Below are 288358 nucleotides of genomic sequence, written 5' to 3' on the forward strand. Positions count from 1 at the left end.
TTGTCTATACTCAACTAACTAAAGAACACCATGTCAGGAAGTCCAAAATCAGGTTTGATCCTTTTATCATCCTGTTAACTCTACCATATTCTATGACCCACAGTACTGTCTTAATCCAAGACATTCATTTCTCAAGTGCATATCCCAACACAGGGTAAGAGGCAAGGACTGGAGAGGGGATGAATTTCAAGAAAAAGAATAAATCAGTGACTCCTGCAGTACGGGGGGGTGCGGGGGGGAACAGATTCCCACACCTGACCTATAGCATATACTAGTAAACTGTGAATAAATGAATGGGTGAACGAATGCCTTATTAGTAAGTAGTTTCATCCCTAATTGTGAAAGATAAGATCTTAAGTGATATATCCAAAGAATATAGAATCATATAATGTGTTTTAGAAGGGACCTTAAAGATATCTATCTAATCTAGTGTGTGTTTTGTAGTTGAGAAAATCAAGGCTTGGAATTAAATGATTAGCCCAAAGTCACACAGCCTGTCATTATCAAAGACTAGAATTTATGTCTCCTGCTTCTCAGCGTAATACTCCTTCCACTATATCTTCATATAAAGCATCTTTCTCTTCATTAGAAATAATTAGCATAAAACCTTCATATTCTGAATACAACAGAGTAGTCTTATTTAGTATTACAATAAGAAGGCCTTAAAGATTATTTAATCTAGTCCCTTATTTTACAGAGGAGAAATCTGTGATACAAAATGTTAAACGACTTGTCCAAGGTTAGCCAATTAGAGAATAAACAAATTCAGGTGCCCAAATTCAGAGCACATTCCACTTTATGCTGAAGGACATTAGTGTACTAAAAGCTTATTTGCTTTTACCTACTTTGATGACATATTAAACTTCACATGTGGGCAACAGGAAATGTTTATTTATATACAAGTACATGAGAAAGCAATTTCCATTCATCTTTTTAAAAAATTTTTACAAATAAAAAGTTATTAATACATTCATCCTTTGCACACAAAATACATTCTTCTTAGTTTTACTCTCAGTATGAATTTTGCTTAATAAAAACAAGACAATGGACAGATGGTTTGGCGATTTGACAATCTTTTTTCAAGATGGAAAATCCAAACTTTAAAGACAGTCAATATGTAAAAGAAAATAGATATTAAAAGTGCTCCTTCATTGAATCCTAGAAGATTGAATGAGTACTCCCTTTCTAATGTGGTTTGTAGCTATCCCTTAAAACAATGCAGAGGATTTTAGAAGTTCTCTATGCATTGACAACTCAATTTCTACAAGACTGAAATAGTCTTCATGAAATTGATTATTATATGTAAATGGTAGGCTCATAGAAAGATTCCTATGGACATATTGGGAAGTTAGCCATTTTTCAGAGGTCTCCTAATTGACCAATTGACCTAAGATTGTAAGTTGTAATATCCAGGTGGGATTTTTAAGAGGTTTTGCTTAAGTGAACACAAATGACTTGATTTGTTGGACTAATCACTTTTAAGAAATATGTGAAAATATACATCCACAGAGAAAACTTGTACACAATGTCCATAGCAGCATTATTTATAACAATCCCCAAATGGAAACAACCCAGATGTTCATCAACTGATGAATGGACAATTGTGGAATATACATACAATGGAATATTATTTAGCCATAAAAAGAATGTATTGATTCATGATACAACATAAAACTTGAAAACATTATGCTAAGTGAAAGAAGTCAGACACAAAAAACCCCACATATTGTATAATTATATGAAATGTTCAAGATAGGCAAATCCAGAGAAACAGAAAGCAGGTTAGTGGTTATCAGATGTTGGGGGAGGAGGGTGGAGAAGTGATTGCTAATGAGTACAGTTTCTCTTTGGGATACTGAAAATGTTCTAGACTTAGATAGTGGTGAGTGTTGTACAACTTTGTGAATATACGAAAAACACCAAATGGAACACTTTAAAGGGGTGAATTAATTCCAAAAAGAGGGCTACAACTTCATTAAAAAAAAGATTTTAATGAAGTTCCTGTTCCCTATCCCTCCTATTTAATGTTGATTGAAGTTTTTATACAATCACCTTTCTATAGAATGTTTTCAGCTAAGTGCACTCAGGTCATTATGGGCTTATATTTCTAACAGGCTTTTTATTGAACAAACAAAATACATGAACATATAGGACAATACATTGTACTGTTATTTTCTGCATATTAACATTTAAAACTAAGTATTACGCCTGTGCTGAAGCAGATGGTTAGATTTTTATATACTGGTGTGTTCAGATATTAATGAGAGCCTATGCTTAAAACCAGCCAAATATTAATAACTGAGTTCATAAGATTTGATGAGTAACATGTTTGTTAAAACTATGTGTATGTTAAAGATCCATGTTTTAAAGGAAAGAGATAGGAAAAGGGGGGAAGTCAGGGGTTCTCTAAGTCTTCATAAAACAGCTTCTCTAAATATTTTAACTAGCTGCTGAGAAGAACTCCAGAATGATATATTTTGCATTTCATTTCATCCCTACACTAAAAGTCATGCATTAAAGTATAGTAATAATATATGTGGGGCATAACTTTTTCCCTTTAGGTGATCTAAAAATGTCTTCTTAACCCATTATTATTTGAAATTTGAAACAGAGTTTTGGAGGGGTGTGTGTGTGAGAGTGTGTGTTGCTGAAAACAACTTACACACTTACATTTATGTAAGTGTATTTACATAAATACATTTATATGGCTCCCTTACATATCATCAAAGGAGCTCCAACCATCTGGTATGTCTAGAGGACACTTCAGTGAGCAGAAATTAGAAGCCAGCGTTCCAGTCATTTGAAATTTTCAACAAAGGGACATGAAAGCCCCAACACATCTTAAAGGGATAAGAAGATTAATTTTTTTTAAATAAATCAATTGACATTCATTGTCAAATAGCCTACAAGAAAGTTCCAGTAGCATTCTGCAGTTGTATAGGATGAGAGAGTATTTCTAATGATTACATTCCAGAAAGCAATATGTTTAGCAGCTGTTTTTCAGAGGGCTTATCAAGTTTTGCTATTGTTATTTAATCCAGGCATAACTATGTAACTTTAAACAAAACTGTGGACCATTCAACTAACTAGTGATAAATTATCCTAACAGACCAGATTCTTTTATTATTCTCTACATAAACTTTTGCTTTATTAGGCATTGGGTACTCCAATTTTTATTTCAGAATACAGTGTACATGTAGAAAGGGACAGAAACCCTGCAAAATTTGGGTGTTGGTAATTATGTCCATCAAGTATATGTCATCTATGAAATGAAATTCTAAAAACAGGTGACAAAACTAGGTTTCATGACTCCATTTTTGTCAAAAGGAGAAAACAAAAGCCATAACCAGATTACTTCAGAATCACACTGTGTTATCAAGTACATAAGGAAGAAAAATACATGGATAATTGACGAGTTAATCAACAGTAAGATTATGATCTATATCTGATATTAGTAAGAAACTAAGAGTTTATAAATACCTAGTCTGACATTCCCCAAGAGAATAATGATTATGACCTTAATGAGCTTTTTCTGAATGTCATTAAGGGCAATAATAAATGGCAAACATGGTCCCCTAAAAAGAAGATAAGATCAACCCATTTTTCTTCCTGTGGAGAATGGGCCCAAGAAGAAAGAGGTTCAAATAGCACTGTGAGGTATTTCAGTAATAAAGTTAAGTTTCCTGATAATGAGTTTGCAACCCTGGAATTGCCTATTGGGAAAGAGTGCAAGAATACCTTTCCTGAAGTATGTAAAGAAATAGAGACTCTTGGGTAACAGTAATGCCCAAAGGCAGAAAGATGGATCAAATAAGTGACTTCCTTTTAAGGCCCTTTCAGAAATGGTGCTCTTTGAAGTTGAGAAGTGTTCTTTGTTTTGTCCTAAAAATCTATACTTTTATCAGACCATCCAAAATCTGCCCTTAATTAAGAAGAAAAGAACTAATATTTGAGTGCATACTGTTTACTGAGCACTGTCCTAACTTTCGATTTATCTTAACTAATTTTCACAATAATCCTGACAGGTACTATGAGTCTATCTCTCACAGATAAGGAAACTGATGCTCAAGAGATTATGCTTTGCATAAAGTTACAGCTAATTCATGGCAGTACTAGGACTCCTCATACCTAACCTGGTGTTCCCCCTTTCCCCCTTCTACACATCTCTGTCATCACTCCCTGAAATGTTAAAGTTAACAACCCAACAAGGATTCCCTTAGGAACTAGAACACAACATCTCCAGAAATTCTGCTCTAATTCAGTGGGAAAGTAAAAATTTGTCTCATGTACCAAATAAGCCAATTAAAGAGATGGCTAGCTTTTGTGCCCTGATCTCTAATTTAAAGGAGTCAAAGTAACTCTTACCCAAACTGAAGTGTTTCTCACCATATTGATGCAAGACCAATGACTTTATAAAGAATAATGAAAAGCCATCTATCAGCCTAACAGGGATGCAAGTTATTTTGCAGATGGGATTATTTGGTCATGAGCTTTATTAGTAAATGTTGCTTATAGTTATCTCTGATTTTTGACAATCCATGTTTTGTTACTTTTTCTACATAAAGAATTTAGGCTTGGTTCTATTAAAATAATTTGCAGATCATGTTTTTTCAAGAGAATCAAGCCAACTAACCAGGTCATTTGATGCTGTGCCAAAATAGGTCATAGGATCTGCTTTATGTCATTAACACACACCAGCCCATCCCTAATGGAAGCTGCAAAACTTCATGTTGGCATATTCATGGGATCTATAACTGAAGATTCTGTTCTGCTAAAAATGCCTGGTCTGAAATCCTAGATACTGATTATTCACTAAACTGAGCATGGCCTATGTTTGGCAAGTGACAAGAACATGATTTCTATGATTTCACATAACTTCTATTAAAACAATACCTTTTCTTCTTTTTAACTCAAGAACTAGTTTGTGATTTCAACTGAACATCAGTGAATGGATTGACAAAGCAATCCCAGCCTAGGGCACAATGACAAGCCAGCCTCTTAGCCAAACATGTAACCAACTCCTTCCAGGAGGGTTGGCAAATAGCAAAGCCTTTAAAAAAAATCATTAGCTGTGAGTCAATAGATACTTAACTGTTATGAGAGGCAAAGTGCTACAACATAAGTTAATAGGTCATCTAGTCCAACCTCCAACCAATGTTGAGATCCTTTCCCACATCATCTAGCATCTGCTTGACAGATACTATTATCTAAGCAGACCCTTCCATTGTGACTCATCTTTTGAGAAAGTTCTCCCTGACATACAGCCCAAATCTGTGGCCTATGGTATTTATAATCAGTGGGCACTCCACTGCTTTGACCAGAGACTTGCTCTAATTCACTAGTTGTATTCCTGTCTCTTTCCTAAGCTAACTTCTTCAAACATTCTTCGAGTGCCATAAATTTTAAATTCCTTCATCATCTTTGTTATGCTTCAGTTTGTTTTTAATTTTAAAGTATAGCTCCCAAAAATGACTGTAACATTCCAACATCATAGATTTAGGAAAGAAGATGAAGTGTCATCTCTCTGGTTCTAAGATTACTATATTAATTGTTTGAAGGGATGATAACTTCTTAATTCAGTATGCTTTCTACCTAGTGTAATGAACGTAAGGGAAGGCAGCTTTCCTTTTAAACACAAATGTACTCATGGGACAGAAATGAAACTTGAAAAGAAAGAAAAGCAAGCACATCCCCCTCTTATCCCAAAATTAGTGCTCAACCAGATTGCTTATGTGGAGTGCTGTTTGTCTGAACAATGAGAGACACATCTTTTCACTGTTTTTGAATTTCAATTTAAGTCTCAAAAGTATTATGATGGCATTAAAATGCATCTGTCAGGACCATGGTTGAGGAAAAGTACATAAACAGTTGCAGTTTACAAAAAAAATCTAGAGAAAACAATGGGCAAACCCTAGAAGAGCTCTTCCAGAGGCTAATAAGAGTATTCTGTAAAATACGAATGGCCATAAAATGTAGCATTCTGCAGGATTAAGAAAAAGAAAGTGTCTATCTTAAGAGCCATTGGTTTGATATATGGGATGAAAAAAAAAGGAAGTTTTTTTCTGGTTATAAGATGATATCTTACGTGGCTTCGTTTATAAAAAAGATGTTTTCACTTTAGTCAGAAGAGCAATTCAAAATCACTTGCAACTGATATCTTTTTAAAATGATTCATTAACTGAAATTTGATGCTGAATCTGGAAGAATTATATGTAATAGTGAAGGAGATAAATGAGACAAATCATTGACCTAACACTAGAAGTCACCAGTGTCCTCTAAAGGTATATATTCATGAATAGAATCCAGTCCTCTGTTAATTTCTGCCTCCCCTCTCCAACAAATCTAATTGCTTAAAATAATCCTAACCCAAATATATTATTTTGGCTAGTGGTTTTTTTCTTTCTTTCAGAAATTGACACATTGCCAAATCAATTCACTTGACTTTCATTTCTACTTACACTCTTGCCACTTTACTCAGGAAGAGATAGCAACATGACATGAGTAGAAAATGGAGGGAAAAAGAAAAGCTAATTGCCTAATCTAATCTGCAGAAAGGATAATTGGCCCTGCATAATCAAAATTAAATGTTAATTCAATAGAAAAAATAAAAGCGGGATCCCTGGGTAGCGCAGTGGTTTGGCGCCTGCCTTTGGCCCAGGGCGCGATCCTGGAGACCCGGGATCGAATCCCACATCGGGTTCCCGGTGCATGGAGCCTGCTTCTCCCTCTGCCTGTGTCTCTGCCTCTCTCTCTCTCTCTCTCTCTCTCTATCATAAATAAATTAAAAAATTAAAAAAAAAAATAAAAGCATGTAAAGAAATAAAAAGCCTCATATAGGTAAAGGAAAAAGCACAAAATCCACTCAGGATACAGTCTACACAAAGCCATAATAAAATATTAATATCAGCAAGCTATATGATTTCACAGAATCTCCCAAATCTTTGACATGAATATCACGTGTTTTCACTGGAAATTGAAAAAAGTTTTGCCATATATTTAGTGCCAATTTTATTTATTGGGGAGAGACAAAGAGTGAGAGAGAACAAGCAGGAGGAGCAGCAGAGGGAGAGGGAGAAGCAGACTCCCCACTGAGCAGGGAGACTGATGTGGGTCTTGATCCCAGGATCTTGGGATCATGACCTGACCCGAAGGCAGATGCGCAACTGGCTGAGCCATTCAGGTGCCCCATAGTAACTTTATTACACCAAAAATGGAAGCAGACATGGACTCTGATAGTGTGAGGCACATTAAGCCAAACTGAATTATGAGAGAGCAACTCTCTTTTTCATCCACCATTAATAAATGAGAATTCATTTTTATTTAAGAAGGCTCATCTTAGCAAATATTGCCATGACAATAACAACTAGTAAACAAACCAGTGAGTGTAGCTCCTGGTCTGGGTTAAGATGACCACATTTAATTTCTCAAATTCTATTTGAGAAATTTCTACATAACTGGCAAAGCTCCACTTGGCACTAAGTCATTTATTCAACTAACAGTTATTGAGCACCTACAATATTGTCAGGGATCGTTCTCAAACTAGAGATATATCAGTGAACAAGTGTCCACAAGGCCTAATCTGGAATTCACACAACTAAGGTGGGGAGGAAAGCTCTAAAATTCCCATGTATCTCTGCTTATGGACCATGGATGGGGTGACTGACTGTAAATTACAGAAAGGCTGGGGGGAGTAACAGGGAAGGAAAGGGCCAAGAACAGAACTATTTAATCCCCTTACGATTATGGCCAAGGGTAGACAGAAGTAGCAGAGCCCTAGGGAATATGAATTTCAGAATGCAAGAGTGGTCCTAGAAGCTGTCGTTCTATGACTAAATTTGTCCAATCTAACAAAGTCTAAGTTCACAAAGCAGTTTTACTTTCAACACACTTGCTGCTGTGGAGACAAAGTTGGGTCATCACATGGGATAGTTGGATTTTTGCCCTAAATGAAAGACGGTAAATCTAAATCTATTGACATTTCCTCACAGTTTAAAAAGAGAGGTTCTTCTACCCTCCTTCATCAACTTGTTTTCTTAATAGTTTTATATTTGCTGGCTTAATGGAGAAATGAGGAGGGAAAAACGATTATAAATGATTTTGGTTGGGGTTTATTAAAATGATTTTTCTTTCCTGTAGAAACAGATTCAAAAGAAAAGCAATTCAAACTTCTGGGATCTCTTTCTCTCACCCATAGGACCTGGACAAACAGTGAAGCCAACCAAAAATATCAATCTCTTATACAATATGTATAATCTGTATACAAGAGATGAGGCACACAAATCTGCTAGAGAAATGCTACAAATGCTTTATCAATATCATGTTTCTATGTGCCTCATTTCTTTAAAATTAAATAGCTTTCAAACATCAACACATCAGGACTGAGATTGCCACCATCTACAGCAACAGAATTGCATATCCTACCCTTATTCCATTACTCATCCCTAAGTGATGCCAAGCAGCAAGCTACAGAAACATCTGACACCATGAACAACATACAGGTTTAATTATTTCCTCAATTTGCATTTGTATCAGTGAACAAATTGGAAGGCATCAAAGTATGGCACTAAAGAAATTAGTAACACATATTCAGCAGCACATCTTTCATTTTGAGTCTTGTTTTAAAATTGGCTAAGTAAAGGCATATACACCTCCATTTGAATTGGAGATTTGCAGTAACACATGCATATAAAGGGTGAGAGGAAAAGAGTAAAAAATGGGGAAACCAGGAAAGAAAGGAAAAGAAAAAGAAACAGGAAAGAATGTATGATCATGAGTCTGAGAGTAACATTACTACATGAAGAAGGGATAAATGACAGCTCCACCTGGTTCCACAAGCAGAATTTTTCTAAGGTAATTGAAGATACAAAAGTGGTTCATGAGACTTTTCATCTGTTGCTTATTGTCACTTATCATACTAAAAACATGTACAAAATTCTAAGCCTTGGTCTGTCCAAGATGGATAGTACCAGGAAGTAAAAGATGTCACCTGCTGTCAAGGACTGTGCTCTGCTTAGAACTCTGCATCGCAGTCCATTAATCCACAGTATTTTGGTCAGATCTGGTCTGTTTACTCATACTACTCATAATGTCTTAGAACTAGTCTTTTATATTAGAATATCACCAACATTTTTTTTCATTTTCTAACATTTTCATTTACTTAAAGGGCAGGTAAGATGAGAGAATAGGAGAAGAAAATGATAGAGATTTAGAGGGGACAGAATTTGAGAGGGAAAGTATTTTATTTTCCAACAGATCCACCCTAGAAAAGATAGTAATGAGACTTTGAGAAAGAGTGCCGATTCATGGACTTCCCTTATTATTATTTTTTTTATTTCAATGTAATACATTTAAGGACATCAATGTACTAAAATGTTTGGTCTGTGAAAGAGCAGAATCATTAGCACCAAAAGGAGTCATGGAGCTTGTATATATTATTAAACCAATGATTGTTACTGTTGGTCATGGGAAAAAGTTTCATTTCATTTTTACATCCCAAAGTTCTTGAAAGTGCCTGTGGACAAGGGAAATAACACTTTTCAAAGTCTCCATGGAGTCATCAATACGCACCACAGAGGCAGTACTTGGCCTTCCCAGTTTTGGTTTATCTGGTAGACAGGAAAACCAGGGCCCCCAAAAGCCCTAAATAATAGCCCCTACATGCACCCACTGACGTGCAGGAGGGATCCCTACAGTACAGTTCCCCCTGGACTGTGTTCAGGAATGCGCTTTTACTTGCTTTTTTTTTTTTTTTTTAAAGAACAAAAGCAACATGCTCTGCAGATCATGGAGCGCCTAGTGCAATTTTCTCCTTGCTCCAACTCCTGACTGCAAAAGGATGAAACCGTTATATGTTCTGCGAATGCTGGCCTGTGGACAAAGCCTTTGGCCTGCCATGCTTTGTAAGCTCTGGATCCCACAGGAGTCAGAAGGTCTGAGAGCGGGAGCCACAGTCATCACCAGATCTTCCCAGCAATTCGGAGCCCATCAGGGCAGCTGCTGATTCCTTTTGCTTCTCCTCGCCTCAGCCTTTAGTTGAAATTACAACAAGTCAAGTAGCTGATGCTTTTCCCTTCTCCCGGCAAGGGTGAGGAAACATTGTTTACAAGTGTGTTCTGTCTGGCTTCACTGATGAGGCGGCATGCTAAGTCAAGGAAGAGTTTCTCCACGTTATCGGATTCCTTGGCTGAGGTCTCCAGGTAATACATGTCCTGAGCCTCTGAGAATTCTTCAGCTCTCTGTTGGGAGACCTCTCTCCTTTCAGCTAGATCAATCTTGTTGCCTAGAACAGGGATAAATCAAAGAAGGAAACATCATTTGAGCGCGGCAGCATCTAAATTCAATTTCATATCTGAAGTCAAATCAAACAGATGGGCAAATAAAGCAAAGCAAATGTGGCTGTGATTACTGGAATGTTTATTTTAAAATATCAATGCCATTTGTAATGGCAAAGAACTGGACACAACCCAAATGCCCATAAGCCGGGCACTGGCTTCAATGAAGTATGGTACATCTGCACAATGCAGTTATTTGCCACTGTAAAAAGCAATGAGGAAGGTCTCCATATACTGCCATGGAATGAGACACGAGGATATACTGGTAAGCAAATAAAGCAAAGTAGAAAAAAGGTATATAACATACAACTAAGAAAAAGGGATAAAAAATACATAGATGCATGCTCACAAACTTATTTTATTAATGTGAGAATAAGCCAAAATTTTACTTTTAAAGATAATGGTTACCCATGAAAGGAACGAGGTTGAGGAGATAGGGAGGGGTAGAAACTTGATCTTTCTAAATATAATTTGTCTAATCCATTTGATTTCAGAATCTTAGAAATGTTTCACATAATTATACAACTATAACTATATAAAGGATACAAAATTAAATTTAAAAAGCAATCCCTACAAATGCAAAGCAAAATGGAACAAATGAACCTGTTTATCATGAAATGGCATAACCACACAGAGGGGAACTATTTTGACTTTAAGATCTAGTATTTTAGCCATGTGTCCCCAGTGGTATATACTCTAAGGACAAAAGAACTGAAGGAAAACATCTTGAACTGTTGCAGTGATCATCCAGTCAGTGACAGTGTGAGTATTGTTATTCTGAGGAGGTTCTATGGGTATTAGGGCATAAAGCAAATGAGTAACTGTATTAGTATCATTGGGTCTGAGATTTGGGGCATGGGAAAAAGGAAAGAGAGAACAATTAGGTTAACTAAATTTTTTACACTCCTGAATTATAAATGGAAGTATCAGTGTGAATAATACATGGTGGATTTTATCTTTAAGATTTTTTTCTACCTCTGTTCCCCTGGAAACCTGACAAAAGTGGTATGTCAACTGTGTTGCCCAGCAACAGAGCTTATGGTAAAAGTGACCCCTAACTGATAAAGTCCATCTGACCTAGGAATTCAGTGTATGAATTATAAATATCTAATGGAAAGTCAGAACTTTGGGCTTCCCTGAGTATGGTGGCTCTTCACTTGGAAAGACCCTGAAAGTTAGCTCTGCGGAGTTGTTACAAGAGAGACTGGTTCCTATTAAGGCTTCTAGGCCAAGGCAGGTCCATCACATGCCTGACATAAGCCTTTCTCTTCACACATGAACTGTCCCAGGGAGTCCTGGACCACTAAATGGACTGCTATTGAGGATTACTTCCACTGAGACGGAATGTCTGATGCTGACCTGCTATTAAGCCGTATTTTCTGTCCTGTATCCTTCTTAGTGAATATCATGCCAAGTGTGGCCTATTGTAGTCTTGTGAGTCAAAGTGTTTGGTGGAGCCTAATAGACAACCCCCTGTGGGCACTACAGAATTCACCACACACACACACACACACACACACACGCGCGCGCGCGCGTTCTGTACGCTGAAACGCTAAAAGCAATGACCACTCACTAGTAAGGAAGATTCCTACCACCTTGGTTGTGGCCTCTAAATATAACTTCCCATTAATAATAAACAGCGCTTCTTAAAGAGATGGCTAATTCCTGGTCTGGGGCAGGAAATGCAGAAATTGTGCCTGGAACACTTAAACCAGAAAGCAAGTGAGGTCAGTGTCAAAAGGTCATATCTACAGGACTCAGGAGACCATTTGAAGCAGCTCCTCTCTCAGAGTTGGAACAATTGGACTATCAATCATAACAATTGCAAGGGCCTAGAATATACTGAATATATCTAAATTAAAATAATATTCAAAATATAAACAAATTGGGATCCCTGGGTGGCGCAGCGGTTTGGCGCCTGCCTTTGGCCCAGGGCGCGATCCTGGAGACCTGGGATCGAATCCCACATCGGGCTCCCGGTGCATGGAGCCTGCTTCTCCCTCCGCCTGTGTCTCTGCCTCTCTCTCTCTCTCTGTGACTATCATGAATAAATAAATAAAAAATTAAAAAAAAAAAAAAGAAAAAAAATATAAACAAATTTTAGTTGTTACTGGAAGATACTAGGGAAACAACTCATTATTTTAAAATGTGGAAAAAAATTTTAAAAGATAGTCAAGGATTTTTCTTGGCTATTCTATAAGACCTGTACCTCAGAATATCAACTAGGAAGCATATTTGCTAAAAAGGAAAACAAAAGAACTGAATCTGACCAGGTCTCTAAACTTACCTACAAATCTGCAAGAAACACAGGTGATGGAAGAACCTGTCAAGTGACACTACAGTGGTGAAATAACAAAACTCAGACTTGAAAACTCTGAAGGATAAACAAATGCTTTAACAAATAAATTCCAAAGGAGAAAAAATGGAGGGATAACCTACAGGTAAAAGGAGAATTCAAAGATACAAAAATCAATTACAACATACAAGCCTTATTTGGATCTTCGATTTGAACAAATTTTTAAGAAATGTATGAGTCAATCTAGGAAATCTGAACATTGTCTAAATTTTTTATGCTATTAAAGAACAATTTTTAGGTCTGAAAAGGGGTTTGTGGTAGGTTCTCTTCTTTAAAAATCTTCCTTTAAAGATATACATTGAAATACTGAAAGATAATATAACATCTGAGATTTGCTTCAAAATAATCTGAAGGCAAGGGGAAACAGCATAGAAAGGAAACAGATAAAATAAGATTGGCCATGAGTTGATAATCACTGAAGCTGGGAGATGTGTACATGAGGGTTGGTTATACCACTTTTTCTACTTTTGCTTATGTTTGAAATTTTCCATAATAAAAGTTTTTTTTTTAAACCAGTGCCTCTTTCATACTAAATGGACTAATTATCTCCCACCAAATCTCCATTTAACTTCCTTAGACAGAATCCCAAGGAATAATGCTTTAACTCAAGTTCTCAAGCGCTTTCTGGAGAATAAAAAGAAGCCCAAGTCCTTAGATGGGTGTTTCAAGTGCTTCATGACAAACATTCTCCAGTGTGCAAGAGGGTTCTCAGGAATGGACACAGAGCACTAGGCACTTAACTCAGCAGTCTGAAGGAAAAGTCCAGCAATTTGTTACAAAGCAGCACATTACAGGTGGACAAATACAAGGCTTGGAGTTGATCTTACATGCCGTGTAACCTTGGGTAAAGAACTTCAACTCAAAAAAAAAAAAAAAAAGAACTTCACCTCTCTGAACCATGATTTCCTCATATGTAAATTAAGAATTATTACACATAAATTTCCTAATATGATTTCTGGCACAGGTGTGCTAGCTATAATGCTTACTGTACGTGTTTACTTACCTTATTGTTAACCATAATTTCTGACTTAACAATGTTTCTGAGATTCTCTACAATGTTTCTGAAATTCCAAAATTCAAGTCTTGCTAGAATTTATAGTAATGTTCCTTTTTAGGAAGAAAACATTTTTTTAAAAGATTTTACTTATTTATTCATGATAGACAGAGAGAGAGAGAGAGGCAGAGACAAAGGCAGAGGCAGAGGGAGAAGCAGGCTCCATGCAGAGAGCCAATGTGGGATTTGATCCCAGGACTCCAGGATCATGTCCTGAGCTAAAAGCAGACACTCAATTGCTGAGCCACGCAGGCACCCTGGAAGAAAACATTTTAACAGCCATATACTATTAACATTTTTCATCACCACTAGAGGAGTTTATAACAATCCAATCCATGTCACTGCAATTCCACTGTTAATGGTTATGTATTTGTAACCACAGAAAATCATGGGTTGTTTTCTGCTTTTCCCCTTTGCTAAACAGAGGTTCTATCCTCCCACAAAATGAAACAAACTGCAGAATTTCCCTTAGTGGATTCTTTCTGAAATTAGAACTTTTCAAGTCAGCATGAATATAAGAGGAGAAAAAAAAATCTTTTTTTTTAGACAATAAGCAATTGCTTCACGAATAAATTCTTTATCAACTAAAGAGATATGCTGTACCTCTAGACCAGCAGTTTCCATGATTTTGTAACTAGATTTTTTTTTTTTGGTAATGTTTAGCAGCCCACATAACTTTCACGGTAGTCTACCTTCTTCCCTAGAGCCTCCATTGACAGAAAAATCAATCAGCAATATTTTCTACTTTACTCTTCTAAACCATCAACTTGGGATAGGACCTATTTCATTTTCCCTTTCTCTCTTCAATTTCAGAAGAACTGAATGTTGACTGCATGAATTATATAGCTGTACACTATATTATTGGAAGGTACCAAGGCACAAGCATTATGTGATTATAAATTCTCTGGTGGCCACAAATCAATTTCCCCCCTCATTAGTCCTTACTTACCCACTAGCACAGTGATGACCTTGTTGCTGGCATATTGTTCTATCTCCCGCAGCCACTCAGGAAGGCAACGGAAGGATTCCTCGCAGGTTATGTCATAGGTGAGGATCAAGGCATTGGCGCTTCGGTAATAACTCTGGGTAATGGACCGAAATCTCTCTTGACCTGCTGTGTCCCAGATCTGAAGCTATAAAGGCATAAGAGAAAGATCAGGTTGGAAAAGCAGAAAAGAAAGTATTGCCTTGCTTTAGTTTAGAAATGGAAACACTTCACTCAATTTCATGGTTATTTTCTGCCCTAAGAAACAAACAACAACAACAAAAAAAAAGTGTTTTTTTTTTTTTGTTGTTGTTGTTGTTTAATGTGGTAGGTGTATCTGGTTAGGGAGAGGGGCTTGCTTTGTTTTGGGTTTTTTTTTCTTTATTATATTACCTAAGAATCTCTTTTATTCTTTAAAAAAAAGCTTACTGAGCATTTATTATACATCAAGCTCTAAGCATTTTACATATAACATAATCAATGAAGTAGGTACTATTACTATATCCATTTCTCATGTGAGGAAACTGAAACACAGAGAGATTAATCAAGTTGCTCAGTGTCTCACAGCCAATATGTCCCAGAGTCAATTTTACCAGGCACTCAAGTCCCAAAGTTCAGGCTCTTAAATACAATGACGTATTACAAATGTCAGGATACAGAGCAAGCTGTCATTCTGTGATTGCTGGCATTTTAGACAGCAAGTGGAGCAGGAGAACATCCAACCTCAACCACCTTTTCCAGCTCAGAATTCAAATGAATCTATTAATATACTATCTTTGTTAATGAAAACAGGAACAATGCCATGGCAAATAAATAATAATAAATAATAATAAAGAAAATAATCTCCCTCTACCACTTTTAAGCTCTAAGACTTTGGGCAAGTCACTTAATCTTTGGGCTTCAGTGGTTTCATGAAGAGGTTAGTAATATGCAAGTCTACTGAAAGTTCACATTTTCTGAAGTCATCTACCACTACTAAGACCTAGTAACTGATGGTTCTAATAATAAAGAAGAAAATAAAAAACACTTCTCCCTTCTCCCCAGATTTTCTTGCACAGAGTAGAAGACTGCAAAGAGAGCCATTCTCTAGAGACTCCTGAGTACAGAACAATGCAGAAGGCCTTGAGAAATAACATCAACAATAGTAAGAATATTCCCTTCTAATTGCATAAAATTCATGCCACAAAACGCACTCCCCTCCTTTAAGAGAACATCATTTCCTTAAGGGACACAAACTTTCTGAAACGTTCAGATTACGCCAGGCTCCCCATCTCCACCTCCCAGCGCCACATATTTTCTTCTTCCACCCACCCTATAATTCTCCCTTATGGCACATGACACCCTTGAATCACTTACTTGTAATGATGTTTGCTAACTGTCTTCACTAAACTGAAAGCTTCATGAAGGGGAAGTGGTCCATTTTACTCAAAGAATCCCCCATGCCGAATAAAGTGCCTGCCTCGCAGATGGTTGATGTTCAAATATTTATTGCGGGTCTCATTTAATCTTTATAGCAGCCCAGGAAAGTAGGTGAGGTAAGGTCTCCCCTCCATCTCCTAACTGGTTACACACAAATCTGGGACTCAGACTCCAGGCCTTCTTATTCCCAGTTGAGGACATACCCCACCACCACGCTGCTTTTGCCCCCAAAGAGTAATTTTAATATACATTGGCATCCAAAGAGGATGAGTTAGTTGGTGTCACCCTCTGTTCATATCAGTTTAGCTGTGAAGACTAATGAGGGACCAGTGGTCCCTGTCCCCAAACAGTGGCACAAAGCTCTCCTTTGATCTGAAGTTGCAGCTGCTCTTTATGATGTACATGAAAGTCTGTGTGTGCTGAAGGCGACCATACAGATGTTATGGCTTTTGCTGGGACAAAAGCTATTTCTCTGCTCTGCTTTAAACCTAGGGACATGGTTCCCCTCTGCCAGGATGTGTCTTAGAACAACAGACTATTGTTTTAATACCACAGTGAGCTTTGAAAAACACTTGTCATTGAATTTAATACTGTCAATCATTAGAAATCACTATGTTCTCATGATTGGCACATCTTGAGAGCAGCTTTGAGAGTTAAAACCACTGAAATATTTCCTAGAATGCTGCTTGCCAAAATGTAGGCTGCTTTCTCATAGGGGGCTGCCTATGTCTAGCCTCGGAGTTGATTCTTAAGAATATCTATATTCCACTGCCTTTATCATTTAATTAGGTTTTACTATTTTCTATGCAACTCATTCGCTCCTTTTCAGCATTTATATGTCATTAATATATGCAGAGTACTGTGCTAGGCACAGGAAGGATACAAAGATGAATACAACACAATTTCTAATCTCAAAGAGTTCACAGGGAGCTTGTCTAAAGGAAGGGCAAACACAGTAAACTGACCATAATAAAACAGGAGATGTTCTTCTGTTAAACAGGTGCCAGCAGGAGAGAATCTCTCCTAGTTTTTAATCTCATGCTGGTCAATATGTTCTCAATACTGCAGCCATGGGCTTTCTAACCATCCTCCTCTCCCTCAGGGGGATCCACTGTTCACCTACGCTCTTTGTACTACTGCTTCTCTCTATTGTCTCACAGTTGCAATAATGCATTGCAGTCACAGGTGTACTTGAGTGCCTCTTTATTAGACAGTCATTTGAGGGCAACTGCTGTCTCTCACTGAATCTTATGCTCCAGGGCCTTCCGTACAGAGTACATGGTACATGGTGGACACATTTGAAAAATGGCTAGCCAAATGAAAAAAGGATGACAGACTCACAAAGAAAGGGCTGATTAATTTTGCTTAAATGATTAGTAGGATATTAAAGAAGGTTTCACACATAAAATGTTTCACCTAGCTGACAACGAGTTCCTAGAAAGCAAGAATGCTTTACCTAACACAGGGCTCAGCATGCACCATCTACTATACCATAATATAGGTATATGGATGAATGAACAGATGGTCAAGTGAGAAAATACATGTGCATATGTTCAAGACATTCTTATCTATGCAATATACAACTAATTACAAAGACATCCAGCAAATCTTCTATTTATATCATAATTAATCTCCTAAGGTTAAAATGTTGTAGTCTGAGCTTAATGTTTTGCTTGCTTCTCATTTACTTATGACAGACTTTTAAAAAATGGATAGGAGAAAACTCTACAACTGTTTTTTTTTAAAAAAAAACTGTTCTTTTTTTTTTAAATACTTATTTATTTATTTATGATAGACATAGAGAGAGAGAGGCAGAGACACAGGAGGAGGCAGAAGCAGGCTCCATGCCAGGAGCCCGACGCGGGACTTGATCCCAGGACTCCAGGATCGTGCCCTGGGCCAAAGGCAGGCGCTAAACTGCTGAGCCACCCAGGGATCCCCTACAACTGTTTTAATTGAATTTTCTACTCAAGGTCATTTCAAAATGCAGACCACTTTAAGAGAAGGGCCTCAACTTTGCTTTAGTGAGTTGGCACTAAGGCTTAATCACCAGAAGAATTTTTCTAAGAGTTTTGATTCTCTGTCTTCAATGCTGGAAGCCATCCTAAAAGGAATGACACTTGGGGCACCTGGGTGGCCCTGGGAAAGAAAGAGAAAGAAAGAAGGAAAAGAAAAAAGAAAAGAAAAGAAATGAAAAGAAAAGAAAAGAAAAAAGAAAAGAAAAGAAAAGAAAGAAAAGAAAGAAAAGAAAAAAAGAGTAAGTAAGTAGGGGCTGAGGCCAGGTGATGAGAAGTCAGGAGAGAGAGCTGGGGTGTGGTGCTGCCGTGGCAGTCCCCAGGCAGGTGATCCTGCACAAACCACCAGTAGATTCTCTTTCCCACTGACCCTAAGGGACTCTGAGAAAGCCTGCAAACTGCTTGCAAAAAGACACTTAACCATCACAGAGAAGAGGTATTCAGTAAGCATGAAAGAACAAAGACAATAAGACAACAACTGTGTCATTAGTGAAACTTGGGTAGCTTTGTCTTCTTTCACTGAAAAACTAAAGAAGTTGCTCCTGTGTGTCCACGTCCTAATGAAGCCCCCGGATGAATGTGGTTTGAGAGGGTCATTCTAGATCTGGATTCCACATGTATGGCTAGAAAGAAACTCAAGCAAATTAGTTAGGACTAATTAATTTAGGAGATTAACCCACTCTTACTTTTTAAAGATGGAGGTCCAGAGGCCTAATAGGGTGGCAGGACAGTAACTGTGCCATGGATGGGGAGAGGGGTAAGACACAAACCCTGTTCCTGAGAAGCCTGTGGTTTTGTGGTAGAGTTGGATGTTATGAAAAGATGGATTTTAGCTGAGTGTAATAAGGGCTTAACAATGAGATTATGGTTTGCAGAAAATGGAATACATGTAATCCCTGAACCTGGGGATTCAAAGGAGAAAAATAAGCCTGTTCTTTAATAGCGGGGACAATTTCTTATTCACCTCTATTCATTCCCAGGGCCTGGCACATAGTAGGTGCTAACATTTCTGGTCAAACAAATAAACTCACTTATACATGTGTATATGACTAGGAAATCCAAACATCTGGAAGTAAAATGCCTCAAACACTAGTTTACTCAACTCCTAGGGTTGAAGATCACCTCCACTCTGCTGGAACAATAGTTACAAGTGGCTCTTCCGGTCAATACTTCCTGGATGCACACTCCTGTCTCCTTCCTACTCTCACACCTTAGCTCCTTCTCCCCAGCTTAATGCACTATTTTTCTGAGCATGCTGGTTAGCATTTACATGGATTTCACACCCTGCTTTGTTTTTCAGCGCCCCTAGCTCTCCATTCACTATTGTATTTGGTGTGCATGTCTCTGCAGAAGGAATCACTTTGAGGAATCGGGGCTGGAAGAGACACTGGGAGAGCTTCTGTCCTCCACTCAGAAGCCTCACCCTACACGCTTCTCTATGTATCTCTGAAATGCTGCAAGGGCACCTTGGAGCTTCTCTGCCCTTCCTGAGACATTTGAAGGCAGGAGCGCAGGTATATATGGGAGGAGGATGGAAAAGACATGGATTTAAACTTCAGATGCCTGGGTGTTATGCTATATGTTGGCAAACTGAACTCCAATAAAATTTTTTTTAAATAATAAACAAACAAACAAACAAACTTTGGATGCTTCGATTGGGATCTAGCTGGAAATCTGATGCCACAGTTTTCATTGCGCTGCTGGTGCCAGAGTGGAATTTCACTAACTCTGAGAGACAGGCAGAGCACTGAGCCAAAGATCAACCTCTCTACCTTCCTCCACGTAACTCAGTCTTATTCCATATTTCTTCCTATCACCTTCCTCCTTTCCTTGCTTCAAAGTGACATGCCTTCATCCCCCTTTTCTCTCATGGCAGGGGGGACCCCAGGGAGGCCATGGATGCACTACCTCGCAAACGGGTTCAGATCCTGCCTACCTCCCTTCCTAACTGGATAGATAAGTGGCTCAATCTCTCTGAAACCTATAAAAGGAAGGTAAGTTATCATTTACCTCACAGGGGTTACAGTGAGGACCAAGTTAAATATGACAGCACATATAAAAGGACCTAAGCAGTGCAACTGACGTATTAGGTGCTCAGTAAACACTATTTCCCTTCTCCCTTTACTAGCCATATCATGGCTCTTACAGGTACCAAACTGTCCAGAGACCACAGAGGGGAAGAGAATGATCATGGATTCTTCCTGGACCCCTCATTTAGAATCTCTCCCTTGTTACAAATAGGGGTATGGTGGGAGACACATTAAATCCAATAAGTGATTCATATGACCAAATGACCCATAACGAATGCAGGAATCAGTAGGCTCTTTCACGGGGCCTCCATTCTTTTTTTTTTTTTTTTTAATTTTTATTTATTTATGATAGTCACAGAGAGAGAGGCAGAGACACAGGCAGAGGGAGAAGCAGGCTCCATGCACCGGGAGCCCGACGTGGGATTCGATCCTGGGTCTCCAGGATCGCGCCCTGGGCCAAAGGCAGGCGCCAAACCGCTGCGCCACCCAGGGATCCCGGGGCCTCCATTCTTAAGAGGTAGCACTGCTTACTGTCCTAACTCTAGGACTTCCTGAAAAGAAATTTCTTGTTTATACATCACCTCTGACATGACAGGAGACAGGACCAATTTGCCTTAGACCTTCTCTCTGTCTTCCCATCTATAAATACAACATCTACAAAGGGAATTTAAGAACTCTGTTTGGAAATAAGTCACCATGGCTGAATATATTATTTTCAGTGCAGGTTTCCATTAGATTCAATACATGTTATGAAAAGGCTTTATCCAGGGCTCTTGGGTGGCTGAGTTCGTTAAGCATTAGCCTTCAGCTTGGGTCATGATCCCAGGATCCTGCTTCTCCCTTTGCCTATGTCTCTGCCTCTCTCTCTCTCGGTCTCTCATGAATAAATAAAATCTTTAAAAAATAATAATAATAAAATAAAATAAATTTTAAAAAAGAAAATACTACTTCCTCACAGCACAATGAAAGCCTAACTGAACACTTAGCATCTTACCTTTACTTTTTCACCATTAATCTCCACCGTCTTAATCATAAAATCAACTCCAATTGTGGCTCCTTGCCCTGGGGGGAAAAGACCCTAAAGAGGAAATAAAGGGAAATAATTAAGCAAACCTTTCAATTAAATGAAATTCTCTCCCCTTCCCACCACCCTCATCACTACCCATCATCAGCCCCTTCCTTTGGCTGAGTTAACTAGAAGAAAAGAGAACTCTGGCTAGTGTCATGAGAGCATTGTTTAATTTAATTTTGTATGTATGCTTTGAGGGGAGGAGGCAGGAGGGAGAAAGTCGGAGAGAGGAATGCTAAAAGAAGAAAGAGTGAAAAGGGGGACATGAAAGGAGGAGCAAGGCAGAGAGGGTGGAGGAAGAGAACTGAGAAGAGACAGGGACCTAATTTCAAAGACTAAAACTCAGACACAGGATGAGATTGAGGAGCACAAAGCCGTAGGGATGAGACCAGGTTTGTTGGACAAGGAGCAAAATGGACAGGTGCTCCCAGAGAGGTCAAATCCAGGAAGACTGAAACTGGTTGTGAGTCTAGGACCTGGACAGTCATGGGAGTGGACAACCAACACAAACAGACAAGAACTCACTACCAGAAACCTGAATGAGACAGTGAGGCTTTTGAATTTCCCTCTTCTCTGAGGGTAACAACCAGTTCTCTCCATGCAATGTACCACATATATGGAATTAAATGAAATCAGAGCCCCTGACACTGGGAAGAGAAGAGAAGAAAACAGAATCATTCAGGGAAAAAGTAAAGTAGGAAGGGCACTAAACCCAAGGTGAAGGTCGGAGGACCTCTGTGTAGCCTCAGGCAATCCAGTTCCCCTCTCTGGGTCTCAAATTCAATGAGTTTGAGGCTGACGCAAACAAAACAAAACAAAACAAAACTGTACCTCAAACTGGATGCTCAACTAGAAAGATGGGATTTTAGCAAAACCACATGTACAATGCACATCATTACTGGTATATAATATTTCCTGCAGGCTTATGGAGGAGCATGGAGGTGGGAAGGGATTCTATAAGGAATATAGACTGTCAAACTTCACCTAGTTTCTTTTGCCTCTTCACTTAGATTCCAGAGTTGCCAGAAACTGAAGCAAAATGGACTTTATTAGCTCTGGCAGCTAAGATTGGGGTATCTTTAAGTCTATTCCCTAACAATAATTAAAGTTTGAACTTAAAAGACTGAGCTTCAAACCCACAGAAAATATTCCATTGCATGTCTGCAAAAAATGTAAATATAAACATTCATAACTGTACTTACAAATATTGAATCAATTTTCCTCTATTTTGGTTTGGCTCAAACACAAGGCTGCCAAGCTTCGAGTTTATCGCTCCAGCTGTTTTGCAGTCTAATAAATGCCAAAAAAATAAAACAAATCCTTCCCAATGTCTCCCCCATCATTTTGTTCCTCAACTCCTCATGCCTCAAAAACAGCTGAATCCAATTCAATTTAACTGCCTGCTAAATAACAAAACTAAACATAATACTGCCTAGGGAATATGACTTTTGAGGGGAGTTAAGGGGCTGGGAGGAGTAGAAAAGTAGAAAAGAAAGGAGTGGTGTGCTTATTGGTAGAAATTAGCATTTAGAAATGTAAGCATTTTTACCTTTAATGACAGTTTATTCTTTTAAAGAGAAAAGCCAGATTCCTATGGTCTCAGAGGTTAGGACACAGAAAATAAAAATTCAGGCTGAGAACTGGGAGACGTGGGTTCTAATCTGAGCCTCACCACTAACATGATGTACAATGCTAAGAAATCATTTCGTCCCTGTAGACCTCAGTTTCTCATCTGTATAATGAGAGGAGTAGACTGAATAATCTCTAAGGGATCTTTCAGTAATAAAACAAGGTCAAGGGAACTTTTGATAAAGAGACTAAAAACTCCTCCACATCTCTGCACACTTCTCTTCCTGCCAAAAGAAAAGATTACTGTTAAGTGGAAGTAAAACCAGGTGGAGTTTCCAGTTAATGCCAGGGTGGCTGACTGAGCCCAGATGTCTGGTGGCTTCTTACTTTTGATTTCACCAGGTCCAGGCTTAATAAAAAGCATAGGTTTTAGTCTGTGTTCACTTACCCTGGGAAAAACCCTGGCATTTCCAAAGGTGACTCTGCCCTAAAGCTGTCTGTGTCATACAGTCTGCCTCTCGGGTTTGCACAGAATCACAGACTGTCAATGCTGGAAGTAACCTTGAAGATCAGCAGGCCCTTTGAGTGGGGCAGGGAGGCAGGGAGGCTGGACAGGGGAGTAACTTATCCAGGCTCACAGGATGAGCCAGGGCAGGGCTGGGACCAGGACCCCGGTCTCCACACTCAAGCTGGTGCTCTATCCACAGCACCTGGCTGTCCTAGGCCTTAGCAGTGCTAGTCTCAGCTTTCCTACTAGCACTTTATGAAAATGCAAGATGTATACATGATAATCCTGAAAAGGATGCCATTCATATTTTTCCAGGGAAAACACAAAAGAAGGTTAACATCAGAATGATTTCTAACTCATTTTTGTATAATAACAGGCCTATAATCTCTGGCAGTAATTCTCAAAAGGGCAGTCTCAAAGGGAACTTGTACTTGGATCATATAGTAAGGACTCAACCCAGAGGGAACATTACATTTCATTCATATAGTCCTTCACTGTTCTCATTTCATTCCCATTTAATAGCCTTAAAAACATCAGCATATTCAGTTCTAAACCAAAATGATTCGCTCAGTTGCCTAAGAGGATGTAAGAGAGCATAGAGAGGGAGTTTGGTTGGTTTAATTTGTATTTGAGGGTTTTTTTTGTTTTTTGTTTTTTGTTTTTGTATTTGAGTTTTTAAAAAATTAAATACTTAGGCTTAGTGTGATGTCCAGATTGTTAACACTTTTAGATTATTAACTGATCAGTAAAACAGATTATTAATCTGTTTTAATCCAATAATCCATTTTTGAGATTATACACTGAAAGCAAAACCATTTGCTCCTTTCATAAAGGAAGCACACAAAATGTGGGAGGATTGGTGGTGACCCACAGAGCCATACTCCCCTGAGATGGCTGAAAAATGTCTAGCTTAGGCTTTAAAGCTGGTGCACTTTCAAAGGGCACATGAAGAACTGGCAACCAAGAGGCCAGTGCTGCAACCAGTCATCCATTCTCTTCAGGTCACCTAACCCCACGTTAGACCGAGAAACCCAACCCTGAACTTCCAAGTTCTCTTACCTGAGTGAATCGTCGGACTAGGCACGTCTTCCCCACACCAGCATTGCCAATTAAAACAATTTTAAACAGGAAATCATAATCTTCCATACTCATTTACACAGCTGCAAGGCAAACACAGGCGAGAGTGAGATGGGGCCTGGTCAGACTTGCCCACAGAGCTCAAGCTGAGCCAGCCTTGTCACCTCAGGAACAACAGATCTGACTCATTTGGAGAGCAATTTAATGCTCCCCTCTGGTGATTTGCCAGTGAGGGAGAAACACAGGTGTTTGGTCACAGAAGAACTTTACTCCTTCCCAGTCACCTCAAGCCACACAAATGTCCTTTCACCTGGTAACCTTTATTCTTCCAAGTCGTCAGGTCACAGCTCACTCACGTGGTAAGATCTGTTTTCTTTCAGCATGGCAAGGAGATTACAGCCTATATGCAGACACACTGGGGTGCAAGGAAGCAGGAACAAAGGAGAGCCCCCGTCCAAAGCTTCAAGGTAGTTTATTCGTGTATGATATATGCCTATGGGAAGAATGCCAAGGGACCAGGAGACTGAATGAAGGGGAAGGATCTAGAAAGAAACCTTTCAGTCAGTCCCCTGCAAGTCCTGGGCGTCTTGGGGTCTTAACTGTGGGAGTTCTTGCCATCTTCCCCCTACCACCACCCCACTGCTATACACCTTCTGCCAGCCAGGCTGACGCTGCAGCACTTCCCAAGGTGCCTATCTCCTCATTCCTATGAGCTGTGGCATTTGTCACATCCTCTGCCCAGGAGGGTCTCGCTCACACCCTTTTCTGTGCCACCAAGTCAATCTTTTAAAGCCAAATGCAAGCATCTTTTCCTCTGGTTTTTTTTTTTTTTTGAAGATTTTATTTATTTATTTGGAGACAGAAAGAGGCAAGAGAGCACAAGCAGGGAGGAGAGGGAGAAGAGGGAGAGGGAGAGGGAGAGGGAGAGGGAGAGGGAGAGGGAGAGGGAGAGGGAGAGGGAGAAGCTGACCCCGCCGAGCAGTGAGCCCGAACTGGGGCTCCATCTCTAGACCCTGGGATCATAACCTGAGCTGAAGGCAGACACTTAACCGACTGAGCCACCAGGTGCCCCTCTCTCTGACTTTTTCACTGCTCTTTCCCAGTAAAGTTAAATAAATATTTTCATCATTCCTCTGTCCTAAAACTTCAAATGTCTGCCTCATCCTTGAGGTAAGGGATCACCTCCTTCGGCTCTAGTTTCCTAGCCCACACATGGGACAGTTCTATTCAGTAAATGTGTACTCTGCAGAATTAAAGAGTTAATTAATAGGCCTATTGCTCAAGCATTGGCTTTAGTTGCTTCAGTTGTGCTGAAAAGAATACTGCATGCTCTGTCTACTTCAGAGGACAGTTGTAAAGATCTTTTTAAAAACTGTACAAAAGAGCCTTGGTACCCACAAAGCTCTATCCTGGTGAAAACCATTATTATCTATCGAGTACCTACTATAGTACTGTACTAATTGTGGTAGGAAATACAGAGATGAGAAGGTCTCTGCCCTGGAGACTAATGTGAGAAAAGTCAAACCACCACCACGAAGTTAAAAACAATTCAAACCAGCAGTGGAGCTCATTTCATAAAAGCAAGCAGAACAAGGCTGGTGGATTCTGGAGGAAGAGGAGGACAACCAGTGAGCCCATGAGGGAAAGGGCGTCTGGGAGAACTGGAAGAAGGCCCCCAGGTCACTCCTCCCAGTGGAGCTAAAGCTCAGGTGGCTGCAGGGTTACAGAGTCGAAAGAGAGCCCACTGCAGGAGACCTGCGAGTACCTAGGGGAGCAGATTCCCTGTGTGCAAAGATGTTTTCTGCGTGAGTTTTAACTTATCCTTGGAAAGATGACTGACCATGCCAACATGCATGTGCCTGGCAGCTCATGGGGTTCCCTCCCAGTTCACTGGGACTGTGAAGGAAAACAGTTCTCTGTCAAGAAACTGGGGCCATAAGCAGTGTTGAGTTCACTAATATGCCAGGCACTATACTTGGCACTTCAGGTATATTTCCATTTGTTTTTACAAGTCTCTGAGGCTGGTATGTATTAATACGTTACCTATTTTCCAGGTGAGTAAACTGAGGGTAGCCTGAAGTCACAATAATAGCCAGAGTTCAAGTTCAGAAGGCATATGGTGTCACCAAAAGAATGCTAGCCTTGGAGTCGGAGAAACCAACGTTCACATCTCGACTCTTCTATCTTCTTAGACTATGCCTCTAGGTAAGTGAAAATTTTGGGAAGCTTCAATTTCCCCATTGACAAAATGAAGCTAGTAACACCTTGATCACAGAGTTGTGATGCTTAAAGGGATTATTGTCCCCCAAGGACAATACCTGGCTCTTAGTCACCGAAACTCCTCACTATGACAGTGGTTTTCCATGGTCTGGTTCTGCCTTCATTACCAGCCCCTACCTCTCACCACTCTGCTCACACTCCATGCTCTAGGCTCACTGGATTTCTTCAGTTCCTTAACACTGTAGGGCCCCTTTCCCTTTCAGACTTTCACAAATCCTGTTTACATCTGTTTGGAACATAGGACACAACCTCCCCTCATCACCACTCCCCAGCCCAGCTGACTTTTAGTTGTCCTTTCAATTTCACTTAAATATCACACTCTTTGACCTGTGAGGAATCCGACCCCCTGCTATATGCTCGCATGGTAACTTTCCCCATCCTATAGTCATACTCTATAATGACTCTGTAGTCATACTCTAACCATGCTTAATGTATTTATTTGTATTTGTCTTATGCTCCAAGTCCATCCGTCAGCACCTCCACCCCAAACACACACACACACACACACACACACACACACACACACACGACTGTGAACAGCATGAAAGCAATGATGTGTCTATCTGGTTGAGTCCCCATCCTAACCCCTCCCCATTATTGTCACTGTCATCCTTGCCACTATCATCATCATCATCATCATCATTTCATTCTATATCATTAACTCATTTAACCCTCACAACACTCCTATTAGCATCCTAACTTGATATATAGGGATACTAAGGCACGGGAGAAGCTGAAAAAGAAGACATTAAGGTCCCACTTAACTGGTACAGCTGGAATTCAAACCCAGATAGCCTAGGTCCAGTCCCGGTGGACATCCTTGACACACTACTTGTAGTGCCTTTCCCCATGCCTGGCTTGTGGCAGGAGCTTAAAAAAGGTCTGATGAATTGAATGATAAAGGGAAGCACTCAATAAATTGTGATCTCCTTTTTGTCTTCCCCTCTGGTTTCGCATCCAAAACTCTTTCCACCACACTACAGTAGTTTAAATAGGAATCAAGGACAGGGGGTGCCTGGGTGGCTCAGTTGGTTAAGTGGTTAAGCATCTGCCTTTGGCTCAGGTCATGATCTCAGGGTCCTGGGATCCAGCCCCATATGGGGCTTCCTGCTTGGCAGGGAGTCTGCTCCCCCTCCCCCAGCTCACTGTCTCTCCTCCCCCCACCCCCGCCCTCATTTTCTCTGTCTCTCTCAAATAAATAAATAAAATCTTTTAAAAAAAAAATCAAGGACATACTCCAGATAAAAACTCACGGACATGGTATGTTAATTAAATTCAAGAAAGCTGTTCAAAGTTAAAAAAAAAAAAAAAGAAAAGAAAAGAAAAAAAATTCAAGGATGGAGACAAGGATAGCAGGGGACATGAGGTTCTGTGGGCCCCACATGGACCACAACTTTTTATTAGCCACTGAACAGAGCACAGGACTAAGCATCTTTCTGTGCTTAGATTATACGCCATTTATTTACTCCTCCACCTTTAGCAGAAGTCAAACACACAGAGAATTCAGAGGAGAATGTCCAAAAATGATGGCCTGAGAAACAGGGCTCCCAGAAGGCTTACTGTGCCCAAATTCTGCACCTTCAGGAAAAGAAGGGGAAGAGTTCCTTGGTCAGAGTCAATGCTGAATCAGGTCTCATGTGGCTTCTACCTGGAGAGAGCCGTGGAAGCCTTGAAAGACAAGATAAGAAAGGCCTCCTTCTTTCTATAAGAAATTACTTCAATGTTCTGTTGAATATTTGGAGTTTTTTTGTTTGTTTTTGTGTTTTGTTTTGTTTTTTAATAAGCCTCTAGAGAAAAAGTGTTTGGTCTCTTTAAAAATGCAGGCCGGGGATCCCTGGGTGGCGCAGCGGTTTGGCGCCTGCCTTTGGCCCAGGGCTAGATCCTGGAGACCTGGGATCAAATCCCACATCGGGCTCCCGGTGCATGGAGCCTGCTTCTCCCTCTGCCTGTGTCTCTGCCTCTCTCTCTCTCTCTCTGTGACTATAATAAATAAAAAAAAATTAAAAAAAATAATAAAAATAAAAATGCAGGCCGTCTAGGGCTAAGGCTGGACAGTAAACTCTGGATTACCTGCACTGGTTACTGTTCTGTTTCTTTTTTTTCTTTTTTTCTTTCTTTCTCTTTTTTTTCTTTTTAAAGATTTTATTTATTTATTCATGAGAGACACAGAAAGAGAGGCAGAGACACAGACAGAGGGAGAAGCAGGCTCCATGCAAGGAGCTCAATGCGGGACTCGATCCCAGGAATCCAAGATCAGGCCCTGAGCCAAAGGCAGATGCTCAACTGCTCAGCCACCCAGGTGTCCCTACTGTTCCATTTCTAATAGGAGGGCAGCCCTGGTGGCTCAGCGGCTTAGCGCCGCCTTCAGCCCAGAGTGTGATCCTGGAGTCCCGGGGATCGAGTCCCATGTCGGGCTCCCTGCGTGAAGCCTGCTTCTCCCTCTGCCTGTGTCTCTGCCTCTCTCTCTCTCTCTCTCTCTCTCATTCTCTCTCTAATAAATAAAAAAATAAAATAAAATCTATTTCTAGTAGGAAACACACTGCTGAATGAAAAGCTCACAGGAATCTCTGAAAACTATGCTCTGAGGAAGCACTGCTGATCAGGAAGTAAGATAAAAGCTCAGGCATCACCAAGGGCTAAGATAGCATCCCAGGAGGTGGAAACTCATTCAGAATCAGCTTGTGACACACAGCCCTAAATTGACAACAAAAGTCACATCTTGTATGAGGAGCAAGTATGTCATAAGAAATGCTACTGACCAAGCACTATTCTAGGGATTTTATATTCTATGATTGTTAATAATAATCAGTGGCACATAGCCAATGCTTACAATGAATCAGGTACTCTTCTACATGTATGTACTCGTTTAATTCTCGCAACAACCCTGTGGGGCAGGTATTATCCTCATCATCCTCAGCTTACAGAAGGAGAAATTGAATTATAGAGACATAATCCTGAAGTCACATAGCTAGTCTTAGGACCAAGATTCAAACCCAGATCTGTCTGGATCCTCCCAAAATAGGATGCTGCTGTCCCCTGCCCTACAATAGACAGTACTGCTGCACCTGTCCTAAGAGCTGGAGGCACAGTTGAATGGAACCTCCCAACCCCCGTGAGCTGCATTATTCTAGAATTTCCCTCCTCTTGAAGCAGCACACCCACACTGATAGGGCTATACACTGATTTCAGATCATACAAGCACTGCTCTTCATTGTGCCCCCCAAGCCCAGGTCTCTTTTGGGAGCTGGACCCTGACTTTCCTCCAAATATCACTCCACAATTCATTCATCCATGCAACTATGGGAGCAATAAACAGGAACATTGCTCAGATGAATCAGCAAAACCCCAAACATCATAATCACCACAATACCTCTAAATGAATGGATATATGAATAAGACTCAAAAACGGAAAAATAGATGAGGAAAGAAAAGAATGAATTTAGGGGTGCCTGGGTGGCTCAGTCAGTTAAGCATCTGACTCTTGGTTTCGGCTCAGGTCACGATCTCAGAGTCTTGAAACCAAGCCCTGAGTTGGGCTCTGCACTGGGCATGGAGACTGGGATTCTCCCTCTCCCCCTGCCTCCTCACCTCCCACTCCTAAAAGAGAGAGAGAGAGAGAGGGAAAGAAAGAGAAAAATGAGTTTAGAAAAGATATAGGAAACAAGATGTACTATAAAAACAAAAAAACATTCTAAAGCAATGTGATTTTTGGCAACATAAACCATTTATCAAAGTGACCTTTAAAAAAAAAAAAAACAAGAACAACATTAGTCACTGTTCCACATCAGTACATCTTTCCCCTTGCCTGTCAGGGCTCAGTATAACAGAAAAAGTCAAGGATTCTGGTGAACAGAAGCCTAATCCCCTCCCCCAACACTGCTCCAGGAAATGATATTCTGGGGACTTGTTCTTGTTCAAAAACCATGGTTTCACTCAAGTCTTTTTCCCTTTCAGGGTATCAACCTTGAGCAATAAACCAAAATGGTTGGGGTGAATAGACACCATGGTCCTCCTCAGGACAGCATGTGCTGCCATTCTCTCATCCCAAAGAGGCAGCATGGGGACTGGCATCCAAGAGACTTGGGTAGAGGACCCCTGGCTGGCTCAGTCGGTTGAGGGTCTGACTCTCAGTTTGGGCTCAGGTCATGGCCTCACAGGAGACCTTACATCAGGTTCTGTGCTCAGCAGAGAGTCTGCTTGAAATCTCTTTCCCTAATCAAACCCCCAGGAGGGGGTTGATAATTATAGTTAACATCTTGGTATATACATCCTTCTAGGTTTTTTTGTTTGTTTATATACACTCACCTGTATGTATATAGATTTTTAAATTGTATAGATTTTTAAAACAAAACAATTATAACAGTATACAATTTTTTTTCTATAGTGTTTTTTTCCCCAAACCCAAAAATTAGAACTCATGGTCTACCAACAGAACTGATTACCAAAGACCCTCAGCATTCATTCAACATTTTCTCTAGAAATAAACACTCAAGAAAGGGGTGGCAAGAGGACAGCTTCACAGTGACATACTTTGAGAAATACTAAATACTATTATAACCCAATCTTGAAGATTTAAAAGTTCTAAAAATTCCCATAATGAGGAGAACTGGCTTTGTTTAACCCGGGATTTATCAAAAGTGATTTTAGCTGAGAATTCTTTTCTCATATGACACTTAAAAAAAAAAACTCAAGGGTTATTGGGATTTTATTGTTTTTTTGTTTGTTGTTTGTTCGTGAGAGACACAGAGAGAGAGAGAGAGAAGCAGAGACATAGGCAGAGGGAAAAGCAGGCTCCCTGAGAGAGAGACAGAGACAGAGAGAGAGAGAGAGAGAGAGAGGAAGAAGCAGAAACATAGGCAGAGAGAAAAGCAGGCTCCCTGCAGGGAGCCTGACTCAGGACTCAATCCCAGGACCCTGGGATCACGACCTGAGCCAAAGGCAGACACTCAACCACTGAGCCACCCAGAAGTCCCTCATATAACACCTTATAACAAAAAAATCTCTTGCTATCCTAGGGCTCCATGAAACATCAGTATAGTAAATGTTATTTTTTATATGTATATTTTTTATTGGAGTTCGATTTGCCAACATATAGTATATCACCCTGTGCTCATCCCATCAAGTGCCCCCCTCAGTGCCCATCACCCAGTCACCCCAACCCCCCACCCACCTTCCCTTCCACTACCCCTTGTTCGTTTCCCAGAGTTAGGAGTCTCTCATGCTCTGTCTGTCACCCTCTCTGATATTTCCCAGTCATTTTCTCTCCTTTCTTCTGTAATTCCTTTCACTGTTTTTTATATTCCCCAAGTAAATGTTATTTTATAGCTCTTGAAATCAGGGTTGCCACCCAGGTAGCAGTGCTACATGAAAGAAAATAAAATAAAGAAGGGAAAGGAAGGGAAAACAAAGGAGAAAGAGGACACCCAGATAAATTTCATTTTCAGATAGTAACAAATAAATTTTAATATAAGTTTGTTCCAAATATTGCATGGGACATACAAATTTTTTATGTAAGTGTAACACAAGTATCATATGGGACAGACTTACACTAAAAAGTTATCAGTTTTTTATCTGAAATTTAAATTTACTGGGCAATTCTACCCAGGCAAAATGTGAGTGGTCAGATCTGCTAGAAATAGAGTCCCCAGACACAATATCGCATGTACCCAGAAGTTGTGGAGGGAGATTGGCACGGCATGAGAAATAAGATATGCCTGATGAATCCAAAATCACAAATGGAGAGATTGAAAAGGCCAAGAAGTCATTTGAAGAAGGCATTCATTACTGAGCTTGGGTACTCAGAATCTAGGCCAGACTCCAGGGACCAGGTTCAGACCGGCATTGCCAGGCTCTGCAGGTGAGTCTCTCCCTTGTGGACAATCCCAGAGCACTGTGTATTTACCCTAAGTCCATCTTCACATGTGCACCTGCCTGGTAGAGGGGGGTGTGCTCTACACATGTTGCCCCTACTGTCCTTAAAGACAAGGACCACACTTCAACAAGACACTCATGTCAGCATAACCCAGGACCATGTTCAAGTAGACGTTGAATTGAAAGTGTTTGATCTTTCACTCTAACAAGATTCTGTCTCAGGAAGCTCATTAGTGCTTAATTACTAGAAGGCAATTACTAAACATTACTATAATCAACTGCTGCAAGCTCACTTGCTTTACATAAGCTGCTAATTTCATGTTATTGCGAGTTAATTATTCTCCTTGGCCAAGGATGTCAAACACCCACCTGTGCCATGGCTGCTCCTCATTCACCAGGCCATAATCTCCAGCATTTTGACATGGCCCTTTACAGTTCGCAAAATGTTTTCACAGACATGATCTAATCTGCACCTGCCAACAATCTCATGAGTTGGTTCTTATTCATTATGCAAGTGAGGAAACTAGAGAGTGTAGGTAATGAAATGTCACCCTGTCACACACTAGTGAGGTGCAAGGCGGCCTCTCTATCCACCAACGATGTAAATAATTCACATTCTATCACTGTTAGTAACAGTAATCATAAGTGACATTTATTCAATGCTTATTATGTGCCAGGTACTCTTCTACATACACGTATTCGTGCAATCTTCACAACAATCCTGTGAGGTAGGTACTATTATTATTATCCCCAGCTTACAGAAAGGACACTGTAAACTTTCATCAAAATTACACAGCTAATGAGTAAAACTGCCAGGATTCAAAACCCACGTCTTTCTGGGAAAAAATTAAGTTGGAACTCTATCTCACTCATACTAAAATAAATTCCAGATGGATTATAAAGATTTAGATTCTGAAAAATGAAAACATAAGAGTACTACCAGAAGAAAGCATGGTCTATATAAAATCTTAAATTGGGAAAGGCTTTCTAAGAATTACTCAAAATCAAGGCCATAAAATAAAGAGGTTGACCAATTTGACTAAATAAATTTTTTAAAAATTCTGCATGGCAAAACAATAAAAGGTCAACTGATTAAAATATCTGAAATACATATAACTAAGGGCCAGTTTCCTTAAATGCTTAAAGAGTTCCTACAAATCAATAAGAATAATTGAATAAATCAATAGAAAAAATGGACAAAGGACATAAGCAGATAGTTTATGAAAAAAGGAATAAAAATGGCACCTCTACATTTTTTTAAATGATCAGCTTTACTCCTAAGAGTAAATTCAAACTCTAATGTATAATTTATATAATTTTAAACAATTAAGATGATTATTTATAATGAAAACGATAATGAATTCAAAGTCAGAAGCCATTTTTCATTCAGATTGGCAAAGTTCACTCTGTAAAGGAGAGTGTATGGAGAAATGGGGTGCTCGTATAGCACCAGTAGGAGATAAATCAATGCAACCTCTCTGGAGGGCAATATTGATTAAAAACTAAAAAGGCTATTACAAACCCTCTGACCCAGCAATTCCACTTCTCAGAATCTGTCCTATACTTACATAACACACGTACAAAGACACATGCAGTAGGATATTCTTTAAACAACATTTGTACTAACAAATATGAAAAACAACCTAATAGTCCCTCAGCAGGAAAATGGTTGCAATATTATGAAAACTATACATCAATATACTATGCAGCCTGCTCTGGATTTCTGGAAGATGCATTAAGTGAAAGAAGCAAGGTGGAAAATGGCGAGTATAGTATGAAAATGGGGCGTTTAATTATTTAAATGCATAAGCATAAAATATCTCCAGAAAGAGACACAGGAGAATTAGCAACAGTGTTTGCTTCTGGGGAGGCTGTAGTATCTAGTTGTAGGAAAGACGATAACCTCCAACTCTCAACAAATTATATTCCGACCTTCCACTCAGTCTGCAGTATTTGCTAGAAAGGCAAGACAGCTTTCCTAATACAGTGAGAAAAGTCCTCTAAAAAAAAAAATCTGTTTGGTCATGATCAGGTCATGATCCTGGAGTCCCAGGATTGAGCCCTGAATTGGGCTCCTTACTCAGTAGGGAGCCTGCTTCTCCCTCTGCCTGCCGCTTTACTTGTGCTCTCTTTCTCTGTCAAATAAATAAAATCTATTTAAAAATAAAATTAGGGCAGCCTGGGTGGCTCAGCGGTTTAGCGCCGCCTTGAGCCCGGGGCATGTTCCTGGAGACCAGGGATTGAGTCCCGTGTCGGGCTCCCTGCATGGAGCCTGCTTCTCCCTCTGCCTGTGTCTCTGCCTCTCTCTCTCTGTGTCTCTCATGAATAAGTAAATAAAATCTTTAAAAAAATTAAAATTAAATGTAAAAATCTTAAAAATCTATTTGGGGTGCTCTGTTTCTATCTCTTTGTCTGCTCTGCTGCACCCCTTGTCTGCTCTGCTGCACATGACAGGGAAGGAATGTCCCACCCGGCTGGTGGGGTTGTTCTTTCCAAGTTATTGTGTGTGCCACCACTTTCTCTATTAAACTATGTTCCAGCACAGTAAGTTCCTAACATGGTGTACTCATTCTTTGATTCTAACTTCCCTCAAAACTGAGCATCCATCATATGACAGCCAAAACCAATGGACAGAACCCTAGTCTATTTATTTCACAAGTAAAAACAAGACTCTCACATTTGTATCATGTATTACAGCTCAAGAATGACTCACTCAACTCTGACACAGGATCCTCCTGGGGAAGGAGAAGGAGACTAGCTTTTTCACCCCATTTTACAGAAATGGGATTTGAAATCAAGAGTGACTTGCCTCAGGCCAACACAGCATGTCAACAACAGAGCCAGAGGACCCACACACTCCGGTCCCCTGACACTGAATCAGAGCTGCCATGAGGGCCAACGAGGTCTGCAAATGTAAATCCCTACCAGGCAAGGGCACAGGCATAATAAGCACCAGGGGAGGCTGACACAGACCCATGGATGGGAAGGACCTCAAAAGCAGCTCTTGGGAATATTTTTTCAGACATACAAAATAAATAAATAAATAAAGTAAGCCTGAGATCTCCGCAATATCATTTTTTTTAACTTTTCTTTCTTTTAATTCTTTTTAATTCAATTAATTAACATATAACGTATTCTTGTTTTCAGAGGTTCCGTAATATCATTTTCAAAAAGCAAGACAATAAGATGTTTTATTTTATTCTTTGTAGACCTCTTATATCTTCCTATTTCCTAGAAATATACCATAGATTTGGGATACCAGGCAAGTAAGGAAAAGGAAAGTTAACCCATGAAGCAGCATTTCATCAGCACGACCCAAAGCAAATGTCTGAATTCTCTTGTTGAAGTAATAGTGCTCTTTCCCCTTCCATAGTAAGAGAGCATCACTGCACTGAGCACAGATCTGATTTTCCTAGAGGCAAGAGGGGGAGACAGGGCCACTGTGTAGGAGTCACTTGGGGCCCCAATCAGTTAGCTCCCCAGGCAGAACTAGTTTGTTTTGTACCATAGCACTCAGGGTGCAGGTACTTGACAAAGAGTCTTGGATGCGCCAGGAAATAACTGGCACCTTGTTTCCCATGGCAAAAGAAAGATGCCTTTCCTGCTCATTAATCCCTTTCCAAGATGGGGAGCTTCTGTATACAAAACATGTTTGCTCTAAAAAAGGTCTTTCCAGACCCAACTTGCTGTTTCCGTCTTCTGCACGAGCAGGCCGGGCTCCCTCCGCTATCCTTCTCCAACAGTAAACAATACTGCCCTCAAAGAGCTCCGGGGGTTTGTCCTAATGCACACCCCACTGGGTTCTCTAAATTGGGCACTGCGTCTAATCTTTCCTCTGCAGAAGCTTTCCTGCGTCTGTTTGGCTGGACCGGAAGGGCCTCCTTATCAGCATCTTCAGTCTCCTCCCCCAGGCTGAGCACACAATGCAGCCTTGCCAGGCAGCCAGGGGGCAGGGCAGCCGCTCACAAGTGGTCTCGAGCACTTCCCTAGCCTGAGGGACGCAAGGCCTTTCCAGGACAGAGGTGTCTCCTTCCCTCCTTCCCTGCCAGAAGACTGTCACTCCAGGCTGGACCCTTCCTTCAGCTGTTTAAACGGATTCCCTCCTCACTGGAAGCATGAGAAAAAGTGAACGGAAGCAAGTGTCCATGCGGTCTGTGACGCAAATGGATGAGAATAAAATACAAGAATTCTCCCAAGTTTGTCTCTCAAGTTTGTGCCAGGTCCTGTGTCACTCAAGAGGCCCTATTTGTTTAGGGCCTATGTACTTTAACACACATCAGCCACTTCATCCTTGAAACAACCCTGTGGGGAAGGAGGGGATTTCTTAGTTACCATTACTATCAATAGGGCTTTTACATCCATAGAGTACCTCAAGTTTCTAAGGGCTTCCCTGTAAATTATTTTATCTGCATCCTGGCAAATTCCTTTGTAAAACTCTCCCTCAGCACAGCCCCCCAAAACACATGTGCACACATGCGCACGTGTGCACACACACACTCACACACACACAGACACACACAGCATACCATAAGCCATCTGTCATCAAGGCCCACAGACGTTCTGTCAGAAATGTAGCCTGCATTCCCCGTTGGCACCACCTCTGTCCCTACCTCACCAACCAGCTCAGGCCCAGCCCGAAGCTCCGCCATCAGCCGGTCTACCATGGACTTCTAAACAGGTGCAGTATGTCAAGTGGCACAACTTTCCTCAACAGCAAGTTTTCAATATTCATCAAAAGCCTTAACAATTGTCCATACTCTTTGATCCAACAATTCTGCTTTTGTGAATTTTCCTAAGGAATGATGCCAAGATGTGTACAAAGATTTATTCATAAGAAAGTTCATTCCAGTACTACTTAGACTTGGCCCTAGAACGGAGAGAGTTGTAAAACCTCTACACAACAGAGAAGAGGTTATATTTTTGTTTTGGTTTTTCTTTGAGTCACATGATGTAACATTATGAAATACATACTTGGAAGGAAATACATTTTTAAAATGCTTACCTTACCTCTGAGTAGTGGGATTGTGGAGAGTTTATTTTCCTCTTTATATATTTATATCTTTTCTAAATTTTCTTCAATAAACAGGACATTTTAGAGATAATAGATTATATTAAGTATCACAGAAGCTCACTACCAGTGAGAGAAACATGGGACAAACACACATGTACACAGCTAGTGACCAACCACATTCAATTCGCACTCCTAGGAAATAGGCTCTTAGCAGGTACGAACCAAAAGCCATTAACAGAGTTCAAACCTTTCATGCAGTGAGCTCACCACTGGGAATCCACTTTAAGGAAAGACCTGAACAAACTCAAAATGCTAAATGAATAAAAATGTTCATTACATCTTATCTAAAAGAACCAGAAACAATCCAAATGTCCAACAAGGGATTGTTCAGTATGAAACATCAACACCATGGAATGCAAAGCAGCCATTAGAAATGCCAATTATGAAAACTATGTGAAAATATGAAATAATGTTGACAATAGGCTATAAAATAAAAAGAATACACAAAGCTGCATTTCTCAGGACTGCAGCTATGAAGAATGAGCATGTATGTGAACAAGGACATCTCAAAAGTAAGAACCTGTTGTGTTAGGATTATGGGATTACAGGGAGCTTTTTATTTTTTCATTTTGTCCTTTTTTTTTCTAACAAGTTTTTGACATTTTGCATGCACCACAGGCACATTTTTTAAAACTTGGAAAACACAGAAAAGGGGAAAATAATCACTCTCAGCATTTTGATGCATTCCTCCTTGTCTCTTTTTCCCACGTGCTAGGTGGTTTGGTTTGGTTTTTATCTCTGAAATCATGTCAAGGTTTTCTTTAAAGCACTTACAAAATCATTTCAATTTTTTAAAAAATTAGTGAACTTACCATAAGACCTGCAAGAGAACATAGCAGTGGGTTTTCTCTAGTGCCATCAAGAGAATTTACCTAATACAATGTCTACTTATAAACAAAAAACAGGCATATTTGCACTGTTGCCACAACAGATGGATTGATCAAAGTTCCTGAACACTTGCAGAGATTCTTAGGCCTATTTCAGTAGCAGAAGTCAGGAGCAAGGAGAATCCTGTGTTACCAAAGCTAACATCATTGGAAATTAAAAGGAATTTTATCAGAGTTTGGAAAGAAAAAAAATCAAACGATGTACCAAGTTTTCACATCAGAAAAAAGTTTGAGGAGAACAAATCCAGTTGGTCATTAGGTCCAGGAAATTTAACCTCCTTTATATGTCCCACACCCTCCTTCTCCTGTCTACCTGTCCTGACTTTCATTGGAGCCAACCTCTCATACCTTGGCAGCAGCAGCCCTGTTCTCCATCCAGGCCACATGGACTCCTTCCACAGAGAGACACAGAGACAGGGAAAATAACTATGCAGTGCATGGGCTCTGCTGCCCCTTGCGTGAGTATGGGCCCTGGAAGGAGTGAGAGGGCAGGCTCAGTCGGCTGTCGCCATGGAGGGGCTCAGTTTCTGCAGGCGTGTGACTCTTTTGTGCTTTCCGAACAGGGCCCCTCAACACAAGCTGATTATCCATCTCTTACATGCATTCTATCAAAGACTGCCCTAGGTTCCAAGGCTAGGGGAAAAGCTGCTGCCTTGGGTTCAGTGCGACAGGAGGTGCTACTGCTTGCATAGCAAGCCTCACCCAAACACTCTTCACTTTAAGGACAAAGGTAACTGCATGTTTTGCCTCAGAGGCTTTTAGAAACTAACCCATGTACAAGATGCAACGCAACAACACTGCAACCTTCCCAGAGAACTAATGTGGCCATGTCATTCCCACACTTCAATCTCCTCAGGGGCTCCTGGCTGCCCACACAAAGCTGTGAGAGGAAGTACAGTGCCCTGGTGAAGAGGGCAAACTTGAGAGCCAAACTGCCTGCCTGAGTCCTGCCCCGGCCCTTTGTGAACTGAGTGGCCTTGGTCAAGTTCCCCATCCTCCTGGTGCCTGTGTTTCTTTGTAAACAAGGATTATAACGGTACCTACCACACAGGGTCATGGCACAGATTAAAGGAATTAATAAAGAACAAAGAAAAGAGTCTGGCATATAGGAAGTACAGGGTAAAAGTTACATGCTGTTCCTATTATTGCTATTGTTGGAGAAAGTTCAAATTCTCTAGCCAGGCATACAGAGCCGTCCATGACTCAGGCCTACCCATCTCTCTAGCTTTGCTTCTCATGACCTTTGAGTTACCACTGCCACTGTGACATGCAGCCACGCCAGCCTCTCAGTGCAGATCCCAAGGCAGGTTCATTCCTCCACAATTTGCTCACACAGCCATTCTCTCCTTGTTGGCTGAAGAGCAATCACAAATCTCTGAAACCTTCCTTTCTCCTCCATGTGGATTAGCCGCTCCCTCCACTGTGCCTCTGCTATGTTCTATTAAGACTCTTTTCATAGACACTTTATTATCCTCATTGATTTATGTATCCTACTTCCTCCACCAGGAAACAGAGGACCCTAAGAAATCTTAACTATATCCCCACTGCCAGGCACTCAGTCGACCCTAAATATTTATTAAGTAAAATGCAAAAGAAACATTGATCAGAACACACAAAGCTGGAAATACTTTTCAGGGAACCTGAACACTGGGATTTAGAAATCAAATCCCAAAACACTTTGACTCTAAGGAGAGTTAATTGGAGAAGATCATATAACCAAAGAGAAGAAAATTATTTCCCAGGAGAAAGCCAAGTCTTGTTATATGTGTATATTAGGAGATGGAGACAGAAGTGACATTAATAATGGTTCTAAACTAGCTGACTCTTCATTAAATAGTACTTTTTAAACCTTTTTTCAGAAAAAAATGTAGAGTCATAGCTGATTGGGGAGTACCTTTCACCTTGCTGAGAATGTAGGCTATCTCAACAGAAAATCCTACAAGAGACCCAGACTATAAGAAAAAAAAGAATCTTTGTTGAACATCTATGACAAGCCAGGTAGTTAAAAAAAATATTTTTTCTATTTATTAAATATAATATGGTAGACAACAGAATTCACTTCACATGCATTACCAAGTTTGACAGAGTACATCCTAAAGAACTCTGAGACATAAGTATTGACCTCTGCATTCTACAGATGAGAAAAATATATTCACCCATCCCATATATCTGTAGTGAGCATCTACTATTGTGCGAGTACTGATCCAGAAGCAGAGGTTACAGCAACAAAGAAAAAGTTCCCCAACTTCAGAGAGTACACATTCCAGTTGGGCAGCAAACAGCAATGAATGAATGGGGAAATGAGCATATACATTAATGAACAAGAAAATATCAGATAATGCCAAGTTTTTACTTGTAGAGAACTAGTAGAGAACTAAAATAGGAAGAAGGGACAGAGTGACTAGACAGCAATTTTATTTTATTTATTTTTTAAGATTTTATTTATTTATTTGACAGAGAGTGAGAGAACATAAGCAGGGGGAGCCACAGAGCAAGAAGGAGAAGCAGACTCCCCACTGAGCAGGGAGCCTGATATGGCACTCAATCCCAGAACCCTGGGATCATGACCTGAGCTGAAGGCAGACACTTAACCAACTGAGCCACCCAGGTACCCCAACATAGCAATTTTAGAGTGGGACATAGAGAAGGCCTCTTCGAGGTGGCTATATTTAAGATGAGATTCAAATAAGAAAGATCAACCATATGTAGATTGAAAGAAAATATTTCATTCTGAAGGAAGAACTAGGGCAAAGGCTGTAAAGTGAGAATGGACTTTGGCAAGTTCAAGGAACCAAAACCAAGCACAGTGAGGCTGATGCACTGTCAGTGATAAGTGGGCTGAGTGAGTGACATGGGGCAGGTCACAGAGACCCTGGTCTGCCAGGGTGAGGAGTGTGGATTCATGCCAAGTGCAATGGGACAGGGGCAGGGGGCCGGGGAGAGAGTGTGGCACAGACCGATAAACAGGGTTAAAGATTTCTCTAGTCTCTGAAATGGAGGGGATTATGGTATGGATACAAGCAGAAGCAAGAAGTCTAGTTAGGAGGTCACTGCAAGTGGTCTAGGTAGAGGATGATGTGGCTTGGACTAGGGTGCTGGTGCTGGAGATGGTAGGAAGGAGATAAATTTGGGAATGTTTCTGAAGACAGAAAAGATAGGACTTGCTTAAGGAATGGATGATAATAGGAGAAAAAAGAAAGAAATCAAAAGCAATGCCTAGATATTTTGCCTTGAGTACTGGGGGGGATAGTACTTATGGGGGTGGGGGGGGACAACTTACTGGGGTGGGAAAGACTGAAGGAAGAACAAGTTTTGGGTGGAGACAAAGTTAAGAGTTCTCTTTCAGCCATGTAAAATGTGCATGCAAGTGCCTCTTAGACACCTTATCTGGACATGAATCTGGAGTTGCAGAAAATATTTGAAGGTAAAGATTTGAAGGCCAAATTTGAAGGCCATTAGCAAATGGATATTACTGAAAGTCACTGGATTAGAAGAGGATACCTATATCTCAGAGAAAAGAAGGGGCTATTTCAGAACGTGGAGCACATCACCATTTAGAAGTGGAGAAGAGGAGGAGAACCCAGAGAGGTTAGGAAGAGACCCAGGAAAGTAGAGTGTCCAACTTGACCCAGCAATTGCACTACTAGGGATTTATCCCAAAGATACAAATGTGATGATCCAAAGGGGAACCTGCACCCCAATGTTTTATAGCAGCAATGTCCACAATAGCCAAACTATGGAAAGAGCCCAGAGGTCCATCCACAGATGAATGAATAAAGAAGATGTAGTCTATATATACAATGGAATACTACTCAGCCATCAAAAAAATGAAATCCTGCCATTTGCAATGACGTGGATGGAACTAGAAGATATGCTAAGTGTGGGCAGCCCCAGTGGCCCTGAGGTTTGGCGCCGCCTTCAGACCTGGGTGTGATCCTGGAGACCCGGGATCAAGTCCTGCATCAGGCTCCCTGCATGGAGCCTCTTTCTCTCCCTCTCCCTCTGCCTGTGTCTCTGCCTCTCTCTCTCTCTCTCTGTCTTGAATAAATAAAATCTTAAAAAAAAAAAAAAGATATGCTAGGTGAAAGAAGTTAATCAGAGAAAGACAATTATCCTATGATCTCACTCATATGTAGAATTTAAGAAACAAAACAGAGGATCATAGGGGAAGGGAGGAAAAAATAAAACAAGTTGAAATCAGAGAGGGAGACAAACCATAAGAGACTCTTAATCATAGGAAACAAACTGAGGGTCACTGGAAGGGTTGGGGTTGGGTGGATTGGGTAACTGGATGATGGACATTAAGGAGGGCATATGATGGAATGAGCACTGGGTGTTACATAGGACTGATGAATATCACTGACCTCTGCCTCTGAAAGTAGTAATACATTATATGTTAATTCATTGAATTTAAATAAAATTTTTATTTTTATTTTTTTTAAGATTTTATTTATTTATTTATTTATTTATTTATTTATTTATTCATAGACACACAGAGAGAGGCAGAGACACAGGCAGAGGGAGAAGCAGGCTCCATGCAGGGAGCCCGATGCAAGACTCGATCCTGGGTCTCCAGGATCACACCCCAGGCTGCAGGCAGCGCCAATCCGCTGCACTACCGGGGCTGCCCTAAATAACATTTTTTAAAAAAGAAAGTAGAATGTCTAAGAAAACAGCAATCAGCATTGTCAAATGCTGCTGAGAAAATGAGCAAGATTAAAAGAAAGCAACGGCCTTTGACTTGGTCACATGAAGGTCATTCATTGATTGCAATGACAAGAATAGTCGTGGTGGAACAATGGGGAGAGAGGAGAGCCAGGTAAAGATGTCAAAGCCCAAACTATGGACAACCTATAAGTTTTACTGAGAGAAAGGACTTGAAGACAGCTAGAGGTATAAACTACATAATGAATTTATTTTGGAATAGTTAAGGGACAAAATTAGAAAACATTTTGGGATTTTGGATGGGGTGGGGGGAACTGTTGTTTATTTGCAGATAAATACAGGAGCATGTTTATTTGCTATTGAGAATTATCCAGTGATGAGGGTAAACCTGATAATCGCAGAGAGAAGGGGCATAATTACAAGACCAAAGATCTACAAGACTTAATCTTAAGAAAATTAATAATGTGCCTAAGGTAAAAGAATTGGTAGCCTGGGGAGCTGGGAAACTAATCAACTCTGTTTTGACTAGCAAGTACACCCTTTTTTCAAAACACTATTCATTGTAATATAATATAGTAGCATTTAAAAAAGATCCCAACTCCAGGCTCTGAAGATAATCAGGACAGTTGGAATCTTTTTTTTTTTTTTAAGATTTATTTATTTATTTACTTGAGGTGGGGGGGGGGGGGGCGTTGAGAGGCCAGAGGGAGAAGCAGGCTCCCTGCTGAGCAGGACTCAATGCAGGGGACTCTGGGATCATGACCTGAGCCAAAGGCAGATGCTTAACTGACTGAGCCATCCAGGTGCCCCAGAGTTAGAAGGAATCTTTCTTTTTTTTTTTTTTTTTTTAAGTTAGAAGGAATCTTAAGAGAACTTTGGAGCGCCAAGACAAACACACACCCTCTCTTCTTTTTTTTTTTTTCCTAAAGATTTATTTATTTATTTATTCAAGACAGACAGAGAGAGAGAGAGAGAAGCAGAGACACAGGCAGAGGGAGAAGCAGGCTCCATGCAGGGAGCCTGACACAGGACTCGATCCTGGGTCTCCAGGATCACGCCCCAGGCTGAAGGCAGCACCAAATAGCTGGGCTATTGGGGCTGCCCCACACACCCCCTTCTATATGAGCAAGCTCTGTTCATCACACAGACTGCTGAATGTCATTTCTATTTGCACACCCGGTTGTAATTCTACTAGCTGTAGGACCTTCAATTATTTCCCTTATATATTCAGAGTGGGTTTGAGGAGAGGACAGGGACACTGAGATAAATCACAGTGAGATAAATCACAGTACAGTATAAGGGGAATGCCGTTGAATAAACTCTGGTGAACATAATAAGAATTAAAAATATGTTTTTAATGCCAGTTGTGTGCTTATATTCAGCAAAAGCAAAGGTGTACTGAAGAACATGGTCATTCATTTCTCTTTTCTTTACACAGCTATCCCAGGAAGCCAGTGACAGTGATGATGCCAAGAAGTGGCTTCTTGTCATCTTGTTTCCCAGACCCACACATCCCCTCCACATGGCAACATAGCATCACCTTTCTTACACCATTCCCATTACCTCTTCTAGTTAACCTTTTCCTCAGGACAATATGGATGCCATCTCCCCCACGAACTTTTATAGCACTAAGAACTAGTACCACATAAATTTGGCTCTTGATCATATGAAATCTTTATTTATTTATTTAGATTTTATTTACTTATTTAAGAAAGAGAGAGAGAGAGCAGGAGCAGGGTTAGGGGCAGAGGCATAGGAAGAGGGAGAAGCAGGCTCCCTGCTGAGCAGGACTCAATCCCAGGTCCCTGGGATCATGACCTGAGTTGAAAGCAGACACTTAACCCACTGAGCCACCCAGGTGTCACAATCATATGAAGTCTTAAAATTATTCTCCAATTCCAGTATCACAGGGAGAGGAGAGTAAGAGTACTTTTCAGTCAGAAATTCAAGATACTTGTTGGCCACTGATACTTTGAAAGGTAACTTAGTAGTACAAAGATCCAGATGGATCTGCCTTGAAATTGTGGCTTTGTTCCAACTCCAACACACTAAGTGATCCTAGGCAAGTCACTTTCTGAACCTCAGCTCCCCTACACAGAAAAAGGGAATAATACTACCACTGCCTACCACCTGAGTATGTACCTAAAACACGCTGGATAGTCTGCTCTTTAGTGGGAAACTCTACAAACCTATGGTTTTCAAAACCAGGTCTGAAATGCTTCTTTGACCTGTTTGCAACACCCTGTCAGCCTCTCCTCACTCCTAGCCTACTTCACTTTCTCATGCTGGTGACAAGGAAGTCATCATGCTCTAACCCAAAGCTTTGTCACCTGATCCCTTCAGTCCCTGTGCCTCACTCCACCTTGCTCAGGTAGGTTTTCCCACATTACCCGGACCTTAGTTCATCACTGCACTTACCGCATTGCTTATTTATTTACAGGACTATCTACTCCATAAAACAAAGGTTGCCTGAAGGAAAAGACTGAATTGTATTCATCTGTGTATTCCCAGCAGCACAGTGCCTGTTGCACATAGGTACTTTTTTTTTTTAAGATTTTATTTATGTATTCATAGAGACACAGAGATAGAGAGACGCAGAGACACAGGCAGAGGGAGAAGCAGGCTCCATGCAGGGAGCCTGACATGGGACTCAATCCAGGGTCTCCAGGATCACACCCTGGGCTGCAGGCGGCGCTAAACCGCTGCGCCACCGGGGCTGCCCAGGTACTTTTTTAAAAAAGATTTTATTTATTCATTTGAGAAAGAGAGGGAGAGAGCATGAGCAGGGGATAGGGGCAGAAGGAGAGGGAGACGCAGACTCCCCACTCAGCAAGGAGCCAGACACGGGTCTCGATCCCAGGACCCTAATATCATGACCTGAGCTGAAGGCAGATGTTTAACCAACTGAGCCACCCCAGGCACCCCAGGACTTACTTCTACTTCACCATGTTTGGCATATAACCAGTCATCAGAACATTTGATTTATATTCTCAGCATGTCCTGGGTTGGCTTCCCTATTCTGCTTTAGGACCAGGCTCTTATACTAGCCCTCTATCTTTGCTGTGAGTTCTCTCCCAGATCTATATCCTTGATCAGTGAGGGTCCCAAGCTCCAGAACTGTCTTGAGTTCCCACCCTTGCCAGTACCCTCTGAACTCTAAGGATGACTCCAGGATGACTTAGCTAAGGCACTGGTGCAGTACTGCATACATTTCTGGAGCACCTTTATGTGAGGTAATGTCCCAGATGCAAAAGTGAGATGCCATCTACAAGGAATTTATGACTTACTGGGGGGTAAGGGAAGAGGCAGGGAGACAATTAGATGAAAACAATACAATTCAATTATGAAAAAGTTTTATATCTCTGGGGAAATTCAGGAAAGCCTTAGAGGAAGAGGCATTTCAATAGGGCCTTAAAGCACTGAGGTGCTGTTTCCAGAGTTGTATATTTTCCACAAAACAGAACACCAAAGTGCCCCGCTCCTCCAATGAAAAGAAAAGTAAGTGGAGGAAATGCAGCCTACTGTGTGCTCCACTTGGAGTTTCACAAGGCACAGGAGGGAGGCTCTGACAAGTCCTGAAGTACACAACCCCATTTTAGTGTTTAATCCAGCATCCCAAATTTGTTTGGCTTCCCAAATTTTGTTTTTGTTTTTGTTTGTTTGTTTTTTAAGATTTTTAAAATGTATTCATGAGAGGCAGAGACATAGGCAGAGGGAGAAGCAGGCTCCATGCAGGGAGCCCAACGTGGGACTCGATCCCAGGTCTCCAGGATCAGGCCCCAGGCCAAAAGCGGCGCTAAACCGCTGAGCCACCCGGGCTGCCCTGGCATCCCAAATTTGTTTGCCCACCAGTTCTCCATCTCTTTCACCTTGGAGGCTGTATGTAGCATTTTGAGGAACGGACTCGAAAAAAACTAAGGTTACTGTTACGCTTTTAAAGTTATATATTTGCATTGAAAAAGACCTTGCCTAGGTAATATTTTAACATAGATTTTTTAAAACAATATAATCAGCAATTTAAAAAATTCCCCCGCGATTCATCCAAAAAGAAAAAGCAATGGGAAGCCTCACAGAACTAAGTAGCTGTCCAGACAGAACAAATGGGTTCCTTCAGTGTGAAGCGGTGTGCAGACCACAAGCCGTTCTATCGAGGGAGGAAGGGAAAAAAACCCATCTCTGCCAGAGTCCATTCCTTCTATGGTAGGATGTTTACACTCGTTTACCCTCCCCCCCAATCCCTCCAACATGCTGACTGGGTAAAAAACACCAGACTTAAAAGCAAAGAGAACGACATTGCATAACAAGCCGAGGAGGCAGGTTTCCCTCCCTGATATTTACCAAAACACAGTGTGCCTGCAAAGAGGGAGGCGAAGGGGGCATTGCACAGCTTGTCTGTCCCCACCCTGGAGGCTTCGTGCTCAGCTATCCAGTCTGTGAGTTAACAAATGTTTCCTGGGAGTGAGGCACTGTGCTCACATACAGAGAGAAACAAGATATAGTCCTGCTCCTAAGTCCCGCCTCACAGGCCAACAGGGAAGAAGGCAGGTAAACAAACTGCAATGCAGCACTCAAAGTGCAAGCAGGCAATTCTATAATAAGAGGTGAGTGCAAAATGCCAGCGAGGCACAAAGGCAGGCACTCTTTAACTGTGCCTGGGCTTAAGGTCAGAAGAGAGGCGTGTTAAAATAAGAAGATCCCTCTTAGTTCTCAGGAGATTGGAAAGGAGCTTTCCTGGCAAATAAATCTGTCTACCTATCTATAAGGAATCTGGTAGGACAGAGCAAAACTAGAGAAGGGGAGAAGCAGCTGATCTGATCTTCCTGGGAAAGTAGCATAAAGAACAGATGTAACTAATTTCACTTACTCCTGAAGCCCTACAAAAATTCAGTAGAGACTTTTTGGTCTTTTTTTTTTTTTTTTTTTCTTTTTGGTCTTAATAACAAAACCATTAGTTCAAGGAAAGAGAAGATAATGGTGTCAAATTTTGGAAGCTTGGGAAACAAATGAACAAGTAGTAAGTGAGGGCAGACTCCAGACATCTGAATCCTAAACCAGATGCAGGAAGAGCTGAGTGGGCAGCTGATGGAAACCACAGAGTCCTCACCAGGCCCAGAATGGCAGTACCGTGTACTCCTAGAGTGGCGGGACAAGATGGGGAAATGAAGAAACCGGGGAAAGCAGCCTGAAAAGAAGTTAAACCCTGAGATCCTTCTCTGCACTGACAGAATTCTGGAGGCTCAGAGGCTAGAGAGCATAAAACAGAAATGTCTAGTATGTGTTTTAAAATAATCTGGCGAAAGGGGGTTGGGGGACACAGATGAAATAAAAATGTCCGTGAAGGAATCGCTGGAGAGCCTGGGGGCTCAGGAATCAGGATTCATTGCACCATCCTCTCTACTTTGTAGTCTTTGGAATTTTCCATAATAAAAAGTAAGAGTGGCTCTGGTCCAGGAGTACCCAGGATGGTTAAAAGGGAACATAAAACAGACAAGGGCACTCTGTCTGCTGAAGGTGAAGTACAAGTTTCCCATTCCCTCTCCTCTAGAGAGTTCCCTCTTCCCTCTCCCAGCAAAGAGATGGGGAAGGCTCCTCCAGAGTAAACACAACCAAGAAAAACCTGAAGATGCTGCCTCAGGGGTTCCCAACAAACAACCCACCCCCATCACACCACAGTTACTGATCTCTGTCCCATACTTAGTTTCCTGACAGCTTCCTAAACATACAACTCACATACTCAATTCGCCCTTTTCAAGTGTACAATTCAGTAGTTTTTAGTATATCCACAAAGCTGTACAACCATCATCATGATCAATTTTAGAGCATCTTCATCACCCCAAATAAAGTCTTATACCAATTAGAAGTCATGCCATCCATATTCACCCCACTCTCCAGCCCCAGGCAACCACTTAATCTATTTTCTGTCTTTATAGATTCGCCTATTCTGGAAATTTCATATAAATGAAATCATGCATTCTGTAGTCGTTTTTTAGTGGCTTCCTTCATACCATGTTAAGGTCTTAACAGTTGCTTTTGTTTTTGTTTTTATCGCCCCCACCCTTTAATTAGACCACAGAGCCAAGGATCACATTCAAAGTGACATCTCAGGAAAGCCTCTAATGAAGATACAGACCACAGCAAACACAAAAAAAAGCAGCTTGAAGGAAATGGATACTATGTGAGGAACAGAGCAGGGTAGGAGGGAAAGACCATTAATATTCTTACAAAAATGAAATAAAGGGGGATCCCTGGGTGGCTCAGCAGTTTAGCGCCTGCCTTTGGCCCAGGGCGTGGTCCTGGAGTCCCTGGATCAAGTCCCACGTCGGGCCTCCTGCGTGGAGCCTGCTTCTCCCTCTGCCTGTGTCTCTGCCTCTCTCTCTCTCTCTGTCTGTCTCTCATGAATGAATAAATAAAATCTTTAAAAAAAAATGAAATAAAATTACAGCTGTGAATGAAAACAGGATGCTATAGAAAAGAATCATCAAGAAGACAAAAAAAAGAGTTCTTGGAAACTGACAACTTAGTAGCAGATATTAAAAAAAAAAACAACCTCAATAAAAGGATTGGAAGATGAAGTTGAGAAAATTTTCTGAAGAATAGAAGCACAAGACAAAGATATGGAAAACAGGAGACATTAAGAATATTCTAGAGAACCAATACAGAAAGTCCAATAACTGAGTAAAAGAAATTCCAAAGGGGGCATCCAGGTGGTTCGGTTGGTTGAGTGGTGACTCTTGGTTTTGGCTCAGGTCACAGTCTCATGGGTCAGGGCTGGGCTCTATGCCCAGCAGGGAGTCTGCTTGATGGTTCTCTCCCTTTACCCCTTCTCCCACCCATACAGGCCCACCCACTCTCTCTCTAAAAATAAAATCTTTATTTATTTTTTAAATAATTTTTTTAAAGATTTTATTTATTTATTTATTCATGAGAGACAGAGAGACAGAGAGAGAGAGAAAGAGGCAAAGACATAGGCAGAGGAAAGGCAGGCTCCCGGCAGGAAGCCTGATGTGGGACTTGATCCCGGGACTCCAGGATAATGCCATGAGCCAAAGGCAGAGGCTCAATTGCTGAGCCACCCAGGCGTCCCTAAAAATAAAATCTTTAAAAAAAAGAAAAGAAATTTCCAAAAAAAAAAAAAAAGGAAGAGGAAATTTCCAAGAAAGAACAGAAAAAAAAAGAAAAATTATAATTAGATAAAACTTCGAAGATCTAAGGGATACACGTTGCCAGATCCAAAGGGTCCTGCCCACAAACACAGTGTGAAATTTCATAAAACCGCAAAGATTATATAAGCTGTCAGAAAGAAAAATCAAACAAACAGGTTATATACAAAGAATCAGAAAATAAAACGTTTCCAACTTTTCAACACCTTCAATAAAAACAAGACAATGAAGTAAAACTTTCAAAATTCTGAAGGAAAATGAATTCTGACCAAACTACGTGTCAAAAGTGAGAATAGGACAAAAATATTTTCAGATCTACAAGAGCTCAAAAATTCACATTCCATTCACCTAAGAAGTTCCTGGAGGATATCCTTCACCAAGCGGTATACAAGAAACAGGAGTAGAGACAATCTGTGGAATGTCCCAAAATGACTGTCATATGAAGAAACCAACCAGACTGGACAAGTAGAGCTCAAGGGACAGGCATATTGAAGATGGTCATCACCAAAAACCCTACTGCCATTATATCCTCTTTGGTGTTGTTGATTTAAATATTTTTAATATAGGATTATAAAATTTTCAGACATACTGAAAAGTAAGCCCGTGATGCTCATCACCAATTCAATATATGAACATTTTGGCCTGTTAACTTAATCTACACCCTTTCCTCTATTTTTACTTTGTTTCAATGTTTTATAAAAATTCCATATTATATCATTTCATTTCAGTGTACTTCAGAACCCACCTCTATATTATCCATTCTCTACATCACAATATTATTATCATGCCTAGAAAAACTAATGTTAACCACTTGATATCAGTCCATAATACAATTTCCCCAACATCTCAAAAATGCTTTTTTATGATTAGACTGCTATGGGCTGAATTGTGTCTCCCCTGACCCCCAAATGGAAGCCCTAAGCCCCCATACCTCACAATATGGCTATAATTGGAGATAGGGCCTTTAAAGAAGTAACTAAGTTAAAAATGAGTCCTTCAGGGTGGTCTTTTATCCTACATGACTGATATCCTTACAAAAAGAAAACAGATTAAGATATACAGAGAGACACTGGGAAACATGTGTACAGAGGGACAACCATGTGAAGAGGGAGGAGGGAGTGACCATCTCTAAGCCAAAGAGAGAGGCCTCAGGAAAAATCTACCTGCCAGCACCTTGATCGGACTTCCAGCCTCCAATACAGTGAGAAAATTAATTTATGGGACACCTGTGCAGTTTACTTGGTTAAGCATCTGACTCTTGATTTCAGTTCAGGTCATAATCTCAATGTCATGAGATTAAGCCTTGTGTCAGGCTTTGTGCTGAGCATGGAACCTGCTTAAGATTCTCTCTCTTCCTCTCCTTCTGCCTTCTCCCCAGCTCGTGCTCTCTCTCTAATTTTTCGCTCTCTAAAAAAGTAAATTAATTAATTTTTTTTAATTTAAAATAAATTTCTGTTCTTTAAGGCTACCCAATATATGGTATTTTGTTATGGTAGCCGGAGCAAACTAATACATAGAGTATCTGAACCCAAAAAAGATTCATATATTACACTGGTTGTAAATTTTGAAGCTATGTTATTTTTTTCATGCCACTGACTTGCTGCAAAAGCTCAATCAGCTGTCCAATAATCCACATTTATCTGTTTGCTTATCAGAGTGTAATTTAATTTCTTCTACCTTTCCAATAAATCAAAGTTAGCTTTAGGGTCTCAATTAGATTTAGGGATCAATTTTTAGGTAAGAACATTCCATAGACAGTAACTGCATACTCTCTCTCTCTCTCTTTTTTTTTTTTTTTTTTTTTTTTTTTTTGCATACTCTCTTTTTAACCTGTTAAAGAATGACAGGTAAACTTGGTCCAGACTTTTTTCTGACTCTACCTGCTTGACCTTGTGCTAATGAAGCACCTGCTTATCCCCTCCATGCTGTCTGTGTGGGTTAGCTGATGGTATTCACTTCATCCCACAGAGGAGTTTTGCTCTGAACTACTCCCTGACAGCTGGAGAAATGAGAGGTACAAAAGAAAGAATAGTCCATTCTCTGTGACCATACCCTACCAGATGTCCAGTGCCTGACCCACATTATACCCCCATCAGATGCCCTCATATGGTGGGCTTTAAACTTCCTAGGACCCACTTACAACTTTGCCCACTGACTTCCCCATTAGTACCTCTTGTAATCTCTAGGAAAGCTAAAGCGAGACTATGAACCCAAATCAGCTTATTTTTAAACCTAATAGTGGCACTACTGCCCTTTTCTTATCTTTTTAATTTAAATTCAATTAGCCAACATATAGTACATCAATCATTTCAGATGTAGTGTTGGATAATTTATCAGTTGCATATAATACCCAGTGCTCATCACATCACATGCCCTCCTTAATGCCCATCATCCAATTACCCCATCCCCCCCCCCCGCACCTCCCCTCCAGCCAGCCTGTTTGTCTCCTAGAGTTAAAGAGTTTCCCATGGTTTTTCTCCTTCTCTGATGCTTGCTAGATTTGTACTTGCTCCTTGTTTTAAAAAACTAACCAATATACAGTTTAGTAATACAAACATGTATGGTTAAACCATATAAAAGGTAAGAGAATGATCAACACAAAAGTCAGGATAATCATTGACTCTGGTGAGGAGAGAAGGGGACATGACTTGGGGGCAGAAGATACAAAAGCAGCTTCTAAGGCACCAATAACATTCAATTTTATAAGCTGAATGGTAGGTGCACAGTTTTCATTTTATTGTTCTTCAAGCTGTAAATCCATATTTAGAACACTTTTTGGTATACATGATATGTTCCATATTATTTTTTTGTGAGTAATCCACTGTGGCTAGAAGACAGGGTTTGAGGAGTAATGTAAAAGGAGAAAAGACTGGAAATGGAGTTTACTCTGAAGGCAAATGGCAGCCTCAGTCATGCTCCCTTGGGAGTCAAGGAACATTTATACCCAAGATCAATTCAAATGGCCTTCTTACAATCTATCCATCAAGAATGACAGGAAAAAATCCTCTTTTTTCTTCCCCTACTAAGTCACCTAGAGATGACATATCTAACGTTGTAAGTGTCTTACTGGGAAACATAATAATATGGTTTTGATGTATTTTTCTGGTGAGAGAAGACTCAGCTTCCCCTAGGGAACACACTTGCCTCAAATTCTTAAATGACACAAAGCTGGGAGGGATGTAGAACAAATGTTTTAGATGACAGAACTGGGATATATCTTCGTGAGCTGGAGTGACAGGTCAAATCTAGCGCACTTGATAACAACATCTACCACTTACTGAGAACATACGATATGCCACAAGCTTTACATAATTTATTCTGCGGAAGTAAGTTGCCCGAGATCACAAAGCAAGTCAATAGTGGAGTCATCATTTGAAACCAGATTTTCAGATTCAAATTCTAATCTCAAGTGAGATGTCAACTACCAGAAATTAACTCTTAAAAAACTGAATCCTCTTCACTTTGGTCTGTTACCCTCAGAGAAACGCCAATCAACCCCAACCCCTTTGGGCATCAGCACCTCAGGAAAATGATTAGATCAGACTTATTTCATTTATTGAGGTACCATTTGGGGACCCTCTGACAGCTGCCAAAACCCCTCTATCTGCCCTAAAGAGTAAGTCTGGGGATCCCTGGGTGGCGCAGCGGTTTGGTGCCTGCCTTTGGCCCAGGGCGCGATCCTGGAGACCCGGGATCGAATCCCACGTCGGGCTCCCAGTGCATGGAGCCTGCTTCTCCCTCTGCCTGTGTCTCTGCCTCTCTCTCTCTCTCTGTATGACTATCATAAATAAATAAATAAATAAAAGTTAAAAAAAAAAAAAAGAGTAAGTCTGTCATCCAGAGCAAGTGGTAAGAGGATTCTCTCTGTGACCCCATTCCCAGTCCAGCTGTGTTTGCTTCCCATCTGCATATTAAGAATTTGTAAAACTCAAGATATGCAGTTGTAGACAGGGGGCCCTTATCACAAAGATTGCTGAGCAAGACCCCTTAGCCAGCCTGTTCTCCACCTTCAATTTTCTCTCGTCCTCGGGGCCACTGTGATTTGATGGGTGTGTGTAGCCAAGAGAACAGCACCACCACCTACAATGCACGGTCATATCCAATGAGCAATCCCGAAAGACAGCCAGAGAATTTTAATGAAAACCAGAAAAGTCTTGGCCACTAAGTCCAACTGCCGTCCAGGCCCAACAGCCCCTCCCCCTGCAGCCTAGAATCCCTGAGCCAGTTTCACCCCAAGAAGAGGGAGGAAAATCCATACTGCATTCAGCAACATCTTCCATGGCAGCCACTTTCCAGGGTCATTTAGGTTAGAGGCAAGGTACATGCTGATTGCAGGAGGACCCAGGGACCCTGAGAAGCACAGGGTGCAGCAGCAACAGATCTGAGCCAACAGATTATGAAACAGTCTATTTAAAAAAAAAAAAAGTCTTTCCTTCTGCCAAAGCTATCTGAACACAGCTGCATACAAGGCTAGTGAGGAATCTTAACAAGCTTAAAGGGACCGTATTTCAGATTCTCAAAAACCAAAGGTGGAAGAGATGAGTATTTTAAGCACTTACTATGTGTCAGGCACTCTGATCTCATTTAACCTTCACTATGAGGTGGAAATTATAAACTGCATGTAACAGATAAAAACCCTGACTCAGAGAGGTTAGATAAGTTGTCCCAGGGACATAGCTGGCATATAGAGAACCAAGGCCCAAAGTTCAATGTGGGTGAGGCTCATCAGGAATAAACTCAAAATTCCAACCTGACCTGCCTAAATAAAGAGAATCATCATTCACTGAAGAGCAGCAGTGCCTGGGACTCAACTAAGATTTCTGCATGTACTGGATCATCTAATCTCCACTGCAACCAGGTAAAATAGGGAGTCCTTATTAATTATCCCCCTTTTAGACAAGGAAGCTAAGGGGAGATGTTAAATAACTCAGCCAAGGTCATGACATTGCCAGGATTTGATCCAGGACTACCAGATTCTAGAGCCCTATGTTAGAATACTCACTCTTAACAGCCTGCAGGAGAACCACCTATGTCATTGTACCAACCAAAGAAAGGAGTTGCATGAAGACTTCAGCCCCCCCTTCCCAGCAGGCTATCCACATTCCAGTGTTACCTTTCAATTCGTCCAAACACTCTTCACTGGGGGCACAGAATCACTGGCTCTGGGAAGGCTGACGGTGACATCGGCACCTTCCTATGGACTGGGGGCTCTGTTGACACTGCATGTATGAAGGAGAAAGCTCCCAGCAATGATCCCGAGATGCCTGTGAGTGCAGAAGCTGACAGCTCCTTTTTGCAGGCTCTGCTGCACGGGCCCACCCACCTCACGGCAACTCCTCCCCTCCCCAACAGCTCACAGGCCTATTTTGTATTCTTAACAGTAGACCATGTGCCTCCTCCTAGAGGAACTGTGATTTCCCAAAGGAGACGACTGTCTAGACAGAGCATCCCAATACCTCTTGACAAGAAATGGGCCATACAATGTCAGGTTTGATCATTTAGGGTTTTGGGGTCTGTGTTCAGCACCCCAGTGAAGGCCCCAGGCCCCACACCTCTGGATTATCAGACTGAGCATCACACAGCACAACAGCTCATATTAGGGTTAGAACTGTCTTCCCAGCCAGGCAAGCGTTACCAGCAAGAAGTTGCAAGCATGTTACATCCAGGTTTACGGGTCATGCACTCCCAAGCTCACCACAGAAAGCATTCCATTAATCAGATTCAAACTTGACAGAACTCTTCTATACATGTTCAGAATAAAGTGCCAGGCTTTGAGGTAGACTGAACACCTAGTATGCGCCAGGTGCTGTGGCAGGTACATTCAAAGAGAGTATCCTAATTTTCACAATATCCAAAGAAAATATTCACAACATTTTATGAGGCAGATAGGACTGTTGTTTGTTTGTTTGTTTGTTTGTTTGTTTGTTTTTTTCTGGATAGGATTGCTTTTATACAGATAAGGCAACTGAAGCCCAGAGAGGTAAAATAATTTTTTTCACACAGGAAATGGCAACTTCAGAAACAAATTAATCTTTAATATGACTCCAACACCCTTACATCCAGTCAATCATGAGCTATTTATTTATTCTGCAGATATTTGTGGAGTACCTTCTATGGGCAGCTACTATGCCACTTATAGAAAATACGGCTGCTAACACAATAGCCTGTGTCCAGTCACCAAAGAACTATGTTCTCAAAAGTGGCAGTGCAGATCTGAAAGGCAGGTACAAAATAATGAAATTAGGGCCTTTGATGAATGATCAGGGCAGGTTTCTCTGAGGAAGTGGTATCAGAGCTGAGACCTGAAAGATGAGAATGAGCCAGCCATTTGCAAAGCTAAGCAGAGTGCAAGCAGAAGTAACCAGAAGGGGCAGCCTGGGTGGCTCAGTGGTTTAGCGCCGCCTTCAGCCCAGGGCATGATCCTGGAGACCGGAATCAAGTCCCGCGCTGGGCTCCCTGCATGGAGCCTGCTTCTCCCTCTGCCTGTGTCTCTGGCTCTCTCTCTCTCTCTCTGTCTCTCATGAATAAATAAATAAAATCTTTAAAAAAAGAAGTAACCAGAAGTGTGAGGGCTGGCTGCAGGAAAAGGTTTGTCATGTTTAGAGAATATAAAGGCCACCAGGGACCAAGGCTAAATGAATAACGGGGAAGAAAGAATGTTTGAGATGACGCAGGGCCTTGCTGACCACAGAAAAGAGGCTAGATTTTCTTGTAAGGGCAATGAAAAGTCAAGGAAAAGTCTTGATGAGAGGAGTGACATGATCTCATTTGTGCTTTGGATTTTGTTTTTGTTTTTAAGTAGGTTCTGTGCCCAATGTGTAGACCAAGGCGGGGCTTGAACTCACAACCCTGAGATCAACACCTGAGCTGAAATCAAGAGTCAGACACTTAACCCACTGAGTCACCCAGACGCCCTGTATTTGTGCTTTCAAGAGGTAGTGCTGCTTGCTGTAGACAAGGAAGGGGCAAGAGTTAGGAATTGGGAGAGATGATGGTGGCTCAGACTAGAGTGATGGACTGAATGTGAATAGTAAGGGAACAAACTTCTAGGTTCCTAGCTTGACCAACTAGGTTGACAGTGGTACCATGTATAATGAGAAAGACTGAAGGAAAAGCAAAATGCTCATGAGATAGCCATGGTTTTTATTCTCTTTTACACCAAGAAGAAAAAGAGTAGACCCAGTTGTGTTTTTTTCTGGGGAAGCTGTAAATTAAAGGCTTGAAGCTGCTCAACCTGGTGAAGAGCTGCTGGGAATGAAAATGGAGAAAAAACAGTAAGAATGTGATAGGTTGACCTAGAAACAGGGGTTCCACTTGCTTCATTTGGTCATCCACTACCAAGCTGGGCCCCATGGGTGCAAGGGCGACATAGGAGAAGCTCAGTTTGATGTTGGATGGAGAAGGACAGTCTCGTGATCAAAGTTGTAGAAAAAGGGTAATGAGCTGCTTCCAGGTGATGATGACTTCCCTGTCATTGGAAGTATTAAAGAATAAACCAAATGACCCCTTGGTTGGATGGTTAGAAAGAAAATTCAGTAATTGTGTGGGCAAACCCTTTTTAAAAAAAAAAAAGATTTTTATTTATTTATTCATAGAGACACAGAGAGAGAGAGAGGCAGAGACACAGGCAGAGGGAGAAACAGGCTCCATGCAGGAAGCCCAACGTGGGACTAGATCCAGGGTCTCCAGGATCACGCCCCGGGCTGCAGGCGGCACCAAACCGCTGCGCCACCAGGGCTGCCCCTGGGCAAACCCTTCTAAGCTTAAAATCCTTCTAAACCCTAGGATCCCGTGTCTTTAAGATATAATCTTTATTAATCTGACCATTAGGGCTAGAGTTTCCCCAACCAGGTGGAGATTCTTTGGTATGTCTTACCTTCCAGAAGGCAAATAAGAACAAGATTAGCTTATTTCAGCCATCATAAAGGGACTCCTAGTTTACTTCTACATGTCCTACAAGATGCTGAAAGTATAGTATATACTGGTATACTTTTGTATAGTTTTGTAAAAGGCACAGGCTATGAATCAGATATTTGAGATCTGCAATTTGTTAGCTCTGTGGCCTGTGGCAAATTACTTAAATCCTCTTGAGTCTCCGTTTCTCTCTTTGAAAAATGGGAAAATGGAAGACTCGTGCCTAATTCAGGATGTCTGCTGTGAGGACCAAAGTCCAGTACCAACCCATTACAGCAATAATAATAATGATAACTAACATTTATCAAGTCACTGATATATTCTAGTATGTGCTATGTGGTCTCTGTGCATTTTTTTCACCAAACTTTACAACAACCCAAAGGCAGATACTATTGTTATCCCTGTTTAAAGCTATTGATATCCCTGTTATCCCTGTTTAAAGCTGCTCACCAGGTTGAGCAGCTTCAAGCCTTTAGGATTTATTTAAGATCCAATAAATAAATAAATAAATAAAAGTAAAAATAAATAAAAAATAAAGAGTAAGTATTCCTAGAGGTTAAATAACTTGCCCAAGAGTCATACAGCTAGTAATTGTTCAAATTGGGAAAAAACAAGCAAACATCAACAACAACAAATATGAAAAGGAAAAAAAAAAAGCCAAAGAAGACATATCTAAATAGATGTTTAGATACTGTTAAAAAATGTAACCTACTGTGAAACTTAACAATCAATTCACTGACTAGACATTTAGTAAATATTTACTAAGCGGATAAATGAATAACTGAATGATTAAATGATTCCTTTTTTTTTTAAGATTTTATTTTATTTATTCATGAGAGACACAGAGAGAGAGAAGAGAGAGGCAGACAGAAGGAGAAGCAGGCTCCATGCAGGCAACCTGATGTGGGACTTGATCCTGGGTCTGCAGGATCACGCCCTGGACTGAAGGCGGCGCTTAAACGCTGAGCCACCGGGGCTGCCCCTGATTAAATGATTCCAACAAACATATATTGAGTTCTTACCAGGCACAGCATCAAGAAACTAGGGTTACATAGAACTGACATTAATTTCATTGAGAGGTTGCCATTAAAACCATAATCTTCCCATCGTAAATAAATTCAGGTACTGATCCATACCCCATGAAGAAAGGTCCTAAGAAAGGTCATTCTCAGACATGCCAAAAGAAGCCAGAATTGCTATTGTTCTTTCTTTGGGAAGTCCAATGTTAGAGGGGTGCTCAGAGTAGTAGCTGAAAACTAAGAGCACATAAATAGAAGCCAAGGGAAGAGAGAGTCTCAAAGAAAAAATGAAAAAGACTTCAATAGGAAGCAGAAATCTAAGAGAACAAAGGCTTTTTTAAAAGGCTGACTTAGGGCAGCCCGCGTGGCTCAGCGGTTTAGTGCCACCTTCATACCAGGGCATGATCCTGGAGATCCGGGATCAAGTCTCATGTCGGGCTCCTTGCAATGGAGCCTGCTTCTCCCTCTGCCTGTGTCTCTGCCCCTCTCTCTCTCTGTGTGTGTCTCTCATAAATAAATAAATAAATAAATAAATAAATAAATAAATAAATAAAATCTTTATAAAAAATAAAAAGGCTGACTTAATACCTAGAATTGAACTTCACTAGCATTTGGAAAAAGAAACCAAGGCTCGGACGCCTGGGTGACTCAGTGGTTGAGCGTCTGCCTTTGGCTCAGCGCATGATCCAGGGGTCCCAGGATTGAGTCCCACGCTGGGCTCCTTGCAGGGAACCTGCTTCTCCCTCTGCCTATGTCTCTGTCTCTTTCTGTATCTCTCATGAGTAAATAAAATCTTTAAAAAAGAAAGAAAGAAAGAAAGAAAGAAAGAAAGAAAGAAAGAAGAAAGAAAGAAAGAAAGAAAGAAAGAAAGAAAGAAAGAAACCAAGTCTCAAAAGAGCATTTGGATGAACAGGTTAAAGAGAAAGAGGAGGTAGTCTTTTAAAAAGATTGGTGATTAAAAACAAAACAAACAAACAAAAAAAAGGAGATTGGTGATAAAAAAGAGAGAGAGAGAATAGCAGCCTGGTGAGAAGAAGCAAAAGGACTAACTGCTAAGGAACCAAAAGTAAAGGAGAAGCCAAAGACCGATGAAAGGAGAGTCAAAGACCGATGACACATCGAAGAGACACAAGGAAGAAAAAGAAGGACTGGGCCCAGGGAAGTCAAGAAGGGTGGGATGGAATGCACAGGAAGAGGTTACCCTTGGGAAAGGAGAGGTCATCTTCTGCTCTGAAACGGGAACGAAGGAGGAGAGACTATCACTCTCTCTTATCACTCTCTCTCTTGAAGTAGCTCTTCACCAGGTTGAGCAGCTTCAAGCCTTTAGGAGAAAGTCACTGTGAATCAACCTGGATGGATCCCCAAATCAATCAAGTCAGAGAACATCATTTTAAGCTTAAAATGATATTGATTTCCTTGGGCCACTCCTAAATAAACTGGTATGGAAAAAGACAACCATCATTTGGATAGAAGTTCTACACAGTTAAAAAATCAGACTTAGTCCATTATATTCCATTTCTTTGCAGGGGAGGGACAAAAGGAGAAGGAGACAGAGAATCTTAAGCAAACTCCATGCCCAGTGTGGAGCATGACATGGGGCTTAATCTCACACCCCTGAGATTGTGACCTGAGCTGAAATCAAGAGTCAAATGCTTAACTGACTAAGCTACCCAGATGCCCCTATATTCCATTTCTTAATCTGGGTGCTGGGTACATTGGTGTGTTCAGTTTGAAAACATCAACAAGCTATTAGACTTAGGAATGTACTCTTTTTTTTTTTTTTTTAAGATTTTATTTATTCATTCATGAAAGACACAGAGAGAGAGAGAGGCAGAGACACAAGCAGGGGGAGAAGCAGGCTCCCTATAGGGAGCCTGATGCTGGACTCGATCCTGGGCCTCCAGGATCAGGCCCTGGGCTGAAGACAGCGCTAAACCGCTGAGCCACCCAGGCTGCCCAGAAGTGTACTCTTCTCTCTGTACATGTGTCAATAAAAAGTTTTTGTAAACTAGTTATTAACTTAGAATCACCACTCCTATACTCTGTCAGTTTATTTTTTTTAAGATTTTATTTATTTATTCATGAGCAACACAGAGAGAGAGACAGAGAGAGAGGCAGAGATACAGGCAGAGGGAGAAGCAGGCTCCATGCAGGGAGCCCGACATGGGACTCGATCCCAGGTCTCCAGGATCACGCCCCGGGCTGCAAGCGGCGCCAAACCGCTGCGCCACCGGGGCTGCCCTCTTTGTCAGTTTTTAAAAGAATAACTTAACCTCAAAGAAACCATATTCCTTCATACAGGCAATATTATTTGCAATTCTTTTAGATTCATCACAGTACTAAATGCAAGACTAGGAACACTTGGGTGGCTCAGTTGGTTAAGCTCAGGCTCAGGTCATGATCTCAGGGTCCTGGGATTGAGCCCTGCATCAGGCTCCCTGTGGGGAGTCTGCTTCTCCCTCTCTCTCTGCCCTTCTCTCCACTCATGCTCTATGCCTCTCTGTTTCTTTCTCACAAGTAAATAAATTAAATCTTTAAAAATAAATAAATAAAATAAATGCAAGACTAGATACACAGTAGGTATCTAATAAATAAATGTTGACTGAGGCGCCTGTGTGGCTCAGTTAGTTGAGCAATGACCAGCTCTTGGTTTCAGCTCAGGTCATGATCTCAGGGTCGTAAGATTGAGCCCCCATTGGGTTCTGCACTAGATGTAGAGTCAGCTTGGGATTCTCTCTCTCTCCTTTGCCCCTAACCCCTATTCCCTTTCCTGCATGTGTGTGCACACAATCTATCTCTCAAGTAAATAAAATCTTCTAAAAAAATAAATATATATCAATATATTTGTGATAACTTTAGCACCAAATTCCAGACTTGATATAAATCTATCTCCAGGAAATGGCACCTTTATGATCGCAAAATCTGCAGAACCCACTTTAGCCACTTTTTTGCACTGAGCATCACCAATGATAAGATAAACTTCATTATGTGCTTCCCATCTTACAGCAATGGCAAGTATACAAAATCAGTTATTCAGAATTCTTGCCAAAAAACATTTGACCTGCATATAATCACAGAGAAATAACTAGTCAAATTAGGTTGTGAGGTATTCTTAAGAATCTTAAAAATACCAATTTCATAAAATACAAAAAAGGAAAATCATAGATGGAAAAACTAAAAGAGATACTAAAGATACATAACAACTAAATTCAATGTATAATCCTTGATTGGATCTTTGAAAACAGATCAACAATTATATTATTAACATTATAATTAATATTATTTGGACAACAGGGGTATAATAGATGGCAAAAGTGACTGCAATTGTTCAAGCCCCTGAGTAATACGACTTTGCAGTTCTTCCCATCAACAACTTGTGATTTGCTTTGGCCAAAAGATTACCACAAAAGTCATGCTGTGCTAGCTCCAAGTCTAGGCCTCAAAATGTTGTACATACTTCCACTCTCTTTTGGAATCTACCTATATGCCATGGAAGCAAGTGTGGGTATCCTGCTGGAGGATGTGAGAGACCCTCTAGGGAAGAGACAAGCCATCCAAACTGAGGCCAATTTAGACCAGCCAGCCCCTAGTGGATCCAGCCGCTGGTCACAGACACTGAAGAAGCCCAGCCAAAAATCAGCCAAGCCTGATCCCCATTACAAGAACCAATCAGTTGACCCGCAGAATTATGAGCATTAATAATAGGTTGTTTTAAACCACAAAGTTTTGCATAATTGGTTACACAGCAAAAAGGCAACTGATTGAAGGTGAAATTTAAATATAGACTGTGTATTAGACAATATTATGGAATTGATGTTAAGTTTCCAGGGCATGATAATGCTATCGTGGTTATGAAGAAGAATGTCCTTCCACTATGGAGAGAAATATGAACATACTTAGAAACCAAGTATTGTGATGTACTGTACCTCTCCAGTGCCCCCCACCCAAAAAAGAAAATGTGAAAATCTACATTCAGAGAAGAAAATATAGCCTATGGGGCAAAATGTTAACAACTGGTAGATCTAAGAGTTTTTAAATGTTCTTTTCACTAATCCGCTTGTTTGAAATTTTTCAAAATAAAAAGTTAGAAAGAAAAAATGCACACTTATCTCCAGGACATGGTGACCTTGAATATTTATCTGGTAACGCAGCACACTACCATGTAGTGAACAAATCCTTCTCAGTCTTTTAGCCATCCTCTACTTCCTACTCCCTTTTTCTGCTCAAGGGTAAGTGCAGTAGATATAAGCTGAAGTAAACTAGGGATATGTCCTGGTATACTTAAAAGAAAAAATCGGGATCCCTGGGTGGCGCAGCGGTTTGGCGCCTGCCTTTGGCCCAGGGCGCGATCCTGGAGACCCGGGACCGAATCCCACGTCGGGGTCCCAGTGCATGGAGCCTGCTTCTCCCTCTGCCTGTGTCTCTGCCCCTCTCTCTCTCTCTCTCTCTGTGACTATCATAAATAAATAAAAATTAAAAAAAAAAGAAAAAATCAATAATAGATAAGAAATGTTTTAAAAGTAGGTATTAACAGCAAGTGATCACTAAGTGAGATGTTTCTCCCTGATATAATCAGAAAAAAATTCTGTCAGGTTGGCTGAGGCTTGAAAAGAAAAAAAAGCTTTGGCAAAACACATGGGCAGGCCTTTGAATTATTTTCTGTTAGAAAACAAATATTCGTGTGTTTCTCTATTTTAAGGGATTTCTCAAACGCCTACGAATAAGAAGACTATCTTGCATTACATCTCTTCCCCCTGCAAAATCCCTCAAGATTCTTACCAAGAGAGCTTAAATCTGTTTCTTCACAACCTAATGAAAGCCTTCTTTATTTAATTTGGATCTTCTTCCAAGTAATATGCAGCAATTATTAATGCTGTGTATTGACTTATACATACCAACCCAGAGGCCTAGGTTCAAAGCATATAGCTTTCTGGGGTGAAATCTAAGAACCTTTGCTTTCTTATGCCATATAGAGAAACTCTTCTTACACTGAATGAATGGTAAACAAAGCCCAGAATATTCTTTATATAAAAAATAGTAAGAGAGGTAGAGAGGGTTTTTTAGAATAACCTCTACAAATCTGTAAAAATGTCTCTGACTTCAAAAAAATCCAAGCAAACCCATGTATTACCACTGTCAGGTGAGAAAAACATTCAACTTCTATAAGAAGGGAAAGAAACCATCACAAGCATCACAAGCATCACAAGCATCACAAGGTACAATACAACTAATGAGTCGGTTGTTCTCATCCATCAGAACTAAAAAATTAATGCAGCAAAGATTTGTTTTAGATATCATTTGGTTCAAAGCCAAATCAATGCCCAATTTTTCTTACAGAATCCCTCAATTCTCTAGCCCACAAATCCCAGGAAGCCTCCGACTACAGTTTGAAACTACAATTTTAAATATAAATGCTTATGCAAAAGGAAGACAGTTAACACATGCAGAGAGAATCTTCCAGGTGCCTCCACAAACTTCCTCAGATTCAGGGAAATCAACCAGGCTCTCTCGTCTCCAAGGGAACTTTGATGTTCAAACAGAACTCTGCTGGGCACATTAATTCTCAAAATTGTTCTGTGGCACTGTAAAGACAGCTGCAGAGCCATAGGATTTCCTGGCCCACATCTGTGTATTAGCATACACATCTGGTGAGAGGATGAGACATCAGCAGACCTGGCATGAGTCTCCTCAACCACTGAGTTCCTATTCAGTTGTCACAGTTACATGGCAATAAAGGGCTCTGAGCACGTGAAACACTTGAGCTTGGACTTGAATCTCAGCTGTACTACGTAATGACTGGGTGATGGCGGGCAAATTTTACTTAATCTCTTCAAACTTAATTTCCTCAGTTGTAAAATGGGGATGGTAATCTTACCAGTTACATCAAGTTATTGTCAGACTCAAATGAGGTAATACGTATAACTATACGTGTCAATAAACTTTCAAGAATGTGGGCTCTGATTATTATTCTTTATTATTATTTGGATAGTTATACTAAATCTAGTAAGGACCTGTATAACTCTGAGATTCTCTGAATTAGCTGTGTGATCCACAGTAAGAAATTTGACACCTCTGGGCCCCATCCTCATTATCTGTTAAATGAAAGGGTATAGCTAAGTGACCTATAAAATCCATTCCAGCTCAAAAATATTAAAAGGCTCTAGGATTGATCTTACATATTTTCATCTGTGTCTCCATGCCACTGCATAGATAAACTGGTACAGCAAAACAACTACCAGATAAATTGTCTTTATCCTTTAATCTCATAACGAACCCATGCATACATAGGATGTACATAGGGTATCAACCCCCACAGAAAAAAATAAGCAAGTATGGAGGAAGCCAAGACTTTGTCCCCTCCCTTTAGGCTGGGTAGTACCTTCCAAAACACAAGTGTGGGAAGTGCAGTGAACGAATGGATTCATTTACACACCCGCTGAAGCATCCCACATACCGAGGGAGAAGTGCCTTCCTCTACTCCAAAGACACCCACTACTTGTCTCCACATTGTACTTTCCGTAGTGCCATCTTATCTGCCAGCAGCGACAACCAAACTGATGGAGGGCTCGGATTTTGTCATGTTCATTTTACATCCTCAGTTCCAAACACTGTGCCTAGAATGTGGGAAGCACCTAATAATTTACTCAATAATTAAATCCATACTTCCCTCGGACCAAAACTATATATCTGCAAAGTAAGTAGGCCATTTGAGTTGCGGGCCTAAACCTCTGGGGATCCTTTATTGTCAACAATCCAGAGTGTCAAGAACTAACTGTGTTCTTGGTGGTGGTGATGGGAAGTGTTGTACAAAGAGGGATTATTTCACCCCTGACCCCGGCTCTCAGTTTCTTCTTTGATTAAGAAAAGGGGAGGATGGAGTTAGATCAGCTATGGCTCATGGGCCAAATCAACACTATGTCGCCCACCTCCAGTGTAGAATCGAGCTTTACATTTTTAAATGGTAGTAAAAGCAAATGAAGAATATGCATCAGAGAACTTATATATGGCCCCCTAAACTCAATACATTTACTTTCTGGTCCTTTACAGAAAAAACTTACTGACCCTAGATTAGATTATCTCTAAGGTCCCTTCATACCCAGAAATTTTAGCATTCTAACTCTACTGGGTTTCCCTGAACAGTCTGATTCTGGCTCCTCACACAGAGTACTCCCAAGGAAGAGCAGCATCTCAATTGTTATTTGTTTAATTGAATAACGGAATCTGTAGCAGCAACTTTAAGAATTGAATCCCCCACCAGGAGGGTAAGTTAGGTCAATGTGTATCAAATGACCACCTAAGGGGTGTCTGGGTGGCTCAGTTAGTTAAACATCTGCCTTAAGCTCAGGTCATAAACTGGGAGTCCTGGGATTGAGCCCTGTGTTAGGCTCCCTGTTCAGCAGAGAACCTGCTTCTCTCTCTCCCTCACTCTCTCCTTTCCCCTGCTCTCTCTCTCTCACACTCTCTCTCAAATAAAACAACAAAATCTTAAAAAAAAAAAAAAAAAAAAAAAGGACTATGTCAAATGACTGCTTAATAAATGCCCCCAGTGTTGACTTGCCACAAGCGGAACTTGGAGTTCTACTGGCCCTTGAATAAGTGATCCTGTGATGGTCGGGATACCTCAGATTAAGACTCATCTTGCTCCACCAAATAAAAAACACATTTAGCCACCACATGAACAAACCACTTCAAACAAGTTATAAAGCTGTCAGAGGTAGCTATCAGAAACACAGATCATCTGATCAGATAATCTTAATGGTGGCTGGACCCAAGAGAATAAATCCCATCCACAATAAGGTGTATAGGATAATTTAGCTCTCAACATTCTATTTCTCTTCTCTTTTCTTGTTCATATATAATACCAAAACAAGGAAGTCAAACATTTATGTTAAGGCAGCAAGCCAAGTAAAGTCTAAAATATATGATCCCATTAACACCAACAGAAGCTGGAGCCAAGTAAAAGAGAAAATAAGCTACCTACTTCCACTCTCAGTACACATACTTCTCCAAAATAAACAGCCAACAATTATTCTTTTAATGTTCCTTCTCTGTACACCCACAAATCACTCCTAGGTATATACCTTGTGCTAATTTCAAAGGATGGGTTTCTGGTTTTGTAGTTCTGCGGTTGTTGTTTTTTTTTTTAAGTAGGCTTCATGCCCAGCATGGAGCCCAGGGCAGGGCCAGAACCCAAGACCCCGAGATCAAGACGCAAGCTGAGATCAGGAGTCAGACACCTAACCGACTGAGCCACCAGGCGCCCTTTGTGAGGGTTTTTAAAATTTTTTTTTTTAATTTTTATTTATTATTTATGATAGTCACACACAGAGAGAGAGAGAGGCAGAGACACAGGCAGAGGGGGAAGCAGGCTCCATGCACCGGGAGCCCAATGTGGGATTCGATCCTGGGTCTCCAGGATCGCGCCCTGGGCCAAAGGCAGGCGCCAAACCACTGTGCCACCCAGGGATCCCTGTGAGAGTTTTTCAAATCTTCCTTTCACTCTTTCTCTTTCTGTATGCCTAGAAGGAGTTTTCCTGAAAGGGGCTGAGGGTGCTTTTCTGCCATCCTTCAATGGAGCACCTCTAGTATAGGTAAACCCCAATCACATATTTCATTGTCAGACTATTCCTCAGGAATTACATAGTTGATGGGAGAAATTCCACCCTCTCTACTTTCCTCTAAAGAAACTACTTAGAGCTCTTTCTTTTCTCAGATGACCAAAGAAGTCTGAGGGCCCCCACCCATACCCAAGGATGAGGTGGATTCACACATCTTATTCCCACCCACCCACCCTACCCCTACCCCCCACCTCCCCACCCCCACCCAGGCACTATGCTCCAGACATACTGGCCTGGAAAGTTAAAAAAAAAAAAAATCGGGATCCCTGGGTGGCGCAGCGGTTTGGCACCTGCCTTTGGCCCAGGGCACGATCCTGGAGACCCGGGATCGAATCCCACATCGGGCTCCCGGTGCATGGAGCCTGCTTCTCCCTCTGCCTGTGTCTCTGCCTCTGTCTCTCTCTCTCTGTGACTATCATAAATAAATAAAAATTAAAAAAAAAAAATCCTGTATATCTCAATGCTCATTTCCAGGCTCTTCATAAACCAGAGGAACAAAGAATAGTTTAAATTTGGAAATTTGGATTTTCTTTGGGATGACTGGGTGGCTCAGCGGTAGGGCAGCTGCCTTTGGCTCAGGTCCTGATCCCAGGATCCAGGATCAAGTCTCCATTGGGCTACTGCAAAGAGCCTGCTTCTCCCTCTGCTTGTGTCTCTGCCTCTCTCTCTCTCTGTGTCTCTCATGAATAAATAAATAAATCTTTAAAAAAGAAAATTTGGATTCTCTTCCTGACTTCCCCCCCCCCTTTTTTTTAAGATTTTACTTTTAAGTAATCTCTACACCCAATGTGGGGCTTGCACTCACAACCTGGAGATCAAGAGTCACATGCTCTACCGACTGAGCCAGCCAGGTATTCCCCTTTTCCTGACTCATTAAGTAAGCTCTTTCTGGCCAGAACATTCAAACAGACACTGACCCTCTGAAGACCGCTGCATGAACCTCAAAAAAAACAAAGCAAAACAAAACAACCTCTTTACTTCCCAAAGTCTTGTTATTTTCATGTTTTTCAACCAATAAAAATGGGTTTAACATTAACTGGCATCCTTGCTCCAGAGACAGGGATCCAGCACTCGGGTTATATTGTCAGAGCTCTGGGACTGCCTAAAGAAAAGTCCTGCAATGACTGTCCTCTGTTCCCAGGCCTAAACACCCTCATCCACATTTTCATCAAATTCCATCACTGTAAACCTGTTATGGGGACCCAGCACAGCTCTGATTGCCTGCATCAGCCCTTCTTGGATGTTCCTGCTCATCTCCCTCTGTTTGGGATCCAGATCATCCAGTAGAGACCAAAAAATTATCACAAGGTTAAAAAGAATCCTTGGAAGGAATTTAGGTAATTAATGTACAGAATGAAGACTGCCTCCACTTTAGGGTAAATCTGGTATTTACTCACTTTGTCTCTAAAAAGGCCTTTACAGACTCTTCATTACTGTTTGCACAAAGAAAAGAGACCCACATGTGCCTTATGATTGTGAAGTTTAACGGGAAGTGTGAGGTGACTCAAATAGGCATTGGAAAACATGTTGGCCTACTTAGTTATTATCATGTATGTACAGAAAAAAATTGCATATTAGTACTCAAAATAGACTTGCTTCCTTTTTCAACAGTATGCAATCATCTTAAAAAACGGGATAAAGGGATCCCTGGGTGGCACAGCGGTTTGGTGCCTGCCTTTGGCCCGGGGCGCGATCCTGGAGACCCGAGATCGAATCCCACGTCGGGTTCCCGGTGCATGGAGCCTGCTTCTCCCTCTGCCTGTATCTCTGCCTCTCTCTCTCTCTCTCTGTGTGACTATCATAATAATAATAATAATAATAATAATAATAATAATAAACGGGATATAATCATTCTCACTCCTCAAAGCAGAACTGACCATCCCCTCTACTTTGCAGGCCCACTGTACCTTTTAAGGACCTTAATGACAGGACCTGAATTCAATCTTTTGTTTGTATGACTGGCTTCCTACACCTCAGTGTTTCTACTCCTTCAGGCTATAAGTTCCTTAAGGACAAAGACTTCTTTATATTCCTTCTTGAGCCCTCTGTGCTCAACAGACTGTCTAGCACACAGCAGGTCATAAGCAGTAACCATTAAGAAGGCGGAAACCGAAACTATGTTATTCCTTGTTCCCTGGCCTATAAACATTTTTGGAATTAATGGGTGGACTGAAGAAACAAAAGAACAGCAGCACTAAGGCATAAAAGTCTAGAACTTGGCTGTAATGAATGTCATCTTTCATCAATTCTGAAACATGTTTTCTTATAGTTTGACAGGAAATTAGGATGCACTTTATAATGGATGGCATCTTGGCATGGTGTCATCATTTCTTTGGAACCTTATGAATAGTCATATGTGCTAGAAATGATAGTATCTGGCACACCTGGCTGGCTCAGTGTGTGGAAAATGAGACTCTTGATCTTGGGGTTGAGAGTTCAAGCCCCAGGTTGGGTGCAGAAATTACTTAAAAATAAAACTGGAAAGGAAAGGAAAGGAAAGGAAAGGAAAGGAAAGGAAAGGAAAGGAAAGGAAAGGAAAGGAAAGGAAAGGAAGAAGAAAGAAAGAAAGAAAGAAAGAAAGAAAGAAAGAAAGAAAGAAAGAAAGAAAGAAAGAAAAAAAGAAAAGAAAGGAGAAGAGAAGAGAAAAGAAAAGAAAAGAAAGAAAAGAAAAGAAAAGAAAGAAAGAAAAGAAAAAAAAGAAAAGAAAAGAAAAAAGAAAAGAGGAAAAGATGGTGTCACCAATTCAGGGAAATAAAATCATTTGATGTGGCTGTAGTAAGAAGGGCTGGAAAGATGCTATGAGCCACCTTAGTGGCTCAGTGGTTGAAGCCTCTGCCTTCAGCTCAGGCTGTGATCCTGGGGTCCTGGAATCGAGTCCCACATCTGGCTCCCCAAGGGAGCCTACTTCTCCCTCTGCCTATGTGCCTCTCTCTCTGTGTCTCTCATTAATAAATAAATAAATAATCTTTAAAAAAATTTACTTCATTTTCCACAAGAGTACAAACAAAAGAGATGAGCCCTTTTAGTGGCTGGTCAATGGGGTGGCTATGTGTCTTACAAGGACACATCCAGCAGCCCAACTGGGGTCCCCAGGGGCCACATCCGTGCTAAATGACCCTGCCCACTGCCCACCACTGATTGGTTCAGGGATGGTCACATGATGCAAAGTGAACCAATCATTACTCTGAATTTTTTTTTACCTAGAGCCAGTAGGAATGTAAGTTACTACTCTGCTTTAACAACAGTGAGATTTAAAGTTCAGCTTTCTATGGCCGTTGTCCCTGCCAGGGAAGAGAGAAGCAAAGGCAAAAGAATTTTGACATTATCTGCCTACCTGTGTGGTTCAAACTGGCTACATGCTCACCAATAGAAAATTTCTTTTTCTTCCTGCGCAAAAGGGCCCTATTCCTCAGCCTCCTTTACCAGTAGGTGGAATCATGTACTGAGTAATAATTGAGGGAAAGGAGAGCAGAAGTAATATAAGCCACTTCCAGACTTGGCCCATGAAAACCTCCAATGTGAGATCCTTGAATTTCCCTCTCCATCTGCAGGTTAAAAGGAGTGAATTCTGACACACCTAGAGAAGGAAGGAGCCACAAGATGGAAGGAGCCTGCGTCCCTGAAACACAGAAATTGGCTTAACCAGATAAAACTATGTTGAACTGCCATATGAACAAGAAATAAACTTCATTTGTGGTAAGCACCAAAATTTGGGGGTTGTCAGGGCAGTTATCTCCTCTGATACATCCTGGTTCCAGCTGTACCCATTCTTCCTATGGTTATATGAAATACCCAGTATTCTTCCCATCAATTCCTTTCTTGCCCAAGCTAGTCTGAGTTGGGTTTCTTTCATTTACCAACTCAAAGACTTCTGAGAAACATAGCCAAGAAGAATGAATTGCAATCATTTGAAATGGCAAAAATATAGTGGTAAGCAATAATCCCCAAGTATCTGAGGAATACCTAGAAAATTTATCAGAACAGAGTAATAATCCAAACAAATTTATGACAATACACAAAAGGCTCATCAGTTTCCAAGGGCTTCTAGCTCTAAATTCATAAACCACTTACACTAAGATACCCTCTTCCCATTCTCATTTCATTACCAGAAACATATATTAATTTGAAATAGTCCTGCCTTAGGGTTTACCTACTATCAAATACCCTTAGGAGTTCTCAACCATCCAGAATCCTAGCAAGCAAGATAAAACCTCATTTATCATATACAGCCAGCTCTGCTGTTCCAGGATTTCTTGGGAAATGGATCTATATAGAGCTCTAAGAATCCAAATAGTTACTCTCAGATGACTAGCTCTGGGTATGAGCAAACAACCCTGACCAGAGTTTTCAAAGATAAATATTCAAGAATCACCAAAGCTTCTAGGAGTATTTATGACTATAAATGAAAAGATTACAAAAATAAACATGAGAATGATACCATGCATGCCTACTTGAGCAATGAAGATTTGCCAGGAACTAGGGCCAGAGATGACAGAGCATGCATCCTGCTCAGTTTCCAGAAATGTCTCTCACTGAGCCAAATTTGTTTTATAACAACAAGCCCTGACATCTGTTATACATTCTATGGGCTCGTTATACAGCATTTCAATACTATACATTGAGGTATTTGCCTCTCACACCAACAGTATAAAGCTGGATTATCACCAGTCCTTCATTTAGACCTAAGAACACAGGCTCAGACAGGTCAAGTCTCATGGCCCGAGGATTTGTGACTTGAGCCAAGACGTGAGCTCCAATCTCTACCCCACATCCTCTGTCCCTTTCACTGTAGGCCAAACTGTAGAATACCAGGGCAGAGAAATGGCCCACTGGAGACTTCTCTCCACTGCCGTAATTCATCAAGCCATTTCTCCAAAGGTCAGTTTGCTGTCTGTACAACCACACGTGGGAACTTTCTAGGGGGTTAAAGGCCCACAATAAATGCCTATCCTGCCTCCAAAATAAGCTGGGAAAACACTCCCTGACAAAGCACCGTAGCTTATGCCCACAGGAAAATCTTGAGAGAGAGGAGAAAGGAGCCTGAAATAAGGGGTTAATACTAGAGATCTCTATGTGACCCTGTCAGAACCTCAGAGTTGGAGATCTCTGAGAGGGGAAGGAGAAGGGATCAAATACATAAACTGAGGTGGCCTCCATCAGCATTCTCTTCTGTGGCTTTTATGAGCCACTTTTAAGAGACAAATTGCCGAGATCAAGCACTCATATACTACCTGAGAAAGGCAAAAAAGGTGTGGGGGTTTTAGTATTTTAGTAAGAGCCATTTATGTACCTCTGGGAGCTGGCAACCCACACTTCAGAAGGAAGACATAGAAAATTGGGGGAGTTGTCTTTGGCACGTTAGAAAACTTCAAGAGCTGGCCAACCCTAAATATTACTACTTTCTAGGCTCCAAGGATGAGAGGGAAAAGCCCTGCATCCTGGTGTGGTTTCTTCAGAAGTAGAAAATCCAGAAACTTGAAGAAGCATGGGGTAGAAAAGGCAAAGGCCTTGATTTTAACAAACTCAGACTTGAGTCCCTGCTCAGTCTCTTGTTAGCTATAACAAGCAAGTCAAACCTCCTTGAGTCTCAGTTTCCATATCTGTGAAGGATGAGAACACCTACCTTGTAAGAATCTGGTGAGAATAAAACAAAATTATAAATGCAAAGGGCATAGCACAATGCCTGATACATATTAGCTGCTCAATAAATGTTAGCTCTTGGGCAGCCCAGGTGGCTCAGTGGTTTAGCACCGCCTTCAGCTCAGGGCCTGATCCTGGAGACACGGGATCAAGTCCCACGTCAGGCTCCTTGCATGGAGCCTGCTTCTCCCTCTGCCTGTGTCTCTGCCTCCCTCTCTCTCTCTCTCTCTCTCTCTCTGTCTCTCATGAATAAATAAATAAAATCTTTTTTAAAATAAAAATGTTAACTCTTTTAACGTTCCCCCCTCAAACCTCATTTCGATATCTTGGTATTGGAATTCTAATACTTAGTCATTCTAATTCTTAGCAATATACCAGTCCTTAGTAGTCTTGAATCACATATGTTATCCAATATGTTGGCCATTTCACTTGCCTCTTTGAAATATAACCATCTGTGACTTTAGTTGTGAACACCTCAAATAACCCCAGGCTCTTGGGCCTCTTACTAGTCTACCCCATGCTTCCTAAATTCTCTTAAAAAAAAAAAACTCCTAGGTCTCTCTTCAACTTTATAATCTTTCTCCAATCTGAAAGAGAATCCAAACTATATCAATATTTGGCTGCACTGTTAAATTCAATTTAACTGTTAAATTCAACTAAACTTTCCACAAGGCTTCCACAAATATAAAGGAGACATAAGGTCAACAAAGCTTAACTGAATTTAGTGAATATATACTGTGCTTATAACCATAGGAACAACATGAAGGATGAGGTTCTTATAGTCTTCTCATGACTTTCCTGGTCTTTGGGATGATATCCTCTCCTCTTGACATCCTCTTATCCAAGACAGGGACAGGTGCCCATTCTCCATGCTCCAGTCTTCTGTATACACCACTACCAGTGCTATGGTGATAGTGTACAATAATCATCCACTTCATCTCCTTCACTAGCCTACAATTTCCTTTCAGGCAAGAACAGTGTTCTGCAAAATCTCAATTACCAGTCCCAGTACCCACCAGTTCATACCTGGTATATAATAGATACCAAATTAGTGTTGGATAGATGGACAGATGAATAGATGAATGAATAAATAGGGTTTTTTGATCTTTAAGAAACCTTAGAAATAATCTAGTCTAATACAAGGTCTTCATTTCACAGAAAGGAAGTAGAGTCTCAGAGCTGCAAGGTAACTCAGTCAAGGTAACTTCTCAAAAGCAGCAAGAAGATGACAAGTGGTTGCAGTCACATGCCATTTTTACTGTGAGTTCAAAGGCAGACATCACTTCACACTCACCCACAAGAGAAGATAGTGTAGCTTGGTGGACACAGACAGCATGGCCTCCACAGGCAAAGTCCTGTTCTGCTACCTATCAGTCATGTGACTTTGGGCAAGCTGCCTCATCTCTCTGAGTCACAATTTCTGCATCTGTTAATTAGGGCTATTAATAACTTCAAAATTGTTGGGAGTATTACATCTGCCAACATACATAAAGTGACTAGCACAGCATGGGCACTATGTGCTAAATATATTTTTACTGAATGAATCATGAATGAGTCCCTGTCCAGCATACCACAACTTCATAAACCTGGTTTAGACTTTGCATTTAAGTCTGCCCACATGGAAGGTAGCCGGGACACCCATAATTATAGAGCCACTTGGAGATTTGTTCCTTGCTAGAATTGGATTTGTAAGCAGCACCAAGCCTCTATAACTTTGCTCACTGTTCCCTTCACCTAGGATGCCCTTTCCACCTTCCTCAATGTCACATTAATCTGACCCATCTTCCATTGCCTAGCCAGATCTACCCTGTCTAGAAAGCCTCTCTAATTCCTGTGTCTTCATCAGTCCTTCTTTTCTTTTGTTAAAGATTTTATTTATTCATTCATGAGAGACAGAGAGAGAGAGACAGAGACACGGGCAGAGGGAGAAGCAGGCTCCATGCAGAAAGCCCAATGTGGGACTCAATCCGGGGTCTCCAGGATCACGCCCTGGGCCAAAGGCAGGCGCTAAACCGCTGAGCCACCCAGGGATCCCCCTTCATCAGTCCTTCTTGTCTCACTAATTACTCCCTACCACACAGTAGGGGAGTATATTTGTTTGGGTTTTTTAAACTGTGATAAAATATACATAATATAAAATTTACAATCTTAACCATTTTTAAGTGTACAGTTCAGTGGTGTGAACTATATTCATAGTGCTGTGCAACCAATCTTCAGAAACTTTGTCATTTTTCAAGACTGAAACTCTATACACATTAAATAACAACTCCCCAATTTCTCCCTCCTTCTAGGCCCTGGCAACCACCATTGTATTTTCTGTCTCTATAAGTTTGACTTTCTAGATACTGCATACAAGTGCAATCATAAAATATTCATCCTTTCATGTCTGGTTTATTTCTCTTAGCAGAATGTCCTCAAGATTCATCCTTGTTGCAGCAAATGTTAGAATTCCCTTCCTTTTCAAGGCTGAATAATATTCTGTTATATAGCTTACCCATGCATCTGTCAATGGACACTTGGGTTGCTTCCACCTTTTGGCTATTGTGAAAAAATGCTGTTGTGCACATGGATATATAGGGATGTATCTATTTTATCTTCGCTATTTGAATGTGAAATTCTTAATGACAAAGCCTGGGTCTCAATCTTCTTTAGGTGGCTAACATGTGATGGACACTCAGTAAATACCCACCAACTCAGTAAGACAGGATTCTGCTCCAATGATCTTCCACACAAATCTGCAAAATGGCAGTATCCCACAGCAAAGAATGGGCTCTACGGTAAGAGAGAGCTTTGGTTTCTTTATGCGGTTTTGCTACAGCTAAATGCTATAACTTAAGGAAAGCAGCTAGCACAGCACTTGGCACATCATAAACTCAAAAAAAAGTTTGCCATTATTAAGTTCTATAATAAAAGTAATTTGGGGGTGCCCAGTTGGCTCAATCAGTAGAGCACGAGACTCTTGATCTGAGAGTCATGAGTTCAAGCCCCACATCAGACATAGAGATTACTTTAAATAATAATAATAATAATAATAATAATAACTTGTTGCACATACAAACATGCCATTTAGCTTCCTGGCCATGGTAACTTTAAAAGCAAAGAACATGAAAAATCCTGAGACCAAACAATTTACAGCAGGTAACTGTCAACACAGAAAGACACTACCACAGCAGCAATGATGAATCTGGATTCGTATCAATGAATATAGAATCTTGAACTATACAACTGAAGCTCATGAGCTGGAAATTTTGTCACATCAAAGGGGCAAACTTAAATGTTATACTAAGGATAATCTCATTCAGCAAAGCAGCCTGTCCAAGGTCTCCTAAATATTTTTTAATCAGGATTACTTGAGGTTTTTTTCAGTGCCTGGGCTAAATCTATTTTGAATTTAATCATAATTCATTTTTTGAAGCTTTTAGTAAAAAGATGAAAAAAAAAAAGATCTTTATTACTATTTCAGACAGAAGTATTTATTTCAAACTGTCTCAAAAGAAAGTGAGCTCCTCACTCCACTCCCAGTTCCTCTAGGACATGAATTCCTTTTGAGGTTACTATCCGAATTTTCCAGACCAGAAACATTCCTTCCAAAGTTAGCTCTTAGAAAAGCAAGCTTTTGAGTCTTAGAAGGAAAAGCTTATCCAAGCTTCTTCTTCTCTGCCAAAACAATTAACATTTGACATGGCTAATTTAAATGACTCTCACAGACAAAATCAGAAACTTGATTGTGTAGTTGGAGGAAGAGGGAAGAGAAAAAAAAAAAAGAGAGAGAAGGTAGGTAGAAGTTGCCCAAATGCTAATACTGGCCCAAAAATAGCCCCAAGTGACCATAACCCCTAACGTTCCAAGGATAATCACAACTTCTTGTAAACTTAATATTATACTTAATGTATTAAATAGGTAATTAAATATGATTTTTTATTTCTCTCTCTCTCTCTCTCTCTCTATATATATATATATATATATATGGGTTGGTTTTGTCTTTGTTTGGTAAGACTTTGCAATTAAATAAATAAATACTTTCTCAGACTATGAATCCCAATTTTGGATTCAGAACAATACTGTCACCATATGCCACATGTCAATTTTAATTTGGCTCCCCAAAACTAGCTAAGAGCTATTGGCTGCCTTGCCCATCCCAGGATGTCCACTTGTACCTGAAGGCTGCCAGGTGACAAGCACCATACTGAGCCTTGACATACAGGGCCTAGTTTAATCCTCATGGCAACCCTATGCTCTAAGTACTTATATCTTCTCTCCCTCCTTTTTTATCTCTTTATTTTGAGTTAATTTCAGACTTACACTAAAAAAAGAAAAAACTTCAAGATTACCAAGAATTCATATATACCCTTCACCCAAATTACCCAAATGTTAATTTTTTACATTGCTTCTTTGCTTTATCATTCCCTCTGATATATACACTATTTTATCTCTAAACACTTAGTATTTCCTTAAAAAATACAGACAAACTCTTTTATTTTCAAAATATGATGATTAAAATCAGAAAATTAATATTAATACTTATATAATCTAATCTCAACTCATTCAAATTTCACCAATTGACTAAATAAAACAATGTCCTTTATGGCAAAAGAAAAATTTTTTTCTTTGGTCCAACCAATCCAGGATCATATGTTGTATTTAGTTTCTATGTGACTGTAGTCTCCTTTAATCTAGAACTATTCCTCCGTCTTTGTCTTTCATGACCTTGACATTTAAAAAAAATACAGTCCACTTAATTTGTAGAATGTTTCTCAATTCATATTTATCTGATATTTCCTTGTGATTAGATTCAAGTTATGTATTTTTGGCAGGAATGTCACAAAAGTGATGGGTCCTTCTCAGATGACGATTTGTCCCATCTTTGGTATTAATTTTAATCATTTAGTAAAAGTGGGGTCTGCAGTGTTTCTACACTATAAAGTCACTCTTTCCTCCTTTACAACCAATAAGTATCTTCTGAGGAGACACTTTAGACTAGGTAGGCTCCTCTATCATCAATGAAAAAAGTGAGGCTCAGAGAAGTTATGAGTTTTCCAAGATCGCACAGCTCAAAAGTTCCAGAACACAATTCAAACTCCATTTTGTAAGCTCCCACACTTGAGAAATTTCAAAAACATTCCTGCTTCCTAGACCAGTCACCAATAGCTAAAGCATCTTTGTCTAATGGCCTTACTATGAGCACTGGGGAAAACAATATGAGGACATCTTGGTGGGACGCCTGGGTGGCTCAGTGGTTGAGCTCCTGGTCAGGGCATGATCCCGGTCCCTGGATTGCGTCCCACATCGGGCTCCCTGTGGGGAGCCTGCTTCTCCCTCTGCCTGTGTCTCTGCCTCTCTCTATGTCTCTCATGAATAAATAAATAATTTTTAAAAAAAAACCCATATGAATACATCATGGTCCACAGAAAACTGGTACTCCTCTTATCTTAAAAACTAGCATGGTCCTAGCCACTGAGTCTCTAGAGCTGCTTCTAAAGTTCTAGAAATCCTGAGAACAGTATTTTATACCCAAGTCCCCCACACTCTGGGCAAAGAATCTGGAAGAGAAGTCAGCTGGTACTTAAAATCAGAAGGTGGAAATGTATATGCATTGGGACACCAGGCCATACAAGGAAAACCTAAAATCATCTCTACCCTAAGGCCATTTCGTCACATCCTGACTTCTGGCTGGCCATTTGAAACTTTGCTTTGTGAGATACCATTTCTTTCTAAATTTTTTGTTTTAACTTTATTTTTGAAATACACTGGTATTATATTCCAGTGGCTCAAAACTCAATGTGACATAACTACTAGAATGGTCATAATGAAAAAGATGAATAATAAGTGTCTGCAAGGATGTGGAGAAATAGAACCCTCATATATTGCTGGAGGGAATGTAAAATGGTACAGCTACTTTGGAAAACATTTTGTCAGTTCCTCAAAAGTTCAAACATAGAATTAGCAGTTGCCCCACTCCTGGTACAGATGCAAATTAAATAAAAACAAATGTATATTTAAAACCAAGGTACCTGGCTGGCTCAATCGGAGGAGCATGTGACTCTCGATCTTGGGGTCATGAATTCAAGCCCCATATTCCGTGTAGAAATCACTTAAATAATTTTTTTTTAAGTGGAGGGGCACCTGGCTAGCTCCGTTCATTCATTAGGCGCCCAACTCTTGATTTATGCTTGGGTCATGATCTCAAAGTTGTAAGATTGAGCTCTGCATCAGGCTCTGCACTAGGTGTGGAGTCTACTTAAGATTCTCTCCCTCTCCCTCTGTCTCTCCCCCCGCCCAAAATAAAATAAAATAAAATAAAATAAAATAAAATAAAGGGAAACAACCCAAATGTCCATCAACTGGTGTGGTATATCCAGACAATAGACTATTACTTGGTAGTAAAATAAGAACTGATCCATGCTACAACACAGATAAACCTTGAAAAGATCATGCTGATGAAAGAAACCAGTCACAAAAGACCACATATTTCCTGATGCCATTTATATGAAATGTCCAGGATAGGCAAATCTATAGAGATAGAAAGTAAAGACAGAAAGTGGTTCCTGGGGAGATTTGGGAGGTTGGGGTACAGAAGTGGGGGAGGACAGATGAATGCTAATGAGTAAAATGTTTCCAAAATGTTCGAAATTGTGGTGATGGTTGTACAACTCCAGGAACATACTAAATTGTACAGTTTAAATGGGTAAATTGTGTGATATATGAATTATATCTCAATAAAGCTATTTTATTTTATCTCAAAGATTTTATTTATTTGAGAGAGAGGTCAATAAAGTTATTTTAAAAGTTACCATTATAGGGACACCTGGGTGGCTTCAAACGTTGAGTGTCTGCCTTTGGCTCAGGGTGTGATCCTGGGATCAGGGATCAAGTCCCACATCGGGCTCCCTATGGGGAGCCTGCTTCTCCCTCTGCCTATGTCTCTGCCTCTCTCTGTGTGTCTCTCATGAATAAATAAATAAATCTTTAAAAAATAAAGTTACCATTATAAAATAGTAAACCTTAACAAATCTCACATCACAACCCACTCACTTGTACAGCCCTGTTCCAGTAACTACTTTGTTATTTTACATCATTTCTAGGATTTCTTTGTGCAATTCAAATATACTCTTATCCCCACTTCTTTCACAAAATATGCACTCTTCTGCGCCTTCCTTCTTTCATTTAATATATCCTTGGAGATCTTTCCTAATGGGAAATACTCTTAGAGAATTAGAGAGAATTCTTGTTTGTGGTTTAATCATTTTCCATTGTATGAACACACCCATTTTTTAACCTGTTTCCCACTGACACACTTAGGATTGTTTCCAATCATTTGCTATAAGCAACAATGATTCAATGCTTGTTCTTTCTTTTTAACTTATTTTTATCAAGTAAACTTTTGTTCCTGGACTGCCGCAACACAGCAGGAGCAGAAACTTCTTGAAACTTCATCAAAACTGGGTCTGCCTCTGGCCTCCTCTGCTAACTCACTGTAATTCTCAGAAAGTTACTTTATTTTCTGATTAATTTCCTTACTTGTAAAGTGGGAAAATCCCTGAGGAGAAAAGGCAGAAAGTTGGTAATGGATTACAACATCTTGAGGGTAAAAAAAGAATCCAGGAGTCCAGGTGATGCTTAGAAAAAGGAAGAGGAGGAGAAGGAGGAGAAGGAAGAAAAGAAGGAGCTGAAAGCTGATCTATCAGAAAACGCCTGGTAATAAATATAGATGGGAAGAGAAAATTAGAAAATCATCCTTTTGACCTAGGCCAATTGACCTAGGCCATGATTATCCAATAGATGTTAAAACCAATGGATAAAAACTGTTGAACAGGATATTCAAACAATCTCAAAGTATCACCTCACACTATTTTATTAATTACAAAGAGAAACAGGTACCTTTACAATGAAGATACAAACAGGTACCAAGCAATATCACTTTTTTTTTTTAATTATTTATTTATGATAGTCATACACAGAGAGAGAGAGAGAGAGAAAGAGAGAGAGAGAGAGAGAGGCAGAGACAAGGCAGAGACATAGGCAGAGGGAGAAGCAGGCTCCATGCACCAGAAGCCTGACGTGGGATTCGATCCCGAGTCTCCAGGATCCCGCCCTGGGCCAAAGGCAGGCGCCAAACTGCTGCGCCACCCAGGGATCCCCCCAAGCAATATCACTTTAAAAAATTTTTTTAATTCAATTAACATATAGTGTACTATTAGTTTCAGAGGCAGAGGTCAGTAATTTATCAGTCTTGTATAACACCCAGTGCTCATTCCATCACATGCCTCCTCAATGTCCATCATCCAGTCACCCCATCCCCCACCTCCCTCCCCTCCATCGCCCCTCAGTTTGTTTTCTATGATTAAGTCTCTTTCAGTTTGTCCACCTCTCTAGTTTTGTCTGGTTTTGTCTTTTATTTTTCCCTCCCTTCCCCTGTGATCCTTTGTTTTGTTTCCAAAATCCCACATATAAGTGAGATCATAGGATAATTGTTTTTCTCTGATTGACTTATTTCACTTAGCATAATACTCTCTAGTTCATCCATGTCATTGTAAATGGCAAGATTTCTTTTTTTTTTTTTTTTTTTTATCACTGAGCAGTATTCCATTGTATTTATAGACCACATCTTCTTCATCCACTCATCTGGCAATGGATATATGGCCTCTTTCCACAGGTTGGCTATTGTGAACATTGCTGCTATAAACATTTGGGTGCAGGTACCCCTTCAGATCTCCACAATTGGGTCTTTGGGGTAAATCCCTAGTAGTGCAATTGTTGGGTCATAGGGCAGCTCTATTTTCAACTTTTTGAGGAATTTCCATACTGTCTTCCAGCGTAGCTGCACTAGCTTTAGGCAATATCATTTCATCCAAATGATCAAATCTTATATCACCAGTGATGTTACAAACTGGCACTATGTGTCACCTAACGTGATGCAAAGAAAAGGATGCAGAACTGTCCAAATGGAATTCCTACTAGAAGTGTTTAACCTGAGTCTGATAAAAAACAATCAGACCAATCCAATCTACTAAGGCAACAGACTTGGAATCTTCAAAACTTCAATGTTTCAATGTAATGGTATTGTGGTTACATGGGAGAGAACTTCCTAGTTCTTAAGAGATACATGTTCCAGTGCTTAGAGATAAAGTGTTGTAATGTCTGCAACTCACTTTTAAGTGATTTATTAGGAAAACAGTGTGTGTATGTATGTGTATGCAAGTGTGCACAGACATAGAAAGAGAAAGCAAATTAATCTACATGAAGGGTGTATGGAAAATTCACTGTAAGATTTTTGCTATTATTCTATATGTCCTATATATCTTTTCAAAATAAGTTGGCTGGGGGAGGGGGGGTCAAGTAAAACATGTAAAACATTTGGTACCCAGGAGGTTCTATGATAGTTCACATCACAGCTTCAACCAACTCAACAGATCTAAGGAAAGCTCCTCACTGTGTGCCTGAAAGTAAAATGAATCCTATCAAAGTAAATGCCATCAAGCCAGTCCTGCCTTCATGAAGCTTATACTTTTGATCAGAAGGCAAGACAAAAATAGGAAGCAGCTGGAGACGCTTTTGGTTTTAGTTCCAGAAAAATCTACCAAGGGCCTACATCTACAATGTTTTTTTAAATAAGTAACTTAAAAAAAAAAAAAAAGTACTTCACCTCACTAAGAATTGTTTCCTCATTTGTATGGAAAAAAAGTGGAACTAAAATCTACCACCTAAGTTTGAGATTATAAAACAGCATACATAAATACACCTTTGTAAAGCATCTTTTATTGAAGACTCTCAGGAAAAGATATTAGTCTCCTAGAATAAAAGAGGAGAAGAAGGAAGGCTCCTAATGGCTTCACCTTTGTTTTCTTGTAAAAAAAAAAAACCCAGCACAGATTCTCACATTCAGTTTATGCTCACAAATACTGGTTGAAGAAATAACAATAAGACATGACAAGACAGAATGCCTTACATAACAGCTAGACACAGCAGCACCTTAACAATAGCACATGTTTAAGTACATATAAATTTGCCAAAGTCCTTTTACACACATTATCTAAGTTGGCCTCACAATGACCCCCATTTTATAGAAGAAGAAACTGAGACTTGAAAAGATAAGTTTCCATGCAGCGCAGAGCTCAAATCTGTGTTTGCTCCACCCAGCCACATAAGAATAGAAATAATTCATAGCTTGTGATCTTCACAGTCTTTTCCCCAGGGTCTCTGCCGGGCACAGTGAGTCAATGATGGCCACTCCTAAGTTCATGCTTTTTCTACAGAAAAATGCCCAAAATTTGTGCTGGAATTGCTTCTGTCAATATTCAGAAAGATGAACAATCAGGCCTTTTAACCAAACCTGATCCAGATAGTTAAAAAGTGGAGCTTAAATTCCCTTTCCTAGTGTGGTGGTATGACTGAGATGGAGAGGAAGTGAGCAGAAGGGGTTATTTTCACCTCAAGGTTGATGCTGTCCACATTTTAGTGAAGTTAACCATAACTCAAAAATAAAAATTTTCTGCAGAATTTTCTGGGGAAAACTCTTGGCTGCTTGATTGTTTCAGTTCATTTTTTAAATATGCAATGTTGCAGGCAGAAATAAGGTATTTTATTTCTTTCTTCCAGAGGTTTGCATACTAACCTTTATTATTAAAGCCTGCACAAAAACCAGCAGGAACCCCATGATTCCATTTTTGCCCACTTTCTTTCTACTCATTTAGTAAGAGTTTAGATCAAGTGGCTAATGGACTTGGCAAAGGTATGGAGAAGTGGCACTGTCAAAGACTTTTGATAAGAACTTAAATCAGAAGACAACTAAAGAGAACCTGTTTGTGCCCTCTGAGCCAACATTTCTACCCCTAGAAATAGATCCTACAGAAACATTCCTATAAGTTCATCACAAAAGAATGTGTTCTCAAATGCTCACTACAGTGGTGCCTGACAGCCATGAAAACAGGTAAGTTAGAGCAACATGCAAATATGTGGGACAAATACTCAAAATATATTAAGGGACAGCAAGCAGAATTATATGTAATAATATCATTAGTATATGTTTGGCAGGGGGGAATGACAGAGGAATACACATCAAAATCTCAACGTTGATTATCTTTGTGAGGTGGAATTAAGGGGAATTTCCCCTATCCAGTTCATTGTGTATTTCTATAATAAATTTTGATTAATCCTATGTTATCTCTAAATTCAAAAAAAATTTATGATATATACTTATGTGTCCCTTGCCATCCTTTCCTCTTCACTTTGGAAGAAGCTAGTGCCCCACCTGCATTACTACTTCTACTAATATCAAAGGTAGAGTACCAGCTCTAGAAGTTTACACTCTTATAGAATGAGGTGGGTTTTTTTTTTTATTTAAATTCAATTTGCCAACATATAGTAGTGTTAAGAAAGGACATTTTTTTTAAGATTTTATTTATTTTTTTGAAAAAGAGTGCAAGCAGCAGCAGGGAGAAGGACAAGCCAATTCTGCAATGAGCACAGAGCCCAACGCAGGGCTCCATCTCAAGACCAGAGGTGAAATCAAGAGTGGATGCTTGGGCAGCCCAGGTGGCTCCGCAGTTTAGCGCTGCCTTCAGCCCAGGGTGTGATCCTGGAGACCCGGGCTCCTGGCAGGGAGCCTGTTTCTCCCTCTGCCTGTGTCTCTGCCTCTCTCTGTGTCTCTCATGAATAAATACATAAAAATCTTTATTTAAAAAAAAGAGTTGGATGCTTAAGCAACTGAGCCACCCAGGCACCCCTAGAAAGGACATTTAAAAATCATTTACAGCATCCCCAATAATTGGTATTACAACCTATAGGCTGATTAAATACTTTCAGTGGCCAAGAAAATCACTGCCTTCTGAAGCTGCCTTGATGTCTTCTAGCTTTGGTGTGACATTCCTAACAACGACATTCAGGAACGGCAACTGATCTAGACACCAATATCCACAGCATGTCAGGCTAAGCAGATGGAATCATTAGCACATCCAAGAAAACTAACATTGTTACTGATTATCTAATATGCAACTCCCATTCAAATTTCCCCATTTGTCCCCAAAATGTCCTTTATAGCTTTTTTTTAAAGTCCAGAATCCAATCAAGGGTTATATGTTGCATTTGGTTGTCATAGCTCTGGCCTCCTTTAACCTAGATCAATCCGCTATATATTTTGTTTTATTTTGTTTTGTTTGTCTTTCACGACATTGACATTTTCAAAGATCGCAGGCCAGCTGTTTTGCAGTATGTCCCACAATCTGGATTTGCCTGATTATTTCCTCATGATTAGATTTAGGTTAAACATTTCTGGCAAGAATTCCGCATCAGTGATGTGTACTTCTTCTCATTGCATCAGGTTATCTAGTTACACTGTGATGCTTTTTTGTGTGTTATCACTATGAGTACTAAGCGAGCATCAGCCAACAAATAAAATATTTAAACCAAGAAATAAATATGTTAAAAACAGTTACTATGATGAGTTTGTAAGTGGCTCAGTGGATTAAGCATCTGCCTTCAGCTCAGGTCATCATCTGGGAGTCCTGGGATGGAGACTTGCATCAAGCTCCCTACTCAGTGGGGAGTCTGCTTCTCCCTCTCCCTCTGCTCCTCCCCCAAGCTTGTGTTCTCTCTCTCTTCCTCAAATAAATAAATAAAATCTTTTTTAAAAAAAAAGTTACTATGAGCATCAGCTATACCAGGCATAGTGCCAGACATTTAAAACATATTATTTCATTTAAAACTCATAATATTCTTACCAAAAAACTGAGCTTCAAAGAAGTTAAATAACTTGCCCAAAGACCACATATAGTGATACAAAAATATGTGCATGTTAACTCTCTCTCTAACACACACACACACACACACACACACACACTTTAACATATGCTCTCAGAGGTCCTGGTCTTTGTGAGGATCCTCTGGGGACGAGTAAAGAACTGCTACCTTAGACACATCTTGAGGACACCTATCTAGTTTTCAGAGATTGGATTACTATGGAGAAGGAACTGAAAATAAATTTCTGTGGTCTATACAAAATTCTTCCATACTTGGAAGTGTTCTTATTTGGAGATGGGCCACATTTCTACCATAGCCAAGAAAATAGGGCAGTGGTTCCATAAATTATTATAACATTCTGGTGTTTTGTTCATCTTTTTTTTTTTTTACTATTCTGCAACAAAATGAGAATAATAAAGCCAAAGTAGAGAATTTTTCATAAAGCTCAATATATTTTTAATTTTAAAAGCAGGATCTCCCTCTAATTTGGTATTAAGTGTCCTTTATTTTACGACATAAAAGTTAAGGGGTCATTTTTAAAAAAATCTCTCTCTACTATAGAAAAATAACCACTGTTAACAGCTCACCCCATTTTACCTTATTTTTTGTAATTCTGCTTATCTATACAATTCAAAAGTGTGAGATCCACTGATTTAGGGAACTCTATATAATTTTAAAATTATTTTTGAGAAACTAACTTGAATAAAGGAAGTTTAGCCAAAATGAAACCAGATCTGAAATATTTCTGAATTTTCCTACAAGTCATCTAAAAAAAAAAAAAAAACACCTCTAAGGCTGCAGGTCATAGGAATATGTTTTAATGGATTTGTTAAAAAGCATTTCACATTTAACACCTTTATTACTAAATGCCTTCTTCCAATGCATTGATATTTCTTGTTTTTCAATGGACCCTCAGTGACTTAAGTTAATTTACTCAGTCAACAAACATTCTGAGTCCCTAATCTGGGCAAGACACTCTATTAGGTGCCTGGGAATAATCTGGAGAGCTCCTTCTTACTTCATGTCTCAGGTCAAAGGTCTTATTCTCACCAATAAGAAAAAATGAAAGCCTTCCTTGGGGCTGTGCTCTCCTAGCATGGCCTACATAATTCTTTTTGTGTGGCTACTTAGGTTTGCCTCCCTCACTTCAGTGAATTCTTCTGAAGCAAACACTATCTTATTCAATACTGTATTCTTAGCACCATACACATAGAGCTGGGGGGAAATCAATATAATTAGAGGAATAAATATACTTCACAGATAAGGAAACTAAAGTTCAGAAAAAGAATATAACATGCCCAACATCATACAGCTAATAAAAGAGCAGCAAGCCTCACCAGAGCTCCCTTCAAGTCTACTGTGCCACATCCTACACTTGGACAGGGTAAAAGAGAGAAAGATCTTAGATGTCTGTCTGGAACTTCAGACTCAACATGGCCAAAAGTCCCTCCTTCTTGAACAAAAATCTGGTCTCTATCCAGTGTTCTCTTTTTCTGAAAATGGCATTCTCATTTGCTCAAGGAAAAACTCAAGTCCTCTTTACTCTCCCTTCTCGCTATCCCTACATCCAATCAATACACAATCTTATCAATTATAATTTTCAAGTTTAGCATCTCTTCAATTGCTTCCCTTCTCTCCAAGCCCTCTGCCACCACCCTAGATCCAAGCCACCATTATCCCTCACATAGACTACAAGCCTGATTTGCTAACTGTCCTTTACATATTCACTTTGGCCAATCCTCTCCTCCAACCTCGCCTCCACTTAATAGCCAAGGTGATGTTTTTCATATCATTTTACATACATAATTCATCTAGCTATTTAAATCGCTTTATTAGGTTTCTGTTGCTCTTAGGATAAAGACCAAAACACACATGAGGCTCAGAAAATTGCCCACTCTCCAGACTCTGCCCACTTCTCCAGCCTGGTCTGGTCTCTCTCCCTTTGCTCTACTCCCATAGCCTGATTGACCTCCTTTCCAATCCTCTTATTTACCACTCTTTCCTTTGTACTTTGAACACGAAGTTTCCCTTGTCAAAAATCCTCTCTGTCTCCCGGTAAGCACCTCTCATTGTCAAGCTAAATTACTCCCACTCACTCTTCAAGTTTCTTAAAGTGTCACCTCCTACAGGAAGCCTTCCATGATTTCTAGGCACTCCTATTCTACCATATAGTACATCCCCTTTGGGCAGTAGAATTCATCACACTGTGATTACTTGTCCAATGATCATCTCCCTATTAGAACAGAAGCTCCATGGGGGCAGGGGAAGCTTCTCTTCCTCTCTCTCTTTTAAATATTTTATTTAGAGAGAGAGAGAGAGAGAGAACAGGTACACAAGCAAGCAGGGGGAGGGGCAGAGGGAGACAGAGAAAGAATCTCAAGCAGACACCACACTGGGTGCAGACCTCAGTGCAGGGCTCCATCTCACAGCCCTGAGATTATGACCTGAGCCGAAATCAAGAGTCTGACGCTTAACTGACTGAGCCACCCAGGTGCCTGGGGAAGCTTCTCTTTCACTGATGTATCCATAGTCCTTAAAACACAGTAGCTGCTCAATTAATATTTGTCATCAGAATTATGAGCTAGGACCAAACTGTTACTCCCATGAGGCCAAGTAAGCCAAGGGACAAGGATCATTATCCACTTGCAAATATGTAAACAGAGGCAGAAAGAAATGCATAGTTTTTCAAGGGCACAGAAATAGTGATGGGACAAATCTAACCCATTATTCAGCTCATCTTTCCCCCAAAAATACTAAACAATGTTGTTAGGAGATGAAGCATCCTAGAATAAGAAAATTAGGAATGAGAAGGTAGTGAGAGAGAGGTCTAGGAAGAAAACTTCTGAATCAGCCTGTCACACTAGTTGCCTCCATACCAACAACAGTTAGTGCCTGGAAAAGCACTAATGTTAAACAAAAGAACATAACCACCACCACATTCTTCTCCTTAAAAGAGCAAATAAAAAAACAACATTTTTTTTTTCATCCAGGTAGAAGACATCACAGAAGGGAACACTGCTACCACTCCAAGTGTCTTCAAAAAAAAAAAAAAAAAAAAAGCAAAACAAAAAACAAATGGGCAGGAAGGCTACCTGGATTGCTTCTCAGCAATCAACAGAAAAGATGGCCTTCCCACCACTTATTAGAGCAGAATGGGGGGAGCGGGGGGAGTATTAAATGAGGCAGAAGCCTTTTGAAGTCTTCTTATTTGGGGGGAATTAAGAGAAGATTTCAAGTAGAGTATTTGGGTTTGGGGTTGTTTTTGTTTTTGTTTTTAAGTTTTTATTTATTTAAGTAATCTTTACACACCCAACGTGGAGCTCAAACTCACAACCCCAAGATCAGGAGTCACATGCTCTTCCTCCTGAGCCAGCTAGATGTCCCTCATGTAAAGCATTTTAAAACCTTGCTAATGCACTGGCAGCTCTTAGTACAGGTACCAATGAAAAGAACAGTGACATGGGCTCAACTGCAACACTGCATTGTCCACAAGCTGCTGAGGCCAAATTATATCTATCACAGAAGCCACAAACCAAGCCAAAGGGTCAGATTCATTGCTGCGAATCCTGTCTAGCACCCACCGTAAGAAAAGGAAAAATCAAAGCCTTTTCCAAGAGAAGCTCTGTGGAATAAATACTTGCACAGTCTACTTCCACCCTGGAGTTTCTGGGTGAGTTCGAGAAGGGGTAGGGAGGGTATTAAGAAATTGGAAAAATACTTAGACTTGTATATTGGTGATGAGAGAAATTTTGAAACAGAGAGGAAAAATGAGAATCGTAAATGGAGAAACAGGGAAAGAAACAGAAAGAACTTCAAAAGACATAGAGGGGTGGGGCAAGGAAGGTGCTGGCAAAAGGGTAATGTGCCCAGGACAATAGACAGTAAGCATCAGAGAAACATAGAGAGGCAAAGCCAGGCAATCTTTTCCCAAATCCCAAAGCTGCTCATTGCATCCCAATAAATCACTCTACTACAAAGCCCATACAATGGACCTTCCTTTGCATTCAGTAACAAGCAGTATTTCACGAAGCATCACCCCGTTGCAACTCTGAAGACCTAAGGGTCTGAATCGAAAATGGACAAAATTTGTTCAGCAGAAAACAACCAGGAATGACTTTCACCCAATGCCTGACCTGGCTACAAAAAGATTTGGCATTTTAGAGTTAAGCATAAAATGCTCTGGCATTTCTCCTTGTTTTGACATTCCAGGAGGGGGTGTGGTTGACCCCAAGTCCATTCATTTCCAAGGTTGTAGATCTCTCAGCTAAGACTGGCCCCATCTGTTCTGGAGTCAGCCAGCTGTTTATCTCAAAGTAACATTTATTGCACTAATCATCCTAATAACTCTTACAAAAGCCAAAATCATACAAGCCAGAATGCTTTCTATCCTATTAAATTTGTCAGTTCGCTTAAAAACAAAACCCCAAAAAACAAACAAAACACACCTCTATGCTCCTTGATTTCCCTGGCCAGGATCACTCTTCTTTTCAGAAGATACCTTCTGGGTACCTTTCAGTAATGGCAAATGAAGGTTAACAGTACTTCTAACTTTCCCTTTCCCTAATGCATCAAAATGAACCAGGATTTCCCTAATGATCCCTTCTTCAAACCTTTAGTTGTGACTGGTGACTGTGCCTCACGAAAAGGCAGCTCATTATGGTACCATTGTCAGTGGCAAGGAGCCTACTGCAACATAATTTAAAACACTCACACGAGCACAAATCTGTCGGCTCCACTTCCAAACAATCCTGCAGTGGGAAGAAGAAAAACACTTAACAAAAATGCTGCTTCCAGCAGCCTAAGAGAAGCTTCCCCAGACACGTGAAATGTTTCTGACTGGCAGGGAGTGCACCATTAAAGGACAGTGTCACCTCAAATCAGCAGAAAAGGCGACACAAACGACACAGGCACACACGTAAAATAGAGCCCCACAAAACTTAACCTACTCAGAAACACGCTCATCTTAAAAATAAATAGTGTGTGCTTGCTCAAGCGACACAGAAATGTTCTAAAGTAGTGCAACCACATTAAATCACTGTCTCCATTTCTCCCCACGCATCACCCCTTCCCACTCAAACCTCAGCACTCTGGGGCCGTAAGTGACAGGACTGCAGTCCCCCACCTCTGCCTTCTTCTGATTTTCCAAGAGCACTTCCCAACATCCTCCCCAGCCCAGCCCCCTCTCCCATCCTCAGAAAGGTTGAGGGGAGTTGCGACTAGGGAATTGGCAGGAATCGGTCCTCTGGCGGGGGCAGGTTGCTAGAGTTGTTCTTTGCAGTGACCCAAATTGCACAGAGCTTTTTGCTTAGCAGCACTTGCGAGCACCTCTCCAATCCTCCCGCCCCCATCTTCCCAAAAGAAAGCCTTGAGAATTAAGCGGGAGGAATAACTTGGTAGAACCATTTGAATAAATCACTTCAACTCACCTGGTTTGGGATATTTCTCCCCACCCCAGGCATAAACAGAAATGATGTGCGAATGAGTCACGCAGGCAAGAGAACGTGTTGCGATGTCCTAAGTCCAAGGGCTGGAGTCAGTCCCTGCCCTGGTGCCGCTGCTACTCTTAGCTCAGCTGGAGCAAGCGGCAAACGCAAGCCCAGCAGCAGCAGGGGGGTGGATAGACCGTAGCACAATGAATGCAGTGGGGTTTTTGCAATGACATCATCCCTCTGTCCGAAAGGCCCCAATAGCCATGCTCAGGAGCGGTGCACTCTGGGAATCGTAGTCTTCTAAGGGCCCGGCAGGACACCGGGGCTATCTCGGGAACTACAATGCCCAAAATGCGCCAAGGTCGGACGCGCCCAGAGTGGGCCCAGGGAGCGGAGGGGACTCGGCCGCCATGTTAGGAGTGCCGGGAGGAGTCCGCGGAACCTGGCTGAGGTTTTAGGCAGCGCGCGAGCCGAATGGTGGTGCGGTGGGGACGGCGAGGTGGAGGGTAAACCGATCGGAGAGCACAGGGCCCACACCTGGGGACCCAGGTGTAGACGCGGCATCTGGGGGCAGATTGGAGGGCGGGTCCAGCTGGACGCAGTATCCAGAGGCCGACTGGGCCTCGGCCTCGCTGTCCGGCAGGTTGTAGAGGTACCCTACCCGTCTTCGTCCTTTTCTCATTAAGGGATTGAGGGAGTCCGTGTACCCCTGGGCCCAGAGCATCACTTAGGCCCGCTTCGGACCCTCGGAGCGGTCGGTATCCTTGGGCTGCGGGGGCCCCGGACGCGACCCTTGTCACTTGGGTCAGCGAAGCCGGCTTCCACCCACGCGGAGTTGGGTTATTCCTCCCAATTTCATTTTTATCTTTTTGTCATTTATATTTCCAGCTTTCCTTACCCCTCCGCAAGGTTTCGGACCTTTATCGGTTTTTCATACAGGAATGATTTGCGGAAGGGTCCGAAGAAAGGGGTGTTTGCTCTAGTAGGCGCCGCGGGGCGCCGTGTGACGGGACGCGGCCCTGGCGCCGCGGTGGAGGGAAGACGGCGCGGTCTGAAGGACTCGCGCCCGGTTGGCGTGTCAGGGATGTTACTGCCCTGTGACAGCTGGCGGTCGGCTTCGAGGTAACGTGGGTACCTGGGGAAACCTGGAGCGTATGCTAAAGTACGGAGAAGACGCGGTGTTCTTTGGCTTGGGTCACCATGTATTTTATTGTAAAAATACGCTTGGTGTTTAGTTTGTGATAGTCCATATACACGATTAACATTAAGAACTAATTTCTTTTCTCAATTAACTGAAACCAAAATCACTGGTCTTTAAGTTATCTTGCTCAGGATCTCAAATGAACTGTATTTTTTTTTTCCAATTGTGTTACTAAAACAATGCTGTGTATTTGTTCTTTTTCAGAGACTGCACTATGAAAGATGGAAAATGTCTTTTCTTCCTGAGGGTGTCTGAAGGGTTAAAAATGTGATTTTTTTTTTTTTCCTCCCTCCCTCTTGCACAGTTATTCTAAAAACAACATTAGGAACTTGTTGCTTTGGGTCGGCAAGGGTATGCATTTCACCTCTCTGTTAGGAGTTAGTAATAACAGTAGAGTTGATGGATGGGTTCTCCTATCCGGAAAAGCTAGGCAGAGTGATGAAAAAGAATAAAAACATAGTAGAAACAGCCTTTAAGATGTATACAGATGATAGCTACAAAAACATAAAAGAATGATCTTCTGTCACGTTTCTGGGAACAAGTCACCACACGAAAAGCTTTGTTTCATTTTTAACAAAGGTAATATGTGTTGGTCTCATCCATGCAGTACGACAATGGGAAAGGCTCATACCAATATTTCTGTTATTCAGAAATACCTTCTTTGCAAGTAATGGTGGTAAGTATAGGAAAGGGAACAAAGTATTTGCTGTGTTCTTTCTGAAGAAAGATTAAATCAGTATAACTATCAACGTGTTTTACGTTTAACAGAGAAAATAGAGTGGACAACTTTGCATTTAGGCTTAGTTTCAAACTCTTAAATTATTTTTAGGGCTTGGTGGTTCATTGGTATCTTATTTTACAAACCTGTAGTGAGTCTTGTTCGTGGTATAAGATAATTTCTTTATATGAGCAATAGCCTTAATCTGAGTGACGGTGGAAGACAAATTTGTGGGGGCAGGGGCAGATTGCTTAGAAATCTCCTGTGTGTGAAACTAGACCTATATAACGCAGCGATTTCTATAACTTCTAATTTGTCATGTTTAGGCAGTTTGAAGTTTTTCCAGCTCATCTCCAGTGGATATCTAACTGTAAAGAATTGAAAGATGTATTTAATACCTAAAAAAAGACTCCATGATTTAACCTTTAACTTTTAGGGAAAAAATCCTGCATTCTTCTTTAGAAATTTTGTTTACAAAGTTAATATTTGAAGAGTTGATGACACCAGTTTCTGAAAGAATAGCTGCAATATCCCAGAGAAAACATTGGGTTAGGAAAACTGAAAAGTGGGATTAAGAATGCCTTTGGTGAATAAAGCAACTAACATTCTTTTCATCTCTTGGAAAAGGAATAAGGTATTGATTTGTAGTATAATTATAGGTAGCTCATTAAAGAGTATTAGAGAGTCATTTGCTCTTATGGCAAGAGTTTCTTCAAGTGTTAAGTGTCAGGATCACTTACAGAGCTCTAAAGATACATAGTTATCATCCACTCATCCCTGCTGAATTACACTGCTGGGTTGAAAGCAGTTTTTGTGTATTTTTAAAACTATGAGTGAATGTACAGGGGTAGGGTAGAGTAGTCCTCTACGTCCTCTATTTATGTTTATCGTGATGCATTACACTAGTAATAACAAAAGTTTTGGCAAAGATTTTGGTTTTGTCACTAATTATACCCATAAATGAGTTCTGAAAATGTGTAGATGAGAAAATGATCTGGAGATCAGTTTATACATTAAGTGAGACGGTAGATTGGGGGAGATTTCAGTTTAGCATTATGAGAACCATGATATCCTGACTTACCTAGATATTTTTTAGAGTGCATTGAATGTAACACCAGAAAGTAATGATAAGAAACCCAAGTAAGAGTTCACACTATCTCAAGATTATGGTAAAGCTACTCAGATATTTAAGAGAATCAAGTAATGAAAGAGGCAAGATGCTAGGATTTTCTGAAAACAATTTTTGTTTTTTTTTTCAATAACTCCTTTCCTTGTGCTGAATCCTAAATTTTTAAAATTATTGATATTGTCTAAGTATTATTGACATTAGGTAAATGATATACAATAGAGTATAATTTTTTAATTGAAATTAAATAATTTTTTTTTTTTAAGGGGCATTCCGGATGGCTCAGTGGTTTAGTACCGCCTTCGGCCCAGGGCATGATCCTGGGGACCCAGGATCAAGTCCCACGTCAGGCTCCCTACATGGAGCCTGCTTCTCCCTCTGCCTCTGTGCCTCTTTCTCTGTGTGTGTTTCTCATGAATAAATAAATAAAAATCTTAAAAAAAAAAAAACTAAATAAAAACTAGCCACAGAGTAGTTAGAACCCCAAGGAGAGGGATTACCTCAGATAGATTTTTCCAACAATTTGTTTTTTTTTTGTTTTTTTTTTTTTTCAACAATTTGTTAAGTCAAATGTGTAAGACCAAGTTCCTAGCAAAATATGGTTCTCTTCCCTTCAAATAGTGATACAGGGCAACAATCTATTTCAGCCCATACTAAAAGGAATGTGAAATACCTGTTACTAAGTTAACATTCCTAAGAGATTATAGTTGTGCCTGACTGAAATCTTTTAAAAATCGCATAATAAAAACTTTAGTTTGTGTACCTATATGAAGTTTGAAAAAGCCCTAGGTTGATTATGACAGTCAGGCTTTGTCTTTTTTTTTCTTTTAAAGGAAAGTTGGTTTGTTTTTTTTTTTTTAAGATTTTATTTATTTATTCATGAGAGACACACACAGAGAGAGAGAGAGGCAGAGACACAGGCAGAGGGAGAAGCAGGCTCCATGCAGGAGCCGCATGTGGGACTCGATCCTGGATCTCCAGAATCACACCCCAAACTGCAGGTGGCGCTAAACCGCTGCGACACCGGGGCTGCCCCAGAATCACTGCATTTAATTCCCTGAAGGAAAATGATGTTCTAAATTATGAAAAATGTTAGAATTGTTTCATATCTTACAAAATTCTAAAGTAATACTTTTATATTCCAAGCTATGAAATTTGAGAAAACAGCTGTTTTCTGCCTTTCTGTATCTTTTCCAAAATAGAATTAATTTTCTTACTTATCTCAGAAATGAAATGTCAGCAACCCTAAGGTGATAGAGACCCAGTAGTTATATTAAAATTTATTCTAACCTGATCAGAGTTGAGATAAGCAAACTTAAAGAGGAAAACATTTTACCAAAAGATATCTTTTCAAACCTCAGATTAAATTAGATGTTTTCTAGTGTACATTCTTGATAAACAAAAGTAAGCATGACATAGAGTTTAGCACCTCTTGGGTAGATCTTAACTCATTCTGGAAATTAATATTTCATATTTCAAACACTTTGCTTTGCCTTAATATTCAGGAAACTAAAATGTAGGTTTTCTAATTTTGCTTAGTTAACTCATTGTGTTTATAACAAATTGACATAATTTTAGCTGCTGGATTTTATAGGCCACTGAAGGTAAATGCTGTAAATACCCTGGGCCAAGATTTAAAATCCAAATGTCCATAGTTAATGATTAACCAGAAAAGCAAGCCCTGTTGATTTTATTTCAATTTTTAATAGGTCTGGATAATTGTAGCACTAGAAAATACTTCCTTGCAAGAGTAAGTATATGAAGATGGATTTAATCAAATATAAATGTCTGAACATAAAGCCTTTTAAGGAAACTACAGAAATGTGCAGTTGTAAACAATTATGCAAATAGAAACATACTTAATTCTTAACTTGATATAGTCTTTAGAGGGGGCAATATGGATTTGAACTTGCTGTAAATATTAATCCTCAGTGACTTGTATCTTAAAACCTTTTAAGAAAGTTCATCAGTTACCCTCTTAACACTCCTGATTTGATGAATTTAGCACATAGGTGTTTATCAAATTGAATAGCCTGGGGACTTTGAGCTACTCTAAGATACTCAGAAGATAAAATTTAGTGACCATAATCTTTGATATAAACTAAGTGACAAATTTTTAACACTTTGAGCCAAAAAAAACCCTCAGCTTTCCTCCTTCCTTTTCCTCTCACAGCAGACTTTTAGTTGTTAGTATAGTAATAAGCGGGATTTATAGTTTCATAGTAATTGTCCCCATCAAACTGGATGATGTTTATTTTCTTGGCTCAATGTTTAGAGTCCCTTCCTTGTGAGTATTTCCTATTATTTTATATATGAGACAGAAATAGAGGAAAACCTAAATTTGTAGAGTATAAGTAAACTACAAATAACTGACATACAAGAGCACTTATATTAAAATTGCTATATTGAAACTAAACAGCATAACTAGTAATAAATGACCTTTACCAGTCTCATGCTATTTCAATGGGCTACTGTCTCAACAATTGTGAATGTAGTGAAAGTTAAGTGTTACTCTTGGTGATGAACTTTACATTTATTACCCTCTTTTACATTTGACAATCTCAATGGAAGAATTTTCATTTCAAGTCAGCTTTTTTTACTCTTTGTATATTTAATGCTGGTTATTATACTTGAGTTTCAGTCCCATGACCTGTTTTCAGTATTCATGTTTGTCTTTCCAAAATTGTTTGCTTCTCTGTTTCCTGCTGCTCCTAAGATATTTTATGAGCAATTATTTTTGCTTTTCATGTTGCTGTGTATTCGCCTGAGATGGGTTGCTGGATTTTCTCATTTTCCAGATAAATTCTGCTCTTCTCTTTCACATTTCTGGAACCTGTTTGGCATTTGTTGGAGTTCTGGGTTGCTTGTAATAGAAAAGTTGAATTGAGTACTTGAGATGCCAGATTTCAGGGGGCTTAGGGAGTGAATGAATGGGAATGGGGAAAGAAGTAGATACTGAATGTGGATAACCTATTTTATGAAGTTTGGCTCTGGAAGAGGCAAGAAATAATAGAAAATAATAAGAGGGTATGTGGGACTGAAAGAATGTTTTTATTTAAATCTTCGTACTTAGAGGCTAAAATCACACTCTACTTCAGGGCAGTTTGATCATTTCCCAAAGAGAATTCTACACTCTTCCAAATTGGGCCAGGGGAAAGATGGAAGAGGCCTGAAGTACTTACATAATTTTTTCTATGAATACTCTCATACTTTTCATTGATTTTTTTTTTCCCTCTCTATTCCATTTGTTCCTGTTCCTTTGAGGGATTTTATGGCTGCCTGTTTAACCAATCTTCTGCTCAAAGTATAGTGCATTTTTATGATGATTCCAAAAAAGTGTAGCAATGACCAAAAACCTAAGTTTCGGGGATCCCTGGGTGGCGCAGCGGTTTGGCGCCTGCCTTTGGCCCAGGGCGCGATCCTGGGGACCGGGGATCGAGTCCCACATCGGGCTCCCGGTGCATGGAGCCTGCTTCTCCCTCTGCCTATGTCTCTGCCTCTCTCTCTCTCTCTCTCTCTCTCTGACTATCATAAATAAAAATTTTTAAAAAAAATTAAAAAAACAAACAAGTTTCCTCTGAGAAATTACTGGTCCTAAAAAGATGGTGTTTGTCCTTTATAACAATATCAGTGTTTACCAACTAAACCCGACTGGGATCCTCACAACCATTGTTAGAGAAAAACAGTGCTCATTTGACCAAATTAAACTTGAACAAGACTTGTCTGCTTTTGCCTAACTATGATTACCAAGACACATTACTTGGAGGAGTAGTCTGAGATAGATGCTTTTAATTATTTGTGTGAGGAAGGTATGATTGTGGAAACAAAAATGTACAAGGAGAGAAAAGTAACATCTACAGCAACAGAGCCGTCAACAAAAAGTGGAAAATCCATTTCTGACGATTATAAACTAAATTTTCCATTGTTTGAATTCACTGTCATTACCTAATAATTTAAATGAGCTGCTATTTCCCTTCAGACATTTAATAGAATAAATGGGAAGGTGTCAGCAAAAAGAAAGGAATAGCTAAGGCAGGTAAGGATTCAGTATAATCAAAAATACCACAGGAAATTGGTTTATTACTAGAGCCTGTCAACATATCCAAATGTGATTTCATTTCCTTTGAAGAGATAGGCACCAGAAAAAACTTGAGGTATTCCTAAGGAAAGACTTGTGGCCACCAGTTGAATTGCTCTCTGTTACAAGTTTCATTTTGAACTGCAATACATAGTGCAAGGACCCTTATATCCAACATAACTCCCCAAGTTAACACTTTATATCTAAGCTAATACCTACTTCAGGTGAATTTAAGCCTACCCGATGCTCTTCTACCACTTCCAACTGTTTGGAGGGAGGAAAAGACATGAAAACAGTAAGTGTTAACTGTGTAATTGTTTATTGTTCTGGAAACAGTTATACCCAGATTGAGAAACCTATTTGATACACCTACTTACTACTAAGTTAATGTGAGTGATTATTGTCAGTATTAAGTATTAATACCTAACTGCTCAATAGTATAAGATAAAAAGTAGACCTCATATAGGTGGTTCATTTATGTGCTTGACCATTCTGGTTTTCCGTAGAAACTTGAAAGTTATATATGCCCCCATAGTAACTTGAGATAACTCTAAGTTTCTGGAAATTATTTTGGTACTGTGTAGAATTCACTTCAAATGCACTTAATAGTTCACAGATAACTGGAAAGTAATTTTTTCAATAATACTGATGAGAACATGCTGTTAAAATATGAACTAGTTGAGGTCAAAATAGAACTATACCCTATTAGTATAAAATGTATAATTTTATACTAATTATACATGGTTTACACCATTTAAAGTGGTACAAACTATACATTTTATACACACTTATAGTAGTGTATATAAAAATCTGAGGGTGAGATCAGGGATCTGCATTTTTTTTTTTAAAGATTATTTCAGAGAGAGCTCACACATGTATGTGAATGAGCATATGGGGAAGGGTTAGAGGAAGGGAGAGAGTCTTAAGCAGACTCCTGAGATTAAGACCTGAGCCTATGAGAGTCAGATGATTAACTGACTGTGCTCCTGTGGATTAGCGTTTTAAATAAATTTACCAGATGGTTTCTCTCTACCTAATCTTAACTGAAAGCACCAAGGTGAAATAACTTGTCAAAGTTACTTTTACAGATAGGCCCCCTCTGTGTTCCTAACTCCGTCTTTCCTTCATCCTCAGTAGCTCTTATTCTTGCTGTTATTCCAAGACATGTGCCAAAATTTAAAAAGTATTTCTGCATATGCTTATTCAGTGAAAATTAAAACCCAATCACATGAACAAGCATTGCTTAATTAAGGTGTATAATACAGATATGTGGTTTTTTTAGGGAAATGAACAAATTATATTTTCATCTATAGCATTTGATAAAAGAAAAAAATTAAGCTTTACTCTATTCTTAAAATTTTTGAATAAGGGGACACCTGGGTGGCTCAGCTGTTGAGCGTCTGCATTCGGCTCAGAGCATGATCCCTGGGTCCCAGGATGGAATCCCACATCAGGCTTCCTGCATGGAGCCTGCTTCTCCCTCTGCCTGTGTCTCTGCCCCCCCCCCATGAATAAATAAAATCTTTTTTTAAAAAAAAGAAAGGTTTTTTTGAATAAGAAGCCCTACAGTACTCTATTAGAGATGTCCAAAGTATCAATACTTGTGGCACAGTTTCAATCCTAAATCCATTTCTCTGATTCTATAAGTATCTATTGAGTAATTACCAAGTTAAAGGCCCTGGGGATTCAATGACTATGACCCTCTAAATTTTGAGTCTAAAGTTTTTAGCATGGACTCTTGTCAATCTAGTTAAGTCTATGGATCACTTTTCCCAAGAAAAATGTTTTTAAGTGTATAAAGTACAATATATTGGATTACAAAGAGCCAGTGATAGTTGCCAAAAATTTTTATATAGAAATATATACGCTTTGACTCATTAACAAGATCTAACAGTAGCGCTAATCTGCAATTTTAACATGAGAAGCATCAATGATATTTCAAATTGTTCCCAACAATTGTAATATATGAAAATATAGTTCACCTGTGAACTAAAATTAATCTTTTGCTGCTAGCACTACTGTGATCAGTTGCCTACATTCAAATTTTATTATTTATTGGAAATATGCACTTTTTCCCCATCCAAATTCATGGACCCACTGAATTCTATTAAGAACCCTGGTTAAATTAGGAACTTTTTCTTTTTCACGCATCCAAGGCCTAAATGAGATCTTTAGGTACCTAGGCACTGAAAACCTTGTGATGCCTTCATAATTCAAAATATTTACACAATAAAGTGGATTTAAGGAAGTTCTGTTTCTCCTGGTGAATACTAACCCTTTTTAAAAAAATACTAATTTATCTCCGGAAAAGAAAAAGTACTAAAGCACTCCATTTGTTTGTTTCATCATGGGTGAACGGGAGGAGAAGCTGCTGTTTTATGAAAGTATCTAAGATTGTATGTAGTACACTTGGTGTATAGTAAAAGCTCAGGACTACCATTAAGTGGCTCTACTGGTGTGCAAGCTCCATGAGGGTAGGATTTTTGTCTGTTTTGTTCGTTGTATCTAATGTATTCCAAAAATTTAGGCAAGTACCTGCCACACTCATCTAATCTGTGTTCCTTTGATCAGCTCCAGATCTGTTTGTCTCCATTTCTCTAGATGCTGTGCTGAAATGTTTCAGCATTAATCTACCACAAACTGGAAATTCCTTAGACAGTGAATAAAGAGGGATAATTTATTTTCTGTTCAGCAGAAAGCTAGTAAGTGCTATCTTAAGTGTATTTTTAGCTACCATTGTCACTCAACAGTCCTTGAAGGTGAGAATTGACATCATTCCAAAAGTAAGGCACAAATCTGCCCAGAGTCATCCATTACTATTAAAGGAATTGGAAAAGAAACACATAAAGTGAATATCCCGGACCGAAGTATCTTCTCTCCCATTTGGCCAACACACATTTTATTTATTTTTTCTTTTCTTTTTTTTTTTTCCAACACACATTTTAAATACAGAGAAGTTATGGTCAATGCTACAATCATTTTCTCTTTGTGTTCACAATGTACTTATCTTTTCATCTTTTATATTCTACCCTCCAAGAAAAACAATTGAAGGTTTCAGGGGTTTGCGTTTTTTAAATGCCCATTCTTCCCACCTACTGTGACTGGGTATGTTTTCACACAGCTTGTTTAGAAGGCAGTAAAGCAGTTTGGACTAAGAAAATGTCAATAAAAGTGAGGAATGATTTCAAAGTCCTTTTTTTTTTTTTTTTAACATTTAACTTATTTATTCATGAGAGACACACAGAGAGAGAGAGGCAGAGACACAGGCAGGGCAGGTTCCATGCAGGGAGCCCGATGTGGGACTCAATCCCAGGTCTCCAGGATCACACCCTGGGCCAAAGGCGGCGCTAAACCGCTGAGCCACCGAGGCTGCCCTCAGTCATTTTGAGTCACGAGGAGAACCAGACCAATATTTAAATAAGCATGTGATACAGAAGCACTCATGTTGGTCAATCCATAACCTGAAGTTAAACAGGACTTAGTGTTACAGATGAAGAGATTGAATAGCTGTGAAATAAAACATGGCCTGACTTGTACTAATGTGAAGCCGTTTTGTAGGCTTTACCTATGCTACTAGGAGTGAACATTCATTCACTTCACTGCAGAAGCACAGTGTGCTGCCCTGGACCCTGCTGGGGCATTTCATAATCTAAGATGTATGGACCTTGCCATTCTAAACTACGAGGATTTCTGAATTCTGCATCACACCTAATCCCAAGGGATTGTCCATCTATAGTTACTTCCTTTCCGGAGTAGTGATCTAGGTGATTTGGTACGTAGAAATAAACAGTGACACTATGTTTGAGACTTTACAGAACTATTTTAATTTCCAGCATTCTCTTTACCTTGTACCTCTTGTGCAGGTCACATAACAGTTTTAGGTTTTGAAAATAATTATAAATAACTGCATTGGTTGTTGACTTGGAAAAAATAGAACCAGTGATAACTTGTAGCTTAATGGGGGGTTAGAAAATCACCCTTAATATTCACAGTGCTCCTTCAAAGCTGATTATGATGTCTAGGAAACAGCTTGATTCTATTCTCTCTTCTTTCCCTTTTTAAAAATTTTTGTCACAACTTCAAGTTTCTTTCGTGCAAATAAGCATTATCTCCTTACCTTTTAGCGCAAAGCCGCAAAATGACTGACTCATAAACCAATCAGATGTTACTGCTACCAGTAGGTAACATACTGTTCTGCCTGAAACCTACACAGTTGGCGTGCAACAATTGTTTAATGGATAAATAAGTTGTTAAATTTTAAGATTTTGATGGATTGCTTAGTCCTGTAAGCAAGCATTGACTTCTACCGCCTCTTATCACCTGATGCTTTTGTAACAGATTTTCTACTCGTGGACTGTTTCAGGCAATGAAGGAAATAGAACATACATTAATTGATGAGCTCTGTCTTCCCCTGGCACAGGCAGAAGACTGAATGGGAGTCATTGATTCCCAGTATATCATAACTAGTCTGAAAGGGAGGAATAGAGGGCCATGGTATTTGAGAATAAAATCTTACTTATAGCTGAGCTTTATGTCATGTTTAATGCCATGACCACTAAGCCATTCCTGTAACACTTATCTTCTAAAGGAAGCTTGTGAAATATCTTCAGAATGACAGGTTTTTGGGTTTGTTTGTTCAGTGGGGTTTTTTTGTTGTTTTAAGTAAGCTTTAGGCCCAATGTGGGGCTTTAACTTAAGATGAAGAGTTGTGCACTTTACTGACTGAGCCCGCTGGGTAACCCAGAATGTCTTGGTTTTTCGTGACATTAATTATCGTTATCTTCTGGGACCTGATTCTTTCTAGGAACAGACTCTAAAATGATGCAGCTTGTCAACCGTTTTAACCTCAGTATCATTTAAAAAATAAAATTAGGTATTTTAGATAGACCACATCCATCTGGTCTGTTTTCCTGTTACCTGGCAATGTTTTTCATCATCAGCCACAGCTCTGTAAGGGCATTAAAGGGTCCCTTGTTACACAACTATAGCTCTGATGTTTGTAATAGAACATTAAGATCAAAGGCTTCCATAATCATCTACACTCAATATTTCCTACCTTCTGCCCTCTTACTTCCTACTTATATTGTTGTAGTAACTATATTGAGGGTACACGACCACTAAATTGCAGGTTTCTTTGAGAGCAGGAGCTATACTGTATTTATTTTCATATATCCTTTTATACTTAAAATGGGACACATTTCTTCAGAAATATTCACTGAGGGCAGCCCCGGTGGTGCAGCAGTTTAGCGCTGCCTGCAGCCCAGGGCGTGATCCTGGAGACCCTGGATCAAGTCCCACGTCAGGCTCTCTACATGGAGCCTGCTTCTCCCTCTGCCTGTGTCTCTGCCTCTCATTCTCTCTCTGTGTTTCTATGAATAAATAAATAAAATCTTAAAAAAAAAAAAAAAGAAATATTCACTGAGTATCCACTAGATGTCAGATATACTAGGTAGATTCTAGAGATACCAAGATAATTAAGCACAGACATGCCCTTGGGACTCTCTTGGGGAGAGGTGGAAAAAAATACTTGTAAGCCAAACACAAATCACTGCAGTATAATAAAATGTTAAGTGGAGTAGGATATTTCCTGGTTTAAGAGGACTAAAAAATTTCCAAAAATATGTCCCCAGTAAGTTTGCTTCAGTGACTAAACTTTCACCATTAGGTTATTCTTCATAAAACCATTACTGCAAAAAAAAAAAAAAAAAAAACCATTACTGCATTGTGATTGTCTTTGGGCAGGAGAACTAAGGGGCATCAGTGGACTGTGGGATTTTTCCTCTTTTTTAAAACTTCTTGTTAATTTTACATGCAGTAAGATTCACTCTTTTTGGTATATAATTTCATGAGTTTTGACAAATGTATGAAAGTCCTGTAATCACCATCACAATTGAGATCCAGAGCAGTTCTATCACTTCAAAAAGTTTTTTTGTGCCCCCCTTTTACAATTTTATATATTTCATAATTTTTGGTAAAAATTTTCAAAAAGTAGGGTTTGTTTCATGTACATACTTTCCTTATCAAAAGAAGTATGTCTTTGGGAAATCTAGATATCCAAGGACAGTCTAAACCATTACACCGTTGTAAGTCATCTACACTTTAGCTGGTAGATCAGGCTGCTGAAAAGAATTCAGATTCAGAAAAGGTAAAGGGTGGGTGTGGGTGTGGTGTGTGTATTTTAGGTTTAAAAGAAGATAGAAAAAAAAAAAAGGAATTAAAGGAGGAGATTAGGGCCTGACCGTGGAACAACGTGCATAGAAGGATGAGGGTAGCATGTTTTGAGTAGTATAAGGTCCCTGGGTTCTCAAAGACACAGGGCACCAAAGAAGAGATGAGTCCTGAAGAGGGGTGGCCTTGCCTTCACATAAAGATTGGTCGGTCATTATCTGGAGCTACAGTCCTGGAATTCTAGAACTGATTCTGCCAGTAATGCATTCTTGAAAAGTCACTTTCCCTTTCTGAGCCTTAATTTCATCATCTATTTTAAAAAATAAGGTTGGATTAAATATATTTTTTTTAATTTTTTTTTATTTATTTATGATAGTCACACACAGAGAGAGAGGCAGAGACACAGGCAGAAGGAGAAGCAGGCTCCATGCACCGGGAGCCCGACGTGGGATTCGATCTCGGGTCTCCAGGATCGCGCCCTGGGCAAAAGGCAGGCGCCAAACCGCTGCGCCACCCAGGGATCCCCGGATTAAATATATTTTAAAGTCTAACGAGTAAAGTTAATGCTGATCTGAATTGGGCTTCAGTGATCTAGCTCTGGCCCTCAGTGTTCTCATCTGTAGAATGACTATATATTTTAAGTTTCCTTACAGTTTCACAGTTTATGAATACTATTAAAACTTACAATGTTACTTCTATTCTCATTTCTGGATCTGTACCTATTCTGGTTTTGCTTTTTTAAGTCATTAGTCACTATTCATTCAGTACTTCTGTGTGCCAGAATTTTTAATGTAGGGTATATGACCTGTTATTTAAGAAATTTTATAGTGCTACTGGCCTTTATAGGTGTACTAGTATGGGAAAAATCACACCATGCCTTCTATTCCCATTCTGGATGACATATTCCTACGGCAAGATCTCATTCCAGTAAATATTAAAAGTAGCACTAGAGAGAAGAAGGGAAGGCTGTCAACTGGAAGTGAAGGGAAAGGAGCTAACACTTGAGGGGCTACTATGTGCTAGGTACCTTATGTGCCCCTATCTTTAGGTCATTGACAAAAGCAGACAGGAAAGGAGCCTATTTATCTTGATAACAAAAAGGGAAAAAATTCTTTCATCCCACAAATCATTGGAATTATTCAGAATATTTTTTTTTCCCCTGTCATTCTCCCCTATGAGGGCACAAACAGTATACTGCTTCTACATAGGGTTTGATGAATGTTTATTGAATGAATAGGGATTTTTCTCATGTCCTTAAAAGTAGTGGTTCTTTGGGTCCGTGAACCTCTAGGAATTCTATAAAAGCTATAGACCCACCTAGCATGTCTCCTTTCCCATTACACAAACACAACAGAGTAAAAAACCGCCAACTTCCTCTCCTTGCCCTAAGTAACTCTACACCTGTATTTGTGCAAAATCCATAATTTTGGAATGTTTTCTGTCTGCAATTTATTCATGTGTCCCAGGTTAAAAACAGCCCTTAGGATGCCTGCCTTTGGCTCAGGTCGTAATCCTGTGATCAGGGATTGAGTCCCACATCGGGCTCCCTGTGAGGAGCCTGCTTCTCTCTCACTCTGTCTCTCATGAATAAATAAATCTTAAGAAAAAAAAAAAAAAAAACTCAGCCCTAGAAATATCTCTGGATATCTAAGCAGCCAAGAAGTCTAATTCCATTAACTTGTAATGCTTATAGAGCTGTCATCCTCTATTGATCCTTTATAGATTTGAGAAAATCACACCATGCGTCCTGACTGTTTTGTTTATGAGCAGAAATTATATACAACTTACTTTTTGGTTTATTAATATGTACTATAACCAAAGATTAGCATTATATTTTTAAGGTTTTTAAGATTTTGTTTATTCCTGAGAGACAGAGAGGCAGAGACCTAGGTGGAGGGAGAAGCAGGCTCCACAAAGGGAGCCCAATGTGGAGACTGGATCATGGAACTCTGGGATCACGCCCTGAGCTGAAGCCAGATGCTTAACCCCTGAGCCACTCAGGCATCCCTCTTTAATGTTTTTGAAGTAGGAATTGTTTAATTTACAGATGAAGAAATTAAGATTTGGCCTAAAGCTTATTTTATGTGAATATCAATCATATCTCTGGCTTTCTAAATGCAATGATTCCTCTTTCTTTTTTTCTTTTCTTTTTTGTACTTCTCATTCAGAAACACACTTAAAATATTGTGTCCAGTATCCTCATCTGTGAAATTTTATCTGGGTGGAGAAAGATAATGAAAAAAAAGTGTCCTTGTCTTATACTGGAAGAGAATGACCTGTAAAACTTACTAGAAAAAATATTCTAGGGGGATCCCTGGGTGGCTCAGTGGTTTAGCGCCACCTTCAGCCTAGGGCGTGATCCTGGAGTCCCGGGAAAGAGTCCCACATCGGGCTCCCTGTGTGGAGCCTGCTTCTCCCTCTGCCTATGTGTGTCTGTCTGTCTCTCATGGGTAAATAAATAAAATCTTTTAAATAAATTGTTCTAAATAATTCCAAGTACAGTATGAGAACTCCCCCGTAAAGTTGTGAGGATCAAATTGGTTAAAGGAAAACTGAATGTTGTGTAAACTGTGCAGTTCGCTAAACACAACTAGCCCTTACCTTGATATAAAAATCCAGGGCCTGGGATCCCTGGGTGGCGCAGCGGTTTGGCGCCTGCCTTTGGCCCAGGGCGCGATCCTGGAGACCCGGGATCGAATCCCACATCGGGCTCCCGGTGCATGGAGCCTGCTTCTCCTTCCGCCTGTGTCTCTGCCTCTCTCTCTCTCTCTGTGACTATCATAAATAAAAAAATAAAAAAAAAAATAAAAATCCAGGGCCTAGTACATAGAAGTTATTTGAATGCTTATCTAATCTCCAATATCTCCTGTGCTCTTACTTGACAGCAAGACTGCATCTCATCCAGGCTTGTGATGGAGGAAAATTTGAGTTATCATTGTTATTAGAGTAAAAAATAGGGAGTTTGCTGATTAAATGAGTTAATATTTTGAGCACTTAACTATGTGCCAGGAGATTTTTAATTCCTGGGTGAAGAGCAACAGTCTCCCTTGTATACGTAAGGACCTTAGGCTATACAGTTATAGCTAACATTTGAGTGCTTACTTGCAAGCAAAAGCATTGTTCCAAGTGCATTTGCATTTATTTCATTCATATGTTTATGAATCTTTGTAGTAACAATAAAATACTGTTAATAATTGTCATCACTAATTTAACAATAAGAAAATTGGAATTTGAGATCCCTGGGTGGCTCAGCGGTTTGGCACCTGCCTTCGGCCCAGGGTGTGATCCTGGAGACCCGGGATTGAGTCCCACATGGGGCTCCCTGCATGGAGCCTGCTTCTCCCTCTGCCTGTGTCTCTGCCTCTCTCTCTCTGTCTCTCATGAATAAATAAATAAAAATCTTAAAAAAAAAAAAAAAAAAAGAAAATTGGAATTTAAGGAGATTAGACCATTTGCCCAAAAATATTGCAAAGCTGAGACTTTGAACCCTGGCTGATTTGACTCTGATGTCTGTAATCCATTCCAGTACACTACCAAAGCTTCTAGCATTAATAAACATTAATCTTTGCTGTCATTTGCGAATTTAGTATGGTTGCCCATAGTGAGGGAAGCCATAAAGGAGGGACTAAGGGGGAGATACTCAGCCTTTTTCTGAGAGAAGTGGTACCCTCCCCCGCAAACAAGTTTCTCACGAAATCAGGTTGGAAACAAAAGTTGAAGAAGGTGGAGGTGGCGTGGTTGAACCTGTTCAGGAACTGATTACATCTGAGCCTCTGGCCCTTTTGCCTGCCAGCTGACTCAGAGGGGGCCGATGGGCCAAGGCCCAGGCAGGTTAATTTCATGGGCTGTATACTTCAAAGGATCTGATTCCTGGCACTGCTATGCACGTTGCTGTTCAGAGGGGGGAAAAAAAAAAACTTTGTGGAGGAGGGAACAGGATGGCCTCCAGGAAGTGTTTGCAAAAGACCAAGGCAGTGTTTGCTCTGAATCCAAATATATACAGCTTGTTCTAGGTTTGGCAATAAAAACCACAAGACCAGCCCTAAGCATGCTTAAAATTGGGTATTTAAATTTTAAGTATTCCTCTACAGTAAGTGCAGCAGTTCAGAATATGAATCCTAGAGTTAGAACTGGATTCCAATCTTGGCTCTAACACTCAACTATGAATAAATTGATTACTAGACATCAGTTTTCTCATGTGTGAAATAGGGATTAAGTGCCTATGTCATATAATTGTTGTGAAGATTAAAGCGAGTATAAAGTATATATCACAGTACCTGAGACAGTAAATTCTCTTGAAAAACATTCAGAGAAAACTCATAAGAGACTGGGCTTAAATTAATTGATTCATTTTTCTTTTACTTAACATATATTCAAAAAACATTATTCAGTAGCAGGGATGGTGAAACAGTAACAATTTTTTTGAATACATAAAATGAGCCAAATATTTTTAAAATATATTGACTCATTTAATGTTCACAGGAGCACTACAAAGTATTTTCCTACTTTATTAATGAGACCCTAGGTTGAAAGGAGTTCAGTAGCATGGCTGAGACTGGTCAACACTCCACAGCCTCTGAATAAGATAGCCTTTATCCCTTCTGGAATGTACACAGCAGGCAGACACATAAATATATACATTCATTGTGCTGTTATTGAGGTTTATACTAGGTGATTGCAGAGAGCAGGGAAGGTGAACTGGGCGGGGCTGTGCCTGGGTGGAGAAAAGTTTGTCTTCTTTACAGGAGGAATGAAAGCTAGTAATGGGGCTTTGAACAAGAATGATGCAGGGGGCTTTTGCTAGTCTAAGAGGAGGAGTTAAGAATAGTCTTTCTGGGTCTCCTCAAATCACATTAAGAGGGATTAGCATTATGACAAGCATTATAATCTCAGAAAATGTTATAATTGCAGGCAAAAGGACTGCAGTAAGACTGGATTATGTTTACTTGAAATGGTGGGGGTTCTATACAAATAATATCTGTTTGCATCAGAAGTATCTGTACCTGCTTGGGCTTTGTAATTGAACTAACAATAATTGCCACTAACTACTATTGCATGATCATTAGGTATTAGTCACTACTGTGTTCACAGGCCAGAACTTTTTTTTTTTTCCAAGAGAGAGAGAGAGTGAAGAGAGGATGGACAGAGGGAGAGAGACTCTTAAGCAGGCTCCATGCCCATTGTGGATGGAGCCCAACGTGGGGCTTGATCTCACAATGCTGAGATCATGATCTGAGCCAAAATCAAGAGTCAGGTGCTTAACCAACTGAGCCACCCAGGTGCCCCTCACAGTTCAGACCTCTTACCTAGAGCAAGGTGGAAAGGCTTTGTCTAAACCACTAATCTCAAATTATGTGTACACTTAATTCGGGCAAATACTCTCAATATATGTATATTACCTTCTAAGATAAGATGTCCGCTATGAAATGCAGATATATAATAAAAAATTGTAAGGGATTGGGGAATCCCTGGGTGGCTCAGCGGTTTAGTGCCTGCCTTTGGCCCAGGGCGTGATCCTGGAGTCCTGGGATCAAGTCCCACATCTGGCTCCCTGCATGGAGCCTGCTTATCCCTCTGCCTGTGTCTCTGCCTTTCTTTCTGTGTCGTTCATGAATAAATAAATAAAATCTTTAAAAAAAATAGTAAGGGATTAAATGAAGTTGAAATATACTATTTTATCTCAGGACAAACTATTAATAATGGGTATAAATATTTCAAATAGGCTACTTAATGGTTTTAGATTTTTTTGTCAACTAGTCAGATTTTATTAAATGATAATTGTATTTATTTATTTTTTAAGATTTTATTTATTCATTCATGAGAGACACAGAAAGAGAGAGGTAGAGACACAGTCAGAGGGAGAAGCAGGCTCCATGCAGGTAGTCCAATCTGGGACTCCAGGATCACGCACATCCTGAACTGAAGGCAGATGCTCAACCGCTGAGCCACCCAGGTGTCCCTGATAATTGTGTTTAATATCATAATATGACTGATACTAAGTAGAAGTGTCAGTTCGCACATTTTTTGGTCTTCTTATGTATCATCTTCAATTCAGTTTTTTAAAGTAATCTTTTTAAACCAGTTATTCATTTTGTGAGATTTAGTTTAGCAAAAATTAGCTTAGAAAAAAAGTCCATAAGTTCTCTTTTAAAAAAGATTTATTTATTTTGAGAGAGGGAGACCGGGCACAGGGCATGAGTAGGAGCAGAGGGAGAGTCAGAATCTAGCAGACTCCCTGATGAGCTCGGAACTTCTATCTTAGTGCAGAGGGCTCGATCCCATGACCCTGAGATCATGACCCAGTCAAAACCAAGAGTGGGGTGGTTTGAAGCCACCCAGCTGCCCTTAAATACTCTTTGGAACTACACTATGGCACTAACTTCTGAAAGTGAAAGAACTCCCATTTATAACCTCATATGACGTGTGAACACCAAATAAAGGGACAGGGTGGAGACTCCAAACTCTATTAATAGAGGTTAATTTTTAATGAATAATCATGTATAAGAAAAATTCTTGGGGTGCCTGGGCCGCCCAGTCAGTTAAGCGTCTGCCTTTGGCACAGGTCATGATCCTGCAGTTCTGGAATTGAGGCCTCTCTGCTCAGCAAGGAGCCTACTTCTCCCTTTCCCTAGCCACCGTCCCTGCTTGTGCTCTCTCTCGCTCTCTCTCAAATAAATAAAATATTAAAAAAGAAATTTCTGTAGGATTTAATAAAAAAAAAAAAGAAGAAAAATTCTTGCCACAACCCAGATTGCCTTTCATACCTCTAGAGTGCACACACTCTATTTTGTAGATCAGTAGTCTAAGCAACAAGACCTGTGGCCATGAGGTGGGAATATTCAAACTTATCTTTTAGCAATGATTGGTCCAGATTCATTTATGAACAACAGATGGAAATGGTACAGTATGACTTCACAGGAAATCAGAAGAGCTGAGCATATCTGGACCTTTGAGAATGTGGCCTGTCTGTATAAAGGCAGAACCTACATTCATTAATTACCTCAAAGAAATACATTCTAGTTTTTTTTAGAAAATGGACTTTGTTAGACCTACTTTGACTTAATCCCAGTTCTGCTACTTACGATCAATGCAACTTGGGGAAATCAACAACCTCTTGTAGTTTGTTCTTAGCTCTGAAATAAGAGTGATTAATCCCGGTACCTACCTCACTAAGAAGTTTAATGTGATGCTATTGAACCTTCACTGTGCATAGAGATGGTGAGCTAAACTATTTACAAGAATCCCTTATTCTGTGTGATATACTAGAGTAGTAGAAGCTAACTGTGCACTAAAACATTTTCCTTTTCCTCCTGGGCACACAAAAGGACCACATTTCCTGGTGGCCACATTATTTTGTTCTGGCTAATGAAAAATGAGCAGAAGTGATCAACATCACCTTCAGGCCTGACCCATGAAACTTGCCCTTGCAATTCTCCAGGCTCTCTTCCCTCATCCATGAAAGGATCCAGCAAAACCAGTAGTGCAAGGGCCTCTATCTTCCTCCCCTGAACTCCAACCTGTATTGGATTGTGATCTGAGCCAGAAATAAACTTACTGTGTTAAGTCATTGAGATGTGGGGGTTGTTTGTTACAGCAGTTCATGTATCCTGACTAAACACAACAAGATTTGATAACTCAGAGAAGGGAGAGAAATTGTTTACAGTGTCTGGCACATGATACATAATCAAAAAAAGTGATTAACCTCATTAAGAAAGATGAAGGTTACTTTTATGAAAGAGCTTTTGGGCAAATATCTAAAAGTCCTCTGGGTAAAGTATGAGAAAATGTCAGGAATCACTGACATACACTCTGGTTTCCAAAGCTGCTCTTTTTTCTTTTTTTTTTTTTTTTTTAAGATTTATTCATGAGAGACAAACAGAGACAGAGACATAGTCAGAGGGAGAAGCAGGCTCCATGCAGGGAGCTCGATGTTGGACTCAAATCAATCCTGCGACTTCAGGATCACGCCCTGAGTCAAAGGCAGACGCTCAACCTCTGAGCCACCCAGGCGTCCCTCCAAAGCTTTTCATAGTATTTCCCACTCGGGAATACCTAGAAAAATGAAGATAACCCCCCTGCTGTACCTCATATTCTGTAGCCTGCTCTACCAGTTCACATTTCTCTTAAGTTGTATAAAAATATGTAACAAGTGCAAATACATTTTTAATTCTGTACTGAGAATCCTTCCATCTCTTTTTAAAAATTGCATTTATTTACTTGAGGGGGGTGGGCAGTGGAAAATCATAGGGAGAGGGACAAGCAAACTCCATGCTGAGCCCAGAGCCTGATGTGGGGCTCCATCTCAGAACCCTGGGATCATGACATGAGCCAAAATCAAGTCAGATGGTCAACCAACTAAGGCACCCAGGCACCCCTCCTTCCTCCATCTTGAAGAGGTTTTCCTCACTTATTCAAATCCAAGAGCTAAAATGTGTGTTTTAGATTTCTCAAGTTATTCTCAAGTTATTTCTCTGAGTAGTTTCCTTTAACACATTTTCTAGACATTATAGTACTTAGCTGGAGCTATATTTTTAATGTTGAGAAATTGAATTCCTATAATTTGGCCTTTGTCTCTCAATGATCTTGTATTTTATATATATATTTTTTTCTTTTAAGATTTTATTTATTCATGAGATATACACACACAGACAGGGAGACACAGGCAGAGGGAGAAGCAGGCTCTTTGTGGGGAGCCGAATGTGGGACTCAATCCTGGAACTCCAGGATAAGGCCCTGAGCTGAAGGCAGATGCTCAACCACTGAGCCACCCAGGTGTCCCTTGTATCATATTTTTGATGTAACAACTATTGTATTTTCCTTTTTCCTATTGTATTTTTTTTCTTCATACTTATTTGCAAAGTTGATTCCTATGGCATTGCATAGATAGCTACTTAGGCTCTTGGCTTCACATTTTCTCCTCAAACGCAGATAAATTATTTCTTGACTTTGATGAATCAGAATATTAGCATAGCCTTCCAGGACATTTTGTTGCTATTACCCTTATGTTCCTCCCCTCATATTTTCAAAATATTTAAGAGCTAAGCAATTGGTTTTGAACCTTAGATAGATGTTCACAGGAACTATGTGGCTTAGAGGGAGCAAACAGGCTTTATCTGCACACAAACTTGATTTCCAGCCCTGGCATAGCTACCAACTAGCTATATATAACATTGTTCAGTTATTCAACTTTTTAAGAGTCACAACTGAAACAGAGTTGTAAAACCCACTTTGCAAAGGTGACTGGGATATATAGGCTAATTTCACTTTTGAATATGGATACAAAAATCTCAAAATACTAGCAAACCAAATCCAAAATATACCTCATAACCATTTATATCAAGAATATAAGTTTGGTTTAATATTTTTAAAAATCAAAATGTAATTTATACCTTAAGTGATTGATGGGATAAACATAAACTGTCATTACAATAGATGCAGAAAAATCTTTTATAAAATTTAATATCCATTTATAAAAACAAAACTCTTGCCAAAATGGGAATAGAAGAGAACCTCTTAATATGATAAAGGATACCTATCTTAAAAGTCATGCTTAAAGAAGCAAAAACTTTCTTAAATTGATAAATCTTTCCTTCTTTTGACCTTTAGGACAAGCCCAAGAGGAAAGGATTTGTATTATTCCATTTCCTATGAGAGAATACTGAGGTTCTTTAATGTTAATGGCAACCAAAGATCCACAGTCTTTGGTTCACAGATGTGAGCTGGAATTCAAATCCAGGGCCTTTGATATCAAATTTGATGGATTATCTTCTATAAGAACAATGCATTTTTGAGAGCAGCCCTATCCTACCACATTCATCAGGGCAAATGTAATGTCTTAAGTCTTTATTGAACAGATATTTTCCTGATGCCTCTATTCTTAAACAATTGACTTTCTGTAGGATTAATCATACTTTATTACCTTAAGAAGAGAAGGGAGGGAGAGAAAGGAGAAAAAGAAGGACTTTATAGTATTTGCGGCCTCATAAATTGGCCATTAACTTTTATGGTCAAGCCAAACTTCCTTTCTCTTACCTATGAAATGAGATAATGTTTTTCTCTTAAGCTTGTTAGGATAAAGTGAAACATGAAAAGGGCTCAGCACTATGTTTAGCACATAGTATGTACTCAATAAATGCTAGCTATTGCTATTGGCAACTACTACACAACTAAAAGATAATCCTACAGATTTTACAGCCAGTGTTTCCCAGATCAGCATAGAGCACAATATCAAACTGACTGCAGGTTTTTTGGATTTGACTTGGTTTTTGTGTTTTTTTTGCCAGGTCTTCCATGCTATATTTAAAAAGACATTCTTTCTCTGGAGAGCTGTTGTGGGGAAGAAGACCTTCAGGAACTAAATATTTTTGGTTCTCAGTATGGGATTCATAAAGGAAGTCCTATTGTTTAAGACATGTCCTTTGTTCATTTGTTCCTTTTTTTCTTTTTTTCCAATAGATCTTTATTGAGGAGCCAACTATGTATTAAGCACTATGCTAGTCACTGAGAATGGATAGAACTATATTATAAATTAGCTCTACAAAAAGAACTGGGGCAATCATCTCAGGCATCATAGTTCTGGGGGTCCAGGAGGCAGACTGCCAAGTATTGTGAGAAATGTTGAAGCTTGGCATCAGAGGGATGGAGGTTTAAAGTAAGGTGCTGCTTACTTTGTGTGTAATCTTGAACAAATCCTTCATATCTCTAGACCCCCATTTCTTCATCTGTTAAATGGAAATTATATACTTACCATGAAAAATTATCATAAGGATTCGATAGTGTCATTTAAGTGAAGCGCCCAGTCCTTAATGGCTCCTCCTTCTCATGGAATTGATGGGCCATCTGTCCTTCTAACTTCTCCATTCCAAGTGCATTTTCCTTTGTGGTTTCTTTTTCCCTTTAAGCCTGATCTTAATTTGCTGTAAAACCTGATCTCAAACATATAATAATAATAATATAAATGGAGAAGTGGGTTGGACACACAGTGTACTTTGCTTTCCCCTCCCCCAGGAAGCTACCCTCCCACTCCTCTTCCCACACAGCCATCATTGTTTCAAGCACAAACTACTGAGTCTCAAAGGCCACTCATCCCTTAATTGTCCATAACCAAGCATTTCAAAACATCTCTGATTGGTACATCAAAAGGAGCCCTTTTGGTGCAGGTGGACTATTTTTACATTTGCTCTTTATCCTTCAGTAACTGGTCAGACTATTCAGAGGAAAAAAGGATCTTCTAAGGAAGTTGACTCTAAAGGAATGCTGAGTATGTCCTTCTTCGGCTCTTGCGGCATCCGGACAAATGTCCTTTGTCCTCTGAATACTGATGGCCCAGCCTCTGTGTGTCTATTTGAACCGTGCTTTAAACACTGAGAAAGTTATTTTCGTCATGTATTTACTTATTTGTTTATTCATTTACCCAATAGACATTTATTGACCACCGACTACGTGCCAAGTCGGTGCTAGATCTGGGGGATATATCCAAGAAAAAGGAACAGACTGGACCCCTACCCTCATGAAGCTTACATTCTACCAACGGTAGAAAACAACAAAAAATTGATCATCAAATAAATTTATAAGTAGATTGTAATAGATGAGTACTCTGAAAGAACTAAACAGAGAAATTCTTTCTCAGCAGAAGAACAGTAAATTCAAAAGTCTCTGAGTGGGACAGGGATTGGTATATGTAGAGAAATTAAAGAAGTATGAAATAAGAGTGGAGAGACTGGCAGATGACAAATTAAGCAGTGTTTTATAAGCTAGGACTATGGCTTTTACTTTAAGTTCAGTTCATTAAATATTCAGCAAACACTGTTTAAATATCTAATGTATACTGGACTCTGTTCCAGGATCTAGACATGTAGCAATAGCATTGAAAGTAGCTATTTTTTTTTTTAAGTGTTGTTAACCCACACAGTTACATTAGTTTTGCCTGTACAGAAAATAAGTTTTGAAAATTACATTATATGGGGAAGGCAGGCAGTAAACAAAATAAATAAGTAAAAATAGCAGTTTTAGATAGTGCTAGGGAGAATATTTTAAGATCTTTTTCTTTTTTTAAGACTTATTTAATTTTGGGCAGCCCGGGTGGCTCAGCGGTTTAGCGCTGCCTTCAGCCCAGGGCGTGATCCTGGAGACTCGGAATCGAGTCCCATGTCAGGTTCCCTGCATGGAGCCTGCTTCTCCCCTTGCCTGTGTCTCTGCCTCTCTCTCTCTCTCTCTCATGAATAAATAAAGTCTTAAAAAATATATGGCAATATTGTGGGCAAGGTAATATACTCTAAAGCCATATTAAAAAAAAACTTATTTACTTAATTTGAGACAGAGAGAGAGTGCACGTGTGCCCAGGGAGAGACAAAGGGAGAGGAAGAGAGAATCTTGTGCAGCTTCCATACCCAGCAGGGAGCCTGAACCAGGGCTTGATCTCACAACCCGGAGGTCCTGTCCTGAGCTGAAACCAAGAGTCAGATGCTTAACTGACTAAGCCACCCAAGAGCCCCTTAAAGATTTTATTTATTTATTCATGAGAGACACAGAGAGAGAGGCAGAGGGAGAAGAAGGCTCCATGCAAGGGGCCCAATGCGGGACTCGATCCCGGGACTCCAGGATCATGCCCCAAGCCAAAGGCAGGCACTAAACCGCTGAGCCACCCAGGGATCCCAAGATTTAATTTCTTAACTAATCTCTACACCCAACATGGGGCTTAAATTCACAACCCCAAAATCAAGAGTCACATGCTCTGAGCATGGTAGGCACCCCAGGGAGAATATTTTAACAAACTAAGAAAAGTAGTTAAGTATAGGGTTGCAATTTTATTTTATTTTATTTTTTATTTTTTTTTATTTTTTAAATTTTTATTTACTTATGATAGTCACAGAGAGAGAGAGAGAGGCAGAGACACAGGCAGAGGGAGAAGCAGGCTCCATGCACCGGGAGCCCGATGTGGGATTCGATCCCGGGTCTCCAGGATCGCGCCCTGGGCCAAAGGCAAGCGCCAAACCGCTGCGCCACCCAGGGATCCCAGGGTTGCAATTTTAGATGAAAGTGGCCGGACAAGTCCTCACTGAAAAAAATTACATTTTTAAAAAAGATCTAATTTGGGGCGCCTGGGTGGCTCAGCAGTTGAGTGTCTGCCTTTGGCTCAGGGTATGATCCCGGAATCCCGGGATCGAGTCCCACATTGGGCTCCCTGCATGGAGCCTGCTTCTCCCTCTGCCTGTGTTTCTGCTTCTCTCTGTGTGTGTGTCTGTCATGAATAAAAAAATAAAATCTTTTTTAAAAATGTTAAATCTCTTTAAAAAAAAGATTTATTTATATGAGAGAGAGAGCTTGAGTGGGGGGTGGGGAAGGGGGACAGAGGGAGAGGGACAAGCAGACTGAGCACGAGCCTGATGTAGGGCTCAATCCCAGGACCCCAAGATCATCACCTGAGCTGAAGTCAGACACTTAACTGACTAAGCCATCCAGGTGCCCCTGAAAAAAATTACATTTAACTAAAGATTTGAAGAGTTGATATGTTGCCCATGGGCAAAGCCCTGGGCTACTCCAATATTTAGAAATCAGGGAAGATGAAGAGGAAGGAAAAGAAGAATGACAAGAAGCATGTGGAATAGTAAAAGAAAAGTCAGACAGGTGTCCTGGAAACTAGAAAATGTTTCAGGGAAGAGAGATATCTACAGTGTAAAATGCTGCAGATTGTATATAAAGATGAGGACGGAGACATGATCATTGGATTTAGTGACCTAGAGGTCATTGGTAACCTTGATAAGAGCAGTTTCACTTCTGTAGTGGGAAGCAAAGTCCTGTAGGAGTATGTTCAGGAGAAGGCTGGAGGAAGTGGATGGGAGACCCTGACTCTAGATACTTCCAAAGAGTTTTGCCATAATTTAAGGGAATGAAAGGGGGCAGTGGCCACAGGAAGACTTAGATCAAAAGAGATTTTCTTCCAACTCTTTAATTTTTATTTGATATTTTTTCCTCCAACTACTTTAAATGTTCAAATCTACAGGAAAGTTGAAAGAATAGTACAATACCCATACACCCTTCACCCAGTTACAGCAATTGTTGACATTTTGCCATATTTGTTTTCTCTCTAGAGAGAGGGGTTTTTAAAAACACTTTTTCAAATTGTGAAATACAAACATGTACAGAAAAGTCCACAAAACAAAATGTATAACTCAGGGAATGATCACAAAGCAAAGATCCATGTAACCATCATCAACATCAAGAAAATAGAACACTGCTAAGCATCCCCAAAGCCTCCTTTTTTTTTTTTTAAAAGAATTTATTTATTTATTCATGAGAGACACACACACACAGAGAGAGAGAGAGAGAGAGAGGCAGAGACACAGGCAGAGGGAGAAGCAGGCTCCATGCAAGGAGCCCAATGTGGGACTCGATCTGGAGCCTCCAGGATCACACCCTGGGCTGCAGACGACACTAAACCACTGCACACCAGGGCTGCCCCCCAAAGCCTCCTTATGGCCCTTCCTACCCATCAAGATGTAACCGCCACCCTGAATTTTCAGTGATAACTTCTTGCTTTTCTTTATAGTTTTGTACATTGTCTTTCCTTTTTTTTTTTTTTAGCATATGGATATGATATCTAATGACCCAACACCATTTATTGAAAGACTGTCCTTTACCACTGTTTTGAAGTACCACCTTTGGGATCCCTGGGTGGTGCAGTGGTTTAGCGCCTGCCTTTGGCTCGGGGTGCAATCCTGGGGACCTGGGATCGAGTCCCGTGTCGGGCTCCCGGTGCATGGAGCCTGCTTCTCCCTCTGCCTGTGTCTCTGCCTCTCTCTCTCTCTGTGTGACTATCATAAATAAATAAAAATTACAAAAAAAAACTGAAGTACCACCTTTGTTATAAATCATTTGACAGTTCCTTTCTCAGCTTTGTGTTCTATTTGTTCTATTCTATTGTTCTGTTTTCTTTCCTTGCACCATTAAGATACTGGTTTAATTATTATAGCTTTATAATAAGTCTTGATACCTGCTAGAGCAATTACTTCTATCTTGTTCTTTTTCAAAAATATCTTGGCTAGGGACGCCTGGTTGGCTCAGCGGTTAAGCGTCTGCCTTTGGCCCGGGTGTGATCCTGGAGTCCCCAGATCGAGTCCCATGTCAGCTCCCTGCATGGAGCCTGCTTCTCCCTCTGCCTGTGTCTCTGCCTCTCTCTGTGTCTCTCATGAATAAATACATAAAATATCTTTTAAAAAATGTCTTGGCTATTGGTCCTTTTCATGTCTCTATAAATTTTAAAATCAGAGTCCATATAAATAAAACAAAAGTCTTCTTGGGGTTTGGATTAGAATTGCATTGAATCTACAGTTAATAGGGGGCAAATTGACATCTTTAAAATCATTGACTCTTCCAATCCATGAACATAGTAAACTTAGCCTTCCCTTTATTTAGATCTTCTTCAATGTCTCTCAATAAAGTTTATAGCTTTTATGTAGAAATCTTACAGATTTGTGTGTGTGTGAATTTATTCCTAAGTTTTGCAATTCTAAATGTTATCTTTTTAAAAATTTCATTCCTGTTGTTGGCATATAGAAATACAATTGATTTGTTCACTGGGTCTTTATCGAGCAACCTTCTTAAACTCACTTTTTAATTCTAGTAATTTTTCTGTAGATTATTTTGGATTTTCTATGTATATAACCATATAGTGTATGAATAATGGTAACTTATTTATTGCTTTTCTTCACTCTGAAATTATAAAATACCTCCTCTCTTTTGTGTTCCTTAGCATTTTAATATAGCCCTTGTGCATTTCTTAACGAGTTTTCCCTAGACATTTGTCTTTTTTGTTGATATTGCAAATGAAAATATTTACTCCATTGTATTTTCAAACTGGTCATTATTTGTTTGCTTGAAGTTTGCACATTAATTTTTCTGTGGGTTAATTTTATAATCCGATCACCACCCTAAATTCTCTTGTCTATAATAGTTACTCAGTTGATCGTCTTGTTTTTCCCTGGGTAAGCAGTTATATCATCTATAAACAACATATAATCTACTTCCTCTTTTCTACTTTCTATTTTTTAATTTTTTTCCATTTAGGAGTTTTAAACAGAAGGGCTATCTACTCAAAGTGCAATAATAAAGACTACATTGACTGCAGGAGTGAAACTAAGGAACCATTTCAGGAGTCTAGTACAGTAGTTCAGATACCAAAAGCTGGTGCCTCAGCTAAAAGAGTGGCAACAGAAATGGACAGAAATGGGTAGACTGGAAATATATTTTTAAGCATGGCAGAGAACAGGCTGATCATATTATACTAATGATATGCAAACTTCTTGGGAAACTTAGAACACAAGAATCACAATTAGAAGGGACCATAAATATAATCAACTGCGTATGCTAACCCCATGTTTTCTCGGATTCACTCCAAATTCTTAACTACCTCTAGTGATGGAGAACTCACTACCTCTCACAGAGCCCGTTCCATTTGTTCATTTCACTCCACGAACCCTGCTCTTTCTCAGGTACTATACAGGCCTCTAGGAAACATGAATAATCAACCCTCATTCCCCTCCCTGGGGAAGCCCAGAGGGAGGAACAACTCTCTTAGTAAGTCTCTTTCCTGGCAGAACCCGACTTCTAGTTTCCTGTCTGAATCCTCTGTCAGAACAAGGCTGACCTCTCTCTCCACAGGCAGCTTATTCCTCAGGTGTTTGCAAAGATGATCATCACTTTTTGGGTTTCTTATCTTCTTTTCCTTATTATTTTTTTTTAGCCTGATCTCCTATCAAATTCCCTCTTTATCTTGATCCAAATTTGGGAAACTTAAAAGTTGTACTTTAGTGTTATTTTTCTGAGGCATTACTATGTCATTTTTTAAAAATCTTTACTTTTGTAATTCAATACCTGGGAAGTTAATGTTCATTTGCTAGGTATCTTTGTTCATATTTTTGGTTTTGACTTAGTGTTTATCTTTTTTAAAAGACTGTCTTCATTAAGGACTTAGTATATAAAGTGTATAATTAGCTTTGGGAACAAAAAACTAAATAGCCATGCAATCAGTTCCCTTGCTAGGCTCAGCAAACACTAGCTGGTTACAAGGCTGAAGGCATTTTTTTTCAATAAAAAGAACGAGGATCAAATAATAATACACATGGGAGGAAGCTAGCAAGTTGATTACTTTTAAGAGTAAAATATAAATTATGATTTCTTCAAGACAGGCAGTAATACTGAGTCTACTTTTACACATACTACATAACATCCAGTTCCAAATAATCAGGCTTCCCCCACCCGCCAACAGCCCATTACTCTTCCAAAGTAGTTATGTTAATTATGTGTTCACAATCCCCATCCAATTTAACGGTCAATATATTTAATGAACATATTATCTTCTTGGTGAGGCATTTTTGTGCAACATTTGAATGTGACTATATTTGCAGTGTGAAAAGACATAATACAATCTGACAGGTTTTCCCAAATGAGTTGCAGAGAAATGACAGGGGGAAAGGGACGAGGTTTTTTTTCTGTAAAGAGGGTGACCCTGGTCAATCCTGAGTGGAGACAGCTGTGAATTATAATGGGCTCCTCTGAGAATTGTCAGATTTAAACTCAACTGATGATACAGTAGCTCAGGGAATACTTCCTGGTGCTTTGCAAGTGTTGTGGGCAGTTTGCTTCCCTGCATGATGTAAGATCATTTTCTCTCCCTAAATCTTTCCTTTAAGCTATGCTTGAAATATGGTGACTTGAAATAGCGTAAAGAGCATTTGTTTTATAGTCAGATATGTCTGACTTCACATTCTGATGTGAATCAGGACAATCTGACAGTTCTTTTAAAAAATTTTGCATGTTACTTTTCTAATTTGGGTTTTTTAATATTTAAATGGATTATAATGTTTTCTCTAATAGAGGTTACTGTAAAATTGAATAAATGCAGTGTGTGTGTATTCTTTAAAATTTTATTTTTAACAATCTCTGCACTCAATGGGGGCTCGAACCTGCAATCCTGAGATCGATCAAGTCACATGCTTTACTCACTGAGCCAGCCAGGCACCCCCATTTCTTTGATTTTCATATATATATATATATGCACTTAAGAAAACCCTTAGTGTTTAGGAATATTTGAGGCCAAATTATTTTATTTATGTATCTTTTAGATCTTATTTATTCCTGAGAGATGCATTGAGAGTGGCAGAGACATAGGCAGAGAGAGAAGCAGTCTCCCCATAGGGAGCCTGATGCAGGGCTCAAATCTGGGATCACCACCTGAGTCAAAGGTAGACGCTCAACCGCTGAGCCACCCAGGTGCCCCTAGAGGCCAAATTCTTTACTTACCACGAACTTCCTTTCTTTTTAATCCATTCATTCCCCTAAATTACTTCTTTCTTTTATATTGGACATTTACTGGGTCATTCCGCTTCCAAAAGCCTTCTCAAATTGGTTTCATCATCTCCATTCTTCCTGGCAATGCCTTAGTTCAGTATATTATTTTATTTTGCTTAGATTATTGCAACAACTTTTTAATTTATACCCTACTCTCCAGTCTCACTACTTTTGTTTTCTTTTTTTTAAAGATTTATTTATTTGATAGAGAGAGAGAGAAGGAGAGAGAGAGGCAGAGACACAGGAGGAGGGAGAAACAGGCTCCATGCCAGGAGCCCGATGTGGGACTCGATCCTGGGACTCGATCCCGGAACTCGATCCCGGAACTCGATCCCGGGACTCCAGGATCGTGCCCTGGGCCAAAGGCCGGTGCTAAACCACTGAGCCACCCAGGGATCCCTGCTACTTTTGTTTTCAATCTTGCTACTTCTAATCCATCTTCCACACTGTGTAGAGTTTCTCAAAACACAGTTCTGATTATGAGTCAATTTTTCCTGCCTAAATACTTTTGTTTTTTAGGGAAACATTTTTTTAAGATTTTATTTTTTTAAGTAATCTTTACTTTCAACGTGGAGCTCAATTTTCGACCCTGAGATCAAGAGTGGCATGCTCAACTGCCTGAGCCAGCCAGGTGCACCTTGCCTAAATACTTTTAATGTCCAATCTTTATTGCACAGATCTTGTCTCCTTCAACTTTTATCTTTGATGTCAAACAAAGATGTTTTTGCTTGGTTTGGCTTTTTTAGATTTATCTACTTATTTAGATTTATCTATCTATCTATTTATTTATTTATGAGAGAGAATAAGAGAGTGTAGGAGTCTGGTACTGTGTTATATCTCAAAACAGTCCTATGAGATGGCATTGTTTATCTCTTGTGGAGGGGTAAACTGATGATTGATGAGAATATCTGATTGAAGCCTGTGTCACTAGGAAGCAAGTAAGGATATAAGCCTAGATTTACTTGGCACTAGCAACCTGCAGCCTTCCTTGAGAATACCTCAGATGTGAAAAATACCCCCACTGGATTCTTTAAGATGTATTTATTTATTTATTCATAAGAGACACACAGGGAGAGGCAGAGACACTGGCGGAGGGAGAAGCAGGCTCTTCACAAGGAGCCTGATGCAGGACTCGATCCCAGGACTCTGAGATCACGGCCTGAGCCAAAGGCAGACACTCAACCACAGAGCCACCCAGATGCCCCCTACATTGGATTCTGAGTATTACCCTGCATATCTATGCTTTCCCACTAGACTGGGAGACTTCCTGAAAGCAAGAGCCATTCATTGCTTTAACATCAGCCACTATCACAAAATGCGCATGTTAAGAACTCAATAAAAGTTTATTGATGTAAATCATTTTCTTTAAGCAACCAGATATTATGGAGATGTAAATTCTTTTCTGAAAGGTAGACTATTTTGATTTGTGTGTTCTTCATGCCAAGCAATTTAAGAAGGAAAAAATGAGATGGTGATGGTCAACACTGCAACCACAGAATTAAAGAGCAAGCTGGGTTTTTTGATGTTTGTTTTCCAGTGCGTAAGAGGATAATTCAAAACATTCTAAAAACATGTGCTTGTCTACATAGCTGACAGGGGCAAGTGAAAGACTAACCCTGTGGTTTATCCTGTGAAACATTTTACTCAGTGCCTCTTGTTTCTAGCTCCATTTAGACTGCTCAGAGCAGGAGTTGCCCCCAGCCTTTGTGCCTGGAGGATTGTCACATGTCAGTGAAGAAGCCTGTGTCCCCACCAACTGTAGTGACCTGCCTCTGAGATGTGCAAACACTGCGTGCTCATGGCAAAACTTCCAGCCTCAGGGGAACTCTGGTATTTAGAGACTTTCCATAGCAATCAGCAATGCCTAAAAGGCATTTATTTCTTGAAAGCCAAACTCGAAGTTATTGAAAACTTTACAAAATAGTGCTTAAACCAACATTTCGTTTCCTGAATCTATAAGAAAGATTTCTTACAGAAATCTTTTGTTGGTCTCCCCTGACTTTCCACCTTATCTGGAAGTATGAGTCAACCAATGGAGAACAAGGGATGAGTCCATCATTTGGGATTTAAACTTGGGCTTGTCAACTTAAAATCTCAGAGAATCCTTTCCCAGCATCACCTGGGGAAAGTAGAAAGGTATAATGAAAATAGCCCAGACTGGGGCGCCTGAGTGGCTCAGCTGGTTAAGTGTCTGACTCTTGCTTTCAGCTCAGGTCGTGACCTCAGGGTCCTGGGACGGAGACCTTCGTCACCGTTTGTCCCTCTCCCTCTGCCCTCCCCCTGCTCGCTTCTCTCTCTTTAGAACAAATAAATAAAATCTTAAAAAAAAAAAAAAAAAAAAAAGCACAGACTGTAAGTAGCCTGACCAGACTTTGAAACTAGATTCTGTCAACAACTGATCATGTGACCTTGGGCAAATTACTTAACTTCTTCGAAGTTCTGTATCCTCATTTTGCAGTGTTGTGGTGAGAATTTGATAGATTGTCATCAGCACAGTTCCAAGCACACAGTAGATTGTCAATAAATCTTGTTGACCAAAATAAGTGAATAACATACTTAAGATGGCTAGCCTATAGAAGAGTTTAGTAAATATTAATTCCCTTCCCACTCTCCACCTTCTCACTTTCAGTTCAGTCTATGTCCTTAGGAGCATTTTTCCCCTTCAAGGTTCCTCCTAAAGGTCACCAAACACCTATTTTTAACCAGGAAAAAATTAATTAAGGCAGAAACAGAGCTTGCAGTGGAAATGTATTCACTTTAGCTTCCAGGCCCCCAAGGGATGGCCTTGTTTTTCTATTTGTTTGGTCAAAAATAAGTCTGTCTAATGGGGTTTTACAGAGAAAATTTTAGATTTTAATTTTTGAAACTATCGGTAGTGTTTCAGAATAAATTAGAGACCACCAACAGAAAGCAGCCATTGCCAAAGTGTGCATTAGAATCTCCTTATACTTTTACTATATGAACATACCATGGATCAGTAATTGAGCACATAGCTTAACCTCTGACCAATGTATATTAGAATCCAAACTCTTGCCACTTATATTTTTGTGTGTGAACTTGGGCACTTTACTTAACCAGCCTGAGCCTCAATGTGCTTACCTATGAAATGTGGTCAAAAAACAGCACCCACCAAAAAAAATAAAAAATAAAAAACAAATTTTAAAAAGTGCCCACCTCATGGGTTTGGCAAGGGTTGAATAAAATAATTACCACACTAACCAGGATGCATGGAACAGGGTTCACTCTCAACAGAATGTAGCTATTACTATCATCTGCTTTACTAGAACCCCAAAGGTAGTGAGCTTTATTGCCTCTGTTTTACAGACAAGGAAACAGAGTCTTAGATGAAGACTCTAAAACTATTTAGCACATTGCCAGGCAAATAGTGAAAGCTCAAAATACGTGACCTTAAAAAAAGAGTCAAATCAATGGTGTCCAACCAGGCACTGACCCTTTATTATACTTTGCATGCATTTTGTGTAGGAAGAGGAAATTTGAAATTACCTATTAACTTTTCTGTCTACTTCTATGTGCTGGGAGGGTATGGCCAGGGTCCTATACAGCCAATATATATACACACTGTAGGTGCTCAGTAAATATTTTGTTACTCAAATAAATGTTAAGGGTGAGCATGCAGGGACTCTGTTCTGGATCTTCCTTGTCAGGAGCTATACCAAACCCCATTCCTGCCCCAGTCCCTCTCTTTTTGTTGTGACTTTCTCCTTCATCTTGAGGCTTCCCTGTGGGGAGTCTGATATGGGACTCAATCTGAGGACCCAGAGATCACGCCCTGAGCCAAAGACAGCCGCTCAACCCCTTAGCCACCCTGGCATCCCTCACCTGAAGTTTAAAAAGTGAGCCATTCACTGGGGTGCCTGGGTGGCTCAGTTGGTTCAGCATCTGATTCTTGATTGCCGTTCAGGTTGTATCTCAGGGTAGTGAGATTGAGCCTCATGCTGGGGAGTGGAGCCAGTTTAGGATTCTCTCTCTGCGCCCCCTTCACTCCGCTCATTCTCTCTCTCTCTTAAACAAGTGAGCCATTCACATGTAATTGAGAAACTGTGGTAGGGTCTTTATTAAATGTAGCTTCTTGAAAGACTAACATTTTTGGAGAAAGCAGGACTGTTGTTTTGGAAAAGAACATGTTTAAACCTGAATAAATCAACAGTTAAGCTTTGAAGACTTTAAACAAATATTTTTGACTTACAGCAGAAATATAAACATGATCCTAAAACTATTCACAAATGATTGTTCTTCATCAACTAGTAAAATAAAGTCTAAATTTGAGAGTCCTTTTGGGGAGTATAGTTTGTTCTTTTCTTATACCTGTAACAGAACAAATAGGTAGGAAAGAAATTTGAAAATTTGAAAATGAAAAATCTTTAAAAATAAAAAAGAAAAGAAAATTTGAAAATGAAAGCATGTCTGCCTGTCACTTTGTGCATTTCAAAGATAAGAACAACAGTCTAGAAAGAGGAATGTGAAAGTATGTAATATAAAGTATATGCAATAATAATGAAGTACAGAATGCTAGAAATCTGGCCAAAACAATTACTAGTATGTGAGGTTGAGCAAGTCTCACACACACACACACACACACACACACATCGTATATATAAACATACAAGATGGTAGTGAAGATTAAATAGATGGAGCCTGTGAACTGCTTAGCACAATGATGAATGGTACACAGAATGTGCTCAGTAAACTGTAGTTCATATTACCAGAGAAAGAAGAATCAGAGTCAGAGGCAAATCCCGTGTAATAAGTTCTCATATCCAAGGGCTCAAGTCTTCAGAAGATGGGCCCCAGCAACTTTATTGGTATGTTTGCAAGGGATTACTGAGAAGACAGGCGGTTGTGATGTGAGCAAAGTGTGAGATTTAGGATTAGAAGAACCTACACCCCAAGTTCCAACCCTAACTGACATTTCTAAGCAGTGTGCACTTGGACTAATCACCTACCATCTCTGAGATCTGGATTCTCCATCTGAAAATAATTCCCAGGATTTTTCTAAGTAACAAGAGAAATACGTGGGTTATAGCCCTTCATAAATCGTGAAGTACTGTTAAAAACACTAGCCCCGGGACGCCTGGGTGGCTCAGCAGTTTAGTGCCTGCCTCTGGCCCAGGGCGTGATCCCGGAGTCCCGGAATCGAGTCCCATGTCGGGCTCCCTGCATGGAGCCTGCTTCTCCCTCTGCCTGTGTCTCTGCCTCTCTCTCTCTCTGTGTCTCTCATGAATAAATAAATAAAATCTTAAAAAAAAAAAACAAAAACAAAACAAAACACTAGCCCTTTGTCGCTGGTCCTTTACTAGTTGTGCCCTAAGGATACAGCGCTGTAAGTGAGGCGCCAGATTTCCCAGCAGATGGGCTGTGGACATCTGATAACCTTCCAGCCACTCTGTATCAGAGGCTGAGGCACTGACATTTCAGGGCGGAGGAGGACAGGAAGGAGAACTCTGGCCCAAGGAAGGGGCTAGGTCAGCTTTCCCAGGTCTGTCAAGGAAGGAACCCTTCACCAACTTTCATTCTCATTAGGAAAGCTCACCTAACACTTTCAACTGTGTCACAGAAGAAATTCCTCTCCCAAAGAATCGGGGGACTTAGGACAAAAGAGGAGGCTGGAGGGGGAATGCTCCTGCTCAGCACGTTCTTCTCACAAGATATTCCTGAGAACAGACTTCTTCATGTTCACGTCTGGACAAACAATTGGCATGTTTCATGAGCTCTTCCTTATAGCAGCAGTGTGGTGCCATGGAAAGAGCTTCAGAGTGACTCAAGGCTTGGCTCAAAACCCCTGTCCTTTAATTAATGTGTGACCTTCAACTGATCACAACTTCCTTTGAACTATGGCGACCTTTCTAAGCTAACTAAGGAAAGCCCTGAAAATAGAGGAGACATTTCTTAGTTCATGCTGTTGCTCTTAGAAGCCACACTTTTGATTCCCCATTATATTCCATCTTGAATTGGTCTTCAAATGTTTTTTCCTGAGTTATTCTAGTCTCTCCTATTGTTTTAAGCTACAGCACTATCTTCTTCATCAGGTAAGTTAGCGCCAAGGCCTGAATCCAGCACATAAGTTCTGAATACATGCTTGTTAAGTGACTGACTCGAGGAATGAATTTAAAATTCATCGTAAGCTCCTGAGTGAAGCCCTCAAAGTACCCAGTGCATCACAAAGCAAATGCTCAAGAAACAAGAATTAGTTAATTCATCAATTCAGCATTTATCATCTCTTCCTCCCACTTGATTTGTATCTTCTTTTCTTGGGGAAGTTGACATTTCCTGCCATGTTTTCCATTTTCCAAATGTCACCAACCTCTAGTACAAATTTCCATATTCCTGGAGGTTTCTGGAATCTCCCCTTATAGGTAGGATTTCCAGATTTAGCAAATAAAAATAAAGGACACTAAGTTAAATCTGAATTCCAGATAAAAAATACTTTTTTAGATAAAACTAACTCCCCTGTAAGCCTTTGGTCATACTTGTACTAAAATTTTTTTCACTGTTTATCTGAAATTCAAACATAACCGAGGTCTGTATTTTATCTGGTAACCCTTCTTCAAGGGTCTTACCATAAGCAATGATACCAACATGAATGTTGTCATTTCTCAAAATGATACCTTTGAGGCACTGTGCTCATTAATTAGTCGGTCCCCAAACATCCCTAAGGAGACAGAAAGCTGCTTTATCTTCCTTTAGGCACCGGTCTTGCTCATAGTCATGTGTTGGGGAAGAGAGAATCAAATGCCTCAGTTTCCTGCTTGATATCAAGCTTCCTTCATTCCACCAGCAAGCTGCTCTCTCTCATCTCAGCCACTGGATGGGTGCTTGTGGATATGCCATCAGCACCCAGAAATTACAGCCTCTATCCTTTGTGTGTCTCCTAGTGTAACAAATCACTAAGTCCTCAGTTTGTTCTTATTGCTGTTCTTTTTGTTGTTGTTGTTTTCCCTACAGAAACATTTCCTGGCCCTGCCTCTTCCATTTCACTTCTCTAGCCATATGTGCCAATATAATATGTCATCACCTGGGGCCTGGATTACAGCAACAGTGTCTCAGCTCTTCTGGTTCCCTGTATCCATGCAACTTCTTGCAAATTTGTGCTTATTTACTGTCTTTTTCCCATCTGGGATTCACTTTTGGGAGAAGCTGGCATAAACCTCCATTTTGTTTACCAAATCAATACCAGCCTCCACAACCCAGCCTTCAAGGCCCCAACCCTCTATGGTTTCCTTTCCTGTCTGCCTTCCATAGACTGATGCAATCCAATTTCCATTTGCCAATCCCTGGGCCTCATCCTTGTTCCTGGCTAAGTCAGCCCCATCTTTGCATTTGCCCTGAGTCCCTAAATCCCTTCCTCCTCCTCCTCTGGGTCAGTCCAAGTCCCTTGCCTCCTTCAAAACCCAACCCAGGGAATCCCTGGGAGGTTCGGCAGTTTAGGACCTGTCTTCAGCCCAGGGCATGATCCTGGAGTCCTGGGATTGAGTCCGGCATCCGGCTCCCTGCGTGGAGCCTGCTGCTCCCTCTGCCTTTGTCTCTGCCTCACTCTCTCAGTCTGTGTCTCTCACGAATAAAAAATAAAATCTTAAAAAAAAAAAACAAAAACAAAACCCAACCCATTAGAAGACAACCCAGCCCCATTAAAGACAACACAGCCAACCGTGGGGTAGAGAAAACCTTTCCAAGGGGGAAGAAAGCAAAAGAGGAAAACACAAATTGTTCAATAGATTTGATTATACAAAAATGAAAAGCTTCTTTATGTCAAAATGTTCTATAAACAAAACAAGAGAAATTAGCGAAAATGCTACATATAATAAAATTAATATTCTTATTTATCTTTTATTTATTTTTAAAAATATTTAATTTATTTAGTCATGAGAGGCAGAGAGAGAGAGAGAGAGACATAGGCAGAGACATAGGCAGAGGAAGAAACAGGCTCCATGCAGGGAGTCCAATGTGAGACTTGATCCTGGGACTCCGGGATCACACACTGAACCGAAGGCAGACGTTCAACCGCCGAGCCACCCGGGCGTCCCTAAAATTAAAACTCTTAATATAATTTTACAAAACAGTAAGAAAGAAGCATTCCAAAAGAAAATGAAGAAAACATATTAGTGTATCGCACATGGACACAAAATAGAAGAGGCCAGAAACATAGAAAGCCATAAAACCTCAGTAGTATTAGAGAAATGCAAATTAGAATAACAATGAGCTTCCTTTCCCTTTATCAAATGGGCATTTAAAAAAAAAAAAAGATTTTATTTATTTATTTGAGAGAGAGAGAGAGCAGGATGCCTGGGTAGCTCAGTGGTTGAGTGTCTGCCTTCAGCTCAGGGTGTGAACCTGGAGTCCCCGGACCGAGTCCCACACTGGGCTCCTGGCATGGAGCTTGCTTCTCCCTCTGCCTATATTTGCCTCTCTCTCTCTGTTTCTCATGAATAAATAAATAAAATCTTAAAAGAGAGAGAGAGAGAAAGATTGAGCAAGCAAGAGAGCACAAACAGGGGGAGGGGCAGAGGGAGAGAGAGAAGCAGGCTCCCCTCTGAGCAGGGAGCCCAATGCAGGGCTGGATTCCAGGACCCTTGAGATCATGACCTGAGCCAAAGGCAGACCACACAGGAACCCTTCAAATGGGCATTTTAAAAAAAGACTATAGTCAATGCTGATATGAGTGCAGGAACAGGATCTTCCACACATGCTTTAGCAGGATGTTTCTTATACTTTTTAAAATAGCATAGATTTGAAAAATCATTTTACCTTCTTACTGTATAAAAAGTGTTTTCCAGTTTTCTACAACAAATATGGATCCTTTTTACAATTAACAATATAGACAAATGCATTTTTTAAAATCCTATAAAAATTAAAGATAGATGAGGAGAGAAGAGAAGGAAAGTACTTTATCTTAACTCATAGACCTGGTTTAGGAATCCAGGATTGCCACTAACTAGCTGTGACTAACCTCTCAAGCCCAGAGACTTAGGCTCGTAAGGCTGCAAAGATCAAAACAGAAAAAAAAAAAAAAAAAGTATGTAACTTGCTACCATAGATCTCATGTTTTATAAACATTCAAAAAAGGTGGTATTTGTGTTATTATTCTGTTGTATCCTCAGCAGACAGTTGCAATATTCTGCATATAGTAGGTGCTACATTAAAATATCTGCTGATGGTCTGATCTTTTTAATATGCACCCTTAATAGTCTTCTCTACTGACCCCATTCTCTTTTTCTCTTCTTCCTTCCTCTTGCCTATTCCACATCTGTTCTCTCCATTTTTCCTCCTCGTTAAACTCTTTGTCTTATGGAACAATCTTTCGTAAGCATCTGAACAGCATTTTTCAAAGCCCAACTCCAAAAGCCACTGATTTGTCAGCCTACCTGAAGGTCAGCAGCATTGACAATAGGTCCCAGTCTTCTCTTCACTCATGTTCTTGTTTTATTAAGACCTGGCTTGAAACTCATCTGTCCTTGGAATGTTTCCTATGCATGACTGCACCTGAGTCTGTTCACATGGGTGCTTCCTGGTAGCCTGTGATATGCTTGTCTGTTGGCCTTTTCTTTCCTCCAGGCAGAAGCTCATTTTATGTTCCTTATGATCCTCCCTGTATGTTTGTGTTCATCAGTCATATAAATTAAATTTATAGTATTTATTAGTCAGAAATACCTTCGTTATTTTCCTCTTCTTCCCTCTTTCATCCCTCCTACTCCTTTACTCTCCCCCTAATCCCTGCTGGAATATAGTTATTATTCTTTTCTTTTTCTCTCACATAAATCTGTATTTACTTTAGGAAAGTAGGATGAATGACCAATTGACTATAGGTCCTTGCATTTTTTAAAGATTTATTTATTAATTTAAGGGAGGGGGAGAAAGGGAGAGCATGAGCAGGAGGGGCAGAAGAAAGAGGGAGAGGGAAAGAGAAACTCAAGAACACTCTGCACTGAGCACAGAACCTGACAGGGGGGGGCTTGATCTCACGACCCTGAGATCATGACCTAAGCCAAAACCGGGAATCAGACACTTAACCAACTGAGCCATGGAGGCACCCCAACGGTATGTCCTTGTATTTTTTCAGAAACATACGTTAAACAGTTTAGAGCTACTGATAAGAGATAAACAACAGGAGAATGTAGCCATGTGACCAGCACAAGATCTTCTCTTCCATATCCTTGTAACTCTTGAGTTAGTGAGTATGGAATTTGTCATTAGACCAGATTTGAATCTGTTTCCAAAACTGTACTCTCTGAGCTTTAGCTTCTTTGACTGTAAAAAGGTGATAACATCTGTCTCGGAAGGTTGGAATTAAATGTGTGTAAAGCATAAGATACAATCTAAATCAGAGTAGATATAAGGGCATTCTCTAACAGAAAGGGAAATGTGAATTTCCTCTTCTCTTTCCCAGATTTATTCATTCTGTGGAGTTTTATAATTCAGTGAGGAAAAAAACCCCATTAAACATGATCAAAATAAACTTACCAAACACATAGCACTTACTCTGTGTTTTGGACTCAACTAACAGCACTTTGTAAATATTATCTCATTTAATTCTCATAACAGGTACTGTTATAACCCCAATTTTATTTTATCTTTTTAAAGATTTATTTATTTATTCATGAGACACACACACACACACACACACACACACACACACACACAGACAGGCAGAGGGAGAAGCAGGCTCCTCACAGGGAGCCCGATGCAGGACTCGATTCAGATCCCAGGATCACGACCTGAGCCGAAGGCAGGCGCCCAACTGCTGAGCCACCCAGGCTCCTATAACCCCAATTTTAATGAGGAATTTGACATCCCTACTGTCTCACACTTAGTAAGAAGTGGAGCAGGCACTGTATGTAGTACCAGGGTTCAGGCTCATAACTGCTGTGTTCTACTTTTCTCACTTATGCCTCATACATAGTAGGAACCAAAAATCTTCAAGTCTTTCCTTCTTATCCCTTTGACCAAAGTAAAGCAAATCACGACACACTCCCAGAAAAGCACCCCTTACCTATTCTGATCAAAACAGTTGGCTAAAATTCCAACTCAGTCTGGTGCAAAGGAGCCAGGGGAAAACTGGGTTATCTTTTACTGTCAAGGGTCTAGTTCCCCCAGAGCTAGAGACTCTGTAATAATAAATACCTCAGAGTATGAGGAGGATGTCGTTTAGAGTAAGTCTTTGGGACACCAAATTAGTAGCTCCACCTTAAAGCCTTGGTAGGGACCAAAGAGCATTTTGTTCTAGCTAGTCTGTGGCTCTATCCATCGATTTAATGACACCAGATAAAGACCAATTGTAAAAGCTCTGGTCTTCAATTGTGTTTAACTCTGATTCAGTGATGTTAACATCTCATCATATGGGTAGGTTTTGCTCTGTGTGCCTTATTAAGACATTCAAGGATGTGGCTAGGAGTATAGTTGATGCCTCTTATGTTGATATTTCTTATTGAAATCATTATGGACTCTGATTTTTCTTTTTTTTTTTTAATAGAGAAAGTTTATTTATTCAAGTAGACAGAGAGAGAGAGAGAGAGAGAGAGAGAGGGAAAGAGAGAGAGAGGCAGAGACACAGGCAGAGGGAGAAGCCAGGGAGCCCGATGTGGGACTGGATCCCAGGTCTCCAGGATCACACCCTGGGCTGAAGGTGATGCTAAACCGCTGAGCCACCCAGGCTGCCCAACACTGACTTTTCTTGAAGTAAACAATGTGACCACTAGAAGTTCCACACATTTTATATTTTTAAGCAGAACCTCTATTTAAAAAGAAGTTCCAAAATGATTCCATTTCAAGGCATGTTTTTAACAAGAAAAATTTCTGGTTCCACAGTGAAGATTGAGTAGTTAGCATAAGAACAAATGGATTCTGGGATGTCTGGGTGGCTCAGCGGTTGGGCGTCTGCCTTTGGCTCAGGGTGTGATCCTGGAGACCCGAGGTCGAGGTTGAGTCCCACGTCGGGCTCCCTACATGGAGCCTGCTTCTCCCTCTGCTTGTGTCTCTGCCTCTCTCTCTGTCTCTGTCTCTGTCTCTGTGTCTCTCATGAATAAATAAATAAAATCTTTTTAAAAAAAATTATTTATTACTTACTTAGACTTGTAGTGATAATTTTGACTGGGTTTAGGGTAAATTTATCTTAACTTAGCAAATATATCTTCTATGAGACTAATTCACCATGTAGGGTTCCTGGGAATTTAAAGGGTTTGTGAAAGTGGTAAATTCGGGTTTGTAATGGTCAACTCAGTGGGACAGATAAGCTTTGATGGGCCATGACAGACGGTCTTAACTATTTAAAAATAATGAAACAAGTAATTATTGTGAATTAATGTAGTTTGGTTGACAATATTTTTCAAAATCTAGGATCCATGATGGCAGGGGGTGAGGTCTATGTGTACAAAAAAAAGAAAAAGTCCTTAATGATGAAAAGTTTGGGAATTACAGTCCCAGGGTATAAGTTAATAAAATTGGCAAGACCACAGACGATGTTCAAAATATAGTATAGTCTTATGTATATCACACACACAAAAAAAGGATGGAAATAACTGAAATGTAACAGTGGTTCTTTTTAATCTGTAGCCTATGGGTAATTCATCATTTTCTTCTTTTCTATTTTTCAAAATTGAATTTAATGAGTATGCATTAATTTAAAATTGTAGCTACATATAATTTTTGTAATTAAAAAGTTAGACCATGATTGCTAAGCAAGTATTTTAGAAAATACTATACACATTTTAGAAAATAATCTATACACATTATGCACTATTCTTATCTGTTTCATTTAATCAAGGGACTTAAACCTCTACCTTTCCCCTATTTCATCTAGTTCAGACCTAATTCCTCATTTCATGCCTTTAATGATGGATGTTTCTGTATCATTTAGGAAGGATGCTGGGTTTGAGGTTGGTGTTGAGCTTTGATGAAAGCTGCGAGGCCTTCTGGCCAAGGACCTGTGATTTCATATTGTTGGAGCATTTGCTGTATCCTGAGGGTTGCAGCTTTCTATAAATCTGCTGTGGCCAAACCAAGAAAGAAGGCATACACAGATTTCTACAGAGATTATGATTCCATAAAAGATTCAAGGATGTGGCTGATAGGCTGATATCTTTCAGAGTGCAAAGTGATGTTAGAATGTAAAGAATTTCTTTGAGTTCTGTGGAAGCTTGTATTAACCTGTGTTCCTGAACTATGAAACATGAATACTGGGTTATGGAATAGTTTCTCTTGATAAATAAGCAACTAACAATAACAGCAAAACAGTTAATGGTGGAATAACCAATTGGGACCTGAGTTAAAGTTGCCAACGCTTGCAACTTTCAGAAAATAACGTCAAATCTGTCAATCGATTGGGAGTAATCTAAAAGGGGATAGGCCAAAAGTGTACCTTAAGAAGCCTCAAGAAGTAACTCTAAGTTTGCTTCAATATCCAAGAAAATAAGTCAATTAAGCCTCCGAACTCTGTGCTGGAACATAGCCAAAAGCTATTTTTCCAGGACACAGCCTGGGAGATTTCTTTTTAGATTATATTTACTTATTTGAGAGAAAAAGAGAGAGCAAGAGAGCACAGAGGCAGAGGGAGAGAGAGAAGCAGACTCCCTGCTGAGCAGGAAGGGGCCAGCGCCAGGCTCAATCCCAGGACCCATGACCTAGGCCAAGGCAGATGCTTAACCAAGCCACCCAGGCACCCCTGATAGATTTATTTTTAACAAAAATAAAGTACTGGTTTTCTTTTCCTATTTAAAAAAGCAATACATCGTCAATGTAGAAAAATTATGAAAAGAAAACAAAGCTATAAAGCAAAATAATTTTTTTTTATTTTTTTATTTATGATAGTCACAGAGAGAGAGAGAGAGAGAGAGAGGCAGAGACACAGGCAGAGGGAGAAGCAGGCTCCATGCACCGGGAGCCCGACGTGGGATTCGATCCCGGGTCTCCAGGATCGCGCGCTGGGCCAAAGGCAGGCGCCAAACCGCTGCGCCACCCAGGGATCCCGCAAAATAATTTTTTAAAAAGTCACCCCAGAGAAACTTTTTTTCTTTCTGGGAATGCTCTTTTAAAATATAGATTCTAAGGTTTTATTCTCAACCACCTGAATCAAAATATCTGGGATAGGACCTAGAAAACTGCATTTTTTGAACCAATTTGCCAGGTGAACCACAGTACTAGTGATGACTCGTTAACATGTGACCCACCTTGGACAGAGCAGCTATGGGGTATTGAACTCAAGATAAATTAACTGCAAAACATACACTGAGCTTTCCAATGAATTATCTTGCTATATAAGGTAATTTAACATTACGTTCCCTTATTGTGTGTGTCATTTAGATTTATTAGGTTCTTTTTAGATATTCTGGCTCAATATACTGTGGAAGCCATCTGAATAAAAAAATTGAGATATCTGATACAAGATTCTATTAGTAGTAGTAGTAGTAGTACCACCACCTCCACCACTACTACTACTATTATTTTTAATTTGAAAAGTCTTACAGTAGTAGAAAAATAAGTAATGCTACTTTTATTGAAAAGAGTGAAATTGAAACAATCCTGGCAAATTTTGGACAAATAGCTTTTAACACTATGAAATATGTTGAAGTATCCTTAGATAGGGAAAGGTCATAGGGTGAAGCTAATATCAAGGATAAAGCAAGCACCTAAATACCACTAAAATAAAATGAAAAACACTGTAAATATCAAAAGGGAAACACAAGACATATGAAAAGATGCTCCACATCATATGTCATCAGGAAAATGCAAGTTAAAACAACAATGAGATTCCACTACACACATATTAGAGTGGCCAAAATCCAGTACACTGACAACATTAAATGCTGGTGAGAATATGGAACAAGAGGAACTCCTTTCATTGCTGATGGGAAAGCAAAATCGTACAGCCACTTTCAAAGACAGTTTGGCAGTTTCTTAAAAACTAAACATAATATGGGGCACCTGGGTGGCTCAGTTGGTTAAGCATCTGATTCTGATTTTGGCTCAGGCTCATGTCATGTGTGATCTCAGGGTCATGAGATTGAGACCCAAGTTAGAAAAAAAAAAAAAAAAGAGAGAGACCCAAGATAGGCCATACGCTGGGTGTGGAGCCTGCCTATGATTCTCTCTCTCCACACTCAATCTCTCTTGTTCTCTCTCTCTCTAAAAAAACAAAACAAAACAAAACAAAAAGGACCCATACAAACAAAGAAAAAACTAAACGTTTTCTTCTTACCATAGAATCCAGCAATCACACTCCTGGTATGTACTTAAAGGAGTTGAAAACTTAGGTCCTCACAAAAACCCACACATGGATTTTTATAACAGCTATATTCATAATTGCCAAAGCTTAGAAGCAACCAAAATGTCCTTCAGTAGGTGAATGGATAAATAATTTGTGGTACAGCTGGACAGTGGAATGTTATTCACAGCTAAAAAAAAAAAAGAACTATCAAGCCATGAAGAGATATGGAGGAAACCTAAGTGCATATTACTATGTAAAAGAAGCCAGTCTGAAAAGGCTACATACTGTATGACTCCAACTATATGATTTTGGGAAAGGCAAAAATAAAAAGATCAGTTGTTGCCTGGGGTGAAGGGGGCAGAGGGGATGTGTAGGTGGATCACAGAGGATATTTAGGACAGTGAAACTACTTTGTCTGATACTATAATGGTGGATACATGTCATTGTAAATCCAAACCCACAGTGTGTACTATACCAAGAGTGAACCCTAATGTTTACTTTGGATGGCCGAACTTTGGGCTTTGGATGATAATGATGTGTCAATGTAGTTCACCAATTCTAACAAATGTACTACTGTGGTGAAGGATTTTGATATGGGAAAGGCTATGCATATGTGGGGCTGGAGGTAAATAGGAAATCTCTGTACCATCCTCTCAGTTTTGCTGTGAACCTAAAACTGCTCTAAAAATTAAAGTCTATTTTTAAAAATGAGAGAAACACACATAACATGATATTGGGCTTCAAAGAAGAAAGAATTCTGTTTTTTTTTTTTAATTTTTATTTATTTATGATAGTCACACAGAGAGAGAGAGAGAGAGGCAGAGACATAGGCAGAGGGAGAAGCAGGCTCCATGCACCGGGAGCCCGACATAGGATTCGATCCCGGGTCTCCAGGATCACGCCCTGGGCCAAAGGCAGGTGCCAAACCGCTGCGCCACCCCGGGATCCCAAGAATTCTAATTCTGTTTTGAATACATTCATACTGAAGTTTTAATGGAAATTTTCCTGTAGAAACAGAATGATTATGATCTCAGGATTTGTTTAAAATTTTTTAGCCTTTTTAGAAATAGACTTCCCACAAAAACCAACCATGAGAGGAAACTCTCAGACATGCTTGATCTTTACATAACATCCAAGGTTTTTCTCCAGGATTTACAGTTACTCCGTATCTTGATGCTTATCTTTTTTAAACACTTATTTGTTTTGGGATTCCTGGGTGGCTCAGCGGTTGAGTGCCTGCTGCTGGAGTCCTGGGATCAAGTCCCACATCGGGCTCCCTGCATGGAGCCTGCTTCTCTCTCTGCCTATGTCTCTGCCTCTTTCTCTCTGTGTGTGTCTTTCATGAATAAATAAATAAAATCTTTTTTTAAAAGAGATTTGTTTATTTTTAGAGAGAGAGCATGTGTCCGTGAAAGCATGAGGAAGGGGAGAGGAAGAGAGAGAATCTCCAGCAGACTCCCTGCTGAGTGTGGGGCCTGAGTCTGGGCTCAATCCTAGGATCCTGAGATCATGACCTGAACCAAAACTGAGTTGGACACTCAACCGACTGAACCAACCAGGCACTCCTTGGTGCTCATCTCATAATTAGATATTGTGCCTAGGTTGACTGCCCTGTTCCCAGAGTTTATTCATTGAATTGATCATCAGTGTCTTCATCAGAGAACATCAAGACAGTGACTGTTAAGCTTGAGGAAGTATTTATGTTTTCTGTTATGAGACCCCTAGAATTAAACTAGCCCAAACAGAGACCAGATTCTAGTTAATAGCAGATTAGGAAGAAAATGGCAGGTGCCAAATGGATGATGACACTTGCTGTGTTTGAATTTGCATCACTATCCACGAACTGTATTTCAGAACTTGTGACTTTTTATGGAGTTTGGACTAATCCTACTCAGAACAGAAATAGACTGAAAGGGGAGCATGCCCTATGAGGATAGTTTCTTTCTTTTTTTTTAAAAGATTTTATTTGTTTATTCGTGAGAGACACACAGAGAGAGGCAGAGACACAGGCAGAGGGAGAAGCAGGCTCTCTGCAGGGAGCCTGATGTGGGACTGGATCCCAGGACCCCAGGATCACGAGTTGAGCCAAAGGCAGAAGCTCAACCACTGAGCCACCCAGGCATCCCATGAGGATAGTTTCTTAGTAAGAGAGGGTTTAGTGCTAGATGGAGAGGTTGGACATAATCCAATGAAGTGTTGTCAGTTGGAAAGGTAGAACTTTCATCAGGAAGAGTCAAAATAGTATATTAGGGACAGGGTGAAGGCCTAAGGGTCATGAGAGAAAGCATAAAGATGAAGAAGCCCCATGTGAGAGAAATAGGACTGAGCACAAAACTCAAGGTGGAAAGAGGAGTCTGGTGTTTCCAGACCTGTCCCTGTGGCTGAGACTGCCACTGCCTCTTGTACTTAATATTTCCTGTTTGCCCCTAGATCCACCTTCACTTTCCTTCCCCACTCTAACACCTAGGGCTTCAGTACCCTCCAGCTTTCAATTAAGGTGGCATAAGGAAGTCTCAGCATGAGAGTGGAGGGAGAGCAGCAAGAGAGGGCAGGGCATTTATTCCCTTGGCTTCCTCCTGGCAGAGCCACCTCTGGCTGGCTGAGTCCCTCCACCAAGGCCACAGTTCCTTTCTAGGCAGTCAACTCTACCATTTCCTTTCTACTTCTCCTCACTTTCTTTATCCCTTTGGATGTTGGGTGGGAAACATCACAGACAGGACTAGTCCCCGCTGTGCTTTGTGGGACCCTGATCTCCACATTTGAAAGACCTGTACTCTGAAAACTATAAAACATTGAGGAAAGCAATTGAAGATAACACAAACAAATGGAAAGATGGTACTTGCTCATGGATTAGGAGAACAGATAATGTTAACATGTCGATAGTACTCAAAGTAATGTGCAGATTGGGATCCCTGGGTGGCATAACGGTTTGGTGCCTGCCTTTGGCCCAGGGCACGATCCTGGAGACCAGGGATCGAATCCCACATCGGGCTCCCGGTGCATGGAGCCTGCTTCTCCCTCTGCCTGTGTCTCTGCCTCTCTCTTTCTCTCTGTGACTATCATAAATAAATAAAAAAAATAAAAAAATAAAAAATAAAAAAAGTAATGTGCAGATTTAATGCAATCCCTATCAAAATACCAGCATCATTTTTTCACAGAACTAGAACAAATAATCCTAAAATTTGTATGGAACCACAAAAGATCCCGAATAGCCAAAGCAATTTTTTAATAATAAATTTATTTTTTATTGGTGTTCAATTTGCCAACATACAGAATAACACCCAGTGCTCATCCCATCAAGTGCTCCCCTCAGTGCCTGCCACCCAGTCACCCCCACCCCGCCCTCCTCCCCTTCCACCACCCCTTGTTTGTTTCCCAGAGTTAGGTGTCTCTCATGTTCTCTCTCCCTTTCTGATATTTCCTACCCATTTCTTCTCCCTTCCACTCTATTCCCTTTCACTATTATTTATATTCCCCAAATGAATGAGACCATATAATGTTTGTCCTTCTCCAATTGACATATTTCACTCAGCATAATACCCTCCAGTTCCATCCATGTTGAAGCAAATGGTGGGTATTTGTCGTTTCTAATGGCTGAGTAATATTCCATTGTATACATAGACCACATCTTTATCCATTCATCTTTCGATGGACACCAAGGCTCCTTCCACAGTTTGGCTATTGTGGACATTGCTGCTAGAAATATTGGGGTGCAGGTGTCCCGGCGTTTCATTGCATCTGTATCTTTGGGGTAAATCCCCAGGAGTGCAATTGCTGGGTCATGGGGCAGATCTATTTTTAACTTGCCAAAGCAATTTTGAAAAAGAATAACAAAACTGGAGGTGTCACAATCTCAGATTTTAAAATATACTACAAAGCTGTAGTATAATTAAAACAATATGCTACTGGCACAAAAATAGCACACAGATAGATCAATGCAACAGAATAGAGAGCCCAGAAATAAAACTATGATTATAGGGCCAACTAATCTTTGACAAAGGAGGCAAGAATATGCAATGGGAAAAAGATGATTTCAACAAATGATGTTGGAAAACAGCCACATGAAAAAGAATGAAAGTGGACCACTTTCTTACACCATACACAAAATAAACTCAAAATGGATTAAAGGACCTAAATATGATGCCTGAAACTATAAAAATCCTAGAAGAGAGCACAGGCAATAATTCCTCTGACATTGGCCTTAGCAACATTTTTCTAGATATGTCTCCTGAGGCAAGGGAAACAAAAGCAAAAACAAACTATGAGAGTGATATCAAAACTAAGAGCTTCTGTGCAGTGAAGGAAACAATCAACAAAACAAAAAGAAAATCTACTGAATGGGAGAAGATATTTGTAAATAATATATGTGATAAAGGTTTAGTATCCAAAATATGTAAAGAATTTATACAACTCAACACTAAGAAAACAAATAATCAGTTAAAAGCTGGGCAGAAGACATGAACATTTTCCAAAGAAGACAACTAGATGGACATTAGACACATGAAAAGATGCTCAATATCATTCATCATCAGGAAAATGCAAGTCAAAACCATAATGAGCTATCACCTCACAGCTGTCAGAAGGGCTAAACTCAAAAACACAAGGAACACAAGTGTGGTGAAGATGTGGAGAAAAGGGAACCCTTGTGGACCATTGGTGGGAATGGTGATCATATACTATATGATCCATTAATTCCACTACTGGGTATTTACACAAAGAAAATGAAGACACTAATTTGAAAAGATATATGCACCCTTATGTTTATTGCAGCCTTATTTACAATAGCTAAGATATGGAAACAACCCAAGTATCTATGGATAGCTGAATGGATAAAGAGATGTGATACCCCCCCCCCCACAGGAATATTACTTACCAATAAAAAATAATGAAATCTTGCTATTTTGAATAACACAGATCACAGATGGATCTAGAGGGTATAATGGTAAGTGAAATAAGTCAATCAGAAAAAGACAAATAATATACAATTTCACTCATATGTGGAATTTAAGAAACATATGAACAAAGAAAAAGGAGAAAAAAAACCCAGAGTCTTAAATATAGAAAACAAACTGATGGTTGTCAGTGGGAGGTAGGTGGAGGGATGAGTGAAATAGGTGAAGGGGATTAAAAGAAAAAGTCTCTTTGAAAATAAATCAGCCTTGACTTTGGATTGTTTCATGTTGGGATCTTGACTGTTAATACTTCCTAGTACTCATTTTTCCCTTCTTCAGAAGCAGAATGCTCATTTTTACCTGAGTTCATTGGTACTCAGTTAAAAAAAATTTTACAAGTTTTTTGTAGCTAGGTAGAACCACAAGTAACTAGAAATGATATATTGTTCTTCATTTATCTTTTGAAAAGGAAGAGGCCCACCCTTCTCTAATCTTCCATCCTGCTGCCTGGATGATGATGTGATTCCCGGAGCTCTAGGATCTATCTTGGAACATGACAGGTATGGCCACACCCTAAGGGTGGTGGAATAGAGAATGAGAAGGGGCCTGAGTCTCTGAAAACTTTGATAACTTGTCATAATGGCTGTAGATTGCCTTTTTCACCTAAGAAATGAATTCTATATTGTGTAAGTCTCTGTTATATTGGGTTTTTCTGTTACAGACAGCCAAATACTAAGCAGTATATTTCTGGAACTGAGATTTTATGCTATAGTGCCTACTGTTTACATAAGCTTTATCATTCCCTAATCTATTATATTTTATTTCCTACTTCCTCCCTCTAGAATATAGGTTCCTTAAGGGCAGGAATTTTGCTTGTTTTGTTGTGTCCCCAGCCCCTGGAGCAGAGTCCATCATATAGCAGGGGCTTGCTAAATATTTGCAAAATGAATGAAAAAAAGGAATGAATGGACCCGGTGCAAATTGCAGAGGTAGGTGTGCTGATGGAAATAGCTGCACCAGGAAGTGCAACTCTTGTGCTGATTAGGCTGTAATGATTATACTGAAGTCAGACAGTTTCACTCCTCCATGCTTTTTCATAAGCTGTTCATTCTGCCAGGAATGCCTTCTTCCCTCGTCCACCAGACACACAGCTACTTAAATCTGAAGCTTTAGCTCAATCATCCCTTTCTGTAGGACACTGTCCTCCATTTGGAGGCCCCTCATCTTGAATCCCTCCTTTCCTCTGATATAGCCAGTCCAGGATTAATATTTATGACAAGGCCTTTCCTTGCCCCCAGCAAATCCAATACTAAATAACAGCCCAAATCCCAGGCATCTTTGTGCTTGAGACCTGGGCTATACAGCTTCAGCAGGTGGAAGGAAGGCTGCTCCCTTCAACCTCTAAAACTAGGCCTCCTCTTAGTTTTGTGAGCAACAGTGTAACTCTCTTGTTTTGTTTCTCTCTTGTCCTTTGAGTCTCACCTTGATTGGCTCTAGCAGGCTAAGGAATTTAACAACTCAGCCAATGAGAGGGAGTCCTTATGATTTAGTGGGGAGGGTGGAAGAAGGGCAGGGATGTTTTCAAGGGCCTCACCTAGAGCTATACTTAGGATCAAATGGAAAGATGGGATCGCTGACTGGCCCTGGAATGCAGTCTAGCAGCACTGATGAGGTGATAGCTACAGTCTGATTCCTCTGGACTGGCTGCTTGCAGAGGGTCTGGGTTGTTGTTGGGAGATCATGAGTAGATTTTGCATGATTCTCCAGTGCTCCTACTGCTTCTGTTTTCATGATGGTTGTGACTACCTTTCCCATTGCCTTAGGGTCCCTATAATCTCAGGTTAATTGTTTGAACTGAAAAGTTTTCCTTTCCAGGTCACAGGTGCCCCCATGAACACTGGAACAATTATGGCCTTTAGTTTTGCAGACTTCTTCCTCTGCTCCATTCAGACTACTTCTACCTAGCTCACCATATTCAATCTTTCTTCCTCAACTTTGCCCCCACCCTCACCCTCACCCAGAGTATGCTTCCCTTGTTAATCTTAAATATCCCTCCACGCCCAGTTCTAGAAAGCCATCTTGATTTATTTCAACTTTTCTCGAACACCTACTATCTATTATGTAATAGGTATTACATTAGATTGTGCAAACACAAAGGTTAATGAAATGAGCTCATATTCTTGAAGAGAAGGAGGCAGGAAAACTTATTGAATACAATATGATCAGAGATATCACTTAGCCAGATGGGAACTACGTAAGCCTGGAAGAATTTAGGGCAACTTAGATATATTCCCTCTCTCTCTCTCTCTCTCTCTCTCCCCCTCTCTTTTTTTTTTAACCCTTTAGTTTATTTATTTATTTTTAATTTTTTTATTCAAGCATAATTAACATACAGTGTCATATTAGTTTCGGGTGTACAACATAATCATTCAACAACTCTATACATTACTTGGTACTCATTTCAATAAGTATATATATATATATTTAAATTTTATTTATTTGTCAGAGAGAGCACAAGCAGGGGGAATGGCAGAGGGAGAGGGAGAAGCAGGGTCCTTGCTGAGCAGGGAGCCTGACTTAGGACCCAGGAATCATGACCTGAGCTGAAGGCAGAAGCTTAACTGACTGAGCCTCTCAGACGCCCCCTCAGTAAGTATACTCTTAATTCCAATTACCTATTTCACCTATCCCTCTGGCAACCACCAGTTTGTTCTCTATATTTAAGACTCTTTTTTGTTGTTGTTTTTCCCTTTTTTTGTTGTAGTTTATTAAATTCCACAAACAAGTGAAATCATATGGTATTTGTCTTTCTCTGACAAACTTGTTTCACTTAGCATTATATCCTTTAGATCCATCTATGTTGTTGAAAATAATAAGATTTCATTTTTTTATGACTAACATTCCATTGTGTATATACGTATATATGCATGTGTATGTATTTCACATCTTCTTTACCCATTCACCTGTCCATGGACACTTGGATTGCTTCCATATCCTGGCTATTATAAATAAGGCTACAATAAACAAAAGGGTGCATATATCTTTTCAAATTAGTGTTTTCATTTTCTTTGGGTAAATACCCAGTAGTGAATTACTGGATGATATGGTTTTAATTCCTTTTTTTTGGGGGGGGGGTTACTTATTTATTTCAGAGAGAAAAAGAGAGAGCACATGAACATGGGGAGGGACAGAGAGAGAGAGAATCTCAAGCAGACTCCCTACCGAGCATGGAGCCCCATATGGGGCTTGATCTCACTAGGTGAGATCATGACCTGAGCCAAAACCAAGAGTTGGATGCTCACCTGACTGAGCCACCCAGGCACCCCTCTATTTTACATCTTTTTTTTTTTTTTAAAGCTTCTTCTTTTTTTTTTTTTTTTTAATTTTATTTATTTATGATAGTCATACAGAGAGAAAGAGAGAGAGGCAGAGACACAGGCAGAGGGAGAAGCAGGCTCCATGCGCCGGGAGCCTGATGTGGGATTCGATCCCGGGTCTCCAGGATCGCGCCCTGGGCCAAAGGCAGGCGCCAAACCGCTGCGCCACCCAGGGATCCCTATTTTACATCTTTTGAAGAAACTTCATACTGTCTTCCACAATGGCTATAAAAGTTTGTATTCCTACCAATAGTGCACAAGGATTCCTTTTTCTCCACATCCTCACCAACATTTGTGACTTGTGTTGTTGATTTTAGCCACTCTGACAAGTGTGAGGTGATATCTCATTGTAGTTTTGTTTTGTATTTCCCTGATGATGAGTGATGGTGAGCATATTTTCATGTGTTTGTTGGCTATCTGAATGTCCTCCTTGGGAAAATGTCTATTTATATCCTTTGCCAACTTATCTGTTTTCTATGAAACTGTTTGAACCATTCAAGGCCACATTTATGTGTATTTTCTGGGAACTCTTATTGTACTTTGAGTCCACTTAGATTAATTCATGTTATTTTTGTGTGACACCAGATTTAAGCCCCTGGAGTTTAAGAACCACATTCTTTTGTACTCACCCATGGTGCATAACATTTGCTAATACTTGTTTGACTTATTAGTTGGTTGCTTAATTTGGGGTAGAATGAGGCTGGAGAAAGAGCTTGGGTCAGAGAATCCGGCAGTGCTGGGGTCTAATTTTAGCAAAGGCATTTGTTAGTGATAGACTTTGGCAAGACATTTAGCCTCTCCGAGTCTCAGTTCTTCTTAAAATGGAGATGAGAACATCTTCCTCTCAAGTTGTTATGATTTAATTAGATAACTTAAGTGAAGTGCCTGGTTCTAAAATAAAATTCTCTTTCTTCTTCTTCCTCCTCTTTCTGAGAGGACTATTGGGAAAGTTTACATGATCCTATGCACCTCTTCACAGCTAAAGTGACCATATTTTTCATTTCATTATTTTATTTATTTATTTAGAGTGGTGAGGGAGGGGCAGAGGGAGAGGGAGAAAAAGAACGCCAAGCAGGCTCTCCTTCTAGTGTGGAGCCCAATGTGGGGCTCAGCCCCATGACCCCCAGATCATGACCTGAACTGAAATCAAGAGTGGACACTAAACCAACTGAGCCACCCAGGAGCCATTTCATATTTTTTAAAATGAAAAAATGTGGACACAAGCCTTAAAAACTTTTTTCCAATTTGTGAACTTATTTATACAAAAAGTCTTATAAAAAGCATAAAAATTAAACCCCATCTAGTGATTCATGTAATTACAAGATTGTAAGCTCCATGAGGGCAGGGATCATATCTGTCTTGTTCAATATTATAACTTGCTTATCTCACGATAGGTACTCAATAAAAATCTAAGGAAGGAAGGAATAAATTGATAATACATTTATAGGAAAAATAAATATAACAATTCACAAAAATCCTTTGAAAATCTTTGGATATCTGAAACTTGGACTGTCTCAAAAATTCTGGGTCAAATCTCTATACTTCTGACCCAGTCTGACTGCCTGTGACACAAACCCATGGGCCTAGTGGAGCGTGATTCAGTATGACTGGCAGTACAAGTCCATACTGAAGCAGTTGCTCTTGACAGATCAGTGAGGCAGCTGGAAGCAGGAGACACAGAAATGGCAGTTTCACACAAAGCAAAGTTGAAAAATGCCTCAAAATACTGATTTTGAGAATATCAGGAAGAGTGACACTCATTTAGCCAACTATTCTCTGAAAAAGAAGTAAGGCTTTTGATCAGCCAAAGGTTAGGTAGGGGACAGGTAGCACTACATTTCTACAGAATTTTCTAGTTTTTTTTTTTTTTTTAAGATTTTATTTATTTATTCATGAGAGACAGAGAGAGAGAGAGAGAGAGGCAGAGACACAGGCAGAGGGAGAAGCAGGCCCCATGCAGGGAGCCCGACGTGAGGACTTTTGATCCCAGGACTCCAGGAACACGCCCTGGGCCAAAGGCAGGTGCCAAACCGTGAGCCACCCAGGGATCCCTCTAGTTTTCAAAACACTTTTATACATATTCCATCTATAACAGCTGTGTAGATTAGGTAATTCAATTCAATAGACATTTGAGCATTTTCTAGGTCCCATGTACTGTGCTTGGTACCATAGGACATAAGTATGAATAAATCATTAGTTTTTCTTTCCAGTAAGAATAATAATTACTCTTTATTGGGCTCTTCAGACACTGTACTATTTTTTAAACTATATAGTCTTATTAATACTGTGAAACTGGTATTATTATTATTTTTAATTTTACTTGTTTCTGACATAAAGAAAATGATGCTTAGAGACGTGAATAACTTGCCAAGGTCACATCGTTAACAAGTAAGATTAACAAGCCAGTAACTAGATCCAGAACTTCAACCTGAGTTTACCTGACTCCAAAGCCCCTGTTCTCTCAAGCTACCAAAAGATCCTAGTAAATAATTTGGCAAACAGTGGCGCCCTGCTAGAAATATATCCCAAACTTTATGTGAAAGAAATAGGATATACATTAAAATTTTTTTAAATTTAAATGGCCCTTGTTATTTTTTTTAATATTTTATTTATTTATTTATTCATTTATTTATTTATGCTAGACATAGAAACAGAGAGGAGGGGGCAGAGACACAGGCGGAAGGAGAAGCAGGCTCCATGCAGGGAGCCTGATGCGGGACTGGATCCTGGGACTCCAGGATCACGCCCTGGGCCAAAGGCAGGCGCTAAACCACTGAGCCACTCAGGCATCTCAAAATGGCCCTTTTATATAAGAATTCTGTACACCAGCTTTTTTGGAGAGCCAAAAATAATGCAAATCTGTCATTTAGCATTACAGATTCAACTTTTAAAATGCTTGCCCTGGGGGATCCCTGGGTGGCTCAGTGGTTGAGTGCCTGCCTTCAGGCCCATGGTGTGATCCTGGAGTTCTGGAATCGAGTCCCACATGGGGCTCCCTGCATGGAACCTGCTTCTCCCTCTGCCTATGTTTCTGCCTCTCTCTCTCTGTGTCTCTCATGAATAAATAAATAAAATCTTAAAAAAATAAAATGCTTACCCCTTGAGCCAATTACGTTAGTAATTATCAAGTGAATCTAAGTAAGCAAAGATATGATAATATTTTAGGTTGAGTTCTTCCTGTAATAGTTCCTGAACAAGGATTTCAGTGTAGGTGGTTTGTTTGGACAGTGACCCCAGAAACACTGGTGAGGGCACAGGGAAGTGAGAGAGGAAAGGGCTCGAAACTATACAGAATGTGAAATTAATTAACAGATTAATTTGTGGGCAACTGGGTCTCAATCCTACTCAGGAGGACCATACAGAATTTGCTCAGAGGTATCTTACCCAAGAAGTTGAGTTAGTTTTCCATGAATCCCCATCCATCATTGGATGGTGGGCTGCTGGGTTGTTAATGCCCTGCCCATGCTTGAACCAAACTCTCTCCTTCCACTGAGAAAGCCTAAAGTGGAGGAGTCACAGGTGCTTGAAGTAGAAAGTGATCCTCAAGTATAAGGAAACACGGAGCGCCAAAGGAATATCTGTGGGGTGCCAACAGCATCTGGGGTGATATATTAATAATATATAGAGGTGTTGATTGAGTCATTGTGCAAAATCGTTAAACACAATAAGCAACAGAAGTATAATTTAGAGGGGATTGGTTAAAGTTGTCTGAACAGCCTTATGATGAAGAGATGGTTTCTGTTGAGCTTTTTCAAAGACTTACAACCAGGAGTCCTTACCTAGTCTGAAGGATCAGAGAAAGCTTCTTTGGGAAAGGGATAGTAGCCATGCACATCATGGGGCTGGGGAATGAGTACTGAGGAAAGCAATCCAAGCAGAGGATGTCGTTGCTAAAGCCCTGAGAAAAGAAGAGCCTTAGAGCTTTGCTTAAGAGGCTGGAATATAGAGAATCAGGGCAGACTGGCTTCCTGAGGTTCAGGTGTAGACAAGCACTGGAGGATTGGGGGCCTGATCCCCGGGGCAATGTGGGGCTTGGAAGGAGTCAAGTTTCTGCAGCAGATGTTTAGAATGATGGCTCTGACTGCAGAAGAAAGTAGGAACCTACACCATACTGCTTGGCCTCTAAGATCTTAGGCAAAGTGAAAAAGACCAGGCTGTTAAGAATGTATTCCAGGATTACTAACAGGGTGATTATTGCGGTATTTAAACAAAAAAATGATAGATTCATTTCAAATAATCAGAGATACTTTTAATTTTTTTTTGCCTAATCTGGTTCAACAAAGGACTTTTATTAATGTGAAGTTTTAACTGTCCAAGAGTTGCTTTGTACATAGAAAAGACTTTTTACCAGTACTGAACTTTTTAAAAATTAATATTCAATATATTAAGATGACAAAAAAACTTGGTATTCATTATGTATTTAAGTTAAAATAACAAATTCAATTATTTTATTTATACACCTAAAAAATGTTATAAATTGCATTGCCCTATTTTTAACATATTTAATTGCATTTCTTTAAACTTTTAAACTGCATTTGTAAACCCAATATGTTCTGTTTTCTTTTCAGCACTTTAAATGCTTGATCTCATAAGCAAAACCTTTTCAAGTTCTTGAATTCTTTTAAATACTGTAACAATATCTAAGAAGTGTAAAATTGTTTTTTAAGTCTAAAATCAATTACTCAATTACATTTTTTTTTAAGTAGGCTACACACCCAGCATGGAGCTAAATTCAGGGCTTGAACTCACAACCCTGAGATCAAGAGTCAGATGCTTAACTGACTGAGCCACCCAGTGCCTCTCAATTACATATTTTTGTTTCAAAATTATAAAGTTATGTGTCAGATTCTTTAATACACAAAATTCTCTAAAGTTACAAATAGTACTTTTTAAAAAAGATTTATTTATTTATTTATTTATTTTAGAGAAACACACAAAGAGAGAGAAAGAGAGAGGCAGGAAGGGGCAGAGGGAGAGAAAGGTTCTCCAGCAGACTCCTAGCTCAGCCTGGAGCCCCACATGGGACTTGATCCCACTATCCTGGGACCATGAACTGAGCCAAGATCAAGAGTCAGACACTAAACTCACTGAGCTACCCAGGATTCCCACAGATAGTACTTTAAAAAGTGACTTACTTAAATTGATGTAATATTCAATTTATTTAAATAATACTATTCATCTCAAAACAATGAGAGTTCTTTCAGCATACCATAAAAAGTATAAAGTATATTATCTGAGGCATAGTGTTATAATTCTGGTTCAGAGGCAGATGTTCTTAGAAAAGGCTTTGGTTGTTGAGGCCTTTGATTTGTTGCATGGAGAGTGAAAACATTTCAAGGATGGTAATAATCAAACCATATAAAATGTCTTACAATCAGAATTTTTCTTTGATTTAAAATGAAGTGAATAAAAAGAAACATATGAAAACCCTGGCTCCTCTGAGATCATAGGACAGCTGATTTTTCTGGATTAATCTGTAAACACAAAAACAATTTTAAAAATAAAGTTATTTGTTTGTTTGTAATATAACTCTCTGAAATGTTCAGATGATGAAGCTGTGCATAAGGTCATGAGTCCTAAACAGGGTGCATTCACAGACTTTTGGCAAAAAAGTAAAATATTCGTTAACATAAAGAAAATGAAACAAATCCTCTGAGGAAGTGATTTACTTTAGAGCCAGCATGTTAATATGTTGCTGATGAGATCAAGGTGTCGATCAGCTATAGCAAACTGTCTCACATATTGTTGGCAAATCAAACTCCAATAAAAAAACAAAAACAAAAACAAAACAAAACAAAACAAAAAAGCAAACTGTCTCACATATTGAATCAAGGTGAATAGGAAATAATGGCCAGAAATTTACTAAGCTACACTTGTAACTTCATATTTTTCTTTTATTTCTGTAATTTCCAATTTTTGGAGATTAATTTCTCTGTTAAAATCTTTTTTCTTTCATTTTCTTCAAATTTCTCAAATTTCCTTTCTTTCATTTCTCCTCAATTTTTTTTTTTTTACATATTTATAATAGCTATACAGGTATACCTCAGAGATATTGTAGGGTCAGGTTCAGACACTATAATAAAGCAAATATTGCAATAATGTGAGTAAAATGATTTTTTTGTTTCCAAGTGCATATAAAAATTGTGTTTACACTGTACTATAGTTTATTATGTATGTGGTAGCATTATGTCTAAAAAAATGTACTTTACTTGAAAAATAACTTTAGTACTAAAAAATGCTAACCATCATCTAACCTTTCAGTGACTCCTAATTACTGGCCCAGATCACCATAACAAACATAATAATAATGAAAATGTTTGAAATATCATGAGAATTACCAAAAGATGACACAGAGACACAAAGTAAACGAATGCTGTTGGGAAAATGGCCCCAATAGACTTGCTCAACATAGAGTTGCCACGAACTTTAAATTTGTACAAAAGTTATTATCTGTAATGCACCCTAAAGTGAAGTGCAATAAAACAGGGTGTACCTGTATTCAAATCCTTTTCTTTTGGGATCCCTGGGTGGCGCAGCGGTTTGGCACCTGCCTTTGGCCCAGGGCGCGATCCTGGAGACCTGGGATCGAATCCCACGTCAGGCTCCCGGTGCATGGAGCCTGCTTCTCCCTCTGCCTGTGTCTCTGCCTCTCTCTATCTCTCTGTGACTATCATAAATAAATAAAAATTTAAAAAAATATTTAAAAAAAATAAAATAAAATCCTTTTCTTTTAATTCAATGTCTGGGTCATCTTTGGATCTGTTTCCATTGACTTTTTTCCTCATGTTTTTGGGTCTCATTGCCCTGCTTCTTTTCAAGTCTTTTAGTTTTTGTCTGTTTGTTTTTTTAAAGATTTTATTGATTTATTCATGAGAGACACACAGAGAAATGCAGAGACACAGGCAGAGAGAGAAGCAGGCTCCATGCAGGGAGCCCGACATGGGACTCGATCCCGGGACTCCAGGACCACACCCTGGGCCGAAGGCAGATGCTCAACCGCTGAGCCCCCCAGATGTCCCAGTCATAGGACTTTTCAATGTCTCTCCCTAAAGGAGGCAGAAGACTTCTCTCCTCACCCCAACTGATGACATACATGCCTGGCCTTGTAACTTGTTTTGGTCAAGGAGATGTGGGCCAAGGTGATGAGCGTGCCAGTTCCAGGACAAAAACCTCAAGAGGCATCTTATGTTTCTGCTTAGTCTCTTGGACTCCAGTTACCCCATGAGAAGAACATGTCCTAGGTAACTCTGGTCCTAGGAGAATGAGGAAATATGTGGAGCAGGCCTGCACCCAGCCAGCAGCCTGGAGTCAAGCCTAACTGATCCTCGTAGAGCCTCGTAGAGCTACACCCAGCCTACAGAGCTGTGAAAGAGGAAATACAAATTTGTCACTAAAAGCCCCTGAGAGGGGGAACCTTGGTGGCTTAGTCAGTAAAATGTGTATCTCTTGATTTCAGCTCAGGTCATGATCTCAGGGTTGTAAGATCAAGTCCCCGGTCAGGTTCTGCACTCACCAGGGAGTCTGCTTGAGAGTCTCTTCTCTCTCCCTCTGCCCTTCTCCCCTGCACTCTCTCTAAAATGAATAAATCTTTAAAAATAAAGTGAAATAAAATAAAATAAAAGCCCCTGAGAGCTTAAAGTTGATTGATAAGCAGCAAAACTGTTTCAAACAATGGTTAGTATTAGACACTTATTGTTTATTTATTTTTAAAGATTTTATTTTATTTTTATTTTTATTTTTTTTTATTTTTTTTAAAAGATTTTATTTATTTATTCATGAGAGACACAGAGAGAAAGGCAGAGACACAGGCAGAGGGAGAAGCAGGCCCCATGCAGGGAGCCTGATGTGGGACTCGATCCTGGGTCTCCAGGATCACACCCTGAGCTGAAGGCGGTGCCAAACCGCTGAGCCACCCGGGCTGCCCAAGATTTTATTTATTTATTTAAGAGAGAGAGAGAGAGAGCACACAAGCAAGGGGAGCAGCAGAGAGAGAGGGAGAAGCAGGCTCCCACAGAGCAGGAGCCTGATGTGGGGCTTGATCCCAGGACCCTGAGATCATGACCTGAGCTAAAGGCAGATGCCCAACCAGCTGAGCTACCCAGGTGCCTCAGTATTAGACATTTAAAAAAAATTTAATGCTTATTTGGCTCCATGAAATTTATTATTATTATTATTATTTATTTATTTATGATAGTCACAGAGAGAGAGAGAGAAAGAGAGGCAGAGACACAGGCAGAGGGAGAAGCAGGCTCCATGCACCGGGAGCCCGATGTGGGATTCGATCCCGGGTCTCCAGGATCGCGCCCTGGGCCAAAGGCAGGCGCCGAACCGCTGCGCCACCCAGGGATCCCCTCCATGAAATTTTCTAATTTGTCTAGGGTTTCTTTCTTGATCAGGTTGCTCATCTATTTGCTACATGATTAAATTGGACATTATTTTCAGACATCTGTTTGCTTATCTCTGTGGTTGTTATGGTCATTCTAACAACAAATTTAAAGTAACCACAATTAAGGCATCTGGGTGGCTCAGTTGGTTAATCATCAGACTCTTGGTTTTGGCTCACATTGTGATCTCAGAGTGGTGAAACTAAGCCCCACCTCAGGCTCTGTGCTAGCATGGAGTCTGCTTAAGATTCCTTCCCCCTCTTTTTCCCTCCCCTGTTCCTCTTCCTGCTCATACATGCTCTCTCTGTCTCTCAAATAAATAAAATCTTCTTAAAAATCATAAAAATAAAATAACCACAATTATCAGGATATTTAGATTTTGTGTATTTAATTCTAAGTCAATTTAATAAGAGCACGTATATTCAGAATACAAAATTTTCAATTGTTTTACATTTTCCCTAATGTTAAAAAGCTTTTAAAATAATTATTTTAAGGGCACCTGAGGGGCTCAATGGCTGAGCATCTGCCTCTGGCTCAGGTTGTGATCCTGGGTCCTGGCATTGAGTCCTACATCGGGCTCCCAGAGGAGAGCCTGCTTCACCCTCTGCCCATGTCTCTGCCTCTCTCTGTGTCTCTCATAAATAAATAAATAAAATCTTTAAAAAATAAGATAATTATTTTACCTCAGGATAAAAAGGCACTATGTATAATTTATTAAGCATCTGCCAGTCATTGTGAAAAGCATATATACATCTCCTCTAAAAACAAATTTAAGGGACACCTGGGTTGCTCAGTGGTTGGGCATCTGCCTTCAGCTCACGTGATCCTGGGGTCCCAGAATCGAGTCCCATATCAGGTTCCCTGCATGGAGCCTGTTTCTCCCTCTGCCTATGTTTCTGCCTCTCTCTCTGGGTCTCTCATGAATAAGTAAAATATTTAAAGAAAATTAATTTTTTGATTAGTTAATACTTTCATAAGGTAGGAAGTTCGAAAGGCAAAAGAGCAAATGAAATAAAAAGCTCCCTTCTCACCCTGTTTCCCAGGATGCACATTGAGAGACAACTAGTTTACCAGTTTTTGGTATATTCTTTCAGTGATATTACCTGCACATACAAACATAATACGTATTTATATGGATATGTTCTGTTTCCCTGACTTTAAAATAAATGCATTATACTATTACAGGGTTCTGTACATTTATTTATTTATTTTTAAAATTTATTTTGCTTTTATTTCTTTTTCACTAAACAATGTATCTTAGAGATTGTTCCACAGCAACACATAAAGAGCTTCCTCATTATTTTAAAAAGCCATGTAATATTCCCATGCAGTGGTTAGTAAAATGATAGGAGAGGGTTGAGGCAGAAATTATTTTTATAATAACACTAAAATATTATTTTCCTTATTTACTCTCAGTAAAGTAGCATGGAGTTTTCCAGAGCCTACATGTCCTGTGTTATTGCAACAGAATGAACGCAGAAGCAGACATAAAAATCCAGCTGTCTTCTATTAACCCGAGGATTAAAGAGATTTGCAAAAATATAAACCATACCACTTTTCTTATTGATTTTTTTTTGTGTTGGAAAACATAGTTATTTTAAAAAGTATGTAGTTTATAGTCCATGTAAAGGGTTTATAATTGCTATTTTTAAATGAATAAATATTTTTATAATTTCTAAAATGATAAAAATTGATAGATGTAATCTATATAAACTAAAGCTGACCTCAATCATTTTTAAGAGGGCAACATGGTCCTGAAGCTATAAAAAGTTTGAGAACTGCTGTTCTACTGCACAGATGAGATGTATTGTAATTTTTTTTTAAAGGATTTTATTTATTTATTCATGAAGGACACAGAGGAGAGAGACAGAGGCAGAGACATAGGCAGAGGAAGAAGCAGGCTCCATGCAGGGAGCCTGATGTGGGACTCGATCCCGGGTCTCCAGGATCATGCCCTGGGCTGAAGGCAGGTGTTAAAGAACTGAGCCACCCAGGGATTCCTGAGATGTATTGTAATTTAACCTGTTCTCTGCTAATGGTCATTTCATTTTCTTTTTTCTTTTCTTTCTTTCTTTTTTTTTTTTTTTTTGGACATTTCATTTTCAATTAATTGCAATTTCAAACTGTGAGGAAATGAATACTCTTCTAGACATTTTATTTCCTACATGTGTGAGTAAAGATGTCTTGTATTCTTAGAAACTGCTGGATCAAATATACCAGGCTAAAGTCATACAAAAGTATATAATCTCATTTCATCCTCGTAATAATCTTCTGAGGTGAGAGTTGTCATTAATTCCTTTCTACATATGAGAAAATGGGGCCTTAAAGGAGTTAAGTGACTGTCTTAGAGTCATCAGGCTAAGAAGCTGCTGCAGACAGGAATGAAACCATTTTATCAGACTTCATGCTTTGGACCACTATTCTGAGTTATGGTTTCTCAAAGCAATACATGTACATATTCAGTTATCGGATAACTGGCTCTATTCTTGCCTTGGCCTAAATTATTTCCTGGCACAGAACAGTCTTGGAATTAGATGAACTGGACCTCTCAAAGCAAAAGTCAGTGCCAGAAAACTCCTTAAATGATAAGAATAATAGAGCTTTTTATTTTGGCTCACAAGATTTTCAACTATGATACAGTCTGGGAGATGAATTTTAGAAAGTGATGCAGTTAATTAAAACTGATTCATGTAATTCTCAGTAAACTTTATAAACAAACCTATATGTCAAAATAACAAATTATGATGTATATCCACTTTACCCACAATGAAACTTATCCTGTACTGTTACCCTTCTTTAAGCTACATCATTTTCCACTTAAACACACAAAGAAGAGAACCTTAAGTATTTTTAAAGAAATGAAATTTAATCGTTACCAAACCTGGCACTGCCAGAATTATCTTTTTGATGCAAAAATCTGGCTCCTTCTCCACAAAAATCCTTCGTAGGACTCCCATTTCTTGTACTATAAAGCTCATAAGAGGTTACTAATGATTAGTTCTTATCTCAAAAACTCTCATACACACATTTTGGTCTCTTTTAAAATACAAATCTCAAAGATCTATTTCCTTTGAACAGGTTTTTTCAAATAGGTGGATATACAGTGAAACTAGCGAAACTTCCCTTACATGGGCCATAAAATTTTATATTTATCCTATGTGTTCTTTTTCTCTCAGAATATCTTCCAAATTGTATATACTTTGAGCTCCACAAAACCCTGATCTACCTCTAGTTTTGATTTGTTTTTGTTTTGCTTTTTCTTCTTTAATCTAGATACTCCAATTCACTCCTGTCTGATTTAGATGCTTCTTTCATGCTCCCAGTCTATGCTGCTATCTTTTCACACTGTATGGTATGACTCTTGTCATCTTTTATATGGTAATCATTGGTTTAATTGTTTATCTCACCCAGCAGACCATGAGCTCCCTGATAGCAGGGGTCATGCTGAATGAACAAATGAGAAAACGAACAGCATTTAGTGAGAAAATCTATCTATACTTTGTTATGAAATAATATTTGGGAGATTTTATGTTAGTATTCATTTGCTGCATGTTCTTTTGCTTTTTGATCCACAATTGGAAGGAAATGACAAAAGGTCAAGATAAATATATAGGGGCAAAACTTAAGATCGAGTAATTATTTCCATTCAGTCATATTTTTCTGAGACTATGTAAAAAGATTGCTAAGACTAGTGTTGCTGACAAAATAAACATTTTTTTTTTTTTTTTTTTTTTATGTATGATAGTCACAGAGAGAGAGAGAGGCAGAGATACAGGTAGAGGGAGAAGCAGGCTCCATGCACCGGGAGCCCGACGTGGGATTCGATCCCGGGTCTCCAGGATCGCGCCCTGGGCCAAAGGCAGGCGCTAAACCGCTGCGCCACCCAGGGATCCCCAAAATAAACATTTTAAGCCCCTAAACTATGAACTGTCTTTCACAACATTTGAATTGTCACCTCCCTTCCTGATAATCCCTTTTCTAAACTCTGTAATGTCAAGTCCAACCTCTATTGTAGGATCTCAGCTAATCCCATTTTGCCTATTTGAACCAGAGGAATACAACAAGGACAAGCAAGGTGAAATTGAAATCAGAAGTTCTGGATCAGTCAACAAATTTTCATTGAATGTCTACTATATGCCAGTTTTAGAGTCTCTTTTAGAACTAACACCAGAATGGCTCTATTCTCTTGATAGTTATGTTCCTAAACTACAAAATTGAAAAACAAACGTTTGGAATTATATAGTTTTAGGACTGCTCATGAAAGAATGTCCATGATACTGTGTTTAAAAAACAATAAACTATACATAGTGATCCTGTTTTAGTAAAGATCAAAAATAAAAAGTTATATGCATCCTGTTTGTGTGTGTGTTCATTGAAAAAGGCATGGAAGGATGCACATTAGACTGAGAATAGTAGTTACTCTGTTGTTGAGGGCAGAGAGGGAGAACTGTCATTTTTTAACTTATGTACTTGTAGTTGAATTTTTTAGAATGAGTTATTTTTGTAATCCTAAAATGTGTAAGCAATAAAGAATGTTTAAATAGGTGGGCACCTGGGTAGCTCAGTTGGTTAAGTGTCTGCCCTCTGTTCAGGTCCTGATCCTGTGGTCCTGGGATTGAGCCCCGCATGGGGCTCCCTGCTCAGTGTGGAGTAGGCTTCTTCCTCTCCCTCTGCCCCTCCCCACCTGCTTATGCTCTATCACTCTCTCTCTCTCTTTCTTTTAAGATATTTTATTAATTTATTCATGAAAGAGAGAGAGAGAGAGAGAGAGAGAGACAGGCAGAGACACAGGCAGAGGGAGAAGCAGGCTCCACGCAGGAAGCCTAAAGTGGGACTTGATTCCAGGTCCCCAGGATCACACCCTGGGCTGAAGACAGTGCTAAACCGCTGAGCCACCTAGGCTGCCCCATCACTCTCTCTCTTAAGTAAATACATATTTTTTTTTTAATTAAAATTTTTTAAAGAATGTTTAAATAGGCAAAAAGCTTGTTCATGTTTTTAGTAAGAATATATATATGTAATGTGTAAATATTATATATATACATATACATATATATGCACACACATATGTTCAGTTGGCCCTTGAACAACACAGGTTTAAATTGCGTGGATCCACCTACAGACGGATTTTTTTTTTACAGTACTGTAAATATTTTCTCTTATGATTTTCTTAACATTTTCCCCCCTCTAGCTTACTTTATTGTAAGAATACTGTATAGAATATATCTAACATACAAAATTTGTGTTAATTGACTGTTTATGTTATGGGTAAGGCTTCTGGTCAACAGTAGGCTATTAGTAGTTAAGTATATGGAGAGTTAAAGTTATATGTAGATTTTCCTCCATGTAGATAGTGGGTGCCCCAACCCCCGTGCCATTCACAGGTCAATTGTGTGTGTGCGTATGTCCATATACATGTACAAATAAATGTAAATATTATTCATGCATATTATTTATACACACTGGATTCACATATTAAAGGGGAAATTCCACCTGCTGGCAGTGTCAATTAATTATTTACAGCAGAAGGGTACCTGATTGCCTAGAACAGAGGTTGTTTGGGGAGGAATTAACTCCTCTTGTAAACACTCTGTGAGCCAAGGGAGGAGTATAGTTATTTTCCTCAAAAAAATGGAAAGGCTTTCTATTTTGTGGAAACACAATAATTAGTGGGCTTGATTTTTGAAATAGCTCTGGAATACCCACCATTTCCTTGTCAGATGCAGTACTTTTTCATATTATTCCATAAGATTATAAACTTCATTAAGGTCAAGCCAAGGGCCTACCATGTTCACCAATGCACCTAGCCTAGAGAGGGCAGATAACTGGGCTTCAGGTTGGTGCAAAGAGTGCATTAATTGCATATTCTGATGAAAGAATTGGCACTGAAACTATCATGGGAGAAGTTTGTATTCATTCATTCGTATATTTAAAAATACTGATTATCTAATTTGCGGTCTGTCCTGAGGATAGGAAAAAAAAAATCTTGGGGCATCTGACTGGCTCAGTTGGTGGAGCATGCAACTCTTGAACTCTGGTTGTGTGTTCAAGCCCCCACACTGGGCATAGAGCTTACTTAAAAATAAAATAAACAGAAAAGATTCTTCCTGCAGTTTAGCACATGATTTGAAAAAGATTGCTACAGCACTTGAGTTTTCCACATTTTTTGAGGGTACACAGATCTGATTTAAATGCCAAGCATATATTATTCTGTGCACTGTGTGAGGGATACAATAGAAGCCAAATTTGAACTTTGAAAACTTATTTTATCTTTTTAAGGATTTTTTAAAGTTGGGGTACTTGGGTAGCTCAGTTAGTTAAGCTTCCAACTCTTGGTTTCTGCTCAGGTCCTGATCTCATGGGTTATGAGCTCCAACCCCAAGCTGGGCTCAGAGCTCAGTGGTAGTCTGCTTGGATATTGTCCTTCTGCCCCTTCCCACAGTTGTGTGCATGAGAGAGGGAGAGTGCAGGCTCACACACGCAAGAAGGAAGAGCAGAGGGAGAAAGAAAGAGGGTGTCAAGCAGACTCCCTGCTGAGTGCAGAGCTAGAGGAAGGGCTACATCTAGGGACCTTGAGATCAAGACCTGAGCTGAAGAGTTGGGGTGCTTGAGGGACTGAGCCACCCAGGCACCCCTAAAAACCTTTTTTAAAGTGTACTTCGCTGCTAACAGATTATAAAAAGATAACGAAGGGCAGATAGCTTTTATAACTTAAAGTTTAGTAACTAAATTCACCTTTAAAATTACAAGGAAAACGACTGGAGGATTATTTTACCCCCACATTTTCCTCCAGAAAACAGGAAGTTTGAAAGTTCCTTTATTTTAACTGTGTTTGTTATATCTAAATACCGCCACTAATGCTCAGTTAGGGGGCTGACTCTTGATCTCAGCTCAGATCTTGATTATCAGGGTGTTAAGTTCAGGCCCCTAGGCTCCAGGCTGGGCTAGAGCCTACTTAAATAAACATCACCCGGAGCAAATGTATGAAATTACTGAGATCAATAAAATCTATTTAACAATATTTCTTAGCTTCTAATGAGAAGGGATAAGCCGTCTCCCCCAGGCTTTACTTCTCATTCGTATGAGATACCACGTCGGAACACGGCATCAGGTCACACAGCCTTGTACATTTTAAGTATGTGCAGTTCACAGTGTATCATACAATAAGCTGCTTTAAAAAGCCAAACAACAAAAAAAAAGACATGAAAATATTACTTTATATGGGACAAATAAAGGAATTAATTTATTTCTTAGGAGCGGTTTCTACTGGGGATCAAAGTATCTCTGCAGAGCCTAGCTGTCAAAGGAGGGCGGTTGTGAAGCAAATTTTATGTAATTATTAATACCTATTTTTTTAGACTCCGTTTAGGTTACCATCTATTCAATGAAAACAAAACAACCCAAAGTACCCTTTTAGTTTATCGTGCCGGGATGAGAGTTCCGCTGCGCGGCAGAACTATCTGAATGCTTTCGCCTCGAGAGCATCATTCTCAACCTCCACATAGGACTTCAGAAGTCTGGGAAAGACTCTTGCAAGTAAAATGTGTATTTTTTTTTTCTTGCGTGCCCCAAATTGCGTATTCTAAGGCTGTTTCGAAGTGAAGACTGAGAAGAGGGGCTCTCAGGCTTGGGGCTGGGTGTGGCTGTCGTGGGACACCTCCCCACGATCTCCCAGTCCCCAGGGAAAAGCCTCTCGCACGCAACCTCCGAAAAAAAAAGCGTTTTCCTGGGGATTCGACTCGAGAAAGCCGGCCGAGGTGTTTTTGTCTGTAGCTCGGGAAGCACCGCGCGGGCACCCGCTCTCCAGACTCCTCCCGAGGTTCCGGGCTAACTCGGCGTCTCACTCCGGGTCCCGGTGCAGGGACGGACATGCCGCCCGCAGCTCCACCCGCCCGCCTCCCGGGAGCACCTGAGCCGCGAGGCGCGACGCGGGGCGGGCCCGGCCCGGCCCCGCCGAAAGCCTCGGCTCGGCCTCCACCCCCCGCCTCGGCCGGCGGGGCCGGCGGGAGGGAGGGTGATTGACGGAACCGCCCAGGGGCCGGGGCTGCAGAGGGAGGGACGGAGGGGGGAACGGCTGAGCTTTCCGCTGAAACTGGCTGGGTTGGGCCTCGGGAACAGCCTCCCCGAGCCTATTGGCCTCCCCGAACGGGTTGTTATGGTAACAAATGACCGAACAGTCCCTTATGAACCGGCCAATGAGAGGGGCCGTCTGTTTCACCGCACCTCTGAGCAGGAGGTGTTGCGAAAGCCCGGGCAGGGCCCGTAGAAGAAGGCGGCGCCACGACGTCCTGCGGAAGGGCCGAAGGCGGGGCTTGTGACGTTGCCGGCCGGGCCAATCACGCCTGGTTTAACCAACGGCCCCGCCCTTTTACCGCACATTTCCCCTCCCCTTGCTCATTTCGCACGACGCAGCGGTTGGGAACACAGACATTTTCGGAGCTGGAGCCGCCACTGCCGCCGCCATTTTGTGTCTGTGGAGAAAGAAGCTTCTGTGGCGGCTGGAAGTGGACGGAGATCACCCCTGAGACGGCGGCGTTTCACACCCGAGGTTCCCCCTGTGTCGTCCCCCAACCCCCCTCCGCGGTCAGCATGTGGTGAAGCCGGAGCCGCGAGAGACCCGGGGAGAGGAAGAGGAGTCGGAAGGGAGGCGGGGTGTCGAGAGCGGCTTCAGCTTCAGCTGCGGCGGACCTCGGAGGGGGGCCGCGGCGCAATGTCAGAGCAGACGCCGGCCGAGGCCGGTACTGCGGGGGCCCGGGAGGACGCCTGTCGGGATTATCAATCATCACTCGAAGACCTGACCTTCAATAGCAAACCGCACATCAATATGCTGACCATTCTAGCCGAGGAGAACCTGCCCTTCGCCAAGGAGATCGTCTCTCTCATCGAGGCCCAAACCGCCAAGGTTTTTATACACCCCGCAGCCTCCTATTCTTCTAATACTCCCTGATTTTAGTGTCAGCCTCATCCCAGGTCTCGCTTCCATCCAAAGGGGGACAGTGTTCCTCCTCTCCAACCCTCCACCTCCAACTCAGGCTCGGTCTTTGGCCCAGGCTTCGAGCGTGGGCCTCTCTCGGGGGGGAGGGAGTGGGGAGGGTGAAGGGTGGAGTCCTACTTCCGCTTACCAACTCCCTATTTAGGCCACCGCATTGTATATCCCGACACACACGCTTTGAATAGACCCCTTTGGGGAGGGGGAGACTTAAAGGCAGTTTGTGGTGTGGGGAAGTAAGAGTTAAAACCATTTTAACCCCCGGGAAGGTGGGGAGTGGTGGTTCTCCCATTCCCCGCCCTCCCCTCCCCCCCCCCCCCGCACCCTTTTGGGTAATTGTGCTCTGTGGGTTGGAAGGAGGTGAAGGGGGACCTGGGAGCGAGCTGTTGGTGGGTGGGAATAGGGAATTGGCCCCGAGTGGAGCAGCCGCCTGTTAGGAGCCCAACATGGCGCCTGAAAAGCACATGATGCGAAAGGGAAGAGAGGAGAATCCATTCCCTGCCAGCCAGGCAGCTGCTCACACCCGTCAGCCCCGTTTTGGGGTGGGGGCGGCTAGCTATAACTTTTATTCTCCTATCGGAGGGTCTAATTTGCCCCCAAATACGGGAAACTGGGGGTGAGGGTGGGGTTTGGGTGGGGGGGAGGAGATCTTATCCAACCTGTAGGTGGAGAACTGGCCCAGTGGGTAACACGTACTTGTAGTTTTTTTTTGAAAAGTTCAGTCCCTCCTCCTCTTCCTTTTCTCTTTTTTTCCTCCCTTCCCTGATAGTGAAGACGTGCTTTTCTTCACCCCTTGACAGAAGTGGTCCTCTGCCACCCTTTTATTTCCCTGTAGTCCTCCTCTTCTGTGGATTCATGTGGGAGCGATATGTCATTTAAGTTACTGTTAAACTTAGTTATCATAATGAGTTCTAATAGCTTCCCAGTATTACGTTTTAAGTTATTTTTCAAGCTTGTACTTACGGTTTAGTTTTTTCTAGTTGTTAGTGATTGAAATTAACAGGATGAGCCTCCTTTTAGCAGAGTGAACCCCTTTTAAAAGGCCACTTTAACAACAACCACCAATATATTGTTTAGAGGCGGTTTCTGTCTAGTGTACAACTGAGTGGTCTGACTCTAATAAATGGTTTTGAAATGTGTGACTGGTATTATAAAATTTGTGAATAAAACATATAAAATATGTATTTGTCTTTTTTATTTACCTTTGTAAGGTGTAGAATCTGTTTCCAAGACTTATTTTTATCTACGTGGTTGTGTGTTTTAAACAAAAGTCTTTAAGTGACTTGGGTTCATTCTTTAGGTTCCATCCACTCTTTTGGGTAAATGTGTTCACAAGATACACGGTTTCAGGTGGTCCTTTCATACCTTAATTTAAAGAGGACAAAAAGTAAAGGTTTTTTTGTTTTTTGTTTTGTTTTTAAGGGCCCAACAACTTTGTCATGCTCAGTCTGACAGCTAAAATGCAAGTCTTCATTCACCTTTTCCTGTGAATGTGAAACAGCTATTGTTCTTTTTTTTTTTTAAAGTATGAGACTTAAGGAAGCATTTCTCGTACTCAACATCCTCTTTATTGATACCACAAACATGTTGGACGTGAAAACTTAGTTTTTGCCTTGTTGAAGGCTTAACTTGACATTGAATGCCTTTTTTAAAAAACAAAACTCACTTACGTTTTTTTTTTAAAAAAAAACATTGATTTAAAAAATCTAATTACCTAGTATTTTTGGAATTACTAATACTCCACAGAGCCTAATATTTAGCAGTTCAGGTTGTCACTCAACAGTTTCCTTGCTGGTTTTTAATGGATCCAGAAGACCTTCGAGAAGTGAAAACTGACTATAGTGACCACATTAAAATTTGTATTTGTGTATGGCTACACAGAGTGGTGAAAATAGATGGACTATTTGCTGATAAAAGCTGAAATTTTTTTTTTTGGAACACGTTTCCTGGTTATTTTTGGAAAGCCATGTTTTGAGGAAAAGATGTAAAAGTCACTGGGGAAATAATCAGGGATGGGGTTGAGGGTGAGGGGAGGGATTTTCTGTCATTTGGTAGCAAACTGGCTTGGTTTTGTGTTTTCTGGAGGTGAATGTTTTGTGTCCTTATTCTCTAGCGTCTCAGCATTACTAAACTTAAGGATTCACACCTGATTTGACTCCTCCCATGAGGCAGTAGTAGTGAAAAACTATTACATACGGGATTCACTTGTACAATAAAAAATTAGCCTACTGAACAGATTATGGTTTTAAAGAGCCCGTCTTCATTAAGTACAACAAAGACTAAAAATGGTGTAAAACATGACATGGTAAGATAAAGACACAGCAATAAAGCATTTGACATGTTGGTACTTACTAGTTTACCCACATGCAGTGGCCTTGTGAACCCTTTTATTAGGACCTTAAAAGAAATTTTTCATACAAAGCTGTTCAAAGGTTTCCTTGGCCAACTTTGGTTGTAAAGGTGTTATCAGAAGCAAGAGCACTTCCACACACTTGTATGGGCAATTGGTTTTGTGAAATATGGCATTGTGTACTGCAGAACTGTGAGCCTACCCTAGCTACAGGTAGCTATGGGTAAGTGTCGTTCAGGGTTAAGATTCCGATACACATGGGATGGGTAAATGGGGATAATTTTTTTGTTTTTGTTTTTAAATCATGGGTGCTCCTGTGGAGTCGGAGTTAACAGTTTATATGGCGTGTCTTAATGCTCCTCAAGTCTGTGAACCTGCTGATGCTTTCTGGAAACTTGCTGTACATTCTAAAAGCCAGTGGTGGGTAGGCATTGCAGTTGAACTGGGGCAACATTTCTTTGCTTTGGAAAGGGCCACCTGTATCAGCATCACCACACTGGCTTTGCACAAATTTAGAAACTCTGGTTTGTGCATGTCAGAGGAGAAATATTTCGACGGAGAGTCCATGCTGTGAAGAAAATCGTCAGGACAAATCCTGGTTTCCAGAGTCAAGTTCGACCTGATTTACATGACTCAGCAGCTGCTCCATCCAGTTTTTCTTGTATCAGTAACAACTTGCACCTTCCTGCATGTTCTTGTGCAAGTTTAAGAGTTTTTTTTTTTTTTTTGCCATTAACTTCATATGTGAAGTGTACTTAATTTCTTTGTTCATTGGATTATAGAGAAGTAATCCTAACGATTCTACAGGTAACAAAAGTGTCATAGACTTTAACATATAAAATATGCCTATGGAAATTAGGGTTTCTGCCAGAAGTCTGGAAACTCCTTGAATCTAGGCACACTATTATAAGTTAATGTGAGTCACAAAGCTTACACTTGGGTTACAGAAAATAACTCCCCTGTGGTCACTTAAAACACTTTTTTTTTTTTAACCATATGAACCTGAAATTCCATTGAGTGTAAAATGAATGTACTAAAGATGTACTAAAGACTGGTTTTTCTTGTAGTTTTGAGCTTATTTATATGCTCAACTAAAGATCATTGTAAGAGGTGAGAAATTGCTTGAACATTTAACTTTCATAAAGGTTATTTCAAAAGTAGTGTCAACAAAGATAGAAGTCTGTATTGTAGGTTTGAAAACTCACTTTTGAAAGTAATTCTGTGGTGACAATTCATTATACTAAACTTCTCAGTTTCTTTTTATCACTTCAGGCTCCTTCCTCAGAGAAGCTTCCTGTTATGTACCTTATGGATTCTATCGTGAAAAACGTTGGAAGAGAGTATCTCACTGCCTTTACTAAAAATCTAGTTGCAACATTTATTTGTGTGTTTGAAAAGGTATATATGCATTTAGAAACATTTGAATTTTTAAAAAAATGTGTTCCTGATTAAATAAATACTTGTCTTTGTGTTGGGTTTTCTTGGGTGGTGAAATGTTTTATTCTCTTGGATGTTTGCCAAGTACCATGCTAAAGTTAGTGTTTAATATTAGACTTTTTTTTTTTTAGCAGATTCTAGGGGTTTTACATTATCCATTCAAGAATAGATGGGTTTGCTTTTAGAATTTTTTTTAATTGTTCATTTGATTGAAGATCTGTTCCGTCTCTAAGACATGGGCAAAAAGATCTGAAGCTGTCAAGAGTACTTCAAATTTCATTGTTAGGCTTCTGGTGTTAGGATGTTGACTGTTCCTATCTAAAAAAGAAAAGCGTGGTCTTCCAGTGTGTCTCAACCTGTCATTGGTGCCTGAAACTTTTGTGTTTTTTTTTTTTTTTCCTCGAAATGTTTCCTCTTGTTACTTTGTTCACGTATATTTAATGTGAATGTTTTAGGTATGTGTGAATGGTGGACCAGTTAATTGTATTAGGTTATTTTGGAAATCCTTTTTAAGGTCCCTTAGTGTTGAGAAGAAAGGTTTGTTAGTTTCTATACCTAGGGATTGCAAATTCCTTCCATAACATTGTATCTGGTAGTTTGGTTAATATAGTAGTATACTGAGGAAGACAAGGGATTTGATTTGCTGGAGTAATCAGTTCTCTTCCTGTCAAGCTTTATATCTTTCACATTGAGCAAAAGGACATTCATAAGCAATTTAGTTTTAAATATTGTTTCCTAACACAAAATTGGTAGTTCTTATATTTTATTAGCCGCACCTGTTGTGTTTGGAGAACTTATATTTGTAGACTTGGAGAATTGGGATAATTCTGAAAGGACTATTACGAGATTTTACTTGTTTGTTAGAGCAGAAAATATGTAGTTGCTACTTGAGTAATTTTTTTAAGTTCTTCAGAAAAAATACTGCTAGTAAATATATGCAGAAGAAATTTGGAAATCTGTATTTCAAATTGTATTAAAGAGCCTGTTAATTAATAGTGTATTGTAGACCTTGGCTAAATACTGCTTTCCTGAAGCTGTAGTCTAAGGAAAAGCCAACTTTGTGTTACAGAGGTTGAGGAGCTAAACCAGCCTCCCTTGTTTGAATTTCATGATGTTCAAATTTAGTTGGGTGTTTGGTAGAATACCTTTTACTGAATCTGATACGGCCTTGACACTGCATTTGATGAAAATGACTTTATAGTTAAGTATAATTCTCTAAAGACTTGAATATGGTCAAGGCTTTATTAGTAAAATTAGTAAAATTGAGTAAAATTTTAGTATCCCAAGTAAGAGGTTTCTCTGATGGCTAGTTTTTGAATATCAGTTATTATTCCCATCACAAGTGTGAGCAGATTAAGTTCTATAAAACTGAAGCTCATCAGTGGGTAAGATTTTTGTGACTTTCAATTTTTAAGGTACTTTCCACATCACAAATAACTCATTCATAGTTGCCAACCAAATTGTATTGCAGAAGACTGCTTAGTGAGATAGTTTTAATAAAATTTAAGCCATCAGGTGAGCTAGTTCAGAGTAAAAATAACAAGGAATGCTATATCAAGCCCTAGAATTTGGAAACATTTTGTATTAATAAAAATATGAAGAATTGCTTAGTTGTTTGCTTTCATGAAGACTAGAAGGCAGGGACTAATTTGTCTTTTTTTTTTTTGAGGGATAAATTTCTTTATTAGCTTTACATTTACAAACCAAATACACCTTTAATAACTTACTACTGCTGTATGTATTTGTGCATAAGTAGTATGTTTGCTATATTGAGTAGAACAGATTTATGTACCTTTAATACTTAATATTTAAAACATTCTATAGTAACTTAACAAGCCATAGAATTGTTCTGTTGTTCTAGGTGGATGAAAATACTAGAAAAAGTTTATTTAAATTACGTTCCACATGGGATGAAATATTCCCTTTGAAGAAACTTTATGCCCTGGATGTCAGAGTCAATTCGTTAGATCCTGCTTGGCCTATTAAGCCTCTGCCCCCCAATGTGAATACATCTAGCATCCATGTGAATCCTAAGTTTTTAAATAAGTCGGTAAGTTTTAATGTGAATTTTGATTTATCTAAAATTTCGTGCCAGAAAGAAATCTCAAGAATACCTGTGCTGAAATAGTTTAGCTAAGAAAATTCTTTTTTCCACTCAGGTTCATAGTGCATTTAAAAATATATTCTTGTTTAGGTATTACAATAATCTATTTATTTTGGTTTTTAAATTTTTGAAAAATTTTCTGTGTTCTTTTAAACATGACTGGCCATTTATGATTACGAATAGTATTTATTAAGAGAGAAGCTGATAATTTGTAGTTTCCCTTAGCTTCATTTTTAGCTGTGAAATTTTTTTTAACACATTATTTTTTCTTATAGCCTGAAGAGCCTACAACACCTGGCACAGTGGTCAGTTCCCCTAGCATCTCTACGCCTCCAATTGTTCCTGATATACAGAAGAATCTTACCCAAGAACAACTAATAAGGCAACAGTTACTGGCAAAACAAAAACAGTTATTAGAACTTCAGCAGAAAAAGCTGGAGCTTGAGCTAGAGCAAGCTAAGGCACAACTGGTAAGTAGAGGATGTTTGGCATTTTAAATATTTTAAGCCTGTCTTCTGATAAGTAATTATTACTTTGAATTGTATTAGTATGTATATTTTTTCTATTTGTTTTGCAAATTATATTAGGCCAGATTTTTAATTATTTATTATAAAAGCCACTTGAATGGCTATACACTATTTTTTTTCAAATATCTTTCTGTTAAATTGCTATCTCTTAAGACTTTATTAGCATGTGAATTTAATATCTGTCCCAGATAGAAGGTGTGCTGTGAATGTTTTTGTATAGTCTTTAATGTTTTATGAGCTTAGGTCTCATGAGTAGAAATCTGGTTGTTAGAAACCTACAAAAGAAAAGCCATCACATGGGATCCCTGGGTGGCGCAGCGGTTTGGTGCCTGCCTTTGGCCCAGGGCGTGATCCTGGAGACCTGGGATTGAATCCCACGTCAGGCACCTGGTGCATGGAGCCTGCTTCTCCCTCTGCCTATGTCTCTGCCTCTCTCTCTCTCTCTCTCTCTCTCTCTCTGACTATCATAAATAAATAAAAATTAAAAATAAATAAATAAATAAAAAGAAAAGCCATCACAAAACTGAGGATAAGAAGGTTACATATTTCCATGCATAAATGACCTTTTACTAAGTTATTTTACTTAACACTTGAATTTGAGAGTAAGGAACTACAGGAAGGCAAAATTTTATAAGTCCATTATCAGTGATCTTAGGAGGGACTATTTTATGACATAAAATTTAGCTGGAATGACTCTGCTCTTTGATACTTGTGCACCTGTGGTGCAGTGATTTATTAAGCAGTTTCTTAGAAGTCTGGCTCAGAATCCTGAATAATTAGGAAGATGGAGGATATTTTTTCATTCTACTTAAAGATTATATTATAAAAACTCCAAAGCAGAGGACTAATAAATTATAAGCCCCATAGGTACATGAACTTTCTCTTCATTTTAATCTCTACTTTTAAACACTAGAAGTATACAGTGTAAATGTTGTATTGAATGGATTTATTGAATAAACATTACATTCTTTAGTTTTTGATTTTGGTTGTCTCCTGACAGTCTGGACATTTTATGTATTAACATGAACATTTATTTTCTATTTCAGGCAGTTTCTCTTAGTGTTCAGCAGGAGACATCTAACTTAGGTCCTGGATCTGCACCATCCAAATTACATGTTCCACAGATTCCCCCTATGGCAGTTAAACCTCCACACCAGGTTCCTGTGCAACCTGAGAAAAGCCGTCCAGGTCCATCGTTACAAATTCAGGATTTGAAAGGAACTAACCGGGATCCCCGTCTTAATAGGATGAGTCAACATTCTTCGCATGGAAAAGATCAGAGTCATAGGAAAGAATTCCTAATGAACACATTGAACCAATCTGATATTAAGACAAGTAAAACTGTACCCTCTGATAAACTAAATTCATCCAAGCAAGAGAAAAGTAAATCAGGTGAAAAAATAACAAAAAAAGAACTTGACCAATTTGATTCTAAATCTAAATCTAAATCTAAATCACCATCACCTTTGAAAAACAAATTATCCCACACAAAAGACTTGAAAAATCAAGAATCTGAAAGTACAAGGGTGTCTGATATGAGCAAGAGAGATCCAAGGTTAAAAAAACATCTTCAGGATAAGACTGATAGCAAAGATGATGATGTAAAAGAGAAGAGAAAAGCCGCAGAAAAAAAGGATAAAGATGAACACATGAAGTCATCTGAACACAGACTGGTTGGAAGTAGAAATAAAATCATCAATGGCATTGTACAAAAGCAGGATACAATAACAGAAGATTCAGAAAAACAAGGGACAAAACCAGGGAGATCAAGTACTAGAAAGCGATCAAGATCGAGATCACCCAAGTCTCGGTCACCAATTATACATTCTCCGAAGAGAAGAGACCGGCGGTCACCCAAACGAAGGCAAAGGAGTATGTCTCCAACTTCGACACCCAAAGCTGGAAAGATCCGGCAATCAGGAGTTAAGCAGTCACATATGGAAGAGTTTACACTACCTTCCAGGGAAGAGCGAAATGCTAAGAGAAGTAATAAACAAGATATTCGGGATCCGAGGCGAATAAAAAAGACGGAAGAGGAACGACCACAAGAAGCTGCAAACCAGCATTCTACAAAGTCCGGCACTGAACCAAAGGAGAATATAGAGAATTGGCAAAGTTCCAAGTCTACCAAAAGATGGAAATCTGGTTGGGAAGAAAATAAAAGGTAGGATGTTAACATTTTTAATCGAGTAAAATAAATTGTACTAACTTTAAAATACAATGTTAATTTAAAAATTGAGTAGTACTTATTGGATGCTATAGCTAGTACTTTATTTTTCCATTTATTTCTTAATAACTCTGGGTGAAATACCATCATTAGTCCTATTTTACAGATAAGGAACCTGAAGTTTAGAAAGGTCAACTAATCTACGTAAAGCTGCACCTCTAGGACATGCAAGAATTAGAATTCATGTGTGATTTTCCTGACTTCAGATACTATGCTCTTAATCATTTAATTAACTTTTATAGTTACATATATTTGTTTTAACCAGATCCTTTGGAATTTGGTCCTGAGAAATTTAAACACTTTTTATGAAGTAACATACTGCTTTTATGGTTTCAGCTTACAACAGGGTGATGAACATAGTAAATCTCCTCATCTAAGGCATAGGGAGAGCTGGTCAAGCACTAAAGGAATCTTGTCACCTCGAGCCCCAAAGCAGCAGCATCGATTAAGTGTAGATGCCAATCTTCAGATTCCTAAAGAGTTAACTCTTGCAAGCAAAAGAGAATTACTTCAAAAGGTAGTTACTATGATCACTTGTAGTCATTATTCTCTTTTGTCTTAAGTTTTTTTTTTTTTTAAATACTTTTTATATTTAAAATATTTGATTTCCTTTTATCACCCCTATGCAGACGAGTGAACGTTTAGCATCTGGTGAAATTACACAGGATGAGTTCCTTGTTGTTGTGCATCAAATTCGACAGCTATTTCAGTATCAAGAAGGTAAACATAGATGCAGTGTACGGGATAGTCCTACAGAAGAAAATAAAGGTGGATTAAAAAAGAAACCTCTCTTATCTGATGCTGAATTAACCTACTATGAACATAAAGCAAAACTGAAAAGGACACAGGTTCAGCATTCATTTCCAAGACTTGATCTCTTAGATCCTGATATTTTTGACTACCCTTTGACTGATGCCTTGTTGTCTGGAATAGAATGTGAGCCATCCAAAAGTAAACATGCAAGTAGGAATAGTGGAGCACAGTTTGACAGAAAAGAACAATTTAGTGAAAGAGCAAGACGTCTTTCTCCTATATCTGGGAGTCGTACTTATGCTGAGAATCTTTCACCCCATGAGGGCCGGAGAAGACATGACGAGCAAGTCTCTGCTAAAGGTAGAAAAAGTTAAATCAGATTATGCCTATTGAATCACACAGCAGTGAAGGGAAAATGAACAAGCTAAGTGGGGATGGATTTTTGTGACTGTTCAGACTACCTTTTGTTTTGTTTCATTTTTTTCCCTCAAAGGGAAGGGAAGGGAGCTAATATTTACAAGGCCACCCTCTGTTAGGTGCTTTTCTTAGGTTCTTCATTTATGTAATCTGATTTAATCCTCACAATAACCCAATTAAATCTGTATTCTCTCATTTTACAGATAGGAAGCAAGACCAGAGAGGTTTAAATAACTTGCTCTCAAAGTCTAATTAGTTGACAGAATGGGGATTTTTTTTTTTTTTTAACCCAGGTGTGTCTGACTGTAGAGGGCATCTTCATACCTGCTGCTTGATGATGCTATCTTTTCCTTCCCCCCTAATAAAATGAGATAGTTTTGGATATTTTTGGCTAAACATTTACATGAACAGAGAAGATTGAAGATATTTTGATATAAATTAAGATTCAGGGAAAATAACTTTTTTTTTTCTTTTTAAAAGGTGTACGAGAAGAACAGAGATCACCATTCAATGATCGTTTTCCACTTAAGCGACCTAGATATGAAGATTCAGATAAACCATTTGTAGATAGCCCAGCATCAAGATTTGCCGGCCTTGATACAAATCAGCGACTTACAGCTTTAGCTGAAGATAGACCGTTATTTGATGGACCTAGTAGGCCATCAGTAACAAGAGATGGCCCAACCAAGATGATTTTTGAAGGACCTAATAAATTAAGCCCTAGAATTGATGGACCTCCTACACCAGGTTCTCTTCGGTTTGATGGGTCACCAGGACAAATGGGGGGTGGTGGCCCTTTGAGATTTGAAGGACCACAAGGTCAGCTAGGAGGTGGGTGTCCTTTGAGATTTGAAGGTCCTCCAGGACCTGTGGGGACACCTCTGCGGTTTGAGGGGCCGATTGGTCAAGCAGGAGGAGGTGGTTTTCGGTTTGAAGGTTCCCCTGGTCTGAGGTTTGAGGGATCTGCAGGTGGTTTGCGTTTTGAAGGACCAGGGGGCCAGCCTGTGGGTGGTCTCAGGTTTGAGGGACATCGGGGTCAACCTGTGGGTGGTCTAAGGTTTGAGGGACCTCATGGTCAGCCGGTGGGTGGACTTAGATTTGATAATCCCCGAGGTCAGCCTGTAGGTGGACTTAGATTTGAAGGAGGTCATGGTCCATCAGGGGCTGCAATTAGGTTTGATGGACCTCATGGTCAGCCAGCAGGTGGGATCAGATTTGAGGGGCCTTTGCTACAGCAGGGAGTTGGAATGAGGTTTGAGGGCCCCCATGGTCAGTCAGTAGCTGGTTTGAGGTTTGAAGGACAACATAATCAACTTGGTGGGAACCTTAGGTTTGAGGGTCCACATGGTCAACCCGGGGTTGGGATCAGGTTTGAAGGACCGTTAGTCCAACAAGGAGGTGGAATGAGGTTTGAGGGTCCTTCTGTGCCAGGAGGTGGCCTCAGAATTGAAGGGCCTCTGGGTCAAGGTGGTCCAAGATTTGAAGGCTGTCATGCTTTAAGGTTTGATGGGCAGCCAGGTCAGCCATCACTCTTGCCAAGATTTGATGGATTACATGGGCAGCCAGGTCCTAGATTTGAAAGAACTGGTCAGCCAGGACCACAGAGATTTGATGGACCACCTGGACAGCAAGTTCAACCAAGATTTGATGGTGTACCTCAGAGATTTGATGGTCCACAACACCAGCAAGCATCAAGATTTGATATTCCTCTTGGTCTTCAAAGCACACGATTTGACAATCATCCTTCACAGAGGCTTGAATCGGTGTCTTTCAATCAGACTGGTCCATATAATGATCCACCTGGTAATGCTTTTAATGCCCCATCCCAAGGACTGCAGTTCCAAAGACATGAACAAATGTTTGATTCTCCTCAAGGACCAAATTTTAATGGACCACATGGCCCTGGAAACCAGAGTTTCTCCAATCCCCTTAACAGAGCTTCTGGACACTATTTTGATGAAAAGAATCTTCAGAGTTCCCAATTTGGAAACTTTGGCAATTTACCTGCTCCAATAACAGTAGGAAATATTCAGGCATCTCAACAGGTAAGTCTGCTGTAGTTACTCTAAAATGTTATATGCAGATAACTGTTTTTAACATTTCTAGGGTTTGAAGATTTTCAGGAAATAATTTATTCTGTAGTTTGGGAAGTTTTTAAGGTACTTCAAAGTCCACATGTTGGGCAAGTGGGAGGAGAGTCTCTGGGGCTTAAATTTGCAATTTAAATCCAAAACTGATTTTAGCTTTTCCAAGGTCTGGAGAAATCTCGTCTCTATCACAGACACACATGCGCGTGTGTGCTTTTTTTTTTTTTTTTTAAGAGAGTGAAAGAGCCTGCAAGTAGGGGTGGAGGGTGGGTTTTTAGGGGCTAGGGGCCGAAGGGGAGAGAGAATCCCAAATAGCTGGATCTCACAACCCTGAGATCATGATAGTTTTGGTTCATAACAAAGTCGAGCTGTGAAGTACAGAGATTTCCCAATATATCCCTTGCCTTCACACATGCTTTGCTTCCTCATCATGTATTTTCTTTTTTGATTTCAAAGCTAGTAAAGTATTATATAATTGTGAGTTTGTTTCATGGACTTGTACTACATTGTAGAATTGTTGAGCCCTTTAACATAACAGAGAGCTGATTTTTTGGACTAAAAACTTTCTTGGTCTAAATTAAAACCCAGCTGCCCATGTTTTTGCAGCATTTCTTTTTCTACTTCATCACCCTTTCAGTCATTCCAGTTGAAACAGTTGTGTCATATTAATGTAAACACAGGAAGCTTGTGACTTGTCACCCAACTATATTCATTACATCACGGTATTGTTTTGTATTTCTGCATATATTTTAAATTGCATATTGAAATGGTTTGAAGAAAAAAGGCCTGCCTAGTTAGATATACTCTATTGTATGTTCTTAAAAGAAATGATGCTCTTCTTGACAGATACTCTACAATGGGACTTGACTTAATCTTGTTCCTACATTATACAGAATTAGTGTTTTTTTTTTTTTTATTGTCTATACATACTATTAAGGGTTAGGAATGCTGAACAGGGCTTGTAAGTGGATATTTGTTTACATAGCAGCAACATATAGAAGTCCTACCTCACTCTGGACAACAAATATAGTATTTGTATGCCTGTATAGTAGTTGTCTTATACAATCTACTTTGCAACCAAGTATGATGTCCACGCAGGATGATCAACACAGAGTTTATAGACTGATAATTAAATCAGGCTTTTGATATCTGTAGGAAGGAATCAGGTCAGGAGTTCTGGCCTCAGCTTTGCTGTTAACTAGCCATTACGATTGTGTACAGGTCACATCTCTGGATATTAGTTCTATTTGTAAAATAAGGGAAAGCACCAGCAAGGTAAAGTGATTTGTGTAAGGTCACACAGCTTTTGGCTACCTTACATTTGCATAGTATCTTAAACTTCTCTAAGAAGCTTCACATTTATTCTCAGTTCCTTATAATTCTGTGAAACAGGTAAGGGAAGGTATTTCTTTTCTTTTTTTTTTTTTTTGTATAAAGTCTAGAAATGAAATGACCCATTCAAGTTACACTTGTAAATTTTTATTATAGAGACCAAGCCTTATGATATCGTCAGTATTTTTATATGATTAGAATGTTCCAAAGTTTTAGTTAAAATACAGAAAGGATATTCTTAAAACCAAGGTTTCTCTTAAAGGTTCTTAGTGGTGTTGCTCAGCCAGTAGCATTTGGCCAAGGACAACAGTTTTTGCCGGTTCATCCACAAAATCCTGGAGCATTTGTTCAGAATCCTTCGGGTATGTACTTTTTGAATTTTGTGTTTTTTCAAAATATAGATATTGTTTTGTTGAGTAGTTACTTTGTCAATTTTACAAAATGACCATTTTGAGGAGGTCTACACAATTTAGAGAAATTTAATCTGGCTGGAATTTTTTGTTCTTTTGTTTACATTGTTGATGTGTATTCAGCATCGTAGTGTGCATAGTAACTGATCCTGTTTACAACTGGAGATGGTTAGCCAGGATTTTGTAGAGGATAAAAAAAGGAGAGAAGGGAAGCTGGGAGGAGTGGGAGTAGAAAGGTGATATTTGGTAAGGTGAAGTAAATGAACCTCAGAAATCTCAGTTATTTGATATTTTAGTTTTGGTTTTGTGTATATGTGATAATCCAGTAAACATTAAGTGAATACTGGGGACATTGCCTTATAAATTTGATTCATTCATATGTCTTTATGGGCTCTCAAATAAAAATTGTGCATGATATGTTAAAAAAGTAGAAATGGGACACCTGGTTAGCTCAGTTGGTAGAGTATGTATGTGACTCGATTTGAGGTTTTGAATTCAAGCTCCACATTAGGACTAGAGCTTACTTAAAAAAATCAAAACAAAAAAGAAAGAAGTAGACAAAAAATGTGACGCCCTAGCCAAGTACCCTGATAAGATCTTTTGTTACTGAGAAATGAAGCATAATAACAATATTGCTATGGATACAATAACAATTTTGGATGTGGGAGTTTTAAAAGTGAAATTTAGCTTTAATAGAAAAATGGAAAGTATATAAATTGTGATTTATAAAATAACTGCAGAGTTTTAGTGTACTGAGAACTAGCTCTACCAAATTGTAGTGGTACTTTATTTCTGAATCATTAAAACAGACATTTTCAGAAACGTGGCTCTAGTGTGGCACAATTTGCTTACAAATTTAGGGGAGTTGTCTAGAAATTCTGAGGTAGGAAAGTCCTAGCCAAGCTCTAATTTATGCTTTAGTTCTTAAACTGTGGCATCACAGGAATTCATTCAATTGATTTGAAAGCTTTTTTAAAAAAAATTTCTGGATTGACAATTAGTATTAAATAATAGTTTTCATGTTTGGTTTTTTTTTTTTGTCACTATAATGAAAAGGGAAATAAAGAATTGGGATCTAAAGTCAGAAGACCAGAGTATTAGAAACTATACTACTATAAACAAATATTCTCTCTGATTCAATTGCTTCCCCAAAGACAGGAGACAATAAAGTCAGTATTTGCCTGGGAATTTCTTTTAAGAGAATCAAATAAGGTAGTATATGCAAAAGTACTTTGTAACTTTTGCTGTATTAATGTATTTTCCTTTAGAACTAAATTTTTTTGTTGAGTAGAGGATTTGTTGTATTGGGGTTGGTGGCATGAAATAGTGTGCAAAAACTGCAAATTTTTTTCCTTTTTGTATGAGATTAAAAACTGCAAATTTTCTTTTTGCTTTTACAGCCTTGGGGTGCATGTGTATACATACAGGGCATAGCAGTGTCACAGAGATTACTATGTTTTTCCTCTAGGTAGGAGGTATTGAGAGAGATGTTATATATTGTCTGCCTTCTTCAAGTTCTGCTTACTATTAAAGAGTTGTGAAAAGTATTCAGTGTTCTATATTCAGCTTCTCTTAGAGTTTCTTTTCTAAAATGAAAGTAAAAATACCCCTTTCTTAGTAGTAAATATATGTTCATTTATTCATCCATTTTTTAAAAGATTTATTTATTAGAGTGAGAGCAGGGGGAGGGGCAGAAGGAAAGAATCTCTAGTGGACTACTGGCTGAACTCAACCCTGAGATCACCACTCAAGCCAAACTCAGAGTTGGAAGCCCAAGCCACCAAGCCAGCCAGGCGCCCCATGTTCATTTGTTCATTTAAACATATTGATCATTTGCTGTATGCTAGGCATTGTGTTAGAATGATTCTTATTTATAAGAATCGGGCTGCCCTCAATTTTTAGTAGTTTAGAACTTTTTTCTACAAGTCTAGTGAGATGTATAATAGTGACATACAAATACATTAAAATACTGTGTTTATAGTTTAAAGAATAATAATTATTAGATTACTTAGTGCTGGGCAGCCCTGGTGGCGCAGCGATTTAGTGCTGCCTGCAGCCCGGGGTGTGATCCTGGAGACCCGGGATCGAGTCCCACATTGGGCTCCCTGCATGGAGCCTGCTTCTCCCTCTGCCTGTGTCTCTGCCTCTCTTGCGCTCTCTCTGTGTCTCTCATGAATAAATAAATAAAATCTTAAAAAAAAAAAAAGATTACTTAGTGCTTAGCAAAATATGTAAGATTGATGCCTCACCAATGAGCTTAGAGACTGTTATCCTTGTCTCATTTAGTCAAATTATTGAAGCTTTAATAACCCTGACACCTGTTCAGCAGTAGCTTGAGGTACTTTGCAAGGGCAGTACTTCAGCAAAGGTCAGAGGGGCAGGTATCTTTGAGCCACATGGCTCATCTTCCTGCCTTAGTTCCCCTGGGTAGTCATGGAGGTGGGGGCAGGAAGACTTTCACTTAGGCTTTGGGTATTCCCCGCCCCCCCCCCTCCGGAAATTTATGCTGACAGATAGCAATCGGTTCATCTATATAAAACTATCTTTCCCAATATGGTTAGAAAATGAGAACTAGAAAATGAGAAAAGTGGGAAGTTGGATCTAGAGGTGGTGCTACATTAAATAGAAGGGAGCATGAGGCTTTCTGTTTTGTGTATTCTGCTTTTCTTTGGCATGAATTTAATTAGGCAAAAGTACATAATACTGTCATTTTTTGTTTTTAGGTAATACATATAAAGTACTTATAAACATTTGTGAAGTATCAATGTTTTCAGTGTTAGATTTTAGTATTATCCTAGAGTATATTTTTAAGAGATGATGACTTGCTAATGACCTAAATGAAAAATTCATTTTAGGAGCTTCTGAGATAATGACACTCATCTTTAACATGAGTTTGTCAAATATCCTGTTGATAGGCGTCTTGAAGAAAACTTAAAAAATGCTTAGTATAATATGCATCTTTAAGTTCAACTTTCATTTAAGAGTGTTATTTTTTTTAAAGGAGCTCTTCCTAAGGCATATCCTGATAATCATCTCAGTCAGGTGGATGTAAATGAATTATTTTCAAAACTACTAAAAACAGGAATTCTCAAATTGTCTCAGCCTGATTCAGCTACAACACGTAAGTATGGTTCTATACTTCATCTTTATGAAAGTTCATTAACTTATAAAGCTGTATTATATAAGTTATGATAAAAGTTCTTAAAATAATTTATTTTTTTCCAAATATCAAATATAATTGGTTTATAATGAAATTATTTAAAAATTTTCTATGATGGCACTAATACCTTTACAGTGGACATTGTTTCAGTTAACATTCCTGCAAATGTCATGTGCAGACTCATTATTATTCTTCATTATTTTAGCTTTTTAAAATAGTTTGAATATTGAGGAATTAAAATTCATGTGAAAATGGACTTTTAAGAAATCAGACCTAGTATCGTTTATCAAAATAATTATATTAGTTTCCTTGGCCAGTAAATACAATGAATAGACAAGATGGGATTCTTTTTTTTTTTTTTTATAAATTTATTTTTTATTGGTGTTCAATTTGCCAACATATAGAATAACACCCAGTGCTCATCCCATCAAGTGCCTCCCTCAGTGCCTGTCACCCAGTCACCCCCACCCGGATTCTCTTTTTATAACACTATAATGTTCCTCTATAAAGAATGCTTAGAGGATGGTATTGAGAAGTTTATTTTTTTTCCAATTGAAGAAGTAAGTGAAGTTGCTGCTCAGCCTCCCCCAGAAGAGGAGGAAGATCAAAATGAAGATCAAGATGTTCCAGATCTTACCAATTTTACAATTGAAGAATTGAAACAGTATGTAATCTAATTTTCCAATTTTCCAAACATAAAAAGGACAGTGACTTTAATTAAACAGTGGATGTCATTGTTAGTGCTATTTGTTTTACCCTTCTTAATGTTTATGAAATTTAGGTAGCATTTTTTTTTTTTTTTAAGTACTAAAATATATGTAGCATAAGCTTCAGGAAGCTTTTAAATTTCCTTTTTAAAATATATCTGCTGCCTAAGTATTTAGGTCAAAAGGCCTTTTCCAAATTACTATTTTTTAATATCTGTGTTTGATACAGTAAATATAGGGAATTGAAATACTAGCTGTTGATAATCATGTCTTTTATATCTTCAATTCTCTTAATCATTTTTTCTGTATTTGCTATTCTTTTTCTCTTGTTTGAAGATATGAAAATGAGATTTTTATAGTTGAGTATTAAGAAATTTTTAAAAAATATTTTCATTTCATAAGTAATGCATGTTCACTGTAGAACATTAGAAAATTCTGGAGCACCTCTAGCTCAGTTTGTAGAGCATGTGACTCTTGATCTTCAGGTCATGAGTTCAAGCTTACTTTGGGCATAGAACCTACTTTAAAAAAAAAAGGGAAAGTAAAATTAGAAAATTCAAATAAATAAAATCAATAAAATTAACCTACATTTCTCACATTTATAACCACTCTTAATATTTAATGCATATTTTTTTTCTAATATTCTGTTGCCTTTATCGCACATATAAAACTTAAAGGGCTTTATGGACTCATTATATCCTTATGGTATTTTATAAAAATATAGACACTTAAATGGGTTATTCCTATTAAAATCAATTTTTTTTCCAAAGTAATTCACTTAATTCAAATTTTATAATGAAAGGCTTACAACAAAGGCTTATAATAAAAGATGGCATCCCTTCTGGTACTGTTCCTTGCATTTACCTCTCTATTTCTTAAAAGATATTTTTCTGATTTGTCATATTTCTTGATTTCTCACATTTGGGGAATCTCTTGACTTCTTGAAAATGAAGATTGAGCTAGCTCTTTTAACTGTCCTACCAACTCTTCCCCATAGTTAAAACCAATTTTTATTAAATCATTATTCAGTATTAGTAGTTAATAACTGCCCTGTTTGTTCAGTTTGTTGGCTTTTCCAAATAGGGAGCCCAGAATTGTCAGAACTGATGCTGATCTCAGTTTCCAGTTAGTATAATTTTTCTTTTAGTAATCTATACTACTATTATCGCTTCTGTACCACTTTCACCTTTCTTCAGATGAGGGTGGGGCAGTTAGCAGATGATGATCATTCCAGTTTTATCTAGAAAGGAAGTAACTGGGCCAAGTCTGTCAGAGGATGGACTTCATGTTCCAAAATTGACCAAAGTTAAAAAAATAATAATATTAAAATAAATAAATAACATTGACCAAAGTTAAAGAGGGTCAGTGACAAACTATTAGGATAATACTGATCTTTGGGTATTGTTTCAGCCCAAGTCTGGCTGAAACATTATTTGTTGTCACATAATAATGGCTTCACCATTATTAAAATATAGAAAACTGAGATATTTGTAACTGCCTTTTTAAAAGGCCATTTAGCCGTGTTACCAAACTAAAGATGATTTCTGTATTTTTCAAAATAGACGTTATGATAGTGTTATAAATCGACTATACACTGGTATACAGTGTTACTCTTGTGGAATGAGGTTTACAACATCACAGACAGATGTATACGCAGATCACTTGGACTGGCATTATCGGCAAAATAGAACTGAGAAAGATGTTAGCAGAAAAGTCACTCATAGACGTTGGTACTACAGTTTAACAGTAAGTAGTCAATATACCTCCAAACCCTCTTTTAACCTTTAAATCCTATCATTCTATAAGCATATTAGTTTAAATAATTGCTAGGAGCTATCTTGTGAGTTTTCTGAATAGGATTTGACCCCTAGAATGTAAAAGTATTTTTAAATAAATTTAAAGAGTATGTATTTGCTTTTTGTTGAGGTAAGAGTAGGACATAAGTTTATTCTAACTCTAAAATTCCAGTTTTTCTGTGACCTTTCTTTTTTTGGAAAAAAATTCTATGTGAACTTTATCTTGTTTAAAATCAGTAGTTGTAATTTTAGAGGTAATGGAAAATGAACATTAAGATCTCCAGTTTAATAGTTGCTTTCTGTTTGTTACGGAGTTCATGAAGAAGGTATATTTAAAAAATCCATATAAAGTATATTGTAGACAAATGTAATCCTTCATTGGCTTTATGTTAAAGAGAAACAGTAAAAGTTTAGAAACAAAATATTTTTTATAAATCAACTCATTTTTTAAGGACTGGATAGAATTTGAGGAAATAGCTGATTTGGAAGAACGTGCGAAGAGCCAGTTTTTTGAAAAGGTGCATGAAGAAGTTGTGCTCAAGACTCAGGAGGCTGCTAAAGAAAAGGAGTTCCAAAGTGTACCTGCTGGACCAGCTGGAGCAGTTGAGGTAAGAGAAGAATATTAAATTTTCTACCTCTGGTCATGCCCCTGATTTCCTCTTCCTTATCAGTGACCAACAACAGTGAAATGTTAAGTATTTTTGCATGGAGGAATGCAAAGTCCTTAGAAGTTATTTTGTATCTGTACTATATATTGAACTTCCAGATGACTCTTATTTCTTTCACTTAGTAAAATGTTTATATTTTTTTATGTCATGTGATTGAATGTGTTCTGTTTTATAAATTTCATTTTTTGTTATTCTATTTTAGAGTTGTGAAATCTGTCAAGAACAGTTTGAACAATACTGGGATGAAGAGGAGGAGGAATGGCATTTGAAAAATGCTATTAGAGTAGATGGAAAGGTAATTTTCAGTTCTTTCTAAGTGTTAACTTTTTTTTTTTTTTGTAGGGGATGCTTGCCATTTTGAAGGAAAAATGTTTTTGTTTTTTGATTTTTATAACAAAGGTGTTTTGATCTTCAGTTATAGAGTGTTTGAGTTGGAAGGTATCTTAGCAATCAACTGGTTCTATACTTGCTTTATATAAGAGGTTGCATAACTAGTTAATGATAAACCCAGACTGAGTCTTCTGATTTTGGTTAGTCTTTCTGTCTAACCACACTATTTTAATTCCGAATTGATATTTCATCATAAAGAACTGTTACGATCTTAAAAGTATACCATGTTACCTACTTAAATGTGTAAAAAAGCAAGTTTAAGGAGACTTTGGGAAGAAACTCCCTTTATTCACATTTGTGATTTTTGTCACCTTTTCAAAGAGCTATTTTTTGGTGTAAATTTCCAAAAAAAGAATCATTAGAATAGTCCATTAGAAATGAATATACTTGTGAATACCTACTTTTTTTCTTTTTTGCTTCAGATTTATCATCCATCATGTTATGAAGATTATCAAAATGTAAGTTCTTTTTGGTCAATGTTCTCTTTTACATTAATTTTATTTTTGTTATCAGCAATATTGTTATTTTAACCTCATTGATGTGTTTTGAGCTGTTTTGTGTTTTGATGAATCATTTGTTTCATCCAAATATTGGTGCTAGGATTGATAGGATCTAAGTTTTGAAATTTCTGTATTTTTTGCATTCTATTCATTTGAATCTTGAGGTCTTTCACTAGAGCAGTAGGCCTAGAGAATGTGAGGGAGACTGAACATAAGGATCATGATGGGAACAGATTTCTAGAGTTAAGAGTAGCGTTTACTTTTTTTTTTTTTCCTCCTACTTTGCTATATATCAGGAATAATTTTTAAATGCTCACATGCAAAATCTGAAAGACCTATCTGTTGATCTTAGAAGTTCAAATTTCATATTTGAGAGTAACCATTTTTTTTAATGCCAAACAACACATTGACTGGTTCAGGAGGCAATTTGGAAGATGTATTTAAGGACGTTTTAGGATGGTTTGATGGTTTGTGAGGTCAGAGTATTTGAAATTTGGATAGTCACAAAAGATTCAGGGTACGTGTAGGGGTTAAGTATAGAGGTATGTCTCATCAGCTTCTTTTGGCCTTAAATTGGTTACTGCTTTTCTTAGCTTAGATCATTGCTGAGTACATATTATTAAATGCTCAGTCTGCCTTTTATTTGGCTGCTTTTACAGTGTTTCATGGGGAAGCAGTTATTTCAGTTGCATTTGGTATGTTTCTTTGCCCATACAAGGGTCTCCTAAAACTAAATGTCATATTAAATGTGATACTTTTGAGCTTTAATCAGAACTTACAGGGTTTTTCATTTTGTAGACATCTTCATTTGATTGTACACCATCTCCCAGCAAGACACCAGTTGAAAACCCTTTGAACATTATGTTGAACATTGTCAAAAACGAATTGCAGGAACCCTGTGAAAGTCCCAAAGTTAAGGAAGAACGAATTGATACCCCACCAGCTTGTACAGAGGAAAGCATAGCAACACCCACTGAAATTAAAACAGAAAATGATACAGTCGAGTCAGTTTAAATAAAATGAGAAAGGTATGTTTTTCTTTTTAAAAAAAAAGCTGCTGTTGGATCTAGAAGGTGAAGAATTTTTTATGTATATATAGACCTATATCTATATAAATTGTCTAGCTGAGGCAGGGCCTTCAGCTATCATTTGGTTAATAAATACATTTTAGTATTTGCATTTCCTACTGCCTGCACAGTTTCAGGTGCTTGTTGTGTGAAAGTTCTGTAGATGTGTGCAAATTTAACAAAATGAAATTGTATGTGTAAAAATGTACGATTTTCACTTGTGAAACTGTAAATTATAAATAAAAAATATTTTTGCTATCCATGGAGTGTAATATTTATGCACACCATCAAATAAAGACAGTGTTTCTGTACTTTTTATTGGGTGAAATGGAATTAAACAGCAACCTCAACGTAAGATTTTTTTTTCTACTAGCTTCCCACAGCTAAAGAAGCAAATTCTGGTTAGTTTTATCCTTGAAAAGAGGGGTGTGAGAGAGCACTGCAGGACTTTTCTCAAATAGAAAAGCCAGATTTGAGATAATTTTAAAAACAAAATAGGACTTTGCATATATATATATCTCTAGCTATAGAGAACCATCCAGATGTCCATTTTTGAAAAGTATCTAATGAAGCAACTTTTATTGAACTTGGACACTGATGCCATCAAACGATTAACAAATATATTTAAGTACTAAAGGTGATTTTTTTTTAAATGACATTTTTCAAATATGTCAAACGATTTAATGCAGATGAACATATTTCTATTTTAAGTTACAGGGGAATCTGTAAGAATGTTCATTTGAAACATGGTTAACCTTTTTCCTTTGTTGGTTTTGACTGAATTAGATGGATACCATGAGATGTTAATATTCATACATGTAATAAATAGAATGATGAAGAAACTTCCAGTTTGTATCTCTTTATTTCTTGAATGGCTTTAGAATGTGACTTCTTTTTATGTCTTTGTTCATTACTGTCCTTTAAAATGTGAACATGGCACCTGCTATAAGCCAGGAACTCCGAGATGCAAGATTATTATTTTCTGCTATCTTTTGGAGGAGATGGGCATATAAAAAAATAAAAGTCAGTGAAGTATTTACTATGTTGTAGGCACTGGCAAATTTTTAATATGTATTTTCTTTGGTATTTATTAGATAATCCTACATAGTAGATGGTATCCCCAGTGTAGACTGAACAACTCAAAAAGTTGCAGACTTGGCTTTGCTTTATTTGTACTGTTTCTGCAATTAAAAAAAACAAACCCTAAGTAGGTAAACCTAACTACCTGGAAGCGGGTTATATATAGAAGACTTTATAGAGGGGGTGGTATTTCAGTCTTGGTGGATAACTAGAAGTGGAGTCCACATTGGTGGGAAGGCTGGCTATGGAGAATGGACAACAAACATCTGAAAACACATGTTTTTTCAATAATGCAAAAAATTTTTATATAGCTAAAACCCAACAACCTTGCATAGAAGATTATAGTCTTCTTGGTCACGCTTAAAAGTCCATATTGCACTGGTGAGCATGGGAGCCACCAGAGATTTGAAACAAATGCTATCTGTTATCTTTTTTTATTGAAGAATCAAGTGAATAAAAATTTTAAAAGATTGTCAAATGCTATTTGACAGTAAGAAAATCTGGTAGGTGCCCACTGGATTTGAGAGGTAAAAATAGAAGATGCCTGGGTGGCTCAGTGGTTAAGCCTCTGCCTTCGGCTCAGGGCATGATTCTGGGGTCCCGGGATCAAGTCCCACATCGGGCTCCCTGCATGGAGCCTGCTTCTCCCTCTGTGTCTCCAATGAATGAATAATTAAGTAAATAACTCCTCCCTCCCCCAAAGGTAAAAACACATTATGTGATAGCTGAACTTACGAATATACATGAACACTCATGGAAGAAATGCTGGGATCTGAATCCAAAAATGTAAGCAAAATTTTCTGTTGTGTCTTTTGGGATAACTTTTATCAAATGCTTAAAAGTATCTAACAAAAGAAAGGTGACATTCAAACCTAGCAGTGTACCAAGAGTATCCATATCACGGAAGAGGATCAAGGACAGGTCACTGAGGGGCAAACATTTAGACTCCTAGGTAGGAAGGTGAGAAAGAAGCACTATTGGTGGTAAAAAACAGGACAGGAATGGTTAAAAAAAAAAAAAAAAAAAAGAATGGGCAGTATAAACCAAGTAAAAAATATGGAACTATTGAGAAATATCCCCTAACAATCGACTGAAGAACAGGTGAATGTGGGTGCTAACACCAATTGCGATGGGTTGTGTGGGTGAGAGGTGACAAAGCTGTAAGAGCTATTCTTCATGAAATTTAACTGGAGATTTAATTGTAGTTAGAATGAGACAAAGACGTTTAACATGTATATTAAAAAATGAGAAAGACAGATGATGGATAGGCCAGTTTCAGAGTTGGAAAGAGATAACAGCACAAAAGGAATTAGCTTTGGAGTGGCAGAGGGACAATACTTTCTCTGAGATGATCACAGGTACTTACGGCTGGAATTGAAAAATCCGATTCCTAGTTTTATTGAGTAGAAAGCTGGATATTGGGTAGTGATTCAGATGTGTGGCCTCCAAATTTTACTTCATTAGAATCCGTGAGTATGAAGAACAGACTTTCCTTGGAGGGTCTCATTTAGTAGATTCTCATTCAGACACCTCCACTATTTAAGAAGCTCCATAGTTATACATCTAAATAATGTCAATTATATCGGAATTAAACCAGTTGATTTTAATAAATAGATCTGATAACTGATCTAGGAAGCAGCAACACTGAATTGTAACCCCAAAAGATGTTAAGTTAATAGTCAATACATATTACTGGGAACTAGAACTTGTAAGTAATCTACAATGGAAGCAAGGAAAGCCAAAGGAAGCCTCAGGTAAGATGGAATATCGTCTTTTGAAGTAATAGATGAAGTTTGTAAGAATAAAAGCATTTTGTTTTTTAAAACCTACAAAATTCATTGTTCATAATCCTCCATGATGTTGATTCTAATATAACTTGCTTATTTCAAACCTAGTTTTAACTTTTCTGTTCTGGAAAATACTACAAAGTAATCTTATTTAGCTAAAAATAAAATAAGCTTTGGCCAAAAAACCTATTTATATAATATTAGAAGTTTTTCAATTAACAACCTAAAATAGGTAATTCTAGATTATAGTTTTGTTTTCCCCGTCAACTTTCTTTACAACCTATTTAGCAACTATTAAATGCTCCAAGTGGTTTACAAATACAAGGCATCTAACCATACCTGCAAATGGAAAGTTTTAGCAGACTAAAGAGGTTATCTGGTGGTAGAAATTGAAAGTCAGGCTATAAGAAAGGCCTGAACTTCTGTAGAAGTAGGGTTTTTTCCCAATCCTATATGGGGTCACTATGCCATGCAGGTGGGAAAGAGCAAGAAAAAAGCCAAAAAGCACCTATGGGATGAAAGTTTGGTGGTGCACACCAGAGAGAGAGCAAGAATGCTTGCAAGAGAGTATTTAGGCAGAAGGAAAATGGTTACCAAAATGCATTTAATTTAACTTTTGGCCTGGGGTTGGCCCTGCTCCCTCCTTTGGAACTAAAGGCAAAAAGCTGATTTATGGAGGATTAAGCAGAACCCTCTTTGGAAAAACGGAGAGGTGGAACCATATGCTTCCTACTTAAAAAGAATTCCACTTCTTCTGTAATGCTGAGATGCCCACTTCAGTGTGTTCGGGAATGCTTCACTTAAGACATTTCCTTCAATCAGTCCCTCACTTACCTCGAAATCCCGTGCATTCTGGGTTTTTACATCTTAACTCCTGTTACCAGTGACTCCTTGCCAAAACCAGCTTCTTAATCTTTCCTGACCCATACATTCCCTTAAAAGTACTTTCTTTTTCTTATATAACAGTATGTTTTCTTATGCTTTTGTATTTTTACCTATGAAGAATTTTTGTAAAACTTAAAAAATCAGTCTCCTTTCACATCTTTCTTGTTCTATAACCACTGAGTTAATCTTCTATAGATCCTTTGAAAAATTTTCACAAATTTTAAAATACTAAATGAGATCGCATGTTTCGCCTTTTTTTATTTAACTCTTTTTTCCATGTTGATTAATGATGTTGATCTTCATTTTTACAACTGGGTAATATTTCATAAAAATGCAGCATAATTTATCAATTTTCACTGATGGGTTGTCTATGTACAACCATAATGTGTTTCAAGGACTATCATACTCCAAGAGAACAAGTTATTTGTAAGATTTTACAGCTGGATAGTTCCCAACTCAAGGGTAATGTATATTTAGAATTTTGACAGATACTGCCAAATTGTCCTTTATGGATCACAGCAATTTAATCTCTTACCACCTGGAGCTTCAGACTTCTCCCAACACTCATTATCCACTTTTAGTTTTTATCATAGTGATGTGCAGAGCATTTGTTTTCAATGTTTGAGTAAATTTTGTTAATTTGCTTTTTTTCTCCTCAACTTGTAGTTGACATGGAACATTCATTAGTTTCCGGTGTTCTTGCTTTTGGTATTTTTAATCACTCTTCTTGCTAATTAGCTTTTCTAGAGTTACTCTTTTTCTGACTTGATAATAAACATTGTGGGGGATCCCTGGGTGGTTCAGCGGTTTGGCGCCTGCCTTTGGCCCAGGGCGCGATCCTGGAGTCCCGGGATCGAGTCCCGCGTCAGGCTCCCGGCATGGAGCCTGCTTCTCCCTCCTCCTGAATCTCTGCCTCTCTTTCTCTCTATGCCTATCATAAATAAATAAATACATCTTAAAAAAAAAAAATTGTCTACTGCTGGTCTCAATTTCATGGTACTATTATCTTGTAGCATTTTTTAAATTTATTTTTTAAAGATTTTATTTATTTATTCATAGAGACAGAGAGAGAGAGAGAGAGAGGCAGAGACACAGGCAGAGGGAGAAGCAGGCTCCATGCAGGGAGCCCAATGTGGGACTCGATCCAGGGTCTCCAGGATCACGCCCTGGGCTGCAGGAGGTGCTAAACCGCTGCGCCACCCGGGCTACCCCCTCTTGTAGCCTTTTAAATGTTTGTTTCTCTCTAGTCTTTGGGGTTTGTATTGCTTTGGAAGGCCTTCCTAAGATGTATAAAAACAAATTTCTGTATTTTCTTTTAGCACTTTATTAATATCTTTAATTCTTCTGAAATTTTTGCATATGAAAATGAAGAGCCTATATTTCTCTATTTGAAATGCCATCTCTGTAATAAATGTATACATGGGGTTATTTCTGAACTTTAGTTTGCTCCACTATTTGTCCAGTTCTATTTCAGCACTACTTTGTAGTTCTGATGTGTATTTGGGTAAATTCTCATTCTTTTTAAAAAAACATTTTGGTTAATTTTGCACTTACATTTTTCCAGATAAAAAGAAAATCTTGATTTCCACTAAAAATTGTTAGAATTTGTACTTAAAAGGCAACAAATTTATAATCTGAGTAGAATCTTTACAATGCTGAGCCTACTCATGTAGGGACACTGTATCTTTTCACTTAGTTCTGATCTTCTGTAACATCCATAAATGATGTTTTATGATTTTTTTATTTTTTCATTTTATGATTTTTTAATATAGACTTTGCTTATTTCTTGATAGATTTCTAGAAGATTTCACCATTGTTGCTAATGTGAATGAGTTCTTTACATTTAAAAGTTGATTATATCTAGTTTACTTTTGTTTATATCGTTTATAAAAAAATCTTCTGTATGTTGCTGAGCTTACCATCTTCCTGACAATATCGTCTTACTGATTTTCCAGGTAGATAATATCATTTATCTTAATTTCTTACTAATTTCATACCTTAGTTATTTTGATTATTATTACACTGGACTCAAAATTCTCAGAACAATGTTGAACTGTATGAATGAAGGAGATAGCCTGGATCATGACATTAAGTGTTTTATTTCTGGTTGATACCTTCATCCAGTTAAACTTTTGTTCCTTGCTTAATATAAATTGTATTTCTTTTTTAAAGATTTTATTTATTTACTCATGAGAAACACAGAGAGAAAGGCAGAAACACAGGCGGAGGGAGAAGCAGGCTCCATGCAGGGAGCCTGACCTGGGACTCGATCCCGGGTCTCCAGGATCAGGCCCTGGGCTGAAGGCAGCGCTAAACCGCCGAGCCACCCGGGCTGCCCTATGAATTGTATTTCTTAAAAAAATCAGTAATAAATCCTAATTTTTCAAGTGCTTTTTCAGTAACAATTAAAATCATAGTTTTTCTCTATCTACTAATGTAGAAAATTTTCACTAAGGTTGACTATTCTTGTATTGGTGGGATTAACCCAATTTGGTTATGACATTATTTTCTAAATGCACTGCTGGCTTCATAATTTCCTTAGGTTTTCACCTGAGTATTCATAAGTGAGACTGAGATTTTTTTTTAATTTTCATTATCCTTGTTTAGATTCTGTTATGGTTATGCTCCCTTCATAGTTGGGACATACTCAATTCTTCTCTATGCTTTGTTCCTGGTGACTTTGGTCAAGGATATACATGATATTCTTTCATGATTATCAGTTTATTAAGGTTTTCTAACTAGAGCCAATTTTTGAAAATCTGTATTTTCCTAGAAAATTGTCCAAATAAATTTTCAAGATTATTAGTATAAAGCTACTTGAGACTCACTTCTAATTTTGGGAGTCCCTCATATCTGTAATATGTTCCTTTGTTTCCATTATTGTTTTCTTTCCTTCTTTATATTTGCTAAGTGTCTATTGTTCTTTTCAAACAGCAGTTATTATCAATTTTATATTTTATTTAATTAATATCTGCTTTTACTTTTAATCCCTCTCAAGTTTATTTTGGGAGATTTTATTTTTTCTGCTTCTCTGCTGTTTCAGTTTTCTTTTTTGATCCTTCCTGGCATGTGTGTATCCTTTAAGGGTGTACTAACCCTCAGTGAGTTTATCCATATAACACAGCAACAAAAGAAGCCTTTTACCATTATTATGTAACTGGCTACAAACTGTATTAATTTGAAGTCAGTCAGAGTGCTGTCCAATTCCCCACCTCCTACTTATGTGATCTTGGCCAAATGTGAGCAGTTTCTTCATCTGTAAAAACAGAAATAATAATACAGATTAAGTTTGAAACTCTTTGCAAATCATTTAGCATAGAAACTGGCCCCTATAATAACTCAATAGATGTCTGGCAAGACAAAACACCTTAGCTGCTTTATTTCTAAAAATAAGGGGATTGAGATGACTAATGATTTTATTAGTTCATCCACCAATCAACTGCTCATCAAGCCACCTGCTAACCCACAACCACAGTTACTAAGCCCTCCCCCTTGAACTAAGTATTCAGAATGTCAGGAGCACCAAGATGAATCATGATACAATCCCTACCTTCCAGAAGCTCAGAGTTGGGGAGGTGGCATGACTGATAAATAGCTAATTATAATATAACGTGATAAGTAGTCTAATAAAGGCTGTGTATATTCAAAGGCTTTGAGAAGTATGTCTGGCAAAATCAAAGATTAGATCGGACACCTAATTCAGTTAATACTTACTAGCTGTGAATCTTCAGGCAATTAACTTTGGTACTTTGTTTCTCTATCTGTAAAAAGGAAGAGTCATACTGTTCTGGTAGGTTAAGGATTAAGTAAGAAAATTAATACAAAGTGCTTATTACAGTGTCAGACTCATGAACTCACCACATGACGATTATTAATACTGCTAATATTACAAGAGGCTATGGAAGTTAAAGAAAACCAATTTACTGTACTTCAGGGGAATTTTCCAAATGTGTTTAAAAACAAGACGTGGGGCAAGGTAATAAGGATGGGAAAAAAACAGGGTAAAAGGGGGAATCGAGGTAGGTGATATCCCTGGAGGGCAGATAATTCTAACTTCTCTGCTAAATTAAATCCGAACCATGTAGTCTCTTTCTTTTATTTATTAAGTAGGCTCCATGCCCAACGTGGGGCTGGAACTCACCACCCTGAGATCACCGGTAGCATTCTCTACCAATTCTCTACCAACTGAGTCAGCCAAGCGCCCCCCAATGTATTTTCAATAGAGTGACTGGAAGAATGAATACATATTAAGCAATACGGTTGCAGAAAAGGATTTGGGCCAAACTACTGAAAGTGAAGACTTTACACTAAAAGGAACCTTGGAGCGGTCTTTTGACTACTGACCTGTGTTTATACTGGCTCCCACAGCTTACCTGTTTGGTCTTAGCAAATTACGGACCCCTTGAATCGCCTCACCTACAAACCAGGGACAACACCTACCTTATAAAATTATTGTGAGAATTAAGTACCAAGCAATTACCCAAGAGCCTGGCACTAATAAGCATTCAATAATGAGAGCGGGTGCAGCTGCTAACTTCCTCGGTCTTTCTCCATACCTGTGCGTAACAGGGTCAGAACACATTTCCGCCAATGTTCCAACAAACACTGAAAAATTACACTCGGCCTGCCAAGGACGAAGAAAGGCCCCGCCCGGCCCGCGCCACACAGGTCACCTACGCAAACCGCAGTCCTGGAGCCTCCACCTGCGTCGCTGAGGCATGGAAGGCGCGACGGATGCCAGGCCATTAGAGAGACAGGGCCTCGGCACGCCGGGAGTGAGACCGAGCCGAACTTCAGGAGCGCCGGCCCGTACCACCAGCCGATTTCTCCAAAGGCGAAGCCCTGGAAAAGGTGGAGGAGAAGCCGGAAGTGACGCAAAGCCGTGAGGAACCGGAAATGACCGCAGCACGCCGGAAGTTTACCCGTTTCCAAGGCCGCGGCTCCCGCGCCGCTTGCAGCAGTTGGCTGGAATCGGGACGCTGGAAAGCGACTCGGAGGAGCGGGTACCAGCCGCCGGCGGCCGCCGCCAGAGCGACTCGCGGGGAGTAGCAATCGAGGACGGCGGCCGCCTCCCTCGCTGTCGCGTGTGGAAGACAAACGGCCGACACGGCCAACGTGGCGGCCAGTTAAGGGAAAGAGTTAGCGAAGACCAGGACTTGAGTCCCGGCGAAGACAGGGAAAGAATCTGTGACGACGGCGGCCACCGCTGTAGGGGCTCTACAGGAAGGTTGAGTGAAGACGCCGGCTTCTCCCGCACTGACTCAAGAAGGGTCAATGAAGACCTGGGCCATGTCTCTCGGGAGAGAGTTAGGGGAGATGGTGGCCGCCGTCACGTCAGTTCCTGGGAGAGCTTACGGGGAGACCGAGGCTTCAGCAGCAGCGACCCGAATTTAAGTGAAGTGGGCAGCCGTCCAACTAGTGATTGTGAGGGACCGGTCCGAGGAGACCGCGGCCGGTGCTTCAGGGACCCTTGGGAGGGTGTCGGACAAGTCCGGGGCTCTCAGCCCAGCGACCCCGGGGAGAGAGGCAGTGGCTACTGCAGCCGCCGCCTCAGCGGCTCTTGGGAGGAAGGGAGCGTCGATGGCGGCCACAGCCTCAGCAATTCCTGGGAGGGAGTAAGCGAAGACCGCGGCTACGCGGCCAGCGACTCCTCCGGGGTGAGCGGCAGCGTAGACGCCAGCCGCTGCCTCAGGGGGTTCTGGGATAGAGAAAGTGAAGACGAGGGTTTCCGCTGCGGGGGCTCTTGGGACAGAACCTGGGAAGACCGCGGCCCGGGTCCTAGCGACGACGAAGGCAGCCGCTGCAGCGGTTCGTGGGTGACAGCAAGTGAAGACCGCCGAAGCAGCAGGGGCCTGGACTCGACTCCTCCCCGGAGTCCGAGGGATCGCACCATGCCAGGGGTGTCTGATTCAGGCCCCTCCACCTTCTCTAGGGAGACTGCAACCCCATGTGAGTCAGACTCTACGTTCGCCCTGGCCTCTGACACTCGCCTTACCCACATCAGCGTTGGCCCTTTATGGCAGTTTCCTTTCTCAGCTGTTACTCCTAATTTTCCTTAGTTGACCTTTTTTTTTTTTTTTTTTTTAAGTTGACCAATTTTAAGTGGGTCCCAAAGCTGTTCATCTGTTTCTCATCCTCCCTCACTTCAGCTTACCTCTCTTTCTACCTGCACTATACCTGAGAGTTCTTGCCCAGATTGACATAAACGTTTGTTAAATCTTAGGGACCCTTGGCTTCTCCGCAGCATTTGGCTCTGTAGAGATGACTTTAGACTTAACCTAGTTTTCTTCCTTACTCTCTATTGCCTCTCCCTTAGACGAGTTTTCTTCCATCCTCCTTAAATGCTGTCTTTACCCCCCCCCCCCCCCCCCCCCGATAATGCCATCCCTGATGCTTTTTTTCTGGTATGAAAAACTATGTCTTAAATCCTACTGAAATCTACGGTGCTCAACCATCCAGTAAATATTTGAGTGCCTACTCTTTGCTATATCTTGAGGATATATCACTGAAGAAGACAGGCACATTCCTTACCTTCTCAGAGGAAAGAGAAATGCTGAGCAGATAATAACTAGTGGGATAATTACTATAAAGAGTAGAGTGCTGTTGGCTTCAGTATGGGTTGAGGATGGGTATCAGAAAAAAACAGAGACACCGAACACTGAAATCTGTTGCGGACTCATATATACAGCTCCCTTCTGAAACTGATCCTTTGGCATCTCAGTCATCACATGCAAAGTTTGTATCCATATGTCCACTCTGTCCTTTGATGTCTGCTATCTTAATGGCACCACACCACTCGGGTAACTAAGCTGGACACCTTTTTACATCCCCTTCAGCAGTAGGATGGTTGTTTTTTGTTTTTTGTTTTTGTTTTTTTTTTGTTGTTGTTGTTTGTTTTGTGGTTTCTTGACTACATTCTACTGTTCATGCTGTCGAGGATGCCTTTAATTCTTTTTTTTTTTAAGATTTTATTTATTCATGAGAGACAGAGAGAGAGAGAGAGAAAGACACACACAGGCAGAGGGAGAAGCAGGGTCCATGCAGGGAGCCCTGTGTGGGACTCGATTCTGGGTCTCCAGCATCACGCCCTGGGCTGAAGGCAGATGCTCAACCGCTCAGCCACCCAGGGTTTTATTTATTGGAGAGAGCTAGAGCGTGCACAAACCCAGGGAGGGATAAAGGAAGACGACTCCCCGCTAAGCAGGGAGACTATGGTGAGGCTGGATCCTGGGGCTCCAGGATCACAACCTGAGCCCAAGGCAGATGTTTGACAGACTTTGCCACCCAGTCCTCCCCTTGAAGATTAATTTTTAGATACTACCTTCCCCAGAAATCCTTTCTTCCTCCGTTTTCTTCCTGGCTATGTTAGAAGTCTTCTGTGCTTTCATAAATTTTTAAGAATATTTCTGTCATTGCTCCTACCACATTATTTTATAATTTGTTTGTATCTTTCTGTGAGTTTGGATAGAGACCATGTTATCTTCATCTTTTTATCTTTATGGTAGACACCAAATTAACGTTGAGTGGGTGAATGAATGAATTGGGATGGGATGTGGTGAAAAAGAAAAGGCTATAAAACTAGATGGAGTCAAGTTATGGGAGGGTATGTCTTGTCATTTTGAGAGTTTGGACTTTGTTCTCTAGACCAGCAGTGGATAATCAGAAACAGTGGAGTAGAGGTATGAAGGGATCAGGATAGTGTCTCTGTATAAAATGGATTAAAGTGGGTAGAACATCATTTGTAGATCTTGTAGTACTAAGTTAAAGGAGAAGAATCAAGGTCTGGCCTAGGATATTAAAATCATTAAACTTATTAAGTGGCCTGGTTATTTTTGCTGCCTTCCTTGCACCCTTCCCCATGTGTATATATCTTTATTGTTCTTAAAGGTCTTACTCAAATGTTTACTCCTCCACCATCTTAATTTTACCTATACTTAGAGCATTACTGTTGGTTTTATTACCTTATCGGCTTTATCCAAATAGATTTTAAAGTGCTGGTAGAAAGAAAATGTATTAAATCCATGTCCATTTTCCATCATATTGTCATAGTGCCTGGTACATGATAGATGCTCAGAAAGGATTTTTGAGTAACATGTGTAGCATTTTATTAAGGGGTGGTATAAGCTATGATTCTACCCTCAAAGAAATTAACATTTGAGTTGTGGAGAAAGGATATATATATATATATATATATATATATATATATATAGTAGTGTGTGTGTGTATGTGTATATATATATATATATATATATATATATATATATAGTAGTAGTACAAGATTGAGTAGATTATCTACCAGAAATGTTGGTGAGTTCTTTTGAAAACAATTTGAAGTGAGGAATCGTGCCTTTTTGTTTAGGAAATGTCTTGATTAAACTTTATGCTCCTTTCTCCTCTAATAACTGTTTCTTCATGCTTTACTTCTGGCTTACAGTGCACATTAAAATATTTCACAATCACAAGGTAGTCTTCATGTTTGAACGTTATAAAATATAAGACCACTGGAGTGTATGGAGTGTATGAAGTAAACATTGTGACCCTTTCTTAGTGTAGTACATATGAGAAGGATAAGAAAATCATATTGATAGAATATATCAGCCTATGTGAGATAAGGCTTTGGTAAAACCACTGGAGAGTAGGCCTTTGTTATGGCGAATGCCCTGGGTTGTAGTTCAGAACTATAACTTATCCCCTTTTCCTGCCAAAGACGTGAAATGATTCTTGACTTTTCACAGTGATAACCTGGTGGGTTTTACCTGGTGGGTTTTATCTGGTGGGGTGAAATCTATGGAAATGTAGGGGCCTTCTAAGAGTTTCTCCCTCATAGGCTAATTCTTGCCCAGAATTCTTTGTCAAAATTATCATTTCAGTGCTTCAAAATTTATGGTTCCAGTGGCTTTTGCTCAGGTAAGCTGAACTTGTTTGTGTTTCTCTGTATTTACATGTCTTTCCAGACTCAAGGAGGCAGTTGGCCCTGAGACCTTAGTTCTTTGATAAGTCCAAGAAAAGTTGTTGATTTTCAGTTTGTTCAGCTTTTCTTGTACCTATGGGAGTGATAACTTCTATGCTCTTTGTGTGTTAGAGCTAAATGGGATTAAGATGTTAATCACAAACATCCGTGTAGTAAATTGTTTGGAAAGCCAAAGTGATTTTGTGCTTTTTTTTGAATCATTGCTTTAGTCTTTTTTTTTTTTTTTTTTTAGATTTATAATATATATTAAGCAATTTGATTTTCAGTAGGTGCCCGGAAGAAGGTGCATTTTGGTAGCATTCATGATGCAGTACGAGCTGGAGATGTAAAGCAGCTTTCAGATATAATAGAACGAGGAGTCAGCATTAATGAAGTTGACATTCTCCATAAGTTTAGCCCTTTACATTGGGCAGCACATTCTGGAAGTTTGGAGGTAAGAAGCTGTATACATTATTAAGCTGAAGTAAGGTTAGCAGTTTTGAAGATTTAGCAACTAGGACTGAGATTTTATGCTAGGCACTGGGAATATTTTTCTTTTCAATTCTAATATTTGATGTTCTGGTTACTATGCCTTTGTAACAAGTTATCCCAAAGGGTAGTGGCATGAAATAACCTTTTGTGCTCAGAGGTAAATTAGGAATTTGGATCTCAAGGAAGGCACATCTCCGTTTCATGATGTGTGGGGCTTCAGCTAGAAGATTTAAATGCTGGAGCTGGAATCTTCAGAAGGCTCACACATACAGATGTCTGATGGGAGATACTGGCTATACGTTGGCCACCTTAATTCCTCTTCATGTGTGTGTGTGTGTGTGTGTGTGTGTGTTTAAGGTTATTTATTCATGAGAGACACAGAGATACAGGCAGAGGAGAAATGGCCGCCCCCGCAAGGAGTCCCATGTGGGACTCCATCCCGATCCTGGAATTCTGGGATCATGCCCTGAGCCAAAGGCCCACCCTCAACCGCTGAGCCACCCAGGTGTACTTCCATGTGGGTTTTTATGTGAGGTCCCTCCACCTGGGGCTTGTTTGTGATTCCTCACAATGTGGTGGCTAAGTTTCAAAGGCGAACATTGACGGTAACTTACAGAGGGTAATATATGAATATCTAGTTCTATTAATCCTAGCATTTTTCCTATAGTTATTTTAGATTTTTAGAAAATAAGTGGGATATTACAGTTGCATTTGAAGTCTCTTAGCACCCCTCTCAGGTGCCATTTCTCTCCTTCCAACTCCAGAGATAAACTATTACTCTGAATTTGGTGTTTAATGTTCCCATCTATATTTTGTTATTACATATGATTATATTATTGCTTTTAATGACATTTTATGTAAATGACATCATACATATGTATCATCTTGTAGCTTGCGTTTTGTGTTCAACAATGTATTTTTGAGTCTTAACTATGTGGTTACATTTATGTACTCCATTTCTCCTTTTCTTTTCTTTTCTTTTCTTTTCTTTTCTTTTCTTTTCTTTTCTTTTCTTTTCTTTTCTTTTTTTCTTTTCTTTCTTTTTTTCTTTTCTTTTTTCATTTATTCACGAGAGACAGAGAGAAGAGAGGAGGAGGCAGAGACACGGGCAGAGGGAGAAGCAGGCTCCATGCAGGGAGCCTGACATGGGACCAGGTCTCCAGGATCAGCCCCTGGGCTGAAGGTGGTGCTAAACCCCTGAGCCACCTGGGCTGCCCACTCCATTTCTTTCAGACATGTTATGATAATGCGTTCTTAAGACTAATATTAGAATTTATCCACTTTTTGATTGATGGATATTTAGTCTCAATTTTTAGCTAGTACAAGCAGTGCTTATTGAGTATTTTTATGCAAAACTTAATTCTTGAGTTGTGTGCAAAGCCCATTGGACTTTTTCCTCATGATTTGGGGTTGTGTGTGTGTGTGTAGCTTATTTTCATTACTACATTTCCCCAGCCTGTAGGCTGCCGTAGTTCTGTTCACTATAAAGTCCGTTTTTTTCCCCTGCCACACAAAGACTGCTTTCTCACACAGAGAAACTGTGTGATTTTTGTTTGTTTGGGCTTCTCTGCTTCTTGGAACCAAATCTGGCCCAGAGAATTATATTTAAATAGCTTGAACTTATCCTGCAGGGGATACAGTCACTAACATTGACTTAAGAAAGGTTTCAAGTAACATCAGATGTTAGTTTTAGAGTGATAACTTTATACTGATAACTTTATACTCTCCACCAGTTTGTGTGCCCTGCTTGAATTGTTGTAAACATGGATTTTTGCTTTGGCCTTTTAGTGTCTTCCTAGGAGAAATGTGTCACCTAGGAGAAATGTGTCTTGATGAGTTTGTAATGCTGGGGAGTATTTTTTTGTTTATTTCTGAATCCCTGTTGGATCTACATTTTGGCAGCTTTCCCATCTGTTCTGTGGTTTCAGATGTCTCCCCCATCAAAGATGGGGTTTTCTTCCTGTTTATCTTGCTCTTTTATTATTATTTTTTTAAAGATTTTGAAGAGGGAGGAAGTAATGATCTTATTCTTCCATATTCAAATAGGATGGGGTTTCCTCTCCTTCCTGGTATCCTTTCAGGCTTTCTGATTACTCTCAGTCTTTGGTTGACCTCCTCTGCTTCCTCTATAAATACAGGTACTTTTTATTCTTCTGCTAATGACCTTTTCTGTCCTATTTTTTTATATCCTCTCTCTAGGTAGTCTTTTAGAGTTCCTTGGCTTTATCACTACTACATAGTAAGCACGGATTTGCTTTCTCTTGAGCTCTGGCTTCTATATCAGATGTTTGATCAATAGCTCATGCATAGCTCATAGGATCTCAAATTGGTCTAAAACTAAACCAGTATTCTTTTCCTTCCCTTTCGTAGTTTTCCAGGCTAATGACTTTGCATCATTATTACATTGTCTCCATTTTTTCCAGAAGCACACAATATCAACATTTGTAGGAAAGTGTACTTCATAATGCACATTGATGCAGTGGAACTGATTACTACTAGATCGTTGATTTTGTTCCATCTTTGTCTCCTGAGTTAGTCTTCTCCATCTCCTAGCAGCAACTGCTTTAGAGCTAATTGATTTCTTTCTTTTCTGTCTCATCTACCTTTAGTACATATTCAATATAAAGTTACTGCTCTAAAACTAATATCTGGTGTTACTTGAAACCTTTAAATCCATGTAGTATCTATGAATAAATAAACACAATCTTAAAAAAAATAAATCCATGTAGTGACTCTATCCACTATAGGATAAAGTTTAAGGTATTTAATAGAAGGGACTTCTCTCTCCAACCTCATTTCCCATTGTTTTATTCTGTAGTACGGGTGACTACTGTCATTTCCCCCACTAGTCTGCTGTTTCATGTTACCATAGACTTGACACATGCTGTTTTATCTGCTTGGTTTCATCTCTTCCTATTGGTTACTTGGTTGAAAACCAGGTCAGACAGCACCCACTTGGCATATGGCCTTCTGTTTTTCTCCCCTCAACATCCTCTTTACCCAGGAGCTACCCTTAAATCTTACACATATTTTTAAAATTATATTTGTTTCTATTTATTACTTTGAGCCTCTTTTACATTTTGAGCTCTTTGAAGGTATCATTTGGGTTTTATTTCTCTTTTTTTCCTTCTGGCATAGTGTCTGGCACATTGAATTCTTTTTTTTTTTTTTTTTGGCACATTGAATTCTTAATGTTTGCTGTATTGCTGAATTTGTTGAATTAAATTGTGTGTCTAGAACAGATATTCCAGAAATGTTTGTTGAATTTTAACAAAAATAAATCTACACCAAAAGGTTTTGGTGCCTTTCTGCTTTCCAATTTAAAGATCATCACCTAATTTTATATTTGAGTACTATATTAATGCTTTTACATTTTGTTATTCTTTTGAAATATCTTAAGACTGTGGTACTTATGTTGATAATATGAAATATCACTAAAGAAACAACTGGTAAACACTGTGCTTTATTAGACTTCATTTTTTTTTTTTTCTGTCAGATGAAATCAGTTCTTGAGCCCCTGTGGTAAACTTTTTATTTCAAATATATTTTTGACTGCCAGAATTTCTTTTCCTTCCTTCTTTTTTAAAAATGATTTGTCTCTTTCTTTGTATTTTGTATATTTTCTTTTTTCATTTTCTCCAATTGTATTACATCTTTTACATTTTGAAGTTAACTTGAAATATAATAATATTTCATTTATGTGGGTGGGAATCAATATTTGAATATTCATGAATCTAAAATAGTTAAATTTATTCAAAATTGAAATGAATCTTATAAATAAATATAGTATATTTATTTATACTAGTTAAACTATATCTTCAAAACATAGATATTTATAGTTTTAGTTAAATTTCATATACTTCATTTTTATCTGCAACTTTGAGATTGAATTGTTTCTCATATATATCATGAATTAGGCAAAACTTTAATTCAAACAATACATTTTTATGAGTGTGTGTGTATTAATTTTTATTGAAGATGTTATTTTTTAAAAGATTTTATTTATTTGAGAGAGAGAGAGAGAGCACAAGTGGGGAGGGGCAGAAGAAGAGGGAGAAGCAAACTCGCCAGGACCCTGGGATAATGACCTGAGCCAGAGGCAGACACTCAACCAACTGAGCCACCCAGGCATCCCAAATATAAATTTTTAAAAAATAATTTCTTTTAGTTCTCCGAAGCTGTTTATAATACCTGCTTTGAAGTCATGCTACATCCAACATCTGGGCCCTCCAGACAGTGTCTATTGATTGTTTTTTTTTACCCCTCTGTGTATGGGTCACATATTCTTTGAATAATTATAATCTCATAGTTTTTTAGTTTGCCTGGACATTTTGAAAACTGTACAGTTTAGATTATGTATTGTAGCAGCTTTGAAGTCTGATCCTATTCACCCCATCCCTACCAGATGTGCTTGTTGCTATGTATTTTTTTGTTGATTTGCTATGTGTTTTCTTGTTGGTTTGCTTGGACTAATTGTGTGAGGTCTGTTCCTGCACAATATGTAGTCACTACTCAGTTTTTTGTTTGTTTTAGTTTTTAAAAATTCCTGTTAGTATTTTTTTTAAAAGATTTTATTTATTCCTGACACACACACACACACACATACACACATACAGAGGTAGAGACGCAGGCAGAGGGGGAAGCAGGCTCCATGCAGGGAACCTGATGTGGGACTCTATCTCGGGACTCCAGGATCATGCCCTGGGCCGAAGGCAGGCGCCAAACTGCTGAGCCACCTGGGGATCCCCTTGTTAGTATTTTTAAGTCTGGCTTCCTAAGAGTCACTTTTGGGTCATTGATCAGAGGTTGTGCTTAAGTGCCTTGAGACAGTAAGGATTCCATCTTTTGTTGAGTCTATGTGGTTTGGGGAATGTTTTCCAAGTCCAAGTAATTTACAAGTCACCTTGACTTTTTTTCTTTTTCTTTTTCTTTTTCTTTTTCTTTTTGTCCTTCCTTCCTTCCTTCCTTCCTTCCTTCCTTCCTTCCTTCCTTCCTTCCTTCCTTTTTTTAGTGTTTGCAAGGTTTTATGTTTAGCCAGGGATGTCTAGCCTCTTCAATCTTTCCTGAATATAAGCAGCTTTGTACATGTACATGGTCTTGTAGATTACAAAGGATAAGTGGAATCTTAGTAAGGCCTACTTGATGTCTCATTTCTTGGATATTTCTATTAATTCTCTGGGTGGTCTTTAGTTTTGCTGTTTGCCATCACCAGTATTGTGACTTCAGACAAGCTTTGATGTTGGCTTTACCAGGTTTTTGGCCCCTGAGATTTGGAATTGTTTTTAACTATGTCCCTGGGCATGGAATTTTCAGTCCCTCCAGCAAGGCAGTGGAGCTGGTCAGCTGGGTAAAACTTCTGCACGTGTAGCTCAGGGTAGGAATAATTTATAGTCTCAGGCTTTTTGCTTAGACTCCTCCTGTTCTTACTGAGATTCAGAACATTTTCTTGAGTAAATGCTTTTTATTTTGTTATTTACCTCTGATGAATTCCCAGAGTCTTTAAATGGTTGTTTTTGACATCTTTGTCAAGTTTTTTTTTTTTTTTTGAAGATTTTATTTATTTGAGAGAGAGAGAGAATGAGTACATGTGAATGGGGGAAGGAGCAGAAGGAGAGAAACAAGGAGAATCCTTGCTGGGGGGCAGAGCCTGACTCAGGGCTAGATCCCAGGACCCTGAGATCATGTATGACCTGAGCTGAAGTCAGATGCTTAACTGACTGAGCTTAACTGACTGTGCCCCCTGCTTTGTCTAGTTTTATTACTGTTCCTTGGGGAGGATTTGCCAGGTTCTTCACTTAGCCATTTCTGAAGTCTTACTGATTGATCAGTTGATTTTTGACAAAGATGCCAATGAAATCCAATGGAGAACAGATAATGTTTTCATTAAATGGTAATGGCACAGTGGAATAGTGTGAGAAAATGATATATTTGGCACCTTCTGTAAAAATATACTCAAAACAGATCATAAACAAGTTAAAATTTAACCTTCTGAAACTTCTAGGAGAAAACATAAGAGAAAAATCTTTGCAAATCATTTCTTTATATGGAACTCTCATAGTTGAGTAGTAATAAAACAAAACCCCAATTAAATGGGGACATGACTTTGACACTTCAGGAGGACATATGGATGGCAATTGAACACTTGATAAGATGTTCCACATCATTAGCCATTAAGGAAATGCAAATTAAAACACAATCAGATGCCACTACATACCTATTAGAATGGCAAAACAAAAACAAAATACGATACTACCAAGTATTGGCAAGAATATGGAGCAACTGCAGCTCTTATATCATGCTAGTGGAAGTGTAAAATGGTATAGCCACTTTGGAAAACAGAATGGCAGTTTCTTTAAAGTTGACCATACACTTATCTATGTTCCAGTAATCTTACATACACATATTTATTACTCAAGAGAAATAAAGAACTTGTTTTTTTTTTTTTTTTTTAATTTTATCTATTCATGAGAGACAGAGAGAGAGACAGAGAGAGAGAGAGAGAGAGACAGAGGCAGAGACACAGGCAGAGGGAGAAGCAGGCTCCATGCAGGGAGCCCGATGTGAGACTCGATCCCAGGTCTCCAGGATCATGCGCTGGGCTGAAGATGGTGCTAAACCGCTGAGCTACCCGGGCTGCCCAAGAAATAAAGAACTTGTTATATGAATGTTTGCAGTGGTTTTATTCTCTTGTAACTGAACAGTGTTAGCATGTAGTAGTCTCTCCATAAATATTTGCTGATAAATGGATGACTTACTCTGATTAGTAGTGATGTTGGGCTTTTTTTATCTTTATATTTTATTTGCCATTTATCTCTGTGACAGGCCAATGATACCTAAATGGTAAGCCTTTCAACAAATGATATGGCTATGACTGATGTGATAGTATATCCCAAACGTACAATCAATTCTTTAAGAAGAAAATTCTTGAAGATAAACTCTCCAAACCTGAACATATAAAGACTGTAACACCATATGTGGCACAGACCTCTAGTACTGTATTCTATTGAGACTATAAGTAAAAAAGATATTAAATGAAGATGCATTTGACTCTCTCCCCCCCATTTTTTTTTTAGCCACTTAAAAAAATTTTTTTTAGAGAGTATCATCAGAATAACAATGTTTGCTTTGATACAGGAGAATCTGGGCCCATTTAAAGATCTGTGGCAGGGCAGCCCGGGTGGCTCAGTGGTGTAGCACCGCCTTCAGCCCAGGGTGTGATCCTGGAGACCCGGGATCGAGTCCCATTTCGGGCTCCCTGCATGGAGCCTGCTTCTCCCTCTGCCTGTGTCTCTGCCTCTCTCTGTCTCTCTCTCTCTGTCTCTCATGAATAAATAGATGAAATCTTAAAAAAAAAAAAAAAAGAGGTTTGGGGAAAAAAAAAAAAAGATCTGTGGCAGAGGTTGCAAATTGGCAGCCATTGAGTGAATTTGACTCACAGATGTGTTTTATTTGGCTTACAGAGTATTGGTGAAATATAAGATTTGGATCAGTATTGCACTTACAGTAACAACTGGCTGCGATTAAGTAGCATTTACACCTTATGGACAAGGAATTTGATATCCAATTTGCCACAGCTCCCACTGTTTCCTTTGTTGACCCAAATATAAGACCCAAGTGGGGGTTACCATTTCATTGTTCTTGTGCTTTTGTTTTTCTTAAACCTAGCCCCTTCATTTACTTGTGGGGCTTCCCAGGCTGTGGTATTTCATGATGATAGACTAAATTTCAAAGATCTAAAGATGTTAAAAAAAATCTGCCTTATCACTTGTTAACATGGTTATTTTCTTAATTTAGTGTCTTCACTGGCTTCTCTGGCATGGAGCTGATACCACACAAGTAACCATGAGAGGTTGGACAGCAGCTCACATAGCTGCAATCAGAGGTCAGGATGCCTGTATGCAGGTAATGATAACTTTGGTTACTTTAAAAAAAATCAATACGTTTAGTTACTTTAGCTTAGTTTTGTTGGGCTATTGCTTTTATTCTAGTAATTTGATCCGTAAACAAGAACTTACTGAATTCCATGACTCAGATATTTGATATCAGATACAGCTTAAACAAATGGTGTAGGACTGGGGATCCTTTTATCTCTGAAATAGTTGGCTAATGGGTTGTTTTAAGCGATGTCATAGACATGCCCAGATTATCTCAATAGCTTTTCATGCCTAACATTTCTTATTTAATATATTTCCTGGCCAGAGTTAAATATTAATATGTGCAGGATCTAGCTTATTAGACTAGGTTATAATCAATGTAGTGAAATAGACTGGAATTTGGAGGAATACATAATTGTCTAAGTTCCTGCCTATAAGAAGCCTAAGATTCTATTTGGAATGACAGGTTCTTTACTCAGTGTATTATAAAACAATACAAAGTATCGTCTATGATTAAGATTCTAATGATAAGAAGATAGAGACATCATTAATGGAGGCAATAAAACTTCAACTAGCTGAAAAGAACAGGTTGATTTCAGAAAGGTAAGAAGTGATGAAAAATAATGATTATCATTTTTAATGTGTGAATTACATTTTCCCAAACATTACTTCATTTAATACAACAATCATATGAGTTCCCCTTTTTATAAACAGATTCAGAGAGTTAAGTACCTTGCCTGAGTAAGTGACAAAACCAGGATTTGAACCTAAATTTTATTTAGATAACTTGTGTGCTATAATTCTACATAAAGTGCTCAAATTGAAGATTACGTGTATTCAGGGATAAACTATTATATGAGTTTGACTAAGTTGTAGACGTTTTGTTGTATACTGTTACGGATTTAGTTTGGGTAGCCAGGTATGTAAAATGTCTTAGAAGTAGAAAAAAGACTCATTTATGAAGAAAGAGAGTTTTTATATAGTCTTATACATAGAACACACATACATACTTATATATATATGCACAAGCACATGAACATTAACAGAAGAATGAAGTAATGAAAACAGTATTTTAGGAAATTATTCTAACAAGGTCTGTATCTGGAATTACCTAGGATGAGGAGACAGTTTGGAGGCAAGAAGACTAGAGACTTTTGGTGTCATCACTACCCACAGAGGGCAAAATTAGGGAGTGGCAGTGGAAAAGAAAGAAAATGATTGAAGACATCTTGCAAAGCAGGCATGGACAGAGTATTGGGAAAATTTTAAAGTTTTGAGGCAGAATGGCAGATAATGATAGCTCTACAGATCGGGAAATCTGTTTTGTTTTGTTTTTTTTTTCCAGATAGAGAAATCTGAAAGGCAAGGAGATAGGGGGGCAAAAATGTTGAGTTCAATTTGGCATATGTTTAGGGCGCCTGTAGGTCATTCAGGTGCAGAAGGTCCAGGCAGTTGAAAAGGGTGCTAAAGACAAAGATTTCAGGAGTAATAAAGTATAGGGAAGAGAATAGAGTATTGAGGATTGGATGTTAAAGAATGTTACTAGTAGTGATTGTAGGAAGAGAAATGAGTAAAGAATTCAAAGGAGGAAGTCAGAGGTCCATTGGGCTGTACAGATGAAGGAAGAAGTGTTAGGTTGAGTGTCAGAGTTACAGGATAAAACTGAGGAAATGCCACTGGACTTGACAGCTCACTATAGGGTGAGGTTTGCTGTGTTTCCATGCAGTGGTAAGGATGGCACCCCATTTGCAGGTGGATTTGAAGTTGAGGCATTGAGGTATTAATTTGAGAAGTGGGCAATGAAAAAGAAAATGCAATAGTAATTTCAGGGGACATCAGGGTCAAATGATGCTTTTCTTCCTCTAAGCATTAGATCAAACCATTCCCATCACTCTCATTGTCCTTGTCTCCCTGAAAGTTATCTTTTTATTCTCAGAGATTTTGTGGTTCTTTTTTGGTACTATACTGTGTAGTTGTTGCTTATCAAGGACTGCTTTGTATAACTGATTATCTTTGTCTCTACATGTGTCCTAATTCCCTAAATTGAAATGTCTTCATATTCTCTATAGTGACTTTTAATACACAGTAAACACTTAGTATAGTTTGTGATGATTATTGAGTAGTTAATTATGGAAACTATTCTTAAAACTTTTGATAGGAATTATGATTGAGTCTTTTGCTAAGTTACTGGTAAATATAGGTTAGTTAAAAAAAGCAAGTCTATGGGAGTAAAACTAACAAATATTAACTAATAATTCTTATAAACAGATTACTTGGTATATATTTTTTGATTACTTGATTATATTATATAGAGGGGTGTGCTGTGTATATGATATAATTCGTAGACAGAAACTAGGCCAATTATAATTTCAGATGGAATTTCCTCAGATGCAGTTAGAAATTTGATTTGGAGCTAGAACTAGTTACTCTAATAATGAAATCCTTTTACAAAGTATATTAAAAACTCAGTTAATAAAAGATTCCCCTTTTGAAATAGTGGAAGTTGGGCAGCCCAGGTGGCTCAGCGGTTGAGCACCGCCTTCAGCCCGGGGTGTGATTGTGGAGACCCGGGACAGAGTCCCACGTCAGACTCCCTGCATGGAGCCTGCTTCTCCCTCTGTCTGTGTCTCTGCCTCTCTCTCTCTCTCTCTCTCTCTCTCTGCATCTCTCATGAATAAATAAATAAAGTCTTGAAATAGTGGAAGTTTACTTTTCAGCTTATTAGCTTAGCATTGAAGTATTTAACTTAATGGTTATTAATCTTTCTGAAAAGTGTGCCTTATAAATTATATGCTCTAATTAGAATGTGAAATCAGGTATTATAAATACCTTCTAGGCATGGTTAAAAAAGATCTCAAACATTTTCTTAGGATTAACTAAGAATTTCTCATACTTTGTGGCACATCTGTAAGAACTTATATAATAATGTTACATTATTACTTATATAAAAATGCCTATTATATCACACTTATGATTTAACATATATATTTATGCAAACTTCTATTTTTCTATTTTTAGGCACTCATAATCAATGGGGCAAATTTGGCAGCTCAAGATGATCGTGGATGCACTCCTTTACACCTTGCTGCAACACATGGACATTCTTTCACTTTACAAATAATGCTCCGAAGTGGAGTGGTAAGAGATTCCTATTAACATGTGAGAATGTGTAATCCTATAAATGGAGTAGCATTTGGTAGCCTAGTTACTTCTTTCTGACTTTTTAAAGCCCTTATATGACTTTGGAGAAGTAATATGATCTCTGTCTCTTGCTCTTCTGTCTTTAAACATGGGAGCAATAATTTAGATAAAGCTTCAAAAAGACCCAGTTTAGCAGCACAAAGTATTTCAGATGGGTTCTTCAGTTCAGAGTTTGGGAAGAATTTGAAGCTTCTAAACTCATCCTAACCAGTCATTGTAAATCTTTCTGAATTTCTGTGTGTTTACCTGTTTGTTCATAAACTAATTTAGAAAGTGATTTTTATCCCCAGAAATTTCATTTATTTTCAGTATTTATTTTATTTTCAGTATTACCCAGTCATTGTAAAAAAAATAACTTATAAGAAAATAACTACTTGTATCGAAGACATTATGGTAAGAGCTGGTGTTTCTATAGTTAGAGAAAAAGTGAAGGGCCTGTTAAGTTTTTTTTTCATTTACTCTTTGTTTATACGTTCAAGGATATAATTGCATCATTTGAATCCATCTCTTTCATTTTATTGATCAGGAACCTATGACCGGTACAATGGCCAGTTATGTTCTTTTTTTAAAAAGTTTTATTTATTTTAAAAGATTTATTTATTTTAGAGAGAACGTGAGTGAGAGGGGCAGAGGGAGAGGGAATATCAAGCAGATTCTATGCTGAGCATGGAGCCCAACATGGGGCTTTTTCCCCACAACCATGAGATCATGCCCTGAGCCAAAACCAATGGCTGCGTGACCCAGATGCCCTGTGATTTATATATTTGAGAGAGAGAGAGAGAGAAAAACACAGTGGGGGGGGGCGGGCAGGCAGAAGGAGAGGGAGAGATCCCAGGTAGACCTCGTGCTAAGCATGGAGTCTGACTCAGCTGGATCCCATGACCCCAACACCATGACCCCAGCTGAAACGAAGAGTTGGGCACTTAACTAACTGTACCACCCAGGCACCTCTAGTTAAGTTCCTTTTTATTTTTTATTTATTTTTAGAAAGATATTATTTATTTATTCATGAGAGACACATAGAGAGAGGCAAAGACATAGGCGGAGGGAGAAGCTGGCTCCATACAGGGAGCCCGATAGGGGACTCGATCCTGGGATTGAGGGAACTCTGGGATCACAGCCTGAGCCGAAGGCACATGCTCAACCACTGAGCCATCCAAGGCATCCCAAGTTCCTTTTTAAAAACTATTTTTAGTGATGCCTTGATGGTTTAGTGGATTAAGCATCTGCCTTTCGTTCAGGTTATTATCCCAGGGTCTTGGGATGGAGCCCTATGTCAGGCTCTCCACTCAGCAGGGAGTCTGCTGCTCCTTCTGCCCCTGCCTTGGCTCATGCTTATGTTCTGTCTCTCTCTGAAAAAAATAAAATCTTTGAAGAAAAACTATTTTTATAGATCTAGTAAAGTTCTTTTTAAAAAGACTATTTAGGGGATCCCTGGGTGGCTCAGCAGTTCAGCGCCTGCCTTTGGCTCAGGGCGCGATCCTGGAGTCCCAGGATCGAGTCCTGCATCAGGCTCCCGGCATGGAGCCTGCTTCTCCCTCCTCCTGTGTCTCTGCCTCTCTCTCTCTATCATAAATAAATAAATAAATCTTTAAAAGATAAATAAAAGACTATTTAATAAAATTTCATTAGTATCTTATTAGTTCATATGTTTAAATCAGTGATTATAGTAAGTTTTTCTATTACATTTATTTTTTGCTTTATATTTTTAAGAACACCTCCAATTTTCAATTGCAGAATTAAACTGCTAGACTTAATATTTCTCCTACAAATGGAAAGAAACTGAGTTCTTGTGAATGTTACCTCTAGGATCCTAGTGTGACTGATAAGAGAGAATGGAAACCTGTGCACTATGCAGCTTTTCACGGGCGGCTTGGCTGTTTGCAACTTCTAGTTAAATGGGGATGTGGCATAGAAGATGTGGACTACAATGGAAACCTTCCAGGTATTCACAAAAGTGAATGTTTTGGTTTCTCATTAATGTAAACTTAATGATTGCATTTAAGAAATTTAAACTGTCATCATTCTAACAATCCTTCAGAAAACTAAATTTGTTGACCTGAGCATTTTTTACTCTTATACCTATGTTATGTACTTCTCATGTGATCAGCAAAAGAGAAATTGGCAAAACTGAACTTGGATTTACTCTTCCACCAGCTATTTCCTTCATCTGCTGTCTAATGTTGTTATTTTTTAACTTCATACAGCTCCACCTCCCAGACTGTTTATAAATAATATTATAAACAGTAGACATTAGTGTATTTGAGTTAATTTGCCAACTGCAGTTGGCTAGGCTGTGATTAGCTGGCCAATTGAGACCTATACTCTAAACACCCTGTCTTCTTCCAAGAGGTGCTGTAGAAATTTGGAAGAGGGATAGATCATAGTGATAATGGAGTGATGATTATTAAAAATAATTCTTGAATTATGTCTTAAAAGAATCTTAAGTAGCAAACAATGAAGGGACCATCCAGGCAGAATGATATGAACAGGTTTGATCAAATCATTTTGTCACCTAAAAACTCCCTACATTGCTATGGAGCTCTGATTTCTTAGCTTGGCATGCTATATATTCCTAATTTGGCTCTTACCTATCTCCTTGGCCTCATCTTCCATCCCTTTACACTACTGTCTGGAATTGTTTTGCTTCTTTCTGGAATACACCCTTTACTGTTCATAAAGTAAAGATGTGTTGGTAAGAACTCTTAATTTTTGTATATTTGGAAATTAATGTTTTGCTTTTAAATTTTTTTTGTTTTGTTTTAGTCATTCTTTTGGGTGTAATACTTCATTGTGGTTTTATTTATTTTTATTAAAAAATTTTTTTAAAAAAGATTTTATTTTATTTACTCATGAGAGATACAGAGCGAGAGAGAGAGAGGCAGAGACACAGGCAGAGGGAGAGCAGGCCCCATGCAGGGAGCCCGACGTGGGACTTGATCCCAAGTCTCCAGGATCACGCCACGTGCTAAACAGCTGCGCCACCAGGGCTGCCCTTCATTGTGGTTTTAATTAACATTTTCTTTGATTAATTATTTAGAACACCATTTTTTTTTTCTGGAAGTTTGTACCTGTCTCTCCCCACCCTTTTTTTAATTGAGGTATGATTGACATATGTACTTTATTAGTTTCAGGTGTATAGCATATTGATTTGACAATTCCATATATTACCAGTATTTACCATGATAAGTATCATCTGTCACCATACATTATTATAATATTATTGACTATATTTCCTATGCTATAGTTTTAATTTCCACGACTTACTTATTTTGTAACTGGAAGTTTGTATCTCTTAATCTCCTTTACCTCTTTCTCCCATCCCTTCAACCCTTCTCCCTAGCACCATATTATTCTCTGTAGTTATGAGTCTGTCTTTTTTTTCTTTCCTGTTTTGTCTTTCAGATTTCACACATAAGGGACATCATGTGTTATCTTTCTCTGACTGATATTACTTAGCAAAATACTCTAGTTCCAAAAAACAAAACAAAACAAAAAACAAAAAAACAAAATACTCTAGTTCCATCTATTTTGTTGAAATGGCAAGATATCATTCATTCTTTTTATGGCTGAATAATATCCCATTGTGCATATATATCTATATATATTTATATACCACTTCTATATCCATTCATCTGTCTATGGACACTTAGATTATTTCCATATCTTGGCTATTGAAAATAAGGCTGCAATAAACCTAGTGGTGCATATATTTTTTAGAATTAGTGTTTTCATTTTCTTTGGATAAATACCTAGTAGTGGAATTACTGGATCATATGGCATTTTTATTTTTCATTTTTTTGGTTTCAAAATAAAAAAACAAAAAACCCCAAACCCCCAAACCTCTGTTTTCCATAGTAGTTGTGCCAGTTTAATTTGTACCAACAGTACATTGAGAGGTCTCTTTTCTTCACATTCTCTCCAAAACTTATTTCTTTTTACTTTTGACACTAGCCATTTTGACTGGTATGAGGTGATATCTCATTGTGGTTTTGATTTGCATTTCCCTGATGATGAGTAATGTTGAGCATCTTTTCATGTGTCTGTTGGCCATCTGTACCTCTTCTTTGGAAAAGAAGATCTATTCAGATCTGCCCATTTTTAATTGATTTATTTGTGTTTTTAGTGTTGAGTTGTATAAATTCTTTATATATTTTGGTTAATTAAACCCTTACTGGATATCGTTTGTAGATATCTTCATCCATTCAGTAGGTTGCTTTCTGTTTTGTTGATGTTTTCCTTTGCTGTGCAAAAGCTTTTTATTTTGGTATAGTCCCACTATTTTATTTTATTTTATTTTATTTTATTTTATTTTATTTTATTTTATTTTATTTTATTTTATTTATTTTATTTTATTTTATTTTATTTTATTTTATTTTATTTTATTTTATTTTATTTTATTTTATTTTATTTTATTTTTGCCCATGAGATATATCCATAAATATGTTGCTAAGGCCCGAGTTGAAGAGATTAGTGCCTATGTTTTCTTTTAGGAGTTTTTTTTTTAATTTTAAAGATTTTTTTAAAAAAAGATTTATTTATTTATTTGTGAGAGACACACAGAGAGAGAGAGAATGAGAGAGAGCGAGAGAGAGGGGCAGAGGCAGAGAGAGACACAGGCAGAGGGAAGAAGCAGGCTCCATGCAGGGAGTCCGACGTGGGACTCGATCCCAGGACTCCAGGGCCACGCCTTGGGCTGAAGGCAGCACTAAATCTCTGAGCCACCCAGGCTGCCCTCTTTTAGGAATTTTATGATTTCAGGTCTCACATTTAGTTCTTTTTTTTTTTTTTTTTTTTCACATTTAGTTCTTTAATCCATTTTGAGTTTATTTTTGTATATGGTGTAAAAAAGTGATCTAGTTATATCTTTTTGCCTGTGGCTGTCCAGTTTTCTTCGTGCAATTTTTGAAGAGATTGTCTTTTCCCCATTGTGTATTCTTGCCTCCTTTGTTGTGTAATTGTGGATTTCTTTCTGGGCTCTCTCTTCTGTTCCGTTGATCTGTGTGTCTGTTTTGTGCTGTTGCCATATTGTTTTTTTTTTTTTTTTTAAAGATTTATTTATTTATTTATGATAGAGAAAGAGACATGAGGCAGAGACACAGGAGGAGGGAGAAGCAGGCTCCATGCCGGGAGCCCGACGTAGGACTCGATCCCGGGACTCCAGGATCTGCCCTGGGCCAAAGGCAGGCGCCAAACCGCTGAGCCACCCAGGGATCCCAACCATATTGTTTTTATTGCTGTAGCTTTGTCGTTATTCTTGAACTATGGGATTGTGATATCTCTAGCTTTGTTGTTCTTTTGCAAGATTACTTTAGTTACTTTTTTTTTTTTTTGTGGTTCTATTCAAATTTTAGGATTATTTTTTCTGTTGGTTATTTTGATAGAGATTGCATTGAGTCTGTAGTTTGCTTTGGGTAGTATGAACATTTTACCAATATTAATTTTTCCAGTCCATGAGCCTATTTTTCCATTTGTTTGTGTCATCATCAGTTTCTTTCACTGACATCTTACAGTTTCGGAGTAATAGTCTTTCATCTCGTTGGTTAAATTTATTCCTAGGTATCCTTTTTGGTGCAATTGTAGATGAAATTGTTTTCTATTATTTCTGCTGCTTCATTATTGGTGTATAGAAATGCAACTGATTGCTGCATATTTTGTATCCTGCAATTTTACTAACTTTATTCTAATAGTGTTTTGGTGGAGTCTTTAGGGTTTTCTTTATGTGTAGTATCATGTCATCTGCAAATAATGACAGTTTTACTTCCGTACTGAGTTAGATGCCTTTTATTTTTCTTGTCTGATTGCTGTAGTTAGGACTTCAAGTAGTTTGTTGAATTAAAGTGGTGAAAGTGGACATTCTTGGTTTGTTCCTGATCTAGAGTAAAAGCTCTTAGTTTTTCAGCATTGAGTATGATTTTGGATGTGGATATGTCATATATGGCTTTTATTAGGTTGAGATGTTTCTATTCCACCTATGTGATGAGAGTTTTTATCATGAATGGATGTTGTATTTTGTCAAATGCTTTTTCTATATCTAGTGAAATGATCTTATCATTTTTATCCTCCCTCCTATTAATGTTATGTTTCACATTGATGGATTTGCAAATTTTGAACCATCCTTCCTCCCTAGAATAAATCCCATTTTATTGTGGTGAATGAGCTTTTCAATTAATTATTGATTTCAATTTCCTAATATTTTATTGAGAATTTTTTGTCTATGTTTATCAGAGATACAGGCCTGTAGTTCTTTTTATAGTGTCTTTGGTTTTGGTATCAGGGTAATGCTGGTCTCGAAGAATGAATTTGGAAGTTTTCCTTCCTCTTCTATATTTTGGAATATTATGAGGAGAATAGATGTTAACTCTTCCTTCTTGTAAATCCATCTAATCCTGGACATTTTTTTGTTGTTGGGAGTTTTTTTTTTTTTTAAGATTTTATTTATTGACTCATGAGAGAGAGAGAGAGAGAGAGAGAGAGAGGCAGAGACACAGGCAGAGGGAGAAGCAGGCTCCATACAGGGAGCCTGATGTAGGACTCAATCCTGGGACTCCAGGACCACACCCCAGGCCAAAGGCAGGTGCTAAACCACTGAGCCACCCAGGGATCCCCATGTTGGGAGTTTTTTTTTTTTTTTGATTACCAATTCAATTTTTTACTAGTAAATAGTGTGTTCAAATTTTTTATTTCTTCCTGATTTAGTTCTGGAATGTTTTATATTTCTAGGAATTTATCCTTTTTTTCTAGGTTCTCCAATTATTTGACATATAATTTTTCATAGTCATTCATACAATTTTTATATCTGTGCTGTCAGTTGTTATTTCTCTCATTTCATTTCATCTTTAAAAATATATTTTTAAAATATATTTTTTTAAGATTTTATTTATTCATGAGAGACACACAGAGAAAGAGAGAGAGAGAGAGAGAGAGGCAGAGACATAGGCAGAGGGAGAAGCAGGCCCCATGCAGGAGCCCGACATGGGACTCGATCTCAGGACTCCAGGATCACACCCTGGGCTGAAGGCAGGTGCTAAACCGCTGAGCCACCCAGGGATCCCCTATTTTTTAAAGATTTTATTTATTTATTCATGAGAGACACAGAGAGGGAGACAGAGACATAGGTAGAGGGAGAAGCAGGCTCCCTACAGGGAGCCTGTTGTTGGACTTGATCCCAGGACCCTGGGATCACAACCTGAGCCAAAGGCAGACTCTCAACCACTGACCACCCAGGTGCCCCTCATTTTTTAAAAGATTTAAAAAAATTTTAAGTGATCTTTACACTGAACATGGGGCTTGAACTTATAACCCTGAGATCAAGAGTCATGTGCTCTAATGACTAAGCCAGTCAGGTGCCCCTTTACCATGTGGTTTCTGATTTTGAGTTCTCTCTTTCTTGATGAGTGTGGTTAAAGGTTTATCAGTTTTATTCAGAGAACTAGCTGTTAGGTTTCATTAATCTTTTCTTATTATTACAATTGTTACTTTTTAGTCTCTCTTTCATTCATTTCTTCTTTCATCTTTATTATTTCCTTCTGCAGACTTTGGGCTTTGTTATTCTTTTTCTAGTTCCTTTAGGTGTAGGTTTAGATTGAGATTTTTCTTGTTTCTTGAGGAAGGCCTATATCCCTATAAACACTCCTCTTAGAACTGCTTTTGGAGCATCCCAAAGATTTTGCTTTCAATTTTCTGTTGTCTTCATGTGTATTTTAATTTCCTTTTTGATTTATATGTTGATCCATTGGTTGTTTAGGAGCATACTATTTAGCCTCCACATATTTGTGGTGTTTTCCATTTTTTTCTTGTGCTTGATTTCTAGTTTTATACTATTGTAGTTGGAAGAGATAATTAATATGATTTCTATCTTCTTAAATTTATATTGAGATTTGTGGCCAAATCTGATCTGTCCTGGAGAATGTTCATGTGCACTTGAAGTAAATGAGTATTCTGCTGTTTTGGGGTGGAATATTATATATGTATCTGTTAAGTCCATCTCATCTGATCTGTTGTTCAAAGCCACTATTTCCTTATTGGTTTCATCCTGGATGATCTATCCATTGATGTGAGGTTTTAAAGTCCCATTCTATTACTGTATTACTATCAATTTCTCCCTTTAAGTCTGTTCTATTTGCTTTATGTATTTAGGTGCTCCAGTGTTGGGTGTGTAGATATTTACAGTTGTTAAATTCTCTTATTGCATGAGTATTTATCATTATGTAATGTCGTTTATTGTATAGTTTTTAAAAAAATTTTTATTTATTTTTTTAAATTGGAGTTCAATTTGCCAACATATAGCATAACACCCAGTGTTCATCCCGCCAAGTGCCCCCCTCAGTGCCCATCACACAGTCACCCCAACCCCCCGCCCACCTCCCTTTCCACTACCCCTTGTTTGTTTCCCAGAGTTAGGTGTCTCTCATGTTTTGTCACTCTCACTGATATTTTCACTCATTTTCTCTCCTTTCCCCTTTATTCCCTTTCACTATTTTTTATATTCCCCAAATGAATGAGACCATATAATGTTTGTCTTTCTCCAATTGACTTATTTCACTCAGCATAATACCCTCCAGTTCCTTCCACGTCGAAGCAAATGGTGGGTATTCGTCGTTTCTAATGGCTGAGTAATATTAGTCTTTGTTTTAAAGTCTATTTTGTCTGGTGAAAGTATTTCTACTCCAGCTCTTTTGTCCCTCTACCTCCAGTAGTGTGTGAAGTATCTTTTTCCATCTTTTCCTTTCAGTCTGTATGTGTCTTTAGGTCTGAAATGAGTTTCTTATAGGCAGCATATAGGTGGTCTTGTTTTTTTATCCATTCACTCACCCTGTGTTTTTTGGAGTTTTTTTTTTTTTTTTGGAGTATTTAATAGTTTATCTACATTTAAAATAATTATTGATCAATATTATAAAAAATTATTTCATATGCTTAATGGCCATCTTATTATTTCTTCTTTTTAAAAAATGTTTACTGTTGTTTTTCTTATTTAACAATATATTTATTTTTTAAGTAACACTTATACCCAATGTGAGGCTTGAACTCACAACCTGAATTCAAGAGTTGCATGATCTTTTGACAGCCAACCAGGTACTCCTGGCTATTTTCTTTTGTGCAGTACTAGTTCACATATTTTGCCTATTTTTTATTAAGTTTTCTTGCTTTTTTAAAAATTAATTGTAGGAGTCTTTATGTAACCTAGATACAAGCTTTTTGTCACTTAGATGTGTTTTATTTAAATATCTTTTCCATTCTATGGCTTGCCTTTTCATTCTTTTCAGATATCTTTTGATGATAGAAGTTTTAACTGTAGTATAGTCAAGTTTAATAAACTCTTCCTTTATGGTTAGTCCTTTCTGAATCCTGTTAAAAAAGTCTTTCCATACTCTTTGATCATGAAGACATTCTTTTATAGTCAAGAAATTTTATTATTTTATCTTCACATTTGGATTTCCAGTCCACTTGGAGTTGACTTTTCTGTAACACATGGTAGGGGGCAATTTCATTCTTATTTGATTCTTTATTAAATATGTCTAATCATTTTTAAGTCTTTCTGCCTGCTCATTAAAAAAAATCCAACTTTTATTTCTTAAAACATGTATAATTTTTGGGCAGCCCGGGTGGCTTAGCGGTTAGGGCCGCCTTCAGCCCAGGGTGTGATCCTGGAGACCCAGGATTGAGTCCCACGTCGGGCTCCCTGTATGGAGCCTGCTTCTTCCTCTGCCTGTGTCTCTGCCTCTGTTTCTCTCTGTGTCTCTCATGAATGAATAAATAAATAAAATCTTAAAAAATGTATAATTTTTTATGATCATATAGAATATAATTTTTATTTTTTTATTATTTATTTTTAGTGTTTTTTTTTTTTTGTTTGTTTGTTTGTTTTTTTTTACTTATTCATGAGAGACTCAAAGAGAGGCAGAGACCTAGGCAGAGGGAGAAGCAGGCTTGCCACAGGGAGCCCATTGCGGGACTCTATCCCTAGACCCGGGATCATGCCTTGAGCTGAAAGCAGATGTTCAACCGCTGAGCCACCCAGGTGTCCCTAATTTTTAATAGTATAATATAGAGGTGAAGAATGTGGCTTCAATACTAGACTGCTTGTATTCAAATCTTTATCTTAAATTACTAATTCAGCATTTATTTACTGAGTATTATGTGTCATTCCCTCTTCTTGGTGCTAGGGATGTCACACCAAATAAAACAGACAAAGTCCCTGCCTTCATACGGTGGTGGTGTTGGTGGGGACAGAGACAATAACCAAAAGAATATAAATTACGATTAAGTAGGGATATGTGTATGAATAAAATCAGAAAAGGGAGTAGAATGTTAAAGAGGAAGAAATTTAAAATAGGATGGTCAGGTAAGACTTCCCTGGGGAAGTGATAATTGGATAAAGACTGAAGCAGTTGGAACAGGTCTTGTGACCATCACAGGGAAAGAGTATTTCAGGAAGAGATAACAGCAAGTTAAAGTTTGTGAGGCAGGAGTGTATTTGAGTAACAGTGAGTCAGTATGGTTAGAACAGAAGTGAGAGAGTAAGTAATAGATCATGAGGTCAGGGTAACATGAGCCATTGAAAGATTTTGAGCATAGCACTGACATGATCTGACTACATTTAAGAACATTTTCTCTGTTTTGTTTGTAATAGATTGCAGTGTGGGTATAGGGATAGCAAGGGTAGAAGAAATATAGCAGTTGGGAGCCTGATGCAATAATTTAATGCTGCTATTTGGTTGGAGCAGAGCAGAGGCAACAAAGATAGTGAGAAGTAATTGGGGTCAGTATATTCTTTAAAGATAGAGCCAATAAAATTTGCTGATTGATGAAGGTGTTGAGAGTGACAGAAAGGAGTCAAGGATGGCTCCAGGGTTTTGGGCATGAACTACAATGGAGAAAAGTGAGTTCCTATTAAGTAAGATGGGGGAAACTATGTAAGGAAAAGGTATGAAGAGCGATGAGGAGTTGTTTTTATTATGTTAAGTTCACAATGCCTGTAAGACTTAAGTGTATATATGATGAATGAGCTGTTGGAAGAATCTCAAGTTTTATGGGGAGTTTTAATTTTTTTTTTTTAGGTTCATCTGAGAAAGTGTAGAGTGGCGTGTGCCTGCAGGTTTTCTTTTGGGTATTATTACATCTTGTTTCTCCTGCATTATACTGGTCACTTAGGCACTGCCCTACTCCTCCAGAGGCAAGGTTTGTATGTTGATTGGGTTGTTTCCCAAATAGTCACTTCTCCAGAGGTGTGAAGGCTCCCTTTTTCTTTGTAATCACTGCCTCTAAACTCGTGATACCCCAGAAGCATTCCAATTTTTTTGCAGATTTTGGGTTGTGGCTCTCCTTTAGTCTGATTCAGTTATGTTTTCTTTCAGGGCTTCCTTAAAATTTGTTGTGTGTTCTTGATGTTCTTGTTTGTTTTTCTAGTCTTTTTTGGCTTCAAAAATATCTTTTCTATTTTCAAGGATTGAGAATAGAAATGGTGAGGTAGTGTGTGTGCTTTGTCTGCAGTTTTGATCCAGTCTTCTGTTTTAAATAAAAAGAATCAATGTATATGGAAAAGTGACAAAATCCATAGTGATAAGAATAACACTCATATTTTCATGGTGACCTGGTTTGTTTTCTGCACTTTTTTCCAAAACGTTAAAAAAAAATTACCTATCATCTATCTTACATAACAGGTATTTTCTCATGTAATTATAAGATGCATAATTGAGATTTCACTTTTCAAGAAAATTTCTGGGGCCTTCTGTTTGGTGTCTCTCCTCTGGTGTCTGTACATTCACAGTATGTGTAACTCTTTAATCATTTAGTATGTTGCTTTGGCATGACCTGAAGGTCGAGTAAAGACTTGTAGGCTCTGAAAAAAGGTGTTACCTTGCTCAGAGTATTTTCCTGTTACATAGGAAAGGGACAGTCATCTTCCTGTGAGAACGAAAGCCAGTGTTGTTATTTCTTTCTTCAAGTTACTTTATCATCAATTTAAAAATTTATTTATTTTTTTCTCTCTCACCTATAGTTCACTTAGCAGCCATGGAAGGTCACCTTCACTGCTTTAAATTCCTACTCAGTAGAATGAACAGTATAACACAAGCTTTAAAAGCCTTCAATGATAATGGAGAAAATGTATTGGATCTGGCCCAGAGGTTCTTTAAACAGAACATTTTGCAGTTTATCCAAGGGGCTGAGTATGAACGAAGTGATCCGAGAGATCAGGAAAGTAAGTAATAAGCCCTGAAATGTTTTAGCATTTAATGAGTAAGTGGAATAAAAAGAAATTATAGGGCAAATGTTACATTTAAATATGTTACTTATAATTGTCCATTTAATTAAATATATTACTATAATTGTCCATTGTAGTTATATAAATATGTTGCTTATAATTCATTCAGTTTTTCTTTATTATAAAATATTTTAGGCAGAAATATATAAAGATTAATGTAATGAACATTCTCTGTGCCACTGATTTAAGGATAAAATGTTATAGATTTAAAGCTTCTTGGTTCTATTATTATTATTTTTGGTTCTGTCTCTTTAATATCACTCATTTCTTTGTCTTCCTTCTCAGAGGTAACTATTGTTTTGGATTTATAATTCCATTCTACAGGTTTTATATTTAGTGTATATGTACCACAAAAATATACACTATTGTGTGTTTTTGAAGTAATAGACTAAAATGACCTAAAATTCAGTGGCTTAGTGATTTATATGACAGCCCAGGTTGAAGAGTGAATCTGTGCTGTGCAGTCATTCAGTAACTGGCTTTTTTTTCCCCACTAGCTCTCTTTGGTTGTAGAGAATATAACAGGAGGTGGGGGGAGGGAGCAAGACTGTAAGATTTTCAAGGCCTAATAAGTACTCATCACTTTTGCTAACATTGCATTGGCAAAAGTTGAGTCACATGGGCATATTAGCTGTGAGGATTCAGTACCTTGCTGAGAAGACTTACCTCAGCTACAACTCCCTTACTATTGAAGGAAGACTGTTTTTGTGGACAACTAGCAGTCTTTGAAACTTCTTTTAAAATCTTATGAAAATGGTGTAAAACAATATGCATTCTTCTATTCCTTACTTTTTCCACAAAATACTATGTTTTTGAGATTTATTAGGTTGATGGAAGTATCCTAGTTTATTCTTTTTAAATGTTGGTATAGTTTTGCATTTTATGAAAATCATTCATTTTCCAATTTGATATTTAGATTGTTTATCACTATTACAGTCAGTGTTGTCATGGATATTCTTGTATGTGTCTCCATACATACAAGAGATTCTTCAGAGAAGTGCTTCAGTACCTTTTTAACACATAGCCCATGTAGACAATATTTGTATGGCACCCTGGGATTGTTGGATGTGGCTTCTTGAGGTACTGCCTATCTTTTCTGAAGACTGAGAGCTGAGAGCTCTGCTTGGGTAAATAGATATGCAGTTTGCTTGGTGGGATCTGCCCATCTTCAGTATAAATAGGGATTGCTATATTCTTCATCAGAGTAGTTGTAGGAGTTTACACTCTTTATGTTTGGTGGGAATTTATTTATTTATTTTAGAGAGAGAGAGAGACAGAGAGTGAGTGAGCATGAGCAGGGGGAGGGGCAAAGGGAGAGGGAGACATTCCTGAAGCAGACTCCTTACTGAGCATGGAGCCTGACCTGGGGCTCAGTCTCAGGACTGTGAGATCATGACCTGAGCCGCAGTCAAGAGTCTGACAGTGAAACAACTGAGCCACCCAGACACCCCTAGAATCAATTTTATTAAAGTATGGTTTATATATAATAAACTGTATTCATTTAGTGTGCAGTTCGGTGAGTTTTGATGTATCTTGAAAACATCACAATCAAGATATAAAACATTTCCATCACCTCTGAAATATTTTTAATATCCCCTTGTAGTTACCCTTACTTTTAGCCTGGCTGCACACAACCACTTACTTGCTTTCTGTCACTGTAGATTAATTTGAATTTTCTAATAGAACCATTTTGAGATTCTATTAATATACATATGTATATTATGTATATTCATTTTTATTGCTAAATAAAATTCCATTATATGGATATACTTTGTTTTATTTTGTTTTAAACCAGCTCACCTGCTGATGAACATTGGATTATTACCAGTTTTGGGCTATTATTAATAAAGCTGCTCTGAACATTTACATATATGTTTTCAGTTCTCTTGGTAAATACAGAGGAGTGGAGTGTATGGTGGGTTTATGTTTAACTTTAAGAAGTTGTGTAACTGGGGCACTTAGGTGGCTCAGTCAGTTAAGTATCTGGCTCTTGATCTCAGCCTAGGTATTAATCTCAGGTCATGAGTTCAAGCCCCAAACTGGGCTCCATGCTAGGCATGAAGCCTACTTTAAAAAAAAAAAAATAAAAAGTTGTGTAATTATTTTCTAAAGTAGTTGTATGGCTTTACATCACCACTTATGTGTATGAGAATTCCATTTGCTCCATGGAATTGCTAACACTTGATATAGTCTGTTTTATTAACTGTTCTATGGGTGCGTAGTGTTATCTTACTGTGTGGTTTTAATCTATATTTCCCTGAAAATGAACGATATTGAGCATCTTTTCAAAAGAGCATTTGTGTATCTTTTATGAGGTGTCTGTTTAATTCTTTTGCCCATTTTTTAATTGAGTTGTATGTCTAGTCATTACTGACTTTTGACAGTTCTTTAGGTTTTGTTAGTTATATGTTATGGCATATATTTTCTCCCTTTCTGAAGCTTGCCTGGTTTCTTGGTAGTATCTTTCTTTTTATAGTTTATATATAAAATATATAAAATTTTGAATTTTATTTATTTTAGAGAGATTGAGCTCAGGAGTAGCAAGAGAGGGGCAGAGAAAGAAGGGAGAGAGAATCTTAAGCGGGTTCCGTGCTCAGTGTGAAGCTGTCTGACACACAGGGCTTGATCACATGACCCTGAGATAATGACCTGAGCTGAAATTAAGAGTTGGTTGCTTAACTCCCTGAGCCATCCAGGTGTCCCTTGGCAGTATCTTTCAAAGAACAAAAGTCGTAAATTTTGATAAAGTACAATTTATCAATCTTTTTTACAGGTCATTTTTTGTGTGTCCTATCTGTGAAATACTTGTCCAAGATATTCTTCTGTAGTTTCCCAGAAGTTTTTCAGTTTTGGCTTTTTAATTCAGATCTTTGATCTATATCAAGTTAAATTTTATCTGGAATTTTGAGTGAAATAAAGTGTTTATTTAAAAACATTGTTTTTTTTTTTTCCCCTACATATATCTACTTGTCTTAGCACCAGTTTTTTGGAAAAGCTTCCCTTTCTTCATTGATATATTCTGTCAACTTTGTAAAAAATCAATTGCCTATATATGTATGGGTGTATTTCTGGCCTCTGCGTACTGTCTTACTGATATATATGTTTATTTGCCAATACTGCAACTGCCTTGATTACTGTAGCTTTATAGTAAGACTTAAAAACAAGTAGTGTAAGTCTCCAACTTTGTTCTTTTAAAAATACTCCTTGGAGGGTTGCCTCAGTGGTGCAGTCAGTTAAGTGCCCAACTCTTGGCTTCAGCTCAATTCATGATCTTGGGGTCGTGAGATTGAGCTTTTGAGCTCTGCACACAGCACAGAGTCTGCCTCAGACTTTTCCTCTCCCTTTGCCTCTTCCCACTGTGCCATCTCTCTAAAATAAATAAATCTTTAAAAATACTGTTTGGCTATTCTCTTTCCTTTCCACATTTAAAAATGAGGATAACTATATCTCAAAGTTGTTAAGAGGGTTATGGTGAGGCATTCCTTATAAGTGCTTACTACCACGGCTGGATTCAGGAAGGGGTCAATATATGAAGTCATCTTTAAAAACATTTTATTAAGTATTTATAGTTAGGCACTTAGGTCAGGTCCATTTACATAGGCATGTGTTTCTGTATATGTATTTGTTTACATATACTTTATCTGCTTCCTGTTAATTTTGCTTTCTTCGTTTCCATGCAAACAGAGGAGAGTGGTATGTGCAAATGTAGGAATTTAAACCAATTATGTCTTTTTACAAGGGACTGAAAATGACCATCTTCTTGTGTTTTGTGGTGGTCTGAGGGAGAGTGGAATATTGCTAAGAATAGTTCTGGTACAGTACTACTCTTGGCATGTTTGAGGTCTTGCAGGGAGAAAGGGCCATGCAATTAATAATAATCTTATTTTATGATTCTCATTTTATTACTTGTCATTGCATCAGTCGAACTAATTCCAATATCACATCATAATTGAGTTAATATTGAAATCTGAAATGTGACTGCTTAAGGTAGGGAAAACAAATGAACTCATGTGTTGACTGAAATGCTGAATTTTTATTCCTAGCCTTAGCGTTTCCAGGTCATGTAGCTGCCTTTAAGGGTGATTTGGAAATGCTTAAGAAATTAATAGAAGATGGAGTAATTAATATTAATGAACGTGATAATAATGGATCAACTCTTATGCATAAAGGTGAGTTATGATTCCTGTTTCATTTTCAGTTCTGACACAATTACTGTTATTTACCTTTAATATAATTATCCCTCAGAAACATGTGAAAATGTGAAAGTTTTCCTAATACCCTAAGGGATATCAGTCTACCTTATATGGTACACAGAATACTTAATTTTCAGTTTAGTGTGTTACTCCTTTTATGATGCTAGAAATTCACTATCACATTTAGAGTAATTCGAATGGAAATTCTCTTATGGCATTGACATATTAAGATATGAAATTCACTGCTGGAGAAGTTTCTTAGGATTATTATTTCTTCGGACTAAAAATGATCTATTCTTGCTAAAGCATGAAAAAGGTATAGCAGAGTTTGAAAAAAAAGTATAGCAGAATTTGAAAAAAAGGTATAGCAGAGTTTGGAAAAAAAGGTAAAGCAGAATTTTCTTTTTTCTTGTACTCTGCAAAAATGTTTTTACTTCCATAGAAATATCAATGAACATTAGATTTAAACACATTTTCAAGGGATACCTGGGTGGCTCAGCAGTTGAGTGCATCTGCCTTTGGCTCAGGGCCTGACCCTGGAGTCCCAGGATTGAGTCCCACGTCAGGCTCCTTGCATGGAGCCTCCTTCTCCCTCTGCCTGTGTCTCTGTCTCTCTCTGTATGTGTCTCTCATGAATAAATAAATAAAATCTTTAAAAAAAAACCCCACACACATTTTCAAGATGTCCACCACTATTCTCTGCATTCTCTCCTTCCTTCTGTGTGGAATTCTAAAATATTAATTAGCTTTTTTACTTTTTTAATTAGACTTTGTCAAATTGTCACCTCCTTGTTGGGAGTATGTATTCTAGGATTTGTTTGTGCTAGTCTTCCTTTTATTTATAAAATCAATAACCAAATCTTTAACCTAATGCATCTGAAACTTCCATTCTGCTTTATTTGTGACATTATAAGGTCCTTCATAATGTAATAGCAGGTAACTCTTGTAAAAGTGTTAAGAGTAAAGGGATACCTGGCCAGTTCAGCCAATAGAGCATGGAACTCTTGATCTTGGGTCATGAGTTGTAGCCCCATGTTGGGCATAGAGATTACTTAACCCTTAAAAAAAAAACAAAAAAAAAAAACCCCAAAAAACCAAAAACAGTTTAGAGTAAAAAGACAGTAGGGTAGTTAATGCATTATGTGTTTGAGTTAGATTTTATTTTATCAATAACTTCTGATGGGCCCAATCACAGATTATGTTCCTGTTGGTTAGGTTCTTAGTTTAATGATTAAAGCTGGTTTAATCCATAATCTTCAGTATAGAATCTAAACATCATGTATACCAATAGTTTTATAAGAGAGAGGTTAGGTGGAATAAAAAGAAGGGGAATGCAGAGAGGATTCCTCTTATACTCAGAGAAATTCCCATTTTGGCAAACACTGTCCTAGACTTGGATAATCATACTCCTCTATCTGAGCTGGCTGTCTGTGGGTTTGGCTCTTCACCATGGGATTTGTGAATGGGCAGGAAACTTAAAATGTGCACTACATATATATATATATTAAAATGTGGTGTCCTGAAGCAAAGCCCCCATTTCATATCCTAGGTATGATCACTTTTTGTTACTAATGTGTATGTGGGGCATTATTAGACACCGTAGCAAAGATAAGTGTGACATGGTACTTATAATGCATCTTCATAGGAAGGATGAAGTTTTCATTGATGGCTAGTTTTCAGCCTTTCTCAGTCATTTCTTCACTACTGGACAAAAGATTGAAATGAGGAATCTGGAAGAATGTTCTAAAGGGCTTGATGCAGGTGTCCCGGCATTTCACTGCATCTGTATCTTTGGGGTGAATCCCCAGCAGTGCAATTGCTGGGTTGTAGGGGAGATCTATTTTTAACTCTTTGAGGAACCTCCACACAGTTTTCCAGAGTGGCTGCACCCCGATGTTTATAGCAGCAATGTCCACAATAGCCAAACTGTGGAAGGAGCCTCGGTGTCCATTGAAAGATGAATGGATAAAGATGTAGTCAATGTATACAATGGAATATTACTCAGCCATTAGAAACGACAAATACTCACCATTTGCTTTGACATGGATGGAACTGGAGGGTATTATGCTGAGTGAAATAAGTCAGTTGGAGAAGGACAAACATTATGTGGTCTCATTCATTTGGGGGATATAAAAAATAGTGAAAGGGAATAAAGGGGAAAGGAGAAAAAATGAGTGGGAAATATCAGAAAGGGAGACAGAACATGAAAGACTCCTAACTCTAGGAAATGAACTAGGGGTGGTGGAAGGGGAGGTGGGCAGGGGGTGACTGGGTGACGGGCACTGAGGGGGGCACTTGATGGAATGAGCACTGGGTGTTATGCTATAGGTTGGCAAATTGAACTCTAATAAAAAGAAAAGGGCTTGATGTGTAACAATAGGGTGTTGTGGATGCAGCCACTGTGAGAAGATGGGAGGGTGAAACTGAGTAACCAGAAGTGTTTGTCCTTCACCCCTTGTCTTGTCAGTCAGTCTGTTGAGGACTCCTAGGGCCAGGGGTGAATCAGGGAGTGTGGTGGGGGTTGGGGGGCTGTGATAAGTGGCTACAAGTGGGGGGAGGAGCGTTTTGTGTACATTTACCATTCCTGACAAACATCTTTATGTTTAGATTATATCCAAATTGGGTAAATAAAAGTTAATGTCTCCTTATAACTTAATTCACATTTCCCACATTGATTAATCTGTTTATTTTTCTTTAATTTTGAATTTGATTCAGTAAATAAGCTGTGGTGTCTATCATTGAGGCATTCCTATTAGTCATTTGAGGATTGTTAAATTTCTTAAAAATTTCTAGTCACTGCATGATTTTATCTGTTTTCTAAAAAACATAGATCAAATTAACATAGCCTAATGAATGTACAATAAGGATCTTGAGTAAAATTCCTTTTATTGTATTTCATTTTAGAGAAGTTACTTAGCTTCTGCTCCCCCCTTTGTAAAGATTACTTGTATAATAAAATGGAAGTGTTTAGTTAAGCTCAACACAATCTTATAAAACAATTATCTGTGATTCATAAACACCATTTTGTAACTCTTAATGATGGAATATGTTGCTCTTTTTGTCTAAAGTGAGGTTATTTCTAGGGGTCTGGGAAATCTTATAATCATGTACTGTTTTTTGGTTAACTGGTTTTGGATTTGCTGTAGGAGAGAGCAAGAAAGCCCAGGATTTTCAGGGGCCAACTGAGTTTGACAGATGGCTCTGAGTGAACTAGAGAAGGGTAGAAGAACCCTTATAGTAACAGACGTGAGGGGGTTATTTTGTCACTGTATCAGACTTTGTGTCTTCTTTTCTCTGTTGCCAGTTTTGGAGGTGGATTCACTTTTTGAGAAACTAGGGACATACCAAATATTTCTTGTCTTTGATTCATTTTACAGAGGCACTTATATTCAGCACCAATCAGATGTCAGCACCATATAGACAGTGTGAGATCCAGACCTTATTGTTAAGGAGCTGCATACTTAAACCATGGACAGCTAGAGATTTGTAGAAGTCAGGATGTAATTAATGGCTAAATGTATTTGGTTCTTAAAATACATGCAGTAGAAATTCAGGAGTAGAAACTGAGGAACAGAAGAAGTTGATAAAGGTTAAATTAGAAATGTTGGTGGGAATTCAGAAATAATATCTTATGTTTATATGATACTTAACAGGGTATAAAACTGTCATCACATTTAATCCTTATTGTAATTTTATGAAGCAGCAGTGTACCCTCCTTCTAAATATGAAAGCATCTGTGTAAAAGATGAAATTGAGGTCCAGAGGGATAGTTTTCTTAACTGAGATTACACAGCTGGTAAGAGCAAAGCTGACATGTTCTTAATCTCATTCATTTATTCATTCATCAACTTTATAGACATATATTGAGGGTCTGTATGTGCCAGCCATTTGCTAAGTTCTGTCCTGTCCTCCAGGCTCACTATCTAATGCATCTAAAGTCAAATCTTTTAAGTCTGTTGAGGTTTTCCCCCTCCCCCAGCTCTCCTGAATCTTCAAATGGATCTACAAGGATGGATAGAAGCTAGATGAACATGTAGTTGAGCCCTGGGAACTAGGCGAGAAGACACATAAACAAAGTTGTGGAGGTGAAAATTAATCCTGGGTACATGTGTTAAGGACAAGATCTAGAAAAAGGTGGTAAACAGTTCAGATGATAATAAGTGAGGGGCCTATAATTTTGAGTTGTGAGAATCAGAAGGATAACCTGTTTACATAAGATGACACAAGATTTTCAAAGTCAGTGTGGGCCCCGGGCTTGGATTGCACTCACATTCTGGTCAGCTGCAAGATTAGTCAGCAGCTATAGGTAGCAGCAGATGAACACTGGATAAGGATTGAGAAAGCCTAGATTATATTTTCAAATCCATTATTTGCGTGCTGTGTGATATTAAATAACCTCTTCAAGCTTCAACTTTTCTGTGTGTAAGGTCCTCTGTGTAGGAGTTGAGCACAGTAGATTTTTGATTAAATGTTTGTCTAATGAATACACAAATTAACAGCTGATAATATCTGCCCAACTTTTGTTGGTTATTCCAAGGATCACTATTTATGAAACTACTCTCTAATGGGACTGTGAGATTTTAGACAGTTGTTACTAATAATAACTTTTTGTATTTTCTGTTTTTATTTTATTTTATTTTTTTTTTAACAGCTGCTGGACAAGGCCACATAGAGTGTTTGCAGTGGATGATTAAAATGGGAGCAGACAGTAATATTACCAACAAAGCAGGGGAGAAACCCAGTGATGTGGCTAAGAGGTATCCCTATCTGCTTTACTACTTTTTGTTTTTAAAATTTTGTGTATACTCTCTTACACTCAGAAAACTCTGAGGATTTAATGGAATTATACGATTCCATCAAATGCTGATGGGATGACACTTTTCAAGCTGAATTGACCTTTGATGACATATCAACTCTTCTCACTAAAGTAATGGTTTTCAACTGGGAAGTATTAATATCCCCTTGAGAGGCTGGGGAGGGAATTTGGAAATGTGTGGAGGAGTGTCACATGAGTGGAGACCATCACTGATACATAGTAAGTTCAGGTCCAGGAATGCTAAACATTCTACAGTGCTTAGAACAGGGGTGCAGGGGCACTTGGGTGGCTCAGTGGTTAAACTTATGCCGTTAGCTCAGGGCATGATCCCTGGGTCTCAGGATTGAGTCCTGCATTGGGCTCCCCATAGGGAGCCTGTTTCTCCCTCTGCCTATGTCTCTGCCTCTCTCTCTGTGTCTCTCATGAATAAATAAATAAAACCTTTTTTTTTTAAAAAAAGAACAGGGATATAGAATGAAGAATTGTTTCACCTAAATGCTTGTACCTGTTGAGAAATACTATGTGATTAAAAGGAGTAATCAAAAGGAGTCATATAGGTTTTGAAGCAAATTTTGGTATTTACGTTTAAATTAAATATAACACTTATTATTGAGCGTATCCTGCTCAAGGAAAATTTAGCTCATCCATTTGTTCATTTGGTTGTTGTTGTTATTGTTTTAATAAAGATTTTATCTAACATGGGTTTGGGGTGAAGCTGAGCAGGGAGCCTGATGTAGGGCTCAATCCCAGGACCCTGAGATCATGACCTGAGCCAAAGGCAGATGCTTATCCTACTGAGCCACCCAGGTTCCCCTTATTTGGCTATTTTTCATTTAGCTTCCTATATACTTAGTGTTTCCCTACTGGTATGCTTAATGTTAAGATTACAAAGATGAAAAAAACAGTTTTTGCCCCCAGGTTTACGATCTTATAAAGAGACACTGTATATACATAATTATTATCATTGTAACATGTGTTACAAAAGATATAGTAAGAACATGGAGAAAAAGTGTCTGGTCTTCCTATTTGAAAGTTTTGGGGGAGAAATGTTAATACAGATGATAGTGAAAGATATGAGGAAAACTGAAGGGAGACAATTTATACAGAGGTCAGGAAAATTTTTTTTTTTGGAGGGAGCAACATTTATGCTGATGATTGAAGGAGGAAGAGTTGTAAGATAATACCTTGTATGTTTGAAGAACTGTATGGGGTTCAGAACTGCTTGAATCTAAAGTAGGAATGTGGGCTAAAAGTTGCAAATGAGGCCTGACAGGATGCTAATCATTCAATGCTAATCATTCATTGAATTGCTCTGCAATTTTTATGAGTTCACATTCCTTAAAATTTTTGAGGGATTTCTTTGAAGCCTTGGAGCATAGTACTACATACCTAGGATCATTATCAACTCAGGCCCACTTTCTTTTTATTTTGGAAAACAGCTTTATCTAGGTTTAATTGCTGTATGACAAAGTACACATATTTGTATAGTACAAATTGATGAATTCTGACCTATGTATATACCTGTGAAACCATTACCACCATCAAGATGGTGAACATATCCATCATTCTCCAAAGTCTCCTGGAGCCTCCTTTGTAATCTCTTCCACTGCTTTCCACTTCCCTTTCCCAAGCAAATGCTGATCTGCTTTCTGTCACTGTACATTAGTTTGCATTTCTTAGAGTTTTATATAAATGGAATCATATAGTACATACTCATATATCTGGCTTTTTTCACTCAGCATAATGACACATGAGATTCTTCCATGTGTATTGGTAGCTCATTCCTTCTTATTACAGAGTACTATTCCATTGGATGTAGAATTCCATAGTATTCGATAGTTTGATAATTCAGTAACCTGTTGAAGGACATCTTGATTATATCTATTTTATGGTGATTCTGCACAAAGCTGTTATAAACATTCACATACAGTTTTTTGTGTGAACATGTTCTCAGTTCACTTGGATAAATACTTAGGAGTAGGATCACTGGGTCATATGCTAAGAATATGTTTAACTTTATAAGAAATTGCCAAAGTGTCTTTGAAAGTGACCATACCAATTTGCATTCTCACCAGCATTGGATGAGAGTTTATTTTGTTTCTTATCCTGCCAGCATTTGAGTTTGTTTATTCACCACAGGAAAATGTACAGATGGTAAAAGTGTATATGACAAAATGCTCACAATCATTTTCATTAGGAAAATGCAAATTAGAACCACAATGAGATTTTACTATATACCTATTAGAATTTTTGTAATTCATGCACCAAAATGCATGTAGTGATATAGAAACACTATCAATCTGGCATAAAGGAAGTAATCGTAAAGGACAGCTGTTAAATTATACTCTAGTAGTAGAGATAATTAATTCTATTAACCTTAAAACTACCTAAAATGTTTGTTACTGTGTCTTTAAAAAATTATAATACCTGGTGAAAGACAAGGATATATGTGTGCATGTAGTTATATAAGTATGTGAAAAAAATAGGATTTGAGATTTTGTGTTTAATGAGTATTTCTCTGTGTCATAAGAGAAAACATTAAACATTTCACAGCCTGTGAGGAAACTGCAGATTACATGCAATCATAACACCAGCTCCAAAACCAAGCATATATTATTGGAAGCTTCATAGAGTTGTGGGAAAGATCAAAGAAAATAGAAAACGTGGATGGAAAAGTCACTGCTTTTTCAATAAATTTCAAAACCATGCCAAGTATTTTGAGTTAAGGAAAGATGAAAATTATGGTGCCTAGAGTTATAGCTAACCTTAAAACTGGAGCAAGAACTATTTCTGCTATCTAAAACAGGCCATCATAAAAGGTAGTAAATATAGGTAACAAGTAGGGTGGTTCTGGGCTTTCTTTTCAGTTGAGCAGCTCTGTCTAGGGGCCCCTCACATAATCTTTTGACTTCAGGTCTCCTCTCACAGTTGGATTTTTGCCAATAAAAATTATGGAACAGATTTTATTTTTAGATTTTAGTATGACTATTTGCCCTTAGTGTCCAGTAACTCTTTGAGCTGGATGTAGCTCAAAGAACTACAGGTACAATTGACTTCAGGTACAATTTTGCTCCTTTATGGGTAGATGGGTTGGTGGCATACTTACAGAATGTAATTCACTAAATTAAGTGCAAAGTGCACTTTGAATTTTTTTTTAAAAGGTTTAATTTATTCAGGAAAGGCACAGAGAGAGAGGCAGAGATATCGGCCGAGGGAGAAGCAGGCTCCCTCCGGGGAGCCCAATGTAGGACTCTATCCTGGGACCCCAGGATCATGCCCTGAGCTGAGGGCAGAAGCTCAATCACTGAGCCACCCAGGTACCCTGAAGTTTGAATTTGAAGAAGATTGTGGATCTTGTTAATTACTTGTTCTTTTCTACAGGTTTGCCCATTTAGCGGCCGTGAAGCTATTAGAGGGGCTACAGAAGTATGACATTGATGATAATGAAATTGATGAAAATGATATAAAGTTTTTTTTAAGACATGGTGTTGAGGGAAGCACTGATGCCAAAGATGATTTATGTCTAAGTGAGTCGGATAAGACAGATGCTAGAAGTAAGTGTGCCAACTCTTTTGTGATTTACTGTTTAAGAAATACCATAGCCAGTTTTTACCACAAATCTGGAAATTATTCTAAAGACATTTACCATCTGCAGACTAAAATATTTTGATATGTTTTCAGGGAACCAGACTAGTACAAATGTTTGTACTAGGGGTTTTTACACATAAGGAATATAAGACATGATCTCTGTCTTGCAAGGAGGAAAAAGTTACATAGAAGGAAAAATTACTTAAGTGTGTCATAGGGAACAGAGAAGTAAACATCTCAAGGATTTCCATGGTTAGTTGGCAAATTATTTTTGCAGAGAATGATAGCAAATATCTATTGAGTGTCTACTGTGTGCCAGACATTGTTGTACATATGATCTCAGGGTTGTGGGATTGAGCCCCATGGAATGTGCTTGAGATTCTGTCTCTTTCTCTCCCTCTGCCTCTCCTCACCCCATGTGTGCCCACTTGAGTGTTCTTTCTCTCTCTCTCTCTCTCTCTCTCAAAAAAAAAAGAAATCTTAAGAAAAAAAAGATAGAAGGGAGGATTTGCTCATAGGATTTGAATCTGAGGTGTTGGAAAATGAGAATAATCAAGATTGACTCTTAGATTCTTGGCCTGGGCTAATAGGTCAGAGTTTAAAAAGACTGTTTACTCAGGGTTAGAGTTGCAGGGAAGGCTTTTCACAAGTGGAATTTGGACTATTTTTGAAGGATGGCCTGATTAATTAGTAATTATTTAATGGGGTTAGGAGAGATAGAGGGAGAGGAAGAGACAGAACCCCAAGCACATTAAGTAATTAATTAATTTCTAAGATTTATTTATTTGAGAGAGAGAGAGCATGCGTAGAGGGGAGAGGCAGAGGGAGAGGACAGATGAATGAGGAAGTAAAAAAAAAAATTTGTAAGAGTTCCCAGAACATTGTCAGGTAGATCGTTACTCTCCAGGGAATGGTGAAAGCCTCTTTGCCAGCGAATGCAAGCAAGGAAAGACCCGAAGATACCAGAGGCTTCCAACAAATAGCCCACTGAGATCACCCTATAGTGATGCTCAGAGTTAATGATCCCTTCCGAATTTCCAGATAGCTTTATTTTAAAGAGACTTATTTACTTAGTTTTAGAATGGGGGGAGGGGCAAAAGGAGAGGGAGTGAATCTTAAGCAGGCTCTGCGCCCACCAAAGGAATGAGCCACATTGCATCTTAATCCCACAACCCTGAGATTATGGCCTGAACCAAAATCAGAAGTTGGACACTTGACCAGTTGAGCCACTCAGACACCCTTAAGAGCTTTATTGAGATACATAATTCACATGCCATTCAATTTACCCATTTGAGGTACATAGTTTGATGTTTTTTAGTATATTCACAGAATGTACAACCATTGCTATAATACTTTTTAAAATATTGCCATCACTCTTAAAAGAAACCCCACATTCATTAGTAACCATTCCCTATTACCTACTTTCTTCTTTCCCCTCAAACCCTATTACTAAGCAACTGCTAATCCATTTTCTGTTTGTATAGATTATATACAGATTGTATAATTTGGCTATTGTAAATAATGTTGCTGTGAACATTCATATACATGTTTTTGTGTGAATGTATATTTTCATTTCTCTTGGGTATATACCTAGGCATTAGTTGGAATTGCTGAGTCATTTGGTAACTCTCTTTAACCTTCTGAGGAACTTCTAAGTTGTTTTCCAAAGTGGCTGCATCATTTAACATTCCTACCAACGATGGGATGCTTGAGTGAGGGTTCCAGTTTTTCCACATCCTTGCCAATACTTGTTATTGTTTTTCTGATTGATTAAAGTTATTCTAGTGAGTATGAAGTGGTATCTCATTGTGGATTCTGTTTTTACATTTTGCAGTTGAAGTATAATTTAATATATAGTGTCTTTTTTTAATTTCAGGGGCACAATATATTGACTCAACAATTCTATACATTACTCAGTGCTTACTTACCGCAATAACTATAGTCACCATATGCCACAAACATTCTTACAACATTATTGCTTCTATTCTCTATTCTGTAGTTTTCATCTCTGTGACTTATTTATTTAAAGCTGGAAGTTTGTACCTCTTGATCCCCTTTATTTATTTCACCCATCCACCCACCCACCTCCCATCTGGCAACCACCAGTTCTCTGTATTTAAGAATCTGTTTTTGTTTGTATGTTCATTTGTTTTGGTTTTTAGATTTCAAAAATAAGTGAAATCACATGGCATTTGTCTTTGTGTGACTTGTTTCACTTAGCCTAATACCCTCTAGATTCATCTGTGTTGTTACAAATGGCAAGACCTTATTCCTTTTTATGGCTTAGTAATAACCTCATTGTAAATATCTATATATACTATACCTTCTTTATCCATTCATCAGTGGACCCTTGGTTTGCCTCCATATCTTGGCTATGGTAAATAAGGCTGCAGTAAACATAGGGGTGCACATATCTTTTAATTAGTGTTTTTGTTTTCTTTGGGTAAATACCCAGTAGTGGAATTACTGATTCTATTTTTAATTATTAAATTTATATTTTAAATGTTTTGAGAAACCTCCATGGTGGCTATACCAGTTTATATTTGCACCAACAATGCACAAGTGTTCCCTTTTCTCCACATCCTTGTCAATACTTGCTATTTCTTGTCTGATACTAGCCCTTTGACTTGTATGAGGTGATATCTCATTGTGTTGTTGATTTGTATTTCTCTGATGATTATTGATGTTGAGCATCTTTTCATATACCTTTTTCTCTCTCTCTCCCTCCCTTCTTCCTTTTCCCCCCTCTTTGCTTGTTTGTTTTGTTTCTTAAATTCCGTGTATGAGTGGAATCATATGGTATTTGTGTTTCTCTGATTGACTTATTTCCCTTAGCCTAATACTCTCTAGCTCCCTCCATGTTGTTGTAAATGACAATATTTCATTCTTTTTGTGGCTGAATAATATTCCATTGTGTGTGTGTGTATAAGATTTTATTTTATTTTATTATTTATTTATTTATTTATTCATTCAGAGAGAGTGAGAGAGAGGCAGAGACACAGGCAGAGGGAGAAGCAGGCTCCACACAGGAAGCCCGTTGCGGGACTTGATCCCGGGTCTCCAGGATCACACCCCGGGCTGCAGGCGGCGCCAAACCGCTGCGCCACTGGGGCTGCCCTATAAGATTTTATTTATTTGCACATGTGAGCTGGAAAAGGAGAGGGAGAGAGAATCTCAAGCAGACTCTACACCGAGTGCGCAGAGCCTAAGGCGGGGCTCAGTTGCATGACCCTGAGATCATGATCTGAGCCAAAACCAGGATTCGGACACTTAACTAACTGAGCCACTCAGGCACCTCTATGTACCACAGCTTCTTTATCCATTCATAAGTCAATAGATACTTGGGCTGTTTCCATAATTTGGCTATTGTATATAATGTTGCTACAAACATAGGGGTGCATATATACCTTTTAGTATTTTTGTAGTATTTTGGTAAATACCTAGTAGTGCAATTGCTGGATTGTAGGGTAGTTTTATTTTTAACTTTTTAAGGAACCTTCCTTCTGTTTTCCACAGTAGCTGTGCCAGTGTGCATTCCTCCAACAGCACAAGGGGGTTCTCTTTCTCCACATCCTCATCAACACCAAACACTGTGTTTCTTCTGTTGTTGATTTTAGCCATTCTGATAGGTTATACTTCACTGTGCTTTTGAATTGCATTTCCCTGATGATAAGTGATATTGAACATCTTTTCTTATATCTGTTAGCTATTTGTATGTCTGCTTTAGAAAATTGTCTATTCATATCTTCTCTCCATTTTTAAATTTGATTTTTTTGTGTGTTTTGGGTGTTAAGTTTTATTAAGTCTTTATATATTTTGAATACTAACCCTTTATGAGATATGTCATGTGCAAATATCTTCTCCCATTCCATAGGTTGCCTTTTAGTTTTGTTGTTTCCTTTGCTGTATAGAAGCTTTTTATTTTTATATAGTCCCAGTAGTTTATTTTTGTGTTTATTTCCCTTGCCTCAGGACACACTTCTAGAAACAAGTTGCTATGGCCAATGTCAAAGAAGTTACAGCCTGAGTTTTAGGAATTGTATGGTTTCAGGTCTCACATTGAGTCTTTAATCCATTTTGAACTTATTTTTGTGCATAGTGTTAGAAAGTGTCCCAGTTTTATTCTTTTTCATGTTGCTGTTCAGTTTTCCCAACACCATTTGTTGAAGAGACATTCTTTTTCTCCTTGATTATTCTTTCTTACTTTGTCAAAGATTAATTGAATATAAAATTATGGATTCATTTCTGGGTTTTCTTTTCCTTTCCATTGATGCGTGTGTCTCTTTTTGTGCCAGTCCCATACTGTTTGGGTCACTACAGCTCTGTAATACAACTTCATGTTTGGAATTGTGATACCTCCAGCTTTGCTTTTCTTTTTCAAGATTGCTTTGGCTATTTGGGGTCTTTTGTGGTTCCACACAAATTTTAGGACTGTTTTAGTTCTGTGAAAAATGCTGTTGGTATTTTGATAGGATTGCATTAAATGAGTAGATTGCTTTGGGTAGTACAGTTATTTTAACAATATTTGTTCTTCCAGTCCATGAGCATGGAATGTCTTTTCTTAATGTGATCTTGAATTTCTTTCATAAGTGTTTTATAATTTTCAGAGTATAGGTCTTTCATCTTTTTGGTTAGGTTTATAGGTTTATTACTTGGGATCTTACTCTTTTATTGCAATTGTAAGTGGGATTCTTAATTTCTCTTTCTGCAGCTTCTTTATTGGTATAATATAAATGCAACAGATTTCTGTACATTGATTTTCCTACCCTGTGAGTTTACTGAATTCATTTATCATTTTTAGCAGTTTTTTGGTGGAGTTTTTCTGGTTTTCTATGCATAGTATCATGTCATCAGCAAATAATGAAAGTTTTGCTTCTTCCTTACCAATTTAGATGCCTTTTGGTGCATCTAGGACATCCAATACTATGTGGCTAGGACTTCCAGTACTATGTTGAATAAAAGCGGTGAAAGTGGATATTCCTGTCTTGTTTCGGGGAAAAGCTTTAGGGGGAAAAGCTTTAGGGGAAAAGCTCAAAAGCTCTTAGGTTTTTCCCATTTAGGAGAATGTTATTGACTGTGAGCTTTTCATATATGGCCTTTATTTTGTTGAGGTATGTTCCCTCTAAACCTACTTTGTTGAAGGTTTTATCTTGAATGGATTTTGTCAGTTGCCTTTTCTGCATGTATTGAAATGATCTGATCATATGGTTCTTATCCTTTCTTTTATTAATGTGATATGTCGCATGGGTTGATTAGTAAATATTGAATCACCCATGCAACCCAGGGATAAATTCCATAGATTCAGTTTGCTGGTATTTTGTTGAGGATTTCTGCATCTATGTTCATCAGAGATATTGGCCTATTGTCCTTTTTTTATGACATCTTTATCTGGTTTTGCTATTATAGAATAGAATAGAATTGGGAAGTTTTCCTTTCTTTTCTATTTTTTTTGGAATATTTTGAGAAGAATAGGTATTAACTCTTCTTTAAATGTTTGGTAGAATTCACCTATGAAGCCATCTGGTCCTGGACTTTTGTTTGTTGGGAGCTTTTTGATTACTGATTCAATTTCTTTGCTGATTATTGGTCTGTTCAAATGTTCTGTTTCAGTTTTGGTAATTTATTTGTGTCTTGGGATTTATCCATTTCTTCTAGGTTGTCCAATTTGTTGGCATGTGGTGATTTTTCATAATCTCTTAAAATCTTTTGTAGTTCTGTGGTGTTAGTTGTTATTTCTCCTTTCATTTGTGATTTTATTTGGGTACTTTCTCTTTTCTTTTTGATGAGTTTGGCTAGAGGTTTATCAATTTTATGAATTTTTTAAAGAACCAGCTCCTGGTTTTATTGATCTCTTCTATTGGTTTTGTTTTGTTTTGTTTTAGTTTCTATATCATTTATTTCCTCTCTAATCTTTATTATTTCCTTCCGTCTGCAGGCATAAGGCATCATTCATTCTTCTCTTTCTAGCTCCATTAGATGGTTGTTTGAGAATTTTCTTGTTTCTTGAAGTGGGACTTTATTACTATATACTACCCTCTCAGAACAACTTCTGCATCTCAGTTGTGGACCATTGTATTTTCATTTGTTTCCATGTGTTTTTACATTTATTCTTTGATGTTCTTGTTGACCCATTCATCGCTTAGTGTCATGTTGTTTAACCTTTGTGTATTTTTTTCCACATTTTTGCTTGTGGCTGGTCTCTAGTTTCCTAATGTTGTAATCAGAAAAGGTGCATGGTATGACTTTGATCTTCTTGAATTTGATAAGGCCTGTTTTGTGTCCTAATATGTGATATATTCCAGAGAATGTTCCATGTACACTTGAAAAGAATGTGTATTCTGTTGTTTTAGGATGTGATGTTCCGAAGGTATCTGTTAAGTCCATCTGGTCCAGTGAGTCATTCAAAGGCATTGTTTCTTTGTTGACTTTCTGTGTAGATGATCTGCCCATTGATGTATGTGGGGTGTTAAAGTCCCCTACCATTATTGTCTTATTATCAATTAGTTCCTTTATGTTTGTTATGAGCTATTTTATGTATTTGAGTGCTCCTGTGTTGGGTTACATAAATATTTACAGTTGTTATATCTTCTTATTGAATTGTCTCCTTTATTATTGTATAGTGTCCTTCTTTGTCTTTTGTCACAGTCTTCGTTTTAATGCCTCGTTTTTTTTGTTATAAGTATTGCTGCTCTGGCTTTCTTTTGACAACCATTTGCATGATAAGTATTCCTCTATCCTCTAACTTTCAATCTGGTGGTATTTTTAGGTCTAAAATGAGTGCCTTGTAGCAGCATATAGTTGGGTCTAATTTTTTCATCCCTTCTGATACCCTGTGTCATTTGATTGGAGTGTTTAGTCCATTTACTTTCAACATAGTTATTGATAGATATGTATTTATTGCCATTTTATTACTTGTTTTATCATTTCTGGAAATTTTCTTTGATCCTTTCTTGTCTTTCATGTTTTGCTGGTTTTCTTTAGTGATATGTTTGGATTTCTTTCTCTTTATTCTTTGCATGTTTATTAGTGATTTTTCTTATATGCTTACCATTAGGTTTGTATATAACCTTTTTTGCATATAGCAATGTACATTAAGTTGATGTTCATTTAAGTTGAATCTTTTTTTTTTTTTTTAAGATTTTATTTATTTATTCATGAGAGACAGAGACAAAGGTGGAGACACAGGCAGAGAGAGAAGCAGACTTCCTGTGAGGAACCTGATGTGGGACTCAATCCTGGGACCCCCTGGTCACACCCTGAGCCAAAGGCAGATGCTCAACCACTGAGCTACCCAGGTGTCCCAGCTTGAATCTATTCTTTTCTGCTTTCCTTCCCACATTTTGGATATACGTTATTTTATATCTTGTATGTGTGTGTGTGTGTGTGTGTGTGTGTGTGTGTGTGTGTGTGTGAGACTTCCTTGACTGATTTTTTACATAAACATTCAGTTTTACTCCTTTTGTGTTTCCTACCTTTATACTGTCACTTTTGGTTTCTTGTTTCCACTCAGAGTCCCTTTTAATATTTTTTTACTGGTTTACTGGTCATGAACTTTTAGTTTTTGCTTGTCTGGGAAATAGTCACTCCTGTTATTGCAAATGATGACCCTCCTGGATAGAGTTCTTGGATGTAGTTTTTCTCATTTAGCAGTCATTATATCTTGCCTCTCTCTTCTGGCTTACAAAGTTTCTGTTGAAAAATCTGATAACCATATAGGTATTCTTTTGTAAGTTACTGATTTCTTTTGTCTTGCTTATAAGATTTTTGATCACTATAGTTTGCAAATTTAATTACAATATGTCTTGGTGTGGGTCTGCTTTTGTTGATTTTGATGGGGATTTTCTGTGCCTTCTAGATCTGAGTATCTGTTTCTTTCCCCAGATTATGGAAGTTTTCAGCATTATTTCTTCAAATAAATTTTCTGCCACCTTTCCTCTTTTCTCCTTCTGAGACTCTTATAATAAAAATGAGTTATTATAGTAAAAATAATAAGTTACTATGTTTGATGGAGTCACTGAATTCCCTAAATCTATTCTCATTTTGCATGATTTTCTTTTCAGCTTCATCACTTTCTGTTATTTTGTTTTACTAGGTCATTAATTTGTCCCTCTTCTTCTTCCAGTCTGTTGTTCATTGTATCAAGTGTGTTTCTAATCCCATTTATTGCACTCTTTATCTCTTATTCTTTTTTAACTCTTTTATCTCTGTGGTAGATGTCTCATTGATTTTTCCATTCTTTTCTCAAGTCCAGTGAATATCCCTATGATTATTGCTTTAGAATGTTCCTCAGGCATGTTAATTATATGTTTCACTTAGATATTTTCATTTTGTCTAGTCTCTGCCTGCTTCTGTGTGTTAGAAAAGCCAGTTATTTTTCCTGCTTCCAAAAGTAATGGCTTTATGAAGAAGACATCACGTAGTGCCTGGGCTCTGTCACTTCAGGAAGTATCTCTGATGTGTGCTGTGTGCACTCTGTTGTGTTTTGGTTGGTCTATCCTTCTGGCTAGTCCTCTACAGAGGCTCTCCTTGCCTGCTGGGTGCATTGTTTCATCCCTGGCCTGAATATGGCAAGTTTTAACTAGGTGTGCTCTGATCTGCTTGTGAAATGAGACCTGTCACCACCTCCACCGGAACTAAGGTCTTGCAAAACCTGGTTGGAAGATGTGGTATGGGAAGGAGTTTGTGCTGCTGTTGTAGGGGAGGGGCCTGCCATGCTAGGACTGAAGAATGCTTGGCTGAGAAGGGCAGTCACCTGGCCCCAGAGGACAGGAAGGTGAGATTTAGTGTAAACAAGTTAGACAGCCAGTGTCCTGTTGTAGTGCTTCCCTGCAGGTGGCTCTATGTTTATATTGGGGGGCAGGGGAGGGAAATGGCTCCTTTGTCCCTGGAGTGGTGTCTCTGTGAATACTGCCTCCCAGGGACATACTCTGAGAAGAGCAAATAATCTCCACACTGTGTCCCCAGGCATTCATTCTTCAGATCACTGTTTACAGGCTATCTGTCCTTAGGTTGTTTGCCTGCTTTCTTTCTAAGAGCAGCCCCAATGCCTCTGGATGCTCCCAGATTCCAGCCCACTGACACTTGAAACTCCTAGGGTTTAATCTCCTCTGGTTGCAGGAATTCACAAAATTCGGCCCCTCTTCCTTTCCAAGCCAATAGCTATGGGAAATGTTCTCCTTTTGCATTTCCCTTTGTGCCCTTCTCTCTTTTGCCTTTCTCTGTGACCCTGGCTCCCTCCCCGCCACAGCAGCCAGCATCTGTTTCCCCACTGACTATGTCTCTGTATTTCCTACCTACTTCATTGTGAACTCTTCCCTACCTTTAGTTGTAGAGTTTGTTTTGCTAGTCTTTGGGTTAGTTTCTGGGAATATTTAGGATGATTTAATAGTTATCTCATGTATTTGTGGAGTGAGGAGAGCCTAGGGTATTCCTACTCTGCTGCCATCTTTCTCCTTTTAGCATTTTGAATGTATCATGCCACTCTCTTCTTGCTGGCCAAGTTTCTGCTGAAAGAGCTGCTTATGGGCGGGGGGGGGGGGGGGGGGTCCCTTGTAAGTAACTGTCTTCTTTTGCTGCTTTAAAAATTCTCTTTGTTGCTAGTTTTTGCCATTTTAATTACTATGTGTCTTGGCGTGGACCTCCTTGGGTTGAATTTGTTGGGGTTCTCTGTGCCTCCTAGATCTGGATTTCTGTTTCTTTCCTCAGATTTGGGGATTTTTCAGCTATTAGCTCTTCAGATAAAATTCCTGCCTCCTTCTCTTTTCCTTTTGTGATTCATACATTGTGAATGTTATTATGCTTGAATAATATTATTCAATTTCTTATTGAATTCTGAATATTATTATTGCTGAATTCCTTATGTCTATTCTCATTTTGTATTTTTGTTTTCTCTTACCTGTTCAGCTTGGTTGCTTTTTATTACAATGTCCCCCGGATTAATGATTGATGTTTCTGTTTCCTCTAGTCTACTATTTATTCCATCTACTTTATTTTCCATTTCATTTATTGAGCTCTTCATCTCTGATTCTTTTTTTTCTATCTCTTTGTTAAGGATCTCACTGATGTTCTCCACTGTCCTCAAGTCCAATGAGTATCTTTATGATCATTAGCTTAAGTTCTCTATCAGGCTTTTTTCTTATATCCATTTTGTTTAGGTCTCTTGCTGTGGTTTTATCATGTTCTTTCATTTGGGATATATTTGTTTTCTCATTTTGTTTACCTCTCTGTATCTGTTTTTGTGTATTAGGAAAGTCTGCTATGTTTGCTCCTCTTGAAAGAAATGGCCTTAAGAAGAATAGGTCCTGTAGTGCCCTACATGCAGTGTCTACTGTTCACCAGAACCAGGCACTTCAGAGAGTGTCTCCTTTTTGTGTTACATGCATCCTACTATTGTGTCTTGGCTGCTTTTGCCCTAAGTTCATTTATCTGCAGAGGCTGTCTTTTCTCTTTGCCTGTTGTAGACATCATTTGGTCCCCAGCCAGGATGAGGTGCACAGTTTTAACAAGGTGAGTGCAGGTCTGCTTGTGAAATGAGACCTGCTGCCGCTGTGAGGATCAAGGCCTCATAAAACTCACAGGTGGGATGACATGGTGTTGGTAAAAGTTTTGCAGGTCTACTGGGAACAGGGACTAAGGCAAAAAGTGACTAAGAAGGGCAGATCCGCTAATACACAGGTGGGTGGGGCTTGGTGTGAGCAAGTTAGGTACTACTGACTGCTGGCCCTGTGCTGACTGCTGCAGGCTCCCACAGGTGGCCTTGTGTTTATGATGGGGTGGGGGAGGGAGAGGTGCCTGCCAGCTCCTTTGTTCCTGATGAGGTTTTCCTGTGATCCCTACCCCTCCAGGACTTCTCTGAGATGAGTAAATAATTGTCCCTCTCATTTGTCCCTGGAGTTTTTCAAATTGCTGCTTCTGAGCTGTATATCCACAGGCTGTTTGTCAGGCTGTCTCTTTAAGGCAAGGACTCAGCTTTCTATCACTCTCCAGGCTCTTCTAGAACTAAGGCCACATATTTTAAAAATTACATCCTTTAAGTCTCTGGTTTTTAGAACTCAAAAAATTTGGCCCCTCTGGCTTTCAGTGCCAAATGCTGCGGGAGTTTGTTTTTCCTGTGCAGGCTCCCCAGTGTGATAGTCATTCTTGCTTTTCTCTGGGCTGGTGTCTCCCTCCTTACTATTGATGGTTGTGGTCCATTTTGCTCTCCACTGTGTCTCCTCCTTTCCTGCCCTCTTTGATGTGGCTTCCTCTTTACCTTTAGTTGTGGAGTTTGTTCTGCCATTCTTTGGGTCTTTTTCTGGGTTATTTATACTGATGTGAGTGTTACCTAGTTGTATCCATGGGATGAAGTGAGCTTAGAGTCCTCTTACTCTACCATCTTCCCATCTTTCTCTCTAATCTTTGACATTTTAATTATTATGTGTCATGGTATGGACCTCTTTGATTTCATCTATTTTAGAGCTCTCTGGGCTTCCTAGCCTGGATGTCTGTTTCCATTGTTAGGCTGTGGATGTTTTTAGCTATTACACCTTCAAATAAGTTTTCTGCCTTTCCCCCCCCCTCTTCTCCTTCCAGACCTCTATAATGCAAATATTTGTTCACTTGATGTTGTCCAAGAGATCCCTTAAGTTATCCTTATTTTTAAAAATTTTTTCTTGTTGCTCTTCACCTTGGGTGTTCTCCATTACCCTGTCTCCCAGATTGTTGATCTGTTCTGTATTCTCTAATCACTGTTGATTCTCTCTAATTTTTTTTTAAATCTCATTTAGTACATTCTTTAACTCTGGTTCTTTTTTTGTTGAAGGTGTCAGTACATTAATCTACTTTTCAGTCTGATGAGCATCTTTATGTCAGTATTTTAAACAATTTATCAAGTGGATTATCTTCATTTCATTTAGGTTTTTCCCATGGTTTTATCTTGTTCTTTCATTTGAAGCATATTCCTCCCTCTCATGTTACTTGGCTTTCTGTGTTTGTTTCTATGAAATAGGCAGAACAGCTGCTTCTCTTAAACTCGAAGGTGTGGCCTTATGTAGGGATACCCCCTGTGTTGTCTGTGTGTACCTGTTGACTTTGGCAGGCTGACTGGAGCTTTGGTTAAATGGAAGTCCCAAAGCACTCCGTGCTGGGGCTGTCCTGGTGGCATGGCCAGAGCATTAGTTTGTATAGACCAGGGTATTACTGGGGCTCTGCTTGCAGATGGCACCCTGACTGGAAAGTTGAAGCTGAAGTGAGTGAGGCTCAGGGCTCTTTGGACTTAGGGTACCTTGGCAGGACAGCTAGAGCTGAAGTGGGTGCAAGGCAGGATGTCTCACTGATCTCTGCAGAGTGTACCCTGGCAGGAGAGCTGAAACTGAAGTAGATGCAAGTCAGGGTGTCGCAAGGTACTCCCTTCAGGGAGTTCCCTGGTTGAACAGCTGGAGCTGAGGTGGATGCAGGCCTGGGGGTCCTTGCACTGTGCTTGGAATGCCCTGGCAAGTCATCTTGAATCATGGTATGGGTCTCAATGTCCCAGGGCCTTTTAAGCCTGTGTCATGCTGGTGAGTTGGCTGGAGCTGTAGTGAGTACGGGCCAGAGTGTCCTGGTGTGCACCAACATTGGGGCCTGCTGTGGTGGGACTGGTGGGGCTGGTGTGGGCTAGGGGCCCCAGGCTTACTATGGCATTCAGACCCTGCTTCTATCTCTGCTATCAAAGCAGAGTGGGAATGTGAACTGTGCAGCTTGTCAGCCCTTCTGATTCAGAGAGAATTCCAACAGGTGCCCTGCTGTTTGGGGATTCTCATGGTGGTTCCTTTATATTCTAGTTGCCCCTTTAAACTTTGGCTTTTTTTCTATGCCTAGGGCAGATGAATCTGCTCATGCTCCCTCAGTAGTTAGTTCCTTCCCACTGAGGTTCATAACATCAGGAATGGGGATTCCCTTTGTTACCATGTCTCTATGTCCTTTGCTGTTCTCTATGTGGTCTCTCCATCTTTTCTCGTGCAGAAGCTGTTCAGTCAGCCCTCAGTTCTTATTCAGGAACGACTGCTATATAAATAGGTGTAGATTTGGTAGGTCTGTGGAGGAGGTGAGTTTAGGGTCTTATGTTGTCATCTTGGGCTGAAGTCTTGGAAAAATTTACAATTTCAATGAAGTTCGATTTACCTACTTTTTATTTTTTTGTTTGTGCTTAAATTTTTTGCTGATTCTTTTGAGAATTAGCAAGGACTTAGAGCCTCAGAAAATGAGTAGTTGATTTATAGACTTTAAGTTTACTTCTGAAATTATTTGAGTAAGAGATCATTGCCAGTGAACCTCAAAATTTTGAAAAGATGTTTTAGAAAAGACCAAGAATGTCACTAGAACAGTTTCCTACTCTGGTGTGTTTGATACAAATGAACTCTCAGCCCCTTGGCATACCATGAAGTTCACTGATACCTAACTCAGGTGCTTGCATGTGGTGACAGTATGAAATCATGTATTGTTTTCTTGTTCCTATTTAATTTTATTTCAGAGAAAAACCCAAAGGACAAGATGGCCTCTTCTTGGGCCACTAGACTTTGGCAGAGTACCTATAGAGGACTGATTGGATTTCTTGTCATCCCAGAATTCCTGGATATGAGCCTCAATTCAAAGCATTCTTTAGTAAAATATATTTAGGGCTATGACATCACAGAGCCCTATGCCCATTTGAAGTTTGACTCTTAACTCAACATTCCTGTCACATGTCATCCAGCATCTACTCACTCACCTTCAGTGACAAGATACTCATTATCTTTCGGAGGTCCCATTTTCATCTGACAGTGTTCTTGTGAGGATTAAAATGTATAAGGAACTTAGTATAGTGTCTAGAAATACATGATGGTTCTTACTGTTTCTTTTCTTTCCTTTTTTTCTTTCCTTTTTTCATTCATGAGAAACACAGAGAGAGAATCAGAGACATAGGCAGAGAGAGAAGCAGGCTTCATGCAGGGAGCCCAATGTGGGACTCGATTCCAGGACTCCAGGATTATGCCCTGGGCTGAAGGCAGGTGCTTAACCGCTGAGCCACCCAGGCAACCTGGTTCTTACTGTTTGTTGAAAAGTTTCTCCTTTGTTGAGTTAAAAATCTCTCTTTCTGGAGCTAATTTCATTTAATCCTACCTCTTACGACCTCATAGAACAGTTCTTTCAAAACATAGCCTTCAAATATTAAAGAATTATTATATAAGCTAAGTAGCCTTAGTTCTTTGGATCTTTCTTCTGTAACTTTTTTGTTTTTAATTTCTTCTACTTGCTTGTTAGTGGCTGCAGTGTTCCCAACCCTTTCTGCCCATCAAAATTGTCTGAGGGACTTTTACTAAGTACCAATACCTGATTTTGTAGGTCTAGTATGAGACACAAATATACATTTTTAAAGAGCACCCGAGTTGATTCCGACATAATGCAGTTTGGAACCTGCAGCTCTCTAACCTATTGAGAGAGAAATCAGAGTGTTAAGTGTTGAGAGGATGCTGTGACTGGCTAACCTGGTCCTGTTACTGTGACATTCTGTTACTGATATTTACCCTCCTATGTATATGCCACCTTCCTTCCAGTCCCTCCCAGAGCACTCAGGCACTGGCTCTAGAAGCAGCATATATTTCAGGCTCAGCATCCTGTGAGCACATGAGCTCTGGCTAAACTAAATTCCTATTCAACTTTGTCTTGCAGTGAGAGCTTATAAGAAAATTGTTGAATTGAGACACCTGCTGGATATTGCTGAGAGCAACTATAAACACTTGGGAGGGATAACAGAAGAAGATCTAAAGCAGAAGAAAGAACAGCTCGAGTCTGAAAAGTAATGTCTTCAAAACTCTAATGGTTTGTTTTAGTTACCTTTCTAAATGCCATGTGAAGGTTTGTTGACGAACAACTTGTTTTTCCATCCTTAACAAAGAATATAAGGTTCTATCCAGTTTTCCTCTTAAGCCCCTAGATGGAGAAGGTGTTAATATTAGTTTTAGTTGTGGTAAAATACACATTAACACAAAACGTATCATCTTAACCATTTTTAAGTGTATAATTCAGTAGTGTTAAGTACTTCCATACTTTTGTACAACCAATCTCCTGAACTTTTTTTTTTTTTAAAGATTTTATTAATTTATTTGAGAGAGAGAGAGAGAGAGCGCGCGCAAGAATGAGAGAGCACAAGCAGGGGGAGCAGCAGAGGGGGAGGGAAAGCAGACTCCCCACTGAGCAGGGAGTCTGACGAGGGACTTGATACCAGAACCCTGAGATCATGACCTGAGCTGCAGGTAGATGCTTAACTAACTGAGCACCCAAGCACCCCTCCTGAACTCTTTTCATCTTGTAAAATTGAAGCTCTACAGAGTTAAGACTTTAAAAAAGAAATTATTTTTAATAGCGAGCAAGAGATAGCATGAGCAGGGGCAGAGGGAGAGGGAGGATATCAAGCAGACTTACTGCTAAGCATGGAGCCCGACATGGGGCTCCATTCCAGGACCCCAGGGTCATGATCTGAGCCAAAATCAAGAGTTGGATGCTCAACCGATTGAAGCACCCAGGTGCTCCAAGGCTTTTTTTTTTTTTTCTGAAATCACTTTGAGCTTTTCAACCAATAGTCTATAACCATTCCTATCAAATTGAGCTTACTCACAAATCTGAGACCCAGTCCTGTGCTCCTTGATTGTCATGCCCAGAGAATGCTGTCGTGTCTAAATGCAGTGAGTAGTTGCAGAGCTGCCCTCACCTGTCACTTTCTGCACCCCGAATTGCCTCCCTGCATATTTGGTAGTGTTCCAATTAATGGCTATTGGAATAGAGGATGCCTCATGTTTATTTCCTCCTACCACCTCTCTGCTTTCCAGAGTGGACAGGGAACAAAGGGAGACAGGACAGGAGACTTCTGGTTTAATCAGAACATGGATCTGTAAAGAGCAACACACATGGACTCTCTGCTTTGCTTGAGTTTCTTTCCCTCATACCCTCAGAAGCTCCTCCACCCTTTTCTGAATGTAGCTTTAGAGGTCTGGTAAATATATTCACCTTAGTAATGTCTAGATCTTTGATAAGGATTAATGTGTTACTCTTCCCTATGGTACCCTTCCCTATGGTACTTTAAATTTTGGTTTCCTTTGCTTCTCTTCTCAGGTAGATTAGTACTTCTATGGCTCTTGTATTACTTCTGAGAACTAATTGTGTACTAGGCATTAGATAAGCTGCAAAGGATAATACGTTATCTTTTGCAGTCTTCACAGTGCCATGAACTATGTTAACTAAATGAATGGGAAACCAAGACTTACTACAGAGGTGAAGTGAGTTGCATGAAGTCACAAGGGGAGGAGGAAGGGTGGGAGGTGAAGCCAGAATTTGAGCTTGAGTTTGATTTCAAACCTGTTATCTAAGATGATTATGATATTTGCATTTCACTGTGAAATGGTTATACTATTGATGTGATTTTGAACCAAATCAATTTTGATTTAATTTTTTTTCCAAGATTGCTTTAGTCTTTGTGCCAGGTTGTCCTTTCATGTCAGCTGAGATTACAGTGTGTCTTCTGAGTAAGCTTTAATGCATCTCTAGCATTGATTCTTCACTTTGTGTTGAGTACATCTTAAGACATTTATTCTTTAGGTATAAACTCCTGCTTTTAGGTCTAATTGTCAAGAAAAACTGAATAAATATTTCATATACTGTTGACTGAAAGAAGCCATGAACACAAAAGCACATAATACTCAATTTCATTTGTAAGCATAGGTAAAACTAATCTAACATGATAGATATTCAGAATGTGGTTCCTATGGGAAGTGAAAGTTACCTAGGAGGGGCATAGGAGAACTTTCTGAGGCAATGGAAATATTCTCTATCTTGGTAGTGGTGGTGATTACAGGGTTTACACGTTAGTCAAAACTCATTGAATTGTTCAGTTGATGTTTGTGTATTTTACTCCTGGTAACTGGTAGATCATTAAATAAATACAAAAACAGGGGATCCCGGGGTGGCTCAGCAGTTTAGCACCTGCCTTCAGCCTGGGGCGTGATCCTGGGGACCCGGGATCAAGTCCCATGTCAGGCTCCCGGCATGGAGCCTGCTTTTCCCTCTGCCTGTGTCTCTGCCTCTCTCTCTCTCTCTCTCTCTCTCTGTGTGTCTTAAATGAATGAATAAACAAACAAACAAAAGATCAGTTGTTGCAGGGGTGTTGGGGAGAAAGATAAGTAGGCAGGACACAGGAAAAAAAAAAAAGCAAAAGAAAACACATCTAAGATCATGCCATTTCTCTGCTCAGACTCTCCAATGGCTTCCCACTTCACTCAGAGTGAAAGCCTAGATCCTTGCCATCACTTATTAAGGCCCTGCTTGTTCTGGCTCCCTTTTGCCTCTCTGACCTCCTACTCTTTCTTTTCTTTTCTTCTTTATTCAGTCACATTGGCTTCTGGTTTTCTTTCAGTTCGTCAAGCATACTTCTGCCTTAGGGTCTTTACAGTTGCTCCTTCCTCTGTCTGGAATGCTCTTCCCCCAGATGTCTGCTTGTTTAACTCTCTTATTTCCTTTAGGTCTTTGTTCAGAAGACCCCTTCTCAGAAAGGCCTTCCCTGGCCACTGTGTATGAAGTGTTAATCCTCTCCTTGACAACATTTTATGATACTCCTTCTTGATGTATGCTTTCCTCCCTTAGCATTTTTCACCTCCCCATGCCATATATTTGTTTCTTTGTTGTCTTTCTCCCTCCACTGCTCTTTTGGAGGACACATTTGGCCTGTTTTATTCACTGCTGTATCCCTGGTGTCTAGATCAGTGCTGGCCCATGGCAGACTCTTCATTCATATTTGTCAAGGAAATTGTTTTATTTGCCTTCAGTGCAGTGCATGGATGCTTCTCACTGTTGCCACAGATAATTGTTAGTTGATACTGGAGATTGATTGAGAATAACTTTTTTTGACAGGACTATCAAGGAGCTGCAGGGCCAGCTGGAGTACGAGCGGCTCCGGAGAGAAAAATTAGAAGGTCAGCTGGATGAATATCGTGCAGAGGTGGATCAACTCAGGGAGACACTGGAAAAGATTCAGGTTCCCAACTTTGCTGTGGTTGGTGTCCTGCTTAGCACATTTATCTCTCTCAAGTAGTATATACGAGTAGCTAAGAGTATATATGAGCTTTGGACTGGGACTATTTGGGTTTGGTTCTTGGCCACAACCTTTTGTAGTTTGGACAAGTGATTTAGCCTGACTTATTTTTAAACTGGAGATAATAATTTATACTTTGTAAAGTACATTTTTAAAAAAGATTTTATTCATGAGAGACACAGAGACAGCGGCAGAGACATAGGCAGAGTGAGAAGCGGGCACTCTGCAGGGAGCCCTGAGTGGGATTCAATCCCAGGATCCCAGGATTACGACCTGAGCCAAAGGCAGATGCTCAACTGCTGAGCCACCCAGTTGTCTCTGTAAAGTACTTTAAAGATTAAAGGAATATATCTCTCTACATAGCTATATCTTTATATCTATAACTATATAAACTTTATATGTACACACACATACATACATATGTACTGGTTAGAACAGCATCCTCATTCCTAAGTGTACAGTAGGTGTTATTAAGACATAAAAAGAAAAAATATTTTTTTACAAGCAGAGTGATAAGAATTCTCAGAGTGTATATTTTAATGTTCTGAATAGCCAAAATAAAGTGGAATGGAGTCCATATAAGAAAGCTTCAGCTCATCAAAAGAAGTTTGTAGTATATGTGCTGCCAAAGTGAGCATATCCTCAAAGAACTTTGGTGAGTAAAAAGGAGCCAGAGTGGAGGTGTCACAGCATCCCTTTGTTCAGATTACAGAGTAATGGAAGCTGACACTTGTAATACTCCACCTTTGCAAAGTTTCTTCTGCCCTAATTTAACATGTGAGGAACCTGAGGCTCAGAGAGGTTAAGTGACTTGTCTAAATTCACGCAGCTAGTAATGGTGGGACCAGTATTTAATCTCTAGCTTTTGACCCTAAACCCCTAGCTCTTTTCATAATTTCTAGCTAGAATTATGAATTTGGAATTCAGAACACGGCTCTAAAATACGGAAAAATGCTTTTGAGTGACAAAAAGGATAACTGTAGAAGGAAGCTGAAAAGAAATGAATATGAGAAACAGATACAAAGAATAAATACAGAAAAGCAGGTAGAGTATAGGGAATAGAGTGAAAGTGACAGCAAGAAATCCCCAGTGGTGCTTGTATTCAGGCCACCTAGTCTCAGAGTAGATGGGCAGAAGGTACCCCGGGGGACACTGTATGACTTTCACTCTCTTCTGTGAGTGAAGATAGCCATGATGTGGCCCTTGTGGAAGCTCGTGTGACACAGTATAGAGATTCAGGTACGCTTCATATTTTCCTTCCATACGGAAATGTTTTCTTCAGTCATCATGGGTGAATTAATTCGTTTCAGACTTGTATCACCTCAAATCTGATTAATTAAAAAAAAAAAAACTTCCTGGCTCCTTTTATTTTGTATAAACTTATCACTAGTCTCTTTAATAACCACTTTTAAAATATTAAAATAGTCTATGTGCTTGTTGTAAAATGTTAAAAACAGCAGTTGTTGCTTCCCACACCAAGTCCCACTCTCCAGAGGAAGCTGTTGTTTGGTCGGCTTCGTGTTTGACAAACATTCTATCCATTTACAAACATTTATGTGTATTTCTCTGCATATACAAATTCAAACACTTTCTCTGTGTTTTGGTATCTCACCAGTCCTTAATTTTCCAAGAGTCGCAGTTAGTTATAATAATTAACGTAGTCTCTTCATTTTTTGCAGTGCTCACCTTGTACCACCCTCAGCCCCTAGGGAAACTTGGGTATAGAGAGGCCAGCCCACGCAGTCACAGGGTGTTGGCTAGAGGACCGGTGGACACATACCTTTCATCAGCTGCCATTTACAGTCCGAACCAGTTGTTCCCTCTCACCCTGGGGCAGGAACTCTGCTGACCCCACCTCTGTGACAGGAACATGAGTTTTGTCCAGCTCCTAGATCTTTCAGAGATTACCCAAGCTTCACCTTCTTTTGAGTCATTCCAAACTGATTTGTCTACCTATAAAACTTTTATTTTTTAGTAGCTGTTTAAAATATTTTCTTACTCCAAAGTGTCTCTTTTCAGGGTTGGATGTGATTCCATACTCTCCAGCACATCCTCCTCAAACCTTTGCTCTCTACCAACAGTGTGTAGGTTTTCAGGAGAGCTGACTGAGGTCCCTGTCCTCTGTGCCCATCATTTTTTTGCAGCACTGCTTTTAGGTTAATTGAATTTTTGTAAATGAGCAATGTTACCAACCTCTAATGGCAGCTATAGTCTTGGTACAAAAGCTTCTGAGTCTCAATTTCACCTTTAAAATGGGGATAACACCTCTCTCTCGAGATTGAATTGATGTGAAATGAAATACTATGTGGAAATACTGAGGTATTTTCTATCTACCAGTATTCATAGTAGTATATTCCCCCTTCTGCATATCCTTTTCTCCTTTTTCCTTCCTTTCATTTTCTCTATTCAAGTTGAATAAACAATGTCAGTAGATAAATGTGTAGAGACCAGTGCTTCTGAGAGTAGGAGGAGTTTATTTGGGAGTCTAAATATATAAAGTATAAATAAAAAGAACTTAAGAGTCAGTGCTCGTTTGTATATTCTTCAAAAAATTCTGCCTAAATCTCCTGCCACCATCTGGTCAGGACCTATACTTGCATTCAGCTGTACCTTTAAGACTTCTTCCCCTGTAAAACAATCTGTTATAATTTTTATTCAGGAAAAAAATTTCCCAGGGTAGTTTCTTAGGATAGTTTGACATATATAATGCACTTAACTAGTTTCTGATAATAACTATTACTGTTTTGATAACAGCAATTATGTTTATAGCGTAAAGGTTTGGGCTGCAACAGCTCAGGGAAAAGCAGTTCTAGCCTTGGGCTCTCCCCACGTCAGTGAGCAGTAAATTGAGAAGTGTTAGGCTAAGATAAAAGCAGAAATAATGGGGCAGCCCGGGGGGCTCAATGGTTTAGTGCCGCCTTCAGTCCAGGGAGTGATCCCGGAGACCCAGGATTGAGTCCCACGTCAGGCTCCCTGCTTCTCCCTCTGCCTGTCTCTGCTTCTCTTTCTCTCTCTCTCTCTGTGTCTCTATGAATAAATAAATAAAATCTTAAAAAAAAACCAAAACAAATAATGAGGTGTTCTGTTTTGGGGATGTATTCAGTAGAGACAGGTCTGGTTGATTTCTCTAGGTGTCTTCTAGTCTGTGAGTCAGCACATAATATGATGTACTGGTCTTGAGATTTAAGAATTTATTTACGTAAAAATCCTAAGATAAATTTAATCTGGAATTGAATGTATTGAATTTTTTCTTTTGGAACAGATAATGTAGAAAGATGAAATTGTGTCTAGTGTATGTATCTTACTTGGCCTTCTTTTCCTTTGTAGGAAGATGACTCTTCTTGTGAGTCAAGCAAAGAGAAGAGGCAAATAAAGAAAAAGGTGTCTTCTGGGGGAGTTTTTGTGAGAAGGTACTAATCAGTGAAATAACTTTAAATAAACTTGCTTGATTTTTCTTTTATTTTTAAATTGATATGTTAATCTATACAAATTCTCCTCAGTTACTCTTATCTGTCCCAATTCTGAAGGCAGAAATACATATTATCAAAGGGATTGCTAAAATTATATACACTCAGCTGTACTCCCCCTCCCAGTATACTTTTTATATAGTTATGTAAGCAAGACTTTACATTTATGAGTAATTAATTTTGCAAATATTCACACAAACTTTAAAATATAAGGTAGTACAGTCTAGTAATCAAGAGAAATGTAGGCATTAAAAATTCTACTTTCTAGAGCGTACCATTTTCTAACTTTTCAAATGACTTTTTTTTTTTTCAAATGACTTTTACAAAGTATCTGGACTTGGGAGAAAATGCAATAATTTAGAATAAATTTTAGAAAAGGGTATCTTTATAGTAACTACCAAATATCTCAGGAAAGTTTTATATAAAATAACAATTCACTCTTGTAGAAGAAAAATGCCCCCAAAATAAGTGTTTGCTAAGAATACCTATATAACCTGTTTTAGAGCTCAACCGTTGGGGGCACCTGGGTGGCTCAGTTGATTAAGTGTCTGCCTTTAGCTCAGGTCCTACTCCAGGGGTCCTGGGATTGAGCCCAGTATTGGGCTCCCTGCTCAGTGGAGGGCCTGCTTCCCCCTCTGCCTCTGCTGCTACCTCACTCCTCTTGCTCTCTCAAATTAAAAAACAAAAACAAAACAACCATTGTTCTGTCTTGCAGCTTTATAAGAAACCAATATAAAAACGAGGCTGACTGGACAGGATAAAAAACACATGGCTTTCTTATTCTTTCTTCCCTTTTCCCCACCTGATGTTGCTGACCAAAAAAACCACCACCGCATTTCATTTCATTTCTGATTTCATACCTTCCGTTCTTACCCACTTCCTCCTCGATGTTGTCAACATGCAACTGTCTGGGGCAGCTGTCTAGATCCTGCCTCTCCCTGAAGATCTGATTGTTGGCTTTGGGCTTCACTGGCAGCAGCCTTCTCATTACGCACTAGACTGCCCACCCTCTGGGCCCTGGCATGTACTTCCTGTGGACGTTTAAAGGCCGTTCTGACACAGTGTCATCAGGACCAGTCTGCCCTGACATGAATCAATTTGAGTGCTAGACCAGGTCAGGCTGGTCATCGGTCTGTGAGCAAGTTTTAAAAAAATGCCTTATTTATTATCCTTTTGATAATCTTTATAATTATTAGTTACTCTGTCATTTTCCATTAAGCCTTCGATCTGTAATAAAACATTTATTTGGTACATACTATGTGTGAGATCTGTGCCAAGTCCTTTCTATGTATTCTCTCTTAATTCTCACCACAGCAGGAGGAGACAGGCAGGTATATTGTATACAGTTGGAAATTAAGTAATTTGCCCAGAATCACACAGCACATGGAGCCAGGATTCTAACCTTGGCAGGGAAAGTTCTGCTTTCTGAACCACTACAGGAACTCCCGAATCCAGTTTCTCACCTTCTGGGACTATACACACAGCCTACCTTCTTCCTTCCAGCCTGGTGACCCTAAAATTAATCCCAACTCTGTAGTTTGTTATACTTGCTCCAGTTTTCTCATGGCTAGACCTCCAGTCTCTCTCTGTACCAGTAAGGTAGGAAATCACTAGAAGAGTGTTGTCAGAGAAGCATGCACCCTTGAGGAAGAGGTTCCCTGGTCACCCCCAGTACGTGCTCTCCGTTTTTCCAGTGTTAGGATTTACTTGGGTTTGGCACTGTTCTGGATAAGGGCTAACTTCCTAATCTCTTTGCAGCTAAGACACCAAGTTGTGGCCAGCAGAGTCTGAGCAGAAATGATGTGTATGTAACTCTAGGGTCATGACCTTAAAGAGAAAGGCTTACCCACTTCTTGTTCCTTTCTGCTTCTGAAGTGTGGGTGTGGTGGTGAGTCACTGGACCTCGTGAATGAAGGCAACACCAGGGAAGGTAGAACAGTAAGATAAGAGGGGTCCTATGCCCTGATACCATGTTGCTAACATATCAGCCTGAGCATGCTTATACCTGGACTGTAGGGAAGAGAGAATTTAAACCTCTTTATTGAAACCAGAATATTTTTTTGGGTCTTAATATAGCAGCTGAATCAAAATTGTAATACAATTCTGAAATTACCTGTACTTAATCATAACTCACATATATGTTATTGTCAGGTTATATAAATCTAATTCTTGGATTTTCTGGACATCATCAGTGTTCAACAATTCACTTCTGACACTACCCAGAGTTAGTGTCAGACTTCAGAGGTTAAGAGCTCAGTCCCACAAGAATGTCCCCTCTTCAGACACTCTCTTACAAGTTCCAGGTTGTCACTAGTACTTCTAAGAAGCGGTACATTTGGGGGTTTCCATAACCCCCTCATGTTCAACAATTGGCTGGAATGACTAATAGACCTCGGAGCACTTCACTGTTACCAGTTTATTAAAAAGGACACATCTCAGGAACAGCCAAATGGAGATGCAGAGGGCAAGGTGTGGAGTGAGAGGTGCGTGGAGCTTCCGTGACCTCTTGGTGTGCTACCCTCCTAGCACCTTGATATGTTCATTGTTTTGGCCAGTGGTAACTGAACTCAACCTCCAGCTCCTCTCCTGTTCTCTCCCTTTCTCTGAGATTGAGTTGGGAGGCAGGGAGGCTGAAAATTTCCAACGTGGAATCATTCTTTGGTCTATTTGGCAACCAGTCCACATTCAGAAGTTATATATGGGCTCCCAGCCTCCTGTCATCTTAGCATACAAACAAAACATACTCATCATTGAGATTTGAAGGATTTTAGGAGCTGTGTGCCAAGAAAACAGAAGTTGGTAATTACCCCTATTATCAAGAAAGTATAAGGGTTTTAGGAGATCTGTGCCAGGAACTGGGGACAAAGACCAAATACATATATATAAAATACATATATGTATATACATACATACATAATACAAATCTAAGGCATGGGGAAAAAAAAGATTTCTACTTGTATCTCTTTAACATCTTTTTCACTTCTATTTTTGTTTCCTTAACATAATGTGGCATATATCACTCGAGGTAGAGGCCTCAACTTGTAGATGACTAGAATAATGAGTAAGAAAGAGCACGGCATTTAAAGACTGTTGTGGCTTGGGTGCCTGGCTGGCTCAGTTGGTTAGATGTCTGCCTCTGGCTCAGCTCATGATCCCGGAGTTCTGGGATCGGGCTTTGTCTCGGGTTCCCCATTTGGCGGGGAGCCTGCTTCTCCCTCTCCTGCCTGCTACACCCTCTGCTTGTGCTTGCTCTGTCAAATAAATAAAAGAAAAAAAAATAAAAAGAGTGTGTCTTATTTGCTGTATAGCCCTGGCAACTTCAGTTGTGTGACGTTACAACTGTGTGACATTAACTTCTTGTAGCTTGTTTTTTCAGCTGTCAAATAGGGGATAATACCACCCACTTAAGGGGACTGCTGTGGAAAAACAAACAAAAACAGTGCGTTGATATTTATGATTTAGCATATTCCCTCTTGTATAGTCACTGGCTATTATTATTCAACAAAATGACAATCACTAAGTTCAGTGTTGGTGACCACTGCTTTTTCCGTTGCCTCATTTTTTTCTTTTAATTAAAAAAAAAAAACTGCATACTTTTAAATATACATGCATCTAAATTCTTACAGATTGACAAAATGGGAATTATAAAATTTGATTTGTTTTTCAAACACAGTGAAGTTATACCGACTCCTGACTAGTTCTTATATAACGAGTCTAGTTTGTCACCAAATACAAGTTTACTGAATTTAAGTGAATCATAAAAAAATAAAACATAACATCTCTTCACTTTATGTAATATAAGATGGGTTTCTAAAAAGCAGGGATAAACTGGCTTTTGTCAATCAAAAAAATAAGAAGTATACGTAATATGCAGAGCTCAAGACATAGCAACTCGAAGATTTCATACCGAATGTCATACAGTTGCACTAGGGCACACATTAAAGTTTATTGTTTTAAGTCACTACCAAAAAACCCAATCTCTATATATGGTAAGTTGCCTTTAAAATCCAAACAATTTTGTTATAACAAGATTTTATTTCTATGAAAAGGTAGTTGTGCAGTAGTTACCAGGAAAGCTGAATACAATAACATGTAGGCTTGGGAACAGTTTTTAAATTTGCAGCAGACATCAAAGAAATTCTATATGACATACATTTGTTCAAGCAAACACAAGAAAACTGGATCAGTTTCTATGAACTATTAAAAGGATAAAGATAAAAGGCTTTTTTTCTCAAATCAGGTTTTGAAAGACAGCTTTTCAACATAATAAAGACACACAAATACAAACCTAAAACACCTCTTCCCATTCTAAAATATTTATTTTTAGTCCATATGTACTTTGAATAATCTTGTATTAAGTATCTGCTGCAACATTCACGGTCAGAGTGTATCCTGGAGTAGTGTTCTAAGAAGCCCACAGCAGCAGTAAGAGGAGCATTGCAGTTACTCTACTTCCATATTCTGTAAAATCCCAGTGCGATTGCCAGGCAAGTAAACACGGAGGCTGTGAAAAGAAGCCATATTACGGGCAACACATTTGAGATTATTTTGCGGAGACAAACACAATATTGTCATCTTCAAATTAAACGAAGAGCAAAGAACAAAGGAAATCCAACCAATTCTCTACCTTAGGTGTTTTATCCCCAGGAAATGCTAAGGATGGAGTATATCCTTTAGAGCAGGATTAATACCAATTCTTAAAAGCTTCCTGTATCTTAAACCAGAATAAGGATGACCATTTACAAGTTAGAATCCATAAACAATGCTTAAAGTCATTAACATTAGCAATGACTAAATAATTATGAAATCCAATTTTAGATCTGAGAAGTGGAAAAACCTTATTTGTATTAAAAAATGTAGTTAAGCTAGTAAAATAGACATGCATATCATCCATGAGAAGAAAGCTTTAATTGCCTTTTCAGCACATTTAAAGGCAGAGAAGCGGTAAGTTTCTCATTTCTGTTGTTCACTGTTACTATGTCTTGGTGTTATTTTGCTATTCAAACTGCTTTCACATTTGCTGTTTATGGTCTATGACGTGTTGAGGACAATCCCTACAATAGGATGCTCAGGTGAGCAGGTACCTGGTACCCCTTAAGTACTTTGTAATGTTAGCTTATTACTTGTCTGTTTAGAACAGAATGTGCCACATTGACTATAGAGATCAAGCGGACCTGCCATTATCTTACAGCTCTTATCTCCTTGGCAACAATGATCTGGGTCAAAGGGTGGTTGGTGTCGGACTCAAAATGGGCCTTCCCTAGGATGTTCTGAATTGGAAAAAGGGTAAGCGGTAATTTTTCTTGGTGAAATTGGAATGATAGGAGTCTGGAAGCTACTAGTAGCCATGTTTCCAATGTAGGGAGAAAGCTGGCATTAAGAGAATGAGGCAGATATTCAGAGACAATATACAGAGTAAATTGGGATTCCAATTATATCTGAGGTCAAGCTATACCTCTACCCTTCCTTAATTCAATATGTAAACTAATTTTTTTATACCTTAGCTGCTTCAAGTTGGATGTATGATCATTGAAAGTAAGAGTCCTGATTGATACATGCTAGAAAACCAAATAACCAAACTGCTTACAATTTCTAAATTGTAAATCTAAACCCTTTTATAAGGGTTTCTTCTCTAAGGGAAAAATCCAAGATCTTGAATGCTACGGGTTTATTAGTATCTTTTTTTCATTTTCTCTACTTCTGCTCGATTGAATTCAGTTATGTGAAAAAGTGGAGTATTACCGTTTTATTTACATCACAGGTATCCTACACCCAATAGATCCACTTATGATGTTACCTTTCCACTGAGATTATGGGATTTTAATTTCCTAAAAGGCTTAACAGTAAAAGTGGCAATAACATGTATTTGAAGGATAAAGTAGAAGAAAGAAAATGCTTTAGAATGGCTGGTTCCAAATCCTCAGTGAAAAAAGTAAGGAAGGTACTCAGAAAAAGTATTTTTGTAAACAATGACTTGTTAATTTCTTTTGTCACAGCCACTAAGTCTTTTCAAGTCTGCCTAGTTCACCAACTACTGAAAGAAAGCTTTCAGGAGACCACTGCCACCTTCAAACTGAGGGCAAAAGGGACTTCATTGTTTTTAAAGATTATTTATTTATTTGAGAGACAGAGAGAGAGGCAGAAGCAGGCTCCATGCAGGGAGCCTGACGTGGGAATCGATCCTGGGACTCCAGGATCAGGCCCTGGGCTGAAGGCGGCGTTAAACCGAGCCAGCCCCCGGGGCTGCCCCAAAAGGGACTTTAACTGAGATACTGATCTACATAGACATTCTAGAGGAAGCTGAGTGGAATCTGAAGCTCCTCCTAACCTCAGGTGCTCTGAGATACATTTTGAAAGTGAGAATGCACACTGCAAACTGGGCTATTTTGTAATTTCCCTTGAGTGTCAGCAGTGAACTGAAGATTTCTGGTTCCATAGACTTTGCTAGAATAGTGGTTTTCAAAACTTACTTTAGCCTTAGAATTCTTTTTCAAATGAATCTTCAACAGAAGTTCAGTATCTTAAAAAGAAAATATTTTAGGGACTCCTGGGTGGCTCAGTGGTTAAGCGTCTGTCTTCTGCTCAGGGCTTGATCCCTCAAGTCCCACGCTGAATTCCCCACAGGGAGCCTGCTTCTCCCTCTGCCTGAGTCTCTGCCTCTCTCTCTCTCTCTCACCATACAACATCTCAGGCAGGCACTAAACCACTAAGCCACCCAGGCATCCCTACAACACTGTTTCTAATGAGAAATTGGGCAGCACAATGTTTGTTAATAGAGGTCTGGAAAAATAAATTATGGCATTTTCATACAGTGGAATACTCTACTTTCTAGCAAAAAAATACATATGAATTGATATGCAAAGATAAAACATTAGGTTAAATCTGGAAAAAGTAGCCTGTACAATATAATCTAGTTATTATTTTTAATAATCTGCAATATTTATATACAGAAGAAAAAGCCTAGAAAGACTATACTCTAATAGTAAAACACATTATTTTTTATACAAAGGAAGAGAAAAGTTACTACAAAAGTAGGGCATTCTTCTCACTCCTTTGGGCCCTGTAACTGGGTCAGGTTACATGGCACTTGAGCTCAGTATGTGACAATCTAATTTTTGGGTGTCTAATATTTGTGCTCAGCTGGATTCAAGGTAGAAGGTGGTTTTCCCCCTATGCTTGCTATCACTTTTGCCTTTATTTAAAGTCTACTCAAATCCTTATGGAAGAACATAGGAATAAAAGTAAAATTTTCATTTTTTTTCCATTGTGGAACAACCAGTTTATCTTTGCATCATTCTGTACTTTTTTTTTTTTTTTAAGATTTTATTTGAGAGAGAGAAGGAGCAGAGGGAGAGGGAGAAACAGATTCCCTGCTGAGCAGCGAGCCCGATGCGATGCAGACTGGACCCTAAGATCACAACTGTAGCCCAAGGCAGATGCTCAACCACTGAGCCACCCAGATGCCCCTGTACTTGTTTTTCTATATTTGACATCCATACGCTTTTTCCTATGAGTAGGTTGCAGTTTCCCGTTAAACTTCTATCCTACACTGCCTATAAAACTCCATTCTTCCAGCGCTGTGATAATGGAAACATGTCCTAGCTCTTTTTTTTTCTTTTGTGCTCCATGGTTACCCTGGGAGATAGGAGCCAACAGATCTGAATATAAACAACAGCAATTACTTTCTCTGACAAACACTGTGTTGAAAAGGAAAACCACAGGCCCCAAAGGTGTCACTTAGGCAGAGTCCCCAAACTGGGGCCTAATACCTAATCTGATTGTAGTTTAAACCTTAGTGTGGTCATACCTAGACATGGAGTCAGCCACATGGGTCCTCTCTATCCTCCAAAAGAAGATGAAGTAATCTGCATAAGACTCCCTGCTCTTCCACTAAGGGAAAGTGACTTTGCCTGGAACAATCCTTCTCTTTCGCTAATAACTTACTTGCCCCATCCTCCTTTTCACCTTCCATTTTGGTTTACTCAGTTTTGTTTTTTTAAAAAGAAAGATCTGGTGGCGGCAATGAGATCTGAAGTCTCTTGGCATCTGGGGACAATGAGCAACACAGATATGGCACCCTGTAAACGCTGAGAGTTCAAGGTCTGTCTTCCCATTTGAGGGCCTTTGGTAAGTCTCCCTCAGTTTCAGCTCTGCTTTTTGTGTTCAAGCTATCCATCTAACTGGCTTTCCAGCCCAGGGTTAATGAATCAGTCTAACAAAGGAGGCTCTAATGGAGCCCCAGTCCTTAGCCTTTGGTTCCGTCTACAGTTCGACATTGGAATCCTTCCCCCAGTTCCTGTTTACATGCCCCAGTTACTGGGGCTTACTGGTTTAGTTCTTTCCTCATTTCTAGTCCATAGTCCCTGAGTGAAGTCTGCTTGAGTCTAGTTTGGGAACTGCTGGTAGTATGCATGGCTTTCTGTTGGATAGTCTACAGTGATATATTTTGGTTATTGCTGGTGTGTTGAGGTGAGTGTTTGTCTTGTTTTGTGTAAATAAAGGCTACTAGCTAGTGGGGATCTTGGAGACTGAAAAGGTGCCAAAATTGGTGGCTGAGGTTGACAGGAGCTATCAGCGTGCTTGACACCTAGCCCAAAGATTGCTGTGTTTGGATGAGATGGAATGGGGTAGGTTGATAGGTCATTGCCAACTTCAAGAAAACTTCTATTTAACGAGGCACACTGTTAAACACGTACAACCCCCAACACAGAGGCAAGTCCCTCTTAGGTATTAGTTTGGCTCTGAGAAATCCAAAGGCCTAGCTAATGCAGTGAGATTCTTTATGTCCACAGAGTTGAGCATGCCACCTTCTGGCACACTTGCTTATTTTATGTCTAAAGACTATAGTCCTAGAAGTTGCCAATAACTCGCAAGATGGAAAAATTTTGCTGAAATCAATGTGGGATTACAATGGCGATTATGGGGAACATTCCAATTAGACAACATTCATTTAAGAAGTATACCTGAAAGCAAGGGATCCCGAATTAGAACCAGATACATGTTTTAATTGTCAAGCAGAAGCCTCCAAAAGGTCCCCAAATTCGTTAAGTTTCATTAAGATTTACTAAAAAAGCTAATGAAAAAGAGAAAAGGAATCTAAAACAAGACTAATTAAAAAATATGCCTTAACTCCTACTATTCCTCTCTATCCTTTGAGTATTCATCCCAGTGATCCTCTGTCTAAATTGCCTTTTCACTCTAAAGACAGTGTTAGGGGAGTTACCTTTAAAAGTAAGACCACCCGAGGTTACAGAGGATCCCCTTCAGGTATCTTTCCCCCTCCTTGATAGAAGGCCAAAAACTAAGGGCCACAGGAGAGAATTTCTTAAACTGAGGGAAGATCTTCAAGAGTTTTTGTAAATTACCTTTTTTTTGATATATTCCAAAGGATTTGTTAAACCAATTTTGATATATTCCAAAGGATTTGTTAAACCAATCAGGCTTATCTGACATGCAAATTATATGGAAAGCTTTGTCAAATAATACTAAGCTGCCTTTACATTTGTGAGATGAAGCAAATGTGGAGGAAGTCTATTCTGCTTCTGCAAAAATGGCCCCTCACTGCCAGACTTCTGTCATCATTTTGAGAGAGGGAAATACAATTTCACATTGCCACTTCCTTTCTCAATCTAGACTCATTTATTACTGATCCTTTCTCTTCTGGGAAAAGCTGTTTCCTTCTTGCTTTGTATTTTTACATTCTAAATATGGCTTGGCTTCCTGCTCTGGGACTTGCAGGTTGTTGGTTCTTCCTTTTACCATATGTGGGAGTGACTCTCCACCTTGTGAAGATAGTATCGTTTTACACCCTCCTTGAAGATGCCTCCCTCCTCTTGGGCCCATGAAGTGCTTTAATACTGCCAGAAATATTTACTGTTTGTCCGAGCTGAAAGCTAACAGGATTTAATGACTCAATAATCAACAACTTAACTAAACTGAAAGCTGATATTGATAGCTTGATAGGAATATTTTTAGGCCTTCTCCCCTTGGCTATATGTCCAGAGAGAAAGAAAACATTCTCACAGATGGATGGATGAGTTTGTCAGTTCTTTGCTATCATTGTGGTGGCAGCCCAATTCTTTGAGGAATTAAAAATAGCTGTCCTGTTTTACCCATCTAGTCTTTATAGGACCAGAACTGTGGTTCGAATATCGATTCAAAGATCATCAATCTTTTTTACCATCTCCTCCCCCCAACCATCCCTTTTAATTTCTGCATCTGTATTTAATTATGTCTACATGTGTATTGTAATTATGTTATTTTTTACATCTGGATAGTATTACTAAAAGTAACTTATAAAAGAGCTCTATTTAGTTGGTTTCAGGACAAGCACTTATAAAAATTGTGGATTCTGAAATTCTCAGAAAGATAAAAACTGGGGCACATAGGTGGCTCAGTTAAGTGTCTGCCTTCAGCTCAGGTCATGACCTCAGGGTCTTGGGACTGAGCCCCACATTGGGCTCCTGGCTCAGCAGGGAGTCTCCTTCTCCCTCTCCCTCTGCCCCCTGCTCCTGCTCTTTCTCTTGCTCTATCTCAAATAAATAAAACTTAAAGAAAAAAAAAACTAACCCAAATATTTTTCAAGTTCATGTGATTTGGAAAAATATTTGATATGAAAGCTAGTTTAAGACTAGCTTGTAAGCTAGCTTGTAAGCTAGTTACAAGACATGTTTATGTCTTGGAAAAATATTTGATATGAAAGCTAGTTTAAGACTAGCTTGTAAGCTAGTTACAAGACATGTTTATGTCTTTAGAGTTATCAGCATTATATATAAAACTTTTATTCTTCCTGAGTTTACTAGCCAAATAAGTTTACATTTCTTCTATGATCTATGAATAAAAATAATAGTTTAGGATAATGGCTGACTTTGCCTAAAGTTTTAATGAAGTTTTCATAAATAACTTAAATATAATTTTAAAGAACAAGTAGAGTAAAATTTTAAAAAGTTTCTCCAAATCCTTTTGGTAATCTGAAACCTTAAAATTTAGCCAATAAGTTAAATCCATTAAATATCTAGATCATTTTTAAATAAGACAAAATACTAAAACATTAATTACTAAAACATAGGTTTACTATGGTTTACATAGGTTTTACATAGGACTACTTTCGGTTTACTACTACAGGGAAACTAAAAAAACATTTGGATATTATTAAAGCTACATTAGAAAATTTTAAAAGGTATATAATTCAAAAAATTTTGAAATGTATTCATGAATTTTCAAATTTAAAACTGGTATATTTACAATTGCTTACTTAGTTTTCACTGGAAATTAAGGTTTCTAAGGGTTAAGAATTCTAATTAATATATGTAATTAATGTTACTAAAAATAATAAGGGAAAAATTTCCCTATGCCAGGAAAGTAGGATGTGTTTTCGTAAAAACAAAAACATGAGAAATGGAGATTATCTTTTGTTGAGGAGAAAGAGTAATTTTGTCCAAAGTGAGGCTGGTTTTCTAAAGAGGAAAAAACAGACAAAATCAGAATGTAGGCAAAAAAAACTGTAAAAAGTTTGCGGATAAGGAACCTTAAATTTAGTTAAAGTTTTAGTATCAAAAGTCACCTAGTACAAAATTAGAAATTGGTATTCCCTCTAAAAAGGACAAAGTTTTCTTAGACTGTTAATTTGCTTTTGATAGACACTAAATTTCTTTACCTTTCATATTTGAATTTCATAATGATTTGTGATCCTGTCCAGCAAGTGCTTTAAAAACCTTTTCCTGGTATTTTGACATTTCTCCAGATCAAATTCTAAATGAAGGCTTTTTGATATATTCCAAAGGATTTGTTAAACCAATCAGGCTTATCTGACATGCAAATTACATGGAAAGCTTTGTCAAATAATACTAAGCTGCCTTTACATTTGTGAGATGAAGCAAATGTGGAGGAAGTCTATTCTGCTTCTGCAAAAATGGCCCCTCACTGCCAGACTTTTGTCATCCTAAGGTCTTTTTAACATGGCAACAGTGTGCTCCCGAATCAGAAAAATTAAGATGCGATCTGTAAGCAGTGGCTGTAAATAAGAGTCACACTATCGGAAAACCTAAGACAGCAGCTTGGTTCTTCCTGGCTCTCTGACAAACTCCATTTTCTGTTTTTCTTTTCTCTTTTTTTAATACCTTCACCCACCATAGTACGTTTAAGGTGATTCAAATTATGAATAGACTTCAGTGTGAAGACTTGTGTAAAACTACAAAAACAGACTACCAGCAAGGCCTGACCTGTTTGGTGCATAATCCTGGAAAAATTGTTCCCAGAGGCTTCAGATCTCCTTCTGGACCCTCTCAATACCTGCTGCCAGACTTCAGCTATCATTTTTGTACGGGTTATCAGTGTTCTCTTATATGCATTTTCTGGAGCCTTTTCCAGCTGTGAGGCTTATGCCTCACAGTGAAAAAAAATGTAGAAAATATTTCTCATTGGAGTATACCTTCCATGGTCTCTTCTGTAGTGATCAATGCTCTAGGTTAAACCCACTTCATTGTGCATATCTTAAGAGCTTATGAAAATCTTGCAAATTCTTGGAATTCTATTAGTATACAACCTTCCATTGATTCACTGTTGTCTCATGCTGGTATGACAAGCTATAGGAAGTTTCTAATGTCTTAAGGTCAAGCCTGTTGTCAACAGGTTCAAGAAGACCTCCTAGATCCTAATTCAAAGGAAACTGTCAGTCACAATCTGTAGTCTGGTGACTAGGTATTCTACAGACATCACCAGGGGAAGACAGCCTTGAGCCCTGGTGGAAGAGACCTTCCTTACCAAGTACTCCTGGCCACGGACACTGCTGCAAAACTAGAAGATGCTGGAGACCCCAAAATCAAATTGACGGTAAAGAGAAGTAGCTGACATCCAGGTAGAATGCTTCTGCCCAGGATGACATATCAAGACTTCACATTCCAAGTAAACATAAAAGCTTTTTCCTCTTTTCCTTTACTCTGTATTGGCCTGGGAAGAAATAAATACACACTCACCTGTATCTCTCAGGTCACTGCTAATGTGGGGTAACCTCTGGAATTGAGACAACCTTTTACTTCAGGGCAGGAGAAAATCTAACTGTGCCTTTAACTTTTCATAAGCAAAATAAGGTATTTAATTGTTTCAACTCCGCTAAATTTAAAGGACTTATGCCAGGATGCTTTTCTGATTCAGGATTCACTCCTTTGGGCAGATCTCTATTTCCTGGTTTATGGATAAATGTAAATGAGGCTATGATCAATAACTTCTCCTTAATTCTTAAATTATTACAAAATCTACTGCTAAAGAAATAGCAGCCCAACAAAGATCTTTAGATTCTGTAACCAAACTTGTCCTTGATAATAGAATAGCTTTTGATTATCTTTTAGCTGAGCAAAGCTGTGTCTGTGATGTGAACATTTGCTGTGCCTAGAGTAACACTTCTGGGTAAATTGAAACTCAGTTACAGAAGATCAAAGAACAGGTTGCTTGGCTTAAAAAGGTGATTCCTTCTAGAGTCTCTGACTTAACGTGATTTTGACTAGTGCTTAGTGATTCTTGGTAAATTTGGTAGAGTACTCCTTGGTTACCGATCTATTTCATCCTTTGTTTTCCTGTGTCTCTTATGTCATTTGTCATACATGAAGTAAAAACTGTTGCTAAGGAACACATCTTGGAAGCCAAACCCACAAAATTGGTGGGCATGAGTTTGGCACTTGAAAGCTGTTAAGCACTTGCTACACCTAGTTAAGATAAGTTGGTCACGGGATCCCTGGGTGGCTCAGCGGTTTGGCGCCTGCCTTTGGCCCAGGGCACGATCCTGGAGACCCGGGATCGAATCCCACGTCGGGCTCCCGGTGCATGGAGCCTGCTTCTCCCTCTGCCTGTGTCTCTGCCCTCTCTCTCTCTCTCTGTGTGACTATCATAAATTATTAAAAAATTAAAAAGAAAAGTTAAAAAAAAAAAAAAAGGTTGGTCACTAATAGGCTAGATTCACACAGGTCACTTGTCAACTTCAAGAAAATTTCTGGGCAGTAAGTACACGGTAAAACACACAATCCTCACAATCCACACCATAACCTCCCAGGTATTACGGTAGCTCCAAGAGACCCAAGGCTTAGCTACAAGAAAAAACTGGATGATTGTTTTCCTTTTGTCTTATTTTATGTCCTAAGAGCTTGGCTTTATGACCACTGAGAATATTCTTTTTATTCTACTACCCAGAGGGTGCACTTACCAGGGTACACCTTGATGACCAGTAGAATAGATGGGCTCTGAGTCACTGTCCAGCCAAGCTCTCAGCAGACTTTTTTATGAGAGGTCCCAGGCCATAGGGACCTTTGTTGCTTGTTAGTGCTGGAAAGTCCCATTCCTAAGTGGCACTTGGCTGGTGTCACAGATTAGTGGGTTTGTGACAGGAGGAGTCTCACATTTGTCTCACATTTTTGTGGGAGATTAGAGACACTGTTTTCATTGCATTATCCTTACAACCTGTGCAATGAAGACTTTGCTTCCTTAGATTAATTTTGGGAGTAAACTTTTGGATCACGAGGGCTACATTATCTAGACTCTTCTCTGGATGCCTCTTGTAGCTTTGGTTAAGCCATTTAAAAGGCTTTGATTTGAGTTACTACTGATAGATTTTATTTGTCAATGCCTAGACAATGGATCCCTTAAATTGATTATATTTTAAAAATATTTTATAGAGAGCTCTCAATTGTATTACTATAATAGCTATCACCTTAGGGACTCTCCTGATAAGATGAAGAGAAATCAGACTTCAGACAAAAAATCAATATCCACATCCAACATTAAATGCCCCTTCTTAACTGCTTGTTTTAACTTCATTTCCCTACAGGATTCACAGAAAACTCTGGCCTAATGTCTAGGTTAAAAGTTGCTAATAAATGCTGAAACCAGACAATGAATGTTAACAAAAGGACCCAAGACTGGCAGTCAGGCTCTCTTTGCTTCTATCTTCCAGGGCTCTGTAATCAGGGTCTGTTAGCTTCAGGCATTCCTATGTAATGTCCTTTACAAGCAGATCTTAAACCATCTGCCACAACAGGAATCGTGTTCCCTGGACAGCAGAAAATATTTTATTTTATTTTATTTTATTTTATTTTATTTTATTTTATTTTATTTTATTATTTTATTTTTTTCAGAAAATATTTTATAAAGCCCTTTTACCCTACTTTTAGAAGACTACCAAATTTAGAGAAGAATTAAAAAGATTAGTGACTATTCACAGCCCCCGCTTCAGACAAGAACAATGACCAAAACTTCTCCTGGACCTTCCTACAAATGGTTTGCAAAAGGCCAATAGTCAGGGACTAACAGAAAAACCAAGGCTGAACTGTTCACCACCCAAAAAAGGCTTTTGTTAAAGTTCTTTCTTCTTTTCTTCCTTCCTTTCCTTTCCTTTTCTTTCTTTCTTTCTTTCTTTCTTTTCTTTCTTTCTTTCTTTCTTTCTTTCTTTCTTCTTTCTTTCTTTCTTCTTTCTTTCTTTCTTCTTTCTTTCTTTCTTTCTTTCTCTTTCTTTCTTTCTCTCTCTCTTTCTTTTCTTTCTTTCTCTCTCTCTCTTCCTTCCTTCCTTCCTTCCTTCCTTCCTTCCTTCCTTCCTTCCTTCCTTCCTTCCTTCCAAGATTTTATTTATACATGAGAATACACAGAGAGAGGAGCGAGAGAGGCAGAGACACAGGCAGAGGGAGAAGCAGTCTCCATGTAGGGAGCCTGAAGGTGGCACTAAACCGCTGAGCCACCCGGGCTGCCCTGTTAGAGTGCTTTAGAAAGATTTTACAAAGGCATAAAACTTTTGATCCCAGTTTTAATTAAAAATCTGATATAGGGGATCCCTGGGTGGCTCAGCGGTTTAGCACCTGCCTTCAGCCCAGGGGGTGATCCTGGAGTCCCAGGATTGAGTCCCACACCGGGCTCTCCTCATGAAACCTGCTTCTCCTCCCCGTGCCTGTGTCTCTGCCTCTCTCTTATTGTCTCTCATGAATAAATAAATAAAATCTTTAAAAATAAATAAAAAAAATCAGATATAAAGCAAATTTAGTTAGCAAAAAAAGGCCAAGCCCTTGATATTCAGGCCATAATCCAATTCTGTGGGAATTAGTAACAACTGTCTTTATCTTACAAATCTCTCTAAAACTAGAAATCCAACTCTAGAAAAAAATCAAAGCCCACCTATACCTCTCACAATGTCTGTAGATATTATAAAAGATCAGAATATTGGGCCAAAATTGTCCTGCACTTAAGAAAATTTGTTTTGCATTCTTTCACTGTCCCTTGAAATTATCATGTCTTCAAAATGTAAATAGAGCCCACAATTGCCCGTGACTGAAAATTAAAAATGCATTATTTCTAAAATGGCTATGGTGCCCAGATTCTGGCACCTTCAATAACAAGCAGATAGGTCTATCTCCACCTTAGAGAAAACTTGGATAATCTCTCCATATCTTTGGGATGTAAATTTTCTACCCCCATCATCTCTAGGACATAAGAGCTATTCTTTGACATATAAATATTAGGGAGAAGTATCTGAACAAGTATGAGTAAAAACAAAAGTTATAAGAGTTTTATTTGCATCTTGTCTGTATATTTGTCTATATACTAGACGGTAATACTAAAATTTTAAAAGCTCTATTTTACTTGGTTTGAAGGCAAGTGCTTGTAAGGACTGGGTATTCTAAAACCCAGAAAGCTAGAAACTAACCCAAATATTTTTCAAGTTCATTTGATTATTTAGTATTAAAGCTAATTTAAAGATGTTGGTTAAAAAAAAAAAAAAAAAAAAAAAAAGATGTTGGTTAAAGACATGTCTGTTATGCAAGAGTTAAATAAGCTCATGTTATCTCCTTTGCAAAACTTATCAGAAAATAAACTTAGCAGTGGTTGACTTTACTGCCTCAGGAAGTTTTGTGGGTAGTCTAAACATGATTGTTAAAAAGTAAATAACATAAAAAAAGGTTTGTATATAAAGTTTTTTTTTTTTTAAGATTTTATTTATTCATGAGAGAGAGAGAGAGAGAGAGAGGCAGAGACACAGGCAGAGGGAGAAGCAGGCTCCATGCAGAGAGCCTGATGTGGGACTCAATCCCGGGACTCCAGGATCACACCCTACCCCGAAGGCAGGCGCTAAACCGCTGAGCCACCCAGGGATCCCCATTGTATATAAAGTTTTAATTGCTTCCTAAATCTTTGGTAACCTGAGACTTCAGAAACTTCACTGTTTTGCTAAATTAAATAATGAATTAAGTGTATCTAGATTACTTAATGAATTTATCTTATGTCTAGTGCTTACTTTGGAAATTCTCTACTTTTATTACAGAGAAACCGTTTTGTGCTTTACTATGAAGCATGTTTCTAGAAATTATGAAATATATTCACAAAACACTTCACAATTGCTTACTACTTAGTTTTCACTAGAAATTAAAGTTTCTAAGATTTAAGGAAGGTAATAAATGTAATTAAGACAGATGGAAATAAGGGAAACAACTCTGTATGTAGGGAAGAGTAAGATAGGTATTTTGGGTAAAGAGATTGTACACTAAAACTGCAGCCAATGTTGGCCATCTCTGACCTGAGGTCTCAAGTGACCTCAAGGAGAAATCAAACAGGTAGAAGCAGAAGACTAGTTAAGCAATATTTTCAAATCAGATATGATAGAAACATATTAAGATGACCTAAGGGTCTTTATGTCTTTATGGAAATCAATAAACCTTAATTTTAAGGACCGTAACAGGTTATACAGAACTGCTTACAAGCACATAGACACCCTCCCTTTTGTATCTATGATGTGGAAGGACTCTCCCAGGCTATAGCCCTCATTAAGACCAAAAAAAAAAAAAGCATTTACTAACCTACTTTGGTTTTTTTTCAGATTGACAAAATACAGTTTTGCTGAAGGAAAAGAAAATAATTTTGTCCTAAAGTGAGGGTGATTATTTAAAAGAGGGAAAATTTCGGACAAAATCTGAATGTAAAGAAGTTGTAGGTTTATGGAACAATAATTTTCGACAAGAATTTTATGTGTGGTCAGTACTGGAGAAGATGTGAATGAATGTAAGTAAGTAAATAAGTTTGTTTTCTCTTTGTTAAAAGGACAGAATTTTCTTAAACTATTGGTCTGCTCTAATAAGAAATTATAAACAAAGCCTTTCTTTACATTTAAAGCACAGATGACAGATTCTTTGGTTGAGTCATAATATAAAAAGCTACATTTTGCTCACAATGATGGAACCATTTTTATTTGCCTTTGAAATATTTTATTGTCATTTTGGTTAAATAATTAAATACTATTTCATAATAATTTGTGATCCTATTTAATCAAATGTTCAAACTTTTAAAATATATTTTGATATACTTCAAAAAATCAAATTCTGAAGTTTTTGGACCATAATCTAAAATTTAAAAGATTTTGTGAGAATTTGGTATAAGTCTTATCATGTTACTATTTCACTCTGATGCTAATACAAATGTCTTCAGTGAGACTCAAGATCATAAAACTGAACCAGGTAAGAATTTCTGAACTAGTTAAAAAAGCAGATTCAAGCAGAACAAGAATTAAAAAATCGGACTGAATGGAGAATTATTTTTATAACTTTGAAACACTGTTTTAAAATGTTTTTTTCCATATTCTTAAGCTGATTCACAGCAAACATTTTTCTTTTTCTCTTTATCCTATCCCTCCAGCATTCAGAAACCCAGTAAGTGTTCTATTTTCAAGGAAGTATGTTTGCATAATTTAAATAACAGTATATTCTCCTTGTAACAGGACACAATGGGAAAATTGGTAGTAGTATTAAGGCTTTTTAGACAGATTTACATAGACTCAGATGGGACCAGACAGTGTTAAGGACTTCACTGAAGCCTATAAAGCCCCCTTGGAAATATTAGCCTAACACTGCCTACAGAGTTCCCAGCAGCTTTACCAGGTAAGTAATGAAGATCATTTCTTGAGAAGAATTCACCCAAATCTATAGGTACTTCAGGTGAAGTCTGATGGCAAGTAGTTGGCTTGGCCTTAATGAAGGTCATTTCTTGAGAAGAATTCACCCAAATCTATAGGTACTTCAGGTGAAGTCTGATGGCAAGTAGTTGGCTTGGCCTCTAGCTTTGTTAACCTGGAAATTCCTTATGAATAGCTCCAGCATAGCAGGTTTAAAGAGCCTATATGGTCAACTGCTATTCCTGCTGCACTTATGTAACTTAATCAAACCAAGTTCTTTTAAAACTAAACTTATTTTGCAAACCAACTAGTGTTAATTTGGCTATCTTTGCTAGAAACAGACAGACATTATAGAAAGAAAAACACACTTGTGTTGGGTTGGCTGAGAGGGGCACCCAAAATGGCGGACATCTCATATTGGTCAAAATGGCTGATCTTCCCGCCAAAGCAGCCATGACCACCACATCATCTCCAGTAAATCGAAGCCTAGACAAGAAACCAAAACTTTCCATCCAGGACTTTCCATCCAGGGACCACCCCCATCATCTGTACTATCCCCACCCCCAACCAATCACCTAGGGACACGGTGTTCCCTTGCCTAATTTGGCAAGGGACCCACCCGGATCCGGACCCGGAACCAATAAGGCTTAAACACCCCCACACTCCCCAACCCCGGTGCGACTTCTGTAACTCGGGCCACCTCTCCGAGTCACGGAACCTTGCCTGGGAGCGGTCCCCATTAAAGCACTCTCGAACCTACTGCCTGGCTCTGCCGTTTTTTTTTTTTTTTCTCTGCCATTCATTTTGGAAAAAACCTAGCAACTTGTGTATTAGATTTTAATACTGTTCATCAAAAACTAGACTAGATCTGAATTATCTCTAGTTTCCTCCAGTGCCTGGCTACAACTCTCTAAACTAGCATTTTTAATTTTTTCTCCTACCTTTCTCCCTTGGAATCATTTGAGACCTAAAACTGCCCCTTTCCCTGAAGGCTTGCCAACCAAATAAAAACTTGATGTAACCTTCAGAAGAATCACATTACCTCACATCTAGACAACATTCATGTCTGTTTTAGGGGCCTCTCAAAAGATCAGACACATTTGAATTATAAACCAGTAAAATCTGTGAGACTGTCACTGCTTGCTCCCACTCTAGCTGAAGATGATTTCAGCTTGACACCGACAAGTGACAACTGGCTACCCTCAGAACTCAAAAAATATTGATCCAGTCATTAACCATTGTTTTGTTTCTATCAGAACGAAACATCTGATTACTCATTTAATTAAATCATAGGCCTAACTTTGAGAATATACCCACATGCATCATGACCTCCTAAAGAGTTTAACTGAGCTGATCTATTGCCAGTACTAACAGACTCGTTCAACAAGATGGAAAAATCTATCAACACTCAACTTTAAATGTGTGAAACTTCAGGGAAGTGCCAAGGGCAGGCTGCCCTAAGATGGGCCACTTAGCCCATGAACATTTCTTTGAGTTAAAAGCAATTAAAACCCAGCAGACTGAGGAAAAGCTCATTACATCCCCCATTAACTGCCTAAGTTTACATTTACAGAAAGGAAAGCCTATATCATGACAGAGCTATTAATTGAGATTCCTCTTTAGGAGGAATCTTAGGAGACTCTTAGGAGACTTATTTGCGTAACCGCAACTTTTATTTTCCAAATGGCTGTCCTTCCTTTTGTATCAACAGACCCCCTACCCTCCTTTCCTTAGCTCAGGATGTCATATAAGCCTCATGTTGCCTGAATATCTTTGAAATTTCATATTTGTTTTCTCTTGTTAATCTGTCTCATGTCAATTTCCTAGTCCAGCCAGAAAGGCAGAGGACATTCTTTCTCCCCGATAATACCAGAGAAAAGAACAAAATAGTGGTAACTGAGAGTAGCACTAAAGCCTTAAATTCTGATCACATTTTTCAGGTAAGCTGAGATTGATCGGGAAGGTGTGGGAGGGGGAATGTTAAACCAAAGGCCCAAAATGGTGTCACTCAGGCTTAAACTTTCCCAGAAATGTAGTCTTAACTGACTAGTCGGGCATTGTCCCAATAGGGATAATGGGTCTGCCGCATGGCCCTCTCCCTTCCCCCAGAGGGTAATCTGTACAAGACTCCCTGTTTTTATCCTTATAGGAAAGTGACCTTGTTTAGAACAATCCTTTTCTTCTGCTAGTAACTTTCTTGCCCACCCTCCTTCCTATAAAAACCTTCATCAAGCTTCCATTCCCTCTACTTGCTAGATAAAAGGCTGCCCAAATCACTTTAAAAAGCCAATTAGAGGGATCCCTGGGTGGCGCAGCGGTTTGGCGCCTGCCTTTGGCCCAGGGCGCGATCCTGGAGACCCGGGATCGAATCCCACGTCGGGCTCCCGGTGCATGGAGTCTGCTTCTCCCTCTGCCTGTATCTCTGCCTTGTCTCTGCCTCTCTCTCTCTGTATGACTATCATAAATAAATAATAATAAAAAAAAATTAAAAAAAAAAAAGCCAATTAGATCTTCAGATTAATTTAACTGAATTTTAACAAGATACTGAATTACCTTACCTGCAAGGTAACGAATTGTCTCAAGCTTGTTAGACTCCATCAGTGTTTTCAAAGAAGCAATTTCAGTGTCAATTTTATTACTGGTCTCAGAAATAATACTTCTGGTTTGGGTATCCTGCAGTAAATAAGAATGAGACCAATTTGGTTCCTGTGTATTATGGACACAAACATTTACATTAGAAACCTTTATTTATGGGCTAACTTTGTAATGTCGAAGTCTTAACTGGGGAAAGAGTAATGCACAGTGATAGAAAAAGCATATGAACATTACACACTGACAAAATATTCCTTCTACTTTTGATATGTGGAGATCCTTTCTTAGTATTTGTTTCTTTGGATTATCATATTTTGGGTACAGTCTACTAAAAGCCTCATAGTAAGAAATTTGAGACCTAAAATATAATAAACTAACTAGGAAAGGAACTAGAACTATGAACACTTTTTTTTTTTTTTTTTTTGGTAAAGATTTTATTTATTCATGACAGAGAGAGAGAAAGGCAAAGACACAGGCAGAGGGAGAAGCAGGCTCCATGCAAGGAGCCTGACGCAGGACTCGATCCCAGGACTCCAGGATCACTCCCTGGGCCAAAGGCAGGCGCCAAACTGCTGAGTCACCCAGGGATCCCCTATGAACACTTTTATGTGTATAAAATCCTTAGGACACCACAGTTAAAACTTCTGCACAATTATAAAAAAAACATTTATAATGTCAACTGGCACCAATATGAAAGGGAATGGCAGAAATGCTTTTGTTGGGTAACACCAAATGCTATGTGTATAGGGGATAAGGGGTAGGTAGAGAGCTAAGATGGTACATGGAGCTCAGAAATTAGCTCTGAGAGAATTTGATTTTTATCTGGCCAAGAGGAAAAGAGAACAGAATACTTGGAAAGACAAATGAGACATTCCCTTCTATTTAATTATAATTAACAAAGAGTGATGTCTCACAGCACCTGGGTGGTACAGTCAATTAAGCTACTGACCCTTGGTTTTGGCTCAGGTCCTGATCTAAGGGTCGTGAAATTGAGCCCTGCCTCTGGCTCTCAGCTCAGCATAGAGTCTGCTTAAGACTCCCTCCCTAGGATGCCCGGGTGGCTCAGTGGTTGAGCGCCTATGGCCCAGGGCATGATCCTGGAGACCCGGGATCGGTCCCGTGTCGGGCTCCCTGCATGGAGCTTGCTTCTCCCTCTGCCTGTGTCTCTGCCTCTCTTTCTCTGTGTCTCTCATGAATAAATAAATAAAATCTTAAAAAAAAAAAAAAAAGACCCTCCTTCCCTCTCCTTCTATCTCTCCCTGGCTTGTGTTCTCTCACTCTAAAATAAATAAATCTTTAAAAAAAAAAAAAAAAAGGTGATGTCTCTTCTATTAGAACATAGACCAAATCACTTTTAAGGAAAGTAGGCAGAGTCAAAAGCTGGGTTTTACTCAAGCCACAGAGATTAAACAATGATTACAATTCAGGATTAGGAGGAAATAAAACAGTTGTGGAGTACGAAGTTTAGAATCCAGGTTCACATTCCAGCTTCACCACTTAGTAGTTCTGTGACTCCAACCTCCCTGGGCTTTATTTCCAAATTGGTAAATGGGAATAAAGAGGGCCTACTTTAGAGGCTGATAAGGAGAATTAATAGAAGTAAAGCAAATAAAACAGTATCTTATATATAATAAGCACTTAATAATTATTTACTGTTAGTTTAAAAAACTTTAACGTATGTAACTGAACCTCTGTCCTCATTTAAACACTAATGGTGAATCCTTTTCTTTCAAAAAATAGTTATTTTGTATATAAAAATAATTAAGTTATAAAATACGTTACCTGGAAAGCTTGTTTCTGACAGAGATGACAATTCAGGTACCACACATAAGAGCAGTTACACAGGGCATGAAAGTGGCATAAAAGAAATTTTTACATACTAGTTTACCTTTCTGGTAAATTCTGTGGTTGCTTCCATAAGTTTCTTTTCTTGATCTGTAAACTAAAGGATATAATGAAGCAGGTTAAAAAAAAATTTAAAAAAGGTGGGGCACCTGGGTGGCTAGGTCAGTTAAGTCTCTGACTCTTGGTTTTATCTCAGGTCATGATCTTGGACTTGTTGGATCAAGCCCCATGTTGGGCTCCGGGTTCCGTACTTCATGGAGTTGGCTTAGGATTCTCCCTCTCCCTCTGATCCTCCCCCTGCTCACACTTTTTTCCCCCAAATAAATAAATAAATCTTAAAAAAAAGAAAATAAAAAAGACTAGAAGGAATTAAAAAGAAGTAAGTTACCAAGAAAGCACATTACCATATCAGTTACCCTGCTCCTTTCTAGGTTGATGTCCAGTTTATTGTCTGCTCTAATTTGACTGGTTTCATTCTTTAAAGAAAATAAAAATATTAAAAAAGCAATCTCATAATGTTTAGAAATTAATAAACTATTTGAAAGTGAGAAAAATACTTAAACTTACTATCAGTTGCTGCTTAACTTGTTCCAATTCAGTTTTCATTTTCTAGGTATAAGAAAAATCACATTCAATTGCCATTTATACCAAATACCTACAGCATGATTTATTCAATAAATCTGAAACCTTGCAGTAGTAAAAGCCAGACAACCTCTACAGATTTCTAATCAAACATTAACTAAAACTAGATAAAAAAGGAAATATTTCATCATATTCAGAAAATACTTCATCATATTCAGAAATTATGGATAGTAAAAAAGTAAAGAAAGTATTTGTTCTAGTTTTATTTTATCTATTTATTCTACTTTTAAACCATGACTGATAATCTAAATTTAAAAATAGTTAAGCTAGCGAACAAAATTCCAACTGAAATACAGAAAGTTTTCTTTTAACTGACAAAAAATTAGTACAGAATCATTTAAAATGGAGAATGTCACATTGCTTTAAATTCTAAGAACATATAAAATGTACTAGAAATTTTATATAACATTTAGACAGCTCAAAGATTTTCCCTTCCACATGATTTTTACATGTGTAAGGCACAACTCTTAACTCTGGTCAAGAAACTATGATTTATACATAGAAACATTAGTATGGTTAAGCATGTGTATACTTTGACCTAAAAACTTGGTAACTGAATGACCACATAAAATCATTATTTTATTAGTAATAAATTAAAACTTGTATCACCTGATTTTCTGCTCTTAGATTTGCAAATTCACTTTTCTCTAGGATTACCATGTCTTTCCTGATGGAGTCCAAATGAGACATTAGTTGTTGTACTGTTATTTCCTGGAAAACAAAATAACCTAGTGATCTGGAATGGCATTACCTCACACAAAATTGTTTTCACGTAATGTAAAAGAATCTGTTGTTATGCTACAAAATATAATCTTGCTTAGCCAACTAAACCAAACCAAACCATATGAAACCTGTATATCAAAATAAAGAGGTTCCAATCCAAGGTTGCCACATACGAGGACCCTGAACTCACCTCTTTCATGGACACACCAAATCTACACCTATTTATAAAGCATTTACTCCTAAACAACAACACCAGGCTAACTGAACAGCTTCTGCACAGCAAAACATGTACCACATACAGAAAGGCAAGAGAGACAGACAGTCACGAAGTGAACCCCTAATCCCGACAGAACTACAGTGGAAAGAGACTGTGCTGAATGACCATGAACAGATTTGTCTGCCCTGGGATACAGAAAAAATTACGAGGTTTCAAAGGGTAACTAGAATATAAAAGATCCAGCCCCAGAACTCTGCCAAACACCGTGGGAGCTGCTGCAATTCTCTGGTTCTCAGGCACTGGTCAGCATCACTGTTTATCTTCCCCCTCCACCTTGAGAGCACAGATGGGAGCAGGGTCTGGGAACCATAGCTGGCCTACCATCTCAACGAGCACTAGGTCCCTAGCCCAAACCAACACAGTGTCCATGAAAGTGGCTCCAGTGTAACACACCAGAATATCCGTGGTCAGTTTTCACAACAGCTAACTCACTGACATAGGTGCAAAGCACCCTAGAGTAATCCAGTCCCCCACCACTTCACCTCCAGATAATTTGCCAGGATACCCCCAGCTCAAAGCAGCCCAGGACCTACCAAATTAGCTCACCTACACAAAGGGTCTGGGGAAGCCCTGGCTTGCACTCATTTCACCATCAGCTGTTCTCCCATGGTACCCTCTGTGTGGAAAGTCCCTAACCCACCCTGGCCCATACTCATTTAAAATGAAGCTGTTCTGCCAGGGCACTAGCTCCATGGAGGGCTCCAAGACTGCCCAGAATGAAACCTCTTCAACTTTAGCTGTCTTACCAGGCAAGTACCCTGGGATTGCCTCCAGACAAAACCCACTATAGCACCAGTTGTCTGGCCTGGGTGCAGTCTACATGGAGAGCTATCATATTATCCCAGCCTGTACCCACTTTGGCTCTGTATATCCCCCCAAAGTGGCCCTACCATGAAGTGCTCCAGGACCCAAGCCCACGACATCCACATAGTCAGAAAGCCAGCTCAAGTCAACAGACACACATTCTCCACAAAGGACGATTAGATACAATATCATTCTACTCTTAAAAAGTAGTTGTTGCACATAATTAACAGCAACAAACAAGGTAAAGCAAGAAGGAGGAACAAAGGAATCTGCTTCAAACAAAGCCAAAACCTCAGAAACCTAATTAGAATGGAAATAAGAAATATGCCTGGGATCCCTGGGTGGCGCAGCGGTTTGGCGCCTGCCTTTGGCCCAGGGCGCGATCCTGGAGACCCGGGATCGAATCCCACATCAGGCTCCCGGCGCATGGAGCCTGCTTCTCCCTCCGCCTGTGTCTCTGCCTCTCTCTCTCTCTCTGTGACTATCATAAATAAATAAAAAATTAAAAAAAAAAAAAAAAAGAAATATGCCTGACAAATACTTCAAAATTATGGACATAAAGCCCATGGGACTGGACAGTAGAGTGAATAAACTCGATGAGAACTTGAACAAAAATACAAAATTAAAAAGAACCAATCAGATTTGAAGAACACAATAAATGAAATGAAAAATAAACTGAAGGGAATCAAGACATTAGAGGATGGAAAACAAGAGATCAGCAAATGGAAAAGAGGGTAATGGAAAGCACCCAAAGCGAACAGTAAAAAGAAAAAAAAAGAGGGGAGAGGTTAAGGGATCTATTGGACAATATCAAGTGAAAAAACATTTGCATTATAAGCATCCCACAAGAAGAAGGGGAGGGGGCCAGATGAGTTATCTGAAGAAATAATAGATGAAAACCTCCCTTACCTGGGGAAGGAAAGAGACATCTAGGTTCAAGAAGTGCAGAGAAGTACTAATTAAGATGAATCCAAGAACTCCACACCACAAAATAATTAAAATGTCAAAGATTAAAAATAAAGAAGTTTAAAACCAGAGAGAAGCAATGAGTTATACATACAAAGGAAATCCAATACTATCAGTTGATTTCCCTGCAGAAACTATATAGGCTGGAAGGGAACAGTATGACATTTTCAAAGTGCTTAACGTTGTAAAAACTTAGAACCTAAATATCCTACCCAGCAAGGTTATCATTCAGAATTGATGAGTTTTCCAGACAAACAAAAGTTTAAAAAGTTCATTACCATTAGAGGTGATTTCTCTTATTTACAAGAAATAATGAAATGATTGTTTTGTTTTGTTTTTTTTTTTTTTTGAGGAGAAAAGAAGAGGTCCAAATTAGAAGAAAACTATAAAATGAAAAACTTTCATGAATAAAAGCAAACATTAAGGTAGTTCAGCAAACACTTATAAAGTGAGTTTGAAGACTTTAAAGCCAGAAGTAGTAGTCAGTTATATCTAAAAATCAGCTAAAGGGACTCGCAGATTAAAAAGATATAAAATAGGCAGCCCAGGTGGCTTAGCGGTTTAGCGCCGCCTTCAGCGTGGTCCTGGAGACCCGGGATCAAGTCCCATGTCAGGCTCCCTACATGGAGCCTGCTTCTCCCTTTGCCTCTCTCTCTCTCTCTCTCTCTCTCGAATAAATAAAATCTTTTAAAAAAAGATATAAAATATAACAACACACACAGAAAATGTGCAGGGGGAAACAAAAATGAATTTCTTTAAGCATGTGTTTGAACTTAAGTGACAACTTAATATAAGACTGCTAAGTTCTTAGGATGTCATATGGGAACCGTACGGCAACCACAAACCTAAAATCTGTAATAGATACACACAAAAAAACAAAGCTAAGCAGAATACTAAAGTGATTGATCACAAGGAATAAGAGTAAGAGACCAAGAGAGGCATGGAGAAGAACTATAAGAGTGACAAAATGGCAAAAAGAACATATTATGTCAATAATTACTTTAAATGAAATGGTCTAAGTGTTCTAATCAAAAGATATAGGGTGACAGACTAGATTTAAAAAAAAAAAAAACAAAACACCCATCACAGGGCACCTGGGTGGCTCAGTGCTCTGGGATTGATTTCCAGCATCAGGCTCCATACAGGAAGCCGCCTCCTCCCTCTGCCTATATCTCTGCCTCTGTGTAGCTCTCATGAATAAAGTCTTAAAAAAAAAAAAAAAAGGACTCATCTATGTGCAGTTTACGAGAGACTTATCTCAGTACTAAAGAAACATACAGACTGAAAGTGAAGGGATGGAAAAAGATACACTATGCAAACTGACATGGTGGGGGTAAGAAAAAGCAAGCCTGGGTAGCAATAATTAAGTCAATAAAAACTGACTTTAAAACAAAGACTGTAACAAGAGACAAAAAGGGGCATTAAATGATAATAAAGGGATCAATCCAACAGAGGATATAACAATTATAAGTATCTGTGCACCTGACACTGCAACACTAATAATAAAGCAAATGTTAATAGATAAAGGGAGAGACTGACAGTAATACAATCCTGGGAGACTTTAATACCCCTCTTACGGCAATGGGTAGATTATACAGAATAAAAATAAGTAAACAGTGGTCTTTCAAACAACATATTAAACCAAATAGACTTAAAAGATATGTATAGAACATTCCACCTCCAAAAAATAGATTATACATTGTTTTCAAGGGAGCACATAACATTCTCTAGAACAGATCACATGTTAGGCCACAAAACAACTCTTACTAAATTTAGTAAGACTGAAATCATACCAAGTAATCTTTTCCAACCACAACAGTATAAAACTAGAAATAAAATGCAAGAATAAAAGTGGAAGAAACAAACACATGGAGGTTAACAACATGTTATGAAACAACCAATGGGTCAATGAAATCAAAGAGGAAATAAAAAAATTCATGGAGACAAATGAAAATGAAACACAATGGTTCAAAATCTTTGGGACACAGTGAAGGCAGTTATAAGGAGGAGATGCATAGTGAAACAAGCCTACCTCAAGAAACAAGAAAAATTTCAAATAAATAACCTATCTCTACATCTCAAGGAACTAGAAAAAGGGCAGAATAAACCCAAAGGGGTAGAAGGAAGAAACTAATAAAGATGAAAGTACAAATAAATGACACTAAAAAAACCAAAAGAAAAATAATAATAAAACCAAGCGCTAGTTCTTTGAAAAGATAACAAAAGTGATACATTTTTAGCCAGACTCATTAAGAAAAAAAAGAGGAAGGACACAAGTAAAATCAAAAACAAAAGTGGGGAAATAACAATCGACATCACAGAAATACAAAAGATTAGAACAGAATACTATAAAATTATATGCCAGCAAAGGGGACAACCTAGAATAAATATATATATTCCTAAAATATACAAACTTTCAAAATTGAGTAAGAAATAGAAAATCTGAACAGACTTAATTACTAGGAATGAAATCGAACTGATAATCAAAAAACTCCCAGCAAAGTCCAGGGCCACTTAGATTCACAGGTGAATTCTAAGAGTTAATACTTGTTCTCCTCAAAATATGCCAAAAAGTAAGAGGACAGAAAACTTCCAAATCCATTCTATGTGGCCAGCATTACCCTGTTATCAAAACTAAAGACATTACAAAGAAAACAACAAGCCTGTATTTCTGATAAGCGCAGATGCAGAATTCTTAAAAAATACTGACAAGCTGAATTCAACAATCCATTAAGAGGATCATTTACCATGATCATGTCTGATTTACTCCTGGGATGCAGGGATGGTTCAGTATTCACAAACCAATCGCTGTGGTATATCACATTAACAAGAGGAAAGGTAAAAACCATATGATCATCTTAACAGATGTAAAGAAAAGCATTTGACAAAAAAACAGCATCTGTTCATGATAAAAACTCTCAACAAAGTGGGTACAGGGGGAACATACCTCAACATAAAAAAACCATGTACGACAACCCCACAGCTAATGTCAGACTTAATGGTGAATAATAGAAAGCTTTTCCTCTAAGATCAGGAACAAGATGAAAAGGTCTGCTCTCACCAGTTTCATTCAACACAGTACTGGAAGTCCCAGTCCACAGTACTGGAAGTCCTAGCCTATCAGACAACAAAAAGAAATACAAGTCAGAAATTGGTGAGGAAGAAGTATAAATGTCACTATCTGCAGATTACTTGAAACTATACATACAAAATCCTAAAACTATACACAGAAAACCCTAAGCTCTAAAACTCCACCAAAAAAACCGCATTCTATAGCAAATAAGGGAAAGAATATAAAATGGAAAAAAAGATAATATTTTCAATAAATGGTGCTAGGAAAACTAGACAACTGAGTGCAAAAGAATAAAACTGGACCACTTTCTTATCATACACAAAAATAAATTCAAAATGGATTAAAGACGTAAATAAAACCATAAAACTAGATGAAAACATGGGCAGTTATTTCTTTGTCATCAGCCTTAGCAACATACTTATGGATATGTCTCCTAAGGCAAAGGAAACAAAAAATATTGGAACTACTGCAAAATAATCTTCTGCACACAAAGGAAACCATCAACAAAACAAAAAGGCAAAAAAAAAAAAAAAAAAAAACCACAAAAAGGCAACACAGTATGAGAAAACACATGCCACAAATGATATATATAATAAGGATTTAATATCCTAAATACACAAAGAACAAAATTCAATACCAAAAAAATCCAATCAAAAACGGGCAGATCAGAATAGGTATTTTTCCAAAGAAGATATACAGATCGCCAAGAAACCCATGAAAAGATGTTCAACATCACTAATCACCAGGGAAATGCAAATCAAAACCACAATGAGATCACCTGACACTAATCAGAATGGCTAGTATCTAAAAGACAAGAAAGAACAAGTGTTGGCAAGGATATGGATAAAAGGGAACCCTCATGCACTGCTGGTGCCAATTTAAAGTGGTGCAGCCACTGTGCAATATAGTACAGAGGTTCCTCAAAAAAATGAAAAATAGAAATACCATATGATCCAGTAATTCCACTATTGGGTATTTATCTGAAGAAACAATAAACAATAAAAACTATAAATCAGTAAGACTGTTAAAATCAAAGGCCCCAAATGGTGTCAGTTAAAATTTTCTGGGGCTTAATATCTAATCTCACGGCAGTTTCAACCTCCTCCAGAAATACAGTCTTAACTAGTCATTAGGGAATTTTTGGATCAGTACCAAAGAGTCTGCCACATGGGCCCACTCTATCAAAGAAAAAATGAGATTATCTGCATAAGATTCTTTGCTTTTACCCTAAGGGACAATCCTTTTTTTTTTTTTTGCTAATAATTTTCTTGCCCCACCCTCTTATAAAAACCTATTTTGTACAACTCCTCAGAGCCACACTGTATTTGCCAAATGAGATATCCAATTTATGAATCATTTAATAAGACCAAGTAGATCTTTAAAATTTACTTCGTTAAGGGATGCCCGGCTGGCTCAGGTAGTAGAACATGCGACTCCAGATCTCGGGGTCATGAGTTCAAGCCTCACACCAGGCACAGAGATTACTTAAAAAATAAAAAATAAAAAAATAAAAAAAAATTACTGGGTTGAATTTTTGTTATTTAGCCATTTGGCGGCAGTGTGGGAAACTGAAGCAAACTTTTGGCAGCATTTAAGGAGAAGAAGAAACACAGACGTGGTACCCACAAACCCTCTGAGTTCACAGTCTTTCTTGCTGTTTCTGAGGGCTGTGGGTAATTTCCTCATTTCTGAGCTGTACTCTCTCTTTGGTTTTTGT

At 38.8% G+C, this 288358-nt stretch overlaps 4 protein-coding genes and 3 long non-coding RNA genes across 20 annotated transcripts in view; 4 read left to right on the top strand and 3 right to left on the bottom strand.

Moving 5' to 3' along the window:
- Positions 1 to 869: 869 nt before the first annotated feature.
- RAB30 (RAB30, member RAS oncogene family) lies at positions 870 to 91944 on the bottom strand. 2 transcript variants are annotated; one of them, XM_026015231.2, is made up of 5 exons: positions 91700 to 91944; positions 24396 to 24496; positions 21185 to 21268; positions 14691 to 14874; positions 870 to 10279 (listed from the first exon to the last, which is right to left on the bottom strand). In XM_026015231.2, exons 2-5 carry the CDS (start codon positions 24486 to 24488, stop codon positions 10029 to 10031), a joined length of 612 nt encoding a protein of 203 aa, XP_025871016.1. In that variant the 5' UTR covers positions 24489 to 24496; positions 91700 to 91944; the 3' UTR covers positions 870 to 10028. The 2 variants fall into 2 exon arrangements, with proteins under 2 accessions (XP_025871016.1, XP_025871015.1); XM_026015230.2 differs by lacking the exon at positions 91700 to 91944 and adding an exon at positions 55461 to 55658.
- Positions 24739 to 36753, top strand: LOC140594419 (uncharacterized). The gene is made up of 3 exons (XR_011995151.1): positions 24739 to 24880; positions 26468 to 26618; positions 36406 to 36753. It is a non-coding gene; the product is annotated as an uncharacterized lncRNA (long non-coding RNA).
- Positions 91945 to 92106: 162 nt separating the features above from the next.
- LOC140594418 (uncharacterized) lies at positions 92107 to 118276 on the top strand. The gene is made up of 2 exons (XR_011995147.1): positions 92107 to 93170; positions 105370 to 118276. It is a non-coding gene; the product is annotated as an uncharacterized lncRNA (long non-coding RNA).
- A 45313-nt stretch (positions 118277 to 163589) lies between these two features.
- PCF11 (PCF11 cleavage and polyadenylation factor subunit) lies at positions 163590 to 186971 on the top strand. 2 transcript variants are annotated; one of them, XM_026015278.2, is made up of 16 exons: positions 163590 to 164110; positions 167820 to 167945; positions 169846 to 170034; positions 170364 to 170558; positions 171662 to 172779; positions 173179 to 173359; positions 173472 to 173955; positions 174493 to 176057; positions 177694 to 177793; positions 180843 to 180962; positions 181560 to 181665; positions 183271 to 183454; positions 183957 to 184112; positions 184375 to 184467; positions 184985 to 185020; positions 185861 to 186971. In XM_026015278.2, exons 1-16 carry the CDS (start codon positions 163919 to 163921, stop codon positions 186074 to 186076), a joined length of 5061 nt encoding a protein of 1686 aa, XP_025871063.2. In that variant the 5' UTR covers positions 163590 to 163918; the 3' UTR covers positions 186077 to 186971. The 2 variants fall into 2 exon arrangements, with proteins under 2 accessions (XP_025871063.2, XP_025871064.2); XM_026015279.2 differs by having other exon boundaries at positions 163607 to 164110; positions 173472 to 173562.
- A 6056-nt stretch (positions 186972 to 193027) lies between these two features.
- On the bottom strand, positions 193028 to 194698 carry LOC112932315 (uncharacterized). The gene is made up of 3 exons (XR_011995153.1): positions 194559 to 194698; positions 193596 to 193642; positions 193028 to 193137 (listed from the first exon to the last, which is right to left on the bottom strand). It is a non-coding gene; the product is annotated as an uncharacterized lncRNA (long non-coding RNA).
- A 93-nt stretch (positions 194699 to 194791) lies between these two features.
- ANKRD42 (ankyrin repeat domain 42) lies at positions 194792 to 258064 on the top strand. 7 transcript variants are annotated; one of them, XM_072726037.1, is made up of 14 exons: positions 194821 to 194884; positions 194939 to 195830; positions 199119 to 199285; positions 207118 to 207225; positions 210216 to 210335; positions 212208 to 212343; positions 222400 to 222600; positions 226348 to 226368; positions 226707 to 226832; positions 231508 to 231613; positions 235054 to 235226; positions 249928 to 250054; positions 253159 to 253300; positions 256667 to 258064. In XM_072726037.1, the coding sequence occupies exons 2-14, from the start codon at positions 195773 to 195775 to the stop codon at positions 256754 to 256756; spliced, it is 1575 nt and encodes a 524-aa protein (XP_072582138.1). In that variant the 5' UTR covers positions 194821 to 194884; positions 194939 to 195772; the 3' UTR covers positions 256757 to 258064. The 7 variants fall into 7 exon arrangements, 5 of the variants coding, with proteins under 5 accessions (XP_025871021.1, XP_072582139.1, XP_025871018.1 ...); XM_072726038.1 differs by lacking the exon at positions 226348 to 226368 and having other exon boundaries at positions 194807 to 194884; XR_003237451.2 differs by having other exon boundaries at positions 194810 to 195830; positions 249928 to 250077; positions 256667 to 256807.
- Positions 258065 to 260719: 2655 nt separating this feature from the next.
- The window catches only part of CCDC90B (coiled-coil domain containing 90B), a 50992-nt gene continuing 23353 nt past the window's right edge, over positions 260720 to 288358 (bottom strand). For 2 of the 6 annotated variants that reach the window (XM_026015239.2, XM_072726043.1), the window contains 6 exons: positions 281408 to 281509; positions 280724 to 280765; positions 280561 to 280632; positions 280200 to 280253; positions 278278 to 278392; positions 260720 to 261310 (listed from right to left, as the gene is read on the bottom strand). In XM_026015239.2, coding sequence (XP_025871024.1) covers positions 261255 to 261310; positions 278278 to 278392; positions 280200 to 280253; positions 280561 to 280632; positions 280724 to 280765; positions 281408 to 281509 — 441 coding nt within the window. In that variant the 3' untranslated portion in view covers positions 260720 to 261254. Of the gene's footprint in view, positions 261311 to 278277; positions 278393 to 280199; positions 280254 to 280560; positions 280633 to 280723; positions 280766 to 281407; positions 281510 to 286515; positions 286686 to 288030; positions 288126 to 288358 lie in introns of all 6 variants that reach the window. The other 4 variants (XM_072726042.1, XM_072726041.1, XM_072726044.1 and 1 more) reach the window with 4 other exon arrangements.

The sequence above is a fragment of the Vulpes vulpes genome, chromosome 11, assembly GCF_048418805.1.
Source record: "Vulpes vulpes isolate BD-2025 chromosome 11, VulVul3, whole genome shotgun sequence".
Taxonomy (NCBI): domain Eukaryota; kingdom Metazoa; phylum Chordata; class Mammalia; order Carnivora; family Canidae; genus Vulpes; species Vulpes vulpes.

Coding starts and splice junctions, on each gene's coding strand:
- RAB30 (XM_026015231.2), bottom strand. CDS start 24,488: ATGAGTATGGAAGATTATGATTTCCTGTTTAAAATTGTTTTAATTGGC. Junction 21,269..24,395: donor TAGTCCGACGATTCACTCAG/GTAAGAGAACTT, acceptor TTTCCTCTTTAG/GGTCTTTTCCCCCCAGGGCA. Junction 10,280..14,690: donor GGTCATCACTGTGCTAGTGG/GTAAGTAAGGAC, acceptor TCCCTGTTCTAG/GCAACAAGATTGATCTAGCT.
- PCF11 (XM_026015278.2), top strand. CDS start 163,919: ATGTCAGAGCAGACGCCGGCCGAGGCCGGTACTGCGGGGGCCCGGGAG. Junction 172,780..173,178: donor GGTTGGGAAGAAAATAAAAG/GTAGGATGTTAA, acceptor TTATGGTTTCAG/CTTACAACAGGGTGATGAAC. Junction 181,666..183,270: donor ACAATTGAAGAATTGAAACA/GTATGTAATCTA, acceptor TTTTCAAAATAG/ACGTTATGATAGTGTTATAA.
- ANKRD42 (XM_026015233.2), top strand. CDS start 195,773: ATGCCAGGGGTGTCTGATTCAGGCCCCTCCACCTTCTCTAGGGAGACT. Junction 222,601..226,347: donor TGATCCGAGAGATCAGGAAA/GTAAGTAATAAG, acceptor CCATGCAAACAG/AGGAGAGTGGTATGTGCAAA. Junction 226,833..231,507: donor ATCAACTCTTATGCATAAAG/GTGAGTTATGAT, acceptor TTTTTTTAACAG/CTGCTGGACAAGGCCACATA.